This window comes from Cervus canadensis, chromosome 26 (genome assembly GCF_019320065.1).
Source record: "Cervus canadensis isolate Bull #8, Minnesota chromosome 26, ASM1932006v1, whole genome shotgun sequence".
NCBI lineage: Eukaryota > Metazoa > Chordata > Mammalia > Artiodactyla > Cervidae > Cervus > Cervus canadensis.
Genome location: NC_057411.1, coordinates 25,944,719 through 26,211,379, shown reverse-complemented (window position 1 = coordinate 26,211,379; position 266,661 = coordinate 25,944,719). Strand labels below are relative to the sequence as shown.

Here is a 266,661-nt window from a genome sequence, read left to right as displayed (position 1 = left end):
TTTATTAGTTGGAGGCTAATTACTTCACAACATTTCAGTGGGTTTTGTCATACATTGATATGAATCAGCCATAGAGTTACACGTATTCCCCATCCCGATCCCCCCTCCCACCTCCCTCTCCACCCGATTCCTCTGGGTCTTCCCAGTGCACCAGGCCCGAGCACTTGTCTCATGCATCCCACCTGGGCTGGTGATCTGTTTCACCATAGATAGTATACATGCTGTTCTTTTGAAATATCCCACCCTCACATTCTCCCACAGAGTTCAAAAGTCTGTTTTGTATTTCTGTGTCTCACAGAGGTTTAACAGCTTGCCCAAAGTCATTCAGTCACTACCAGCAGAGCTGACTTGAACCTGGCTAGTCTGGCTTCAGAGTTCATGATTTTTATCATCATAGTTTAGTATTCAGCTTGCCTAATATTGACACCCAAGTCTAACAAAGTTAAAACAAAAAAAAAAAATTTTTTTTTGTAATTCGCACATTAATTTTAATACAATAATAATCTTGAAAAAGCAGAAAATAAAATTCAGCAGCACTTTAAAAAATAGAAAAAAAAATCCCAAGAGCAGTTATGATTCACATTAACAGTGTAAAGAGGATTTAGCATAAAGAAAACCACCAATTTAATTCAACATATTAATAGAACAAGGGCAAAATTGTAACAATATCCATAGATGATGAAATTCTTTTGATAAAATTCAATATCCCTTCTTGACTTTAGAAATACTTTCACTGAAATATAAATAATAGAATTTACTTTTATTTTACATTGATGGAGTCAAGAATCCATATCATATTGCTGGAAAACACTAGATATATTCATAATAAAACTGGAAATGATAAATTACTATTAGCTAGTGTAATTGTCAGGATTAGATGAGGGAAGTGAAAATGAAGTCGCTCAGTCGTGTCCGACTCTTTGTGACCCCGTGGACTGTAGTCCACCAGGCTCCTCCATCCATGGGATTCTCCAGGCAAGAATACTGGAGTGGGCTGCTATTTCCTTCTCCAGGGGATCTTCCCGACCCAGGGATCGAACCCAGGTCTCCTACATTGCAGGCAGACGCTTTAACCTCTGAGCTACCAGGGAAGCCCTAGATGGGAGAAAGAAGAGGCAAAAATATTTAGATAGTACTGAGACAGGAGGGAACGGGGCAGGGCATAATCTCTAAAAGAATGACATACTCAGAGGGATCAGGTGGAGAGGGACGTGGGAGGGGGGATCGGGATGGGGAATACATGTAAATCCATGGCTAATTCATGTCAGTGTATGGCAAAAACCACTACAATATTGTAAAGTAATTAGCCTCCAACCAATAAAAAAAAAAAAAAAAGAAAAAAAAAAACAGAAACAAACAAAAAAAAGAATGACATACCCTGAGGATGTGAGATAAACTGATTAGAACCAAATAGGTCCAAGATAGCAGACTAGTTGACCTTCACTAGTCTTCCAGCCTCAGTATACACTCATTGTAACAAATTAGCAAGCTAAATGACATACCCATAGGTGCCCTGACAGTTCCAGGGCCAACCATAGACACCAAAAAGTAGGCAATGGCCCAGTTCCTGGAATTTCTCACCCCTTCCCCAAAACAGCTGGAATACTTCCCCATTCATTGGCCTGTGAAATCACCTACCCTGATAAAAACAGACAACCCCATACCCTGGTGCTGCTTTTGCCTTCCGAGATGGCCCATATTCTGTCTGCAGAGTGTGTTTCTCTCTAAATAAATCCACTTTTTACCTATCACTTTGTCTCTCACTGAATTCTTTCTACAATGAGACATCAAGAACCCAAGCTTCATTAAGTCCTGATCTCAGTTAAAGGACTGTGGGTTCAAGTCCCAGTTTAGGTTTTGGCTGGGGTTGAATTCTGGATTGTGGGTTCAATTCCTAGTTTGAGTTTCAGTAAGAGGTAAATTATCCTTCTTAATAGAAGAAGTGATTCCATATGTTTATAAAAGAAGGAATCCCATATGTTTATAAAAACCTTATAAACTATTACAATTAAATAGATACTTCAGTAAGATGGCCAGAAATTTTATTTACAAAAATTGATGGCCTTCCTGTATAGAATTAACCACTAGTTAAAATTTAAAGTGGAATATGATCCACCTTACAGTAATACCAGAATGGATTTTAATAGCTGTGAATAAATTTAACAATAAATGTACAAGAATTCTATAAACACAATATTAAAATACTATTGTGAAAGATAAAAGAAGACTTGAATATACCCTAACCTTGGATAGAAGCCCTGAATATCATAATAATGTAAATTCTAAAGTAGGAGTATGTATGCATTGTCAGTTTTTGGAATAAACTAGGTAAATTGATGAAACAGAACAGAATCCAATACAGAAAACAATATGAGAGTAATATGGGAGTAATATATAATATTAAGGTAGCATTGAAGGTTAATGTGTAAGAACAAGTATTCAATAAATGTTGTTGAGAAACTGGAATAGACATTTAAGAAATAAACAACTTTATTTGCTTACTCTTTACACTAAAACAAGTTTTAGATGGATCAAGCATGGAAATTTAAAAAAATGAAGCTTAAAAGTATCATGGAAAATAAACCATAAACTAAAAGATGGATGTATTCAATTATGGAAAATATTATAGGCATCAAAAAACACCGTAAATAATTCAAAAGACAACAAATACTTGCAAAACATTTCTGAAGAAAAGAGTATCCTTTTCTTTATATAAATGATGCAAATTTCTAACTAACAGTATGGACACTTGGGTTAATAAAGAAATGGAAATATTAACATTTTAAATACAGGAAAGAGATGTATCTATGAACCAGCAACCCACATAAAGGAGGCAGCAGTCATATTTTTAATAACTTACCCTTATAGATATGTTTCAAATCTGTATCTTGATGTATATGTAAAAGGATATTCTTGACAACCCGTTAGTTGTAGTATGAGACTGGAAGCAATGTAAATATCTGCCAAGTAAAGACCAGTTAATTAATATGGTGCATGAAGCAAGGCAAAACTGTGCACTCTTGAAATAAATGACAGAGTTTGGATGCACTTGCATGAAATACTTACAAAGATATTAGGTAAAAAACAAACAACAACAAAAAATTGCATATATAGTATGGTAAAGTTTTGGAGCAAACAAGCTTATAAATGATTATACTAGTTTATGTGTAGAATATCTCTAAAGTGGTACAAAATAATCATTAACTCTGAAAAGTATAAGTGTTGGTGATTGAGAAGCAATAATGGAAAAAAAGAATTATTAGTCTCTGAATTTTTTTTTTTAAATTCTCTTTATCATGTTTATATTAAAAGTTGTTTTTTCAAAAGCTTACTCTGGAGATATAGACAATACAATTTTGAAAAACTGGCTTAATAATGAGGTTCTAACTTTACCTGATTTTTAAGCATATTATGTAGCTATACAGTTATTAAATATATGTGTTGTACTGGTGCTGTAAGAATAAAAGAGAGCCACAGAACTGCAGCTTGGAAATATAAATAAATAGTCATTAAATATATGACAATAAATTGAAAAATGACTACACACTCATCCCAAATTAGAAAAAAACAATGAAGATTTTCAGCATTCTGTACAAAGAATCTCTAAAATAAAAAGTTACATTCTTGAAAACTTACTTTCTTGTCTTTCATTTCTTTCTCAAATGAAAACAACTTTAGTGTAGAAAAGATCTTTGTGAAAATTCCACTTTTTAAGTTCTGTATTTCAAAGAGAAATATAGACAAAATAAAAATGGAAAACAACTTAGAATAAACATTTGCAACACAAATGACAAATGGTTAGTATTTGAAGTGTTTTACATTTTCTGTACGTCAATAAGAAACTGAAACAGCCTAATTTTTTTTTAATGGGTTATGAAGGCGAATAGGAATTTCATAAAAGTATATTTACAAATGATCAGTATACATATAAAAATATTCAGTCTTACTTGTAATGAAAAAAATCTAATTTTGTTCCAGCTTAAGATGGCAATTTCACTTCTTTTTTCCAGTTTGTAGTATTGCAAAACAGATATGAAGAAACCTTTCTCATAAATGTTTCAACTTTATGAGCAATGTTTTTCATGGTGAATTAGCTACTTCTCCTGCCCCGTGCGTGCCTTGATATGAATCACTGCCTCTGAATCCAGTTCCTCTTGCTATTGGCAACTCAGGCTCAGGGTTACTCTTGAGATATGAATTTATGTCACATTGATAAGCAACAGTTTAGCATGGGCAGAGAAAGGAACCTGGACTCATTTGTGGTCACATAATCTGAGGAGGAATTTACTCAGATGCATCAAGGTTTGCCTGCCCCAGTCCAGTTCCTGGCTTGGGATTGTTTATCTCTTTCTAGATCTTGATTCTGGTAATCCAGCATATCACGTATGTAGCCCAGTGTACCTCAAATTTAACCTTTTACACAACCTCAGACTGTAATGTCTTTCACAACTTTTTAACCACTTGAGTAGATTCTCAGGATTCTCTTGAGTAGAGATTCTTGTTGCAAAACCATGTCGCCAGTTTTTCTGGGATTCTGTTCTTCCTGTATGTTTTCTTTTATTACTTGTGAACTTTATCTGTCTATTAGGGAAACTGGCTGATGACTTTAATGCATTCTTTACATTTACAGTAAAGTTCTCCCGTTATGGAGATTGAAATACTTTGAGTTTGAAAAATAAGTGTCTGAAAGAACTGCGGTATTAATATAAAGAGATTAAGTACCCTGCCTAAGGTTACACAGCTGGTTAGCTAAGAAATCCAGTCTGCCAGGGGTCCACGCTCTTACCCACAAAGCCATATATTTTTTCATCCTCAGCTTTTGCTGGTTTTCATTGCTAATTTTTCATTCATTGCTTTTTAATCAGAGAAAAGTGAAAGTGTCAGTCACTCAGTTGTGTCTGACTCTCTGAGACACCATGGACTGTTTCCTTCTTCCATGGAATTCTCCAGGCAAGAATACTGGAGTGGACAGCTGTTCCCTTCTCTGGTGGATCTTCCCGACCCAGGGATCCAACCCTGGTCTCCTGCATTGCAGGCAGATTCTTTACCGTCTGAGACGCCAGGGAAGCCCCTTAATCAGAGAACATTTGTATAATTTCCATTTTTAAGATTCTCATTGAGTGATGATCTTGTTGTGGTGGACTCATAAGCGTTCCTCATGTGCTTGAAAAGCATGTCTGGACCTTCTTTAAGGGACAGTGTGTGTATCAGACTGAATTTATTAATAGTGCTATTCAAATCTTATATTAAGTTTTTATTTGCTTATTCAATCAGCTCTTGAGAGACATTTTACATTCTCTGCCTATGATAATATATTTGTCCAATTCTCCTGGTAATTCTGCCAATTTTGTTTTGAAGATTCCAGGTGGTTAAGTAGATACCAGTTCAGGGTTATTATAGTTTTAAATGCATCATTATTTGTATCTGTGGGCTTCCCCGATGGCTTAATGGTAAAGAATCCGCCTGCCATGTAGGAAATGTAGGAGACACAGGTTTGATCCCTGGGTCAGTAAGATCCCCTGGAGAAGGAAATGGTAACAAACTCCAGTATTTTTGCCTGGAAAATCCCATGGACAGAGGAGCCTGGCAGCTACAGTCCCTGGGGTCTCAAAGAGTCAGACTTGACTGAGTGGCTATGAACACTTGCATGTATTTGCATCTATATCTCAATTCAAGGTTTTTTTCCTTAAACTCTATTCCAGTTAATATTTTACACCAACTCTCTTTCCATGATAATTTTATGTCTAGGTTTTATACTATCTTTTGTAAATGACTGAGTGCCTGCATTTAATTTTTTTATCCCAGTTTGGAAATCTCCAACTCTTTACAATTATTATAATTTATAATATATTCCAACTTATCATTACTATTTCATTTGTTTTCTATTTAATATGAGTTTTCTCATCTTTTACTTTTCCCTTTCTGCCTTTTATTGGTGAAAGTTTTCTCTGGTGTATTTATATTTATTCTCCTATTTTAAGAGTAATACATAGTATTCATCCTTAAGGCATAAATGTTTAATATTATTAACGGTTTACCATATTATTTTTCATTCATTCTTAATTTTTATAATTTTATGCCATAGTCACTTTTTAGTCAATATTTCTCTCCTTGTTTATACAGATGAGAGGGCTTCCGAGGTAGCACTAGTAGTAAAGAACCCTCTTGTCAATGCAGGAGATGTGAGAGACAGGGGTTTCACCCCTGGGTTGGGAAGATCCCCTGGAGGAGGGCACGGCAGCCCACTCCAGTATTCTTGCCTGGAGAATCCCCATGACAGAGGAGCCCGGCCGGCTAAGTCCATGGCATCACAAAGAGTTGAACACGACTGAAGTGATTTAGCACAGACAAGGACCTTACTACAATTTAACTTCTTTCTAAATTCCTTCTCTCATATTCTTGTTATGATCTAGTGTTTAAGTTTTACATCATTTTCTAAATGTTGCCCTGGGTTAATTTTAACCAGAACTCAACATTTATCTCTATTTACCAAAATGTATCTCTGATTTCCTTGCTCGTCATTGCTACTTGCATGACATTTTTTCCTCTCGTGATCTTTTTTCATCTTGTTAAAATATATTCATTGGCAGTTCTTTCAGTGACGATTTAGCGATAGGAAACTAAGTCTTTTTCAGAAATAGAAAATTCTGATCTCAATATCTTTAATTTACACTTTCCTAAAAAGAATAGTCAGAGGCTTACAGCCTTTACTGAGTTTAATAAGAAATCTTGAGAATGAGAAGATAGTTACCATGGTCCTTGGAGAGCTAGAGTTCAGATTAAATCATAGGTCATAGCAGGTTGGGCTTCCCCAGTGGCTCAGAGGGTAAAATGTCTGCCTGCCATGCGGGAGACCTGGGTTCCATCCCTGGGTCAGGAAGATCCCCTGGAGAAGGAAATGGCAACCCACTACAGTATTCTTGCCTGGAGAATCCCATGGACGGAGGAGTCTGGTAGACCACAGCCCGTGGGGTCATAAAGAGTCGGACACAACTGAGCGACTTTGCTTTCATAGCAGGTTAGCAAATATTAGCTGGTGAGTTAATTTTTTTGTATTTTTTATCTTATTGTAAAGTTGCATATCTCTTTAAGTCTGTTTGCTAAAAATAAAGAAACATATAAGACTGCTTGATTTGTAAAGAAAATGAAAGTCGCTCGGTCGTGTCCGACTCTTTGCGACCCCGTGGACATAATCCATGGAATTCTCCAGGCCAGAATACTGGAGTGGGCAGCCATTCCCTTCTCCAGGGGATCTTCCCAACCCAGGGATCTAACCCAGGTCTCTCTCATTTCAGGTGGATTCTTTATCAGCTCAGCCACCAGGAAAGCCCAAGAGTCCTGGAGTGAGTAGCCTATCTCTTCTCCAGTGGATCTTCCCAATCCAGGAATCGAACTGGGGTCTCCTGCATTGCAGATGGATTCTTTATCACCTGAGCTATGAGGGAAGCCCTAAACTAGGGACTAAAAATGTTTGTTTTCAAAAAGCTATATTTCTTAAAATATTTATTTCATCCAACTGTTCACCTGAAGCTGTAAACTATGTCACAGGAAAGAAAAATGTGAGATGAAACCATTATATATGATTTAACTGAATTTTTGTAATCTCAATTATATATCAGTGATTTGAGCAATTTTGAGCACTTTTGTTGGAAAGTATCTTTTTTGGCTGAATGTCTTAATTTTGTTCTTACTATTAAAATGGGGGTAGAATTCTCTAGTAACGTTGGTTTTACCTAAATATTTTGAAAATCATTCCCTTGTATAATAATGATCTGTTTTTGCTGAGGAAGACTATGCCCTTATTATCAATGACTTATTAAGACAATATATCTTTTTTTCTGACAAATTTTAAGTGTTTTTAGTCCTTCATGTCCTTCAGTATCATTGTGATATGTTTAGGTATAGATTTGTTTTCACTCATCTTTCTCAAGCCTAGGTATATGTCTTCAATTTGACGGTTCATGTCTTACTTCATTTCTGAAAGTTCTTGACCATTATTTGTTAAACATTTCCTCTAAACTATTCTTTACTTCTGAAAATCATCTTGATTTATTTTGGAAGATTCCCTACCTTTCTTCTCTCTTTATTTCTCTGAGCTACTAGTCTAGATGATTTCCTCACAACTTTCTTTCATTTCTTATTCTATCTTGTGCCTAAGTTACTAGATTTTATTTTAGTTTATCTAGATTTATTTTACTCTAAAGACTGCATTTAGGATCATCACTTGTCTTTTTCCAGTTCCCTGCTCTTACTTTATGATTTTTTCCTCATCTCCCTGAACAGTTTAAGCTACAAATTTTAAAAGATGTTTTAGACTGTAATTCCTTTACTTAGGTGTCAGGTCTACATTTCTTGGATCTGTGGACTCTCTTTTCTGAAATTCTTTTAATGTTTTTTTAAATAATTTTTGCCTTGCGACAAAAACAAAACAAACAAAAAAAGGCAAAATTGTTGTCTGAGGAGGCCTTACAAATAGCTGTGAATAGAAGAGAAGCAGAAGGAAAAGAAGAGAAGGAAAGATATACCCATTCGAATGAAGAGTTCCAAAGAATAGCAAGAAGAGTTAAGAATGCCTTCCTCGGTGATCAATACAAAGAAATAGAGGAAAACAACAGAATGGGAAAGTCTAGAGATCTCTTCTAGAATATTTGAGATACCAACGGAACACTTCATGCAAAGATGAGCACAATAAAGGACAGAAATGGCATGTACCTAACAGAAGCAGAAGATATTAAGAAGAGGTGGCAAGAATACACAGAAGAACTGTACAAAAAAGATCTTCACGACCCAAATAACCACGATGGTGTGATCACTCACCTAGAGCCAGATATCCTGGAATGTGAAGTCAAGTGGGCCTTAGGAAGATTCACTATAAACAAAGCCAGTGGAGGTGATGGAATCCCAGTTGAGCTATTTCAAATCCTCAAAGATGATGCTGTGCAAGTGCTGCACTCAATATACCAGCAAATTTGGAAAGCTCAGCAGTGGCCACAGGACTGGAAAAGGTCAGTTTTCATTCCAATCCCAAAGAAAGGAAATGCCAAAGAATGTTCAAACTACCACACAATTGCAGTCATCTCACACGCTAGTAAAATAATGCTCAAAATTCTCCAACAGTACGTGAACTGAGGCGTCAACAGTGCATGAATCAAGAACTTCCAGATGTTCTAGCTGGATTTAGAAAAGGCAGAGGAGCCAGAGATTAAATTGCCAGCATCTACTGGATCATCAAAAAAACAAGATAATTCCAGAAAAACATCTACTTCTGCTTTATTAACTATGCCAAAGCCTTTGACTATGTGGATCACAATAAACTGTGGAGAATTCTTCAAGAGATGGGAATACCAGACCACCTGACCTGCCTTCTGAGAAATCTATATGCAGGTCAAGAAGCAACAATTAGAACTGGACATGGAACAACAGAATGGTTCCAAATTAGGAAAGGAGTATGTCAACGCTATATATTGTCACCCTGCTTATTTAACTTATATGCAGAGTACGTTATGAGAAATGCTGGGCTGGATGAAGCACAAGCTGGAATCAAGATTGCTGGGAGAAACATCAATAACCTCGGATATGACACCACCCTTACGGCAGAAAGTGAACAAGGACTAAAGAGCCTCTTGATGAAAGTGAAAGAGGAGAGTGAAAAAGTTGGCTTAAAAGTCAACATTCAGAAAACTAAGATCACTGCATCTGGTCCCATCACCTCATGGGAAATAGATGGAGAAACAATGGAAACAATGACAGACTTTATTTCTTTGAGCTTCAAAATCACTGCAGATGGCGACTGCAGCCATGAAATGAAAAGATGCTTGCTCCTTGGAAGAAAAGTTATAACCAACCTAGACAGCATATTAAAAAGCAGAGACATTACTTTGCCAACAAAGGTCCATCTAGTCAAAGCTATGGTTTTTCCAGTAGTCATGTATGGATGTGAGAGTTGGACTATAAAGAAAGCTGAGTACTGAAGAATTGATGCTTTTGAAATGTGGTGTTGGAGAAGACTCTTGAGAGTCCCTTGGACTGCAAGGTGATCCAACCAGTCCATCCTAAAGGAGATCAGTCCTGAATCTTCATTGGAAGGACTGATGCTGAAGCTTAAACTCCAGTACTTTGGCCACCTGATGCGAAGAGCTGACTCATTTGAAAAGACCCTGATGCTGGGAAAGATTGAAGGCAGGAGGAGAAGGGGACGACAGAGGATGAGATGGTTAGATGGCATCACTGACTCAGTGACATGAGTTTGGGTAAACTCCAGGAGTTGGTGATAGACAGGGAGGCCCGGCGTGTTCCAGTCCTTGGGATCACAAAGAGTTGGACACGACTGAGCAACGGAACTGAACTGAACTGATAACATGAACTCAGTTCACATGCTAGCAAGATTATGTTCAGAATCCTTCAAGCTAGGCGTAAGCAGTACTTGAGTAAAGACATTCCAGATGTACGAGCTGGGTTTCGAAGAGGCAGAGAGAAAGAGAGATAAATTGCCATAATTCATTAGATCATGGAGAAATTAAAGGAGTTCCTGAAAAACATCTACTTCTGCTTCATTGACTATGCTAAAGCCTTTGAAAAATCTTTGGAAAATTCTTAAAATGATGAGAATACCAGACCACCTTACCTTCTTCCTGAGAAACCTGTATGGAGGTCAAGAAGCAACAGTTAGAACTGGGCATGGAACATGGACTGGTTCAAAATTGGGAAAGGGGTGCATCAAAGCTGTATATTTTCACCCTGCTTATTTAACTTAAATGCACCGTGCATGCTCCTGCCAAGTCGCTTCAGTTGTGTTTGACTCTTTGCGACCTATGGAGTGTAGCCCTCTGTTCATGGGTTCTCCAGACTAGAATACTGGAGTAGGTTGCCATACCCTCCTCCAGGGGATCCTCCTGACCCAAGGATTGAACCTGTGTCTCTTATGTTTCCTTCACTGACAGGTGGGTTCTTTACCACTAGCACCACCTGAGAAGCCCAATATGCAGTGCTCATCATGAGAAATGCCAGGCTGGATGAATCACAAACTGGAATCAAGATTGCTGCCAGAAATATCAACAACGTCAAATATGCATATCATCACTCTAATGGCAGAAAGTGAAAAGGAACTAAACCTCTTGATGAAGGTCAAAGAAGAGAGTGAAAAAGCAGGCTTGGGGTCTTCTTCCTTCATTCTATTAAGGTGACGTATCACACTGATTAATTTTTGTCTGTTGACCCATTCTCAAATTCCAGGAATAAATCCCACTTGGTCATAGTGTATAAACCTTTTAATGTACTGCTTTGGTTTGCTTGTATTTTGTTCCAGATTTCTATGTCAATATTCATAAAGGATATTTGTAATTTTCTTGTAGTGTCTTTGCCTGTCTTTGGTATCAGTGTAAAAGTTTTCAAATATATGCTGGATGCAAAAAAAAAAAATTGAAATTCAACATTAAATAATTAAGATCATGGCATCTGGTCCCATTGTGCATGTCTTCATGCTTACTCAGTCATATCTGACTCTTTGCAACCCCATGGACTGTAGCCCTCTAGGCTCCTCTGTGCATGGAATTTTCCAGGAAGGAATACTGGAGTGGGTATCCATTTCCTGCTGCAAGGGATCTTCCTGACCCAGGGATAGAACCACATCTTCCTTTCTGGCATTGGCAGGCAGATTCTCTACCACTATGGCACCCAGGAAGCCATTTGCATCAATTCATGGCAAATAGAAGGGGAAAAGATTGAAGCACCTTTATTTTCTTGGACTCCAAAATCACTGTAGACAGTGATTGCAGCCATGAAATTAAAAGACACTTGCTTCTTGGAAGAAAAGGTATGACAAACCTAGTATATTGAAAAGAGGCATCACTTGCAACAGAGGTCCATGTAGTCAGAGCTATGATTTTTCCAGTAGTCGTTTACAGATGTAAGAGTTGGACCATAAAGAAGGTTGAGTGCCCAAGAATTGATGCTTTTGAATTGTGGTGCTGGAGAAGACTCTTGAGAGTCCCTCGGACGGCAAGGAGATCCAACCAGTCCATCCTGAAGGAGATCAGTCCTGGGTGTTCATTGGAAGGACTGATGCTGAAGCTGCACTACTTTGGCCACCTGATGCAAAGAGCCAGCTCATTGTAGAAGGCACTGATGCTGGGGAAGATTGAAGGCAAAAGGATAAAGCGGTGGCAGAGATGGTTAGATAGCATCACTGACTCAGTGGACACAAATTTAAGAAACTCCAGGCGATAGGACAAAGGAGTCTGGCGTGCTGCAGTCCATGGGGTCACAAAGAGCTGGACGTGACTTAGTGACTGAACAGCTGCATCTCAGTATCTACCATAGGGTGATGGAATGCTTTGGTTGCCCCTGGGGATAGAGGTGAGGTGTGTACATCTAACCACGTACAATGAAGGTGAATAAGGATGATATTCCAAAGCAAAATTGGGGTTCTATTTTCAAAAGAGACATGGATGCTGGCCAGATCAGTTCAGTTGCTCAGTCGTGTCTGACTCTTTGCGACTCCATGGACTGTAGCACACCAGGTTTCCCTATCCTTTACTATCTCCCAGAGTTGCTCAAACATCCAACCATGTCCTTCTCTGTTGTCCACTTCTCCTCCTGCCTTCAATCTTTCCCAGCATCAGAGTCTTTTCAAATGAGTCAGTTCTTTCCATCAGGTCGCCAAAGTATTGGAGTTTCAGCTTCAGCATCAGTCCTTCCAATGAAGATTCAGGACTGATTTCCTTTAGGATGGACTGGTTGGATCTCCTTGCACTCTCAAGAGTCTTCTCCAACACCACAGTTCAAAAGCATCAATTCTTGACTCTCAGCTTTCTCTATAGTCCAACTAACACATCCATAATGACTATTGGAAAAACCATAGCTTTGACTAGATGGACCTTTGTTGGCAAAGTAATGTCTCTGCTTTTTAATATGCTATCTAGGTTGGTTCATATCTTTTCTTTCAAGGAGCGAGTGTCTTTTAATTTCATGACTGCAGTCACCATCTGCAGTGATTTTGGAGCCCAGGAAAATAAAGTCTGTCATTGTTTCCATTGTTTCTCCATCTATTTCCCATGGAATGATGGGACCAGATGCCATGATCTTAGTTTTTTGAATATTGAGATTTAAGCCAACCTTTTCACTCTCCTCTTTCACTTTCATCAAGAGGCTCTTTAGTTCCTCTTCACTTTCTGCCATAAGGGTGGTGTCATCTGCATATCTGAGGTTATTGATATTTCTCCCGGCAATCTTGATTCAAGCTTGTGCTTCAACCAGCCCAGCATTTCGTATGATGTACTCTGCATATAAGTTAAATAAGCAGGGTGACAATATGCAACCTTGACATACTCCTTTCCCAATATGGAACCATTCTGTTCCATGTCCAGTTCTAACTGTTGCTTCTTGAACTGCATACAGATTTCTCAGAAGGCAGGTCAGGTGCTCTGGTATTCTCATCTCTTAAAGAATTTTCCACAGTTTATTGTGATCTACACAGTCAAAGGCTTTGGTGTAATCAATAAAACAGAAGTGAATGTTTTTCTGGAATTCTCTTGTTTTTTTTCTATGATCCAATGGATGTTGGCAATTTCATCCCTGGTTCCTCTGCCCTTTCCAAATCCAGCTTGAATATCTGGAAGTTCTCAGTTCATGTACTGTTGAAGCCTTGCTTGGAGAATTTTGAGCATTACTTTACTAGCGTGTGAGATGAGTACAATTGTGTGGTAGTTTGAACATTCTTTGTCATTGCCCTTCTTCAGAATTGGAATAAAAACTGACCTTTTCCAGTTCTGTGGCCACTGCTGAGTTTTCCAAATTTGCTGGTATATTGAGTGCAGCACTTTCACAACATCATCTTTTAGGATTTGAAATAGCTCACCTGGAATTCCATCACCTCCACTAGCTTTGTTCACAGTGATGCTCCCTAAGGCCCACTTGACTTCACATTCCAGGATGTCTGGCTCTAGGTGAGTGGTCACACCATTGTGGTTACCTGGGTCATGAATATCTTTTTTGTATATTTCTTCTTGCTTGCGGGCAAGGGAAGCAAATTAATTGTTATTGCATTTTACTACATGCTATATATTTCCCTAGGCATGCAAACAAAAATGACTGGAACATAAATTAATTTTGATCAGGTATGAGGCGTACTTGAAGGTGTGCTCAGAGAAGGCTCCTAAGTCCCTCAAGCAAATGGACTTCAGTCTGCTCAAGACAGCTGTCTATAGACACACATTTTTGCCCAGCCCACCTAGACAGGCCTGAACCCTGATGGTAACGTGTTAGGCTCAAGCTGGGGACCCTAGTATATACCAAGTTTGACTCTTCTTTTTACTTCCTTTTGCTTAATGTCCACTTTTTTCTACTAAATGCTTTGATAATTCTTAAGTGAATTCTTGCTGCTTGAAGAAGTTCTGCAGTTTGGCAAAATTTATTGCCTAGTATACGTTACTGAAGGGAGTCAAAGTTGGTGCTCGGAAAGAAAAGAAAAAAATACAGGAGGGGAATAAGTCACTATGAAAGGAGGAAGAATTAGGATTTTTCACATTAATACTTCAAGTCAATAACATTTGGAAGAAAACCATCTTAGAGTGATTATGAATTTTGGAAGGAAAATATAGTCATGAAGTTTTCTGTCCATTTATAGTGTGATTAAAAAAGAACAAACATGATGATAATGAGTCTGTCTGAGAGAAGTCAAAAGCACAGTATCATGGGTCCTTGGAAGTATGTGTTGGCATTCCTGTTAAAATTTATATGGAGAAATGAAGGTTATCATAACCCCCAGTCCTTAAGGTCCTGATATAAATATAATCAGAATATTTCAAGCATCTAAAAATTATAATTAAGTTTTAGGTTGAGATATAAAAGCTAAGATCATTTCAGGATACAGTTTTATTTGAATGCTTGTTTTGAAAGTGAGCATTGCTTCTGACATAAAGGAACAGTTTCAGCATAATAGGAATCTTGTGTTTGTTTACACATAATTTCACCTGAGAGAAGCACTAGATGAATGCACAAAGCTGTTGAGCTGAGATGAGTAGACCACACCAAACGCATATTTGCCCAAATCACAAATATATGATAGCTACCTTGGTTCAGGTTTGTGTTAGAAATGTTTGCTGTTACAACTTTCTACCCAGTTTCCATAATCCTTCCTCTGTCACTTCCACAAGCACACTTCAGGTGTTTTGTGAGGTAAAGTACACTATACACTCAACTATTTATGTATTTTTTATTATTTATTTATATATCTTTAATCATTTAGAATGTATAAGACTATGCTGATTTTATTACTCTTTTTATTGAAGTATATTGACTTACAATATTATATTGACTTCAGGTGTATAACACAGTGATTTGTTATTTTTATACATTATGAAATTATCCCTGGGACAAGTCTAGCTACCATTTGTCACCATAAAATATAATTGCAATATCATTAACTAGATTCCCTTTGCTGTACATACATCCCCATGGCTTATTTATTTTGTAACTGGAGGTCTGTACCTTTTATTCCCCTTCTCCCATATGTCCACTGCCCACCCCTCCCTTTTGGGAATCACTCATTTGTTCTTTGTACCTATGAGTCTGTTTCTGTTGTTATGTTTGTTGGTTTGTTTTAAAGATTCTACATATAAGTGAAATCGTATAGTATTTGCCTTTCTCTGTTTCACTTTAGCATAATGTCCTCTAGGTCTATTCATGTTGTCAAAACTGGCAAAATTTAATTCTTTTTTATGGCTGATTAATATTCCATTGTGGGGCTTCCTTGGTGGCTCAGTGAAAAGACCCACCTGCCGAACAGAGACACAGGTTCGATCTCTGGGTCGGGAAGATCCCCTGGAGAAGGAAATGGCAACCCACTCCAGTACTCTTGTCTGGGAAATCCCACTGACAGAGGAGCCTGTGGGCTACAGTCCATGGGGCTGTAAAACAGTTGGACACGACTTAGGGACTAAACAACAACATTCCACTGTATCCATACCACATCTCCTTTATCCGTGAGTATTTAGGTTACTTCCATATCTTGGCTCTTGTATTTACATAATACTGCAGTGAACACTGGCGTTGATGTTTGATTTCCAGTTAGAGTTTTCATTTTCTTTGGGTAAATACCCAGAAATGGAATTGCTGGATCATACGGTAGTTCCACTTTAAAATTTTGAGGAATCTCTATGCTGTTTTCAATAGTGGCTGCACCAGTTTACCTTCCCATTAACTGTGTACAAGGGTACCATTTTCTCTGTTTCACTAACACTTGTTATTTGTTTTCTTTTTGATAATAGCTATTCTGATGGGTGTTAGGTGATATCTTATTGTGGCTTTGATTTGCTTTTCCCTGAAGATTAATGATGCTGAACATCTTTTCATCTGCCTGTGTGGTCATCTGTGTGTCTTCTTTGGAAAAATGCCTGTTTAGGTCTTTTGTTCATTTTTAATCTAATTTTTCCTATTGAGATATGTGCATTCTTTATATATATTAGATATCAACCCCTTAGCAGGCATATCATTTGCAAATATCTTCTTCCATTCAACAGATTGCCTTTTCACTTTATTGATGGTTTCCTTCTCTGTGCAAAAGTCTTTTAGTTTGATGTAGTCCCATTTGTTTATTTTTTCTTTTGTTGCTTTGCCTGAAGAGACAGATCCCAATAAATAAATGCATGAATAAGTAAATACTGTCAAGATTGATGTCAAAGAGTATGCTGCCTCCATTTTCTCCTAGGAAGTTTATGGTTTGGGGGCCTTGCATTTAAGCCTTTAATTCATTTTTATTTTATTTTGCTTATGGTGTAAGAAAAATAGTTTTGTTCTTTTCCAGGTAATGGTCTAGTTTTCCCAACACTGTTTATTGAAGAGACTGTCTTTCCCCTATCATGTATCCTTGCCTCCTTTATCATAGATTAACTGACCATATAAATGTGAGTTTATTTCTGGGTGTTCTATTCTCTTCCATTGATCTATATGTCTGTTTTTGTGCCAGCGATATCTATTTTGATTACTATAGCTTTACAGTATAGTCTGAAACCAGAGAATGTGATATGTCCAGTCTTGTTCTTCTTTCTCAAGAACGATTTGGCTATTTGGGGTCTTTTGTAGTTTGTACAAATTTTAGGATTATTTGTTCTAGTTCTGTGAAAAATTCCATGAATATTCTCATAAGGAATGCATTGAATTTGTGAATTGCTTTGGGTAGTATGGACATTTTAACAATAATTTTTCAGTCAATGAGCAAAGGATATCTTTCTATTTGTTTGTATCTTACTCAATCTTTTCCTTATAGTTTTCAGAGTGCAAGTCTTTCATCTCCTGGGTATTTTGTTCTTTTTGAAGTAATTGTAAATTGGATTATTTTCCTAACTTCTCTTTCCCATAGTTTGTTGTTAATGTATAGAAATTAAACAAATGTCTTCAGATTAATTCTGTATCTTTTTGTAAATTTTGTAAAGTTGTAAATTTTGCAATTTTAATGAATTCATTTATTAGTCAAAAGTGTTTATTAGTGGAGTTTTTTAGGTTATTCTATATAATATCACACCATCTGCAAAGAGTCACAGTGTTACTTCTTTGCTTCCATTTTAGATGCCTTTATTTCTTTTTCTTCTCTGATTGCTATGGTTAGGGCTTCTAGTATCATGTGAATAAAAGCGGTAAGAGTGGGCATACTTCACTTGTTCCTGATCTCAGAGGAAAAGCTTTCAGCATTTTACCACTGAGTATGAGTTAGCTGGGGGCTTGTCATATGCAGTTTTTATTATGATTAGGTTTGTATCCTCCATACCCACTTTGTTGAGAGTTTTTATCATATATAGATGTTGACTTTCATCAGATGCTTTTTCTGCATCTGAAAATGATCATTTAAATAAAATGTGCTTTAACTTTCACTTTTGTTAATGTGATGTTTTACAATAATTAATATGTAGGTATTGCATCATCCTTGCATCCCTGGAATAAATTCCACTTGATCATGGTATATGATCCTTTTTATATATTGCTAAATTTGGTTTGCAAATATTCTGTTGAGAATTTTTGTATCTATGTTCATCAGGGCTATTGGCCTGTAATTTTCTTTCTTTTTCTTTTTATAGTGTCTTTGTCTGGTTTTCTTATTGGGATAATGCTGGTCTCATAGATGCTTCCTCTAGTGTTTTGGAATAGTTGTAGAAGGATAAGCATTAACTCTTCTTTAAATACACATTGGAAAGTTCATGTGAATCTACATGGTCCTAGACTTTTGTTTGTTGAGAGATTTTGATTATTATTCAATTTCATTACTAGAATTGGTCTGCTCATATTTTCCCTTTCTTCTTGACTTAGTCTTTGAAAATTGTATGTTTCTAGGAATCTAATTATTTCTTCTAGGGTGTCCAGTTTGTAGTTGTATAATTGTTTGTAGTAGTCTCTTGTGACTGTATTTCTTTGGTATATGTTGTGACTTCTCTTTCATTTTTCATTTTATTTGTTTGGGATCTTTTTTTTTCTTGATGAATCTGGCTAAAAGTTTATCAATTTTGTTTACTTTTCAAAAAATAGCCCTTATTTACATTGATCTTTTCTATTGGTTTTTTGGTCTCTATTTCTGTTATTTTTCACTTTAATCTTTACTATTCCATTCCTTTTGCTAACTTTAGGCTTTGCTTTTTCTTCTTTGTCTTGTTCCTTTGGATGTAAAGTTACATTGCTTGCTTGAGATTTTTCTTGTTTCCTGAGTTAACCTGTATTGCTTCGATATTGCCTCATAATTGATTTTGCTGCATCCTATAGATTCTGGAAAGTTGTGTTTCCATTTTCATTTGTCTCAGGGTATTTTTTAAATTTCTTATTTGGTTTTTTTATTGACTGATTGACTTTTTAGTAGCATGTAGTTTAATCTCCATGTGTCTGTGTTTTTCTAGTTTCTTTTTGTAACTGACTTCTAGTTTCATACTGTTTTGATTGGGAAAAAGCTTGACATAATATTAATCTTAAATTTATTTAGATTTGTGTTGTGGACTAATATGTGACCTATCCTGGAGAATGTTCCATGTACACTTGAAAAAGTGTCTTCTTCAGTTTGAGGATGTAATGTTTTGTATATATTGGTTGATCTATCCATTGATTTAAGTGGGGGTGTTAAAGTCCTTCCTATCATTGCATTACTTTTGATTTTCCCTTTATATCTGTTAATATTGGCTTTATATATTTAGATGCTTATATGTTGGATGCATACTTACTTACAAATTTTATATCTTCTTCTTAAATTGATCCTTTTATGATTATGTAATGCCCTTTTTTGTCTTTTGTTGCAGTTTTTTTAAACTTTATTTTATCACATATAAGATTGTTACTCTCAGCTTTGTTTTAATTTGCATGGAATATCTTTTTCCATACCTTAACTAACAGTCTGTGTGTGTTTATAGATCTGGAGTGAGTCTCTTACAGGGAGCGTATAGATAGATCTTGTCTTTTTATATATTCAGCTACTTTAAGTTTTTTGACTGGAGAATTTAGTACATTTACATTTAAAGTGATCATTAATAGGTATGCTCTAATAAGAGCATTTTGTTACCTAATAATACCTAATAAGAGCATTTTGTTAATTGCTTTTGTATGTTGTATAGTTTTTCCCTATTCTTTTCTTCTTCTCTTTGTCTCTTCCCTTGTGGTTTGATGATTTTCTTTAGTGTTTCTTTTTTTTTAATGTCACACAGTTTTCGAGTATTATGCCCCTAGCTTTAGTTTTCATATATAACCTGTGGTTTTTATTGCTTAATTCTGCAATGTGATAACTTTTTTAGGAAGGCATATATAGGAGTTTCAAATGTTTAATAATTATAAGTAAAATTTATTGAGTGAGTACTGTGTTCTAAATATTTTACATAGTTAGCTATCTAAGTTAACTTAATCCTAAAATGACCTTCTGGGTTAGGTGTAATTATTATTACCCCCATTTTATAATGGATGCAATTGAGATTTAGAGGGGTTAAATAAGTTACTCCCTATCACAGAGCTAGTAAACAGTTGGGACTCAGAACCCAGCTCTCTGAGATTTCTGATCACAACTGGAACTTAGCCAAAAACAAAAATCATTATAATACAAGGCAGAATGTAAACACTGTTTGAGAGGTTAAACAAAATAATAGTCAGGGAACTCAAAGGATGGGAAAGATGGTATTTGTAAATAATGTAACTCTTCAAAGAGATGGCAGGATTTGAAGGAAAAAAAAATTGCATGAAATCTTAACCCACAAAGATGAAGAAGGATAATACATGTGGAGGGAATAGTTGACAACCTAACATACAGATAGAAATTGTGAGATCTCTTCAGAGAGCCAAGGGCAACCGGTGGCTGCTGCTGATGGTCTGAGTTGGAGCCCCTGGGAGGATAGGTAAGAAAGAGACCACCAGAGCCTCCCTTTGGAGGGCCTCACACTACTGGGAGGGGAGCCTTTGTTAAACACGGTGCACAATGGGGAGTCAGTTTAGTTTTTGATCAGGAAGTTAACATAAACAGGGCTGAACAATGAGAAAACAAATCTGACAAAGATTGTAGCAGAGAGTGACTGAGGGTGTGGGCAGGGCAGGGAATCTGAGTCATTGGATGCCGCCCCTGACAGCTTCCAGGTTCTTTCATGGCTGGAGTGTTTTGCAGTACAACAAGGCCCTCTACAGGTTACCCAGATGACTAGATTCAGAGGAATTTAGATGAGGCAGGATCTTAAAATTAATCCAGTCAAACCATCGTGGCGCACTTGAAGATCCATAGGAACCCTGAATGAGAAGCATAGTGACAGAAACTGACTGGGTGTCCAGGGCACACTCCTGATCAAAGCTATGTTAAGAATATAGGGTCAGAGCTGTGTATCTCCTATTATATATCCTGTATCTCCTTTTTTTCTAGAAGCTAGATTTCTATAGTAAAATATCTTGATTTCTAAATGTGGGCTGGACTTAAAACAGACACCTTGGAAGACAAAGGAAATACACCTGTGGACTGGATCTGCCTTATAGGCTGCACATTTTCAACATATAACTTTCAATCAAGAAGGGAATGTGAAGGTCATCTCTAAACAATAACTTCTTCACTTAACAGACAAAAAGAGCCAGTGCAAATGGCCCCAGCAAAGTTAGAGAATCACACAGCCAGACTAGATTATAATAGGAATTTTATGGTCCTTTAACTATCCATTCATTTTTAATGTTGCTTCCAATTTTTGCCCCAAGCTGGACCACTACCATTGACTGTTTTTCTCTGAAGAATATATGGCACTAGGGTAGGATTGGGAGTGTTGTGGTTGGAAGGAGGTTGTTGAGATTTTCCTAGAGATGTGAAAACCACTCGCTCCTCATCTCACCACCAAACTGAACCACGATGTCCCTGTTAGGACAATGTTAGTGCCAAAGAACCCTTGTCCACAGGTTGGGATCAAGTGTTCCCAAGTGACCAACTCATTCCCTACATCCTGTGGATAAACCAGGGTTCATTTATAGTCTAAAGTTTCTTCCCAGACTGTACATTCAGTAGGCACTTGAAGCTTGTTCTGGCCCCACCCTAAGGATGGTATTCATATTTTAATAATCTGCAGATGACACCAGGAAATTTTTGTGGTCAATTCATGACAAGGTTATTGTTTTATATATTTTAAAGAAAATAACTTTTTTCATTTGCTTGCAAATCTCTTGGGTATACATTCAAGCTCATAAGAAAAAAAGAAAGAAAATCAACCCCCAACACTAATGTTTTTCATAAAATGTTGGGAACTATTTTCATATAGGTTTAAATAAGGGACTTTGGCATTAGATCTATCTAGTTCTATCTAGATCTATCTAGGCTCTGCCGCTGAAAGGCTATGTGACCTTGAAAAAACTGATTTGCCTTCTGTAAGCCTTAATTGCATATAGGTGTGGGTTAATTAAAATAAAGCTAATAATGCTTTTCAAACATTTTAAATGCTCATAAATGGTAGCTACACTACACTATTACTTCAGTTTCATTTGAGAAGAGACTCAATATTGAATCAATAGTTTCGTATAGTTTAAAAAATCTAGATATGCCACTGTTTTTCCAGAAAGATGTGAAGCCTAACTAACATTCTGTTAAAGAAAACTGCTAGTTTGATACCTGCTAGACTGTGGTATTAGCAGAATTTTAATCTAAGTTACTTATGCTCCAATATTATCTGAGACATAGAAATTACAAGGAAAGCCCAGGAAGCATAGGCATAAGAGCTGATTAAACAATTCAATTCTTCTTGTTACTGTCTAATCACATTCTTAATCTTTATGAGATACTTCTCTGGAAGCTGTGGGTATTGCCCACAGTCTATAACAGCTCTCATGTTTCATTTTGGCGGAGGAGTAAAATGTAGTGATGGATCACATTTTTTCACATAGTTATTCTCAAGGAGTCTGTACTTTGAATTCTCAAGAAATTAGCTACTTAGGCCTTGTATTCTGAGTTGTGCATTCATTGAACATTTAACAGAAATTTGGGGCTGAATCTGGAAGATATGCTCCTGAATGTGCTACTGAATAGGGCTGTGCCAAATGTTTGGACAGAAATGTGGACTCACCCAGATTAGCAGTCTCAAGCTCACAAATTAAATTTCAACACTTCCAGTTCATCTTGGCAAATGCTAGTATCCTGATGTCAGACTAATGATGTAAGCCAGAAAGAGTGGTGTTTTGCAATAGAGAGATTCTGGTAACCCTTCCCATGAGTGTGGGTTGTAGGATATCAATATTTACATCATATCACAGAGTGTGTTACAGTTTGCAAGGCAGAGAAATTAGATGGTTTTCTCATGGCCTTTGGTGCAGAAATGTCCTTCTGTTCAACATCAAAAGCTTAAATTGTTCATGTTTGCACTGTTATTTCCTTAAGACATTCTTTTTTCAATTGCATATAATAAACGGACATTTTCTTAACGTCAGCAAAATGGGACGTTTCAAAATTAAAGGGTTGTATTGTGCCAGGAAACATTAAAAGACAAACTATTATAATTTCATCTACTTCCAATATAATTATACAAAAAAATAACTCGGGGAAAGCAGTTATAATCCCTTTTCTGTAAATTTACTCGCTCAAGCATGACTGAAATTATAGTGTTTGCTCCTACTGCCTTCATTCTCCAAAGGGCTAATTAATGAAGCACTCATGAATACTGATGACTTAAGACTGTGTTCTCAAGAACTGAAGGGCAGACACGGGAAGGAGACAAAATGGGAAATGAAAGAAGTTGATGAACCCCGTTGGCTGGTTTGATTTAGTCAAAGAAGCCAGAAATATGTTCTCATTTCTTTCTTAAATGACCCACCACACCTAATAGCTGAAAATGTAGTTCTGATACCAGATCTTCACTGGTAGGCTTCTTTTCAGGGAAGGTCTTATTTCATGTAGGCAAAAGCAGAAAATGAAAGATTTGCAGAACATCTTATACATGTTCCTACTGAAGACCTGCTTACAAATGTAAATATTGCCATAAGAATAGCAGGGATTCCTTCCTGGAAAATGAACTCTAAGAGTTATATGAGCCCAAGATTCCTCTGCATGACATCATAAACAGATGGCTTCTCAGGAGCCACTCTCTAAATTTCCATATTTTCTCACTGGGTGGATTTTATAATGTTAATGCATACTCTTCCAGAGGTGAAAAAAAGTGAACCTCTGTTGGTTTTCTGCTTTGATCTACTTTTTGGTTTGGCATCTTGGGAATTTTAATTTCTTGTTCAATATCGATCCAGTTATGTATACATTTTAGAAATACTTATAGACAGCAAATATTTGTAACTTTTTAGTTTATCACCTCTCCAGAGACTTTAGTCTTACTTCCTCTCTCTTTTCATCAGGAGGCAGTCCTTAATTAAGCTTTATTGTTGCTTCCTGGACTCTCCCCAGCTTTTTAACACCTCTTTGAAATGCTCAGGAAGAGTAGTCATTGGGAGGAACCTTTACCTGCCTCCTCCTTGGGGTGATGTAACCTCTGCATACTTTGTGAGATCATGCAGAAAGTGCTGACGTGCAATCCATCTGCATTAAATTCCTTCTGAAGGAAAAACAAACTGAGCAAGTGAAATGCCTTCCACTCAAAGGAAAGCAGATGGTAGTTTTATTTAGAAGTGAATGAAAAGTCACAACTTGATGTAAGAGAAGCCATTACTACTAGGCTTCCATTGTAAGAAAATTCACCTTTGACCCCCTTTTTAACCCATGCCATGATCAAGATATTTTGCTTATCTATTCCACAATGGAAAAAAAAAAATGTCCATAGTCTTAGGTCAAATCTAAAAGAAACATGGTAGATAGTATTCTTTAATTTCATGCTTCACTTCCTTTAAGAACAAATTCTTAAATTATTATTTTAACAACCAAACACTAAAATATACACCAAAGATGATAGCCAGTGGTGTGTTTCAGGGTGAGGGGTGAGACTAGGGGCAGAGATGGAGTTGAGAATAATCACACTTGCAACACACATGTGGAAAATTTTCTCCCTTCTCTCAGTATCAAATTTTAGTGCTAGAAAGGCCTTGTGGAAAATGACATGAAAGCCCAAAGAAATTAAGGGGCCTAGGATTATTTGAATTAGCTGGAAGAATAATGATTAAACAGGTAGGACCGTAATTCTCAACTTGTTATTTCTACCAATGTTCCATTTTCTCCACGTATAAATCTTCTATCAGGTATCCAGAAATGGTAAAGAAAGTTTCCACATGCTCTTGGTTGGTGAAAATGTCTGGTTCTTCAGTTTCTATTTCAGAGTCAATTGTAGAATTGTATTCATTAGTAGAATTTTAGAATTTCAGTCCAAATAGTCACCAGGTAATTCCACTAACAATAGGAGAAAGTGATGAACATAAGCATTTGAGGACTAGTGAGTCGAGCACAAAATTTTATAATCCATGCAGGAACAAAAATGTCTTGCCTATTCAAGACTCAATATCCAGGTAAGTTTTCAGTCATCAGAAACTCTTTAGCTTATTCCATATTTCACAGTGTTGTCACAAGCTTGGGATGATTTATGTTTGCCTTGGACATTCCATTTTCTTTTCTCTAGCTTAGACTTCAGTCACATGTTTGGGTCACCGGAGGTGCCATAACACTAATCTCATCCGAGTAGTTGACATCACATTCTTTTAGACACCATGAAAGCAGCATGTTTCGGATTTGGTCCATAGAGCTGTGGTCCAGAATCCTGGTAGCAAGCATAGTGAAGAACCCAAGCGTGGCCTTGCTTAGGCTGACTGCACGGTTGATAATTATTGTCCTGAGAATTCACATCTGACATAGTCAGAAGTGTAAAACTCAACATCCCACAGGGAGAGCAAAAACCACACAGAAGCAGCACACCCAGAGTAGGACTGTGAACTCGACGTCTCTCACTGTAGCTTGCTCCCTTGGCTCACATGCACTTTAACGATGACAGAGTCTTAAGGACCAACGCTGAAATTTATTCTCTCATTTCACCACGATCCCAACTTTCTAGTCAGCTTGGGAAGTTTTGTTGTTTCACCTGAAGATTTCCGTTTGGGGCCCACTGATTTACACCAATGCCTCATGAAAACATCTTACAAAGGCTTCACAGTGGTCTTCCTCCGGAACAGATATTGTAAGGTGATTTCAATTTTAGATACCTAAAACAGAGCATTGGTTTCCATATGAATTTGACTGCTGTTTGTGTGGCTTATTGAGAATTATATAAATGCTCTGGTATAACAGTTGCTCTTGGTGTCCCACCTGTACCCCCTTTACCATCCCCATCCCCCAGCAGCTGTGGGTATTAATGAGGCTCATGTGCTGTGCTTCATCGCTCACTTGTGTCCCATCTCTGTGACCTTATGGACTGTAGCCCTCCAGGCTCCTCTGTCCATGGGGATTCTCCAGGCAAGAATACTAGAGTGGGTTGCCATGCCCTCCTCCAGGAGATCTTCCCAACCCAGGGATCAAACACAGGTCTCCTGAATTGCAGGCAGATTCTTTACTTTCTGAGCCACCAAGGAAGCCCAAGAATTATGGAGTGGGTAGCCTATCCCTTCTCCAGGGGATCTTCCCGACCCAGGAATTGAACCAGGGTCTTCTGCATTGCAGATGGATTCTTTACCAACTGAGCTTCCAGGGAAGCCCATAATAAGGTTCACAGCACCATCCTTCTTTAGAGGACGGTCCTCAGCCGAGAGAGGATTTTGCCTGAAGATTTCTGGGAGATTCCAAGGCCCCGTCCCCTACCCCACCAGGAGCAGTCTGACATCCACACCTGATGACAGTGGGTGCTAAAACCGAGCTCCCTCACCTCCTTGGGTTGGGTCAGAGATGCCATTCATGTTCTAGGTCTCCCTGTGGAATCAGGCTGAGGACAGATTTCAGCTAAAGCTGCATCTTTGCTTCCCTTCCCCTCTGCTCTAGCTTTCCTACTTCATTACGAGTTTAAGCTTTGAGCAGTCCCTTGACCAACCACTCACTCAAGAATCTGTTTCATAGTTCTTCTAGGGAACTTGACCTTGGGCAGCTGTCTCATTTACAGTAAAAGGTCTTACTTCCTTTTCTTTGTTTTTTCTTTCTTGATCTCTTATGCAGCTGATTTAACAGATTTTGTATCAATCGATCCACAATTGATATAACAAATTTCACTCTCTCTAAGGTGCGATTATTAAGAAAACATTTTTTTATGTTGTATAATAATTTTTGGTCATTTTAAATATGACAACTTAGTTAACAGAGTACAGCAAAAAAAATGTATTTTTACTTTTCTTTAATGTATGTCATCTCTATTTTTTGGCTTTTCCTTATATGTGGCTTTTAGGTAAAATTACCAGTGTGGAAAGGCCAGAAATAATAATTAATAATTAATACATGAGTAATTTATACTTAGTGGATCAAATTTTTCTTCTTTAGCTTTTAGCAGTAGGCAGTATCTCCTGAATGTACTCTCAGTTGATGTCTGAGAAGAAAATGGCCCAGGTTTGTTACACACTTTCATTAATTTAATACTTATATTTCGATGTGTCCATTCAACAGATATTTACTGAGCACATATGGTATGCCAAACATGGTACTCAGCACTTCATATAGTTGTGCACAGGACACATTTAATATTTACCCTTGTGGACCGACTGTCCTACTCATTTATTACTTGATGTAGGCAGACAGAGATGAGGATGAAGGGAAATTGTAAATTAGAGCTATCCTACTGCAACTGCAGGTAAATCTTTACCTCTTGTCTGGGTTTATGAGATGAGGCATCAAAACAAATATGCAGGAACTTGCCAGATTTACAGCCATATTTTCACTAGACAATTATATATGTCAATGCTTGGTACACTGTAGGGGCTCAGTAAATGTTAAATGAATGAGTATCTAGTGACTTCATAATTTGTTTTTTTTTCCTTACCTCTTTCTTATGTAGCAGTAAAAAATAACAAGAAAACCACTTAATAGTAATCCAACGCCAATCCCAATTGCGATGTATTTTTCATAAGAATCCACAGCATATGAAGTTAAGGTCAAATGCTCACACCTTTCTCCAGTATAACCAGTAAAACACCTTTTAAAAAAAGAAAAAAATGTATAATGTTAAAATTCATGATGATAGAAACACATATGACCGATTTCAAAGAAGGAAAACAATTAAATAAAAATGATTTAAATTAAAGAGGCAAATACCAAATGAAAGTTGATCTATTAAAGAAGAAGCCATGCATTTTGCACTAATTATTTGATTAAAACCCTGTATTAATGCAGCTCCCCTCATTGGTAGAAGAGAAAGGTAGGACACCTCCATGAGTTGACCTAGAAAATCGTTAACCTACTTTTTCATAAGAGGATGCTGAGTAAATCAATGGCCATAAACAGTATCTCAGTTGATCTAGAACTTTATATTCCTGAAGTATTTTTGCTATAGTTTCATTTTATCCTATAATCAACTCATAGAAACTTAGAAACGTCTTTGCATGTTGTTGAAAGCTGGTTTGGGATTCCCTGGTGTCTCAGATGGTAAAGAATCTGCCTGTAATGTAGGAGACCCAGGTTCAATCCCTGGGCCAGGAAGATTCCCTGGAGAAGGAAATGGCAACCCACTCCAGTGTTCTAGCCCAGAGAATCTCATGGACAGAGGAGCCTGGTGGGCTATACTCTATGGGGTTGCAAAGAGTTGGACATGACTGAGCAACTAACATTTTCACTTTTCAAAAGTTGTTTTGGAGTCAGTAGTTTTGAGGTGTGGCATGAGCTTCTGCATTTCTAACAAGCTCCCAGGTTACACAGATGCTTCTAATCTAGGAACCATACTTTTAAGTAGTGAGAATTAGGTAGGTTAGAAAAAGACTCCTTCGATATTCAAATACAAAGAGAATTGGTGAATCATGTTCAGATCATGTACCTTTTTTATTGGGTAAGACAGAGGTGTATAGAAGTGTATCATATGAAACACCATGTGAAAGGAGGCGTACATTCTCCTTCTCCCATCTCTAGGACGTGGGAAGTTCTTCGCAATTACCTGCAGATGGCTTTCTCCAACTCATGGTGGAATGCACAGACACCATTGATGCAGTAACTATGGTGGTCTTCCAGGCAAGGATGTGAGAACTTCAAGGCTATGGGTACTTCTGTGTAGTCAGCTAGAAAAAGGAGATACTATATTAACAGATGAAGTAGGTCACGCTTTCATAGTAGATTCGTAACACATATACAAAAAGGCCTTTCATTTTAAGAATATTCTTTGAGTGCTCTGCCATTTGAACTATCGATTCATTCCTTTGGCAGGCTATATATCCAAACGTTAGGTTAATATCATCTAGACATATTAATAAGCTAGGTGGTGGAGGTGGACTGATTATCATGCTGTTCTTTAGAAATTTCATTATAAGATATAGATACAAGTCTGCCAAAAGGTGGCAGCATTGATTCTAGTCAGTTTGGTATCTTAAACAAGGCTTCCCAAATGTATCCTGGATGCTAATAAATATAGAAGCTTTCATATACCTGAGAAGTAAGCACTTAGGGAGATGTGGATATACGCTTGTGAGATAATGAATTTGATTTCTCTTCACTCCCTAGAGGAGTGAGATGAGAATCTGCTCTTGCTCTTCTGTGGACGTTAAGTAGCTAATGGAAAGGGAATTGTTTCCATAACTGATTTCAGAAGAGGTATTGTTATGACCTGTATATGAAGCCAGAAATAATTTATGACTCAGGCTTAACATAGCTAAGACAATGCCTTTGGATGTTAATTAAAAATTTTACTCAATTAAGAGGCATTATGAGATTGTAGGAAAAGCCGTGGAGTTGGAAATAGAAAACCTGGGTTTTGATTTCTAGCTCTTAGACTATTCCGATGACCACACTTGGTAAAACTTTTGCGGTCAAGTGTCCAGAAGCCTTTTTATGGGAAACTTCCCTTTGGGAAGCTGTACTGTGGCAAAATACATATATTTCAGAATGGTTGGTTATCTTTCATTCCTTGATGTATTAAAGACATATACCTATGCTGTTCTTGAAGTTTATGCAGTGGGAATGACATTTGGGTAAAATGGCATAATTTTAGTGTAGTTTAATATTTGATTCTTAAATTCTTCTCAAGCAGAATTAGTGGCATTTTATTTTTGTCATTGTTGTGAATAAACATCATATGTCCTCAACGTATAACTTCATTTTGGTTGAGAACACACAACATTACCTTAAAATTCATATTCATTTTGTTAAATGTGGCATAGTAAATCTAATTTCTCACCTTGATCATTAACTCTAAGGCAGTGAGAACTTCCCATTATAAACTGTACTAGGTTTTTCCTACTTCAAGATTAACTAAGTTCAATTAACCAAGCCTGAATCAGGACTTACTGGAAAATGTGAGAACTGAAAGAAGACATTTTTAAAGAGAGAGTAGACTAGAGACTCATATCTTTCCCCTAAGGACAAGAATATTCATTATAACTTCACAAAAATTTTCCTGAGGTACCGGATTCAGACTTTTTAGATTAAACAATAAGCAGGAAACTAGAATTCCCCCATCAAGAACGCAAAGGAAGACTACTGAAGTGATATATTCAATCCCTTTTCTTTCCATTATTATTGCCTGTAACTTGGAGACTATTGACTTACAGTTCACTATTAGGGAAGAAAAACAGTGGTGATGGGCAGACTGTTACGACACTGAGAGGAAACTGTACTTTAATTTCAACAGTGTTATCTTCCAACAAGAATGCTTTCTCTTTGTTTAAAGGCTCAGAGGCATGAAGAATTTAGCTAAAAGTTATTCTAAAAGCCACACATTTTGTTTTTCAAATTAATATATGCTCAAAAATTCAAATGGGTAAAGTATTTTAAGGAAGTTTTTTAAAATTTAAAATTATTGGTGAAATGAAGAATACTTAAATATTACTATCTTTCATATTCACAAACAAAGTATCTGACTTCATCTTCTTTTATTTGCTGGGCTCTGAGAGCAAGATATGGTGTTTCTTTTGTTGTAAATCACAAAGTCCATCTTCCCATCAGGGGGTGATATATGATTTGCCTGAGAATCACAGCCATCTGATACACAGGTCTTGGCAGATAACAAGCTTCCTAAATTCACCTCTAAGAGTTCAAAGAGTTTGGAAACATGCTGATGCTCAACAATGGCCAGAAACTATTTTAATAACAATAATAAAATATGTCATCACCATCAACAACAAAAATTGGGTCCAAGTGGTTGGGAAATACAGCGTACACTAAAACAACAAAAAACCCCAAAGACACACAAGAGAAAGACGTTTCCAAAGATTAGAGAAAGTGGATTAAGGCTTCATCTGCTTGCCAGAATTTTTTTGGCTGCAAAAGCTCATAATCACAGAGCAAAATATTGTTACTCATCGAGAGTGCCAAAGTGGGGACAAATGGCCTTTAGACATGCCTGGGTTACTGGGAACTCGGCAGGAATCAGGTAGAAAGTGTGGCAGGTTTCACATCCAGGACTGTAACTGAAGACAACTTTCTCTCCTCTGCTCCGCTTCCTCCTTTTAAAAAGACGATTCTTTGCGACATATTTAACCTGTCACTTCCATTTCACAATGTCCCAATACAAGATTGTCTAATAATAAGATATATGTTTAAAAATTTCCAATGTTGCTTTTATCACAATCCAAATTTCCCTCAAACATTAAAAGAAAAAGTCACTTGAAACACAAAAGTGGGAAGAAAAATACCTTCTGTTTTGTTAACTGTCCAGTTACTCTGCGGGGTTGTGACTGGGGGGCTGACAGTCCTGGCTGCCTCTCCCATCAGCGCTGTCATTGCTGTGTGAAGGAGGGGAAAGGCATCTTTAGCAGGCGAGCCTCCTTCTACGTACAAGCAACAGACCAAAAGTTATTCTGTCTATTCCCACATCTGTTCTATTTTTAATTCATCTACATTTGAGATCCATAACCTACTAAGGGCAGTTTTCTGAGTTTCTCATGCATATCAATTCCATTCACTACATTACAGCTAGAGAAAATAGAAACCCACTAATTGTTAAAAGAAAATGAACACATTTATAAACTCAATCACAAGGATACTATCATATCATAGTTAAAGTGTCTCAACTGCTCTTCAGTTGTATAGAACAAACAATATAGAGATCTCAGAAAAAAGGTATCAAAATATATTAAGAGAGGAATGTGTCAAAACATTACATAAGAAACTAAATGAATCCACGGATTCCTTGCTTGGATCTTTGTCATAAAGAACAACTGCTAAAAGCCAACTTCTCACTCATACAGAGAAAGCAAATCCTGTTCACATTTTACAATGACACAACATTAACACAGTAAAAAGAAATGACCTACCATTGATCAAGAGATAGACTGATATTGGAACCCCGAAATCCATTTCCTGCACTTGGTAATAGTGTCTTGCTCTTATCCTCCTAGACGGATGGGTGGAAGGTTTTTATTGAGCTCTCTCAGAGGCTTTCTTGCATTTATATTTCATGAAGCGTCATCTGGCAGTTCTTAGCAATCAAAAAAATATGTCCTTCTGGCAGCAGCATGAAGCCTTGGGGCGTTCATGCACTTGTTTAGGATACCTGTGTTATCTGGTAGTGTGATCAAGTTTTTCTTTTGAAACACTGGTTTCCTGTTACCTGTGGGCATAATCATGTTTGTAAATGTACTTAAAACAACAAAAAAGAACTGAATTCGGGTAAAGCTCCCTTGGTGTGAACAGAATTGTTCTAGTTCCTAAGCTGCTAGCAATCCATGCAGGATTCCAAGAAAGGGGAGTTTTGATGTGTCCAAACCAGGAAACAAAGCTCCAGTTATTTATACTACTTTTTAAGACAGATTTGGTTGCACTGTAAATCAAGATATTTTGTTATTTAGTGGCAGGAGAGAACAATTAAATGTGCATAAAAGTAAATGTGCATAAAAATAAATGTGCATAATATTCCACTTTAGTTTTTGCTACTTAGTTTTAGTATTTCAAGTTCTGTAAAAATAATTATTTTTAAGAGTATAACATTTACCTTTGTGTCGTTTTTGCCATTTAATATTTTTCTGAGTAAATGGAATGGCTACCAAGTTCTAGGAACTACAGTTCTTAAAAATGTGCCCCAATGATTAGGCTAGAGAGAACTAGTAAAACACCAAAATACTACTAACAACAACAATAATAATATCATCTCCAATAAGATGAAATTAAAATATTTATATTTGGTACATCTAATGAATATAAAGTTTTAAGTTTAATATAACATTCGTATTTTTTTTGCTATTCATCTACTTAACGATTATTAAAGTATCATTTTTAAGGCCAAAATATGTAATTATTGCTATTACTTTTTGGGACAATAGGAGCTTCCATAAATTCTCACTTGCCCAATTTATAATAATAAAATTTATAAATATGTTTTGCTGAGGTGTTAAAGTTTTCTACCAAGAATTTCAATTGCTCATATTTTCTGTACCTTGAAAACTTGTATAAGTCGAGATAGGTTGTCATTTGCATCACGTCCACCCAGCAAATTCAGTTTACCAGAAAGGATCCCTTTCACTATTCAAATATAAACTTGGCTTTAGAAATCACACAAGAATGAGCTTGTTGAACTCATTATAACTTGGGCAATCGCTTACCACAAGAGTCATCCTTTTAAAGTTAAAGAATGTATAGGACTTGGCTTACTTTAATGTGCCTACACAGTTCATATTTCTACTTTTGTGAAGTTTTCTTTTTAACTGTTATTAGGACAATTTCTGGATACGATTTTTCCTAAGCAAATAATATTTGAATTATGTCATATAATCACCTTCTGTACCATTGGTAAGAATTTAAGAAGAAATAATTTACAAAGGATTAAATAAACCACAACCAATTGCAGTTTCAGGAGGAAGATGCTAGAAATAATGTTAGATACCCTCATTCCGAAGACTGGGACATAGTACAACAACGTCTTTGTAGAAACTGTTAACTGGTGTTTAAAGTGCTTTGCATTTTGCAGAAGTTTTTCACACACATCTCAAATTTGTCTTCAGTAATCCTGGCTGGCCCCAACAAATCCAATGCCTAATATATAGTGTATACTCAATCTATCTTGAGTGAAGAAAGCAACAACAGGTCTTGTTTTAATTCCCATATAACAAATAAAGAATGAAGACTCAAAAGAAATTAAATGACTTTCCAGCGGACACACCTTGGAGTTGGGACTTGAATCTGTGTTCAGATTCCAGGTCACGCGTCCTTTCCATTTCCCCAGCTGATGTGTCCTCTGGTAGGAGTCAGGATAGTGATCTTAGAAGAATTCACATTATCTCCTAAAATCAAGATTTAAGTAAATTGCCTTTACCATAAGAATCTAAACATTAAATGAACTGTGGCTTCTGCACATATTTGGACTGAGAGAAGTGGACCGCTGTCTCTCTAGATGTTTCTCCACTCTGGTGAACTAAGCCACATAATATATAAACTCATCTACCACCTGAGCCTATGAAAATAGCTCCAAGTTATCCTTTGTTTCTTTTCCTCTAAGACTCATCCTAATGGATTCCACTTACACTCTAAGTAGAAAATCTATATTCATGTCTTCAGTCCTCTCATCAGGGAGTCCTTCAGCGATTCTGAAGAACAGGGATGGTGGGTACTATAAAGTGGCCATATGGATATTTGTATTCTTGATGCATGTTAGAATGAGAAAGAAAGCGAAGAGCTGCAATGCCCATCTATCATTTTTTCCCTCTGACCATTTTTCCTGTCTTTTTAATTTATTCATCTCTCTTTAGTCATAAGCAACTCTGGAAGTGCCTTCTCTTCCTGCCCCTCCCCCTGAAGTTTATTTTTTCCTTCCCTCTCCCACTTACAGTTTCTTTTCCTTTCCTTTCCTCTCTTCATCTCTTCTCTCCTCTCCTATCCTTCCATTTTTTCTTTCTTTCTTGCTCTTTGACTAAGAGTCACAATTTGTTTTTGGACATTTGCAGGAAATGGTCACCAGCACATTGCTTATCTTTCTCTAAACTTAATCTGTAACTTTCATGAATTCAGCTGTCATCCATTCAATCATAAACTACTTTATGCCTCTAACATCCAACGTTTGTAAGACAAGTAGACAAATCATACATGGACTCTGACCTCAAAGAACTAGAAGGAGTCAAGGAAAGTACATACGTAACTACAGTGCTGGGTAGGGATAGATGACGGCCGTGAATGTGTACATAAGTGAGTGTGAGAGTTCGGAGGTGGGACTTGGTTAAAGTCTCACAGCATTTTTCTTGGATGAGTTTCATTTGAAGTGAATCTTAAATAGCAAGTAGAATTTAGAAATATAATGACAAGAGAAAGGATTCTAGGTGGCAGGGAGGTGGGCACTGAGGGGATAGCGTGATAGAAAAGAGAGTGGGTTCTGGCTCATATCACCCAATAGACCTTTCTTTGAATTTCAATTCTACCTTTCCTACCCATTTGGCCTTGGCTGAGACTTTTTCATAACCTCGTGGGTTGATTTCCTCATATATCAAATTCAAAATGTCAGTAACAACAACCTCAAAAATGTAAATAAAACATATAGCACATGCTCAATTAAGGATAAGTTACTATTGAACAAGATTAGAAAGATGCGGGGTGTATAGAGTGGTCAAAAAGGTTAGGAATTTAGTGGTTAACACACACACTACTGTGTCTCAAATTTTCACCACTAGCCATAAATTATTTTCAATCCAGAGTGATATTTTGTTAGGACTTTGATTTATGTATTATGTCATCACTGCAAACACAACATCTTAAACTGAACATATTATCTCTCCTCCAAAATCAGCTCCTCTTTACAACCTCCTCATGATAATCAGTGATAACATCCTCCAGGCTTCAACTTCCATGTTATATCACTAACTAAATATAGTTTAAATTCTGATTTATCCAGGCTTTTTCTAATCCATTTCTGCTATTATCCAGCTATATTGCAACCACTCTGCAACACACATTTTTCACTTCAGTCTGACTTGCCCTTGCTTTCATACATATTTGCTAAGCTCATTCTCACCTCCATGTCTTCATATTATTATTCAGTCCTCACTAATCCCTCAGGGTCCCTTTTACAGATACTTGTAGGAGAAGGGAACTTTTACAAATCTCCTTCACAAGACAATCATATATCTATCTTTTATAGACCCCAAATAATATCCATAAGTAAAGTTATGATACCGATGAACCAACTTCATGTGTTAACTTTATATGTTGACAAAGGCCTCCTTCTTGACCAAACTTTAGCTAGGCTCCTCTGAGTCCTTTTCTTAACTAGGCATCAACTTAGACTGTTGAGCACAGTTTTAGCAAAGAAATCTGTTAAGTTAGTTTATGGAGAATCCCCCTGCCCTGTTCCTTGTACTCTTGCCATATCTGATTAAGTTCCTCCTCTCCCACCCTTTACTTTAACAAGAATCCTGGTGAGGTAGTTTAACAAAAATCCTTCCAGCCTTGATATCTAATCAAGTTCTCTTAGTAATTTTCCACCTACTGATCCCCTCACTCTTTTCATTGCCTGTAAATCCACTGATGTCTCAGCTATATTTGGAGTTGATTTCAATCTCTTCTATCGTGATAGTCTTGACCCACTGCAATAGTCACTGTTCGTTTTGGGAATTTGGGGCACTTAAATATTAATGAGGGCCTTTCTGACATGTTTGCTTGGGATCTTAGATTCTAAACTACCATCAAGGGGCTTCCCTGGTGGCTGAGTGGTAAAGAATCTACCTGCCAATGCAGGAGACACAGGTTCAATGCCTGGTCCAGGAAGAATCTCACATACTGCGGAGCAACTAAGCCTGTGCACCACAACTACTGAACCCGTCCTGGGAGCTGGAACTGCTGAAGCCTGCACGCCCCAGAACCCATGCTCCGCAACAAGAGAAGCCACTGCAATGAGAAGCCCCCGCACCGCAACAAAGAGGAGCTCCCACTTGCCACAACTAGAGAAAAGCCTGTGCAGCAATGAAGATCCAACACAGCCAAAAATAAACAAAAATTAAAAAAAAATAAAAAATAAACTACTATCAAGGTTATCAGACCAAGATTAGTGTGGAATGGGCTACAGAACATTTTCTTTCCTTTTTGAGACATTTGTACATTTCCCCAGTGTGCAGTGAAGAAATAGATAACGAGTATATGAACAAGGAAACCTACAGCTTAGGAAAAAAGAAGACACATATTTCTTTCCAAACTGATTTTATTATACAGTTGAGATACTATTAATTATAAACCTTTAGTCCATTTTCACACAAATGATTAAGAGTACATACTAATAAAGACATGCATTGGATAAGAATCATTATTGGTGCATTAACACACTGAGATTTGGGCATGACAGCAATACAGTTATATGCCCAGGGTAGTCTCAAATAGCCTTCAACTGACAATCACATGTATTTTCTAATTTAAACTGTGTTAAAAACATGGCATCTACTGTGAGAACCAAAGGCCATAAGAACTGTGGGCGACAAGGCAGTAGGCTTTGAGTCACATCCTAAGGATTAGCTGTGGCACACTGTGCCCTATTTTGCTATTAGATTTCTAGGTTTGTGGAACGTATTATCCAAATATGTTTGTAGGAGAACAAAGAAATTACATGTAAGCCTAACATATTCTTATTGCATTTTTACTATGTCAAGTAGTCATTCACAATTTGAAATAATCAATACCTTTCCAACTAGCATGCCATTTTTGGGGTTCCTTGCACATTTTTCTTTCCTCGAATGGAGCATAATTTTTCACTAGTATGCCTTGGGGAGTACATTTGGGAAGTATATGAGATCAAAATTTTATTCTTAATATTTTATCTTTCTTTTAGCAAGTAAGTTCTTTTGCTCTTTCTCAGCATGCAATATGGGCTTCCTGCATAGCTCAGTCAGTAAAGCATCTGCCTTCAATGCAGGAGTCCTGGGTTCAATCCCTGTGTTGGGAAAGTTCCCCTGGAGAAGGAAATGGCAGCCCACTTCAGTATTCTTGCCTGGAGAATCCCATGGACAGAGGAACATGGCAGGCTACAGTTCATGGGGTCACAAGAGTTGGACACAGCTTACTGCTATTGTTCTTTCAGCATACAATATAGAATATAAAATATATATAAAATTGAGTATGATTATGGCAAAATCTAAATTACATTTTACAAGGGAGCCCATTTGGCTGACAAAACATTTGTTGAAGACACACTGTGATATTTGTGTCAAAAATATATGCATTTGTTATGAGCCCTTTATTGTTTTAACATTATGAACAAATAATATTCACAAAACAAGCAATTGTTACCAAAGTGTCATTGCAGTTGTTTTCTTTTTTCCTAAAACTCAAAATCCATTCAAAATATTCCAGTAAGTATTAGCAGGAAATGCATAAGATTGTGTGAATCATCTGATTCACAATGATTCCACCCATGAAAAAATAAATACAATGTAGAAATAGTTTTGTAGTAAAATATAAAGATTTTTGCCTTTTGTAAAATAAATATATAGCATGACTTCAGTTTGCTTTATTCTTTCATGTGATCTAGTAAATGATTTTTTTAGCTGCCAAAAGGGTGTTCTTGAGAAGCATCGCCACCGTCACGGGTCCCACGCCTCCCGGAACTGGAGTGATAAAGCTAGCCTTCTTCTTAACAGCTGATGGAGGAAACAGAAAAATTTCTTATTTTTTCCTCAGAATTTCATATCTTTAAACATATGGAACTGTTAAAACTGTAAAATCTGAAGCGTATATTTTAAAACTTAAGAGTTTATCTGTGCAAAAATGGAGTCAAATCCAGCAGCACCAAACCTGAAGGAGTTGGAAAGCTTTCAGCAACAGGAGCGACTTACAGAGAAAAGGTAGAAACAAAGCAAGAAAACCACTTATTAGTTACAGCGTTAATGCCCAGCTTTATAGCCTAGTTGGCTATTTGTGATAGGTTGTCCTTAGCTTTCCATGTTGTAACCTCAAGGCATTTCCAGACCTAGATTTTGATTTGCTTACGTAGACAGCTGGGGCATTAGAGCCACCTCAGTCCAAGGGTTTCTTTGTTTAATTAACAGAGTACACTGAATTTTTCTACATTACATGTATAACTCTAGCATCCCCAAATAATTTTTACAATGAAGCAGACTGTAACACACATACACACACTTCTGCATATGATACTGAATGTGTATAGAAAAAACACGAGGCCAGCACTGTAGGATAAAACTTCACGCAGCTCAGTTAGTGTTACATAATGAAAATCTAACCTACTGTATAGCACAGGGAACTCTGCTCAATGTTATGTGGCAGCCTGGATGGGACGGGAGTTTGGGGAATAATGGATACATGTAAATGTATGGCTGAGTCCCTTTGCTGTAACCCTGAAACTATCACAACATTGTTAGTTGGCTATTCTCCAGTACAAAATAAAAAGTTTAATAAAAGATAATCTGTAACCCCTGATTGACTCAGTTCAGTTCAGTCGCTCAGTTATGTCTGACTCTTTGAGACCCCATGGACTGCAGCACTCCAGGCTTCCCTGTCCATCACCAACTCCCAGAGCTTGCTCAAATTCATGTCTATTAAGTCGGTGATGCCATCTAACCATCTCATCCTTTGTCGTCCCCTTCTCCTTTTGCCTTCAATCTTTCTCAGCATCAGGGTCTTTTCTATGAGTCACTTCTTTGCATCAGGTGGCCAAAGTATTGGAGCTTCAACTTCAGCATCAGTCCTTCCAATGAATATTCAGGACTGATTTCCTTTCAGATGGACTGGTTGGATCTCTTTGCAGTCCAAGGTACTCTCAAGAGTCTTCTCCAATACCGCAGTTCAAAAACATCAATTCTTCGGTGTTCAGCTTTCTTTATGGTCCAATTCTCACTTCATGGCAAATAGATGGGGAAACAATGGAAATAGTGAGAGACTTTATTTTGGGGGGCTCCAAAAATTACTGCAGATGGTGACTGCAGCCATGAAATTAAAAGACACTTGCTCCTCAGAAGGAAAGCTGTGACCAACCTGGACATCATATTAAAAAGCAGAGACATTACTTTGCCAAGATAGGTCTGTCTACTTAAGGCTATGGTTTTTCCAGTAGTCATGTATGGGTGTGAGAATTGAACTATAAAGAAAGCCAAGTGCCGAAGAATTGATGCTTTTGAACTGTGGTGTTCAAGACTCTTGAGAGTCCTTGGACTGCAAGGAGGTCAAACCAGTCAATCCTCAAGGAAATCAATCCTGAACATTCATTGGAAGGACTGATGCTGAAGCTGAAACTCTGATACTTTGGCCACCTGATGGGAAGAACCGACTAATTGGAAAAGACTCTGATGCTGGGAAAGATTGAAGGTGGGAGGAGAAAGGGATGACAGAGGAGAGATGGTTGGATGTTTGAGCAAGCTCTGGGAGATAGTAAAGGATAGAGAAGCCTGGTGTACTGCAGTCCATGGGGTTGCAAAGAGTCGGACACGACTGAATGACTGAACTGAACTGAGCTCACATCCATACATGACTACTGGAAAAACCATAGCTTTGACTAGACAGTGGACCTTTGTTAGTAATGTCTCTGCTTTAATACACTATCTAGGTTTGTCATAGCTTTTCTTCCAAGGAGCAAGCATCTTTTAATTTCATGGCTGCAGTCACCATCTGCAGTGATCTTGGAGCCCAAGAAAATAAGTCTGTCACTGTTTCCATTGTTTCGCCATCTATTTGTCATGAAGTGATGGGACTGGATGCCATAATCTTCATTTTTTGAATGTTGAGTTTTAAGCCAGCTTTTTCACTCTTCTCTTTCACTTTTCTCAAGAGGCTCTTTGGTTCTTTGCTTTCTGCCATAAGGGTGGTGTCATCTGCATATCTGAAGTTATTGACATTTCTCCCAGCAATCTTTATTCCAGCTTGAGCTTCATTCAGTCCAGCATTTCACATGATATACTCTGCATATAAACTAAATAAACAGGGTGACAACATACAGCCTTGATGTACTCCTTTCCCAACTTGGAACCAGTCTGTTGTTCCATGTCCAGTTCTAACGGTTGCTTCTTGACCTGTATACAGATTTCTCAGGAGGCAGGTAAGGTGGTCTGCTATTCCCATCTCTTGAAGGATTTCCCACAGTTTGTTGTGATCTACACAGTCAAAGGCTTTGGTGTAATCGATAAAGCAGAAATAAATGTTTTTCTGGAATTCTCTCGCTTTTTCTACGATCCAACAGATGTTGGCAATTTGATCTCTGGTTCCTCTGCCTTTTCTAAATCCAGTTTGAACATGTGGAAGTTCTTGGTTCACGTACTGTTGAAGCCTGACTTGGAGAATTTTGAGCATTACTTTGCTAGGATGTGAGATGAGTGCAATTGTGTGGTAGTTTGAACACTCTTTGGCATTGCCTTTCTTTGGGATTGGAATGAAAACTGATCTTTTCCAGTGATTGACTCAACTGTGTGTAATTCCAGTTAACTATTTCTAAAATACATGATATTAGTCTCTAAAGGGAAGACAGGATACAAACAGTTTAGCACCATCTGTTAAATTAAAACACTCTTGACAGGCTTCTCTGTCCATGGAATTCTCCAGGCAAGTATACTGTGGTGGTTAATCATTCTCTCCTCCAGGGGATCTTCCTGACTTAGGGATTGAACCCTGGTCTCCTGAATTACAGGCAGGTTCTTTACTGTCTGAGCCATCAGGAAAGCCTTGTTATAACAATAGCATCATGTATATGTGGATCATACATTCCAGTGCAAGTCTAATAAAAACATTAAAGATATTAAAATGAACTGAGCAAATACACATAGTCCTGTTCTAAGGTATGAATAAAGATTTCTTCTTCAGTGAATATACTCAAAGAAAATGACGGAGAATTTTCAGCAAGTTTTATTTAAGAATGTTCTCACACCCACAATATTACAGGTGAATGGCTTCATGAATTGACCTGCTGGTTCAGTGTTTCACCGTGTGAATAAGAAAAATGAAGTCTTCCCAGGTAACTCTTTTAATACAAGGTTAGCATAGACAATACTTTAATGCATACTCTGACCTCATTAATCACATGCTATTTAGATATATTGCTTTTTAGAAGTTTACTCTTAGATGCTTCTACATAAATGAAATCAGTAGATGTTTTCTAAATCTTAATTAAATCTTTTGTACAATTTACATTGCCTTTTTGAAATACGGCTTGTGAAATTTGCATTTACCTTAAGTGTATTAGTATATTGTAATTTTTTACTCATATGTGTGTGTGTGTGCTCAGGCATGCCTGACTCTGTGACCCCATGGACTGTAGCCCGCAAGGCGACTCTGTCCATGGGTTTTCCAGGCAAGAATACTGGAGTGTGTTGCTATTTCCTACGCCAGAGGATCTTTCCAACCCAGGGATCCAACTCACTTCTCTTAGGTCTCCTGCATTGGCATGCAGATCCTTTACCACTCGCTCCACCTGGGCCTTTTAATCATAGGAAAAGCAAAGGAACAACATTCTTTTACTTGAAGAAAAGTCCAGATAAGCTTGAAGACATCACACACCAAAAAAGCCAGCTAGTGTATATCATGAATCGTCTCATGGTATATAACAAAGAAAGGATAAGAGTATTGTGATTTGGAAGATAATATTTTGTTTTTCCAAAATGTGCCTCTTTACAGGAAGCATGTCCTTTCCTGGCCGTAATTCAATCCAAAGTACTCTATTCTGCAGAAACACTAGGCTGTGTCAACAGTCGATCCACAAATCAATACGAATTCTCGGTCCTTACTTCCTTTGCTCTTGTTATTCCTTCCACCTGAAATATACTGCCACCTTATCCAAATAAACAATTCCTTATTATTCTTTTAAAGCCAATGAAATGTTACCTGTTCATAATTTTTCTCAAAAATTCTCCCCCCTCAACATTAAATTAAAAGTGCTACCATCTATGTTTCCAGTCACTTTTTACCAAACTCTGTTATGAAATTTAGCACAGTGTGCTATTCCTTTAATTAGACACTGGTCCTTGGAAGGCAGAAACTGTCTTTGGGCTGATTATTGTCATTTTTAATCTTAGAACTTCTCCATGCACAGGTGAGGCATTTAGTAAGTTATGAAAACATGAAGTAAACAGTCGTTGAAATTTAAAATCTAAAATCAATTTGCAGGAATGTGTCCGTGTTTTTGACTGGATGTAGACAGCATCAAAATAAGTTAGTTCTAGTTAATTTACTGAAATTCTCAAGCTACATAAGTTGCTGGAGGGTGACAAACTGCATTTTTCACTTTCCAATAAGCTAACTTGATGGTATGAACAGTGCCTTCCAGGACCTTTTCTATAGGATTAGAGAAAAATGTCTTTAAAAATTGAATTAGATCTCTAGAAGAAATGTACTGTACTGCTATTATTTATACTGATAGCATGTAAAATCATATATTTGTAAAGCACTGACTTTGAAATATTAATAGATAAAAATAGAATATTATGGCATAATGTGGTATATTAGTAAACTCCGGGAGTTGGTGATGGACAGGGAGGCCTGGCATGCTGCGATTCATGGGGTTGCAAAGAGTTGGATACGACTGAGCTACTGAACTGAACTGAAGAATCAAGATCAAAGTAAATATTCAATGGAAAACAAAATGGTTTATTTAATAGTTAAAAGATAGAAGCAGACAAAATTGGGAATCCATTCTGGGTATACAATCATTTTTTAATATAATTTTGTTTTCAACTTTGACAAGTGAAGTGGCTTGAAATGATCTTTATGTGGAAAAATAGTAATAACCATAGGCAGTATCCATTGAATACTTACTACTTGCCAAGAATTATATACACATCATTTTAATAATTTATATTTAATTATCATTTCAATAGCTGCAGAAAGTGTGGCTCACTGAACTTCAAATGACTTATCATTCTCCAATATGGTAGAGACGTTATTCACAGTCAGGGTTGAATCATTTTGTGGTTCCATAATTCCACCTCATCCCAATGCAACTGTATTACCATGACCTGAACAAGTGGAAAAGCTCCAAGAAGGCTCATGTGCCCCAAATCAACTCAGTTTTCTCAAAGGGTTAAGAGGATATTAAGAAAAAAGAAACAAAAAGGGGGAAGTTCTAATATAGTAATTTACCTCCAATTTTACTATGAGTACTCAGAGTTCATCATCTTTGAATTATGTCAGCATTTAAATTTCAGCTGGCTTAGCAGTCTGAGTTGCTTTCTTTCTTGGGTGAAATTCAGATCAGATAAACCACTGGTCTGCTCAGGTGTTATGACCCTCCTCTTTGAAATTGTTTTTCACAACATGCTTACTATTGCATTCTTTTGCTAAAAAAGTGAGGCTTGAGATGGAGGAATAGGGAATGAGAATAAGCTGTCACATGAAATAATACCTGTCTGAAATGCGTAGCTCTATGTCTGCTGTCCCGCACACTTTACTATGGTAACCAACATATATCTATCCTGTCCTATCACTTCATAGATTCAAGACTATGTGATGGGTCTTCACCTGTCCTGGGTGAGGACTTCTCTGGACTCCCATGAGCATTTAGTTGCATCAACAGAGCCTTGTAAATTATCACTAGGCAGAAGTTTATGATATCACTGTGAACACATGTGGTTTTATTCAAATACTTATTTCAGATATTTTTATCTTTGACATAACTAGGCAGGTATGAAAATGAAATTAGTACAGAGCCATGAGAGGCAGACTGTGTTGAATTTGATTTAAAAAATATAAGATTTCTATTGTTTTTGATTTGATCTTAATTAGGATCTATATCTGAGAAGGAACTGCTAAGTTTTGATGCTGCTGGCTAATGTTAATTTATTCTTTTCTATTTACATAAGGACCAGGATATGGAAGTAAGTGATTTCTCAAGAAAGATGAGGAATTATCACTGGCAAATGCCAATGGGTACAGATGTCAATGCTTAAAAGAAATTCTCTTAGTCTAATTACTTTGCATAACTATTTCAAGGCTGTCCTAAGTGACATGTTTGTGAGAAAGAGTTAAGTTCAATACCTGTCTGATGCTCTGAAAAGCATTTTCCCCAATCATGTTTGAGAAAGAGTAAGTTAACAAGCATGACATCACTAGAATAACTTCTCATTGACTGGTCTTTCCCTGAGGGCAAATAGGGTTTGCACCTGTTCGCTGAAGATGATGCTATTTAAGATTAATCCTATTATGTGTGAGAAAAGGTATTCTGTGTGCTCCATTGAAAAGAATTACAGAAGAATTTTAAGGCAATAATTTCATTCATAAACCTATTTACTGTGAGGGAGTATGTTTGTATTTAAGGAAGATACTAAAATTCTGTACATATGGGAATCAGGAATTAGGTCTTGATTGATATTGATGCTTTCATGAGAGACTTTTGAACAGATGTCACAAAACCATGATTAGATTAAATTTCATAAGGTCAACATGATTTTAGAGTTACTGAAACTGACAATGGAGGCAAGTAAAATAATCCTCAAATCCTGTTGTTACTTGTATGGAACTTACTTGAGGGAATGAGATTTAGATGGAAATGACTTAATGATTTTAAAGCAGTTTCCTAAAAATAAGAATATTATGAGGAAAGGTGACAATCATCATGATAATTTTATCTGAATAACTTCTTTCTAAACTGTTGACTGCAAAATATATTCTATAATTTCCTTTAAAATAATGCCTATCAGCAAAATTCAGACATTAGAGAGTGTGTTCAGTTGTTTAGAAATAAAAGAGCAAAGAGCTCACGGTTTAAAATCAATCATTCTAGACACAAGATTTGCCTTTGTACACACTATTCTCTTTGACATACCATTCCTGCACTTTTCCATCCAATGAATATTTATTCTTCCTTTTCAAATCTGGCTAAATGCTACTTCCTTTGTGGTGCTTGTTAACTCCCCAGCTACATTAACTATTCATTTATTGATCCATGAAATTTACTAGCATGATTTTCAATTTGTTATCACAGAGTATGTTGGAATCTCCTGAGAACTGTAGTCAAATTAGATATGCCTCCTCCCACCTCATGATTCTAGTACGCACCACTGAGAATCTTTGCTGAAATGAGAGATGTTTCTAATGAGGGTAGGGAATATTATACATATAAACATAGGTGGAAGAGATTTAAATGTGGTTAAAATCCACTGCTTCAATGAAGGTTACTTCATGTGGTGGCCTCTGACTTTCCAGTCAAGTCCCAGCCATCCCCAGTGTAACACCTGAATGTCTCATTGGTCAAAGCAAGTCACATGGTCAAGCTCAAATTTAAAGGCTTAGACTAGGAAAAATTGCCAAGTCACATTGCCAAGAGGATGTGCCCATGAGGCAAGAAAATATATATAGTCATTTTTTATAATCTACTGTAATAAGTCTCTTGGATTTCAGTCTCTACCTTTATTAGCTGTATAACCTGCTGCCAGATTTATTCTTTAAAACATAGATTAGATCATTTCAGCTTATAAACATTTGATGAATTTGACTGTCTTTAGCCACCTGGCTAGCTGAGTTGGTAGACTGCCTTTAGGATAAAATATAAATTCTTTGTCATGTCAGCTAGGATCTTTTATGATCCAGCCCTTCATCCCTGTCTTGCAGTATTTCCAAACCATTGCATGTTTTCTGAATTCCATTATTCACTGTTCCAACACATGCTAAAAACTCCCCAGAGAGATTTACCAAAAAAGTTTCTTGAGAAAGACAGCCATTGCCATTATCCCTTGGAACTTATAGTCTAGTTGGGAGATTTATATTATAAATATAACTACCTACATAATAATTGAGCTAAGGCTATGAAATGTTCTACAAACAAAATGCTTACTGCACTGTGACTGTATTGGGAGGACTTAACTGAGGTTGAGCATATGAGTATCTCTGCCAAGTCCAGAAATCAGAGGATGAACCAAACTTTTCCAGGTGAAATGGAGACGTAGGGAAAAAACAGTGTTCTTGATTGGGGAATGATGTTTATGATGAGGTAGAAATAAGATTTCCCCCAGGCAGAAAATGGCATGAATTCTTTGAAACACTGCAAGAATGTCAGTGGGGCTGACATGTAGAAGTGAAGGGAAGAGTTTCGGGAGGTGACATCGAGGAGTCTAGCTCATATAGAGCCTAGCAGATAATGATACAAATTTGGGGCATTAACCTAAGAGCACTGGTTAAGTATTTTATTTTTATTTATTGACATATAGTTGATTTACAATGTGTTAATCACTTCTGTACAGTGATACATTTATATATACTCTTTTTTATATAGTCTTTTCCATTATGGATTATCATAGGATATTGAATACAGTTCTCTGTGCTATATACCATAGGACCTTGTTGTTTATAACGTATCTTTAAAACTTTGAAAAAACTATTCTGATGCAGGATAAGTCAAATGGGGAAAACTGCCTATTCTGTGTATATTTTTCTAATGGGATGAGTTTATCATCTGGGTCAGAGAAATGAGAACACCAAAGAAGCAACATAAAGGTAAACTTGCTAAGATGGGAATAAATTCTGGTTCTTCTGAGAGCACTTCAAAGAGGAACAGAAATCAAACTGGGGTGAGAGAATATTTGTAAAGTGACAGAAAGGTCTGAGGGAGTAAGAAAGAAGGAAAGAATGCAGTGCCAATGCCGGGAATAATAAAAGCAAAGGAGCTTTGTACCTGACAAGGAAGCTGATGCAATGGAGGAGTTCAAACAAGTGCATTATGACTGAAGCACATGGTGCAAGCGGAGAGGAGACAGAGAAGAGGCTAGGAAGGCCATGGGCTGCATGACCAAGAAGTGAAGGGTCGGGACACTTGGACTGGGTGATGGCAGCTGTAGTTACTGTGTTCAAGATGAATAAGCTTTTGAAAAAAATATCTTTTGCGAATAAGCCTCAGCATTTAAGAATAAGCATAAGAATAAGAATAAGCATAAGAATAACCAGCTTTTCAAAATGAGAAATTGGAGAGAAAAATGTATGGTGGTTTAGTCACTAAGTCGTGTCTGACTCTTGTGACCCCATGGACGGTAGGCCCGCCAGGCTCCTCTGTCCATGGGATTTTTCAGGCAAGAATACTAGAGTGGATTGCCATTTCCTTCTTCAGGGGATCTTCTCCATCCAGGGATCGAATCCCAGTCTCCTGCATTGCAGGCAGATTCTTTGTACTGCTAAATAATTTTCAGAACAAAATTAAAATAAAGGAGATATCCAAGTTTTATTTTCATGAAGTTTTAGGTTATTGAATGCTATTCAATTATTTTTCAAGAAATCCCTTTTCAGCATGAAATATGTATCTAATCTGCTGTGCTTCCTTTTCTCCAGTATGTAGACATCTACTCTTTATCATGTCATTGGTTTCAATTTTCTAAAGGGAAGAATTAACGCAGGTTTACCTGGCTTGACATAATTTCCATCATGTCTTACTTGATGGAAACCATCTTTCAGTTTGAAGGTAAGAAGAATAAGTATGGAGCAGAAGTTATTCTTATTTAAAATTTGAGGTAATGACAGGGATGATGAAAGAAACCAGGTGTTCAGATTAGGTGTGTGCCTTAAAAAAAAACCAGGGGTGACACATGGTCACAAGGTGTGGAAATATTGCTAATGAAGGACACTTATAGCGACATAAGGGACATTAAAATGCCTTTTAATAATTAAGGTAAGAATAAAGGAAGAAGCTTAAAGCTTAACATTCAGAAAACTAAGATCATGGCATCTGGTCCCATCACCTCATGGGCAATAGATGGGGAGACAGTGGAAACAGTGTCAGACTATATTTTGGGGGGCTCCAAAATCACTGCAGATGGTGACTGCAGCCATGAAATTAAAAGACGCTTACTCCTTGGAAGGAAAGTTATGACCAACCTAGATAGCATATTAAAAAGCAGAGACATTACTTTGCCAACAAAGGTCCGTCTGGTCAAGGCTTTTTCCAGTGGTTTTTCCAGTGGTCATGTATGGATGTGAGAGTTGGACTGTGAAGAAAGCTGAGCACCGAAAAATTGATGCTTTTGAACTGTGGTGTTGGAGAAGACTCTTGAGAGTCCCTTGGACTGCAAGGAGATCCAACCAGTCCATCCTAAAGCAGATCAGTCCTGGGCATTCATTGGAAGGACTGATGCTGAAGCTGAAACTCCAATACTTTGGCCACCTCATGCGAAGAGTTGACTCATTGGAAAAGACCCTGATGCTGGGAGGGATTGGGGGCAGGAGGAGAAGGGGATGACAGAGGATGAGATGGCTAGATGGCATCACCGATTCGATGGACATGGGTTTGAGTAAACTCCGGGAGTTGGTGATGGACAGGGAGGCCTGACGTGCTGCGATTTATCAGGTCGCAAAGAGTCGGACACGACTGAGCGACTGAACTGAACTGAAAGGAAGACATGTGTGATTGTTAACCTTTTGGCACCAGCAACCCATGCTTCATGACAGGGTATCTCTGGCTTGTGTGTTGCGTGTCATTATTTCCTCTGGAAACTTTACTTTCCCAGGTTTTCAGGACCTGGGTTTAATAATCCAGACTCTCATCTTAAATACTTTGTTAGGAAGAGTCACTAATTTTTAAGCAGATAGGGAATTTCTGTTTCTATATGATGTGTGTGCTCATTCGCTCAGTTGTGTCCGACTCTTTGTGACTCTTTGCTCGCCAGGCTCCCCTGTCCATGGGACTTTCCAGGTAAGACTACTGGAGAGGGTTGCCATTTCCCACTCCAGGGCATCTTCCCAACTCAGGGATATTGAATCCACGTCTCTTGTGTCTCCTGCGTTGGCAGGCAGATTCTTTATCACTGCGCCATCTAGGAAGCACCATAGTATGTGATATACTACTCCAAAGTTCCCGAATAATGGAATTTACATATATACCTAAATATAATTAATTTTACTAATACAGTTTGGAAATTTTATATTCTAGTTAAGTCAAAGAATATATCTGTGCTTTATAAATCTATTCTTGGGTAGAAGAGAAAGAATTGATATGTTAAATTCCCACAATACTATTTTATTTCTATCTGCATTTTGTCCATTTCTCTGTCTCTTGCAAAGAAATACTCTATGGCCCATATCAGATTTCCAGCAATGTTACAACTAACTTTTCAAACCAACTCCCTTCCCTAAAAGGAAAAGGAATGATTCTTTACTTGTGGCAACCAGCAGCAGAAGGAAAATTCCTCGTTCCCTTCATGTGAGTTTCTGCCTCCTCCTATACATGCGTAATTGTCTAAATTAAATGCTTAGGGATTTTCCCTTGCAGACCATTTAGAAGTATGACCTCCCAAACATATCCGCTGTAATGAAGGGAAGACAAGCTTCAGGAAAATGAAGCAGGTAAATAGCAACCAGAAAAACCTGACTTGCATAAGACTGGAGAAATAGTATGACTCAGGAGATAATATGGAAAACACTCCACTTTCTCATATGGTTGACATAAAAAATGAGAGCATGATGAGCCAGAGAGTAAAGGGCTCCTTGACAAGCAAATGGCTCGTCACTGGATTCTTGTGAGGCAACAGGGAATCAGGTGCCCCAGAGATAATTTACCATGCTTTCTCTTGCATTTGTCTGGCTGCCTGACTCCTGGGGTTTCTACAAGTTATTTTTTTCAATATATATTAAGATATTATTATGGTACCCAGTGGAATATTAATGGAACGGACAGGATTAATACCCTACTAGGGACAAGAATATGAGACTTTGGTCATATTTTTATAAGTTTTTTCTTACAAAGACTTCCCTCAACTATTTAACTTAAACTGGGTAAGGCGGATAAGTCTTTTCTTTCTTCTTCTTCTTCTTCTTCTTTTTTTTTTTTGCTTTATCTGCTTTTCTCATTATGTTAAATCAAATCTATACTCACACCAGTATTCTTGCCTGGAGAATTCCATGGACAAGGAGCCTGGTGGGCTATAGCCCATGGGATCACAAAGAGTCAAACACAGCTGACTGACTAGAGAGATGCCAAGAGAAATACAGATGTGAATATCTAAAACTACCACTCACAACTCAGAAGGCCTTCAATGGAGCCAAATAACAAATTAACCACCTGATCAAAATTTGAAATTGTTTTCAACAAACTCTGTGAACCACCAGAGGAACCTCCTCTCTGACCGTGAATAGTGTCAGCCATAATGCTAGTTTCCATTCTGGTGAGCAGGAGTAAGGATCTCCACTAGGATATTTCTAGTACTCTGTCAACATGACTAAAATATCTTCCTTTCATGACTTCCTTTATAAAAAAAATATCATTTATTCTTGTCATTCTCCCCAATCCTTTTTCTTCCATTCCCAATCCTTTTTCCTCAAGCCTCTGAACATTTGTACAGCAGAGTGGCAAATCTGTAAACCTAGATAGGCTGTTTGGAGTGTCCTCAAAAATCACTGGCACTCTCTTGATCCCAGTAGTCTACCATAATCAACCCGAGACACTAGGACATAAAATTTCCTTCCTATAGATATTTTTATTTTAAAAAGACCCTGAGAAACAACTTCAAAAAACCCTCACACTTAAGTATAAAAGAAGAAGGACTTCAGAGGCATCAAGCATTTCTGTTTTGGTAGAAAACCTTTTATGCTTCAACTTAACTCTTCTCCATATGTGTGTGTGCTCAGTCATGACTTTGTGACCCCATGGACTATAGCCCCACCAGGCTCCTCTGTCCATTGAATTTTCCAGGCAAGAAGACTGGAGTGGGTTGCCATTTCTTACTCCAGGGGATCTTCCCGACCCAGAGATGGAACCCTAGTCTCTTGTGTTTCTTGCGCTGGCAGGCTGATTATTTACCACTGTTGCCACCTGGAAAGTCCAACTCTTCTCCACATTAAAGCATTTAATGTCAAATATGTTCTACTAAAATGAATGTCTCTAAAGGCTGACCTGATTTCAAAGACCTAGACTTTAAGCATCTTGCCCATGTTGTAAACAACAGGGTGGCAGTTGGCTCAATGGTAGCGATCTCATTGTGAACATCAGTGGTTCTACCTGTTTTCTGAAATGACAGGTTGGCACGATGACCACTGTGTTAGTAATAGTCTCTCTAACAGAGACTTTTGCCAGTTTCCATCAGCTCTTTCAAAATGACTGGAAGAGATCACCTCTGGCCTACAGTGTTCAGTTCAGTTCACTTCAGTTGCTCAGTCATGTCCAGCTCTTTGCAATCCCATGGACTGCAGCACGCCAGGCCTCATGTCCATCACCAACTCCCGGAGTTGACCCAAACTCATGTCCATTGAGTTGGTGATGCCATCCAACCATTTCATCCTCTGGCATCTCCTTCTCCTCCTGGCTTCAATCTTTCCCAACATCAGGGTCTTTTCAAATGAGTCAGGTCTTCACATCAGGTGGCCAAAGAACTGGAGTTTCAGCTTCAGCATCAGTCCTTCCAATGAATATTCAGAACTGATTTCCTTTAGGATGGACTGGTTGGATCTCCTTGCAGTCCAAGGGACTCTCAAGAGTCTTCTCCAACACCACAGTTCAAAAGCATCAATTCTTCTGTGCTCAGTGTTCTTTATAGTCCAACTCTCACATCCATATATGACCACTGGAAAAACCATAGCTTTGACTAGATGGACCGTTGTTGACAAAGTAATGTCTCTGCTTTTTAGTATGCTGTCTAGGTTGGTCATAACTTTTCTTGCAAGGAGTAAGCATCTTTTAATTTCATGGCTACAGTCACCATCTGCAGTGATTTTGGAGCCCCCCAAAATAAAGTCTGTCACTGTTTCCACTGTTTCCCCATCTATCTGTCATCTATCCTAAAAGTGTTAGATCTTCTTTTATACTAAAATTGGAGTTTTGAGCTAACACTATGAAAAGTTTATATTTTGAGTCAGACTGATCAACTCTATTGTTATTGACTGAATATTTGTGTTCCTTAAAATTAATATATTTAAATCCTACCCTCCAGTATGATGATATTAGGAGGTGGGACCTTTTTAGTTCAGTTCAGTTGCTCAGTCATGTCCGACTCTTTGTGACCCCATGGACTGCAGCACGCAAGGCTTCCCTGTCCATCACCAACTCCTGAAGCTTACTCCAACTCATGTCCATTGAGTCGGTGATGCCATCCAACTATCTCATCCTCTGTTGTCTCCTCCTCCTGTCTTCAATCATTCCCAGCATCAGGGTCATTTCAAATGAGTCAGTTCTTCACATCAGGTGGCCAAAGAACTGGAGTTTCAGCTTCAGCATCAGTCCTTCCAATGAATATTCAGGACTGATTTCCTTTAGGATGGACTGGTTGGATCTCCTTGCAGTCCAAGGGACTCTCAAGAGTCTTCTCCAACACCACAGTTCAAAAGCATCAATTCTTTGGAGCTCAGTGTTCTTTATAGTCCAACTCTCACATCCATTCATGACGACTGGAAAAACCAAAGCTTTGACTAGATGGACATTTGTTGGCAAAGTAATGTCTCTGCTTTTTAATATCCTGTATAGGTTGGTCATAACTTTTCTTCCAAGGAGCAAGTGTCTTTTAATCTCATGGCTGCAGTCACCATCTGCAGTGATTTTGGAGCCCCCAAAAATAAAGTCTGCCACTGTTCCCACTGTTTCCCCATCTATTGGCCATGAAGTGATGGGACCAGATGCCATGATCTTAATTTTCTGAATGTTGACTTTTAAACCAACTTTTTCATTCTCCTCTTTCACTTTTGTCAAAAGTCTCTTTAGGTCTTCTTCAGTTTCTGCCATAAGGGTGGTGTCATCTGCATATCTGAGGTTATTGATATTTCTCCTGGCAATCTTGATTCCAGCTCAATGCTTCATCCAGTCCAGCATTCCTCATTATGTACTCTGCATATAAGTTAGATAAACAGGGTGACAATAAACAGCCTTGACGTACTCCTTTCCCTATTTGAAACCAGTCTGTTGTTCCATGTCCAGTTCTAACTGTTGCTTCTTGACCTGCATCCAAATTTCTCAGGAGGCAGGTCAGGTTGTCTGGTATTCCCATCTCTTGAAGAACTTTCCAGTTTGTTGTGACCCACATAGTCAAAGGTTTTGGCATAGCCAATAAAGTCAAAGTAAATGTTTTTCTGGAACTCTCTCGCTTTTTTGATGATCCAACGGATGTTGGCAATTTGGTCTCTGGTTCCTCTGCCTTTTCTAAATGCAGCTTGAACATCTGGAATTTCACGGTTCACATACTGTTGAAGTCTCACTTGGAAAATTTTGAGCATTACCTTGCTCACCTGTGAGATGAGTGCAATTATACAGTATACTTGAACATTCTTTGGCATTGCCTTTCTTTGGGATTGGAATGAAAACTAACCTTTTCCAGTCCTGTGGCTACTGTTGAGTTTTCCAAATTTGCTGGCATATTGAGTGCAGCACTTTCACAGCATCATCTTTCAGGATTTGAAATAGCTCAACTGGAATTCCATCACCTCCACTAGCTTTGTTCATAGTGATCCTTCCTAAGGCCCACTTGACTTCACATTCCAGGATGTCTGGCTCTAGGTGAGTGATCACACCATTGTAGTTATCTGTGTCATGAAGTTCTTTTTTGTATAGTTCTTCTGTGTATTCTTGCCACCTCTTCTTAATATCTTCTGCTTCTTTAGGTTCATACCATTTCTGTCCTTTATTGTGCCCATCTTTGCGTGAAATGTTCCCTTGGTATCTCTAATTTTCTTGAAGAGATCTCTAGTCTTTCCCATTCTATTGTTTTCCTCTGTTTCTTTGCATTGATCCCTGAGAAAGGCTTTCTTATCTCTCCTTGCTATTCTTTGGAACTCTGCATTCAAATGGGAATATCTTTCTTTTCCTCCTATGCTTTTTGCTTCTCTTCTTTTCACAGCTATTTGTAAGCCCTCTTCAGACAACCATTTTGCCTTTTTGCATTTCTTTTTCTTGAGGATGGTCTTGATCACTGCCTTCTGTACAGTGTCATGAACCTCCGTCCATAGTTCATCAGGCACTTTGTCTATCAGTTCTAATTCCTTGAATCTATTTGTCACTTCCACTGTATAATTGTAGGGATTTGATTTAGGTTATACCCAAATGGTCTAGTGGTTTTCCCTACTTTCTTAAATTTAAGTCTGAATTTAGCAATAAGGAGCTCAAGATCTGAGTCACCGTCAGCTCCTGGTCTTGTTTTTGCTGACTGTATAGAACTTCTTCATCTTTGGCTGCAAAGAATATAATCAATCTGATTTCAGTATTGACCACCTGGTATGTCCATGTGTAGAGTCTTCTCTTGTGTTGTTGGAAGAGGGTGTTTGCTATGACCAGTGCAATCTCTGCAAAATTCTCAGGACCTTTGAGGAAAAGATTAAGTCATGAGAGTTACAACTTTCAGTACTCTTAAAAAAAAAAAAATTCAGGGAGCTATCATGCTCTTTGTGATGTGTAAAGATACAGTGAAAAATTAGCTGTCTATAACTCAGAATGGGGTCCTCACCAGAACCTGAGTATGATGACACTCTGATCTTAGACTCCCAGTGTCCAGAACTGTAAGAAATACATATTTTTTCTTTATGCCACCTAGCCTTTGATAATTTGTCATAGCAGCCCAAACTAAGACATACATCATCAAATTAAATGATTAACACAAAAAGCTCAGATTAATTTTGGTTCTTTATAATATCACCACAGATTAATAGTTCTTCAAAGTGATCATTCCAAAATAGTTTTATTTCCTTCAAAACTGGTAACATGCTCTTACTCTCCCAGCTTTAGAACATACATTTGAGAGTAAGTAGTACCAAAATCGGCTTCCCAGGTGGCACTAGTGGTAAAGTACCTGCTTGCCAATGCAGGAGACCCTAGAGACACAGGTTCAATCCCTGGAGCGAGACGATCCCCTGAAGGAGGTCATGGAAACCCGCTCTAGTATTCTTGCCTGGAGAATCCCATGGACAGAGGAGCTTGGTGAGCTACAATCCATAGGGTCACAAAGAGTGGGACATGGCTGAAGCAACCTAGCACGCACACACAGTACCAAAGCCACTTCCAAAAAATGGCTACTTTGACATATAGTCTAGAGAATATAGGGCTTCCCTGGTGGTTCAGATGGTAAAGAGTCTGCCTGCAATGCAGGAGACCCAGGTTCAATCCCTAGGTTGGGACGATACCCTGGAGAAGGGCATGGCCACCCACTCCAGTATTCTTATTGGAGAATTCCAGGGACAGAGGAGCCTGGTGGGCTACAGTCCATGAGGGTGCAAAGAGTAGGACATGACTGAGAGGCTAACACACACTAGAGAATATCTGTGAGAACAGGGACTTGGTTTATCTGTGTCTGCCAAATCCCTCGTACCTTGAAGGTGTGTTGAGTGAGAAGTATGCACTGAGAAAACCAATGTATGATTCAGTAGATGTATCACTACTGAATCTAGATTGCTGTAGATTAATAATGTGTCAGATGCCACCTTCAGTGGGAGCTGTTGTTCCCATTCAGGCAACTATAAGGAATTATTTCTGTAATGTAAGAGTAACACTAGAGATTTCTAAGTTATCCAGGATTATCATGCAAATGACCATTGATATGACTGAGAAGGTTGAGATCTGGTATGGAATGAAGATACAAAAGAAATGGAGGACAGGAAGCTTACATTACAGAGGCATACAATTTAGTAGGGAACAACTAAATAAAAGTGCAAGGCAGTATAGGATTAAGAACAAAAAGAGTCGGGCAGATTGAGATCTCCTATGGGAGTCTGGAGAAGATGGGGACTATTGGGTGACATCAGATCTGACTGGAAGAGAGCTGAGGTCAGAAAAGTAATGAGGAGCTGAGTGGTAATTGAAAGGTGAAATTACATATTTCCAGGTTAGTGTTGTAGTGGGAATGGAGAGAAAGGCTGAATAATGTGCACACTCACAAATACACACATACACTGTTTTCTGCCAGGTATTATGCTCAGGAAGTCTCATACATTAGCTCATGTGAGGTGATTATTTCATTTAATCTTTATAACAACTCTATAAGATAGGTATTATTATCTCAGTTTTTTGGATGATAAAATCAAGTCTCAGAGAGGTGAAGTGATTTGCCAAGATCCTAATTGTTTTAAGCAACAGAGCTTAATTCAAACCTAAATCAGTCTAACTCCAAATCATAGCCTTATATAAAATATTGTACATAACATAAAAACGGCATGGAGTAAAAGGTAACTCTCAGGTTTTGAATGTAGAGTACTGCATAAATAAGACATCTAGGAGCACCTATAGTAAAAGAAGAGAAAATATAGATGAAAAGCTGCTTTAAAAGGCACTTCAGGAGTTTTAATTCCTTTATAGTAGTTTCTTATAAGAACAGTACCTTCTGTGTAATTCTGGACCCTCTTCTGTCCTCATATTTTGACTACTGTGCTCAAATTTTGAGGAATAATTCTGACCAGATGGAGTCCCAAATTATAGGGTTCTTTTTGCTCTAGCAGAGATTTGTCTAGTGGAGATTCTTTTGAAGAGTGCATGGTAAGGCTATAACTATTTGGACCAAATCACAATTATTTAGAATATCATACTTTCCTTATTCAACAAACAATGTTGGATTGCTTATTGACTACATAAGGCCTTTTGGAATCTTTCCTCCTTCTTTTTGATCTGCTGCTCCCTTCCCATGGAAAGAGCCCCATTTTTTTCTGCCCACTCTCTGCCCTATATACACATAAATAGATGAAATTCACTGATCATTTCAGACTCATCTCAAAAGAAAACCTTCCCTTCTGCCTATTTGAGAACTCTTAGAGTCATAAATAATTCTCCTCTTTCTTTTATATCTAATCACTTAGCCAATCATTCTAACTCTCCTTTTAAATTTTATCTACCATCTAACTACCTCTTAATACTTTCAACCATTACCACCTGGGTCCACGCCCCATCTTGGATAATTTCTTACCTGGATAATTACAATGGGTTCTTAACAGGTACCCTATTTATATCCTCACCTAAGGCTGATTTGTCATTCAAAAAACCAGGATGATCTTGTTAAATGCAAAAAATGCATAAGTATCCTGCAATGGCTTTGGCGCAAATCCTCCAGTGGGTTTCCACTGCACTTAGAGTAAAGTTCGAGTTCCTTTCCACGGTCTGTAAGGCCATTCATGATGTGGTACCCCTGCTGCTTCCTCTTTATTTCCCAGCATTCTTCCCCTTTTTTATTTCTTCCTCAGTTACAGTGGCCTTCCTCAGCTCACCAAAACCAGCAAGCACACTGCACCTCAAGGTTTTCACACTGCTCATCCATGTGTCTGGACTGTTCCTGCCCCATATATCCACATGGCTCTCGACTTGACGTTGTTCAGATCAGCAGTTAGCCTGCTGTGACCACTCTTTCTCAACAACGTAAGGCCATACATCTCTAGCCCTGCCCCCATCTTGTTTGATTCTTGTAACATTAAATACTGCCTAATATAGTGTATTATATATTTGTCACCTGTCTTCTCCAACCAGAATGTAAGCTCTTTGTAGGGAAGGACTTTGCCTGTGTCAGTCACTGTGGCATCCCAAGTGCCCATAGCAATGCCTGACACTTAGCATCCCCACCCCGCTGCATCCCACCGCCAGCCCTTCTGTGGCCTCCAGGGATTCCAGAGAGGGCCCTGAGCACTTCTCCCCTTCCTACCATCCTCCTCGGCATTTTTTAGAAAGGGCTGTTGTGAGGAGCCAGAGAAGCACCTACGCCTCTACTGTGCAGAGAATTATGGGCCAGAGAGAAATCGCTGACAGGGGCTGGACTTGACTGGTGTATCCCCTCCACCACTGGAGGTGTCCTGTTCCTGGGGTAGGTTAAGAAAAGAGTGAGTTATTGACCTAGGAATGGACAGACAGACTGATCCAGCATCTGACATTCTCTTTCCTCTTACTGTCCCAGGTGGCTGGGCTAGATGCCCCCTTTTCCCTCTCTCTCTAGGACCACCCCACTCCTCACCTACAAATCCCTCCTCAAGTTCACGCACAGACTCCATCATGGAAACTGTTTTCCCTGGTACCTTATGGAGTTGGTGCTGGCCCTGTCTCCCTCTGTGACCTACAGGGCAAGCTAACTCAGCTCCAGAAGGGCACTTGGCCCCACTGCCCTCCCAGACTCTTCATTCATCTATTGAGGGACGCTTAGGTTATTTTCATATCTTGGCTCTTTTGAGTAAAACTACACTAAACACGACATATCTTTTCTGTATCCTATTTTTGTCTCCTTTGGATAAGAGAAATGGGATTGATGGATCATAAATCAGTAGTGTTGATTTAGTGTAGTTGATACTATATATAACAATGAAATCTGAAAATGAAATAATGAAAACTACCCTGTTCACTATAGCTTCATAAAACAATAAAATACTTAGGAATAAACTTAACCAAGGAAATGAAAGATCTATACAATGAAAACTGCAAGACTTTGATGAAAGAAATTGAAGAAGACACAAATAATAAATGTAAAGGTATTCCATGTTCATGGATTAGCAGAAATAATATTTTTTAAATGTCTATGACCTTCCCTTGTGGCTGAGCTGGTAAAGAATCCGCCTGCAATGTGGAAGACCTGGGTTCGATTCCTGGGTTGGGAAGATCCCCTGGAGAAGGGCAAGGCTACCCACTATAGTATTCTGGCCTAGAGAATTCCATGGACTGTATAGTCCATGGGGTCACAAAGAGTTGGACACGACTAAATGACTTTCACTTCACTTCACGTGCTACCCAAAGCCATCAATATATTTGATTCAATCTCTGTCAAAATTCCAATGGCATTTTTCACAGAAACAGAAAAAAAAAAATCTTACAATTTGTATGGAAACACAAAGACCCTAAACAGCTAAAGCAGTCCTGAGAACAAAGGTGAAGGACCCATTTCAAACAATATTTTGTGCTTGTGCTGTTGTGTCCAAATGTTTGCAATGCCATGGATTATAGCCCACCAGCCTTCTCTGTCTGTGGAATTTTCCAGGCAAGAATACTGGAGTGGGTTGCCATTTCTTCCTCCAGGGAATATTCCTGACCCAAGGATCAAACCTGTGTCTCTTTCATCTCCTATATTAGCAGGCAGATTCTTTACCACTGAGTCACCTGGGAAGCAAACAATATATAAAGCTATAATAATGAAAGCAGTAAAACAGACACATAGACCAGTGAAAGAGAATTGAGAACTCAGAAATAAATCCCCTACATAGGGTCAGCTAACATTTGACAAGGGTGTCAAGAACACTTCATTAGAAAAGGAAAATCTCTTTAAAAAATGATACTAGGGAAACTGGATAGACACACGAAGAAAAATGAAATTGGGGCTCTAGCTCACAGCACTCTTTTGTGAGTTAATTTTTGTATTAACTTAAAATGGATTAAAGTCTATTTAATACCTCCTACCATCGAACTCCTAGAAGAAAACATAGGGAACAAACTCTTAACACTGGTTTTAGCAGTAGGTTTTTGGCTATGACACCAAAGCACAAGCAACAAAAGTAAAAATCAACAAGTGGGACATCATCAAACTAAAAAGTACCAGCACAGAAAAAGTAACAACAAAATGAAAGGGCAACCTACAGAATGGGGGGAAATACTTGCAAACCACATACTGGATAAGACTTTAATAACCAAAATATATGAAGAACTCATACAACTCAGTAGCAAAAAAAACCCTCAAACAACCCAATTAGAAAATTGGCCAAGGAACTGAACGGACGTTTTCCAAAGAAAATGTACAAGTGACCAACAGGTACATAAAACGTTGCTCAATCATCAGAGAAATGCAAATCAAAACCACAGTGAGATATCACCTCACATTTGTCAGAATGGCTACTGTCCAAAAGACAAGAAATAACAAGTGGTAGAGAAGATCTGGAGAAAAAGGGAACACTTTTGCACTGTAAGTGTGAATGTAAATTAGTACAAACACTGCTGAAAACACGGTGGAGTTCCTCAAAAAATTAAAAATAGATCCAGCAATCCCACTCCTGGGTATATATCCACAGGAAGGTTCTAACAGCAGGTAACTCATCTTTCCTGGCTGGACATACACACAAAAATCTTAGTCCTTGAACCAGGGGAAACATGTAGGCTTCTCTTTCTCAATAGTCAGAATAAGTGATAAGAAAGCCTTCTTGGGTGAACAGTGCAAAGAAACAGAAGAAAACAAGAGAATGGGAAAGACTAGAGATCTCATCAAGAAAATTGGAGATAGCAAGGAACATTTCATGCAAAGATGAGCACAATGAAGGACAGAAACAACAAGGATCTAACAAAAGCAGAAGAGATTAAGAAGAGGTGGCAAGAATACACAGAATAATTATACAAAAAAGATCTTAATGACCTGGATAACCATGACAGTCTGGTCACTCACCTAGAGCCAGATATCCTGGAGTGTGAAGTCAAGTGGGCCTTAGGAAGAATTACTAAGAACAAAGCTAGTGGAGGAGATAGAATTCCAGCTGAGCTATTTCAAATCCTAAAAGATGATGTTGCAAAAGTGCTGCACTCAATATGCCAGCCAGCAAATTTGGAAAACTCAGCAGTGGCCACAGGACTGGAAAAGGTCAGGTTTCATTCCAATCCCAAAGAAGGGCAATACCAAAGAATGTTCAAACTGCCATACAATTGCACTCACTTCACATGCTCAAAATCCTTCAAGCTATGCTTCAGCAGTACGTGAACCAAGAAATTCCAGATGTATAAGCTGGGTTTTAAAAAGGCAGAGTAACCAGAGGTCAGATTGCCAACGTCCACTGATCACAGAAAAAACAACAGAATTCCAGAAAAACATCTACTTCTGCTTCAGTGACTATGCTAAAACCACTGACTATGTGGATCACAACAAACTGGAAAATTCTTCAAGAGATGGGAATACCAGACCATCTTACCTATCTCCTAAGAAGTCTGTTTGCAGGATAAGAAGCAACAGTTAAAACCGGACAAGGAACAAGTTTTATTAAAGGCAAAATGAGGACTGTAGCCCAAGAGCTATTTCAGATAGCTCTGAGAAACTGCTCCACAGAGTTTGGGGAAAGGTCAGTGATTTTGCTGAAGGGGAAGTACATGTAATCAGGCACATATATTTTGCTGAAAGTTGATGCTAGTCTCCTAAAAATTACTGCTAGTCACGAGGAGCAGATGTCACCATGAAGGGTTTTAGTGCTTTTCTAGACACGAGGAGATGCAAGAATTGGGCTCATAAAATCTTCTGAAAATCTCTATCTGAAGACCTGTTCTGCCAGTTTTTCCCAGATCACACAGTGCCTCATTTCTATCTCCACCCTGAACTCCTTTCAGGGAATGTTGAAGGTCAGCAGCTGCAGCAGCTCATGATTTAATCCTTGTGGAGGCAGATGGCTAGTGCCAGTGTGTAGTTGGCATAACAATACCTACCTTATAGGGTTATCATAATAACTGATTCAAACTTAAACAATACATGCTTATAGGGTTATTCATATGTAAAAGGATGAGAACAATACCTAGTACCCAGTAAGCACTTCACAAACACTGGCTATGAAAGCACAGAAATAAGAGCAGGAAAGCCTAGTGGATGAAGGAAGATGCAGTTTAGAGAAAAGTGTATCTAAACCCAAAGAAAAATCTGACCTCAAAGTCAAAAGGAAATATTCAGGGTGTTTTTATGTTCTCTTTTGTCAAGAACTATAGCAAGTGTGATGCAACCTTCATGTTGTATTTGACATAAAGTATCAGTCTTCTTAGAGAGAAGCCTTATTTAAAAATGAAGTCAAAACATCTAATAATGAAGCAGAATACATACAGACGTGTATTTTCTTAGAAAGAAAATAGATTAAATGGCACCTGGTTCTATAAATCATTGAATTTGTAAAATAATCTGCAATTATTTACAGTATTTTTACAGAATTTACATATTTATATTATGTTATATTATAACATATATTATGTTATATATATAAAACATATATTATGTTATATTATATTAGTATATTTACAGAAATTTACATATTTCCAGTAATACCTAAAGAGGGTTGTGGATGAAATTATTCTTTAAAAATCATTCCCACTGAAGTAATCTACTTGAAGTAGGTCATCCTGTTTCCTTTATTAGTGAGCCAAGATTTCTGCAAGGACCATTTACTTCAGCTCTGCATTTTACCTGTATCTGGTTTATCTGTCTTGGCTATAGTTATAGTGAAACTTTCATCGATACTCACAAATCAGCCACAATTTCCCTGTGGCAATTTACAGCTGACTGCTACCTATAAGTTTTGCAGCAGAACCCACGTGAAAGTCCCTCCCTCTCAGCTGCGGGATCATCCCTCACCTCAGGTTAAGTCCTGATGAACAATCTGAAGAGCAGCATGTCAAAACCTATCACTTGCGTGCTCCTCTGGGTGACTGAGTCATGGCCTCACCGGTAAGGCCTTCTTTACCAGGTCCAGGTCTTAGGGCTGTGGCTCCATGAACCAGCAGGGCGACAAGAGCAATATTACAAATCACATAGGCGTGTTTTATGTTAGGATCAGAAAAACCTGACTTTCTGAAAGTTTCTGTGCTTTTACACAGTCTCATGGCAACACTCAGCTGAATGTCCAGGATGCACCAAGTGCTAGAGCTGGAAGGACTGCCATCATTGCTGCAACTGATAACAACATTGCCGGTCAGTTCAGTTCAGTTCAGTTGCTCAGTCGTGTCCGACTCTTTGCGACCCCATGAACTGCAGCACGCCAGGCCTCCCTGCCATCACCAACTCCCGGAGTTTACTCAAACTCATGTCCATTGAGTCGGTGATGCCATCCAGCCATCTCATCCTCTGTCATCCCCTTCTCCTCCTGCCCCCAATCCCTCCCAGCATCAGGGTCTTTTCAAATAAGTCAACTCTTGGCATGAGGTGGCCAAAGTATTGGAATTTCAGCTTCAGCATCAGTCCTTCCAGTGAACACCCAGGACTGACCTCCTTTAGGATGGACTGGTTGGATCTCCTTGCAGTCCAACGGCCAGAGAGGTTGCTAAGTTAATGGGTTGCAATACTCGGTCTCAGAGCACCTCTTCAGTCTCTCAGCCCAGTGCTCTTCCTTATATCTTAGTCTCTCATGGTCATGTCCTTTTTTGTTTCATTGTATAGTTAGATACGCATAACTGTAATTTAATAGATACTACCAAGAGATTGTATATCTATATGTGACAGTGTATGTACCCACCCCAAAATGCTCATTTTTTAAAAAACGTTTTTCATAAAGTCTGAATTGAATGAAATATCATATAGGAGAAGGGTCTTATAAAACACTGCCAACTGCCAGCTAGGTAAGCTTGCCCCACAAGCACAGTCAAGGTTGTGAGCTGTGTTTAACACCCTGCTTTCTTGCGTTGAGCTGGTTGTCGCGTGCTGTCAATGCCATCTGGATGCATCATAAGTTTGTGGTGATTTTGCCATAAACACACAGTAACTATAATGTAACCCAGAAGCAGAATGACTGTAAAAAAAAATAAATAAATAAGGTCAACTTTTAAAATGAAATCTATCCTTACTTGAAATTTCAAGTTGAGAAATTCAAATATATTATTGATATCTGACATTAGTGATTGAACATGAAAAATTAAATAAAGAAAAGAGGTCATTTCCTAAAGAGGTCAGTATGGACACACACATGCATACAGACACACATGTTCACTGGAGAGCCACCTTGCTAGGTTGGCAGGGCTCCATGAATGACAGCCTGTGAAGGCAGCAGATGATAAGGTTCATCTGTACTTTGCTCTCTTCATCATCCTGTCTCCAGAGTTTTTGTCTTCAGGTTTCCCTTTTCTTTTTAGCACCCGGCTTAGCAACCCTACTTGGATCTGGTCCCTGATGCACCCTGGAATCTCACATTCAAGGGGCCAACACCTTACTCAGAAGGACACTTCTGAGTCTCTGCATAGTCATTTGTATTACATATGACAATAGGACTTGGGCAAACCATCAGCTAATGACCAAATTCCAACAGAACATGTGAAGTTTGAATTATTTTTAGAAAGAGCATGATTTTTCCTTTCAATTTGTCTGTAAAGACACACTTTTAACTTAAGGAAGTTCTTGCATGACCCTGCTTTTTTGGCCAGAATGACCAATCCAATATATCAGTTCAGTTCAGTTCAGTCGCTCAGTCGTGTCGGACTCTTTGTGACCCCATGAATTGCAGCACGCCAGGCCTCCTTGTCCATCACCAACTCCTGGAGTCTACCCAAACCCATGTCCATTGAGTCAGTGATGCCATCCAGCCACCTCATCCTGTCGTCCCCTTCTCCTCCTGCCCCCAATCCTTCTCAGCATTAGGGTCTTTTCCAATGAGTCAACTCTTCACCTGAGGTGGCCAAAGTATTGGAGTTTCAGCTTCAGCATCAGTACTTCCAATGAACACCCAGGACTGATCTCCTTTAGGATGGACTGGTTGGATCTTCTTGCAGTCCAAGGGACTCTCAAGAGTCTTCTCCAACACCACAGTTCAAAAGCATCAATTCTTTGGCACTCAGCTTTCTTTACAGTTCAACTCTCACATCCATACATGACTACTGGAAAAACCATAGCCTTGACTAGACAGACCTTTGTTGGCAAAATAATGTCTCTGCTTTTAAATATGCTATCTAGGTTGGTCATAACTTTCCTCCCAAGGAGTAATCCAATATATAAAATATTTCCTTCCAAGGAGTAATCCAATATATAAAATATTTCTAATATGAAAATATCTCTATTTTATTATATGCATGTATTATTAGCTAAGATTCCTAGATTATACTGAAAAGGCCAGTGCAGGTAAGTATTTGACAAAGATACTGGAAGTATTGGATTAGGGGTCAGGCATCTAAAATATACCTATCTCAGGGTTAAGTTTCTTCATCTATACAGCAAAGGCATTGGGTTAGAATTTCTTTTGTTTCTACACATTTGCTGCTTTATCTCCTTCATTGGCCATACTAATATTAACCTAACTCCTCTTTCTCATCCTCTTTATTTTTTTTTTAACAAGTTCATCATTTAATAAGTCTGAATTAATTTTCACCACATGGTATTGTACACGGTCATCTGTTGAAACAGATTTCTTTTTAACAGATCTTAGTTTAAAAAAGTCATAGATACTGTGAGTTCTGTATAAACTGGTGGATAGTAAGTTAGTTCCTTTGTTTTGACTTATAAGCCTCAACTTCATCGCAGAATAAAGAATGTAGGCCAAAGAATGCATAATCGGTCACTCACATAGATCAGTATTGTTTCTATAATTTGAAGCTTTCTGAATGGATGGGTTCAGGCCTGATGTAACTGTAAAAAGATTACTTAATGAATAGACTATATGGAAATCGTACAAAATGTAATTAACTTTAATCATTAATAGCTTAAACAGCACTATGTTACTAACTGCTATTCAAACTCAAAAACCTGTTTTTGAATCCCCATAAAGGTGACAGGTGTACACAACCATGCCACCTTGTACTTACTTAGGGGAGTGTCAATATATATTTCAACAGAAACTTTGGCTTCAGGAAAAGAGTCACAAACACTTAAAATAATGGCTTTAATCGTCATTTTAGGTATACTGTAGGGGAAAGTGTGCTTTAATTAAATATACATACCAGTGATGCTGGCAAGGTTGAAAGTTACTCCTAATGTTGATAGCTACAAAAACTAGTTTGTACATAATAAGACAAGAGGAAAAACAAAAAGCAATCCCTTTGTTAGTTAGGCTAACAAACACATGAAAAGATGCTCAACATCACTCATTATTAGAGAAATGCAAATCAAAACCACAATGAGGTACCATTACTCGCCAGTCAGGATGGCTGCTATCCAAAAGTCTACAAGCAATAAATGCTGGAGAGGGTGTGGAGAAAAGGGACCCCTCTTACACTGTTGGTGGGAATGCAAACTAGTACAGCCACTATGGAAAACAGTGTGGAGATTCCTTAAAAAACTGGAAATAGAACTGCCATATGACCCAGCAATCCCACTTTTGGGCATACACACTGAGGAAACCAGATCTGAAAGAGACACGGGCACCCCAATGTTCATTGCAGCACTGTTTATAAGAGCCAGGACATGGAAGCAACCTAGATGCCCATCAGCAGATGAATGGATAAGGAAGCTGTGGTACATATACACCATGAATATTACTCAGCCATTAAAAAGAATTCATTTGAACCAGTCCTAATGAGATGGATGAAGCTGGAGCCCATTATACAGAGTGAAGTAAGCCAGAAAGATAAAGAACATTACAGAATACTAACACATATATATGGAATTTAGAAAGGTGATAACGATAACCCTATATGCAAAACAGAAAAAGAGACACAGAAATACAGAACACACTTTTGAACTCTGTGGGAGAAGGTGAGGGTGGGATATTTCAAAAGAACAGCATGTATACTATCTATGGTGAAACAGATCACCAGCCCAGGTGGGATGCATGAGACAGGTGCTCGGGCCTGGTGCACTGGGAAGACCCAGAGGAATCGGGTGGAGGGGGAGGTGGGAGGGGGGATCGGGATGGGGAATACGTGTAAATCTATGGCTGATTCATATCAATGTATGACAAAAAAAATAAATTAATTAATTAATTTAAAAAAAAAAGCAATCCCTTTGAAACAAAAAAGTTCACAGTGGTTTGTATCCAACGGTATGCATTTTATGACAATAACATGTACAGATTGAGCACCCTAGGGCTCTCTGTATATCCTAAAGAAAATGAGCATTTACATTATTCATGGGCTGTACTGAATTAAAAAAAGATCAGTTGTACACTCACCCCTTAGACAGGGGACACTGTCCTGAGTGTACAGCTTTAACACCATCATTAATGTTGTTTGTAAAAGGAACAGGGAACTAAACAAAACATTTTTCCTTGGGAGTGGAGAATCTATCATTTGCTGTTATAACCAGCAAATACCATTCATTAAGTCAAAAATGGAAGGGGGAGCCCCACAAACACTATTTGAGCAAGCTGACCAATACACATTACAGTTTTAAAAATGAAGGTTATGTACTATATGTTACAAGTCCCAACTAGGCAGTATCAAAATGACATCTATTTCTTTGCTTGCTTTGTGATCATACCCCTTGGAGGTGTGACGGGTCTCGTGGCATTCGGCTTCTTTTTCTCTGCAGGCTTTAAAACCTGAAAAGAACACATTAGTGTTTCGTCCACACTCATCATGGCACCTGCATTGTCAAACTCTCCACAATAATTGAGCGCAGAAAACAGAGTGACCAACTGCCTCTTTGCAAAAAATTCATATCCATCTTCAACCACCTGATGGGCTCTACATATAAGATCCAAACCATGCTTATGGAGAAATTTTGCAACTACTTCTGCACCAAATGTGAAGGACACTCCTCTGTTATTTTCACCCCAGCCTAAGACATCTTTATCGGGGTCAGACCACAAAAGATCACAAAGAAGACCTTGATCTGGTACATCAGTTGGTCGCATAATTCGCCGAATCTGCTCCATAGATTGAAGATCTGGTGATAAACCTCCACGACAGCAGAATATTTTCTCATCCACGATGGCTGCTATCGGTAAACAGTTAAAGCAGTCTGTGAAATTTTTCCATAGTTTAATGTTATATCTTCTTTTACATTCATCATAAAATCCATAAATTCTATTGATGCTGGCACATTCGTGGTTTCCTCTGAGAAGAAAAAAATTCTCGGGATATTTGATTTTGTAAGCCAACAAGAGGCAGACAGTCTCCAGTGATTGTTTTCCCCTGTCCACATAGTCCCCAAGAAACAGGTAATTGCTTTCTGGCGGGAAACCACCATACTCAAAAAGTCGAAGCAAATCATAGTATTGCCCATGGATATCACCACATATCTTGAGTGGTGCTTCAAGTTCTAGCAGGATAGGCTGACTGAGAAAGATCTCTCGGGACTTTAAGCACTGTCCTCTGATTTCATTCTCCTGTAGCTGGACATTTTTACCAGGCTTGGACCCTCTCACTTCCAGCAGCCGTTGGATGATGCTGTCGATGTTGAGTTTATCTATATCCGCCATCGCCTTCCCACCGCCGACCTTCCCGCAGCGGCGCCGTCGCCGGCTCGCGCCCGGGATTCACACCTCCTTTCCCACGCCACAGCACAGAGATGGTACTGGCGTTGGTGGCAGAAGCCGCGGTGGGACCCGCCAACCGCCCCGCTCCCTGCTTCCTCCTTCTCTCCCCACTGGAACCACGAGAAGAACAAAATGGCCGCCCTCTCATCCTCTTTAAAACACAAGTGAGGGATAACGACTTGAATTATCCAGGGAACTATTTAGATCTGAAATATAGTGAAGGCTAGCAAACACATCTCAAGATGCCTTCTGGCTCTGAGAATGAATGGCTGAGTATGAAGCATGGATGATGAAGGACAGAGATACGCTCCCAACAGTCAAAACAATGCTCACTAAGAAAACTGCACTACAAGGAATTTAATCTTAAAACTAAATATTAATGATGTTATTATATTTTTCTCCCAAGAAGGAAGAGGAGGAAAAGAAGGACAGAAGGAAAGAAAGAAGGAAGGTAGGAAGGAAAGGAGTCAGGCAGAAGGAAGGAAATATGTGAGTGTCATTAAACTCTTTTCCATCAGAGGAAAGATTAATGTAATGATTAATAATAATCATCAGGGCTTCCCTGATGCTCTAGTGGTTAAGAATCTGCCTGCCAATGTAGGGGACACAGGTTCAAACCCTGGTCTAGGAAGATCCCACGTGCTGTGAAGCAACTAGGCCCATGTGCCACAACTACTGAGCCAGGGCTCTACAGCCTGTTTAGCTGCAACTGCTGAACCCATGAGCTGCAACTACTGAAGCCTGCAAGCCTAGAATCCCTGCTCCACAAGAGAAACCACTGCAATGAGAAGCCTGTGCAACACAATGAAGAGTAACCCCTGCTCACTGCAACTAGAGAAAAGTCTGTGAAGCAACAAAGATCCAGCACAGCCAAAATAAATAATCTTAAAAAAAATTATAAAAAGTAATGCCCCAATCAAATAGAAAATCTCTCTTTCAACTATCAAAACATGCAAAGTTGAACCTCTGTTTTTCTTCACTCGTCAAAAAAGATGCAGTTTATTACCTTCAAAGTCCACATCTCCAACGAGTTTTGTCTTTCTTGTGACTGGGTCATGGATATAGTTGATACCAACATCAATTACAGCGGCACCTTCCTTGACCATATCAGATGTGATCAACTTTGGGATACCTAGAAGGAAAACAGAGTTGTAAAACACTGGAAAATACTTAAACTCTTACCTTGAGAATAACAAGGATTTATACATCTGGTATTTTTGTTGTCATGGAAAGGTAGCACATGAGGGTATCACAGGGTGAAATTCTGCTAGGGTTTACCCTTTCACCTTAGAGACTGCTTACAGACTTCAAATGGACCCAGCTTGAGCAGCCTCCTTTTGTATCTCATGTACTATAAATACCATGGGGCGATTATGGAGACAAAATAGGCTTCTGTTGAGGGTGAGTGCAGTGGAGTGAAAACAACTTGGAAGATGGAGGCAGAAACAAGGAAGTGAGGGAGGGAAGGAGGATAAAAAAGACAAAAAGTGAAGATGGTACTATTCATATTTCTCAGGGTTGTGGTAAACTGTAAAGTGATGTGAACAAAGTAGTATCTTATCATTTCCAAACATGAAAGACTATCCTGCTTTGATTTTTTCTTGGTTTCTTTGATCATCACATCTGTATATAACATGGAATGGTAAGAAACAGTACATTCTACCTAGTGTTTCTCCATTTGAATTTGAAAGATAGCTCTACAGAAATGTGATGTCACCATCTATTTTTTGTAACTCTTTTCAAATTTTATTTCAGATGCAACAGTGCCAGCTAACAACGGCTAGTGCTGCCTTTTTTTTTTTTTGCTATGAGTTAACAAATCATCCCTAAACTCAGTGTCTTAAACCAACAACTTATTTTTATTTTCCACAGTTGTGTGAGTTGACTGAGCTCAGCTGGATGGATCTTCCTGGGGGTCTTTCATATAAATGGAGTCAGTGGCTGCAGTTGGAGGCATCTCAACCTGTGACATTACTGGTTGTCCAAGGTGCATTCACAGGCCTGCAGTTGAGCTCGTCTGGGGATGCTGACTGGAGCACATTGATGTGGCCTCTCCACGCAGCTCGGACTTCTCACAGCCCCGCAGCTGGCTTCCAGGAGTGCGTGTTCCAAGCGGCAGGAAATAGAAGGCACCTGTAGCTTGAGGATGGAACCTGGAAACTAGCACAGTGTTGCTTCTGTCATATTCTATTGGTCAGCCAGTGACAGAATCCACTTAGACTGAAAAGGAGGGGTGGAGATGCGACTTCCCAATGGGAGGAGAATCAAAGAATTTGTGTCCATCTTTATTCCATCAGAATGCCTCTGGATGACACTGTGTCTGGAATGTGATTTACTCATTTTCACACTACATCCCTTAACCAGAATAGGGTAATCTGTTTTGCATCATCAGAGGCTTTCTTCTATGATCTGAATATCCAGATGCTTTAAATGTCATCTTGTGACATATGATTTTTAGTGATAGTAAGAATTAAAAGGCTAAAAAGACAGTGCCAAGATAGATACAGCTAGCTGACAAGGTTCCTCAGCCACACCAATGATACAACGAAGATGGTTATCAATGCTTGAGAGAAATTTTTTCTCTTGCTTTCCTATCCTGTCCCAGAGAACTTCTCCCTTTTTATCAGTTCTAGCATAGATATCAAGTAATGCTCCAAATAAAGTCATAAAATCCTGTATATTCTTGGCAGCCAATAGAAAAAGAAACCATAAGTGATATGACAGCAGGAAATATTCTTAAAATTAAAATGACAATGAAATAGTTATTAAAATCCAGCTACTATGATTTTGGGAAAGATCCAGAGCTCCCTCTCAATTAGGACCATTCAATTCACTATCTCAATGAATATCAATTGGCAGTGGTCAAATACACAGTTTTCCAAATCGAGGGAAATGTGAGCTTGATTTTAATTCTCAGGAAAATTACAAAATGGAAAACAACTGAATACATGCTTTTTTTTTTTTTTGATGATGATGATGTTACATATTTCCATTGCAGAAAATGTCAAAAATATCTAAAAGTTTAAGCTGAAAACAAAAATCACTATAATCTTGCCATCCAAAGATAATAAATGTATTTTTATTGTATTTGTTTCTAGGATTTCAAAATGCTTCTTCATTAGGTATAAAGCCTATAAAAAGATATATAATTTTGTTTGTATTGTGCCTCATTGTTTATCTTTGAATTAAAATTAAACTGTAAGCATTTTCCTATTTCATCAATTATTTAAAATTTAAAAACCACATGAAATAATTTATTATGTAAATTACCATAGTAAGTTATTCATTCCTGCAGTCTTTTCAATACTTTGCTATCATAAATAATGCAGTGATGATCATTTGTGTTCATGAAACTATGACGATTTCTTATCTGCAGCAGCAAGTTTGACAGTTTTTCACTGAAGCCTTATGATGGGATTCAGTGAAACATGATGGAAAAACACGGGTTGAATAAAAGCTCTCAATGGTAGTCATGACTGGTTAAATAATACATTCTGAAACAGTTTATCAATGAATCTATAAGAAGGTCTTCCATGAAAAGTATCTTTCAGTGCCATTTTCAAATTTTGTGAGAACTTGGAAGAACACATTGGCATCACAATAGTTATTTTATCTTTGTCCTCCTCCAGGTCCATTTTCCACCCTTCTCTGCTCTACTTTATGGCAGGGATGGGACTGATTCTTCTAGAGGTCTTGTGTGTTTCCTCTCTCTCTTGGAACCCTGTCACAGCCATGAGAACAAATACAAGCCTCCCTCCTGGCAGATCCAAATCCTGTGGAAGAGAGCTGTGTTGTTTCAGGGAAGCCCTCCTAGACCAGTTATCTAGCCAACCACAGCTGAAGGCAGATGTTTGAACAAGCCAAGTCATGGTCAGAATATTTGAGCTAAGGTCACTATAATTGACTAGCTGAACCATGCTCATGAGAAATTTATTTTAAAGGGTGGTTGTTTAAATTGACTGAGTTTGGGGGTGTTTGGTTGTTTTTTAATACAGCAAAAGTTGCATAATACATATTAGCAAATGACAAAATTGGACAGAATAGCTAGTAGGTAGCTACTTTGGAATAGTGGACTATCAATAGCCATAAGAATTTGAAAGAGGTTCTGTATATCTGATCAGCTGGGTGTACTTGATTAAAAATTCACTAAAAACTCTTAGGTTGTTCCAAGACAAATAATGTCCAGATACAGGGATGTAATGTTTTCCACTGTATTTTCAGCAGAGTTTCTCTGAAAATGTTGGTTGTATTCTGGAGGCTGATCTTAAGAAGAATGATGAGAATGGATCTGGAAATCATGTCATATGGAACAAGTGCTATCAAACTAGTTGGTTCAACTGTTTACCCATCAGGTTGTGACAAGAAGAAAAAGTTTATGCCACAATTTAAATCAACTATATCAGTCAACATGCTTTTAAATTCAGCTAGCTTTAGTTTTTCATAGAAAGAATTTTTCAATGATGATAGCAATATGTTGATTTCTTTTTTTTAATTTTGGCAGTGCTGGGTCTTCTTGCAGTGTGCAGACACTGTGTTGTAGCACGTGGGCTATGTGTTGCAGCATATGCTGCAACTAGTTGTCCCATGACATGTAGGATCTTAGTTCCCTGATCAGGGATTGAACTCTTGTCCTCTGTATTGGCAGGCAGATTCTTAACCCCTGGACCATGAGGGAAGTCCCAGTATGCTGATTTATATTCTGCCACAGTTCTTTATGTTGATGTGGATCTATAACTTACAGTTCCCAAAGGGTAAGGAACAGCCATGGGTGAGTATTGGTCCATACATTGAATATCTCTGAAACAGGAATGGTTGAATAAACTCAAGTTGCCTTTCTTAGGGGGGAAAAAAACACCTAAAAAACTAAAAATAATCAAAACCCAATAATTGTGTCTTCAGTGTGTTAAACTGTATAGGGAGTTGATTTACTTTATATATTTTCAGAAGGAAGAATGAAGGGACAAGGAAGGGAATAGATTTTTAGCTCAATACAGAGGATATTTTAAGAATAATAAGCCACAAAGAGAAATACTGTCCTTATTCCCCATTAGAAATGTTCACAATAGGGCAAAGATGAGATTGAATTGGGAAAGTTAATGATGCTTTCAAATTTTATGATTTAAAGATTCTCTTTTGTCTAATTAAAATAATTTTTTTCTTTCTTCTCTCAAGTAATTCATTTCTGAACCCTTGCAGACTTCTGACCCTGTCATTCTGCTAAACAAAAGAAAGAAATAATACAAATTGTACTTAACAGTTGAAATGATAACAAATAGGCATATATGATACCTACTTCAGATATGTTAAATAACTTGTCCACTGACATTGTTGTCTTGTAGAAACAAATGACTGGAAGTAAAGTTGTTCATTAATTGTACCTTAAAAGACACTGAAAAGAAATTTCTTAGACATGAGGTATTTGGTTCCCCAAATAAACAAATGCAATGTATTTAAATTAAATTATTATCATTTGATAAAGTGGCATATTAAAAACTAAACATTTGGAAAAGAATTTCAGTTTAGTTCAGTTCAGTCACTCAGTCGTGTCTGACTCTTTGCGACCCCATGGACTGATTTTAGATATTAGTCTAAAAAAAAAAGACTTTAGATACTAGTAGAATGTGAAGTCAGAAAAATTTTTTATTTGTTTTTTTGTTAAAGTTGAAAATGAACAGTAGTTTCAAGTGAACATTTCCTATGAGCCTTTTCTTTTTGATGTGATAGTTCCACAGAAACCTATCCTTAATTCTTTTTTTTTTTTTTTATTAGTTGGAGGCTAATTACTTCACATCATTTCAGTGGGTTTTGTCATACATTGATATGAATCAGCCATGGATTTACACGTATTCCCCATCCCGATCCCCCCTCCCACCTCCCTCTCCACCCGATTCCTCTGTGTCTTCCCAGTGCACCAGGCCCGAGCACTTGTCTCATGCATCCCACCTGGGCTGGGGATCTGTTTCACCATAGATAGTATACACGCTGTTCTTTTGAAATATCCCACCCTCACATTCTCCCACAGAGTTCAAAAGTCTGTTCTGTATTTCTGTGTCTCTTTTTCTGTTTTGCATATTGGGTTATCGTTACCATCTTCCTAAATTCCATATATATGTGTTAGTATGCTGTAATGTTCTTTATCTTTCTGGCTTACTTCACTCTGTATAATGGGCTCCAGCTTCATCCATCTTATTAGGACTGGTTCAAATGAATTCTTTTTAATGGCTGAGTAATATTCCATGGTGTATATGTACCACAGCTTCCTTATCCATTCATCTGCTGATGGGCATCTAGGTTGCTTCCATGTCGTGGCTATTATAAACAGTGCTGCGATGAACATTGGGGTGCACGTGTCTCTTTCAGATCTGGTTTCCTCAGTGTGTATGCCCAGAAGTGGGATTGCTGGGTCATATGCAAACTAGTACAGCCGCTATCCTTAATTCTTATATAATTTGAAGACTCAAGCATTATATGTGAGAACCAAAACCATCCACATACACATAACTTACTCTATACATTAACATAACTTTATTATTTCATTGTTTTTATCAATACAACTTTATTACTCTAGGGAACTCTTGCTCAGAAAGATAAAAGTTTTAAGCAATTTTATTGTCTCAAAAACACATCAAAAGACTTATTTTAATTAACATCAAACTGTTTGACATCTCAATAAATAGTATCAAAATTTTCAAGACCCTTGGAAATCCTTGCTTTAAATCCTCTCCTTGTTGTGTCTTCAATCCTAAACTTTTATATTATGATCTTTACCTAATCCTCCTGAAAATTTCTGATTAAGAGACTTGCCTTAAACAAACTTCATGTTTAATCTCTTGCAACCTCATGGACTGTAGCCCACCAGGCTCCTCTATCCATGGGATTCTTGAGGCAAGCATTCTGGAATGGGTTGCCATTTCCATCTCCAGGGGATCTTCCCCACCCAAGGATCAAACCCACATCTCCTGCATTGCAGGCAGATTCTTTACTATCTGAACCACCAGGGAAACCCCCAAAACAAACTTCAACATCTCCTAAATATTCCAACTTTGCTTCTACACCCTAAGATGTTACTAAGGTAAAGTAGCTCACTGGGGCTGGTCAGGGGGGGCGGTGGGGGGAGAGGCGGGGATTCCCGATTTGTGGAATTTGATGATTTCTGTGGTATAAGTATTCCTATCATGGCTGACTTCAAGTTACCAAGGTGATCCTTCTCAGGCTAACAGGAGTTAGGTTCAGCACACCACTGCCTCTAAGGGACTATCAAGATAGTGTTCTCCCATGCTTCTCTAACCTAAACTCAGATTTGTCTTATTGATGGATTGTTTGGATGCCATCTGGGGGAAACCAGTGTTCAACAATACTGGGGATCTGTGAAAATCTAATCAAGAACTTCTCTTGGCCATGGTCCAGGACCTCAAGTTGGAACCATGGTTGCCTCTTTGGCCCTTTGAGCCTCTTGCTGGTACAGGAAGCTGTTGGCCTCTGTGACTGGGATGATGAGGTAAGTCTTGCATTGAGTCCCAACTCTGATTTCTTTTCTTTAAAGGTCCCCAAATGCTGAGTTTATTTTGTCTTCTTTAAATAAGAAACTCATTTTAGAAATCCTTTGATTATATGTTCAGTTAAATAACTTTTATCTTTGGTGGAAGTCAGTGCTATTACTTACAACACAACTTGTCTCTATTGCTGTCATCTTTTGTTGTATATCTACAAAGGAAGAGTTCACAGTGAGGGGATGTGGGTAAGGTAGATAAATCCATTACTCAAACTGACCCTGAGGACTAAAAAGTTCAGAAAGTATCTTTTGAATTTTGGAAAATCCTGCGGATGTTTTGCCTCAGCTCACTTGTTTCCCTGGCTAAGATGGTAAAAAAAATCTGCCTGCAGTGCAGGAGACCTGGGTTTGATCCCTGGGTCAGGAATATCCTCTCGAGAAGGGAATGGCTACCCACTCCAGTGTTCTTGTCTGGAGAATTCCATAGACAGAGGAGCCTGGCAGGCTTACAGCCCATTGGTCCACAAAAGGTTGGATACAACTGAAGTGATTTAGCACTAGCACAGCATCCCAAATATCCAATGTTCTGCATTTTTTATTTTTTTTATGTTTCTGAGGGAATATCTAAGGCATTTAGATTCCAAAATTGTTCCCTTAAAATGTCTTCACCAAGGCAAACAAAAAGTGAAAAACTAAAAATGGTCTCTCTTAGAGTCTTCCAAGTCTTAGTACAAATCAAATAGCTCTTTTATTATTTATCTTCCCCCAACTTAAGTTTCTCTACTTCCTTTGACTTGTTCCTTTTACCTCCTAACTGTCTAGAAAAATCTCCAAAGTGCAATTACTTCATAAAATTTACCACCCCTCCCCTCACCATCAGAAGCAGGGAAAATTGCATTGTTTTAAGGTCTGGTCTCATACTGAGCCAAAAAGCCAAGTGATAAAATTTGCAGAGGAATTAGAAATAGTTTTAGGAATCAATAATCCAGTAACCCCAAGTGTATATCAAATAGTACATATGTGTTCTGTTATGAAAGAGTCTAATGGAAAGATAGGATTCAAAGACCCCAATTTGCATAAGAAACCAGAAGAATTTAGAAAAGTTGTGTATATTAGACAAGGTCTTTTGGAAACTATACCCTCCTGTGAGCACAGATTGAATGCTAATCCCGTTTTATAAGCAAAGAAAGGAACCATCCATTGGAGAATTCAGAGACAAGTTCTTTAATACCTTTAGACAGTTTTCATAAGTAACTCCTGCTGCAAATGTAATGAGCTCTCTACTAACTTTTTGCCAATACCTTTAAGCCTGAAATAGAAAGTTTAATACACTAGAAACATTTAGAATTTAAACATCTATAATTTAAAACATTCTAGAAAAACTAGAATGGAATAATAGACCCATTGCCAGACATTCAGCACTTTACTGAGCATTTTTAAAAGAATATGAGAACAAAGGGAATAAGACTCAGATAAAACAATTAGACATTCCCTATGAGGAGGAAGGGGAGGAGGAAAAGGAATCAAATGCCCAATCTCTTATTTTATCCTTGAAAATTCACAAGGAGAATATCCTCATAATGTTAGAAGGCAACCTTTTGCTTGATCTGGGCACTACTTTATTAGTCTTAAACTGCTATTTAATTCAACATCTCCCTTGGAGAGATGGTGGTGGGTGTTTAAGAATACACAAACGTTCCACATGTCCTGGCTGCGAGCAGAGGTGCAGTCTTGGCTCCTCAGTGACCCCACACGTGCGAATTTGATCGGGACAGATGTATGCTCAAAGTGGAATCATTAACAAATTAAGTGATTTCTTGATAGTCTCTTTCCTGAAAACTCTGAGGACTTCCTATTCGTAATGAGGTCGCAACTAATTGGCATATTAACTTAGACTTACTGTGTCTAAATCAAGTCCAAATTGAAGATCTCAAAGAAATGCTAGAGTTTTTGTGGGTAACACTTCTATAATACTGGCGGCATTAATAGGACTGAACCTCTAGCTAAACCTCTATCTAGTGAGAAAAGCACATTTGTTGAGACGTTCTTAAGTTTCAGTGAGTTTCACCTGGGGAGCTTGTTAGACTGCCTGTGTCCTGAGTCAGCAGGCCAGATATGGCCCAGGACTCTGCATTTTAACACTTCTCCAGGCGACTCTGGTACATAATATTCTCTTAAAGCACTAGCTAAAGACAGACCAAAACTAACAGAAAATGGACTGGTTCTTAAAACTCTTGTCCTTCTAGGTAAAAACACCAATGGGTTGAGGATATAGAATCATTCAGAATCTTAGATCCATAAATAGAATATTCATTCCCCAGTTCCCTGTAGTAGCAGCCTCAAATTCTGTTTTATCCTTGTGCCTCCTGAGAGAATATATTTAGTTTAAATCTGTATTTTGTTTCCTTTAGTGTCCTTTCTTTACTGTTAATTATAATTGACTATTATGATTTCTTTTAGATCATAATAATCAATACTTATTGGCCTTCTTCTGGAAATATCAACAATATACATATCTGGGCTATTGTTATACCCAGGAGTTTACTAAGTCATCCTCATACTTTTTCAAAATCCTCTATCAGGACCTAAAGAATCTGAAATTTTTCTGTAATTCTTATCATTCAAAGGAAGATTTGCAGAAGAACATATATTTTAGAAGATGTGAATCAGACACTGAATTTTAAGTTTCTAAAAATTCAAAATACTTTTAGGCTATGCTGGCCTATCAGCAGATGTATTCCTCAAGTAAATAGGTAATAAGAAACATTACAAGTACAATAAAATAGCTGTTAGATTTTATATAAATATTTGTTATTGCAAACTCCCTCCTTTATAGTTAGCAATTTTCAAAACTCTCATATCAGTTCTTTAAATTCCTAATAAAACATATCAACTCTATATTCTAAGATATTCAGTTACATGAAATTTCATTGTTGCACACTTATAATATCATCAACATTTCCAGCTTTAACCCTGCAGAGCAAAAACAGTCTTCAGAAAGAACACAGCTGGAAGAATCACCCTACCTGATTTCAGGCCACACCACAAAGCTACAGTAATCAAAACAGCCTGGTATTGACACAAAAACAGACACACGGATCAATGAACAGATTAGAGAGCCCAGAAATAAACCCATGCCCTTATGGTCTATTAATCTATGGCAAAGGAGGCAAGGATATATAACGGAGAAAAGACAGTTTCCTCAATAAATGGTGCTGGTAAAACTGGACAGCTCCACATAAGAGAATGAAATCAGAACATTCTCTAACACCATATATCACAATAAACTCAAAATGAATTAAAGACTTCAGTAAAAACAACAACAACAACTTATTAAAGACCTAAATTTAAGACCAAAAACCATAAAACTCCTAGAGGAAAACGTAGGCAGAACACTCTGACATAAATTGTAGCAATATTGTTTGGATCTGTCTTCTAAAGCGAAGTAAATAAAAGCAAAAATAAACAAAAGGGACCTAATTAAACCCAAAATATTTTGCACAGTAAAGGAAACCATTGACCAAAAAAAAAAAAAAACAACCTACTCAATGGAAGAAAATATTTACAAATGATATCACTGACAAGGAGTTAATATCCAACATACATTAAAAAGCTCATATTAATACAACTCAACATAAAAAAAAAACAATTAAAAAGTGGGCAGAAAACCTGAATATACATTTTTCCAAAGGGACATGTAGATAGTAGACAACAGGCACATGAAAAGATGCTCAACGTCACTAAATGTTAAGGAAATGCAAATCGAAACTACAGTGAGATATCACCTCACACCTGTCAGAATGGCTATCATAAAATGAACACAGATAACAAATTATTGGCAAGGATGTGTAGAAAAGGGAATTTTGTACATTGTTTGTGGGAATGTAATTGATGCAACCACTGGGGAAACAGAATGGAAGTTTTAAAAAAAATTAAAAATAGAACCAGCAATTATACTCCTGGGTATATATCTGAAAAAAACAAAAATACCAGTTTGAAAGGATAACACAACCCAATGTTTATAGCAAAATTATTTACAATTGTCAAGATATGAAAGCAACATAAGTGTCTACCAACAGGTGAATGGATAAAGAAGATGTGATACACACACACACACACATACACACACACACACACACACACACACTGGAATAATACTCAGCCATAAAAAAGAATGAAATTTTGTCATTTATAGTAATATGGATGGGTTTGGAGGGTATTATGCTAAGTGAGATACTTCAAAAGGGTAAGACAAATACTGTATGATACTGCATTTTTGTGTGAAATCTAAAAAATACAACAAACTTGTGAATACAACAAAAAGAAAGCAGAAATAAATATAGAGAACAAACTAGTGGTTACCAGTGAGGAGAAGGAAGGGGGAGGGACACTATAGGGGTAGGAGAGTAAGAGGTACAAACTGTGATGTAGAAAATAAGCTACAGGGATATATTGTACAGCAGAGAGAAAATAACCAATATTTTATAATAACAATAAATGGGGTGTAACCTTTAAAAATAAATTAATTTTTAAAAAATTCTAAAAGACAGAAATATAGATCAATGGAACAGAACAGAAAGCCCAGAGATAAATCCACATACCTACAGACACCTTATCTTCAACAAAGGAGGCAAGAATATACAATGGAAAAAAGACAGCCTCTTTAACAAGCGGTGCTGGGAAAACTGGTCAACCACTTGTAAAAGAATGAAACTAGAACACTTTCTAACACCATACACAAAAATAAACTCAAAATGGATTAAAGATCTAAATGTAAGACCAGAAACTATAAAACTCCTAGAGGAGAACATAGGCAAAACACTCTCTGACATAAATCACAGCAGGATCCTCTATGACCCACCTCCCAGAATATTGGAAATAAAAGCAAAACTAAACAAATGGGACCTAATGAAACTTAAAAGCTTTTGCACAACAAAGGAAACTATAAGCAAGGTGAAAAGACAGCCCTCAGAATGGGAGAAAATAATAGCAAATGAAGAAACAGACAAAGGATTAATCTCAAAAATATACAAGCAACTCCTGCAGCTCAATTCCAGAAAAATAAATGACCCAATCAAAAAATGGGCCAAAGAACTAAACAGACATTTCTCCAAAGAAGACATACAGATGGCTAACAAACACATGAAAAGATGCTCAACATCACTCATTATCAGAGAAATGCAAATCAAAACCACAATGAGGTACCATTACACGCCAGTCAGGATGGCTGCTATCCAAAAGTCTACAAGCAATAAATGCTGGAGAGGGTGTGGAGAAAAGGGAACCCTCTTACACTGTTGGTGGGAATGCAAACTAGTACAGCCGCTATGGAAAACAGTGTGGAGATTTCTTAAAAAACTGGAAATAGAACTGCCATATGACCCAGCAATCCCACTTCTGGGCATACACACTGAGGAAACCAGATCTGAAAGAGACACGTGCACCCCAATGTTCATCGCAGCACTGTTTATAATAGCCAGGACATGGAAGCAACCTAGATGCCCATCAGCAGATGAATGGATAAGGAAGCTGTGGTACATATACACCATGGAATATTACTCAGCCATTAAAAAGAATTCATTTGAATCAGTCCTAATGAGATGGATGAAACTGGAGCCCATTATACAGAGTGAAGTAAGCCAGAAAGATAAAGACCAATACAGTATACTAACACATATATTGGAATTTAAAAAGATGGTACGATACCCTATATGCAAAACAGAAAAAGAGACACAGATGTACAGAACAGAATTTTAGACTCTGTGGGAGGAGAGTGGTGGGATGTTCTGAAGAAATAGCTTTGAAACAAGTATATACTATCAAGGGTAAACAGATCAACCAGCCCAGGTTGGATGCATGAGACAAGTGCTCAGGGCTGGTGCACTGGGAAGACCAGAGGGATGGAGGGGGGGGGGGAGGCGGGAGGGGATCGGGATGGGGAACACATGTAAATCCATGGCTGATTCATGTCAATGTATGGCAAAAACCACTACAATATTGTAAAGTAATTAGCCTCCATCTAATAAAAAGAAATGGGGAAAAAATTAAGGAAATATAAAAAAAATTCTAACTTATAAATAAAATTACATACTAAAGACTGAGATAGATTTATGGAGGTAAGCTTATGATTTTTTTCCCCCAAGTGAATTAATCCATCTATGAAGTTACTTCTGACAGAAACAAAAGGTCTTTATGAATGCAAATTTCAAAAATAATTGGGATAATTATTTTAGAGTGAACTATTCTCATCAGCGGAGAAGGCAATGGCAACCCACTCCAGTACTCTTGCCTGGAAAATCCCATGGACAGAGGAGCTTGGTGGGCTGCGGCCCATGGGTCACTAGGAGTTGGACACGACTGAGCAACTTCACTTTCACTTTTCACTTCCATGCATTGGAGAAGGAAATGGCAAGCCGCTCCAGTATTCTTGCCTGGAGAATCCCAGGGACAGGGGAACCTGGTGGTCTGCCGTCTATGGGGTCGCACAGAGTCAGACACGACTGAAGTGACTTAGCAGCAGTAGCATTCTCATCAGAAAATTTAGTAAAATTTTGATTCATCTAAGATTTCTCTGTTGTGGGTGAAATCTCTTTTATTGATAGCAGACTAATCAATGGATGGTCTACACAGAATCACACTATTTCAAAGGTTATAAGTTTCTTATTAGGTTATTTCAAATCTGTTATTTTGTGATCCCTTATATGACAAATATGAAATAAACAACCAATGCTGTTTTAGCAAAATATACTGGATAAATATAGCATTTAGAAAAACAACAGCATTATTTAAAGTATAAACAGGACATGATTCTACACCCTAGGAGCTGTTTATTTTTATATGAAGGTAAAACCAACACTTCTTGAGTAAGTGAAGGCCATATCCTAGAACCCCAACTAGGTATTTTTACATGATTTCACATGGTTATTTGATAATCTCAGAATTTAGTTCGCAAGAATTTTTTTTAAAGTAATCTTTTCCCTATGAATCCTCCTGTCACAGTCATCTTTCTTTATGAAATGGCTCAGTCAAGGCATCCTGATAAAAGGAAGCACCATATTTACACATCAATTTAATTAGTAGAGTTCAAAGGGCTGTGCGAACATTATCTAATTAAACTTCACAACAATTCAGTGAAGCAAGAGAAGGTTACCCATTATCCTCATTCACAGAAGAGAGATTTTGAGGTGCTGAGAGGCTAATTGATTTCTTGGTTTCACAATGATGAGTCAGAAGTGAGACTGGGAACAAAACCAGAATTCTTATTCAAATATAAAAGTAGCACCGTGGAAATGCTTATTCAGATGCATCACTCCTTCAGCTGGAAGTTGTCCTACTACATAAATAACAAGAGCAATTGCAATGGAATTTGTGTGAATGTATATGGTTCTGTCTAGATTAGAAAAAACTATGTTCAACAGTATTTGCTTTGGAGACAGCAGTATGATGGCTAAATGCATCCTAGCTAAATAGAGACTATATTAGTAGTGAGAGTACTTCAGTGTCTTCCCCAGAGTCCTCCTGTTACTTCTAGGGATCCCCAAGAAGTGGATTATAAACCAGTAAATCAGTGACAATGACCACAGAACATGTCCTCTTTTTTCTCTTTTTCCCTGGCTTCTTTGATTCCTATCTGATACCTGTTTGACTATGATGCCTGTCAGGAGAGTAATGTCTATACCTAGGGCAATCTCTGGAGAAGACAATGGCACCCCACTCCAGGACTCTTGCCTGGAAAACCCCATGGGCGGAGGGGCCTGGTGGGCTGCAGTCCATGGGGTCTCAAAGAGCCAGACACGACTGAGTGACTTCACTTTCACTTTTCACTTTCATGCATTGGAGAAGGAAATGGCAACCACTCCAGTGTTCTTGCCTGGAGAATCCCAGGGATGGGGGAGCCTGGTGGGCTGCCGTCTATGGGGTCACACAGAGTCGGACACGACGGAAGTGACTTAGCAGCAGCAGCAGCAGCAGCAGAGCAATCTCTGGATACTTCTAAAGCTTCCAATCCTTGGGGTGCCAGACCAGCCTTGAATTCCTTACAGAGCTGAGGACCAGTAGGATTTTGCTCTGTTCCATACTTGATTCTCCAGGGATATGGAATCCCTTTGTTTTCAGAAACTCATAGAATTGCTCATGAGCAGTTATATCAGCTTTTGTTGTTGTTGTCCAGCTGCTCAGTCATGTCCGACTCTTTGTGACCATATGGACTGCAGCATGCCAGGCTTCCCTGTCCCTCACAATCTTCTGGAGCTTGCTCAAACTCATGTCTTGAGTTGGGGATGCCATCGAACTATCTGGTTCTCTGTCGTCCCCTTTCCTCCTGCCTTCAATCTTTTCCAGAATGATGGTCTTTTCTAAGACCTGATAATTGATATCAGCTTTTACCTTGAACCTTTTTGCTGCAAAGTCCAGTGGACCTCTTGGGGGGTGAGATGCATGTTTCTCTTTTCTCCCTCCCATTAACAAAACCATGTTCCTTTCAAATAGACACTGGTGCATTGGAGGCACGGGTGGAGGCTGGAGGACAATTGGGACAATAGGTTGTTCACTCAGTCGTGTCTGTTTGCGACCCCATGAACTGCAGCACGCCAGGTTTCCCTGTCATCATCATCTCCCAGAATTTACTCAAACTCATGTCCTTTAAGTCAGTGATGCCATCCCACCATCTCATCCTCTTTTGTCCCCTTCTCCTCCTGCCCTTAATCTTTCCCAGCATCAGTCTTTCCCAATGAGTCAGTTCATCACATCAGGTGGCCAAAATATTGGCACTTCAACTTCAGCGTCAGTCCTTCCAATGAAGATTCAGGGTTGATTTCCTTGAGGATGGACTGGTTGGATCTCTTTGCAGTCCAAGGGACTCTCAAGAGTCTTCTCCAGCACCACAGTTTGAAAGCATCAATTCAAAGGGCCTACATTTCCAATCTCCATGGGGTATACAGAGCACACAAATGGAATAAGAATAAAACACGTTTTCATCCTTTCTTTACAGGAAAAAATGTTTACCAAGCTCACATGTAAAATGATCAAAGCAAGGATAGATGTACTCACTGAAAAAAAAAAAGGTAGGATTGGGGGAGCACCAGCTCCTTAGGTTCCCAAGAGTTCAGTTTGAAAGCCAGGGAGTTCAGTTCCTTTTGCCTAAAAACATAGCTCCTGAAAGCCAGATAGTCTGAATAATGTATACACATGGGGCTGATGTTTTGGAAACACAAATTATTTTTTTCATAATTCTGTTATTTCCTTTGTACATAGTCTTAGACCTTCCCTTCTTCCATCTTGTTGCTTGCTGGTCTCAGCCTATTGATAACAATGCTGTGGCTGAACCTGCTCTTTTGGTTCTTAGGATTGTAAGATGCCATCAGCAATAACCATTAAGAAATTTTTTTAAAAAAGCTTATTGACACAGGAGCTGGAAATTACATGGCACACCTGGGGCACACAGTCAGTGAGGTCACAGGTAAAGCGAAAGAGAGTGAGAGAGAATGTAACTGGGGCTCTGCTTTTTACTGGGGCTCCGGGTGGGGGGATAGGATTGCCAAGGCTCACTTTTGTTTGTGAATTTAAAAGAAAAATGGGAGTTAACAGCACAGGGCGAGAGAATACATGCAGCTCAAATCATCAGTTAGCAAAATCAACCAATATCTCTAAAACAGAGGAGTCTGGAGGAGATGGGTAGCGTAGGTCGTTGTCTACTGGCTGGCAATGTGTTTATCCAGTGGCAATTTAGAATAGTTTCATAGGAATAGTACAGCATAATGTGTTGTTGTTGTTGTTTAGTCACTGAGTCACTGCAGACCACAAACTGCAATTCCTTGAGCCTGAATAAATCCATGTTTGCTGGAGAAATAACTGTCAGTCTCTTTGTTCTAGGTCAACATGACTTTGTGGTTCCTTTATGTAAGAAGTGGAGTCTTTTTTCCATGCTTTGAATCTGAGCCTTGCCATAGAAATCTGATCAATAGAATAAAGGAAAAATGACAGAGCACCAGGAAAAATCAAAGAAATAGTTGTTTTCTGTGTTTCATCCTTAAATGAATGGGAATAATTCTAGTATTTCAAAACTGAGGATTTTTTCTCTATTTATTTTTGACTGATAACATTCATTAGATTAAGCAAATTTTCTCCATTCCTAGGTCAGAATGACTGTTTTAAAAACTTGTTTCTTTGTTGTTGATTTATTAAATCACAAATAAGTGTTGACTATTATAAATAGCTTTTTCTACATCTTTTGAGGTTGTAAGAGTAATGGTGCATGTGTGCTAAGTTGCTTCAGTCCTGTCTGACTCTTTGTGACTCTATGGACTGTAGCCCACCAGGCTCCTCTGTCCATAGGATTCTCCAGGCAAGAATACTGGAGCGGGTTGCCATGCCCTCCTCCAGGGATCTTCCCGACCCAGGAATCGAACCCGTGTTGCTTATGCCTCCTGCATTGGCAGGCATTCTCTACCACGAGTGGCACCTGGAAAGCTGGGTAGTAATACAGTTTAAAGAATTCAATTTTTGGTAATATAGTTTTAAAAAAATCTGAATTCTTGCCTTATATTCTTTTAATACTGTGGTTTTATTTATTTATTTTTCAACTTAAAAAGGTTTTGTCTTTATTTTCGTGGACATCTATTTTCTCACATGATTATCCAGGCAAGAAATGTGTGTTTTACAATGAATGTTTTAGCTTGCACTCAAAAATCTGACTTTGACAGCAGGCATTTAAAAACTGTGGTGTCAGAGGGTCTTCAGAATATATATATATAAAAAATACTGTGGTTTTAAACTTACTAATATTCATAAGTAAAATTAGACAAAGTTTTTTTTATTCCCCTGTCACCTTTGTCGTGTTTTGGTATCAGTATTATGCGTGCATGCTTAATCTCTCAGTCGTGTCCGACTCTTTGTGACCCCAGGGACCTGCAGCCCACCAGGCTCCTCTGTCCATGGGGATTCTCCAGGCAAGAACATGGGAGTGGGTTGCCATGCCCTCCTCCAAGGGATCTTCCCAACCCAGGGATTGAACCAGGGTCTCCTGCATTGCAGGTGGATTCTTTATCAGCTGAGCTACCAGGGAAGCCCCATCAGTGATCTTATAAATTAAATTGGGTAAAGTTTCTTCTCCCTCTTTGTCCCCTTTCCCCACCTTCTCCACCTCCTCCTCTTCCTTTCTTCTCTTTCCATACTAAGTTTATATAAGACATAATTATTTATTCTTTAAAGAATTAAAAGTTCTTTCTGAAATTATCTCCAGACCATCTAGTACTTATTATTTTAATGTGAAGAACTGTTTACCAATTCAATTTATTTTGTATTTAGTAGCTTTAATCAGATTTTCTCTGTCTTGGGAGAATTTTGGTCATTCCCACCTCCCCTCTCCAGTTTTTTAAATTTTATTTTATTTTACTTATTTATTTCTGGCAGTGCCACAGAGCTAGTAGGATCTTGGTTCCCCAACCAGGGATCAAACCTGGGCCCACAGTAGTGAAAGCACTGAATCTTAACCACTGAATCACCAGGGATTCCATTCTCTGGTTTTAACATGCTATCCAGGTTTTAAGTATCAATCTAGGTTTTAAAATTTAATGGCATAAGATTATATAATTTTAAAATGTCCCACTGTCTCAGTTACATTTTCTGATTTTACTTTTTCTGCCCTCTCTCTTTTTTCTTTCCCTAATTTTGATCCTAATAACTACTTTACATACACCAATGAAAATTTTGGTGTATTCTAATACAGATTGTAAATTTACCCTATTGAAAATATGAGCTCTATCAAATGATTCATACCATTAATTGAGATATTCCAAATTTTAATTATAGAATTTAAAGATTAGATGTGTATACAGCTTGTGATATTTCATATTTAATTTTTCTTACATAAAGCTACATTTCAATAAATTATGGTTTATAATAAATGGATGTAAGTGCAATAAAACCTGCAGGGTTTGGTATTCCACTCATTGAATACTTATATTTGAAATTTCCAATTGCTTTTGAATAAAATGCAAACAAAATTTAGATGATTCATCTACAGAATTTCAACTCCACTCTAGTACACTTAGTTTGCTCACTAAAAAATTAAAATTTCAAAATTTATATAACACCTATGATGAGCAAATAGAAATACATAGATAGCTGTACATATGTATATGCATATTTTTAAAACTTGTAAATTTGGACAACCACTGTTCTGCTTCAATTGGCAGAATATCTCATCTTAATTGGAAAAAATTCTGAGTTATGTATGTACCACAATTAACCCCAAGGAATTTCTGTGCATATCATTTTTTTCTTAGACACTTCAATGATGTATAATTCACCCATTTAAATTCTACAATTCAGTGGTTTTTAGTATTCATCACCAGTCACAAAATTGTGTGTTTATCACCATAATCAATTTTTTACCATTTTCATCATCCTTTTATCCATTAGCAGTCACTCCCCAATTCTCCCTGCCTCCCCAGTCCCAATTACTAATCTGCTTCTATCTCTATGGATTTGTCTATTCAGGTTATTTTATATAAAGGGAATCATACTATGGCGTTATATTTGTGTATTAGTTTTGTGTGGGGTCATGTGTTCTTTTCCTTAGGGTATATATCTAGGAGTGGAATTATGGAGTCATAAGGGAACTCCCTATTTAACATTGTGGACAGCCAGATAATTTCCTAAACCATTTTATACTTAAATGAGAAATGTATTTAGATTCCAATTTTTACTTTCTTGTAAACACTTACTATTATCTGAAATTTTGATAGTGACCTTGGTGGGTATGAAGTGTTATCTCATTTGGTTTTGGTTTGCATTTCCCTAATGATAATGATAGTGAGCATCTTTTCATGTGATTTTATTGACTATTTATTTAACTTCTTGGAAGCACCTCTGTTCAGATCATTTGTCCATGTTTGAATTAGATTATTTTTTTTTCATTGATGAACTGTAAGAGTTCTTTGTTTATTTTGGGTATAAATCCCTTATCAGATATTTGATTTGCAAATATTTTCTCTCATTCTTTGGGTTGTCTTTTTGTTATCTTGATGATAACCTTTGAGGATTAAAGTTTTTAAAAACATTTTATGAAATTCAATTTATCCTTTTTTTTTCTTTTGTTGATTGTGTTTTTGGTGTAATAGTTAAGAAGAATCTGCCTATCCCAAAGCTGTGAAGATTTACTGCAATATTTTCTTCAAAGAGTTTTATAACTTTAGCTCTTATGTTTGGTCTCTGATCCATCTTGAGTTAATTTTATGTATAGTATGAGAAAGCAGTCCAACTTCATTCTTTTGCCCATGTGGACATCCAGTTGTTCTAGAACTATTGGTTTAAAAGACTTAAACCATGGAGATTGCCAATATCCCTTACGTGTTCTACAGCTTCAGTGAAATTGTCAAAATTCCAACAGACTTTTTTCAGAAGTTGACAACTTAATCCTAAAAATCATATGGAAAATTATGAAGCATGAGATGAATGAATATGGGACCTCTTTCCTTGTATTTATGTGATCTTTCCATTCAGTTCAGTTCAGTTGCTCAGTCGTGTCCGACTCTTTGTGACCCCATGGACTGCAGCACGCCAGGCCTCCCTGTCCATCACCAACTTCCGGAGTTTACTCAAACTCATGTCCGTGGAGTCGGTGACGCCATCCAACCATCTCATCCTCTGTTGTCCCCTTCTCCTCCTGCCTTCAATCTTTCCCAGCATCAGGGTCTTTTCCAAAGAGTCAGCTCTTCGCATCAGGTGGCCAAAGTACTGGAGTTTCAGCTTCAACATCAGTCCTTCCAATGAATATTCAGGACTGATTTCCTTTAGTATGGACTGGTTGGATCTCCTCGCAGTCCAAGGGACTCTCAAGAGTCTTCTCCAACACCACAGTTCAAAAGCATCAATTCTTCGGTGCTCAGCTTTCCTTATAGTTCAACTCTCACATCCATATGTGACTACTGGAAAAACCATAGCTTCGACTGCTGCTGCTGCTGCTAAGTCGCTTCAGTCGTGTCCGACTCTGTGCGACCCCATAGATGGCAGCCCATCAGGCTCCCCCATCCCTGGGATTCTCCAGGCAAGAACACTGGAGTGGGTTGCCATTTCCTTCTCCAGTGCATGAAAGTGAAAAGTGAAAGTGAAGTAGCTCAGTCGTGTCCGACTCTTAGCGACCCCATGGACTGCAGCCAACCAGGTTCCTCCGTCCATAGGATTTTCCAGGCAAGAGTACTAGAGTGGGGTGCCATTGCCTTCTCCATAGCATTGACTAGACGGACCTTTGTTGGCAAAGTAATGTCTCTGCTTTTTAATGTGATCTTTAATTCTCTTCAAAAATGTTTTGTTGTTTTTCAGGATAGGATATTTTCCATTCTTTTTGTTAAATTTATTCCTGAGTGCTTTAGCCTTTCTGCAATCATTTCTTAATTTTGTTTTCAGTTTATTGATCACTAATGTGTAAAAACAGAATTGATTTTTATATATTGATCTTGTATCCTGAAGCTCTGTTAAACTCATTTATTGGTTCTGATAATTTTTAGTGGATTATTTAGGAATTTATGTATGCAAGATCATGTCATGTGCAAAAAGAGATAATTTTACTTCTTCCTTTCCAACATGAATGCTTTTTATTACTTCTTCTTGAACTGGCTGGAACCTCCAGTACAATGTAGAATAAAAGTGATAAGAATTGTCATATTTGTCTTATTCTTGGCTTTAGGGGGAAGATATTCAGTCTTTCATCAATAGGTATGATTTAAGCATGGAATTTGTTTAAATGCTTATTATCAAATTGAGAATCTTTCCTCTCCCTAGTTTGTTGTGTGTGTTTGTCACTCAGCTGTGATCAATTCTTTGTGACCCCGTGGACTGTAGCCCACCAGGCCCTCTGGCCATGGAATTCTCCAGGCAAGAGTACTGGAGTGGGTTGCTATTTGCTTCTCCAGGGGATCTTCCCGACCCAGGGATTAAACCTGGGTCTCAGGCATTGCAGGCAGATTCTTTACCATCTGAGCCATGAGTGTGTCTTTATCTTGAAAGAATGTTGCATTTTGTTGAATGCTTCTTCTGTGTCTAATGAGATGATCACAAAGCTTTTGTCCTTTATTCTCTAGATGGTGTGCATTACATTAATTGATTTTGTATGTTAAAGTAAAATATATTCCTAGTGTAAACCTCATTTGGTCATAATATGTTACCCTTTTTATTCATAGCTGGATTCAGCTTGCTAGTATTTCACTGAGGGTTATTGGATCTATATAAGGGATGCTTTTTTGTGATGTTTCTATTTCAATATCTTACTGGATTCACAGAGGAAATATCCCCATCTTGTCTATTTTTAGAAAAGTTTCAGAGGAAGTGGCATTAATTTGCCTCTAAATATTTAGTAGAATTCATTAGTGAAGTTATTTGGACTTGGGCTTTTCTTTGTGGGAGGAAATTTTCAATCTCCTAAATTTTTAAATGTCTACTCAGATTTTCAATTTCTCCTTGTGTTAGTTCTGGTTGTCTGTGCCTTTCTAGGAATTCATCCATTACAGTTTTCCATAGTATTCCCTTACAATTGCTTTTATTTTTATTTATTATTTTTTTTAAAAGCCCTTATAATTTCTTTTAGTTTCTGTAAGGTTGTTAATGAGGTCCTCTCTTTCATTCTTGATTTTAGCAATTTGACACTTTTCTCTTTCTTTTTTTTTTCCTGGTCAACCGAGGTAAAGTTTTGACAATTTTTGTTGATCTTTTCAGAAAAATAAATTTTGATGTTGTTTATAATCTCCATTGTTTTGTATTCTCTATTACTTTCATATATGCTGTAATCTTTATTCTTTTCTTCTTTCTCTTTCCTTTGAGTATAGCCAACTCTTCCGTTTCTAGTGTTCCAAGTTGGAAGAGTAGGATGCCGATTCAATGTATTTCCTCTTTTTAAAACATGTCAATATATGGCAGAAAACACTATAATATTATAAAGTAATTAGCCTCCAACTAATAAAAATAAATGAAAAAAAATAAATAAAATAAAGACTTTCCAGCTATAAATTTCTCTCTAAGCACTGCCTTAACTGCATTCCATAAGTTTTGCTATGGAAAAACCTAGTTTTGCTAGGTTTTCATTCTCATTCAGTTTAATGTAATTGTGATTTCTTGTTTGATGCTTTAGTCAGTTTGGAGGGTACTACTTAATTTCCACACATATGTAAATTTCCCAAATTCCTTACTGCTTTTTCTCATTTCATTCCATTGTTGTTGGAGAACATACTTTTTGTAATCTCAATCCTTTAAAATGTACTGAGCTTTTCTTGTAATGAAAGTCAGTTAGAAATGAATTCTCTTAGTTTTTATTTATCTGGAAATGTTTTTGCCTTCATTTTTGAGAAAGAATTTTACTAAATGTAAGGTACATGTTTGACAGTTTTGCTTTTAGCACTTTAAATACGTCATCCACTGTCATCTGGCCTCCATTGTTTCTGATGATAAACTTAATTTTATTGAGGTTCCCTTATATGTAATGAGTCATTTTTTGCTTGCTGTTTTGGAGATTTTCTCTTTGCTTTTCAACATTTTAAGTATGATTTCTTGGGGATGTATCTACTTGAGTTTATCTTAGTTGGAGGTTGGTGATTTCCTTGCCTTTGTTCATTAATGCTTTTCATCAAATTTGGGAAGTTTCAGCCATTATTTCTTCAAACATTATTTCTGATCATTTCTTTGTTTTTTTTCATTCTAATAACTCCATCACACATATGTTAGTGTGCTTATGAATTTTCCACATTTCTTGAAGTTTTTTGCACTTTTATTTATTCTTTTTACTATCTGTTCTTCAGATGGCACAAACTTTATTGATCTGTTTCCAAGCTCACTAATTCTTTCTTCTAATAGTTTAAATCTACTATTGAGGCTCTCTAGAATTTTTTTTCATTTTGTTATATTACTTTTCAACTTCGAATTTTACCACTAATTAAAGTGATAACACTTTCACTACAAAAGTGTGTCACATTATGATAGATGAGATGATGGTAAAGTCTAGAATTACAAAATAGAAGTCACCACATCCATTCTGGATTTTCAATACAATAATAACAATACTTACTACTATGATTGCAGGCAGATTCTTTACCATCTGACCCACCATCTTATTCTTTTTAAACTTTCATTCTTCTCTCATGGTTGTAATCCCTTCCTTATCTCTCTAATAACATCAAAATAACTTTTTCAAAGTCCTTTCTAGTTGTACTAGTTGCTTATTTTCCTTAGTCAGCTTTTCTGTTTACTAAGTTGGTCATTTGTGCTTTATCATCTTTGTTAAATTCCTGTGTAATCATTTTTCATGGGTTATCTCCTCTAGGGCATCCTGGTCTCTTATAACAAGTTTGTGGTGGCCTCAACATTGGCTCTGTTGGAAGTCTGGCTCCAGAGCAGGCCTGGAACTCAGGACTGCACTCTTCACAGATCCACTTCCAGATTTGCTTCTGTGAAGGCACAGATCCAGACTCTCATAATTCTACAAGCCACGCTGCAGGAGCCCCAAGCTATATGGCAAGAGGTACTGCTGTTCTAAGCTCAGCCAAGAGAGGAGAAAGCAGGCGGCACCTTTCCCAGAACCCCTTTTCACTAAAGCTGTGCAGATGTGGTCCTGTGCTATGTATACAACTTGTGTGGGCATAAAGATGCCAGTTCTTTTTTCCAAGCATTCACCTGAGTCTCCACCCTCTGCTACCTGTGGACTGACTTCACAGCTTCAGAATGTTATGAATTTTATTTGTTCCTCATTGCCATTTTTCTTTTAGGGGAATATTCTTATTCTATTCTATAGAGACTTCTCTTTCTTGTTTTCTAGAATAACTATGTTTATTCGTTTTAAAAATGTTTTGCCATATTGTCAAATGATAGAGAAAAAAAAACATTTTATCCCACTATGCACTTAAGAGAAGAGAAAGGCTGGTTCAGTTTCAATTGGTCAACATTCCAGTTCAGATGTATTCTGAATATTAAGACTTGGTTTCTCCATTGAAAATGTCAAAAACAACTAGTTTTATATTATATTCAATTCTTGGAAAAGCTATGGCTGGATATACCCAATGATCTGGAGGGATGGGCATGACAGAAGTACCAGTGGGGAGGAAAGATCTTCCAAATGTTGTCACATATTATTTTACAGTATTACAAATCCCATTCATTAATATCCCATTGCTCTCATGAGAAAAAAAAAATTAAGTTTTTGGAAACTGTCAAGCTTATAGAGAAGACAATGCTTTTGCAAAATTATCTTTGCTTGAAATCAAGCTATAACCTAATTCAGATGGCCAGTACAAGTTCACCACAACTCACTCCAGGGCCTTTTGTACCCACCACCAGTCTTTACTCTCCTATCTTCCTTTCCACTAACAACAGCAGACCAGTGGGCACTCAGAACCATTTCCATCAAGACCAATAGAAGGATCTATCTTTATAACCAAGTAAAGACCTCCCTACTCCACCCACCTGTCTGATCTAAGGGTTACGCCACTTTCCAGCACATTGGAAAGACTGTGGTGATGAATATAATGAATGATCTCACTCTTCACTTGAGACCCCACCCCCCACAAATAGAGAGTGGCACAACCTTAACATATAATCATCACGTAACAACAGTTGGGACAAATAGTAACAAGAAGATTGCTCTGTCGCACCTGTCAACAAACTGAATGGTGTTATTTCTAATCTGGTCTTCCATAAAGTATAACAACAATGTTAGTCAATGATGCTTGGGCCAAACCTTACAGAGTCCACTACCATAGATGGGGTCAGTGTACAAACCAAAGTGAGGAAAGAATGGGCACCTTGTAAGAATGAGAAAAAAAAAAAAGCTCTCTGTTCTCATAGGGATTTAATGGGTGGGTCTGTTACCTTGCCTACAAGCTTTGTTTTGAGAGAATAACTAGCTGATTATAACATCCTCTGTGATGCAAGTACCAAACAAAATTAAGGACGACACATTCACATTCATTTGGAAACACTAAACTCATCCAGAGCATGGAACTCTGAAGAGGCTTGATATGAAAGCAGGGAAATCAAGGGAATGATTTTTTTGAGGTTAAAAAAAGCTTATTAAAAACAAACAAGTGAAACTACATAATAAAACTAAGTACCCCCAAAAAATCCAACACTTGTTTTCAAAAATGAACAAAATCCACACAAATGGATTAGAGAAAGCTTCAAAATTTCTTGATGGTATTTTATCCTACCATAACAACCCCTTCCCATGTAGCCCAGTAGGAGTGTGGTGAGATGCTAGGCTGACATTCAGGAGAGTAAGGGAACCTCACAGAGCCCCTGTCTTCAGGGAACTCGAATGTACTCTGTGGAAGATGACTTCTAAACCCGAGATGCACAGTAATAAAAATATACCAGATGTGCATAAAGTGCCTAATTAAAACTGATAAAAGAAAATTGTGACAGTCTTTCTTGCCTAATATTACTAAATCCAGCATATGTCAGACAAACAGCCACTTCCTCTGGGAGGCCTTCTGTGACCACACCAATCCTGGTACCAACCAAGTCCCCTTCCACAGATGTACCCACAGCCCCTGCACTTATTCACACAGTTTACAATTTTGCCATTACATTTGCATATTACATATTTGTTTAGAGTAGATTATAAGCTCCATGAGGGAGAAACTAACCAGCATGAGACACAGCATCTGGCACTAATATGTATGAACTCAATACATATGTCAAGTAAATGAAGGGAGAAATGATGAATGCAGCTAGACTAGCTTCAGGCATCAGTCCTTGGAAAGTGGCATGCTAATTAAAGGAGGAGAAAGGCAAAAGGAATCCCAAAGGAAAATAGGAAAGTCACCAAGGCTCTTGTTCTCTGTACTTTAACTTGATGAAAAGGAGTTAAGATTCTTGTTGAAAACTTAATTTGAGAAACTTAAGTGAATAAGTTCAGTAAGCGCCTACTAGACCTCTTGAAGTAACAGATAAATCCTCAGAATTCTGATCAATAAACTCAGAGTATTTTGTGAGATATTTCTTCTTGGTAGTGAGGCAGAAAGAACTTCCAAAAGGAAAGAGAACATTATTTGGAGTAGTTTCTTTCATTTGGGTCTTCTAATTGGCTTGGCTGGCACTGCAGGGCTATAGAGAAGCAAAAGGAAGGTGAAATAGTTGTGTCTCTACCAGTCTTGGGAGTTTTGAGTGTCTTACCTGGATTGGCAGGATGGGAAAGAGAAGTGAGCAGAAAGTCCAGGAATTTCAAATCACAAATCCAGGGGGAAATGTGGATATGTACTGTTTCTTTGCTCCGTATGGCATAATCAGACAAAGTGTGATCTGAGAAACTCTTTAGGTGGGAAAATGGTATGATAATGACAGCTCTCCATTAGGAACTAGTAATTACCAAGGAGGGTAACCAAGTTTGCCCTTTGGTCTGCACAAGCATGCAGTCTGAGTCATTGGAAAGAACTTGGGCTTTGGAGGCAAACAGATCTCAGCCTTGACAATTATAGATTCTATGTTCCTACACTAATGGTAAGAGTATATCCCACATTTATAAAAATAAACACAATGACATTTCCCAAAACCCTAAATTTCTTGTAAAACTACAATTAAATTAAATTAAGTAGATGAAGCACAGAGCGTGATGCTTGGCATACAGCAGCATTTGATGAATGACAGTTGCCTTTGGTTTATTTCTATTCTAATTGAAAACTTAAACACAATATGAATATTGTCCTGTATGCAACTTTACAGATCAAATCAACACTTTGTGACCCCTTGGACTGCAGCACATCAGGCTTCCCCATCCTTTGCTGTCTCCCAGTTTGCTCAGGTTCATGTCCACTGAGTTGATGATGCTATCCAACCATCTCAGCTTTTGCCATCCTCTTCTGTTGCCTTCAGTCTTTCCCAGCATCAGGGTCTTTCCCAATGAGTTGGCTCTTCGCATCAGGTGACCAAAGTATTGGAGCTTCAGCTTCAGCATCCGTCCTTCCAAAGAATATTCTTTTGATATGAGGAAGTTCTTTTCTGCCTCACTACCAAGAAGAAAGAAACATCTCACAAAATACTCTGAGTTTATTAGTCAGAATTCCGAGGATTTATCTGTTACTTCAAGAAGTCTGGTATGTACCCTGAATATTCGTTGGAAGGACTGATGCTCGTGCTGAAGCTGAAGCTCCAATACTTTGGCCACCTGATGTGAAGAGCCAACTCACTGGGAAAGACCCTGATGCTGGGAAAGATGGAAGGCAACAGAAGAGGATGGCAGAAGATGAGATGGTTGGATAGCATCACCGACTCAATGGACATGAATCTGAGCAAACTGGGAGATAGTGAAGGATGGGGAAGCCTGATGTGCTGCAGTCCACAGGGCTGCAAAGTGTTGGACATGACTTAGCGACTGACAACAACAAGCTTTAGGGATGTTAAGTTACCGTAAGTGACCTTATTCCTATGTAACTAAAATGTCTTTCTTTATAAGTTGTTTCAAACTTTTTTTAAAAGTCAAGGTATAATTAAATTTCTTTAAATAAATGTCATGGTTAATCCCCTCTTGACAATTTTAGCAATTCAATTTATTTTGTGTATATCCCTAGTTATTTTTTTTTTTTTTTAGGGTAAAAAACAAGTATGACTTAAAGGACCATATATAAATAAATCAAGATTGTCTCAATTTTACCTGTCTAGCTACTATTGTTATGTGGCTATAATCTCCAGCTGATTCTAGGAAAGCAATGACATAATTAGTGAGGCACTGTTTTTCGTCTCTTTGGTCAGGGGAGGGGAAGAGAGGCTTTCCCTTACATAATTATTCTAGGATTAGTGGTGTACCAACCAGTTTCTATCTAGAGTTTACAGGTCAAAATCCCTAATGAGGACATTGGATGGTGAGAAAACATTTAAGGAATATATAAGAATAAGAATAAATCATAGGTTAAAAAATTTGATACAGGTTCTAAATTATTTCCTTGGCCATGAAATCACACAAAAAATGTACCAGGAGTTAAAACTTTTCCAGTTGGAGCACGTATTTTGCTAAAAACAAATATGAGTCTATGACTAAGAGACACAGAGATGAAGGGATAATTTTTGCCCATTTCAACAGATTAAGGAAGGAAGTTGCTAGGTCATGTCCGACTCTTTGCAACCTCATGGACAGTAGTCTGCCAGGCTCCTCCATCCACGGAATTTTCCAGGCAAGGATACTGGAGTGGGTTGCCATTTCCTTCTCCAGGTTCCTTCAACAGATTACTGATTCCTAAAGAATGTCAGCATCACTCTGTGAGAGGTGCTCTTAAGCATCACCACGCATTATGAAAGGGGCACATATGGCAGGCTGTCTTGTAAGAGCTGAACTGGAATGAAGATGTAACAAATAGACAAGGAAAATGCCAAGTTTTCTTCTATTTGAATATACAAATGTGAAATGTTATTAATTGGCAGACAGTTATAGAATTGTAGATATAACTCTGCAAGCTTTGAAAACTTAAACTCATGCTTGTTTTTGTCTTCCTTAAATATGCCCCTTGAGTTCCATTAAAAAATGCTATGAATAAAATGTGGAATGTACCCAACATAGCTATAAATTCTTTTTTTTTTTTAATTAGTTGGAGGATAATCACTTTACAACATTGTAGTGGTTTTTGTCATACATTGACATGAATCAGCCATGGATTCACATGTATTCCCCATCTCAATCCCCCCTCCCACCTCCCTCTCTACCCTCTAACTCTGGATCTTCCCAGTGCACCAGGCCCGAGCACTTGTCTCATGCATCCAACCTGGGCTGGTGATCTGTTTCACTATAGATAATATACATGCTGTTCTCTTGAAACATCCCACCCTCACCTTCTCCCACAGAGTCCAAAAGTCTGTTCTGTAGTCTGTTTTGCATATAGGGTATCATTACCATCTTTCTAAATCCCATATATATGTGTTAGTATGCTGTAATGTTCTTTATCTTCCTGGCTTACTTCACTCTGTATAATGGGCTCCAGTTTCATCCATCTCATTAGAACTGATTCAAATGAATTCTTTTTAATGGCTGAGTAATATTCCATGGTGTATATGTACCACAGCTTCCTTATCCATTCGTCTGCTGTTGGGCATCTAGGTTGCTTCCATGTCCTGGCTATTATAAACAGTGCTGCGATGAACATTGGGGTGCACGTGTCTCTTTCAGATCTGGTTTCCTCAGTGTGTATGCCCAGGAGTGGGATTGCTGGGCCAACATAGCTATAAATTCTTGAGAAACATTTATGCATGCATGATGCCTGCTCCTTCAGTTATTATAACACTTGCAGTTAATATAAAGCAAATAAACACAGAAAATGAAAGCACATCTTGCTTTCCAAAATTATGACAACAATAGCCAAAAGCAGAATGAAAAATCAAGATCAGGGGTATTAGAATCAGCATCAAGGGCTTTGAAGAATCAAGATCAAGATGGGGTTCCCAGTCCTGGTTGAGGCACTCATCATATGATCATGGGCAAATCAGTTCACTTTAAACCTCAACTTTTTGCATCATTAAGTGCCAGGAGCCATTATGGGGGGTCCCTCCTGTGACGAGGTCATGAAGAAAATACTGGGCAGGCAAGGCCATCTGGGACCCCATCCATGATGAGGTCACGAGGGAAAAACCTGACAGGCAAGGCCGTCTAGGATAAGGGACCCTCCAGGTTGGCCTCGGCCTCTACCTCACCCTGTATCCTCCCCCCTTTTTCTGCTATTGTTCTTGTTTGCCCTGTTGCAGATTCTTGTGTTGCCTGCCGAGAGCTCTCCTGCTCCTCTTTCACTGAATGAGGACCAACTTAAAACTCTAACTAATAAATCTCCTGGACGCTGCTACCCTATGAAGGGGCCAGGGATGAAAGAAATGCTTCAGTTCAAACCCTTTTGCTGGCATTCTGGCTTGTTTGATAAATGTGTGCTCTCATTGCACAAAATGCTCATGATTGTTCTAAACATCCTAAGCACAGTGCGCTAACAAAAGAAACTATTAAGCATAGGCCCCTTCGTGGGGTGAGAAAAGTTCCACAAATATAATAGCCACAAATGTGCCTAATAGAAAATACTTTAGATAGAGATTAGCTGGTTACTTCTTGCAGGTAGTTAACTTTTAGACTAAGAGCCTGTTTTGTGCCATATCTGCTGTTTTTGCAGTCCTTCGCATTTCTGTTCTGTAAAAATGTAATCCTATCTAGTTACCATAGAGATGACACCTATTAGAAATAAAATAGATTAATTATAAGAAAAACAGGGTCGGCTACTGAAGTTGCTTAAGTCACACCAGGTGCAAGCCATAAAATGTTAGCAGGCCTGAAGGCCAAATGATAAGAAAGACTCTTGTGAACGAAAAGTATGTGGGTGACATCCTATTTCTGTTGAAGGTCAAGTTACTGTAATGTTTTAAGATGACCTGTGTGTAAGCAATATGCACTTCCTCCCAAAAAAAGATGTTGTTAAGGGTATAAAGAGGCCATGCAAAAATAAACTCCCGACTCAGCCCTGAGCTTTGTCTCACTGTCTCTCTCTCATTCGCCGACGCCATTCATCCTGAGGGTTCCCCTGGATCCTGCTGGGGCTGGACACCGGCAAATAAGGATATTAAACTTACTGACTTCATAAGGGTGTTATGAGATTTAAATGTGATGATTTTTAGAAATGCTCAATAAATATCAATCTGTATTATAATAGATAAATATTATGAATGCCAATATTTAAATAAAATAGTGAAAATTCTATACTGAAACACTCCACTTAAAGGTTACTTTAAAGTCTGTTTGAAGGTGTACAAACCTAGAGCCTATTATACAGAGTGAAGTAAGTCAGAAAGAGAAATATAAATATCGTATACTGACACATATATATGGAATCAAGAAAGAGAGTACTGATGAATTTATTTGCAAGGCAGCAGTGGAGACACCGACATGGAGAACAGAATTATGGACATTGAGGGAGCAGGGCAGGGAGAGGGTGAGATGTACGGAGAGCGGAACATGGACACTCACAACACCACATATAAAATAGATAGCCAGTGTGAATTTGCTGTATAGGTCAGGGAACTCAAACAGGGGCTCCGTAACAATCTAGAGGGGTGGGATGGAGAAGGAGACAGGAGGTAGGTTTGGGAGGGAGGGGACATGGATGTACCTATGGGTGATTCTTATTGATGCTTGACAGAAAACAACAAAATTCTGTAAAGCAATTATCCTTCAATTAAAAAATAAATAAAGTGGCCCAAAAAAGTCTGTTTGAAAAAAAAAATCACTATATTTTAAAAGATAATGTCCATGATACTCAGACATACGAGTAAGTACTAATTATTTAACCATACAGAAAACTCTTAATGTCCCTGTACATGCTTTTTCAGAAATATCAAGGACTAGCTTCTGCTGGAGATGAGTCAGATAAATTGGAAACTAAATAGGTTTCTCTAAGGTTTCAACTATTTATACAGGGGCAAAAAAAAATGAATGTGCCTCTATTTGTTACAAAGGTTACATCAGTTAAAATCTGGATTTGTTCTTGACTGACTACAGAAGAACAAGGTATTAATGGCATCTGGAGAGCTCTAGGGCCTTGAGGCAAAATGATAGAGCATCAGTGGCAAGGAAAGTTCAAAACAGAATGGCAGAGGGAGAAATCAGGGGCTCCAACGAGAGCAAGTAGAGGTTTTCCCTTCCTACTACCTCTTCCCCTCAGATTCTTGCCCTACTCCTTCTTGGTGCTACCTGAGAACTAGATGGCTTCTTTATACGATGAGGAGGCAACAAAACAAAGACAACTGCACTGGCTTGATCTGGAGTCCCCGTCTTGGCTGCAATTCTGATAATATTCCATGGACTTGAATCAACTTATTTATAATGACCGATTGCTCTTAACAATTATCTTCTGTGTGGTAATAGAATCCTGTTTGCTTCATTTAAAATGCTGGTACACAGAGACTGTAGTTGTGGGCACTTTAACTCAGGATATTACTGAGAATACAATTCTCAGCAATTGGGTAGAAATGCTTTCAAATTCCATCTTCTTTTTTTTTTTTAATTTTAATTGGAGGCTAATTACTTTACAATATTGTAGTGGTTTTTGCCATACATTGACAGGAATCAGCCATGGGTGTACATGTGTTCCCCATCCTGAACCCCTCTCCCACCTCCCTTTCCATCCTATTCCATCTTCTTTTGGCAGTTATACTTTTAAAATAAAACTCTTTGCTGAGCATTTCAGTTTTATTAATGTAATCATGTTACGTTACATGTGGCCTAACATCAAAAGGGTTCACTGCTTAATGACCAAGAACTGAGTATGTCAGGATGTAGGAGTTGGAAATGGTTTTAAATAAAGCAATTTCAAGTGAAAAAACAAACAAACAAGCAAAACACTAGATACTTTTTTCTGAATATTTGATAACCGATTTAAAAACAAAAACCGCCCTCAATTTCAGCATCCCTGGGTCTTTCAGTTTCCCATCAGTTTTTATAAGCTTTATGAAGATATAATTTATATCCCATATGATTTATCCATTTAATTCACTCGTCTTTTCATTTCTTCTTCTTTCAAGAAGAGTCATTTAATTAACATGTTTGGTACTTTGCAGGGGACAGGCCATTTCAGCTTTACACCACTCCATGCTCTTTTTGTTAATTTTTAAAATGTATTTATTTTAATTGGAGGATAATTACTTTACAATATTGTGATGGCTTTTGCCATACATCAACATGAATTGGCCATAAGTATACATAGGGTGCCCCCAACCCTGAACCCCTCTCCCATCTCCTTCCCTACCCTATCCCTCTAGGTTGTCCCAGAGCACTGGCTTCGGATGCCCTGCTTCATGCACTGAACTTGCACTGGTCATCTATTTCACATATGGTAATGCATACATTTCAGTGCTATTCTCTCAAATCATCCCACCCTCTCATTCTCCCACTGAGTCCAAAAGTCTGTTCTTTACACCTGTGTCTCCTTTGCTGCCCTGCATATAGGATTGTTGGTACCATCTTTCTAAATTCCATAAATATGTGTTAATATACTCTATTTGTCTTTCTTTTTTTTACTTACTTCACTCTGTGTAATAGGCTCTAAGTTCATCCACCTCATTAGAACTGACTCAAATATGTTCCTTTTTATAGTTGATTAATATTCCATTGTGTATATGTACCTCAACTTCCTTATCCATTCACCTGCCAATGGATATCTAGGTTGCTTCCAACAGTCCTAGCTATTGTAAATAGTGCTGCAATGAACAGTGCACTCCCACGCTCTTTTATATAAAAAGGTTATCAGCCCCAGAAGACAACATGGACTTCAGGCAGAATCTTGCCACAGACGGGGAATGGATCACCTTAACATTTTTTATTTCATTTTATAATTGTGAAATCAGTACATCTTGAAGAATTTATTTGGAGAATTCAGAGAAAGATAAAGAATCAATATCTATATCTATTACCTGTTAGCCATTAGCATGAGGTAACAACTCTTCTCAAGTTGAAGTTTTTCATATGTGTGTGTTGTGGGGTTCTATTTAGATTTCTGTATAGAAATCTACATAGACATTAGGTCATGTCTGTAAATAATATAATTGGCTTTCAAAATATAACTGGTAGTAAGAATTCCTTCTTATAGCTATACCATCATTTATTAAATATTCCTGCATTGTTGGATGTTTAGTGGGCTTCAAACTTTTTGCTATCATCAATAAATCTGTGATGGATATCCTTGAATATTTCTCTGAAAAACTCCTTACAATTTTCTTTAAACTCCTGGATGTAGTATTTTGAGACCTTATCTGTTCACAAGCTTATATCTATAACAAGTTTTAAAGTCTATTTATTTGTATTTGGAGAAATTTACTCGTTTACTATCTCATCTAGCGCCCACGATAATTAATTCCATCTTGTAAGTTCTTTTTGAACCATTCAAATACTCCTTTGCAGAGTTTCCAGTAAAAAAATCAGAAAGTGTATCATAAAGTAGAGGAGGGGGGAAGTCCTTCCAGCACTTTTTTTTTAATTCAAGAAAAAGTAAATTTGGGGTGATACCTTAGTGACCTAAAAGAACATATGATACTCAGTATATAAGGAGGGCTTCTCATTCATTCTGACACGACATATCACATTATTTTTAGGACTGTCCTAACTATCCTGTCAAAGATGTATACTATGTGTCCTTTGTTTTGTGTGTGTATGTATGTATGTCAAAGACAAGTTATATGCCTACTTATCTTTAAAATACGTGTAAGTATGAATTATGAAATACATACAACAGAAACATGATTGAAATGTACCTGCCTTTTTTTGCAACATAATATGCAATCCCTGCAGATGTTACTATCTTGATTTAAAGCACACACATTAGTAATATACTAAGAGAAGATTGTCTGTAATCTGCACACTCAGGGAAGAACTATGACATTTATATTTGTTCCGTCCACAGTCATAAATATAAAGCCCACACTCGTACACAGTACTCATTAATCTTCAAGTTTTGTAACAAAGGTAAATCATTCTAAAATAAGCAATTATTAATTAATCAAATCAGAAATAAATTTGGGAGGAAATGCACTTAGGTGAAGGATGACGAAACAGGGCTGGAAACACTTCTCTGACTACATAAATGGGTGAGAAGAAAGGAATTGCACAGAAAGCTGCCTGAGGAGATCTGTGGCTGCAGTGACTCCTTCCTTCCCATCCCGCTCCTTTAGAACCAAAGCCACACCTCAAACAGGTAGCTAGGTGCACACTCAGGTTCTCCATAGCCTCCTCTTCAATCACCACCTCTGTACAGATTATTACACAAGTGTTGATATGTGATACTTCATCCCTGAATTAAAAAAAAACCTGTTTTTGGTTTCCTGTATTTTAATTAGATATTTAATTAGATATGTGGTGTTATCGCAAAGCCACAACTAATGACTGACTATAGATCTATTGAAATCATTTCACTTTCTGCCAGTCAACACACATTTGGAATAAACATTCAGCAATACCACAAATCTGAATATACCACAGGAATGATGACTTCACCAAAGAAGGGCTCATACTTCTACCCACAATAGAGAGCAAACCGATAGTATTTTCTCGTTCTTTCACTGAAGACAGTCATCATTTCTCAGATGTTTCTCAGCCTCCTCCCTATCTTACCTTTGAATTCTGCAGGTGTAAGCTCTGAGTCAGCGGTGCTGATGCAATGCCATATTAAGCCTTCATGAAGTGGAACAGCCCCAAACAAGGTTTGAAGAAGAATCAAAGTCTGAATGGATCCTGAAGAGATCATCTGCCCCGATGAAAGCTCTCTTCGTTTTAGGGAAAAAACCCTTAAACCAAGATAAGCACCTGACTTTTAAAGAAGGAAATGTATTCATTTAACATGAGTTTTCTAGTTCCCAATGTAAGGTTCTTCACGAGGTACAAGAAATACAAAGATAAATAAGACATGGACCCAGTTACTGGAGATCACAACATGACATGAATAACATCAGTACTGTCCCACTTGTAATTCATACTGTGTTTTACTCATCACACATCTCATCTAGGTCCTCTGTATTTCCATTCTCCTTCTCCTCTTTTATTATTTTGTTACACTTCAAAATTTGCAATGTGATGCTTGAAAGAGACTTTTCTACTTTAAATAAAGGCACCCATTGTCATCCCATGTTAGTATCATGTGTTTAAAATTTACATAATATTAAGGCTTATTTTATGCCCTATATGGATATTGTTAGATAGCTTTTTTTTACAACTATAAACAATGACTTGATACAGCCTCATATAAAGTTCAGTTCAGTTCAGTTCAGTTGCTCAGTCGTGTCCATGCGACCCCATGAATCGCAGCACGCCAGGCCTCCCTGTCCATCACCAACTCCAGGAGTTTGCTCAAACTCATGTCCATTGAGTCAGTGATGCCATCCAGCCATCTCACCCTCTGTCGTCCCCTTCTCCTCCTGCCCCCAATCCCTCCCAGCATCAGGGTCTTTTCCAATGAGTCAACTCTTCACATGAGGTGGCCAAAGTATTGGAGTTTCAGCTTCAGCATCAGTCCTTCCAATGAACACCCAGGACTGATCTGCTTTAGGATGGACTGGTTGGATCTCCTCGCAGTCCAAGGGACTCTCAAGAGTCTTCTCCAATACCACAGTTCAAAAGCATCAATTTTTCGGCGCTAAGCTTTCTTAGGCCTACTAAAAAATTAGTAAACTAGAGATAAGTCCACGGAAGGCATGGTTTTAAAAATTGCCTATATCTCCTCTGTAGTCCAGAGTCAGTTTACTGGAGTCAGTTGTTGAAGTGAGTCATAATATTCAAGGGCCATAATATTCAAGTCATAATATCCAAAATGGCACAGAAGCTGTAGAGTAGATTTTAAACTATCTACTGATACACAAGGAAAATATCATGGCTTTAGGCACCATTCTTTATTAAATATGGATTAGATACCCTAGAATCTATTGTCTTTTCATGCAGAGACAATAATTTGCTAAGAGAGGAATTTGCTGTTGTTTGTTTGTTGTTTAGTCACTGAGTTGCGTCTGACTATTTGCAACCCCATGGACTGTAGCCAGTCAGATTCCTCTATCCACGTGATTTCCCAGGTGGAATATTGGAGTGGGTTGCCATTTCCTATTCCAGGGGATCTTCGCAACCCAGGGATTGGATCCATGTCTCCTGCATTGGCATTGGTAAGTGGATTATTTACCACTGAGCCACCAGGGAACCCAACAGAGGGATAAAGGACTTTTAATGGTTCCTACCATGGTTACGAATGTCATGACCATGTCTGCCTTAATCAGACCCTCCAGAGTTGAATGGACACCATAGGAGTAGAATTATAAATAGAAAAAATATATTGGATGAACAGAAAAATAGCCTAAATGAATAGGAAAAACTACAGAGTATATTTAAAGCATGTAGAATTTTCATTTCTGATCCTACTTTAAAAAAAAAAAAGAATGAATTTAAGTCAATAGATTATTCAAGCAAAAATTAAGCAGATCAGGCTCAGAAAACAGATATCAGACCATAAAGTACTGAGAAAATAATTTGTTCCTATTTTTACAAAGCATTTAACCAATAAATAAGCATGAGAAATGCAGGTACTGAAATCAGGCTTTCTCTGATGAAAAAAAATTATTTGACAATAAAATAGGCTGTGAGAATTAAGACTGGAAAAAGCAGGTCAACTGGGAAATTTAACCAAACTATATAATGGAAATCAAATGCATTGAATGATAAAGAATAATTATGCCAAATTTACTGTGAACATACCAGAAACACAAGCATGAACAGAAAATATAAGCTGTGAGACATATTTATTAATGATGTTTAAGTTTATATGTGGAAAGATTCAATATTTATGAATTTAAGATAATCATTCTGTTTTTAGAGCATAATTTTGTCTCTACTATTATGGGTGTATGGGACTTACGCCAACCAACCAGCATCAGATATGACGTTAACTATGCAATCCACATAACTTTGCTATACAAAAGTTGTTTGATAACACTTGTGTAAAGCATAAAATATGCCTTAATATTATTAATATGTAAAATTTAAATACATCAGGCTAACACGAGATGATATGGAATGTCTTTATTTTAAAAACTCCTCTTAAACATCACATTGTGAATTTTGAAGTGTAACAATATAATAAAAGAGGAAGAGAATGGAATTGATTATATAAATACTTGTTTTGTCTAGACAAACTCACTTTAAGTGGTTTTATCCATGCCTCAGTGTCTAGTACCACTGATGCTAATGACTTCCAAACCTGTCAGTCCGGATTAGAGTTCTCTTCTGAACCCCAAATCCACATATCTCAGGCCTCTGCTGGGTTTCTCCACCTGAATATACTGTGAGTGTTTCAAACTCAACAAGTTCAAATGAGATTGATCATCACCTCCCACCCTCTCATTTCTCCACACAAACCTTGCTTCCCTGCATGCTCTCCCTTGTTAATAGTAACACCATATGCCCAGGATCCAAAGCCAGAAAGTCTAGTCGACTTTTTCTTTCTCTGGCTGATTTTCGACTATTTCTTATATTAGTTTAGAACCACATCAATGCTACTCCCAACCGCATCCCTGCCCATGGGCTACCAGAGTAACCCTTCAAAGATTTAAATATCATCATGTTATTCCAATGCTTACACCTATTTAAAGTTTACCCTTTCCCCAACCCTTCACCCCTGGTAACGGTAAGTTTGCTCTTTAAGTGTGTGAGTCTGTTTCTGTTTTGTAAATAAGTACATTTGTATTTTTTTTTTTTTTTGATTCTGCATTTAAGTGATATCATGAAATATTTGTCTTTCTCCGTCTGAATTAGGGAGTTTGGAATTGACATGCACACACTGCTATATTTAAAATGGATAATCAACAAGGACCTACTGTATAGCACAGGGGACTCTGTTCAATATTATTTAACAATCTAAATGGGAAAAGAATGCAGGAGACATAGGTTCGATCGCTTGGTGGGGAAGAGCCCCTGCAGGAGCAAATGGCACCCCACTCCAGGATTCTTGCCTCGAGAGTCCCATGGACAGAGGAGGAGCCTGGCAGGCTGCAGTCTGTGGGGTCACAAAGAGTCAGAACAACTGAGTGACTAAGAACACACACTACACGTAAAGTAGATAATCAACCAGGACTTACTGTATAGCACAAGGAACTCTACCCAGTTCTCTGTAATAACCTATACGGAAAAGAGTCTGACTACATACACGTATATTTATAACTGAATCACTTTGCACCTGAAACTATCACAACATTTTTAATCACCTACACTACAATTGAAAATAAAAAGTTAAAAAGAAATAATAAAGGAAGTTCTTCGGGTTAAGAGAAAATGATATGAGAAATGAGAAATATATGCATATTTATGAAATATTTTTCTCATTAAAATTTATTCTAAATATAATTGACTATTTAGCAAATATAACAGCAGCATATCATGGGGTTTACTACGATACACAAGTAAAACGTACAACAGTAGCACAGAGGATGGAAGGGGAAAATGTAAGTATGTTTTTGTAAGTTTCTTACATTAAAAGTGAAGTGGTATGTTACAAAAATAAAGTTTAATCCATAACTTATGTGATAAAATCCAAATCTCTTCATTTATCTTGCTGTCTGATTCTTTCTGAATGCTATTTCATCTTTCACCACTCACAGAGAAGCATCGCTTTGAAAGAGTTAACATTTTAACATTCAAGAAATCAGTCCTGGATATTCATTGGAAGGACTGATGCTGAAGCTGAAACTCCAATACTTTGGCCACCTGATGCAAAGAACTAACTTACTGGAAGAGACCCTGATGCTGGGAAAGACTGAAGGCAGGAGGAGAAGGGGACGACAGAGGATGAGATGGTTGGATGGCATCACCGACTTGATGGACAGGAGTTTGAGTAAGCTACGGGAGTTGTGATGGACAAGGAAGCCTGGTGTGCCCCAGTCCATGGGGGTCCCGAAGAGTCAGACACATCTGAGCAATTGAACTGAACCAAACATTTTTTTATATATGCACAATATTTTACTGGAGTGGAAAGTAGCACCCCATTTAAGAATTCTTGCCTGCAAGGTTCAATGGGCAGAGGAGCCAAGTGGGCTACAATCCATGGGGTCACGAAGAGCCAGGCAAGTCTGAGAAACCACGCACACACACATAGTGGTTTACAGCTTTAAGCTTCTGGGAGTCCCCAGGGGATTTCTGCTCACTCTGTGGGATGGAACCCCACTCAACCATTTCGCCTGCAGGGTCAGTGAGACATAGCTCTCAGTCCTCGGTGGCACATCCTCTGCCTCTCTGTCTGTCTGTCTGTCTGTCTCTGTTTCTCTCTGCTTTTCTCCATCTTTGTCTGTGTGTCTCTGTTCCTCTTGGTCTCTGTCTCTCTATCTCTCTACTCTCTGTCTTTCTGTTTCTCTCTTTGATAGACAACCAGACATAAACATATCTACCCACAAATATTTCTAGTACTGTATCAGCAAACTGTATTATACTAATTTGTACATCTTTCTCCTCTGCTAGGCTCTGAATTTCCCAAGAGCTGAATCTGTAATTTATGTATCTTTGTTTTCCAGCACCTGATGGAGAGCAAAATTAATATCTTTTCAAAGAAAGAACGAGCCTGAGGCTATATGTACAGATTTATTTCTGTACAGCGCTGCAGCACTTTTTACAATCACAGTAAATTGGAAATAACACACTTATCCATCAACAGAAAATGGATACTCAGTCAACGGAGTATTATACAGCTAGTGCTGCATGTATTTATACGGGCAAATCTCCAAAGCATGATGTTAACCAGAACAAAGCAAGTTGCAGAAACATACAGCATGTAGAAATTGAAAATACAATATTTAGATATGACAAACTTGATTGATGCTTGCAACATTGTTCTTTTGCTATATTTAAAAAGCACATTTTAAATATTTCATAATGTAAAATGTTTAAAGACATGCCATAAAAACATAGCAAAGCAATAATTCCAACTAGGGATTGAACCCAGGCCCTTGGCAATGAGAGCATGAAGTTCTAACCACTGGACCACCAGGAAATTCCCAAGCCCTGTGCTTTTTACACTACTCTATACCATTGAAAATAATTGAAAAAAATTGAGAGAAATGATAAATTTAGGAAAGCAGAAAGGAATTATAAATGGAGAAACAGAGGCCAAAGGGGACAAGATAAAGAATCAGACATAGGATACGGAAGAACAGTAGCTTCAGTCGGACCGTGAAATGGGTGAGCATCCACTCAGGAAGCAGCCAGGACTGTGAGTGAGCAAGCTCCACTCCCGAGTTGCATGAGCTTCCGATGGTGGAGTAGAGTATTTCCGTGCCCCACCCCTTGGAACTTCCAGTCATCCTGAAATTTACTAACCTGGCTTCAAGGAGGAGGAAACCTACCAGAGGGAAAGCTCTGAGCTTAGGATGTTGTGTAATGGGAGTGTGTCTAAAACTTGATAATACGATGGGAGAAGCAGTGGAAAGAAGTTAGTTGGTCAGCTGGCATTTTATGACAAGTAAGTATGAATATTCCAAATTACTGAATTGCCCATTTATCCTGCTTTATATTACAGTGTCTATCATTAAAAGTGTTGCAATAGGGACGCTTCAGTTACGACTGTGAAGGTTCATTCATCACGCTGGCGGAGAGAGCTTAGTGGACAAAACACCAGCTTTCACCGGCTATGACACTCTGCAGCCAGAAGTTAATATGCTAGTGGCATTGACTCAGCAGTTCATCTTCTGAATGAAGCTAATTCCACAGAGTTTACTCAGATGGGTGGAGGGTCCTTTGGATAATGTCTGGGAAAAACATTGCCTATCTTGTCTGGATAATCAAGATTCCTACAACTTTTACAAACTAAAGATTTCCCCCATCTTCCTGTAAGCATGAGATGTGGCTGAGCCAAAGGCCTTATCCATATTCTTAAAATTGGTTCCTTAATCTGTCTTCTTTCCCCTATTTTACCATTATCTTACACAAAGCCAATTTAGCCTTCCCCTAAACTACTTCTTTTCATTCAACTAATACTCTAATTATATTTTTGTTCTTAAAATTTCTATGTTATATTGGAGTGTAGTTGATTTACAATGTTGTATTAGTTTCAGGTGTTCAGCAAGGTGACTCAGTTATGCATATACATATATCTATCCTTTTTCAGAGTCTTTTTCCATATAGGTTATTACAGAGTATTGAGTAGAGTTCCTTGTGCTTTACAGTAAGTCCTGGTTGATAATCTATTTTACATAGAGTGTGTGTGCTTAGTCACTCAGTTGTGTCTAACTCTTGTGACCCCATGGACTGCAGCCTGCCAGGCTTCTCTGTCCATGGATCTCGAGGCAAGAATACTGGAGTGGGTTGCCATTTCCTCCTCCAGAGGATCTTCCTGATCCAGGGATCAAACCTGCATCTCCTATGTCTCCTGCACTGCAGGCAATTTCTTTTCCCACTGAGCCATCTTAATCCTAACCTTCTAATTTATACCTCCCCCTTTTCTTTCTCCTTTCTTACTATATTTTAGATGTCTATAACAGTCTCCTTATTTTCTTCAACCCGCTCATAAGTTTTAATCTTAAAAATGTTTTAATCTTTAAAATCAATCCATTCATCCACCTAATGACATGAACTGATTTTTTATAAACATATCTTTCACCTTTATGGCTTTATCAATTTACAGTGACAAAGTAGGAAGTTTCAGTTCAGTCATTTCAGTTCAGTCACTCAGCCATGTCTGACTCTTTGCGACCCCATGAATCGCAGCACACCAGGCCTCCCTGTCCATCACCAACTCCAGGAGTTTGCTCAAACTCATGTCCATCGAGTCGGTGATGCCATCCAACCACCTCATCCTCTGCCATCCCCTTCTCCTCCTGCCCCCAATCCCTCCCAGCATCAGGGTCTTTTCATGTGAGTCAACTCTTCTCATGAGGTGGCCAAAGTATTGAAGTTTCAGCCTCAGCATCAGTCCTTCCAATGAACACCCAGGACTGATCTGCTTTAGGATGGACTGGTTGGATCTCCTTGCAGTCCAAGGGACTCTCAAGAGTCTTCTCCAACATCACAGTTCAAAAGCATCAATTCTTCGGCGCTCAGCTTTCTTCACAGTCCGACTCTCACATCCATACATGACCACTGGAAAAACCATAGCCTTGACTAGAGGGGACCTTTGTTGGCAAAGTAATGTCTCTGCTTTTTAATATGCTATCTAGGTTGGTCATAACTTTCCTTCCAAAGAGAAAGCATCTTTTAATTTCATGACTGCAATCACCATCTGCAGTGATTTTGGAACACAAAAAAAGTCTGACACTGTTTCCACTGTTTCCCCATCTATTTCCCATGAAGTGATGGGACCAGATGCCATGATCTTAGTTTTCTGAATGTTGAGCTTTAACCCAACTTTTTCACTCTCCTCTTTCACTTTCATCAAGAGACTTTTTAGTTCCTCTTCACTTTCTGCCATAAGGGTGGTGTCATCTGTATATCTGAGGTTATTGATATTTCTCCCGGCAATCTTGATTCCAGCTTGTGCTTCGTCCAGCCCAGCGTTTCACATGATGTACTCTGCATATAAGTTAAATAAGCAGGGTGACAATATACAGCCTTGACATACTCCTTTTCCTATTTGGAACCAGTCTGTTGGTCCATGTCAAGTTCTAACTGTTGCTTCCTGACCTGCATACAGGTTTCTCAAGAGGCAGGTCAGATGGTCTGGTATGCCCATCTCTTTCAGAATTTTCCACAGTTTATTGTGATCCACACAGTCAAAGGCTTGGCATGGTCAATAAAGCAGAAGTAGATGTTTTTCTGGAACTCTCTTGCTTTTTTGATGATCCAGTGGATGTTGGAAATTTGATCTCTGGTTCCTCTGCCTTTTCTAAAATCAGCTTGAACATCTGGAAGTTCACGGTTCACGTATTGCTGAAGCCTGGCTTGGAGAATTTTGAGCATTACTTTACTAGCGTGTGAGATGAGTGAAATTGTGCAGTAGTTTGAGCATTCTTCGGGATTGCCTTTCTTTGGGATTGGAATGAAAACTGACCTTTTCCAGTCCTGTGGCCACTGCTGAGTTTTCCAAATTTGCTGGCATATTGAGTGCAGCACTTGCACAGCATCATCTTTGAGGATTTGAAATAGCTCAACTGGAATTCCATCACCTCCACTAGCTTTGTTTATAGTGATGCTTCCTAAGGCCCACTTGACTTCACATTCTAGGATGTCTGGCTCTAGGTGAGTGATCACACCATCGTGATTATCTGGGTCGTGAAGATTTTTTTAATACAGTTCTTCTGTGTATTCTTGCCATCTCTTCTTAATGTCTTCTGCTTCTGTTAGGTCCAGACCATTTCGTCCTTTATCAAACCCATCTTTCATAAAATGTTCCCTTGATATCTCTAATGAAGAGATCTCTAGTCTTTCCCATTTTGTTGTTTTCCTCTATTTCTTTGCATTGATCGCTGAGGAAGGCTTTCTTACCTCTCCTGACTATTCTTTGGAACTCTGAATTCAAATGGGAATATCTTTCCTTTTCTCTTTTGCTTTTCACTTTTCTTCTTTTTGCAGCTATTTGTAAGGCCTCCTCAGACAGTCATTTTGCTTTTTTGCATTTCTTTTCCATGGGGATGGTCTTGATCCCTGTCTCCTGTACAATGTCATGAACCTCCGTCCATAGTTCATCAGGCACTCTGTCTATCAGATCTAGTCCCTTAAATCTATTTCTCACTTCCACTGTATAGTCATAAGGGATTTGATTTAGGTCATACCTGAATGGTCTAGTGGTTTTCCCTTCTTTCTTCAATTTAAGTCTGAATTTGGCACTAAGGAGTTCATGATCTGAGCCACAGTCAGGTCCAGGTCTTTTTTTTTTTTGCTGACTGTATAGAGCTTCTCCATCTTTGGCTGCAAAGAATACAATCAATCTGATTTTGGTGTTGACCATCTGGTGATGTCCATGTGTAGAGTCTAATCTTGTGTTGTTGGAAGAGGGTGTTTGCTATGACCAGTGAGTTCTCTTGATAAAACTCTATTAGCCTTTGCCCTGCTTCATTCTGTCCTCCAAGGCCAAATATGCCTGTTACTCCAGGTGTCTCTTGACTTCCTACTTTTGAATTCCAGTCCCCTATAATGAAAAGTACATCTTTTTTGGGTGTTAGTTCTAAAAGGTCTTGTAGGTCTTCATAGAACCATTCAACTTCAGCTTCTTCAGTGTTACTGGTTGGGGCATAGGTTTGGATTACCGTGATATTGAATGGTTTGCTTTGGAAATGAACAGAGATCATTCTGTCATTTTTGAGATTGAATCCAAGTACTGCATTTTGGACCCTTTTGTTGACCATGATGGCTACTCCATTTCTTCTAAGGGATCACATGGACCACAGCCTTGTCTAACTCAATGAAACTAAGCCATGCCATGTGGGGCCACCCAAGACAGACAGGTCATGGTGGAGAGGCCTGACAGAATGTGGTCCACTGGAGAAGGGAATGGCAAACCACTTCAGTATTCTTGCCTTGAGAACCCCATGAACAGTATGAAAAGGCAAAATGATAGGATACTCAAAGAGAAACTCCCCAGGTCGGTAGGTACCCAATATGCTACTGGAGATCAGTGGAGAAATAACTCCAGAAAGAATGAAGGGATGGAGCCAAAGCAAAAACAATACCCATTTGTGGATGTGACTGGTGATAGAAGCAAGGTCTGATGCTGTAAAGAGCAATATTGCATAGGAACCTGGAACGTTAGGTCCATGAATCAAGGCAAATTGGAAGTGGTCAAACAGGAGATGGCAAAAGGAAGTTTAGTAGTCATAAAAATAATGTTATCTCTAAGTGAATCAACCAATATCTTAGACTAACAATTTCATCCTTATAAAAGTATTCTTAAATATTTATCAGTTAAGTTTATATCAACTTGAAGAAATCCTTGCTCCAACTGTAATCTCAAGATGAACTACAGGACGCATTTACTGAGTACCCACTATGGGTCAGATAACGTTCTAAGCACTTGGCTAAAAAGAGAGCCAACAACAACAACAAAAGCCAGACCCGTCCCCGCTCTAGTCTAGTGAGGGTGACAGGCAACCATACACAGGTGCTAAGTGCTATAAGCATGGTTCCGGATAATACCCTAGAAACAGACTCATGCTTTCTGTGAACTCAGAGGTAGCTATAGAGACTTAAGCTTCTTATTTCTAAGTGCAGTTTGACAATCTGATTTTCAGATCTGAGCTTCTGTGTGTTAGTTACTCAGTCATGTCCTGACTCTTTGCGACCCCAGGGATTGTAGCCCGCAAGGCTCCTCTGTCCATGGAATTCTCCAGGCAAGAATACTGGAGTGGGTAGCCATTCCCTTTTCCAGGGAATCTTCCCGATCAAGGGATCGAACCTTTGTCTCATTATGTCTCCTGCATTGGCAGGCGGGTTCTTTACCGCTAGTGCTACTTGGGAAGCAGTCTGACGATCTGATTTTCAAATCTGAGCTTCTAAATTAGTCCAATTCTTGATTTTTGAAAGTATATATTTAAAAAGTAAATGATGCACAGTTAAACCTATGGCAATTTGAGAAACTGGAGGGGTGAGGTTAATATAAGCTAATTTTATTCATGCCCCAGGATCTTCACAAAATGATTTCCTTTTTTACCTTTTTCTTGTTCAAGCCCATTCTGAGATTTCATCATTACATTCTGCACTGTCATTTCTCAAACATTATTAAACTTTCTGGTACATTACACCCTGCTCCTCCTTCTACTGTTCCCGACTTTTAGATGCAACTGCTTCCATATATGCTGACGTCTTCATTATGATAATGATCCAGCCCTCCCTGTCCCAGAAACTCTGCTATTAGATCACTATCTCCTTCTTTAATACCCACTGCTAATTGTATTTATTTATTCCCCACACATGATGATGTGGTCATTTCAGAAATATTTCATTCTTGTTGTCTGGTTATATGGAATTTCTTTTTTACATTAATTTATACTTTACCATAATTTACCAATATCTACATATTTTACCCTTAAATTCTCCTGGTGTTTATTAAGGAAGTGGAAATGTAGCAATCTTTAGTTATTTCTTATAATTCTCAATTCTCTTCCCTGAAATTTCCCATTATCTAAATATTTATTTCTTGGGGATGACGGGAGGGCTCTGTATAGGGCAGTCTTCCAGCTTTCAGAAAACTTTAGTATCTATTAATAGTTGGAGGCATTAGAACTAGAATACAAGGCAGAAGCAAGACCTGACCGCACTGCTCTCATTCAAAATGTCAGTTCTGACTCCCTCAGGATAAGGATGAAGCGTGCCCAGCCGGCTGTTTGCAGTAGGTGCACACCTGACTGGCGCCCTCTGGTGGTAAGTGGCTATCCTGAGCGGGATGGCTGCTGCTTACAGTCTCCACAGAGGCTCTACCGCTAGAAGCCCGAGTACCTCCTGGCTTAGTGGCTCAGATGGTAAGGAATCAGCCTGCAGTGCAGGAGACCTGGGTTAGATCCCTGGGAAGGGAAGATCCTCTGGAGAAAGGAATGGCTGCCCCCTCCAGTATTCTTGCCTGGAGAATTCCACGGACAGAGAAGCCTAATGGGCTATATATAGTTCAAGCAGTTCAAAAGAGTCGGACATGACCGATGGACTATCACTTTCACTTGTTCATTTTATATAGGCTTGGCTCCTCCTTTCCCTTCTCTTATTTTCCTTTGTCTTTTCCTGTCTTATTTTTAATGCCTTGTATTCAGTGCTGATTTGTTGTTTTTGTTCAGTCGTTCAGTCATGTCTGACTCTTTGCGACCCCATGGACCGCAGCACGCCAGGATTCCCCGTCCTTCACCATCTCCCGGAGCTTGTTCAAACCCATATCCATTGAGTCGGTGATGCCATCCAAACATCTCGTCCTCTGTCGTCCCCTTCTCCTCCTGCCCTCAATCTTTCCCAGCATCAGGTACTTTTCCAATGAGTCAGCTCTTCCCATCAGGTGGCCAAAGTACTGTAGCTTCAGCTTCAGCATCAGTCCTTCCAATGAATATTCAGGATTGATCTCCTTTAGGATGGACTGGTTTGATCTCCTTGCAGTCCAAGGGACTCTTAAGAGTCTTGTCCAACACCACAGTTTGAAAGCATCAATTCTCAGGTGCTCAGCCTTCTTTATAGTACAACTCTCACATCCATACATGACTACTAGAAAAAAGATAGCTTTGACTAGATGGACTTTTGTTGGCAAAGTAATGTCTCTGCTTTTTAATATGCTGTCTAGGTTTGTTATAGCTTTTCTTTCAAGAAGCAAGCATCTTTTAATTTCATGGCTGCAATTACCATCTGCAGTCATTTTGGAGCCCCCCAAAATAAATTCTCTCACTGTTTCCACTGTTTTCCCATCTATTTGCCATGAATTAATGGGATGGGATGCCATGATCTTAGTTTTCTGAATGTTGAGTTTTAAGCCAACTTTTTCACTTTCCTCTTTCACCTTCACCAAAAGGCTATTAAGTTCCCCCTGCCATAAGGATGGTATCATCACATATCTGAGGTTATTGATATTTCTCCCGGCAATCTTGATTCCAGCTTGTGCTTCATCCAGCCCAGCATTTCTCATGATGTGCTCTGCATATAAGTTAAATAAGCAGGGTGACAACATACAGCCTTGACGTACTCCTTTCCCAGTTTGGAACCAGTCAGTTCTTCCATGTCTGGTTCTATCTGTTGCTTCTCGACCTGAATACGGGTTTTTTGGGAGACAGGCAAGAATTTTCCACAGTTTGTTGTGATTCACACAGTCAAAGGCTTTAGCATAGTAAATGAAGCAGAAGTAGACGTTTTTCTGGAAATCTCTTGCTTTTTCTATGATCTCACAGATGTTGGCAATTTGATCTCTTGTTCCTTTGCCTTTTACAAAGTGCTGATTTAAGCCTTTACAAAGGAGCATACAGTGAGTCCATAGCAGGAACTCAAGAATGTATACTTGTGACATAAGCTTTGATTTAGTCACAAAGAATGTCAGTGGTTCTGAAAAGAGGATTTTGATCACACATTTGTCATTTTTTTTATCAAAATAAAAAAAAACACCATGAACTGAATGCACACTGAGGGATGTTACTCCACTAGAAGAAAATATGCATTTAATGTCATAATTGATAAATGGGAAATGGGGTCAATGGTGGAACAGTCTTTATAAGTTGGTAATACTGGAGTCAACAGCACCGATAATGTAAATTTCATTCTGTCTAAAGTTAGAGATAAACCAGGAAGATCACTCTAATTTCTCTCTGTTCACCAAATCCTGGGACTGGTGTGTGAATCCTAGTATTTCTAAAAAGGAGTCGGTATTTGTCTCTGCTAATATATCAGCTGGTGCACAGCGTTTTACTTAATGTTGACCTGTGGTGTGAAAACTCTTAGTGCCTCTCTAAACATCTGATGTCAGCTCAGTTCAAAAATTTGCATTTGATATCTCCTGAATATAATTTTTCAGAAAAACAGGAAATGTGATTAGCTTTACCAGTTTACTGGTGACTTCATGAAAATGTAATATTTCTATTTTTACTCTACAAAGAGGCAAATTACTCCACCTGGAATCATCACATATATAGTCTGAGCTTCTGAGAAGGGTCTATATTATTTTAAAAGTGAGTTAAACTTGATTGAAACTAATTTAAACTATTATCATTCTCTTCATCAAACTCTATTTCTTCTGTAACTTTTACCCTCCCTTTGTAGTTTGTAAATATTTAACAACTTAACTGTAAAGTCTAGAAATTATCAGTAACATCTAATTGATAAACAAAGTGAAAAATGCCCCCATTCAAGCCTTGGATAAAACAAGAAGAGTCACAGTCGTCTGTAATGCAGAAATACTATGTGGCAAGAGTAAAGCTAGAAGTGAAGGGTAGAATTACTTTGTATGTTTGAATATAAAACAAATTAAGGGAAAAATCAAGACTCATTAAATAGAAGTGCAATAACTATTCTCTCTGTTTCTGCTCTTACTGTTCTAGAATCAATGCTCCTTGACACATATAAGTATTATTTTAAAAACATAAGCCAAACCATATCTATCGTTTGCTCACAGCCATCTTTGGCTTATATGAAAGTCCCTGGAGGGTTTTCAAGATCCTACATGAGCTAGCCCTGACTACCTTTTTGACAGCATTTCCTACCAGTCTCCTTTTAACTTATTCATGTTTGGAACCAATCATGCCAGTCAAAGTAATTGTCAAAGTACACGTTCATTCTTGTGCTTAATCTGTCATTCCAAAGACTGTTTTGGTTTTCCATAATGAAGTAACAAACGCTAACACAGGCATAATGGACCAATATCTTGACTACCAAAAGACAGAACAGAAGTTAGTTGTACATATACCTAATTCTTCCAAGAAGCTGTTCTTATAGACATGTCAGCAATCAGGGAAGAAATTAGTCTGCTGATGTGACATTTCAACAAATAACAGGCACTAAAGACTTACCTGCAGCAACTATGATAACATCTGCCAACAGAGTATGGATCTTCAGTTGCTCTTTGGGGGTATATCTGTGAGCTATTGTCACAGTTGCATCACCTGGAATGCAGAATAACTTCTATTAGTAATTACTGAGTTTTTTTTTTTTTTAAGTGAGGCTTCAATTCTAGAGGAGTTCCAGTAACATTCTAAGAATAGTAAAATTTCTTTGAAATTATCAAAACACTTTGCAAGCAAAAGCTAGATATGGAAATCTAGTGGCTCAAAATATTGCACCCTTCAATCGACCAGTAGAAAGTCAAATGAGACCAAATGAAGGTATGTGCTGTTCATCATAGGAGATTTGCAAGTAGAGTCCTAGAAACCAAGGATTTGAAAGTTTTATATTGACAGGCCAATACATAGATGCAGGGGATACTAACTGGCTTGATAATAAGATATATAAATATTGAAAGCAACAAAGTAAGTGCAGTGAAAATGGGACAGTGTGCTGTGGAAACACAGGTGAGAAATTGATTTGCCTTGCTTCATGGCAAATGAAAGGGGAAAAAGTGGAAGCAATGACAGGTTTTATTTTCTTAGGCTCCAAAATCACTGTGGGCGGTGATTGCAGACATTAAATTAAAAGATGCTTGTTCCTTGGAAGGAAAGCTATGACCAACCTAGACAGTGTATTAAAAAGCAGAGACATCACCTTGCCTACAAAGGTCCATATGGTCAAAGTTATGGTTTTTCCAGTAGTCACGTATGGATTTGAGAGTTGGACCATAAACAAGGCTGAACGCTGAAGAGCTGAGGCTTTCAAATTGTGGTCCTGGAGAAGACTCTGGAGAGTCCCTTGGATGGCAAGGAGATCAAACTAGTCAATTGTAAGGGAAATCAACTCCGAATACTTGTTGGAAGGATTGATGCTCAAGCTGAAGCTCCTATACTTTGGCCACCTGATGTAAAGAGCTGACTCATTGGAAAAGACCCTGATGCTGGGAAAGACTGAAGGCAAAAAGAGAAGAAGGTAGCAGAGGATGAGATGATTAGATAGTATCACTGACTCAGTGTACATGAATTTGAGCAAACTCCGGGAGAGACTAAAGGACAGGGAAGCCTGGTGTGCTGCAGTCCATGAAGTCACAAAGAGTCAGAAACAACAACAGCTGAGGAGATGCCAAAGAAGGCTTCATAAAGGAGTCAATACACATTTTTAGCTCATGAAATATGAACTGCTGCTGCTGTTAAGTCGCTTCAGTCATGTCCGACTCTGTGTGACCCCATAGACAGCAGCCCACCAGGCTCCCCAGTCCCTGGGATAGTCCAGGCAAGAATACTGGAGTGGGTTGCCATGAAGTATGAACAACAGTATACTAATCAGGGAAAGAATAAAAGGGAATTTCAAATCAAAAGGATAGCAAGAAAAAGTGGACCAACTTTGAGCTTATATGTTCAGGAAATGGTGACATGGTCTAGGATATAGCAGGAAGTACTCCATGCTTTAGTAAAGTGATGTAGGAATAAGAGGAGTTGGCAGTGTGAGGGATACCAGAGCTTAATGTGTGAGCCAAAGAAGGGGGATGAGAGAAAGGCAGTGATGACAGCAGTTAAAGGAAGGACTTCCAGTAGGAACATGGATGTGCTAAACAGGATCTTCTATCTGCTCCTCCCAGATAGCATGCAAAAGTTACACAGTTAATGACAACAAAAACTGCACAATCCCCCTTTTTAGCAAAACTAGACGACATATTTTTCACAGATTCCAAAAATATGTAACAGTTACCCAGGTGCAGCAGAGTTAGTAGACATCACACAGGGAGAAAGGCAGAAAGAAGTTCAACCAACAACAACATGGCCAGTAGTGGCAGATCTCTGAAAAATGATTACAAAAATATGCTTCCTGAAGGTGAAGGAGGTCACAGCAAATTGCAAAATCTCTCTCTCCTATTGCATGTAGGAATAAAGGCAGAAGAAGCCCTCTTGCACCTCGCATAGTTCACAGTGAGTGGTAACACAAAGACTCAGAGGAGCTGTTTAAGCAGGAAATGGCGTGACTCTGTGAAGGTGCTGAAGAAAAAAATCTGAAGGCTGCCCAGAATGTCTTCCCCAAACCCTAGCAGAAGTATCTTGCAAACAGCAGATTCAAGAAAATCCAACTCACTTCATGATAAGTAATTAAAAAAGGATTTTAAACAGTATCCATAATACTATATAGGGGCTTCCCTGATGGCTCAGATGATAAAGAATCTACCTGCAATGCAGGAGACCCACGTTCGATCCCAGGGTTGGGAAGATTCCCTGGAGAAGGGAATGGCACCCCACTCCAGTATTCTTGTCTGGAGAATTCCATGGACAGAGGAGCCTGGCAGGCCACAGTCCACAGGGTCACAAGGAGTTGGATACAACTAAGCCACTAACACTTTGATAATACTATATAAGGATCAGTCCTGGGGAATTTTGATATTAGTGGTAGTTGAATGACTGTACATTTGTCTAAATTCATGGAACTATACACCAAAAAAGTGAATTTTACTCTATGCAACTGTTTAAATAAATTTTCTTCTATGCAAATGTTTAAGTAAACAAAAGTGCCAGATGCAAGGTCAAAACACCAAAAAATAATTTTAAGAATTTACCAACAAAGTAATAAAGTCAACAGAAAAAATGTTGTTATGGAAAAGTTGAATTGTATGACCAAACACTTGCTAGAATACATTGCTGCTCATAAGTCACAATTTGAATGATCAGTGCTTGAGTTACCAAGACAAATAAAATTCATATTAATGGGGAGCTGGATGAAAATATAAAACCAATTCTAGTGTTAAAAAATCAACTTAGCAATTTTTATTGCTGATTTTAACACAATTTTCCCTGAATAATGATGATCTTGTTTATGATGTTGTCACTCATTCTTTCTCCAATCATTGCATTGCGAGTCACCCCATGCCTGCTTCCATATTCTGCTCTCCTGACTCCCACAAGACTGAGCTCTTTTTTTCCTCCAAATTCTTTGGCCATTTCTATCCTCTCCTTGTCACCTATTTCCCAAGGTTCTATGATTTTCCATTCCATACCATTTCCCTGGGAACATCTGAATGGCTCTTATACCTTTAAAAGTGATATTTCCTCATATGACTTCCAAACAGACCCCATTAACTCTATTCTTTTACTCAAGATCTACTTGTCCAAGTGCCACACATAAATATAAATGGATGATATATGAACTAAAACCCAAATTCCTTCACTCATTGTGTCCTCCTTCAGGTCTGCTAGCTGCAAATGCCACTGAAACCTGCTATCCTCCCTATGTTATCTACTCTTATAATGGCACCACCTTCCTTGTATTTTCTGCCCATAAACTTGGCATCATCTGTGAAGTCCCTCCTCCCTTCACCACCACCTGGGGTCTAACATCACAAAGTCTAGTTAGAACAGAAGCTGTGTCCTTTGTATCAGTTTTCCTTTCAAAGTCTTGTTCAGTATCACATATTAACTCATAACAATCTTCACCAAACACTGTAAGTGTATTTTTGGGAGGTAGAAGCTAACATTATTTACATTATATAAATGAGAAAACACAAAGAACCCATAATTTGTCCAAGGTCATAAATCTATGTAAGAGCCAGAATTCAAACTCATTTAGTCCAGCTCTTGAGGCCAAGCTCCTAGTCACTTCACTGCACAGCCTCCACATGGGACAGAAAGGAAACGTGCTCAGAGCAGTAGAATCAGAGCTGGCACACACTGTGTTTTCACTTTGGTCAGCAGAATAGCATTTCTGGGATTATCATGCTGATACTAAGGAGGCCATGAAGGGATCTCGATGACACTTCTTTTTCCTTAGGCATAAAGTCTGCCTTCAAATCCCACCCAGAATACACTGGTAGTACTGATAACAGCACATCTGATGGAAAACATTATGTGCCTCTAACACAAAAAAAGACAGTTTAGGCTTTAGTTTTTGTGCGTGCTCAGTTGATCTATGTCTCTGACTCTTCATGACCCCATGGACTGTGGCCCTACCAGGCTCCTCTGTCCATGGCATTTTCCAGGGAGGAATACAGGAGTGAGTTGCCATTTTCTCCTCCAGGGGATCTTCTTGTAAAATAATCACTAGCCAATTTTTCCAAGTGGGAAGCAAAGAGATCAAAACAGTCAGTCCTAAAGGAAATCAATCCTGAATATTCATTGGAAGGACTGATGCTGAAGCTGAAGCTCCAATACTTTGGTCACCTGATGTGAAGAGCTGACTCATTGGAAAAGGAAATCCTGGGAAAGATTGAAGGCAGGAGGAGAAGGGGACGACAGAGGATGAGATGGTTAGAGAGGATGAGATGGTTAGAGAGGATCACCGACTCAATGGACATGAGTTTGGGCAGGTTTTGGGAGATGGTGAAGGACAGGGAAGCCTGGTGCACTGCAATCATTGGGTCACAAAGAGTTGGACATGACTTAGTGACTGAACAACAACAACAATTTTCCCAGATCTTAAAAATAATATTGTACTCTCTTGGCTCCTGAATTCCATTTATTATAAGTTTTCTGTTTCAATTTCAGCTGTTTTTTCTTTATTTAAATAACTTTAGATGTAGTTACAGTGTACTCAGATCTAAGCCTTCTTTTCATATTTAAAACGGGCCAGACTTTAACCTGGCATCTGGCCAAGACTAGGCTGGTTTGATTTGCTGTTTATCAGTCTGTCAGTTATCGTCCAAACACTTTGGGTTGCTAGGTGGATGCAAACTAAGGAATATGGTTTCACATTTAGTCAAATACCATTTCAATCTCACTCCTTTTACGTCTATCTCAAATTTCTTTTGTGAGAAAGAGTATTAGGAAAGACTTACTGAATCATAACCACCTATTGCTCTAGATAATTAAAAAGTCTGCCCCTGGTTTCAGCCAGAAATTATTGAATTTAACACATGGATTCATCATCCAACAAAGATAATACATAAATGAGCAAATAAATCTATAATAAAAATTTACGTAAGAATAAATGCTATGAGTAAAAAGCACAGAATAAGTGAATAAAGAGCAACAGAATAGGTGCTATTTTGATAAGGTGGTCAGGGACAGCCTGTGGAGATAACATCTGAACAGAAACCAGAAGTAGTGAGGAAATAAATAATGTAAATAACTACAAAAAAGAGCATTGTAGGCAAAAGGAAAGCCAAGAGCAAAGATCTGACACATGAGCATGTATGACATGTTCCAGGAAAGCAAAAGGCAGGTGAGGCTGGAGGGTAGTGAGGAAGCTAAGAATGGTGGAGTGAAGTGAAAGTCGCTTTGTGACCCCATGGACCATACAGTCCATGGAACTCTCTAGGCCAGAATGCTGGAGTGGGTAGCCTTTCCCTTCTCCAGGGGATCTTCCCAACCCAGGGATTGAACCCAGGTCTCCCACGGAGATAACATTTGAACAGAAACCAGAAGGAGTGAGGAAATAAATTATGCAAATGACTACAAAAAAAAGAGCATTCTAGGCAAAAGGAAAGCCAAGGGCAAAGACCTGACACATGAGCATGTACAGCGTGTTCTAGGAAAGCAAAAGGCAGGTGTGGCTGGAGGGTAGTGAGGAAGGTAAGTGGTAGGAAATGAGTAAGGAGACACACGTCAGATCATGTAATATCTTGCATATGACAGCAAGGGATTTGGCTTCTATTCTGGCATTTTGTTGCTGTGAGTATTATGGGAAGCCACCAATGACTGAGACACAACACTTGGAAAATAGACTGGATGTGGGAGATGGGAAAAAGGCAGAAGTAAGTTTTATAAAATGTGTACATTTTATAGTGTGAGATAATGGCTTACTGACCTAGGGTCTTATTAGTGAATGTGATGAGCTCATAGGTATGTTTTGCACAGATTGCTAATGGATAAGATTGGGAGTGTGAGAGAGAGAAATCAAGGATGGCCTGAGCAACTAGGTGAACTGATGGTGACATTTACTAAGACGATGAGGACTATGGGGAGTAAAATTAAGAGTGAAGGATTGTATTTGGTAATTTTGAGATCCCTGTGGACCATCCAAGTGGAGTTGTCAAGTGGACAGTGGTTACATGGCTGTAGAGCATAGGGGTGATACAGGTGGATTTAAAGCTATGAGGGTGGTATTTGCAGAGACATGGATGGACAAAGGCTGTCTCACAGAGTGAAATAAGTCAGAAAAAGAAAAACAAACATCATATATTAACGCATATATGTGGAATCTAGAAGAAAGGTATAGATGAGCTTATTTGCAAAGTATAAATAAAGACACAGATATAGAGAACAAACATACGGACGGCAAAGTAGGAGGAGGGTGGGATGGATTGGGAGACTGGGAGATTGACATATATATGTACTATTGATACCATGTATAAAACAGATAACTAATGAGAACCTACTGTATGGCACAAGAAACTACCCAAGGCTCTGCGGTAACCTAAGTGGGAAGGAATCCAAAAAAGAGGGGATACATGCAACCATACAGCTGATCCACTTTACTATACAGCAGAAACTAACACGGCATTGTAAAGCAACTGTAATACAAATTAATTTAAAAAATTAAAAAGTGAAGCTACGAGGCTGGGAGAAAATGCCTACAGAATGACTCTGGAATAGGAAGTGAAGTCCTGGACTCATTCCAATGTTCTGAGCTTCATCCTCAATTGCTATCATTGTGTTAGATTCTTTTATGAAGCATTATAAAAAATGCTGATATTCAGATCCTCCTCACAAAGACTCTGATATAACTGTTCTGCATTGGGTTCAGGTGACTACATTTTTAAAAGCCCTCAGATGATACTAGTGGACAGCTAGGTTTGAGAACACTGGTTTAGAAGGTGGGAAGAGGAGAATGACTCAGAAACAGAATTAGAAGAAATGTGTGAGTGAGATCAGAGAGATACATGCCAATGGTAGCTTTGACCTATGCTAGACAATGAAAGAAATAACTATAAAATATGACCATTTCGTTAAATTAAAAAGCATATGAATATTACTCATTCCATTCATAGTTCCCTGCTTATAAGGAATTTAGGAGAAATTACTTTTTGGTTTTAATATCAGAAAATGCAGAAAATGTTTCATTTATTCTAAGCATGTGTTTATTTTTAATCCTAAAGACACTTAATTGGGTAACTAGTCATTTTGTTTTCCTGCTAAAAAGCTCACAGAATGAAATTATTGACCCTAATACAGAAAGTATAGTTTAGACCCAATTAAATTCACCAAACATATATTTAGTGACAGTATATAAACTGCAGTGTGTTTGGCAAGGGAAAATATCCATGAAGATTTAATGATATGCCTATTTTTAATAGTAGCTTTATTCATAACTCCATTTTAGCTTCAGGTTTTTTGTTTTTTTTTTTAGTTTCAGGTCTTATTTCTCCTTTTTCTTAACTATTTCTCATTTGCATTGTGCTTTGCATAGTTGTTGTGGACCACTTTAAATACTTTTTAGAGCAAGTACACTATAATAGCTAATGTGAACTGAACACTGAGTTTCAGGGAAATACAGGAACACAGGGTGCACTCAGGCAATATGATCAGAGCACCTAGTCTCATTAACACTAGGCTCTCCCGCTCCAGGAGTCCAACTTTACCTGTCAAGACTGCAACTATGGAGAGAACAAGTTGCCAGTTATAAATGAAAACATTGGCTTTGGAGTCATATTTTTAGGTTTATTTTCCTATTAATAGGGATAAAATTTGTTAAATCATCCACATGAATAAATTCCCCAGGTGACCAAATTCCTCACGCTACCAAGCTGCCGGGTCAGGATTGATGGTAGTATTCCTGATTGTGAAACAGATTTTAAGCTATATAAAAAAACAAAAAGCAAAGCAATCAGACCAACCCAAACCCTAGCCAAAATGAGGTAGCCAACTCAGTCATGGGACAAAGGCTAAGTGTCAGCAGGAGCCAAAGTGTTACCCTTTGCTTTCTAGTTGTTTTGGCTGGGAGATGTGTATATGAGGTCTATTTGCTAAAGCTTTATATAATTTTTACATTTATTTTCTTTCTTCAAAAATTAACAGATGAAAATAAACTGAGGACTCTTACTACAACGTCTACTCTTGCAAACTTGCTTATAAGGGCATAGTGTTAGTCACTCAGTCGTGTCCAGCTCTTTGTGACCCCAAAGACTGTAGCCTGCCAGGCCCCTCTGTCCATGGAATGCTCTAGGCAAGAATACTGGAATGAATTGCCATATCCTTCTCCAGGGGATCACCACAACCTAGGGATCGAACCTGGATCTTCTGCCTTGCAGGCAGATTCTTTACCATCTGAGCTACCAGGAAAGCCTTAAAAGACCATAGACTGATGCTAAATAAGTTTTCTCAAGGTCCTGAAATTGAGAGTGAAAAATGCAGACATCTTGAAGAACGACACCCTGCTTATTGCCCTATTCATCCTCTGTGTGGAAAAAGGCTAGCAAATATATAGATACAAATATGGCAACTATAAATATACATTCAGTTCAGTCACTCAGTCGTGTCCAACTCTTTGCGATCCCATGACTGCAGCACGCCAGGCCTCCCTGTCTATCATCAGCTCCCAGAGTTTACTCAAATTCATGTCCATCGAGTCAGTGATACCATCCAACCATCTCATCATTTGACATCACCTTCTCCTCCCACCTTCAATCTTTCCCAGCATCAGGGTCTCTTTTCTAGTGAGTCAGTTCTTCGCATTAGGTGGCCAAAGTATTCGAGTTTCAGCTTCAGCATCAGTCCTTCTAATGAATATTCTGGACTGATCTACTTGAGGATAAACTAGCTGGATCTCCTTGTAGTCCAAGGGACTCTCAAGAGTCTTCTCCAACACCACAGTTCAAAAGCATCAATTTTTTGGTGCTCAACTTTCTTTATACTCCAAGTCTCACATCCATACATGACTACTAGAAAAACCCTAACTTTGACTAGATGGACCTTTGCTGGCAAAGTAATATCTCTACTTTTTAATATGCTATCTAGGTTGATCATAGCTTTTCTTCCAAGGAGCAAGCATCTTTTAATTTCATGGCTGCAGTCACCATCTGCAGTGATTTTGGAGCCCCCCAAAATAAAGTCTCTCACTGTTTTTATTGTTTCCCCATCTATTTACCATTAAGTGATTGGACTGGATGCCATGATCTTAGTTTTCTGAATGTTGAGTTTTAAGTCAGCTTTTTCACTCTCCTCTTTCATGTTCATCAAGAGGCTCTTTAGCTCTTCTTTGCTTTCTGCCATAAGGGTGGTGTCATCTGCATATCTGAGGTAATTGATATTTCTTCCAGCAATCCTGATTCCAGCTCGTGCTTCATCCAGCCTGGCATTTCCCATGATGTACTCTGCATGTAAGTTAAGCAGGGTGACAATATACAGCCTTGACGTACTCCTTTCCCGATTTGGAACCAATCTGTTGCTCATGTCTAGTTGTAACTGTTGCTTCTTGACCTGCATACAGATTTCTCAAGAGGAAGGTCAGGTGGTCTGGTATTCCCATCTCTTGAAGCATTTTCCACAGTTTGTTGTGATCCACACAGTCAAAGGCTTAGCATAGTCAATAAAGCAGAAGTAGACATTTTTCTGGAACTCTCTTGCTTTTTCGATGATCCAATGAATGTTGGCAATTTGACCTCTGCCTTTTCTAAATGCAGGTTGAAGATCTGTAAGTTCATGGTTCACATACTGTTGAAGCCTACCTTGGAGAATTTTGAGCGTTACTTTGCTAGTGTGTGAGATGAGTGCAATTGTGCAGTAGTTTGAACATTCTTTGGTATTGCCTTTCTTCGGGATTGGAATGAAACTGACCTTTTCCAGTCCTGTGGCCACTGCTGAGCTTTCCAAAGTTGCTGGCATATTGAGTGCAGCACTTTCACAGCATCATCTTTTAGGATGTGGAGTAGCTAAACTGGAATTCCATCACCTCCACTGGCTTTGTTTGTAGTGATGTTTCCTAAGGCCCACTTGACTTCACATTCCAGGATGTATATAAATATACATATATAGATTTATATTGTTTTAGAGGGAAAAAACAACTTCCAAGGTCAAATACCAAAGACTTGTACCCTCTCAGAGTTTCACAGTGCTCACTATATTAAAGGCTATATTATATTATTATATTCACAGTCAAGATATATGTTTGATTTTGTTTAACCCAGAATTCCCAGACTTACTTGACTAATTTTTGTCCCTTCAAAAAAAAATTAACCAGCAACCAGTGTCAGTCGCCCACTTGTGTCTGACTCTTTGTGACCCCACAGACTGTAGCCTGCTAGGCTCCTCAGTCCATGGAATTCTCCAGGCAAGAATACTGGAGTGGGTTGCCAGGGGATCTTCCCAATCCAGCGAGCGAAACCAGGTCTCCTGCAAACCCATTAATAAAGTGTTTTTTTCTTTAGGTAAGAAATGGATTTATTTAGAGAGAAACACTCCATAGATAGAGTGTGGGCCATCTCAGAAGGTAAGAGCCCCTAAATATGGGGTGGCAAGTTTTTATGGGCTGAGTAATTTCATAGGCAAATGCGTGGGAAAATTATTCCAACTCATTATTGTTCCAATTATTATTCTAATTATTCCCTGATTATTTCAGTTATTCCCTGATTATTTTGGGGGAAGGGACAGGGATTTCTAAGAATTGGGCCATTGCCCACTTTTTGGCCTTTCATGGTTAGCCTCAGAACCATTTAAAATCTTGTGGTACATCAGGGCTTCTAAGACTACAGTTTATGAATAGCTGTGTTAAAACCTTTGTGATACTCATGTTCTACAAATAAAGTGATCTTTTCATTCATTTATTGAACAAAGAATTTTTGGAGAAATATTGTGCTATTAATAGGTTCTGGAAATAAAATGGGAAGATAGAGAAATCTGGTTTTTGCTCTTGTGGAGTTAACAGTCCAGTAAGTATGATGAACACTAATCAATAATGACACAAATAAATTATAATTACAGACTGATAAACATTGTGAAGGAGAAGTTCTTTAGCGTGTCTATAGAGCTGTGTGAGGGAGTGGGATAGATTTTCAGAGAGGCCTGTTTGAGGAAGTTCTATCTGATGTTCTTACTTTATACATATAATAATTGCATGGCATCGACTTGATTTTTTAAAAGATCATCAACTCATCATTTACCATATGGTATGAAGTATTTATTTTGTATAGAGTAAATCTTTTCATCTATATATTTTAGAAATTTTTAATAACTTTAAGTAGTACATATTTTTGTTTTCATCCCTGAGGTGGGATTTTCTTTAGTCTGAAATAAACTGTAGTGACAGAAGGTAGACTATTAAAAACATTCCATTGCAATAGTAACAGAAGATAGACATAAATAGGTATAGCCTTCATGCAGAACTACAGTTAGAAATCATCCATTCCTTAAGCTTTTATTATAGAAAGCTCTTCTCTTTTGCAGCATTTTGCACAATTATGATTAATCATTATTACCTGATTGTTTACTGATTATCTTTCCTACTGAACTGTGATTTATTCACCATCATATTCCACATATTTAGTGAGAAAGAAATCAGCCCCTCTGTAAGAAGGCAATATTACATGTCAGCAGCATGAGAAAAAAAAATGTCTAAACAAAAGGATAAATTTTAAATGTTTTACTGGAAAAATGCTGTGACCTCTTTCCATTAATGCTGTCGTTAACAACTCTCTTCTATTCCCAGTACACTTAGGTCTCCTCCTCCTCCTGATGGTCATGAGGCATTCTCCTCTCCTATGATCTGACTCTTGGGGAAAGAGGAGCCATAAGTTATGCTTATATATAAATGTCTATAATGTCAAAGTATGACGGTGTTAGTGTGTAGTAAGCACCTAGCTACTTCTCTCCCTCTTCCTCCCTTTACAGGGAATTTTTTCCCCTCAGTAAATAGCAATATTTGATTTTAAATCCCTAGCCTGCAGTCTTATTTTCTATAACACAGGCTCATGTTGTTGTTCAGTCACTAAGCTGTGTTTGACTGTTTGGGATCCTGTGGACTCCAGCAGGCCAGGCTCTCCTGTCCTTCATTATCTCTCGTAGTTTGCTCAAGTTCATGTCCATTGAGTCAGTGATGCTGTCTAACCACCGCATCCTCTGCTGCCTTCTTCTCTTTTTGCCTTCAATCCTTCCCAGCATCAGGGTCCTTTCCAAAGAGTTGTATCTTTTCCAATGATGCAAAGGCATCAGGTGGCCAAAGTACTGGAGCTTTGGCTTCAGCATCAGTCCTTCCAATGAGTATTCAGGGTTGATTTCCTTTAGGATTGACAGGTTTGATCTTCTTGCAGTCCAAGAGACTCTAGAGAATCTTCTCCAGTATCACAATCCAAAAAGCATCAATTCTTCAGTGCTCATAGGAGACATTAGTAAACTGTTATTGATCCACTGACTAGTTGCATTATTACATGCCAATCTCGGTGCTAAATTTCAGAGACAGAAAAAGCCCAAGACAAAATATTTGTCATTAAGCAGCTCACGTTTACTATGCATGTGTAGAAAAGGGGAATAGGTAGACAATGAAGATGTGCAGAATTAGTGCTGTGATGGCAGCGTAGATGACGTTTAAGAGTTGGCTTTGGTGCACATCATGAAAGGTGGGCGGAAGGTGAGAGGAAAGCGGGTGAGGGTTGAGAAGCAACGTTCCCTGCATAGGGAACAGGGTATGTAATGGAAAGGCGGCTTGGAAGAGGTGGTGTGTTTGGGGAATAATATGCACTTCTATGAAGCTTCAGCAGAAGGTACCAAAGGGAACCTGATGGGACAAATGGCTGAAAAGGCTGGTGGAGCAGAACACAACATCCTTACAAGTCACGCTTTGAATTATTGGGCTTACAGACATTAGAAAAGGGATGCTTTGTGCTGCTAATTAAAAAAATGCCTGGTGCTCTGAGGTCAGGATGAAAGAGAGAAGATGAAAGGGAAAGAAAAGGATTTGAACTTCATCTTATTTTTTATATAGTGTTTAGTGTTAGTTTCAACAGTTGTAACTAATAGCTCCAGCTGCCTGATGTGAGGATATGTGGTATTTTTTCAAGTACAGTGCTTTTCAGATACTAGCTGGCTGAATTTCAGATACTCTGAAAATGAAACAGTACTCCTACTATTCAACACAGAAAATGAGACTGCAACAAGCATTTGTTCTTTGCTATTGCTTTCCGCTAAACAAACTCAAAGCTATAATTCAGTGAATTTGACTCAATACGGAGGCATCACAAAACATTATATCCCTAATATCTTACCGTGAGCACTTCTACCTTAGGAACAGTGGGATGGGAGGAATAAAGACTATATGCCTGGTGTCCCCCTGCCCCAGTTTGACAATGGTTCATTCCACAGAGGCAGCAAAAGTCCACCTCACTCCCCTAGCAACAAGACCAAGAATCTCAGTCTTGTGACTGAGACTTTGTGATTGCTTTGTGTAACTCCTCTCCCAGGCATTCCTTTTTGGTTCCTCTCTTTGAAACCAGAGGACACCTGGCCCAATCTAGCACTGGGCTGAGCTTAATCACACATGGCACTCATATCACATTGCACTGCCTGGAACATCCACTCCTGTATTACCACCTGAAGGCCCCTCTTGTAAGTGAGAGATAATGCTTCCAAGGTGGCAAAAATGTTCATTTTTCACAACTGGAGCCAATTTTCACAAAGGCAAGGCATTCCACTGACAAAATATCTTGAGGTTTTTCCGTTTAGATAGGATGTCCCTTAAAAAAAAAAAATGTACCTGATGTAAAGAAGTTGCAGCAGATGGGCAGCTTGAGTGCAAAAGCTGAGTATCAGTGAGGAATCCGAGCTCTAAGCAAAATGGTGCCCTGAAGGTGCAGCCCCTCATCTTCTGCAGACAGGGGTGCATGTGCTCAGCTGCTTCCGCCGTGTCCGACTCTTTGCCAGCCCATGGAACGTAGCCCTCCAGGCTCCTCTGTCCATGCGATTCTCCAGGCAAGGATACTAGAATGGGTAGCCATTCTCTTCTCCAGGGGATCTTCCCAATCCAGGGATCGAACCCAGGCTTCTTCTGTCTCCTGCACTGGCAGGCAGGTTCTTTACCACTAGTGCCACCCAAGTCTTTTTCAACACTCTACCACCCTCCACCCTAGTGTTCAATGAGTATATGTACCGAATGCATATTGCACAAATGAAATCAAGAACACCCCTGGGTTCATAGGACTCTAAGCAAAATCTTCCATAATGCTCTCTTAAAATCTCCTAGCACTAATGCCACTGCAATAGTACCACAGCCTCGCTATATGTCTTCTAGTGTGATTATCTTTGGCTTTAAAACACAAATGAATCATTAGGGCTTTGAATCTTTTCTGGCAAAGAAATATAGCATGAGCTGATGCTCAGCATTGTGAGTGTCATCAGAGCAAGGTCTATAGATAGGAATTTGCCCAGTTAATCCTCCTTCATTATCTCCACTAGCTAACAATGCACATGCAGTCACTCCACATAATCACTGCTCTAACAGACATGGACATTTGAAATATTAACTTTCCCACAGATTCCAGATTTTCAGTGAGCAGCTCTCAACAATTCATACTAATCAGATATGTCACCATACTCCTATTAAATGCGCGTGAGATTAAACACCACCCATGTTGTGATGACCAATATCATTTATAATATATTACCTTTTAGATACTGTAATTATAAATGCACCTAGGTGCCACTATAATAAATGCAAATTTAACCACTTGGCATATAAGTAACCAGAACTATATCTAATTCTGCTTTTATTCACTTTTTAACATGCATTCAAGTGAACATATCCTGCAAAACAAAGCACAGAATATTTATAAAGTTAATGTGTTTTATGATATAGGAAAATCTCCTTTTAAATTGCATAAAGAGGAGGGAAATTGACTTTCTTAGACTTAGGTATTTTATAGACAAACAATTCAAAATTGAAATTTATCAAGAAATTAGCATACAATATGTTAATATGTATAAGAAAAAGTACAATATAAAGTATAATTTGGAATATTATAAGTCATGTTTATAAACTTTATAAATTCTACATTTATGCAAATTATTACAACAAAGATTAGATTTCATCCAAATAAAAGCAAACAGAAAACCCACCACAAAAAGAAAATAAAATTTCAAATGGAGGTTAAAAATTCATCATTAACCTTGGATTACGTTAATCTAAACTTTTTCATCTGCATGGCCACAGATTATTGCCTTAAGCATAATAATAGAAATAATAGTAATAGCCATCGTTCACATGTACCAAGGGCTTACTTAACTTACTGTCTCAGGCACTGTGAGTAGTGCTTCACATTCAAATCTAGTTCAGTTTTTATGATAACCCAGCAAAAAAGATACAAATGAGGGAAGTGGAGGCTTGCACAGATTAAATGACTTGTCCAAGGATACAGGGCTTGGTGGGAGAGGGGTCTGACTTCAAACTACCCTCCTAACTGACAGTCAGCCCCCAGCCCCTACTCTGTACACCGTTTCCTTGAATGGCCTTGGGTAAGTTACTGCAGTTTCAAGCTCATTTCCTTTAGCTGCAAAATGTGAATATGAATATATTCCAGAATTATTGAGAACGAAATAGGATAGTTCATGAGAAAGTGCTGTGCAGATAATGAAGTTGCATAATGTTGCTTGATATGCTACTGATGAAATAAGATAATATGTTGAAAATGAAGAAAAACCTGCCAAGTGACTCTCGGTCAAAATCTTCCAACAAAAATGGTATACTTAGGTAAATCTTTCTGATTATTTTACCTTGCTTAACAGAAACTATTAAATAAAGGCAAATATGAATCAATATCATTACCACATCCTAAGAGATACACAGATGAGCACTAACAGACTATGTTAGAAGTGAATAATTAAGCTAGAGATGCATCTACATCATCTCCATCTCTTTGTAGGCTACCATCTACAAAGTTCATACTACCAGATTTGGTCTTCTGAACAGCTCTTCAAAACTAAGACTTTTAAAATAATTAATTAATTAACTTTTGGCTGCGCTGGGTCTTCCTTGCTGCACAGGCTTTCTCTAGTTGTGGTAAGCAGGGGCTACTCTTTGTTGTGGTGCACAGGCTTCTCATTCCAGTGGTTTTTCTTTTTGCAGAGCACAGGCTCTAGGCACGCAGGCTCAGTAATTGTGGGGCACAGGTTTAGTTGCTCCAGGGTACGTGGAATCTTCCTAGACCAGGGATCGAACCCATGTCCCCTGCATTGGCAGGCAAATTCTAAACCACTGGACTACCGGAAAAGTCCAAAACTGAGACTTTTTAAAATTACTTTGAGTCACTATCAGGCCCAAGATAACTTTGATCCTCATACACATTTTGATCTGGTAATATTTAAGTCCTTAATCCCAGGAAGGAAAAACAATATTTAATTCTCGTAATTTATCACTTTGTATAAGTGATTTGTTATCATTGGGCTTGTTTTTCCATTGAGCTTCACGGTTTAAAAAAATATTTCACATGCATTATGTCAACCAAGGTCATAAAATTAGTATAGTTAACCCTTGAACAATATGGAGGTTTAGAACACCGTCTGTGCAGTTGAGAATCCACCTATAACTTTGCAGTCAGCCACTGTATTCATGGTTCCATATTCACTGATTTAACTAGCCACAGATTATATAGTACTGTAGTATGTAAATATTTAGTGAAAAAAATATAAATGGACTTGTGCAGTTCAAACCTGTGCTGTTCAAGAGTCAACTTGAAAGAAAATGTTAGAAAATGTTATAACAGGGAACTGGAATTCACCAAGGTTAATAATGGTAAAAAAAAAAAAAAGTCTTATATCCATGCATTGGTGGTGTATTTTAGTGAGATGGTGTACATGGGTACACAGATAGCTATCAACTGGTGATATTTATGCATCTAGTAAGTATCTAGCCTTTCTACCTTTCTTTTTTTAATATTTTAATTTTTAATTGGAGGATAATTGCTTTACAATGTTGTGTAGGTTTCTGTGGTATAGCAGTGTGAACCCCCCATAAGTACACATAGATTTCCTCCTTCTTGAGCCTCTCTAGCACCATCCCCATCTCACCCTCTAGGTCGTCACAGAGCACGAGGTGAGCTGCCTGCGCCACACAGCAACGTCCCACTGATTACCTGTTTTACACACGTAGTCTATATATTGCAATGCTACTCTCTCAACTTGTCCTACTCTCCTTCCCCTGCTGTGTCCACAAGTGTCCTCTACATCCACATCTATATTCCTGCCCTGCCAATAGGTTCATTACTACTATTTTTCAAGATTCCATATATATGTGTTAATGTATGATATGTGTTTTTCTCTTTCTGACTTCACTCTGCATAATGGCCCTAGGTTTATCCACCTCACTAGAACTGACTAACTGCATTCTTTTTATGGCTAGTAATATTCCATTGTATATATGTACTACAACTTCTTTATCCATTCATCTGTAGATAGACATCTAGGTTGTTTCCATGTCCTAGCTACTGTAAACAGTGTTCCAATGAACATTGGGGTACATGTGTCATTTTTTAATTGTGGTTTTCTCAGGCTATATGCTCAGGAATGGGATTGCTAGGTCACATGATAGTTTTATTCCTCATTTTTAAAGTACTCTCCATATGATTCTCCATAATCTCTATATGTTTAAGGATATGAAGGAAGTACATATAGCCAAAAGAAAAAAATAGGAACAAAGGGACCACATATTTCTAGCAATTCTTTTATACATTATCAAGGCACTCATGTCTTTAGATGGAGCAGGAAGTGGCAACCCACTCTAGTATTCTTGCTGGAAAATGCCATGGACAGAGGAGCCCAGCAGGCTACAGTCCATGGGGGTCACAAAGAATCAGATATGACTGATCAACTGAGCATGCAAGCACACATATCATTAGATGAAGAATAAGGGAAAACTTTATTTGCATTAAGCCCACAAATATGCTAAACCACATTTCCAAACACATTTTTATTTGAAGAGCTTAGGAAGTAAGAAGATTGTATTAATAAGAGCGCATAGAATCTCCAAGCAGCACCTACCTCCTGGCCGCTCGTGTTCTCCATCTGTGTGTAACAGCATGGCAATGGGCATCCCTACATTCTTGGATCTTCCAGCCACAACAACATTTTTTCCAAATGTTTCAATTCCTTAAAATACAGAGTTTGATTTAAATGAAGAATAAACAACAAGAAGCAAAGTAATCATCTGAACAGCCAACTGAAATATTCTTTAAAAACCTCTAATTAAATTTGAATTATTTTGTAAATTGTCTATAATGTTCCAACATTCATTATTTTAAAATATTTATTTTTATACTTTTTGGTTTTGTCACTTTCCCTCTCGTTATATCCTCATTAAAAAAGAAACCACAAACATTTTCAAGGTGTCATTAAATTATTTTAAACATGAAAATTCACATGAAGAGGTAGAAGTGTGAAGACTTAAAATTTATTATTAATCATAAAACAGGCAAGGTACAACAATGTCAAGATTAACTGGCAACCAAACTTTGAGCAAATCTAGGACAAAATGAAGTGGGGAAAAAGTATTTTTCATAAAATTTATGTGGTTTACTTCATAGGAGGGAAGCACTACATGTACGGATTTAGAAAGATCTGAAAGGTAAAGCTTACAGATTTCATACACTTAACCTCTTTGGGGCATAGTTTCTTCATAAGTAAAATGAAAAAATTAGAATTAAAGTTTTATGACTATTAAAATTCTATGAATATAATTCTAGGATCTGCTTTCTCTTGAAAGTTCTCTTTCTCAGTTAGAAAAGAACAGATTGGGATGAGGAGATGCTGCCAGAAATGTAAGTGACAGTGATGGAGGCAGGGGAGCTATCACCTGCCTGCTAGAGGGTCTTTGAGAGCATTATTTTATTTAGAGCACAATTCAAAGGCAAGTGTCTACAATGAAAACCTAGGTCATTAGAGATAGCTCAAATGTTCAGCACATTTTGTTTTTAAAGGTAAGGAGAAACATAACACATTTTGAAAAATATATATCAAAATACCTTAAGTTTATAGTTTTAAAGTAGGGAGATAAATCTATTATTTGGAAAATGCACTCCCTGAAAGCTGATACAGCAGTTACTTGTAACCTGGTACCAGTTCTTCTTTTCTCTTATCTCAGATTATTCTTCAATTTCTATAACTTTATATATTCCTGTAGATTGAAGTTTAATGGCTTATGTTCTGTCACCCTTTCCATCAAGGCAATGCACAAATGCTCACGTGGCACTTAGCACCTATGTCCCATAGACCAACCTGTTCTTCTGATAATTTCCCAAACAGCACTAGCAGTGGCAGGTATGAGGGAATGCTGATCAAGACATAGTCTTCCAATGTTAATAATATGAAATCCATCTACATCTTTTTCAGGGGCTATTCCATTGCATACTGTCCGCTCATCCACATGGTCTGGAAGTAAATAAAATTGATTTAATTTTACAATTGTTATTTATTTGGAAGTCTGAAAAATTATATCTGAGGGCCTTCAGCCAGATCACTTATGGTTCAGCTTCAGTTAAGATATACAATCATTACTCTATTCCTTTTCTTGCCATGAAAATATTAAGTCAAAGTGCTCTTGACCAATAGCTGTAATTAACTTCTGTAAGAGTATATGCAGGTACAGAACCAGAAGTGACTAGCCTGGTAAAAAGGAAAATCTGTAAAATAAAACAATACCAATGAGATCTGGGATGGTCAGATGATAAAGCTTTGCCACGTAAGTTTAGATATTTAACTCTATGTTTTTCCTATACAAAATATTTCCATGAATAAGCTTCTATTGAATATCGCTAGCATTATAGGTTAAAAGGGCTATTAGTGTTAAAAATAACCATAACATCATTAATGCCTAGCCTCCTCCCAGATGACATAAAAGAAAAGCAAATAAAACACACACACACACACACACACACATCATTTCCCTGAAGCATTATTGCACTGAAATCCAAAATATTATTATGGTTTTCTTTATGAAGGGAAAAAAACATAACTTGAGTAATAAATTAACCAAATGAGATATCAGATGCCAATCATCTCATTTTGAAAAGTAGGCTCTTAATATTATTCTGTACGGTGTAGCTTAGGTTACCCTCAACCCAATAATTAACCCACATGCCTAAAATACTAAAATAAAGGTGCATTTTCTATATAAAAGTTTATTTATGCATTATACAATGAATGCCATGTCTACATAATTTTTTAAACATTATCAATGCCTAAGTTCTAGCTGTTTTCAGAGAGTCATGCTTTGTGTCTTTTATCTTTTGTATCCTAAAAGGGACACTATTGCCATCCTACTTTAAATAGCTCCAATTTGCCATTATTAGACTGCCTAAGTCCTTTATATATGTAAAAGTCACAATGACTCATATTCAAATAGAAATTGGGTCTCAGGAATTCTTTCCAATGACTAGTTTGTCACTTTTGATTATTGTATTCATTCTATAATGTCCTAGCAGAGTAAGTCTCCATATGTTTTCTCTGAAGATAAAAGACTATTATATGGGTTCTAGCAAAACAATTTTTAGAATTAAATATTTGAAGACAATATTTACTGTTTGAGGACAAAAACAGTCGTTCCTTTTAAAATCTGGATGGTAGTGATGATGATGACGATGGAGATGATTCATTTCTAGACACCTACTCATGCAGAAGCTTCACGCCATGAATATTTCTTACAAGAAAATCAAAAGTTTTGTAAATAAAAAAGAAATAACTGTAATTTAACTCTCCATTATGAGCTATGACTTAAATTAGTTTATTTCTAAATTCAAAATTGGCTACAGTATATGTGGGCCAATAATATATGAATGGGGGCTTCACTGGGGGCTCAGCGGTAAAGAATCCACCTGCCAATACAAGAGACATGGATTTGATCCCTGGGTGGGGAAGATCGCCTGGAGAAGGAAATGGTAGCTCACTCCAGTGTTCTTGCCTGGGAAATCCCCTGGACAGAGGAGCCGGTGGGCTACAGTCCACGCGGCCACAGAGTCAAACACAACTTCGCAACTAAACTACAACAACAACAAATGTATACATGATAGAAAGAACTCAACAAAGGCTCTTCGTAGATTTTGAGAGCCATCCTCTTACCAAGTAAGTCTGAACTATACTGAATTTGGCCATCTACTGGTCTGTGCCACTTTATTCACTAAAAATTACATGTTGTAGTGAACAGTACATCTCACACAATAGCTGAAATACTCAGGAAAAATGTAAGCATCTGAAAATTTGGGGACAAGCACTAGAAACTGGCAATTATAGACCTGTTCTCTCATGTGCTTCTTAAACTTTTAACTCAGATCATCATTTCTGAACAATTCTGTCTTAATTAAATTTTGTTTAAAAGACAGGTATGTGGACATATAAAAGGTGTGATGTAGAAAACACATGAAAACTGATTTTTAGTGTGGTTATTATTTAATCTAAAGGGAAAAGTTTATGTGAGTAGATTAAAAAATGTTAAGATCATAAAAATCAAAAAGAAAAAATTCATGGAGTTTTATGTAACTCTATATGATCTCAGCAGTAAATGAAATCTCACCTACATCCTTTACCAGGAAAGATGTAACTTTTATTATGTAATCTACAGTATATGAAAATAATATGAGTTAATATATCTCATATTCAAATAATGCTTTCTAATGTACATGTTACCATTATACAGAATTCCCCTTTGGTCTTCATAGTTACCAGGAATGAAGGTAGAAAAGATATTATCCTCATTTTAAAGATGAAGCTCAAAATTCTGAGACTTAGCCGATCTCAAACTACTACTGAGAGGAAAGTCTGGAAATCAAATCTCCATCTCTTTGCCCTAAAACAAGCTTTTCTTTCAGTGTTAGATACAAATCATAAATATTAATCATCTTAAATAACAGTGATAAATTAATAGGAGAAAGGGTCCCTATCCCTTCTAATCAAGACATTTGATAATTCTAAAATATCCCAAGGAAGGCAGTGTTTCTTCTTATTTTGGTTGTTCAGTCATTCAGTCAGGAGACTGTGACTCCAAGGACTGTAGCACGTTAGGCTTCCCTGTCCATCACCAACTCCTGGAGCCTGCTCAAACTCATGTCCATTGAGTTGGTGATGCCATGCAACCATCTCACCCTCTGTTGTCCCCTTCTCCTCCTGCCCTCAATCTTTCCCAGCATCAGATATTTTCTAATAAGTCGGCTCTTTGAATCAGGTGACCAAAGTACTAGAGCTTCAGCTTCAGCATCAGTCCTTCCAATGAATATTTAGGACTGATTTCTTTTAGGATTAACTGGTGTGATATCCTTGCAGTCCAAGGGACTCTCAAGAGTCTTCTCCAACACCACAGTTCAAAAGCATCAATTCTTCAGCGCTCAGCCTTCTTTATGGTCCAATTCTCACAACCATATATGACTATTGGAAAAACCATAGCTTTTACTATATGGACCTTTGTTGGCAAAGTAGTGTCTCTGCTTTTTAACATGCTGTCTAGATTTTTCATTGCTTTTCTTCCAAGGAGCAAGCATCTTTTAATTTCAAGGCTACAGTCACCAACTGCAGTGATTTTGGAGCCCAAGAAAATAGTCTGTCACTGTTTTGTTTCCCCATCTATTTCCCATGAAGAGATGGGACCAGATGCCATGATCTTAGTCTTCAGAATGTTGAATTTCATGCCAGCTTTTTCACTCTCCTCTTTCACCTTCATCAACAGGCTCTTTAGTTCCTCTTTGCTTTGTTTCTTCTAGACCTCCACAGACAACAGTACTCTTGAATTAACTAACATCTTCCTGGAGGCTCAGACAGTAAAGAATCTGCCTGCAATGCAGGAGACCCAGGTTCAATCCCTGGGTCAGGAGGATGCCATGGAGAAGGAAATGGCAACTCACTCCAGTCTTCTTGCCCAGAGAATCCCATGGACAGAGGATCCTGGTGGGTTACAGTCCATGGGGTTGCAGAGTCAGACATGACTGAGCAATTAAATTGTATCTTAACACACTCACAAAAGCATCAAACATTTTACAGCAAATACTACCTTTTGTTAAATGAGTAATAGAAATAAATATATTTCATGATTTTGACTGACTGCTACTGAAGTCCCCTGTCTCATCCCTGTGGCCCATGACTTGAAAAGAATAAACAATCACAAGTTTCAGTAGCACTAATTTTTTTTCCTCATGGTTATAAAACAATTTTGATTCATAGAATACACTGGCAAACAACTAACCAGTTAATATCTTACACAAATGAATGGGAAACTGGCATTATTCACTTTGTATGTGTTTTTCCCATCTATTTAATAATATGAAAAATCATTAAATCACGCCAGGAAAAAAAGTCTTCAATTAAATTCATAATACCACAATAGAACAGTTCAGGGAATGTCCTTGTGGACCATGCTTTAGAACTACAACACTGAATATATATTTCTGTGATTTATTTATAATATGTTTAACTGCCTTTGGACAAAGAACAACAACAAAAAGAAAACAAACAAATTACTGGCTTATTTTCCATCCAAGGATTTTCACCTTACTGTTTAAAAGTACTTTTTCCCACTTTCCCAATGCCTGTTGGATAAGGATAAGCTCATTATTACAGTAAATACATTCTTTAACTTGATTATGTCTTTTGTCCTGTATTTTCCTCCCTCCATATACTCCATCCCTTTTCCTACCATCATTACCATACATCTTTACCTCAGATCATACCAATTTGTGTCCCACTGCCAAGCACTCAGCATTAAGGTTTGCATTTCTGTATTACTGTGCAGGATTATTCTTCCATTAGTAACTTCTTACTCCCTATTCTTTCACATCCTATTTATTCTTCAACATACTGATCCATTACTACCTACTTCCTCATCACAAAGTGAAATGAGACTTTTTTCTCCTCTGGTCTCCACAGAAGCATACTACCAAAAGTTCAGTTAGACAATCATATTAGTTATTTAAGTATCTCTCTTAGCTAGGACTTTGTCTTGGAGGGCACAGTTCAGGCATCAGTTCAGTCACTCAGTCATGTCCGACTCTTTGTGACCCCATGGACTGCAGCACACCAGGCCTCCCTGTCCATCACCAACTACTGGAGTTTACTCAAACTCATATCCATGAGTTGGTGATGGCATCCAACTATTTCACCCTCTGTCATCCCCTTCTCCTGCCTTCAATCTTTCTCAGCATCAGGATTTTGTCCAATGAGTCAGTTCTTTGCATCAGGTGGCCAAAGTATTGGAGTTTCAGTTTCAGCATCAGTCCTTCCAATGAATATTCAGGACTGATTTCCTTTCAGATGGACTGGTTGGATCTCCTTGCAGTCCAAGGGACTCTCAAGAGTCTTCTCCAACACCACGGCTCAAAAGCATCAATTCTTCAGCGCTAAACTTTCTTTATAGACCAACTCTCACATCCACACATGACTACTGGAAAAACCATAGCTTGGACTAGATGGACCTTTGTTGGCAAAGTAATGTCTCTGTTTTTTAATATGCTGTCCAGGTTGGTCATAACTTTTCTTCCAAGGAGCAAGCATCTTTTAATTTCATGGCTACAGTCACCATCTGCAGTGATTTTGGAGCCCAAGAAAATAAAGTCTGTCACTGTTTCCACATCTATTTGCCATGAAGTGATGGAACCAGATGCCATGATCTTAGTTTTCTGAATGTTGAATTTTAAATCAACTTTTTCACTCTTCTCTTTCACTTTCATCAAGAGGCTGTTTAGTTCTTCACTTTCTGCCATAAGAGTGGTGTCATCTGCATATCTGAGGTTATTGATATTTCTCCCGGCAATCTTGATTCCAGCTTGCGCTTCATCCAGCCCGGCATTTCACATGATGTACTCTGCACATAAGTTAAATAAGCAGGGTGACAAAATACAGCCTTGATGTACTCCTTTCCCTATTTGGAACCAGTCTCTTGTTCCACGTCCAGTTCTAACTGTTGCTTCTTGACCTGTATACAGATTTCTCAGGAGGCAGGTCAGGTGGTCTGGTATTCCCATCTCTTTTAGAATTTTCCACAGTTTGTTGTGATTCACACAGTCAAAGGCTTTGGCATAGTTAATAAAGCTGAAGAAGATGTTTTTCTGGAATTCTCTTGCTTTTTCGATGATCCAATGAATGTTGGTCATTTGATCTCTGGTTCCACTGCTTTTTCTAAATCCAGCTTGAACACCTGGAAGTTCAAGGTTCATGTACTGTTGAAGCCTGGCTTGGAGAATTTTGAGCATTATTTTGGTAGCCTGTGAGGTGAGTGCAATTGTGCAGTAGTTTGAACATTCTTTGGCCTTGCCTATCTTTGGGATTGGAATGAAAGCTGACCTCCTCCAGTCCTATGGCCACTGCTGAGCTTTCCAAATTTGCTGGTATATTGAGTGCAGCACTTGCACAGCATCATCTTTCAGGATTTGAAATAGCTCAACTGGAATTCCCTCACCTCCACTAACTTTGTTCATAGTAATGCTTCCTAAGGCTCACTTGACTTCACATTCCAGGATGTCTGGCTCTAGGTGAGTGATCACACCACCTGATTATTTGGGTCATTAAGATCTCTTTTGTATAGTTCTTCTGTGTATTCTTGCCACCTCTTCTTAGTATCTTCTGCTTCTGTTAGGTCCATACCGTTTCTGTCCTTTATTGTGCCCATCTTTGCATGAAATGTTCTCTTGGTATCTGTAACTTTCTTGAAGAGATCTCTAGCCATTTCCATTCTGTTGCTTTCCTCTATTTCTTTGCACTGATCCCTGAGGAAGGCTTTCTTATCTCTCCTTGCTATTCTTTAGAACTCTGCATTCAAATGGGTATATCTTTCCTTTCTCCTTCGTTTTTCGCTTCTCTTCTTTTCACAGCTATTAGTAAGGCCTCCTCAGACAACCATTTTGCCTTTTTGCATTTTTTTTTTCCTGGGGATGGTCTTGATCCCTGTCTCCTGTACAATGTCACAAACCTCCATCCATAGTTCTTCAGGCACACTGTCTATCAGATCTGATCCCTTGAATCTATTTCTCACTTCCACTGTATAATTGTAGGGATTTGATTTAGGTCATACCTGAATGGTATCAAACTGATTTACTCATAGCTTTCTCAGTTGATGGCAATTCCATCCTTCTGTGTTATACAGAAATCATGCTTACTTGCTAGAAAAATCTGAAGTCATTCTGAACACTTTCTTTCACACGGAATATCTAATCAACTGAAAAATCTATTGGTTCTTCCTTCACATCACATATAGCACTTCACTGGTCTCACCGTATCTACTCTATTTCGAGAAGCCATTATTTCTCCTGTGAATTCTTGTAACAGCTAATTCTCTAGCTAACTGTTTCTATATTTGCACCCATATAATCTGTTCTCAAAATAGCAGAGGTTTTATTTTTGAAATGCACATCTGATCACACCACTCTCCTCAAAACCCCGCTCTTCTTGCTAGCCCTCTAACATATCAGGCATCTCCTAGTTTGCTTATCGCTCCTCTGTCTGCCTGGAGGCTTTACCAAAAAACTGTCAATTTGGCTAAATCCTTCTCTTTTTTCAAATCTTTGTTTAAATTCCACATTTTCTGTAAGAGTATTCTGACCACATTATTTCAGCATGAGGCTCCATGTCTAATAATGTTGAAGTTGTTTATATTGGACCAAATTTCTCAGGGAAAACAACTATAGACACTGGAAAAAATATATTAAAAAAGAACTATCAAAGATGTATTGTACCGTACAGAAAATAAAGCCAACATTTTGTAATAACTGTAAATGAAACATAAAATTTGTAAACATTTTTAAAAAACACAACTCTCAAAAAAAAAAAAAAAAAAAAAAAAAAACACAACTCTCTGAAAGCACTGGAGAGTTACTTGAAACAGATTTGGAAGAGAATGGACATCTGAAAGAAATGTCACTGGAAGAGTTTCCTATTTGGGAGGTTTTTCTAGGCAGAATTTGCATAAAAATCTGTGGTCTTCTTTGTTTAAGGAATTAAAGGACAAAGTCTAGGGCTACTACGGAAGCTGGAAATTGAAGGGATATATCCAGGAAAAGAGAAAACCACAGAGGGGAGAGTCAAATTGTGTCTATAATTTCTTCCCCAAACTCTGACTGACCCATGAACAATATCCACAAGAGGCAAACCCCCAGAAGCCCATCTAATGCTAAGAGAACTAAACAGATTGCATCTGTGGCTCAACAAGGGCAAAGCAAAGCCTGAAGTCCTCAATGTGACAGGCATTCACACACACACAAATTCTTACAGCAAACATTATAGTTAATAGTGAAATATAGACTCTTTCCCCAAGATCAGAAGGTGGCAGAAGTGTCCACACCCACCATTTCTAATTCAGTATTTTATTGGAGATCCTAGCTGGTGTAATAAGAGAAGGAAAATTAAAAAAGAAGTCTAAAGATCAGAAAGGATGATGTAAAACTCTCTCACCACAGATGGCTGTTTATATAGAATACTGTAAAGAATATACATGACAACAAAAGAACAAATAAAGTGAATTTAGCAAGATCACAGAATATAAAGTCAATATCCAGAAAAAGAAACAACTAAAATATGAAATTTAAAAAATTTATTTATAATAACTCAGATCAGAAAATACTTAGGAATAAATTTTAAAATTTAGGGCATGATTTTTATAATGAAAACTGCACAATTTTGCTGACAGATGACCTAAATAAATGGAAGGTGTACTGTACTTGGGAGTCCTGGTGGCTCAGATGGTAAAGAATCTGCCTGCAATGCAGGAGACTCAGGTTCCATTCCTGGGTCGGCAAGATCCCCTGGAGAGGGAATGGCTAGCCACTTATAGGTTGAAAAACTCAATAATATTAAGATGTCAGTTCTTCCAATTTGATCTATTGATTCAACGTAATCTCAAACACAATCCTGTGAGGTTTTTTTGTAGAAGTTGACAAACTGATTCTAAAATTTATATGGCTATGCAAAGGACTTAGAACATCCAAAGAAATCTTAAAAACGAACAAAAAAGACTTAGGATACCTGACTTTAAGACTTGCTACAAAGCTACAATAATAAGCACACAGTGGGGCTGGTATGAAAGTGGAAGTGTAGTTGCTCAGTCGTGTCCAGCTCTCTGACCTCATGAACTGTAGCCCACCAGGCTCCTCTGTCCATGGGATTTTCCAGGCAAGAATACTGGAGTGGGTAGCTGGTGCAGGGATAGACAAATAAATCAATGGAATAGAATAGAGAGCCCAACTTTAGATGAACACTTACACAGTCATTTGACCATTTACAAAGTTGCCAAAAGCAATTTAATGGGAGAAGGAAAGCATTTTCAACAAATAACACTTGAATAATTTGACAGTCATATAGGAAAAAAAACAGGACTTCCCTACTGGTTCAGACAGTAAAGCATCTGCCTACAATGCGGGAGACCCGGGTTCAATCCCTGGGTTGGGAAGATCCCCTAGAGAACAGGCAATGGCAACCCACTCCAGTATTCTTGCCTGGAAAATCCCATAGATGGAGAATCCTGGTAGGCTACAGTCCATGGGGTCGCAAAGAGTCGGACATGGCTGAGTGACTTCACTTAGGGAAAAAACCAACAACAACAACAAAGAGACACAATCCTTACTTCATTCTGTGGAGGAGAAAATTTGCCATATCAAAATGTGTCTCTTTGACATGAGGATTACATTTTATCTCCCCCTTTAAATTCTTTAGCTGCCTAAAGAATTTAGATAAAGGACTTGTTCCCAGAAGAGAAGTACAGAGGTATCACCAGAAATATCTGCAAAGAATATGGCCTAGGAGTGCTGGGGGAACTCTAGTCAGGGCCTAGAAATCACAGTCCACTGTGTGTCCCACTGTCTCTGCGTAGCCCAGCAAACATTTGCTTACTAAACATTTGCTTTTCTTTCTTCAGGTGAATTGCCTTCCTCTCCTTTGAAGTCCCAAACCTAACTGCCAAAAGAAACTGGGGAATGTAAGGAAACAAGCATGCTTGGAGTAGTTTATTTGTCTGCCATAGAAAAAAAGACAGATCTAAACTAGGGGCTGACAGAATTAAAATAATGTCAGAAGACATGGGTTGGGAAAGACTCTCTGGGCCAGTGGCATTTAAGCTAAGACCTGAAAGCTGGAAAAGAAATCAGCCCTGGTTAAGTTTGATAACCAATGTAGTTAAGAGATCAGTGGCTCAATAAAGTCCAATTCAAGTAATAAAATGTGCATTATCCTAACATGTCCTCTGTATAATAAATACTCCAAAATAAAAATATAAGATTCCAAATAGCCCCTGGACATCCTGATCCTCTTTATCATGCTCTACTTTTTCTTTTTTCCCATAGCATATCAACTTCTAAAAAATATACAGCAATTACTTATTATGTTTATTTTTTTTATTGTCTATCTCCCCTACTACTCCACAAAGGTAGCAATTTCTGTCCTTTTTTTTCACTGATGTATTCCTAGCACGAATAACAGTGCCTGGAAATTTGTTAAATAAATAACTACAATTACCTTTGATTTATAAATGGAGATACTGAGAAAAATGAATGGTAAACTGGAAACAATTGGAATAGACTATCACAAGGAGAAGGTGCCTGATTCCCCTGCAATCTCTGATATTCATCTTTTTCAACTACAGTGAAAAAAATCAAAAGTAGCTTTCAATAAAATCTTGATTTGTCAATAGCTATGTTATTAGATATTTGGCATTTTTACACCTTCCAATATAACTTTAATGTGTAAAAGATTCATATTTCTTTGTTTTTCATTTATTTCTTCCTTTCAGGACTTGAAGAATAAGAAATCTCAGGTAATGCCTTATGCAGATATGTTAAAGTCCACACTCTGAACAAGTGTGGAAATTCCCCTGGAACTTCCCTGGAAATTTACTTATTTATTCGCTCAACAAATATTTATAGATTTACAATATTGAAATGATTATTGAGTGTCTACCATGTGCCTACCATTGTTCTAAAGTGAAAAGTGAAAGTGTTAGTCTTTCAGTCGTGTCCAACTCTTTGTGACCCCATGGACTGTAGCCTGCCAGACTCCTCCGTCCATGGGATTCTCCAGGCAAGAATGCTGGAGTGGGTTGCCATGCCTTTCTCCAGGGGATCTTCCCAGCCCATGGATCAAACTGGGTCTTCTGCATTGTGGGCAGATTCCTTACCAACTGAGCCGCCAGGGAAGCTCAGTACTGTTCTAAGGGTTTAGAATATATAAGTGAATCAAACAAACAAAACTCTTACCCTCTGGAGCTCACAGTTTAGTCAGTCATTTAGCTGTAGTCTCTTGAGCTGGGCTTCCCTAGTGGTGGCTCAGATGGTAAAGAATCTGCCTGCAATGCGGGAGATCCAGGTTTGATCCCTGGGTCAGGAAGATCCCCTGGACAAGGAAATGGCAACCCGCTCCAGTATTCTGGCCTGGAGATTCCATGGACAGAGAAGCCCGGTGGGGTTACAGTCCATGGGATCACAAAGGGTCTGACATGACAGAGTGACTATTACACTTTCACACTCTTTTTCTTTTTTTTTTTTTTACTTTCACACTCTTGATGAGTTAATTATTTTCTTGGAGTAAATACAGTTTTGAAAGCTGTGTTCACAGTTCTCAAACCAATACATAATATTATTTAAGTTACACCCTCTGGGTTCTACATCAATGTTTCAAGACATAAAATACGTATCAGGTGCTTACCTCTTGCCCAATATCATTTAAGAATCATCAAGCAGTGACAAGACAAAAAGGCAATGGGAAGTGACTCGAGTCTCACTGTATCACTCCACCCCTAAATCTGAGAAGACAGCAGAACTCGGAGGCAGAGTGTATGCCCAGAAAGGGGTGGATCTGGCTCTCCACCCTTTCTTAGCCTCTTTCTCCTATAGCCACAGAAACTACGCAGACATTCCTAGGCAGGCTGACTTCACAGGCTCTTTAAAAAGTTAATGAAGTGGGAACCTACACATCACGCAAAGGTTTGACCTTTATAAGTTTCTTGAGTGATGTGAAGAGTAGATGGAGATCCAAAGATTGCGTTATTCTTCAGAAGTGTTGAAGACACCCTGGTTTTCTAAACCCTTGGATTTCTAGACACTATACACTTCTGTCAAATACATGGTACTGAACTTGAAGCTATGTCTTTTCCATAGAGGAAACAGTCTGATAACCAAGCATATCTAGCCTAATGAACTCCTTTAACACAAAAGGGAAAAGAAGAGATACTGTGTTTCAGGGACTTCCTTGCAAAGTTTTCAAGGACAGTGTGTCTCAAATTGTTTTCTAACCACCCCTTTTCCCTAGTGACTATCACAGAATCATATATAGATTGGATTCTAGGTAAATATTTTTTTGAACTGGAAAAAGAACAAAGAGGGTCTGAGAGCAATCATTTAAACACTTCTCTTTAAAGAATTCTACAAAGAAATATCCAGACATTTCAAAGGGTCTTTTGATTTTGGTAAATTCCTTATCAAAGCTGAAAGCACTCAAAAATAGTTAAGGACATCATGGCAGAGGAAAGAGAAAAATATGAAAAAAGAAGCAACGATTGTTGTTCTAAGAAACTCCAGATTGTGAAGATACTTTTAGAAGTAAATAATCTCAAGTTACGTGATATAGTCTGTTTATGATAGCAACTGTTCAAAAAGACATAATTATATAGATCTAAGGGACTGAAATAACTCTTGGGATGGTTTCCCTTTGGAAATAAATAGGAAGAAACACATATGGCTACAGGGACCAACCAATCCCACTGATATATAAAGCATATCAAAGTGATTTACTCATCTTTCTCTATAAACCATTAAACAAAACACTCACACAAAACACTGCTTGCTCAATGCTGCCATCATGCGGTCATCATGAGCCAGAGCAGGAGAATTTTCCACTTGGTTCCCCTGTGCTGTGCGGTGCCATGCTTAGCTGTTGAGTCGTATCCGACTCTGCAACCCCACGGACTGCAGTCCGTTAGGCTCCTCTGTCCGTGGGGATTCTCCAGGAAAGAATACTGAACTGGGTTGCCATGCCTTCCTCCAGGGGATCTTTCCAACCCAGGGATCGAACCCAGGTCTCCCTTATTGCAGGCAGATTCTTTACCAGCTGAGCTATCAGGGAAGCCCTTTGTTCCCCTACCTGCCCCTCATACAAATTCTCTGAAAAAAGTCTTACCTATAAGAACAAAATTTTTAAGTAGATGAGTGATTTGCAGCGATGACTTTGTTTCTTGGGCTTCCCTTGTGACTCAGCTGGTAAAGAATCCACCTGCAATTCAGGAGACCTGGGTTTGATCCCTGGGTTGGGAAGATCCCCTGGAGAAGGGAAAGGTTACCCACTCTGGTATTCTGGCCTGGAGAATTCCATAGACTGTATAGTCCCTGGGGGTCGCAAAGAGTCGGACACGAATGAGTGACTTTCACTGGTTTCTATGTTAACACTACGTCATGTCAGAAAGGATTTGAACAAACTATTGTTTAAAATCTGGTCCTTTTTCTTTGCATAAACCTTAAATGCATTTATTTTTGAATGACTTGTGACACAATATCAATATTGGTCCAAGCATAATCCAGTTTTAAATAATTAACTAGTTATTTTCATAGTAAGCAAGGCATTTACAAATTTGCCACCCCAAACAAAAGTTATGGACTTGACAAAATCTATATTTAATCATATATTTCATCCATTAACCCACCCCATTTCCTGCTCCAACCTTAGGTAAACTTCATCCCACATCCTGTTCTTATCATTCCCTTGACTTCCTTTCCATGAGTTCTATTGCATCCATTTGTATTCCTAATAGATTTGTTTTTTTAAATAATTTTATTTAAGAATATCTGAATATAGTAGACTGCATATATTTAAAGTACACAATTTGATAGGCTTTCACATACGCATATACTTGTAAAACCATTACCACAATCAAGATGATGAACATGTACACCACTCTGGAAAGTTTCTTCAGGCCCCTTTTCCGCATCTTGTTCTCTCCCCCTTTCCTGTCCCCTAACCTCCAACTACTTTGAAAACACTTGCCATGGGCTGAATTGTGTCCCCTCAAAATTCATGTGTTGAATCCCTGACCCTTAATGTAAATTATATGTAATTAGGTTTATATGAAGTCATCAGAGTGGGGCCCTCATGATGGGATTAATGACCTTACAAGAAGAGATGTCAGTTTCTGATTCAAGATGGTAGAGTAGAATAGAAGGACGTGCGCTCATCTCCTCCTGCAAGAGCACCAAAATCCTAACTAGCTGCTGAACAACCATCAACAGGAGGACGCTGGAACCCACCAAAAAAAAAAGATGTCCCACATCCAAAGACAAAGAAGCCACAGTAAGACGGTAGGAGAGGCATAATCACGATAAAAAAATATTCCCACATCCGCTGGCGGGGGGATGACCCACAAACTGAAGAACAATAACACCAAAGAAGCTCACCCACTGTTGCGAAGGTTATGAACCCCACATCAGGCTTCCCAGCCTGAGGATCCAACAAAGGGACTGGGAATCCCCAGGGATCTGAATCTGATCTTCCTGACCCAGGGATCAAATCTGTGTCTCTTGTGCTTTCTGCATTGAAAGGCAGATATTAACATAACCACTCCAGCTATCTTTTGATCTACCGTAGTATAGCATATCTTTTCCATCTTTTTTTCTTTTAATCTCTCTAGGCTTTTATATGCAAACTATATTCCTTGTAGGTACCATATAGTTGGACCTTGTTTTTTATTCAATCTGACAGCCTCTGACATTTAATTGGATTATTTACAACATTACATTTATGTGATTAAACCTATCATCTAGCTATGTGTTTTCATTGTTCCCCCATTTTCTTCCTTCCTTTAGAATAGAATAACTTGAATATTTTAATGATTGGATAGTATCTCTTTTACTGGTTTTATTAGCCCTCTTTGTTTTGTTTTGTTTCAGCAGTTGCTTATGGCTTTATAGTAAACAACTTTTTGGTATAGTAACAACTATAACTTATTTCAGTCTACTCTCAAGTGACATTTTATCACTTTACATATAGCATCAGAATCTAACAATAATGTTTTATCATTTCTTCCTTTCTGACTTTTGTACTATTGCTGTTATACAAGTTACAAACCACACATTACATTGTTTTTATTTTGGGATAAATGCCAATTATATTCTAAAATGATTTGAAAAATAATTTATGAAAAATACCATAAATACTTACTCATGTGGCTACCAATTCCAGTGCTCTTCATTCCTTTGATAATATACATATTGTATCATTTCTTTCTGCCTGAAGGACTCCCTTTAATAAGTTTTACAGTTTGGGTATGCACGTGATTGTTTACACCTCTATCTGGACTCTACTCTCTCTACATTTCTAAAAATGCTTTTTTGCCTTTAGTTTTTAAAGATATTTTCACTGAGCATAGATCTCATGATTGATAGTTATTTCTTTCTTTCAGTACTTTAAAGATTAAGATGTTCCATTGTCTTCTTGCTTACATTATTTATGAGAAGTCTGCTATTTCCTTCTTTTTGTTCCTCTGTATGTAATGTGACTTCCCATCCCCTTGCCACTTTCAACATTATTTTTATTTTTAATCACACTGGATTTGAAGAATTTCACTTTGGTGTTTCTGGTATAGTTGTCTTCCTATTTCATGGGCTGAAAGTTTGTTGAGCTTCTTAGATCTGTGTATATATAGTTTTTATCATATTTGTGTTTCTGTGTGTGTGTGTGCTTTAATCTGAAACTCCAATCCATTACGAAAGAATACCTATTTCTTATTCATGTAAGCCTCTGCCAAGAATCCCACCCTCTGAGACTTCCCTGGTGGTTCAGTGGTTAAGACTTCCAATGCAGGGGGTGCAAGTTCAATCCCTGTTTGAGGAGCTAAGATCCCACATGTCTTGTGACCAAAAAACCAAAACATAAAACAGAAGCAACACTGTAACAAATTCAATAAAGACTTTAAAAAAATGGCCCACATTAAAAAAAAAATCTTAAAAAAAAAAGAATCCCACTTCCTTTCTTCTCATAATTAGCAATCATCTATAACACCTAGATTTCATGATAACTGCAACAAAAATGGCTGTGGGTATGGGAGGCTACATAGCTTTTAGCTATCTCAGTCCAGAAGTGACTCAGAAAAGTCACTTATCCTCACAGTCCAGTAACCAAAATTCACATGCCCCCAATCTAATTGCTAGGAGAAGCTGGGAAATAAGGAAACATGTGGCTGTTTGGCATACTTGAAAAGCAGATCTAAAACAGGAATTGATAGAACTAAAGTAATTTCAGAAGGTGTAGGCTGAGAAAGGCTCTCTGAACCAGTGGAATTTAAGCTAAGATTTGAAAGTCAGAAAGTCAGCCCTGGTATGTTTGAAAGATAACCAATGTAGTTAAGAAGTCAGAGGCTAAAGCCTTATTCAAGAAATAAAACGTACATTATCCTAGCATGTCCTTTGTATAAGAAATACTATCGCTATAGGAAGCTTTCAAGGATATGGGGTATAAGAGCCTCACCAAATACTGATTGGTGACAGAAATTAATAAATACACTACTCAGATGTAGAAGAATATGCAGAAGGATGAAACTTCAATGACACACATAAACTAAAAACAGTAGCTGTGAAGCTATAGGGTTCATTTATTTCAGCAATAACATTCACTAAGAGTCTACCATGAGGCAAGGTGGAATAATACTGTTGACTGCAATTTCCCCTACTTTGGTGGAACTGATAACTAATAATCTAGTAGAAGAAACATATTACTAAAAAGCAATGAAATATTCTATGTGGAATTGTTTTTCCCCATAAAGAAAAGGAGAGAAAGCTACAACAAAGGTGATTTATAATATAGAAACTATTTAGAAATAAGCAGGAAAGAGCTCTACAAAAATGGAGAAGTTCAGAGTAATAAAAATTTCCCACTGTGGTCAAGAACATTAAAAATAGAGCAGTAAGTATTCTGCATACATAAATTCCACAATCTCTCAAGAAAAACAACTATAGTAAGACCGTTTCTTTTTTTTTTCCTTCCAAATGAAGAATCAAGGTTTAGACAAATACACATATCTACATTCACTAATTAGGTCAACATCCACATTTATATGCCTACTAATTACTAGAAAAATTTATCTTTGTTAAATCTACACTGTGAATTCTAACTCTTCTTACTCACCCTCTCCATATTCAATCCTTTAATCCTGTATTTCATTCTAATTTCTCTATTTAATCCTTTTACATAAATTGGAAGATGTTAATCCTCAAAGGCATCAAACTAGATAACTGAAGGGAAATATCTGAAAAACTGTTTTAGAAAAAGATAAATAAGATAAAAAACTTTTCCCACTCTACTTATGATTTTCTAACCAGAAATAGTTGAGAAGTAGATTTCCTAGAAAGCAAGAAAATACAAGAAGGTGAGTAAGCATCTCCTTTGGTGCTTGACTTAATTCAGTTATAAGACTGTGATTATGACTGAAAGAATGCTATAACTGGGTATCTAATACTTCTCTGCTACTCATATGCTGTGACCTTAACAAGTTTCGTTTCCTTAACTAGAAACCATGGATCAAAAAAATGTACTTACTGGTTAAGGTTCTTGTGAACGTTAAATGATTTATGTATACAAGGCATTTACTAACAATGCCTGGCAATAATAAATGGCAAAAATTTGCCATTACTAATACTAGTAATAGTTGTTGTCATGGAACAATAGTTGCAAAATAACACATTAAAATTTAATTGAGTTATTGCTGTTTTCTGGGTTTCCCAGGTGGCTCAGTAGTAAAGAATCTGCCTGGCAATGCAGGATATGCAAAAGATGCAGGTTTGATCCCTGGGTCGGGAAGATCTCCTGGAGTAGGAAATGGCAACCAACTCCAGTATGCTCACCTGGAAAATTCCATGGGCAGAAGAGCCTGGCAGGCTATAGTCCATGGGGCCACAAAGAGTCAGACACAACTGACTCAGGACATACACTCACTGTTTTCTAGACTTATATCTGAATTGTTTTTGTTGTTCAGTCACTCAGTTGGGTTTGACTCTTTGCGACCCCACAGACTGCAGCACACCAGGCTTTCTTGTCCTTCACTATCTCTCGAAGTTTGCTCAAATTTATGTCCACTGAGTCAGTGATGCCATTCAACTGTCTCATCCTCTGTCACCTCCTTCTTATGCCTTCAATCTTTCCCAGCATCAGGGTCTTTTCCAATGAGTCAGCTCTTCACATCAGGCAGCCAAAGTATTGGAGCTTCAGCTTTAGCATCAGTCTTTCCAATGAATATTCAGGGTTGATTTCTTTGAGGATTGGCTGGTTTGATCTCCTTGCTGTCCAAGAGATGCTCAAGAGTCTTTTCCAGCACCACAGTTCGAAAGCATCAATTCTTCGGCACTCAGCCTTCTTTATGGCCAATTCTCACATCCCTACATGACCACTGGAAAAAGCTTTGACTATACGGGCCTTTGTTAGTAAAGTGATATCCCTGCTTTTTAATACATTGTCTAGGTTTGTCACAGCTTTTCTTCCCAGGAGCAAGCATCTTTTATTTCATGACTGTAGTCACCATCCGCAGTGATTTTGGAGCACAAGAAAATAAAATTCTGTCACTGTTTCCACCTTTTCCCCTTCTGTTTGCCATGAAGCGATGGGACTGGATGCCATGATCTTAATTTTTTGAATGTTGAATTTTAAGACAGCTTTTTCACTCTCCTCTTCCAACCTAATCAAGAGGTTCTTGAGTTTCTATTCACTTTCTGCCATTAGCATGGTAGTATTTGCTTATCTGAGGTTATTGATATATCTCCTGGAAATCTTGATTCCAGCTTCTGATTCATTCAACCAAGCAGTTTGCATGATGTACTCTGCATATAAATTAAAAAACTAGAGTGAAAATATACAGCCTTGTCATACTCCTTTCCCAATTTTGAACCAATCAGTTGTTCCATGTCTGGTCCTAACTGCTGCTCCTCGACCCACACACAGGTTTCTCAGGCGACAAGTTGGTCTGGTATTCCCATCTCTTTAAGAATTTTCCAGTTTGTTGTGCTCCACATAATCAAGGGCTTTAGCATAGTCAGTAAAGTAGAAGTAGATGTTTTTTTGGAACTCCCTTCCTTTCTCCATGTCCAACAGTATTTAAGGTGAGAGCTAAAACCATTTTGGAGAGTCACTCAGTTTTCCTGAGTCTCTCCCAAGTACACAAGTTACTAAACTTTTGTTTGTTTTTCTCTTGTTAATCTATCTCAGGTCAACTTAATTCCTAGACCAGACAGAAGAACCAAGAAGGGAAAATGTCATCCTACCTGAAAACTTACATCACAAGATTGATGAATTAATTTAAATACTTTATGTTATAACACATTGTTTAAGGTAACTGCATTGTGTTATGGTTTCCTGGGCTTGCCTTGTGGCTCAGCTGGTAAAGAATCAGCCTGCAATGCAGGAGACCTGGGTTGGATCCCTGGGTTGGGAAGATCCCCTGGAGAAGGGAACAGCTACCCACTCCAATATTCTTGCCTGGAGAATTCCAGCTTATTCTGGTAAGCAACAAATTTTATGTACCAGTATAATGTACTTTAAGTCGATAAGTAATATAGCTTAGTCTTCTCACCTGCAATATGAAGAAGACAATGCCTACCCATAAGGCTGTTTTGAGGATTAAATAAAATCATCCCTATAAAAGAATAGTTGCCACAGAGTAAGCACACGTTACTCACGAGCTAACACTGACAAGTTGGTGAGGGTGGTAACATAATGGTAAAGGCATGAGGGACCTGCCAGCCTGGGTTCACATCCCAGCACAATTGCCAGCTCTGTGACCTTAGAGGAAGTTACATAACTACTCTGTACTTCAAATTCATCATTAGTAAAATGTACATAATAATAGCTCCCCATCTGCATTGGGAAATTGTGAGGATCCAGTGAATCAGTAAACGCAAAGAGTATAAGACATAATAAATGCTTAATTTTAATCAGTGTTATTTTGTATGCTATTGGCTCTTCAGCTAGGTAGAAGACTGCCCTTTCTCAGAGCATCCAGATAAGTGTTATCACCATATCCCTTTGGTTCTTGCTTCTCAGTTTCTTTTTTTTTAATTAATTAATTTATTTTAATTGGAGGCTAATTACTTTACAATATTGTAGTGGTTTTTGCCATACATTGACATGAATTAGCCATGGGTGTACATGTGTCCCCCATCCTGAACCCCCCTCCAACCTCTCTCCTCATCCCATTCTTCAGGGTCGTCCCAGTGCACGGGCTTTGAGTGCCCCGTTTCATGCATCGAACTTGGACTGGTGATCTATTTCACATATGGTAATATACATGTTTCAATGCTATTCTCTCAAACCATTCCACTCTCACCTTCTCCCATAGAGTCCACAAGTGTGACCTTTATATCTGTGTCTCTTTTGCTGTCTTGCATATAGGGTCATCGTTAACCACCTTTCTAAATTCCACTTATATGCATTAATATACTGTATTGGTGTTTTTCTTTCTGTCTTACTTCACTCTGTATAATAGGCTGCAGTTTGATCCACCTCATTAGAACTGCTTTAAATGTGTTCTTTTTAATAGCAATATTTAATAGTAATATTCCATTGTGTATATGTACCACAGTTTTCTTATCCATTCATCTGCCGATGGACGTCTAGGTTGCTTCCATATCCTGGCTACTGTAAACAGTGCTGCGATGAACAGTGGGGCACACGTGTCTTTCAATTCTGGTTTTCTGGGTGTGTATGCCCAGCAGTGGGTCATATGGGAGTTCTATTTCCAGTTTTTTAAGGAATCTCTACACTGTATCTTCTCCATAGTGGCTGTACTAGTTTGCATTCCCACCAACAGTGTGAGAGGGTTCCCTTTTCTCTGCACCCTCTCCAGCATTTATTGTTTGTAGACTTTTTGATAGCAGCCATTCTGACCAGCATGAGATGGTACCTCAGTGTGGTTTTGATTTCCATTTTTCTGATAATGAGTGATGTTGAGCATCTTTTCATGTGTTCGTTAGCCATCTGTATGTCTTCTTTGGAGAAATGTCTGTTTAGTTCTTTGGCCCATTTTTTGATTGGGTCATTTATTTTTCTGGTATTGAGCTGCATGAGCTGCTTGTATATTTCTAAAATGAACACAGGACTCAAGCAATTTATTTTAGTACAAGCAGATCACCATTGCCATCTAGTGGCAAATTGCTAGCAAACTCAATAAGGAGGAATATTGCCCATAAAAGGGGTACATTTTCTACAGATGTGAATTTAATTCTTTAAGACAAACTAGATATTTGGAAAACTGTGATATGTTTTCTATAGCAATTTGAATTGGATACAAATATAAGTGGGGGAAATTTAAAAACTGAAAACCACAGAAACATTGCTTGGCAAATACAGCATTACCAAAAAAACAAAAAGATTTTTATTTTGCATGAGCCAAACAATTGGGTTTAAACTCAATGCCAAAAATATTTTGGACAGACTTGTGATGTTCATATATCCCTGATATTTTCTAGGGCCTACTCTTCTCTGATATCAAATGAGTGTGCTATATGTGTTGAATTCCTTTTGTAGTTATAAAAGTATGGGATAAATCACTATGCTAATTTTAGCATGATGAATCTATACTATTATCTGTCAGAAGCATTTTTCTTAAGGGCAAACCTTAATAACTTCTAAGATTCGTTCCAACTTTTTGATATTTTAAATGCAGCAATATAAGAGGAAAAGAATTATAAATGTGAATTTGGAGTGTAATTTAAACAGCACAAATGTTATAACATATACTAGGATATTAAGTTATATTATTAGATAAGTTAAAATATTAGTACCATACAAAGAACACAGACAATTGCATCATTCAGCTTTACTTTCTGCAAGTCAAAACTTATAAAAGAATTAAAAACTGCACAAAACTACTATAATCTATAATATTTAGGCTACTCCTTGCTTTGCTCATTGAAATATGCATGAACTTCAGAGCTATAATTTAGTCAAATGACACCTGTCTTCCAACAACACAGTTCAAATGTTAGTTATCAAGGCGTCTTAACTGTGAGTAATTATATAAGAGCTGCCAACTCTCAGACAGTAAAGAAACTGCCTGCAAAGCAGGAGACCCAGGTTCAAACCCTGGGTCGGAAAGATTCCCTGGAGAAGGCAATGGCAACCCACTCCAGTATGATGGGTTTCTTAGGTGGCACTAGTGATAAAGAACCCGTCTGCCAAAGCAGGAAACATTAAGAGATGCAGATTTGATCCCTGGGTTAGGAGGATCCTCTGGAGGAGGGAATGACAACCCACTCCAGTATTCTTGCCTGGAGGGTCCTGTGGACAGGGGAGCTTGGAGGGCTACAGTCCACAGGACTGAAAAGAGTCAGACATGACTGAAGTGACTGCACGCTGACTCTTTGGTCCAAATATCACCATGTGAGTAACAGATGAGCTTAGTAATCAGTGACTAACATGTCAGTCTTTTCAAAGTCTGTCAGTGCTTGGTCACTGTACATCTGTTACTCAATTCAAACATAGATAGCAAATTATATTGCCTCCTTGGGTTTCAGGGATAAATTCACTGACATTTCCAAAAAGTATATAATCAAAAGAGGGAATTAGCCCATAAAGATGAAAGTTCAACAAAGAAATAAATGTGATGATGCTGGAAGTGAAAATTGGATGTGAATAGAAGATCTGAAGACGGCAACAGTAAAGCAAAGATAGAAGAGACCTAGGCTAGCAAGAAGGCAAGGGCCATGAATGTAAAAGACAAGGTAAAGTCGCTTCAATAGGATTCTAATGGACTGTAAATGGGTTGGTTGTACAAGAAACAGGAAAAGACCCTAGAATGCTGATACCATGTCCTTTGGAGTGATGCAGCTATGAAGCCAAAGGAACTTAGTCATCACAAATGGATCAAAATAAATGAGGAACAAAAAGGATGACAACGCCCAGAGGAAGTGACACCAGAATCAAACCTCACACTAAAGAAACTCTCAGAGATATTTCAAGACTTTGAAAGGACAAAGGACAAAATGGAAGTTAATCCAAACTTAAAAAGAATTTGACAATTCAATTCACCAAGGCATAGAAAAAATGCTTGCTCCATATAAGTTATATGATGAGAAGAAGGCAAGTAACTGTTCAAACTCCTCTTGATAAGATTTTGACAATGAAATAAACTACTTTAATGCTCGATGTTTCCAATGTTTTAAATTACAGTGTACTGGATAAATATTAGTTTCAACTATTTTTTTCATCTCCTTCAGTTCAGTTCAGTTACTCAGCCATGTCCAACTCTTTGTGACCCCATGGACTGCAGCACGCCAGGCTTCCCTGTCCATCACCAATTCCTGGAGTTTACTCAAATTCATCTCCTTTGAGTTGGTGATGCCATCCAACCATCTCATCCTCTGTCGTCCGCTTCTCCTCCCGCCCTCAATCTTTCCCAGCATCAGGGTCTTTTCCACTGAAGTCAGATCTTCACATCAGGTGGCCAAAGTAATGGAGTTTCAGTTTCAACATCAGTCCTTCCAATGAACACTCAGAACTGACTTCATTTAGGATGGACTGGTTGGATCTCCTTGCAATCCAAGGGACTCTCAAGAGTCTTCTCCAACACCACAGTTCAAAAGCATCAATTCTTTGTCACTCAGCTTTTCTTTATAGTCCAACTCTCACATCCATACATGACTACTGGAAAAACCATAGCTTTCATCTCCTTACACATTTATAAACCATGGTAAGAGAGTTATTAATGTTTTGAGAAAACATTTTAAAGGTCACAGAACAATTGTTATTTTCCTATTGATTTGTTAAGATCCTTTGCCCAATTTCAACTTAGTCATTTTCATGGTCTTGCACTATTGTGCAAAACAAGAACTGCATGTATTATTGCCAAAGCCTAAAGTTTTCTTTCACAATTTTCAGTCACTATAAACATGTCATTCAGAAATTGCCACCTTGAATGTGACTATAATAGCTAGTCCCATTCTAAACCTACTTTATAAATGACTTGTGGTGTCATGACGTAATGTTGAAAGATGTCCTTGCCCCTAACTGAATTAGACACACAGAAGAGCATTGTATACCTGGCAGTGGCAACTGAACTAATATACCACTGACTCTTGGGTCCGCGTTCAAGTGATCAGTTATATCCAACAGTTCTTCCTGAGAAACATCCTTAGGTTTTAGAATGATCTCACTACAGATACCTGAAAGAAAAACAAGAACAGAAAGTCACTTGACTAACAAAGATGTGTTTTTTCATTAATGGTGTCTTACACGGTGTTTGATTGGTTCCCTCTGTTCTTGTCCCACTGAAAGAAAAGGCCCTTCTACAAAAGTGATGTTCAAAGCACCATCAGGAGGGAATTTTAAATGGTACAGATCTTTTCTTATGATTCACATGCATTCTTTGGCCCAGTATTCTATGCGACAAATTGCACTTATTTGTGATGAGCTACTGTTAATGGATTTGAGGAGAGTAAAAATACCAGTACCACCACTACCACCACCACCATGAACTAGGCAGGTTAATGTGATTTAAAGAAAAAAAAAAAAGCCCTTAAAATGTAACAAGTTGCTCTCATGTTTTCCAATAGGACAAGAAATCACACCAAGTTGATTTAAAGCAATTTGAAGAAAAAAAAGAGTAAGAAATGAATGTGAATGTTGGGAACTAAATAATCAACAGAATGGCAATAAATAATAATAACACATGTTATTCAAATAGCATTTAGTCGACAGCTATCATTCATAATTATCACACTTTGAAGTAAAACCAGGAAACGTTATCTAGTAACAAGTACAGCTAAAATGCTCCCCACCTACAGCAGCAGCGGCTTTGATCTTCCTCCTGACATACGTGTGGCTTGCTGGGTTATCACCCACTAATATGATACTGAGGTGAGGCCTTCTGTTCCCAAGGGAAACCCAAGAGTCCACGCCATGCTGGATTTCTTTCTGGATTTGTTTGGCCATTTCAGTTCCTGAGATAATAATTGCATCATATCTGTGGAAAACAAAGAAACAAACAAAAAATATACTACTAATAAGGCAGTAAGGACTATCCAGCCACATCAATTTAAAGTATGAGAGTGAACAAAACATCTATGATCCCCTAAGCAAGCAACCAAACTTTGATTTGTTTCAGATATATTTGACACTCATTCTTCAGGTTCAGAAATGCATGCATAACTTTTTAAAAGTAGTCAAAAAATGGGCCAAAGAACTAAACAGACATTTCTCCAAAGAAGACATACAGATGGCTAACAAACACATGAAAAGATGCTCAACATCACTCATTATCAGAGAAATGCAAATCAAAACCACAATGAGGTACCATTACACGCCAGTCAGGATGGCTGCTATCCAAAAGTCTACAAGCAATAAATGCTGGAGAGGGTGTGGAGAAAAGGGAACCCTCTTACACTGTTGGTGGGAATGCAAACTAGTACAGCCGCTATGGAAAACAGTGTGGAGATTTCTTAAAAAACTGGAAATAGAACTGCCATATGACCCAGCAATCCCACTTCTGGGCAAACACACTGAGGAAACCAGATCTGAAAGAGACACGTGCACCCCAATGTTCATCGCAGCACTGTTTATAATAGCCAGGACATGGAAGCAACCTAGATGCCCATCAGCAGACGAATGGATAAGGAAGCTGTGGTACATATACACCATGGAATATTACTCAGCCATTAAAAATAATTCATTTGAACCAGTCCTAATGAGATGGATGAAACTGGAGCCCCTTATACGGAGTGAAGTAAGCCAGAAAGATAAAGAACATTACAGCATACTAACACATATATATGGAATTTAGAAAGGTGGTAACGATAACCCTATATGCAAAACAGAAAAAGAGACACAGAAATACAGAACAGACTTTTGAACTCTGTGGGAGAATGTGAGGGTGGGATATTTCGAAAGAACAGCATGTATACTATCTTTGGTGAAACAGATCACCAGCCCAGGTGGGATGCATGAGACAAGTGCTCCGGCCTGGTGCACTGGGAGGACCCAGGGGAATCGGGTGGAGAGGGAGGTGGGAGCAGGGATCGGGATGGGGAATACGTGTAAATCCATGGCTGATTCATATCAATGTATGACAAAACCCACTGAAATGTTGTGAAGTGATTGGCCTCCAACTAATAAAAAATAAAAAAATAAAAAAACAAACAAACAAACAAAAAATAAAATAAAATAAAAGTAGTCCAACTCTGCTTTTCAGTTCTGCATTATGATCTGTCTACAGTATACATTTCTTCATCACTTTCACATATATGCTTTTTAATGATCAAATCACATACTCAAGACCTAGAATACTGGTTCTATTAAAAGCTCTGCCTTTTATTTTTTTTTCCAGAAGAGACAGATCAGCACAGTTGAGTTAAAACTGGCCCCTATCTTCAAAGCCCCAGACATGTTGTATATACCTGGCCACATAGCCTTTTGACCCAAAGGCAAAGTCAGTTCACTCTTAATAGTACATCCAGTACAAAATCCTGCAGTCATGAGCTCTATACTACACAGCTGCTCTCATTTACTGCAAGAAAAATTGTATCCCACAGCTCTAGGACTCCGCGACAGCAGCTGCCCGTACTGCCATGCTCGTCACCGATGGGGATCAGGCCAGGAAGCAAATGGCTGTCTCCCCTTCTCCCCACCCCACCACCCCCACCACCCTGATCACACCAAGGCATTATTTCTAACAAAAAAAACGACACAAAACATTACTTCATGGCAGTTTATAAGTGCTTAAGAAGGTAAAACATGCTATACTTTGATAGATGACATAAATTTATCTCTGGAAAGGCACAAAAATGAATGCATTATGGGAAGGCTTTACTGCTCTCCATGATCTCAAATTTAAAAGTGGTGAATTAATATTGCTTCTACTACATGCAGGAGACATAAGAGAAGCGGGTTCAAACCCTGGGTCAGGAAGATCTCCTGGAGGAGGGCATGGCAATCCACTCCAGTGGAGAATCCCACGGACAGAGGAGCCTGATGGGCTACGGTCCCTAGGGTCACAAGGAGTCGGACACAACTGAAGCTACTTAGCATGCATGCATGCACTACTGCATGTTTAGTTTTTAAAGTTATCAGGTAAAATAAAAGATAGTTCCATCTGGTGCCCCCGTCCTTTCACTATTGAAAGGTCTGGTGAAAGCATGATCTATAGTGCATGAATATTATACAAAACACTAAATGCAGGTCAATGAATAATATGCAGGAGAAGAAACGGAGGAAAGAGAAACCTTTACCAACTTAATTTTCTCAATCACCTGTACAACTTTTATGTTCTAATGAGAGCAGGCATCATGAATAGCAGCCAGCACAAACAAAATGAAAATGTGTCACCCCTTCCAAATAAGTCAGCTTCCCTTTCTGACAGGTTGGTGTACACACATGTAGAACCAGATCAAGAATACTATTTCAACCTGGCATCAGTGGTCCACAGGGCTCATCCAGGTTCATGCAATTTTGATGTCAACAATGTTCTGCTAAGAAGTAATCCTGAAACATAGTCTATGTATACATACATCAAAATTGCCTGGGAAGCTTACTGAACTTGCAATTTCTGGATGCCCCCTCCACCAGCACCACACCCATGATTCAGGACACCTGGGGAAGAAGAGACAGCCTGGCAATCTGCACATCTAACAGGCTCCCACAAGTATTCTTATGCATGTTTGAAAACCACTTCTTCAGTTCAACACAAAAGTGTATTTTAATAATCATGTGTCTGCTAAGTCACTTCAATCGTGTCCGACTCTTTGCAACCCTATGGAGCCCTCCAGGCCCCTCTGCATGTGATTCTCCCGGCAAGAATACAAGAGAGGGTTGCCATGTCCTCCTCCAGGGGATCTTCCTGACCCAGGGATCTTATATCTCCTGCATTGGCAGGTGGGTTCTTAACCACTAGCGCCAAGTTCTTAACCTGGAAAGCCCCAATAATAAACATAAGCATGGGTAAACAAGTAACTGGTTTTGGTATCAGGGTGAAACTGCCCTCATAGAATGAGTTAGGAAGTATCCATCCCTCTTCACATTTCCAGAAGAGTTTGTGCAGAATCGGTTTTATTTCTCCCTTAAATGTTTGGTGGAATTCACTTGTGAAGCTCTCTGGCCCTGGGCTTTCTTTGTGGTAAGATTTAAGACTACAAATTTAAATTATTTAATACAAAGGGCTCTTTAGGTTATCTATCATTTCTTGAGTGACCTTTTGTAGTTTGTATCTTTGTACATTCTAATAATTGGTATGAATACATAATTATTAGACTAAATAAAGATAAAATACATTCACTTTTGAGTTCAATTTTATTCTTCAGGATTAAGAAACAAACTTTTTTCACTATTTACTTTGAATTCCTGATGCTCATTTGTTATTGATTCATTTAAGTGGACTTTTAATACTAAGGGCCTTCCCAGGTAGCACAATGGTAAAGAATCTGCCTGATAATGCAGGAAACGCAAGAGATGTGGATTTGATCTCTGGGTTGAGAAGATCCCCTGGAAAAGGAAACAGCAACCCAGTCCAGTATTCTTGCCTGGAAAATTCCATGGGCAGAGGAACCTGGTGTGCTACAGTCCATGGGATTGCAAAGAGTCAGATATGACTGAGCACACACATACACACACACACATACACACACATTAATACTGAGAGAACAAGGACCTCCTATATTAACATGTACTAAGGGCCTGCAGATATGGCAAACAATTTCAGCATGATTTGTTTATAAGAGGTAGCAAAAAATATAATAAAATAAATAAATAATAAAATAAGTAGTAAAAAAATACTTTCCAAAAATTAAGTTGTGTCAACAATATTCAGATAGGCAAAATACTCTACTTTAGAGGCGAGTTTATCTGCTAACATAACACTTCTTTAAAGTGACTTCAGATGTAAAGAACACACATTTATATTTTAAAATATAAAACCATCTGTTACATTTTAACAGCATATGACTAGCAATGCAGCTGCTTACATGTTTTATTAGCCAATTCTCTATTAAATACAGTGATTTATACATAGATTATTGTGAAACTGGCAACACTGGACATAATTCAGGATAATTACGGCCTAGAAATTACAAAACTGTGTAACCTTGAGGATGTCAGATATGATAATGGCATAAACTGATTCCTGACTTCCAAAAAGACAATCTATTTGCAGATTAAACTTGATTGCACCTTTTCTGTTGGAGGCTGAGGTGACAGGGCTTATTTTACATGATAGCACTGATGTGCTAAATTGGCTTCCTAATTACAGCTGACATGGCATAGCCTGGTCTAGCTGGTGTTTATGGGTAAACACCCATTTGATTGCCACCCAATTATAAAGAGGAACTTAGAGCATTTTCAGCCACAGCTGGTCCATCCCACCGATTTCCCCAGTCACTGGAGAGGCTAAGCAAGTCTGGTTCTGTTGGAGACACACTTTAGGGATAAATGAAGCAACGCCAAATTAGTGGAGGGCCAATGCAAGATGTCTGCATCACTCTACCTGCTACAAGTACTGGTAAACACACACAGTAAGAGCTCATATAGACCTCAGTGAATAAAGAAATGAGATTTTTTTCAACATGCATATTGTTGAAAAATGTTAAATATCAGTAACAACTCAAATGTTCAGCCACGGAAGCACACAGCTCCTAAGAATTCACCTTCAGATCTCGATCCCTGCCAGTCCATTCTCCACACTGCAGTCAGAGAAATTTTCCATGGAAAATTTTCCATGGAAACACGCCAGCTCCCTGCACTATATACCCATTTTTTAAATTAACTTAATAAATAAATATGGAAAACTGCTTCGAGGCACCAGGAATACAAATAATAGTGCACAAAACAAATTACTCACTTCCACAGAAACTAAATTTGTAGTTGAAAAAGACATAAGCAAAGTTTTAAAGCAAAGAGTTAATGTATTATGTGTGAGAAATAGAAAGAAAAGGCATATGCAGAGGCCAGAGTTACCATTTTCCATAAGAAGGTTAAAGTGTCACTTCTCTGATTAATAGGGTAACACCTGAGTATAAATAAAGAAGTGAAGGCGTAAGTTTTGTGGTTACCTGGAGAAAAGAATTTAGGCTACGGGAAGTACACAGCGAGTACAAAGGACTTTAAGCTGGAGCAAGCCTGGTATGTTTGAGGAATAGCAACGAGCCAGTGGCTGCAGTGGAAAGAACAAATGGGTCAGAACAGGATGTAAAGTCAGAGAAGGAGTGTGACCTCAGACCACATCGTACTCCAGGCCTTTGGAAAAACACTGGCTTTTACTGTGAGGAAGCAAGCATCTGAAGATTTGAGGAGTGCCATGACCTGATTTTCGTTCTTCAGTGATAACTGGTTAAAATGTGGAGACTCTATAGAAGGAAGCAGGGAGGTGAGGAGAGCAGTGAAGAGACTAGTGTGGAATCTCAGACAAGAGATGATGGTGGCTTGGACATGGTGGGTGGAGCAGGCAGTCCAGGTGCTGAGAGTAGACTGATTCTGAATCTATTTTGAGGGTGGAGCCCCTGCGATTTACTGAGATAGAGTATAGGGTGTAAAGAAAACAGAACAAGTCAAACATGGCTTTCTTCAGCTTCATGGTGCTGATCAAGTCCCACAATACACACAGCTGAATTTCAATTTATCACTTGTGCTAGTTTCTCATTTCTGGGCCTTCACATACACCATTCCTTTGACCTAAAACACTCTTCATCCTCCTTCTTACTTCTCTAACATCCCTGCCAAATCTGCTCCTCATTCATTCCCACACAGTCCTCAAGTATCAGCTTGGAAGGCAATCTGGGAAATGTCCTCTGATACTTTCAACCTAGGGATCTGCCTCTGTTAAGAGTGCCCACAGCACCCAGCTCTTACCCTCATGTAGAGTCTAAAGTCCTTATTAAAATTATTGTCTCCCTCACAACACTCTAAGCTGTGTAGGACAGGAAGCTTATATTTACTATGATATCCTTAATACTTAAGAGTATTTTTCACACTGCATTTACCAAATATTTGTGGGATTATCAAAGCTGTTTATTGTACTACAGTTTGCTGGGGTTAACGTGTAGCCACTGAAAATAACTATAAAAACAACAACACGTTAAAATGTTTGCATAAAATTAAGTGAAGAAATTAAATGAAAAACTATAGATACATAATAAAATGGTGAGATAGGTAGTATTCTGGATATTTATCTATCTTAAAATGGTATCAAAACAGATCCTGAATTAAATTAAAAGTGAGTAAATGCAAAATATGTATGAAACATATGAAAAGAAAAAAATAGTAAAATTAACAACCTTAGTACCCAGTTTAAGAAAAATACTATCATCATCATTGAAATTGTATGCATTGAAACCCTCCCCTATCAAAACCTTATCTTCTCCTAGAGAGTTAAACACAATCCTGAAATTGGAGTTTATAATTCCATTTCTTTCCTTTATCATTTAAACTAATGTTTGTATCTCTAAACATTAGAAATATAATCATATACATTATATGCCATATAATGTAACATAATAACATATAGCATATATACTATAATGTACATCAATATATGAGCTACATTATATATCTCACATTTATATATGATATAAATATAAAACATAATATCTCTCTAAGGTTTACACCCAGGAATGGGATTGCTAGATTATAGGACACATTTATATGTGTTCAGTTTATGTCACCTTATTTTCAAAGTGGTTGCACTAGTTCATACATCCACCAGTAGTGTCTAAGAATTTCTACTTCCTTGAGATTGCCAAGTTTTTACATAACACATTAGTTTAATGGCATTTTGCTGTAGTTTAAATATGTGTTTCCCTAATTACTAGAGGTTGAATTTCTTATAGGTTTATTAGCCATCTGGAGTTCCTCTTTTACTGGATGCCTGTTCATCTCTACTGACCATTTTTCTAATGGATTATTAGCTGTGCCTAATCCGTAGCAGCTGTTTATACATTCTGAACACTAATCTCATAACAGTGAGGAATGGAGTGTTTCCTGTCATATCAGTAAACAAGGATGTCACAGTCATCAGGGATTCCAGCCCTCCAGGGCACTCAGGAGGGAGGAGAAGACCTGTGCATTCTGGCAGCCATCAGACAGCAATGCAGCCACTCTCTATGGTGAGCACCAAGGAACGAGGATGTGAAGACTCACAGGAGGCTGGCCCCAGAGAGCTGAGCTGCATTTGAAAGGAGTGATTTCAGTGAACCCAGATTCTTGCATCTTCCCATACACAAGAAAAGTGCTAAATTCCTTAACTTGAGATATCTGGTTTTCTTTAATTCAAAAAAATACTTTTGATGTTCAGACTACTTGTTCTTTGTTTCAAACTTCTATATAACCAGACTCCTATCTCCACCTCCTGGAGCAGTTCTCTCAGGGACACTTAAGATGCTGCCTCCTGGGATTAAGTACTAAAAATTTCTGCCAAATAAAACATAACTCTCAACTTTTAGGATATGTCTGTTTTTTAAGTCTACATCAGTAACATCTGTGTATCAAGTATCACCAGTATATGGTTTGACTTTTCACTTATTTTACAGTTACTTTTGATGGAAAGTTTGTAATTCTAACGTGAAAACCATCTTTGCCTCTAGAGCTTGCACTTCTTGTCTTTTAAGAAAACCTTCATCTCTGACAAAATGTGTTTTACAGAACACAACAGGACTCACAGTTGATGAGACAGATTGGCTAAGGAATTGCCAGGAACTTTCTGAGACGCTATAGGCTAGATCTAAAAATCTTACTGGGCTTAACTAAAACCTCTAAAAAGTGGTTCTGCCAAGCTTCAGTTAAGAACCACTGATTTACACCCTCATCATTCTCATAGTAAAAATCCCCATTCTAGTATTCCTGATAGGTGGTCAACTACCTTTGTAACCAAGCAGGACCCCATGAGGCCTTCCCAGGACAGGCTTTCCCCCATATCTTTTGCATTAGCTCCTCTCTGAAGTACCTATATAATGATATTTGAACCACATTTCCTGAGCTGTTTTGCAGATGTAAAAAAACCTCCCTCATGCTAACAAATGAAAAATGTTAACTATTTGACAATGATGAACACATAGTCCCAGGCCACCAAGAACCTAAGGACCGATCATGCTAACCCCTGGGATACCACCCTCCTACCTCATCACCAGCCAATCAGAAAATTGTGCATGAGCTGATCACAGACCCTGAGACACTCCACCTCCCTCACTTGGCTTTTAAAAGTGCTCTGCTGAAACTCTTCGGGGAACTTGCTGCTTTTTAGGGCATGAACCACCCATCTCCTTGCATTGCCTTGCTATAAACCTTTCTCTGCTCCCAAATCCTATGTTACAGTTAGTTTGACATCATTATGCATCAGGCATGTGAACTTGCATTAACACTTTCAATATAAAGAAACCTATGAAGCACGTGTATATGCTTGAAACTGGTCATGGGGCATGTATCAATAAGTATGCAAACAAGCATACAATCTACCAACTAGGGCTCTTTGCGACCCCGTAGACTATAGCCTGCCAAGAGTAAGAATATTGGAGTGGGTTGCCATTTCCTCCTCCAGGGAATCTTCCTGACCCAGGGATGGAACCCATATCTCCTCTATTTCCTGCATTTCAGGCAGATTCTTTAGCTGCTGAGCCATGGAGAAAGCCCAAAAGTATAAATTGATAACAAATTAACAAATATTGTACACACAAGCTCAGTTATTATAACTAAATTACAAAGCTATTGTGAAGAAGTTTGTATTGAATACAAAAAATTATTTCATCACAGCAGAATGTACTCTCTTCACTGCCTATATGATTTTAAAAACAAGTGTTTAAAAATATATTTTGTAAAGGAGCCAATCTACTGGAAATTATTAACATATTCAAAAAAATAGGCCAGACGAGGGCGGAAGGAGGACTTCAGATTTGAAACATCTAGTGAACTGCAAATACTGAAACCAAAGCTTACAATAGAAACGTATCACTTCCCTCCAAAAGGAGGTACTGAGCTAATTAAACAATGATTCCTCAAGCATTATACAAGCAATTTTTAAATTCTATTGCTGAGGGTTGAATTTTGTCCCTAAAAAGATATGTTCAAACCCTAATCCCTGGAACCCATGGCTGTGATCGTATATGTAAATAAGGAATCTGCAGATATAACTAAGATACAGGATGAAGTCACACTGGAGTTCAGTGACCATAAATATGACTTTTGTCCTTATAAAAAGACAGAGAAAACTCCACATGAAGACAGAGGCAAGATGGCCACATGGCTACAGACACAAAGTTGGAGTCATAGAGCCCTAAGCCAAAGAAAACCAAGGATTGCCAGCAACGACAGGTTAAGAGAATGTGGTTCTGTGGGTTCTCTTGATTTCAGACTCCTGGCCTCTATAAGTGTGAGGGCAAGTTGCTTCTGTTTTAAACTGATGGGGTTCAGGGCAGGATGCCCCAAAATGTGACACTCTAACATGGAGATTATTCCCAGCTGAAGACAACCAAGGCCCAAAAGATTTGGGACGAAAGCTTTGAACTTCTCCCAAATGCCTAAGAGAACTTTAAGAATTGGAATTCCAGTTCCAAGAAGGAGCTGTCACCACAGATAACCATACTAAAGTATGAACTAGGTGTGGTGGGCAGGGAGGAACCTAGCAAGGCCAGTTTGATCAAAGTTCCCTCTGCGTCCCTCTGTCTCTAGATGGCCCGGCAAACATTTGTTCACCAAACATTAACTCTTTTCATCTTCCTGTGAATTATCTTACTTCTCTTCAAAGTCCTAGACACTTATCTTCTTCTCCTTAGTCCAGAATAATATATATACCTCATCTTGCCTGCCTTCGGAATTCTTCATGTTTATGTAAATTCCTCATATATAGTTTAAAAATTTGATTTTTTTTTCTGGTTAATCTGCCTTCTCTCATTTCAACGGTCAGCTGAAAGAATTGAGAAGAAAAAGAGGAGAGTATCCCCTCCTCTACAAATCCATCTAGTTTGTGGTACTTTGTTTATGGCAGCCTTACTAAACAAATACATCTTTAATCCCAATTTAAAGTATCTCAATTTAAAGGGATGTAGCCAAAGTAAAAACAACACCCAGTTGTGGATGTGACTGGTGTTAGAAGCAAGGTCCAATTCTGTAAAGAGAAATATTGCATAGAAATCTGGAATGTTAGGTCCACGAATCAAGGCAAACTGGAAGTGGTCAAACAGGAGATGGCAAGAGTGAACATCGACATTCTAGGAATCAGTGAACTAAGATGGACTGGAATGGGTGAATTTAACTCAGATGACCATTAAACCTACTACTGGGGGCAGGAATCCCTTAGAAGAAATGGAGCAGCCATCATAGTCAACAAGAGTCTGAAATGCAATACTTGGATGCAATCTCAAAAAAGACAGTATGATCTCTGTTCGTTGCCAAGGCAAACCATTCAATATCACAGTAATCCAAACCTATGCCCTGACCAGTAATGCTGAAGAAGCTGAAGTTGAACAGTTCTATGAAGACCTACAAGACCTTTTAGAACTAACACCCAAAAAAGATGTACTTTTCATTATAGGGGACTGGAATTCAAAAGTAGGAAGTCAAGAAACACCTGGAGTAACAGGCAAATTTGGCCTTGGAGTACAGAATGAAGCAGAGCAAAGGATAATAGAGTTTTGCCAAGAGAATGCACTGGTCATAGCAAACACCCTTTCCAACAACACAAGAGAAGTCTCTACACATTGACATCACAAGATGGTCAACACCAAAATCAGACTGATTATATTCTTTGCAGCCAAAGATGGAGAAGCTCTATACAGTCAGCAAAAACAAGACCGGGAGTTGACTGTGGCTCAGATCGTGAACTCCTTATTGCTAAATTCAGACTTAAATTGAAGAAAGTGGGGAAAACCACTAGACCATTCAGGTATGACCTAAATCAAATCCCTTATGATTACACAAGGGAGTGAGAAACAGATTTAAGGGACTAGATCTGATAGACAGAGTACCTAATGAACTATGGATGGAGGTTCGTGACATTGTACAGGAGACAGGGATCAAGACCATCCCCAAGAAAAAGAAATGCAAAAAAGCAAAATGGTTGTCTGAGGAGGCCTTACAAGTAGCTGTGAAAAGAAGAGAAGCGAAAAGCAAAAGAGAAAAGGAAGATATACTCATTTGAATGCAGAGTTCCAAAGAATAGCTAGGAGAGATAAGAAAGCCTTCCTCAGTAATCAATGCAAGGAAATAGAGGAAAACAATAGAACAGGAAAGATTAGAGATCTCTTCAAGAAAATTAGAGATACCAAAGGAACATTTCATGCAATGATGGGCACAATAAAGGACAGAAACGGTATGGACCTAACAGAAGCAGAAGATATGAAGAAGAGATCTATACAAAAGATCTATACAAAAGAGATCTTCACGACCCAGATAATCATGAGGGTGTGATCACTCCACTAGAGTCAGACATCCTGGAATGTGAAGTCAAGTGGGCCTTAGGAAGCATCACTACAAACAAAGCTAGTGGAGGTGATGGAATCCCAGCTGAACTATTTCAAATTCTAAAAGATGATGCTATGAAAGTGCTGCACTCAATATGCCAGCAAATTTGGAAAACTCAGCAGTGGCCACAGGACTGAAAAGGGTCAGTTTTCATTCCAATCCCAAAGAAAGGCAATGCCAAAGAAGGCTCAAACTACTGCACAACTGCACTCATCTCACAAGCTAGTGAAGTAATGCTCAAAATTCTCCAAGCTAGGCTTCAGCAGTACGTGAATCATGAACTTCCAGGTGTTCAAGCTGGTTTTAGAAAAGGCAGAGGAACCAGAGATCAAATTGCCAACATTTGTTGGATCATTCAAAAAGCAAGAGAGTTCCAGAAAAGCACCTATTTCTGCTTTATTGATATGATATGCCAAAGCCTTTGACTGTGTGGATCACAATAAACTGTGGAAAATTCTGAAAGAGATGGGAATACCAGACCACCTGATCTGTCTCTTAAGAAACCTGTATGCAGGTCAGGAAGCAACAGTTAGAACTGGACATGGAACAACAGACTGGTTCCATATAGGAAAAGGAGTATGTCAAGGCTGTATATTGTCACCCTGCTTATTTAACTTATATGCAGAGTACATCATGAGAAACACTGGACTGGATGAAGCACAAGCTGGAATCAAGATTGCTGGGAGAAATATCAATAACCTCAGATATGCAGATGACACCACCCTTATGGCAGATAGTGAAGAAGAGCTAAAGAGCCTCTTGATGAACATGAAAGAGGAGAGCGAAAAAGCTGGCTTAAAGCTCAACATTCAGAAAACTAAGATCATGGCATCTGGTCCCATCACTTCATGGCAAATAGGTGGGGAAACAGTGGAACAGTGGCTGACTTTATTTTGGGGGGCTCCAAAATCACTGCAGATGGTGACTGCAGCCATGAAATTAAAAGATACTCTTTGGGAGTAAAGTTATGACTAACCTGGAGAGCATATTAAAAAGCAGAGACATTACTTTGTCAACAAAAGTCCATGTAGTCAAGGCTATGGTTTTTCCAGTAGTCATGTATGGATGTGAGTTGGACTACAAAGAAAGCTGAGCACCAAAGAATTGATGCTTTTGAACTGTGGTGTTGGAGAAGACTCTTGAGAGTCCCTTGGACTGCAAGGAGATCCAACCAGTCCATCCTAAAGGAGATCAGTCCTGGGAGTTCATTGGAAGGACTGATGTTGAAGCTGAAACTCCAATATTTGGGCCACCTGATACGAAGAGCTGACTCATTTGAAAAGACCCTGATGTTGGGAAAGATTGAAGGCAGGAGGAGAAGGAGACGACAGAGAATGAGATGATTGAATGGCATCACCGACTCAACTGACATGAGTTTGCGTAAACTCCGGGAGTTGGTGATGGACATGGAGACCTGGAATGTTGCGGTTCATGGGGTTGCAAAGAGTCAGCCACAACTGAGCGACTGAACTGAACTGAATTTGTGGGAAGAACTTTTGATGAATCTCCTGTTTTTCACTGAGTAACTGTCAGTGAAGAGTTACGACAAAACTTGGCCTCCTTGAGGAGTGAATGGCAAACCATTCCAGTATTCTTGCCACAAGAACCCCACGAACAGTATGAAAAGACAAAGAATGTGACATCAGAAGATGAGCCCCGCAGGTCAGAAGGTGTTCAATATGCTACTAGGGTAGAGCAGAGGACAATTACTAGTAGCTCCAGAAATAATGAAGCAGCTGGGCCAAAGCCAAAATGATATTCAGTTGTGGATGTGTCTGGTGGTGAAAGTAAAGTCTGAGGCTAAAGGACAATACTGCATAGGAACGAGGACTGTGAGGTCCATGAATCAAGGTAAATTGGGTGTGGTCAACCAGGAGATGGCAAGAGTAAACATCAACATCTTAGGAATCAGTGAACTAAAATGAATGAAAATAGGCAAATTTAATTGAGATGACCATCTACTACTGTGGGCAAGAATCCCTTAGAAGAAATGGAGTAGCCCTCATTTAACAAGAATCTGAAATGCAGTATTGGAGTGTGATCGTACTTTTTTAACTCTTAAAAATGTGGTTTCATCAAAAAATTATACAGTGAGAAAGCCATTAATACAAACCAAAAGTGAAGTCAATTCGACCCTTAGATATCTTTCATACAATGCACCCTGTCATTACTTGCTCAGGTGACATCTCCTGCAAAGGCAGGAGCTTTGCAAGTCACCCCCAAAGAAGGCAAGACAAGGAGCTCTCCTTTTCAGCAGTTTTTTCTCCCCCTGTTGCTGAGCTAGCACTGAAATCCCTTCATTAGGAAAGAATATGTCACAATGGAGTGGCCAGGGAGGAGAGTTAGCAGTCAGGCAGCACAACACACTACAAATTACTCACCCAAACCAGAAGTCCTGAGAGGCAGCCCTGTTCACCCTTAAAAGCTGGCCAAGTTACTTTACTGCTTTCAAAGGCATGCACTTTCCTCATGTATATAATGGGAATATTCTCTGTTGACCTTATATAAGCAGCTTTGACTAAGAGTTCATTGGCTCATTTGTAAAAATGGCTTTCCTAGTTTCTGTTAAGTAATAGATGGAGAAATGTTCAGAGAACCAGAAGTGATATGGGACTGAAAAGCCCTCAGGGCTTCCCCGGTGGCTCAGTGGTAAAGAATCCACCCGCTAATGCAAGAGATGTGGCTTCTATCCCTGGATCGGGAAGATCCCCTGCAGGAGGAATTGGCAACCCACTTCAATATTTTTGCCTGGGAAATCCCATAGACAGAGGAGCCTGGTGGGCTACAGTCCATCGGGTCACAAAGAGTCAGACACAACTTAGCAACTAAACACCAACAAAAAGTCATCAACATTTAGTGTTGTTTCTGTGAACTTGTCCACTTACCTATTCACTTTCCAGAAAACATACTACAACCATCCTAATATATGGTTCCTAGTACTAAATTAAGTGTTTAATTAGCTAAAACAAAGTAACAAACAGGAGGGGAAAAAAATCACCTCTTTTCTTGTGTATCAAAATACTCATTCACAAAATACTAAAACAAAGCCCACTCACAAACAACAGTGTATTTAATTTGTATACCTGACATCTTGCTTCTGCATCTATAATCTCATTTTCAACCACAACTTTAATTAGAGCTGTAATAAACTGTTTTACGATCTATAAAGATGAAAAAGCCTAATACAGTCATTAGCAATTAAAGTATCTCTGCAGGTCCTAGGGCAAAATTTGAAGATTCTGGGGTTCAAATTAACAATAGTAACAAAACAAACTCAAGGGAACCAGGGCAAAATTACATATGGAATAAAACCAATCACCAACTAGTACAAGGGAGCCTTTCAAAGCAAGTGAATTTTTTTTAAGTAAATTAATATTTAAAAATGTTAAGTTTATGGTTTTTTAAAAAAACATTTCATTTCACATCTCAAATGCTATCTTACACTATGAAGTAAAGAAATTATACTTTCATAACTCAATAAAAAGTAAAGCAAATTCTTTCCATTATGTACGATTCTTTCATTCAATTTTGTAACTTAACACTTTCAGAACTCTAACCTGTAACTTAAAACATCAGTAACAACCTAAACCCCCGGAGAAGGAAATGGCAAACCACTCCAGTATTCTGGCCTGGAGAATCCCATGGACAGATGAGCCTGGGGGGCTACAGTCCATGGGGTTGCAAAAGAGTCAGACATGACTTAGTGACTCAACAACAACCTTAACATCCATAATTTCTGCAGAAAAAAATCTTATATGCTAAGCTTTGTACCAGGAGAACACTTGGGCAGATTGTTAAATCCCATGTACATCTTCTCAGAACAATTTTTTTTAATGTTTAACATAAAATACACAGGTTTACAGAAAACCAGTTTTATTGAAATACTGTTATCAAATACTTTTTTAAAAAAAGCATTAAATAAAACACCTAGTGGCAAGTCTAATTACTACCATAATATCAAAGAGTATTAGTGAGTGTATATATGTTTTGAGATCTCTGCATCAACTGTGTTATTAATATGCCTGTACTTTTGCTGGCAATATTATAAATTGTACTCCTATTACTGTGGTTTGAGGCAAACATTCACCTATTGAAGAAAATGCTAAATTTAGTAGAGACTAGTGACCTCCCATCTAAGTTTAGGGATCCTTAAATTCTATCCATGAAGTCCCAAGTAAAGAGAAACCCTGTATTAAAGAAATCTGACAGCACAATTTTTAAGATTTATATGCAAAATCAGAAGTCCTGATTCACAAAAGTTCCGCACTTTAATAAGAATTTTCAGAATGATGATAAGCGATAGGGAAATTTATAAATTGCTTGTAGAGAAAAGCACTGGATAGATCATATAGGTTCCAACTCTGTCTTCACCATTTATTTACTGTGTTATCATGGACAAGTTCTTTAATTTCTGTAAGTCTCAATCTCCTAATCTGTTAGCTGGGAATAGTAATAGTGTCTATCTACTTCATTCAGTTGTTATGAGGATTGAAGGACAAACTATACATGAAAAATCTCAGCAAAATGTTTAACACAGAGTAAGGAAAAATTAAATATTAATAAGAATTTATTTTTCAACAGTACAACTGGATTGCTTAAAGCAAGATGATATTCATTGCAGAGTTAATAAATAGCCAAAGTGGAAAAGGAAACATCCATTTTTAAATTATAATATGCCCTCATTTTAGAATGACAAATCTTTGAATAGTCTCTTGGCTCGAGGCATACTCTTTAATGAGAGTAATTCTAGAAACCTAAGTAGAGTTCAGATCATTAAGTGAACAAACCTGGTTGGTATGATGTTGACAGGAATATGACCTGCATCTGAGAGTGAATTATTTCATATTTCAAGGACTAGACATTAATCAACGGCAAAATGGTTACGTAAATTAATGCCACTTGACTTAATGTAATATTATGCAGCCAATAAAATGTTAACAAAAACAATGGCAACACAGAAAATACCTATGACATAATATTAACAGGAGCAGCTGGATAAAACTTCTTGGATACTATCAACCCTGAGGTCTTCTTTGAAACTAATTTAGGTTTGTGTTATATCCCATTCTGAACACAAATTAGTTGATTTTTTTTTTCTGGTCCATACTGCACTTCTTAATAGTAAATCTCACTAATTACTAATCATTACTTTATCCCACTCATTGGACAGTTCAGATTTCACCCAAGCTCCTACATCTTTAAGCATCCTTCTACAACTTAATCACCCCTAAACCAAACTATTTTTAACAATCTTCAGTGAGCTCCAGGGAATTCGATGAAGAGTATGCAAGTACTTCTATGGAGTATTATCTCCACAGAAGGTAATCTGCTGGGTTTCTTTGTTGCTACTTTTATCATCTAATTAGGGTATTAACATGAAAGAATAATATAACTACAAAGCATTTGAAAAACAAAGATTTGGGTCATTAAAGAAATTGCTAGATTATTACTAAAATCATGACTAACAAGGTCTGAGATTAGTATTAATTTTCTCTGTTCACTTGTTGATCCATTTTAATCAGAAAACTTGATTTTGGAGACATTACACTAGAACATATTATCTCTTAACAGCTGAAGCACAGATAGAAAACTAAGATATAAGATAATAAATGGTGAAACATTTAGGTTCTAAATTTAAAATGACATAACTGCTACAGTCCATGGATTCATGGATTCAAGAGCAGGACATGACTTAGTGACCAAACCACCACCAATAACTGCTTAGAAATAAAAACTGTAACTAGATAGCTATCATAGCTCATTGTCATTAGAAGACGTAAGGCATTAAGACTCAAAAATCACAATTTGCCAGCAAAATAAAATGTGATCTTGAGAAATTGCCCTTGCTAGCCATTGGCGCAAACTCTATCTTGGTTGAAATAATTCCATGGAAAATCAGCTTCAGTAATGGTACAAACTGGAGTCTGGGTCCTTTAAGCTTCACACAAGGATAAAATGATCTTTAAATAAATTCGATAGCAGACAAAGAAACTGAGTAAATACTATAGGAGAGGGTCTCAAGAAAAACTAACAGCCGTACATATACAATTTGTCTTTTAAAAATTATATTTGTCTTTTAAACTATCCATTCTATGAAAGAAGGTGTTAGTTGCTCAGTCGTGGCTGACTCTTTGCAACCCCATGGACTGTAGCCTGCCAGGTTTCTTTGTCCATAGGATTCTTCAGACAAGAATACTGGAGTGGGTAGCCATTTCCTTCTCCAGGGGATTTTCCCCACCCAGGGATTGAACCTGGGTCTCCTGCATTGCAGGCAGATTCTTTACCATCTGAGCCACCAGGGAAGTCCTATAAGACATGATTATTTACATAACATAAACCAGTACCTCTTACTAGCTCCAAAAACATAGGTTTTTTTATTTTAAAAAACCCTTGGGATATCCATTTAATTACTAAAAATGAGTTGATATAGTAAAGCATGGTTTGGGGAAGCCTCTGTTGGAGGATACCCGAAAATCTGCCTCAAGAATGGCATTTAACATAAAAGTCTGTAACCTTGCCTCCAGATGGGATAGACTGCTGCCCAGTTCCATACACTTAAAAACACTGTGCCAGACTCATGTGATATTTTACAACGCAAGCACATTTTGATATGTAAACTTCTCACACAGCAAGGCAAAACTGGGAAAATTCAATCACCAAGAATTTTTTATTTGTAACTTTTTGGCTTTTTAGATAACTCATTTCAAGAAACAATAAGCTGCAACAAATAGAATGGACTTATTCATTTATTTCCTTGACATTTAAATATATTTTCTTTCAATTAATAAATCCATTTTATCATGAGTAAATGGGGGAAAAACTCACTGCAAATTTTAAAGGGAAACCATTCTGAGATTAAGTATTAAACAATAAATAATAATTTTGTAATTTTCAAATTCTGTTAAACACTATTTCTTGAAATTCTCTACTAAAAAAGTATTTATATGTTCCATTGTAAGTATCTAATTAGCCAAAGATATGAAAGACAATCAAAAATACTTTTTTTCATTTGTGGCTCTATACCAGAAATTGGTAATAAATCTGTTAATTGAAAACAGTCAATATCATTAGAGAAAGAGTTCATCAAACTCAAAGATTCACTGCAGTAAGAAAAACACTAAGGCTCAAATTTCAAATCAAGAGGATAATGTAGGATTTAAACCACATTCACTATGAATAACTACACAACTAACATGTCACTACATATTAACTCATTATTGACCGGGGGATTTTTGCAGAGACTAACACCTGTGGCCAGCAATTTGTTATCAAGTGATATTGATATATCTCCAGTCAATAACATTTGGGTAACAAAAGACATATTAATACATCTCTGGTCAATAATGTGTTAAAAGAGATGACCGAAGATGGGGACAAGTGGGGAGGCAGACAGTGGCGACCTCTGGAAGATGGAATCTCTTCTCTCTGCTGGTCCTAGAAGAGAAAAGAGACACCAGTGAACATCAACACACTGTCCGGATTTCTCCCCACCCGAGACCCATCAGTCCACAGGTGTTTCTCAACCTTACAGGCAACTTCATCTTAATATATGGTACTTAGTGACAAGGGGATGTCAGAATGTCACCTATCCTAACCTAACTAGTGCTGCCTTGAAAAAATAAAAACCTATCAAAGGTATTACTATTTCTATACAGCTATAATCTGAATGTAGTTGGGTTGAAAGTTACACTTCTTTATTTACAGTAAAAATAGCTTTCCAAAATTATTCCACTCGATTATTTCAAATTATAAAAGACCGTAAATTCAATTTAAAAAGCCCTGAATTATCCATATGTGTATGTGCATGTGTGTGTGACAACAAGTGGCTTCAACGGGACAGTTAGGTTTTTAGCTGTCATGGTTCTCATTCGGTGTATTGCTACCTGGAGAAGACAGGATGATGGGATTGTCTATTTATACCATCTGACAAAGGGAAATGAACCAACTCATACAACCTTTGAAAAAGGTTATCTTCACTCTGGGAAGAAGCCCTAAAATAACTCAAATTCAACAAATAATTATCTAAATAGTGTGACTGTGGTACATAATTCCTTCAATTCTGTAATGCAAAGAAAATTCTACAGAATCTGCTTCTCCTAGTTTGCAGAGTTTGTATCCAAACCAACTGGCAATTTTTTTCAGACACCATGAAAGCTTCCGCAATCAGAACTGTGGGTCATTGTTATCTTCTCACATATTCTCTGGAAGACAAACAGCAGTCACTACAAACCAAGTCCAAAGTAAACCCTATAGGACTTTTTTTTTTTTTTTTTTACTTCAATCACGCAAGACTAAGATCCAAATATATACAATGAAGAGTTAGTCAATTTAAGTTAAATAAGCCGTCACTATGTTTTCTCATTACTGATCTTTCCTTTCTTCCCGGCATTGTGCTGGGCACTGGGGCTACAAAAAGACGAGTAAGGCACAATCTCTGGCCACGTAAAACTGCAGTTACAGCACGTTATTGAAATCCCTGTAAGTCTGAAAACAAATGGACTCACTGGCTCTGGGTCAAAAGAAATTATTCTTAGCTTCTTGGATCTGACTTTGTATAATAGCTACAAGTAACGGATGGACGGACAGCGTACCATTTGTACTTAACAGTTAAAACCTACTCGCAATCTGCTGGCCAGCAACAAGGTCCAAGGAGATGCAGTGAATCTAAGATTGATCATGTCAGTCTAAGACTGCAGACATTTGGGAAGCGCCATACAGAAAAACACCGAAAAGTCAAGATTAAAGTCTGATTTTGTGAAATCATTAAGAATTGTAGAGCTCGAAAAGACCTCAGTATTACCACCAACAAAGAAATTCACAAACTCTAAACCATATGGCCATCGCCCACTCCTTTGTTTACGAAACACAGCCAGAACCAAAACCAAATGCTCCAAGCAGACCACGTGTTTTTAAGGCCCCTTTTCTCTGGTCTCAACGATCTTCCTCGGTCACTCAACTGCACCTGCTGCAAAGATGGCACGTTCCAGTGAGCGCAGAGAACATCCAAGCTGCCTGACTGGAGGCGGATGCGACTAGCCGGCCTGGCCAGCAAGGCCAAGTTCCGAACGAAGACAGGCCTCGCCCCCGCCCCGCCGTGCGGCTGCCCCGGAGCTCCGGCTCACACGCGCGAGGCCTGGCCCGCGCCAGCTGCAGGCGCCCGGCCGCCCCTCCCACAGCCAGTGGCTTCGCACCCGGGAGCGCCCGGGCCCGAGGAGGTCGAGCGTCCGGGAGCGCTCGTACCTCACGCCGCTGCTCCGAAAGCCCCGGAACGCCTGCCCCGCCGCTCCTGGCGCCGCGAAGGGCGACACCGCGCTCCGGCTCAGCGCCGACACTCGGGCCAGGCGGCCGCGGAGCAGCCAGAAGCCGCGGGCCACCACTGTCATGGCCGCGAATGCCGGCTCCCTGACAGAGGCGCCACCTCCGCCGCTCCGGTCCTCACAGCGCCAGCCCGGACTCCGCCCCCACCCGGCTCGGCGGGAGAGCGAGTCCCACCAGCCGAAGGTTCCCGGGGGCACCTTTCAGGGGCGGGGCTACAAGCCGAGTTCGGGGCCGGGGGCGGGGCTGAAGGACCCGAGCCCTGTTCCTTCAGGGGGCGGGGCCGGGACCCGAGCCCCGGGCTGGACTAGCACGTGCGTCGGAAGGCTGGAGTTTGAGGGATGGCCTGGCGGCGACATGGCTTCCCTTGCACTGGTCACGCTGCTGATGTGCCCATAGTGAGGACACAGGGAAAGCGTCTAAACTAATCAATCCAAGCAGCACGCTCCCCTTCTCCCAAACCATTGCTCTGCCCCGCAGCTGCCCAGGCTACTGGTGTTTCATTTAAAGCAGGAAGGATATTACAGATTCTGTCTCCCTTAGTGAGACCCTGGGATACCTTTCTCCTGAGAGCAGGAAAAAGAAAGACAAGCGTGAGTGTGTGGAGGGAGGAGGGAGACCTGGATGAACAAGGCTTGGACCTAAGATTTTCTATTGCTCTACCTTATAATTTCCACTTTGGAGAGGAAAAACCTGTCATTCATTTTCTGGAGTCTATGATCAAACTTACACTACCTAGGAACCTGTGTTATGTGGTGAATTTGTAGTGAGAAAACAAAATAGAAGCTTCCTTTAAGAAGTAAAAATCAGACTGACCATTTTTTAATGCTGAGATGTGGTAGAAGATGAACTGAGTTATGCTTTTATTTGAGCAAAAATCAACTTGAATCAGGCAGTATCCAACCTAGCAGATAGAAAGTTCTAAGGAGCATGTCTTTCAGAAAATGAAAGACTTGTAGGCAGAAGGGGGCAGAAGTTATACTAGACAAATAAGTGGATTCGTTCAGCTATTGAAAGGTTACTTTCCTTTAAAACTGCAGAGGTCTATCAGACCTACTACCTAACTAGTGATAACATGAAGAAAGAAACAGAACTACCTTCATCCCCTTAAATTAAGTATTGTTTTTAAAGTTTTTCTTGTAGTCCAGCTTAAGGATAATGCAAAATATAGGAAAAGTGCACAAAATGAAAAATACATAATTGGGAAGATTAAATATATTTTCTGTATTAAAAATACAGGATTATTTCTATGAATTGTTACATTCATTAAATTAAAAGTAATAAAAATTATCAATAATAATAGCTAACAGTTTCTGTAGATTTACTCTGTTCCAGGCATTTGTCCTTTATGTGGATTGCTTCATTTAATCTTGACAATAATTCTCTGAGAAAGATCCTCTTGTAATTCTCATTTTACATATGATAAATCTGATCTATGAAGAAATTAAGAAACTTGCCCAAAGCTACAAGTCTAGGAAGTGGTACATTCAAAATGCAAAGAAAGGCACTTTGATTCTGTAGGTTAAAAAAAAAAAAAAAAATCCATGGAACTAAGAAGACATGAGAAGGGAAAATGAACAGAGAATATATCAAAATTTGAGGAAAGCAGCTAAAGAAGTACTTCTGGAGAAATCAGTAGCCTTAAATGCTTATTTTGGAGAAGAGTAAAGGTCTAAAATCAATGGTCTGATAATCTCTAGGGCTATCCATGTTGCTACAAATGGCATGGTTTTATTCTTTTTTTATGGCTGGGTAATATTCCATTTTATATATGTACGTACCACATCTTATTTATCCATTCCTCTGTTGATGGACATTTAGGTTGCTTTCTTGTCTTGGCTATTGTAAATAGCACTGCAATGACCATTGGGTGCATGTTTCTTTTTGATTTATAGTTTTTTATGGATATGGGGCTTCCCAGGTGATACAGTGGTAAAAGAAGCCACCTGCTAAAGCAGGAGACACAGGAGAAGAAAGTTTGATCCTGAGGTCAGGAAGATCCCCTGGAGTGGGAAATGGCAACCTACCCCAGTATTCTTGCCTGGAAAATTCCATGGACAGAGGAGCCTGGTCGGCTACAGTCCATGGGATCACAAAGAGTCAGACACGACTGAGCAACTAAGAACAGAAGCGCAGGTGTATGCCCAGGAGTGTGATTGCTGGATCGTGTGGTAGTTCTGTTTTTAGTTTTTTGAGGACTGTCCATACTGTTCTCCATAGTGGCTATTCCAGTTTACATTCCCACCAACAGTGTAGGAGGGTTCCCTTTTCTCCACACTCTATTCAGCACTTACTGCTTGTAAACTTTTTGATGATGGCCCTTCTGACCCATATGAAATGCTACCTAGACTCATAGACTTTGAAAATAAACTTATGGTTACTAAAGGAGAAATGTGGCAGGGAGGGATAAACTACAAGTTTGGGATTAACATATATCCACTACCCTATATAAAATAGATAATCAACAAGGACCTACTGTATAACACAGCGGACTCTAATCAACAGTCTATAGTGATATATGTGGGAACGGATATAGGTAAAACTTAATTACTTTGCTGTACACCTAAAACTAGCACAATATTGAAAACCAACTATACTCCAATATAAAATAAAAATTAAAAATTTAATAATATCAATGGTCTGTTGCTGCTGCTGCTGCTGCTAAGTCGCTTCAGTCGTGTCCGACTCTGTGCGACCCCATAGACAGCAGCCCATCAGGCTCCCCCGTCCCTGGGATTCTCCAGGCAAGAACACTGGAGTGGGTTGCCATTTCCTTCTCCAATGCATGAAAGTGAAAAGTGAAAGTGAAGTCACTCAGTTGTGTCCGACTCTTGCACGGCACCATGGACTGCAGCCTACCAGGCTCCTCTGTCCATGAGATTTCCTAGGCTTCTACAAATTAGAAAAATAAGAACAGTTGAGCTAGAGAGCTAAATTAAATAGAAAACAGAAAAACAGCAGACGAAATTAATGTTATCAAAAGCGAATTTTGAGAATTAATCAATACAGTTGACAAAATTGTAAGATTAATTAAAGGAAAAGAGCATTATAAGGAGAAATGCATTCCTATTCTCATTCCTACATGTTTTGCTGAGTGTCAAGACTAGACCCTGACCACTTTTTACCTGGGCTATTTCTCAGGAGTCTTTTTTTTTTTTTATTTTAAGAAACTAGTATTTATTTATTTAAAATATTTATTTATTTATCTGCACCAGCTCTAGTTGCAGCATGCTAACAAACTCAGGCCCCCTGAATTGGGAGCATGGAGTGTTAGCCACTGGACCACCAGGCAGGTCCCCATCTCTCATGAGTTTTCATGCAGCTGGTAATTCTGAGCAATGAGGTAATGATTCCCTGTGTAAAAAGAGAATGCTTGCTTACTGCTTGCCTTAAAGTGATGCGATCCTCAAGCTCAGAGCTCCTCGTCTGTGGTACAACACCTGACTACACATGCAGGCTTCATCTGGTCTTCCGTGTCATCCTGCGGTATGTGGGGCTCAGGAAAATGGAGCAATGATGCTAATGCTCCAGCAATTACTTTTTTGGTTGATATCATTTGCTTATCTATTGCAAGGTTTATTTCTGAGCTCTCTATTCTCTTCCATTGTTGTGTGTGTCTGCCTTATGCCAGCATCACATATTTTGATAACTGTGGCTTTGTAATAAGTGTTTAAATCAGAGAGTATGAGACCTCCAACTTTATTCTTCCTTTTCAAGATTGTTTTGGCTACTCAAGGCCCCTTAAGATTCCATATGAATTTTAGAATAGGTTTTTCTGCTTCTTCTAAAAATGGCATTGGGACTTTGATAGGCATTGCATTAAATCTACAGATTGCTATGAGTAATGTTGGCATTTTGGCAATAATAGGTCTTCCAATCCATGAACACATGATATTTTTTGATCTATTTATGTCTTCTCTGATTTCCTTCAGCAATGTTTTGCAATTTTCAGTGTAAAATCCTTCTTGGTTGGGTTTATTTGTAAGTATTTTATACTTTTTGGTGTTATTGTAAATGGAAATATTTTCTTCATCTCCTTTTTGGATAGGTCGTTTTTGATAACTACTTTTGCTGTAACAAATTTCTTGTCTCCCTTCAGGAGTCTCATGTCTTCCGTAAGTTTTCATGAAACTGTAGAGGACTAATTTATTAGATTGTAGATAGGGCTCAATTAAATATGTATTTGGCCACCTAAGTAAAATAGGCAAATTTCTTTAAAAACACAAATCATCAAAAATTGACCCCAAAAGAAATTTAAAAATTGAATAATTCCATGAAAAAATCAAGTTACTAATTGTCTTCTGACAAAGAATCTTTAGTCTTCGGTGGACTTCACTGATAATTTCTCTCAAATGTTTAAGAAATCAATAGTAACAATATTATGCAAGTCTCTCAGAAAACAGAAGAGGAAGGAACCTTCCCATCTCATTTATTAGGCCACTAGTATCCTGGTATCAAAACATTACAGGAAAAGACACTACAGACCAATATCCCTCAACAACACAGTAACAGAAATTTTCAAACACACTAGCAAATTTAATAAAACAATATACAAAAAGGCAATCTATCATAACCAAGTGAGGTTTATCCTGGGAATGTGAATCTGGTTCAATACTCAGAACCAATCAATTCAATTTACTAGAGCAACAGATTGAAAAAAACAAAACAAAACAGTAATGAGCTCAATAGATATAGAAAAGATATTTGACAGAATTCAACATTCATCCATGAAAAAAAATTTTAAACTCGCATAAAATTGTAAATAGAGGGATATTCATCAAGCTTATAAAGGATGTCTATGAAAACCCACAGATAATGATTATTTCATGGTGAGAGATGCATAAGTTTAACACAAGGCAATAATGTCTATTTCCACAGTTTCTATTTTTTACTACTTGTCTGTGACTGACTCCAAAAGGGTACAAAAGAACTTTTGAAGGTGACAAAAATGTTCTATATTTTGATTGTGGTATGGTACACAGTCTATTAATTTGTCAAAACTCATTAAATGACACACTTAAAATGGGAACATTTTATTGTATGTAAATTTTTCAATTAAAATTGATTAAATATAGGGCTTAAGCATTTGCTGATTCTCCTTAGAATTAATCCACATTCCTCAATAAGAAGCATTTTAGATATATATATATGTAGATAGATATGAATAGAGCAATAGATCTACTAGATAGATCTGTAGCATAGTGAGCTTATCAATATCTATCTACCCATCCACCTCTCACGTTAGTGGTCCATAATTAATTTGGCCACTAGAGGGAGCCAATATTTCATGAATACAAAAGTTTGGCACTGCGTTTAGTGACCCTATGGTCTATAGCCCGCCAGTGGGATTCTCTGGGCAGAAATACTGGAGTGGGTTGCCATGCCCTCCTCCAGGGGTTTTCTCAACTCGGGAATCAAACCCGCATCTCCTAAGTCTCCTGCATTGGCAGGCAGATTCTATACCACTAGCACCTTCTGGGAAGCCCTTATTAAAAAGCACTGAATGTAAATTCATAGAAAATAATGAATATGAAAAGTTTTTATAAGATGTATAAGAAATTTTAATAAGATTTGGTAAAATCTTTTCTGACCATCATTATACAGGAAATATCTTACTTGTGAAAGAGATGAAACTTCTTTCATGTATTTAAATAGTAGACCTGATTTTGACTCTCATCTAGATGTTGTGGGTTATTTAAACATAACCTGAGATTAGTTTTTTAAAAAGCAAAGGTTATAAAGTTATACACGTTCATTACAGAAAACTTGAAGGTTACAGAAAATCTGAATGAAAGAAAAGAACAAAGAAGAGAATAAGAATCAAAAGTATTATTGTCATCATTCTCACAGTGTGCAAATACAAATGCTATAAAAATTTGGGTGTATTGTCCCAGAGATTTTATTGTACATCTTATTTTTACTTGATTGTAACCACAAATAACACAAAGTTAAAATGTAACCATTATTTGCTATCTTAACCATAAAAATGAAGTATAAATCGAATATTTTTACATAATATAAAAAGCTCATAACTACATTAACTATGTTCTTTGACATGCTTTTAAACAGTAATCAATTTTAAAAATTACAATAAAGGTTATAGTATTTAGTAGTCACATTAAATGATCCTTTTGTGGTTCTAACTTTCTTAAGCAGAAAATATGAGTCATTACAACTGGAAATGGGACAGGCAGTGGATGGCAAAATCCTTTTTCCTTATCCTTAATGATCTCCATTTAATTTGTTAGAGGGGAAAAAGTATAATTTATGAACAGGAAAGTCTCAGATGAGAAGCACATTTTAAATTTATTTACATATTGGAGATCCAACCAGTCCATCCTAAAGGAGATCAGTCCTAGGTGTTCATTGGAAGGACTGATGTTGAAGCTGAAACTCCAATACTTTGGCCACTTGATGCGAAGAACTGACTCATTTGAAAAGACCCTGATGCTGGGAAATATTGAGGGCAGGAGGAGAAGAGGACGACAGAGGATGAGATGGCTGGATGGCATCACCGACTCAATGGACATGAGTTTGGGTAAACTCTGGGAGTTGGTGATGGACAGGGAGGCCTGGCGTGCTGCGGTTCATGGGGTCACAAAGAGTCGGACACAACTGAACTGAACTGAATATATTGGGCATATGGTGTATTTCCAAAGAAATAGTACATGCATTCCCACTCAGCTTTTCCTTGCCGTATACCAATAATGTATTCATGATTAAGTGGAGGGCACAATGAAATGGATGATAAACAGTAAGTTTTGAGCTTTGTTGGAATTATGTATCTTTTATTAAGATCCATTTGGCACGAATAAGTTATATGTAGATTTTAACTGATGGAGGGGATAAAGGGGACAGAGTTATTGTGAATATTAGTGATTACATGAAAATAAATTGTGTCCACTAATGTTTACTGAAAGCTTAATATCTTCTAGGTATGTTCTGCTGCTGCTGCTGCTAAGTCGCTTAAGTCATCTCCGACTGTGTGCAACCCTATGGATAGCACCCACCAGGCTCCTCCATCCACAGGATTCTCTAGGCAAGAATACTGGAGTGGGTTGCCATTTTCTTCTCCACCAGGTATGTTCAGTACTGTGTTATTTGTATTAGCTTTTTAAATTTAATATAGACAACAGCTTTATAAGGGTTTAAGCAGAACTACTGTTTTCCTTCTCATTTTATAAATATAGAATCTGAGGCTCTGAGAGGTTAACTTTTTCAAAGTCAGAACTGTTAGATTGGTGCAAAAGTAATTACAGTTTTTGCATTGTTGAAATTTGCCATTTGATATTGGAATACAACCTTAACTAACTGTGATTATGTTATACACTAACTTAATGCACATTTCTCACTTCATGTTTTTCTGCTAATGACATTGCTTGCTGTTTATTTTATATTTATAGTTTATATTTATTTTATATTTATATTTAGACTATGGAAATGATGTTAGACAAAAAGCAAATTCAAGAAATTTTCTAATTTGAGTTTGAAAGAGGTCATAAACAGTAGTGACAACTGGCAACATCAACAATGCACTTGACCCAGGAGCTGCTAACAGATTTACAGTGGAGTGGTGGTTCAGCAAGCTTTGCAAAGGAGACAAGAGCCTTGAAGATGAGGAGCAGAGCGGCTGGCCATTGGAAATTGACAACAATCGACTGAGAACTCTCTATCATTCAAACTGATTCTCTTACAGTTACATGAGAAGTTGCTGAGGAACTCAACATTGACCATTCTAAGGTTGTTTGGCATTTGAAGCAAATTAGAATGGTGAAAAACTTGATAGCTGGGTGCCTCATGAGCTGACTGCAAATAAAAAAAAATTCATCATTTCAAAGTGTCTTCTCTTATTCCATGCAACAGCAATGAACCATTTCTTGATTGGATTGTGACATGTGATGAAAAGTGGATTTTATACCACAGCCTTCGATGACTAGGTCAGTGGCTGGACCAAGAAGTTCCAAAGCACTTCCCCAAGCCAGACTTGCACCAAAAGAAGGTCATGGTCACTGTTTGGTGGTCTGTTGCCAGTCTGATCCACAACAGCTTTCTGAATCCTGGCAAAATCACTGTGCCTGAGAAGCATGCTCAGCAAATTGATGAGATGCACTGAAATCTACAGTGCATGCAGCTGGTCTTGGTCAACAGAAAGGGCCCAATTCTTCTCCACAACAGAGCCTGACCGCACATTGCAAAGCCAGCAGGACAACTTTTTGCAGGGAAAATGCTTCCGCAACCAGCAGGATGTAGGACACGCTTTTCAAGAATCTGTCATATCTCAAAACATGTGTTTTTATGCTACAGGAATAAATAAGCTGTTCTCATTGGTAAAAATATGTTGGTTGTAATGGTTCCTATTTTGATTAGTAAAAATGTGTTTGAGCCTAGTTATAATGATTTAAAATTCACAGTCCGAAATCAGTTTCATTTGTACCAACCTAATAGAATGTTTCTAAAGTTGAGGTTCACACATAAGCCTGGTCTGGCTATAACAGAAATGCCTTTAATCTACACATTCCTATTTCCAGTAACTACACATAAAAAACTCTCTTAAAGCAGTTTTGCCCCTTTAAGATGCATCACTAGCACCGTGTTGTATTCAAAGAAATTTAAAGAAATGATTTAAAATAATTGATAGTTACTTCAGTCCCTGAAAGCAACTCCAAAGTATAAAATCTTTCCTAACACAAACCAAAGATGAATGTCTTAGTTTAAATCTACTACTCTATCAAATAACAATAAAGGGAGTGGTTTACTCTTGTAAACCATTATTTATATTTTTGTACCTGTATCATTATTTGTATACACAGATAATATTAGTATATTAATTGGTTCTATAAGACACCTTTCTGGTACCATAGGATAGAAAACTCTTAACCTCTAAAATTAGAAGAGAGGAAAACACATCCCCATGGTGTTCTTTATTAATGGTTTTTAACTGGTATGGTGCAAAAAGAAGCAAATTTAGGAATCATGCCTTAAAGCACAGAATGGCAAACACTGTGTTGCATTTACTTATGAATATACAAATACAGTGATTTAAAATTTTTATTTAATAACTATTCAGCACATACCCTCTGCCTATATTAATAAACTGACAATAGATTAAATTATCTGTGAAAGTGAAGTCACTCAGTCATGTCCGACTCTTTGTGACCCCATGGACTGTAGCCCACCAGGCTCCTCCATCCATGGGCTTTTCCAGGCAAGAATACTGGAGTAGGTTGCCATTTCCTTCTCCAGGAGATCTTCCCCACCCAGGGATCGAACCGAGATCTCCCGCATTATAGACAGACGCTTTACCGTCTGAGCCACCAGGGAAGTTAAATTATCTGTAGTTATTGCTAAAGATGGATTAAGCACTTATTCTAGATTTTTAAAGCTCTTATTACAATATGATTGTACTTTTACTGTTGGTGGAGCTAAAGAGCTCAAGAAACCATTTCAACACTAAAAATATGCAAAAAATCAAGTGATTGGCAAATGGAATAAAAAACGGCTTTTAATACTGATTAAAAGAAAACACTGGAAGACAGCTTAAATAAGACAGTGTCAAAAATGCTGCCAACTGAATACTACAAACAAGCGGTAGTCACGAAGTCACTGCAAATGCTGAACCAGATAGATTTCATCCACATCAAGGGGTCTGCTTCCAAGAGTAAAATGAGAGAATTGAGCATGCCCGATTCATTTTTTCCAAATAAGGCAAGATATTTCTACACTGAACAGAATCAAAAGGGATGAGAGAGACTAGGAATGTTGTGCAAATTGAACTAGTTCCATTTAAAAAGAAACGAGAAGGGTGGGAAAGTATTCTCCCAATAGATATTTCTAAAATATTGAAAATAGCAACAGTAATAACCTATATGTATAATAGCAGTCAAAAGTCAACATAATACCTAATGGTAGAAAAATAGAAAGAATAGATAGAAAGGCTGAACTTGAGACAAGGATGTCTGGAACCACTATTATTATATAACAGAATTTGGGATATAGACAATGCAATTAGACAAGGGAAAGAAATTACAGTAATTGGAGCAAAAGAAGCAAAAGATGAGAAGAACCTTGACTATATCTATGTAGAACTATATAGAACTGTATAGAACTTGACTGTATCTATATAGAATTAATAATGATCCATTCCAACAATAAAGTAGTATAGCACACATCTTTCTGCATGTGTATTAAGTTGCTTCAGTCATGTTTGACTCTTTGCAACCGTATGACATGGGATTCTGCAGGCAAGAATACTGGAGTGGGTTGCCATGCCCTCCTCCAAGAGATCTTTCCAACCCGGGGATCAAATCCTCATCTCTTACGTCTCCTGCATTGGCAGGCAGGTTCTTTACCACTAGTGCCACCTAGGAAGCCCTCACATCTCTCTCCCTCTAGGGAAACATTTAAAAATACTTGCTGAAATTGAACGGTCACCGAAACATACTTTTACACAAAGCAAGCAAAGTGCATAACAGCATGCTTGGTATCTCCCATGTTTACCATAAAAAAGAAACATGAACAGACACAGTGCATAAACACATGTGCTGATTTAGCTATAGAATATTTTTTCCAAAACATCTACACACAGAAAAGTGATAATCTCAGTATTTTCTGGGAAAGAGAAACAAAGATCTTGAATGAGAGGGAGTGATTCAGGTGTCTTTTATTAACTGCATAAACCTTTCTTATCATTTGAATTTTTATGACGTACACATATGTTTTTCTTCAATGACTAAATATAACCAGTTTACCTACTCAATAGTACAAGTTTTAACCTGTTTACCTACTCAGTGGTACAAGTTTAACCAGTTTACCTACTTAATGGTACAAGTTATAGATTCTGAATGATCAAAAGCAGAATGAGTAAGTATGATAGAATGATCATAAGGGAATTTGGATCTCTTTCTGTTAGAGAGATATTAAATTTTGCAAGGCTCAAGAAAAACTGAGACCATTCCTGGGCCAACTATAGAGTTTTGTAAGTTTTGAGGCTTATCATATGTACAAATAATAAGAATTTTTGGAAAGAATAAGATGAGTAATCCACTTGTTTATATGCTAAATTTGTCCCCCCTAAAATCCAGATGTTGGAAGTCCTAATCCTCATTTCTCAGAATGACTTTATTTGGAAATAGGCCATTTTAAAAGGTAATTAAGGCAAAAATAAGCTCATCGAGGGTGGTCCTTAATCCATTATGACTGGGCTCTTGTAAGAAAAGGAGTTTAGGACACTGATGATACAGACAGAAGACCACACGAACATACATGGAAAAGATGGCCCACTACAAGCCAAGGAGAAAGGCTGAAGAGGAAACCTATTGTAAGGACCCTTTGATCTTGGATTCTAGCCTCCAGAACTCTGAGAAAATACAGTTATGCTGTATAAGCCATACAGTCTATGGTACAGTACTTTGTTATGGTGGCCTGAGCAAATTAATACACAACTAAGCCCAGTAATACTGGCTACAGGTGGTAAACTGCTATTGAAGGTTTCAAGTAAAAGGATGACCAGACAAGATGAGCTCTTTTGAACAATCACTTTGCAGTGAATAAGACTGACTGGAGAGGCTAATCTGGGCGACTACTTAGGAAGTTATGTCAGTGGTCGAGTGGCAGCCAATGAAAGGCATAATTAAGACAATTTCATAAGGAAGGGAGAGAAGGAGTTTCACATGAGAGTTGTTAACAGGATGAAAATGGCAGGACGAGAGCCCAGTTGGATGTAAAGCAAAACGAGTCAGTCTGCGGTGAAAGCAGGGTCCCTGGTTTTGACAACAGAGTGAATTGTTCATAAAGCAAAATGGGAAAATAGAGGAGCATGTGAAATCTCGGAAGAGCTAAGTAGATTACAGTGGTTACTTGTTAACACTGGCAGCAAGGAGAAAATGCAGAGATAGACATCAGTCAAGGTAAAGATCGTAGCACCTGATGATCCAGTGAAGGGAAACTGGTGGAGCTGGCAAGGAGTAGCAGTCAGGATGTCTTAGACGACCTGATGACTTACCATGTCATGGGGAAGAAATGCGCCTCACCCAGAAATACACAGAGGGACTCTTTCTGGAGATTTTATGTCTCAGCATACCACAGAATCTGAGTGCAACCAGGGTGGAGCTGGCCTCACTAAGGCAGATGTAGTGAAAGAAAAGGAAGAGGATGCTCCTGGCATGATGTTTTTGTTCTGCCCTGTTAACAGGCTTTGTAACCTTGGGCAAGTCAGTTGATTTCCCTTTTCATCACTTCCTATGGCTAGCAAACCAGTGTGAAAATAAAATGATAGGCATTGGAACATTTCATTAGCTCATTAACACTTGGAAGGCTCAGGAAGAGCCTCCTGCAGGAGGTGATTGATACACCAAGAGCTGAAAAACAGGTAAAAATTAAGCAGCTGAATGAGCGAGGAGGTGGGGAGAAGCTGAAAGATGTTCCAAGTAGAGAGAACAGTATTTGGAAGACCCTGAGCCAAAACAGAAATGGTGTTTTCAGAGAACCAAGAAGTGATCTGATACGTGAGAGCACAGAGTTTCATAGAGATGAAGTGAGAAAACCTAAACTCGAAGCAGTTAAGTGATGTGCTCAAGGTCACATAGCTAGTAAGAGTCTGATCTCTGAATTGAGCATGTCTGCACCAGGGCTTATATTTATACCACAAATCGTGTGTAGGCTCCCTATAGCACCATGCAAACAGAAGACCACGATCGATGGTAATACAAGTCTAACATTTCCCGGTGTGTCTAGGAGGTGATAAAGTGAATACTCACATCTGCTTAGGTAGAAAAATAAAAGATGAGAATGTTAGAATGAGAGTCATTAAGTGTATAAAACTTAGGTCACAAAAGTAAGGAAGTAAAATTTAGTCAAATAATTCAACAGATAATCTACTAATCTTTGTTTCCACTCTAGTCCCCTGAAAATAAAGAAACCATCTCAAAGCAAATTTTGTAACTAGCACAAAACAAAATTTTATTTTTATATTTTAAATTTTATTTATTTTTAATTTATAATGTGTTAAGTTCTGCTATACAGCAAAGTGATTCAGTTATACATACATATACATTCTTTCTAAAATTCTTTTCTGTTACGGTTTAACACAGAATATTGAATATAGTTGCCTGTACTATACAGTAGGACTTTGTTGTTTATCCATTCTCCTATAACGGTTTGCATCTGCAGACTCCAAACTTCCAATCCATCCTCCTCTACAACAAAATGTTGATAGTTTTTTTTTTTTTTCATTGTAAATTTGCTTACTACTCACTAAATTTTCACTAGACTCTGAAAATCCATGGTAATTGCATCTATTTTACAAACAAAACACAACCCAGATCCAGATCAATTCAGTTTAATAAGGACTTAGCAGCAGGGTAAACTGTGGTATAATCTACCCAGAAACTGGATGAACTGGTCTGTCCATGTCTCTTAGCTGGAGCACTGACCCATGGAAGAGTAAACTGATTTATTATAAGGTCTTCTATTAACTGTGCACCTTTACGGGTGGTGTTTCCATTTCAACACTGTTTCTGTACATTTCCCTGCATCTCCCCAGTGCCTACTTGCTCTTCAATCCTTACCTGAGACTCTGCTCTCACTAGCCAATTCCTACCCAATGGTTTGTCAACTGTGCTGGAAGTTGAACCTTTAGCAACACCGTGTTGGAATTCAAAGATTTCCATCTAAAGGGGAACAGGAGAGAGGAAATTTTGCTGAAAATTTTTCCTAGTTAACATACCTATGGTTTTTTAAAATTTATTTGTTTTTAATTGGAGAATAATTGCTTTACAATATTGTGTTGGTTTCTGCCATACATCAACACTAATCAGCCATAGGTATACATATGTCCCCTCATTCTTGAAACTCCCTCCCATTTCCCACCCCACCCCACCCCTCTAGGTTGTCACAGAGCATCTGGTTTGCAAATTCCCAGGGTATCGTTGGAAGGACTGATGCTGAAGCTGAAACTCCAATACTTTGACCACCTCATGCGGAGAACTGACTCACTGGAAAGGACCCTGATGCTGGGAAAGATTGAAGGCAGGAAGAGAAGGGGATGACAGAGGATGAGATAGTTGAATGGCATCACTGACTTGATGGACAGGGGTATGAGCAAGCTCCGGGAGTTGATGATGGACAGGGAAGCCTGGCAGCTGCAGTCCATGGGGTCACAAAGTGTTGGACAAGACTGAGCGACTGAACTGAACTGATCTGTTTTACATATGGTAATGTATATGTTTTAATGATACTCTCTCAATGTGTCCCCCCCACTCTCTCCTTCCCCCACTGTATAAGGAGGTGGATGAACCTGAAGCCTGAAGCCTGTTATACAGAGTGAGGTCAGTCAGAAAGAGAAAAACTAATATAGTATATTAACATATATATATATATATATATATGGAATCTACAAAGATGGTACTGATGAACCTATTTGAGGGCAGCAATGGAGATGCAGACATAGAGAACATACTTATGTTATGATCTGCATAAAGCAACTTATAGCCATTGTAATCATTTACATGTTTAGTAGGCACAACAGACCCCAGACTACATAAAAAGTATAGCAGAGCTTTTGTTGAAATATCAATCTATTTAAGAAGAAAAAAACTTTGCTTCAAGACACCTTGGCATGTACTTTACCTCTCTTTTTGATAAAAATCATCACCCATACATTCTCAGGAGCCAAGCAAATTTTCTCTCTTTCACTGTGACTCTAAAAGGAGACTATCTGGAGCTAAACACGGAAGCAACAGTGTATGTAGGGCTTCCCAGGTGGCACAAGTGCTAAAGAATCCACTTGCAATGCAGGAGACCCGGGTTCGATCCCTGGGTGGGGAAGATCCCCTGGAGAAGGAAATGGCAACCCACTCCAGGATTCTTGCCTGGAAAATTCCATGAACAGAGGAGCCTGGCATGCTCCATGGGGTCACAAAAGTCAGACATGACTTAGTAACTAAACCACCGCCACTACCAAAGATATTCTTGTACTACCAGAACCTGTGAGTATGTTACCTTACATTGCAAAAGGAACTTTGCTATTGTAACAAATTATTCTTTTAAACTACTGAATTTGTAATAATTTGTTACAATAGCAACAGAAAACCCAAGTGCTGGGTATTCAAGAGGGAGGATAAAAGAGATCAAGAAGTAAAAAAGAAAACTAAGCAAGAAATTTGTGTAAAAAGCTTTATTTTCATGTTATTTATAAAAATACATCAATAAATACTTAAACTTCTCTATTCCAAGACATAGAGAAACATTTAGATAACTCACACTAAACAAGGCATTATGCCCTACAAGGAAGACATAAAATGTCCAAGGGATATTTAGATCATTGTCATTTGTAAAGGTTCAACATCAGAAATGTTGACTACAGTCAGAAATGTTGACTGTGAAACGTTTCAATAAATAACAACTGACAATCTTCTCTACAAAAAGGAAACATACACATACAATTCCTACATTAACAGTGATCGTGATCTATCTGTTTTCTTGAACCCTCCACTACTGTCTCTAGCCTTTACTATAGTGGATAGTACAGTGTGGAATACCCCCTCCCCAAAAATAGTTTAATAAGTGAAGAACACTTAAAACACATCATCTTCAAATTAAATAACAGTCAGGATCAAACTAACTTTGAGTTAACATAAAAATAAACTTTGAAACTAACAGTCCAGAGAACTGCCAAACACATTCACACCTTTAAATATTAGAATATCAATACACAGGCTTTGAAAAATAAATAAATAAATACAGATGTAAATAAATAGAACTCTCATAAGAAACAGCCAAATACATTAAACACAGTCCAGATGGCCCCGGGAGCCATTTGTTTCTCTTCTTTTACTTCGATTCCATGGAGGCTGCTACAGTAGCCAAGAAGCTCCTTCCATCTCTCTAGATCAGTTGGCACTAGCCCTGCGATGAGAAAATCATTCCTGTTAGTAGGGCCCCAAAAACTGGACTCACAGCCCTGCACTATGTGGTTGCTACCTAGACCATTGCTGCACTGTATGGCAGAAAATACCAGGCTCCTAAATGCTATTTAATTAGGAACATGGAGTCTGTGGAAGCAATCTTAATATTTTCAAAAAGTGAGAACATAATGCCACCTTGAGCTAAAAAAAAAAGTACATGCATGACATCACTTAAGCCTCATGGCAAACTCCATTAAATACGTATTACTATTATTCCCCATGTTATTGAGACTTAAAGAGATTAAGTACTTTCCCTGGGGTTACGGGAATAATAAAGGGTGGAACCTAGACTTGCACTGTGTTGGCAGAGGCCAGGGGGAGGGGCGCTCCCTGAAAAGTCCCCAGTTTCACCACCAAGCGTCAGTTCCATACAACCCAAACCCAAGAGTTTTACCTCTCAGGTCTGAAGCCCATAAAAGAGTTGAGGTAAACGATATTTGTTCCTTAACAGATAGGAAGCATTTTAGCATCATTGGCTAATTCTGCTTCACCTTTTGGGCTTCCTTGGTGGCTCAGATGGTAAACAATCTGCCTACAATACAGGAGACCGGATTCAATCCCTGGGGCTTCATCTTTTAGAAACATACATTTACCCACACTCATGAAAGATCGAGGAGGCCAGGAGGCACTGGAAGTGTCCTTCTGACACCAGAGCAGATTAATGACCTTAATGGCAAATTTAATTCTAAAATAATTATTTTTTTTTCATTCTTTCAGCTAAATCCTAGGTTTCTCTGATAGAGCTTTCAGCAGGCAGAACGACTATAGTCACACGATGAATAAAAACTACAACTCACTTGTTTAGCATCTTATCGATGATTTTCTTAACCATGGGGGCGGCGGGGTTGAGACACACTTCCTGACCAGTCTTGAGAGTGGCTCTGCAGAGAGAAGGGAGAATCCACGTGAGATGGGAGGTCCATTTGGGGGACGGGGTGAGGGCATCGGGACGGGGGGGTGGTATAAGGAAGACAGCAGCAGAAGTGACACTTACATGACTTCGGTTTGGTCGCAGTGGGGGCCGGGGGGCGTCACCTTCACGCTCTGGATGTTCTTGAAGTGAATCCCCTGCAAGGTCTGCAGGCACTGGCATCGCAGTTCGTTGACCACGGGCGCCCCTGCGGGAAGGACAGGGTGTGTTAGGGGCTGTCCTCACGGGCACCCACCCACCCCCGTCCCGCCCTGGGGATCCGCGTCTCACCTGCCGCGCGCCGGCTGGCGGCCACCAGGAGCAGGAGCAGCATCGCGGCGCGGAGGAGCCGGGGGGCGGCGGCGGTCGCGGCTCGGGCCATGGGTCTCAGCTCGGAGGGTCTGTGTCTGTTGCGGGAAGGCTGGCGGGAGCGCTGGCTGAGCGGGCTCTGTGGCTCCTGGAGCCGAGCGAACCCGTTTTATCCTGATCGGATGGGAGTTGCCAGCCCCGGGCCAGGGAAATTCCCGGTCCGGAAGGAAGGCGCGGCCCCGCCCGCCTCACGCGTAATCTGCGCACTTGGGGTGTCATCCCCGTACCCAAATCCCCACGGCGGGGTGAGTCGCCTTGAAAGAAGTGGTGTCACATCTTAGAGGAGACAGGCATCGTGACAAACGTTAGTTACTAAGATTGAGGGAATTAAGGCCAGGGAGGAGGGACGCAGAGAGAACTGATTTTCCGTGTGTGTTACTTACACTTAAGTATCTTGGGACTTGATGATTTTATCCACGTCTGCATAAATACACTCTTAAAGCACATGTCATCTCAAATTATGCATGAGAATGTTCTCTTACTTCCTGGTATTTTTCGAGCACAATAAATCACACTTCATGTCATATTATCCCCGCAGTAGTGAGGGGATGACCAGTATCAAAAGTTTAATGCTGTGTTTACATTGCAACCAAGTGTTGCAATCCTACAAATGCCTTCCCCGGTGAAATTCTGGAACTTCCAGAGCTCGAGTAGATTCACAAATACCAGCTTTTTGTGTGGAGAGTGTGTTGATTAATCCATGATCTAAGGGACGAGTGGTCATTTGGACCTGTTCGAGGGAGGGAAATGTGTGTCCCGGCCCAGTTTCTAGTTTTGTTCAAGAACAAAATAGGTCACAGGAACTGGGGTGTGGATTTGGGGGGCGAGGAATACCTAGGGCCAGTAATGAGAGTGGCACCCTTTGCTCTTCTAACCAAAAAAAAACAAAACAAAACAAAAACAAACAAACAAAAAAAACAGGTGTTCCTGTGAAGTATCTAAGAGCTAAAATCATGAATTTCATACCATTTACTTGTTTGATGGTCACAAATCTCACTTTATCTTCATCTCATATGGACTTTTCTCTTTCCAGTGATTTGATTTCTTTCCAGAGAAATAGTTGTTGTCATATTTTATTTGTACTGATTTCTAAAAAGACACTTCAAGCAGTTGATTGAAGACTTCATAATTGTGTAGCTTATTTTTCACCCTTAGTTTTAATGTCCTTTGTTGGATTATGCTCAGGTAGGTTTCAGATGGTTTAGGTGTGATTCTGGATGCAGATCTGTTAAAAGTGTGGGGATACCCAGTGGTAAGCAAGAGAAGGGAGGGGAGGTTGGAAGGGTGGGTAAAGACATAGAGCAAGTCTCTGTTCAAGGTTGCAAAGTAGGAATTTCAGCTCTCGGAAATATTGGTCCATGGCATTTAATTGTCTGTGCCTTAGTTTCTCATCTGTAAAATGGAGATGAACTGTAATATTTACTTCAACTGGCTGTTACCATGAATAAATGTATTAGCTTTTGAAAACACCTGTATATATTAAATGCTATAAATAATTTTTAAAAAACTAAAATAGAAATTGCTTTTTCCATATTACTAAACTGAAACTAATCTGAGGATAAAATCTTTGCACAAAGAGAAAAGAATTATTGAAAAAAAAGCCAAAATAAAAACAAAAACTCTTCCAACATAAAATGTTTGCATATTTTTTCTTAAGAAAAAACAGTACATTTTTGTTATCTAGTTTGTTGAGTAATCTTGTAATTCTAGTTTTAGTCATTTCAACTACAAAATGTGAATAAAAGCGAAGATCTCTCATCTTGATTATTAGAAAAGATTATGAATAACTATACTATAATAAAGATTTGTCTTTACATTTTTTTGTCAGTACAGTCCTGAGAAAAAGAATGGGAAGTTTAATTTTTATAAAAAGAGTAGGGAATGAAAGATGACCTAAAGCTTATAAAATGTGAGTAACAGCAATAATTGAGAATTTGTTTAGATACTGTTGTTATTTTTATTTTTCTGGGATTCTTAATTGGAAATATACTTGACAGTTAACTCAATGAACGTAAGTTTGAGCAAACTCTGAGAGATAGTGAAGGACAGGGAAGAGTGGCATGCTGCCGTCCATGGGGTTGCAAAGAGTCAGACATGACAGCAACTGAGCAACAACAATACTTAACACTTGGACATCATGGGCTCAAACTGGGTAGGTCCACTTATACACAGATCTGTTTCAATAAACATATTGGAAAAATTTTGGAGATTTGTGGCAATTTGAAAAAAAAACTTGCAGACTAACCATGTAGCCTAGAAATGTCGAAAAAACTAGGAAAAAGTTGCTATGTCATGAATGGATAGAACCCATGTAAATATTAGTCTGTTCTTACATAGGCATAAGGTGAGTGATATTTAATATAAAATTAATGTGTTAGCTTTCTTCCTGTTTTATAACTTTGCTTTTATTATATTACCATACAGCATGCCTCTCTCTCTCACAATTGGAGAAACTATCATCACAGGTAAATTTTTTTAAAAATGTAACGATGTTTCTAATATCATGTTATGAATATGACTGTAATACTGTTGGCCATAAGGTTTTCATAATGGTTCATTCATTAGAATATAGGCTAAGTTACTGGGAAGCAATTTATCAATTACACTAAGCTACCACAAAGCAATCGTATTGCTTCCTTGTTATCAATGCATTAATCATTATATCTATAATTAAACATGAATTTTTACATTATCTTTCATTTTTGATGAGTCATGTTATTAATACATATAACATCTACAGTGTTTTGTATTAAATAAGACAATATTAAAAAAAAAGACAATATTGATGGAGATACTGACAGATGATTCATCTTATAAACATATGACAAACTTACAGTATCAATAAATACAGTATAGTAATATAAATGTATTTTCTCTTTGTTAAAACTTTCCTAATAAAGGAGCCCTAATTTTCTTTACTGTAGCTTACTTTATTTTAAAAATAAAGTATTTAATACATATGAGCTTCTCTGATGACTCCGTGGTATAAAGAGTCCTCCTGACAACACAGGAGACTTGGGTTCTCTCCCTGAGTTGGGAAGATCCGCTGGAGAAGGAAATGGCCACTCACTCCAGTATTCTTGCCTGGAAAATCCACGGACAGAGGAGCCTGGTGGGCTACAGCCCATGAGGTCATCGCAAGAGTCAGGCACAACGTAGTGACTAAATGAAATATGTATTAGTTGACTGTTTATGCCATTGGTAAGGCTTCCAGTCAACAGTAGGTGATTAGTAGTTAAATTTCTGAAAAGTCAAAACTTATACTTGGATTTTCAACTGCACCCCTAACCTCCATGTTTTCAATGGTCAACTGTATTATGTTTTCTTGAGATAATCAGTGGATCAGAGACATAATAGCTATTCTTTAAAAGTTTAAAAATTTGATTTTATTTTTCTGATTAAAGTGTATATATGCTTATTATAGAAATATAGAAATAGTATAAAAGACAGAAAACATGAAGAGATTGTTATTAAGACTTTTAAACTTTTGTTCAAGAAACAAACTTTTGCAGATCTTTCCTTTTGTCTTCAACATCCCTAGTAACTGACATGTTTTATGTGTTTATGAGATGCTAAGTAAACATGAAGTGCTATCATAAATAACATTTTGATGTAATAGGCAATATTCTAAATCTTTTACATATATATAAAACCCACTTAGTATTAACTGCCTCATTAAATAGTCACCAGTTTATTTACTTCACAATTTTTCCCCCACAGGGAAGCTATTAATAAGTTGCCAAGATCTCAGAGTTAAGATAATTCAGAATTTGAGCTTCAGGTAGTGTAGTTCCACAGTAAAAAATTACTTATTTTTTCTGAAACAAATGACAGTTAACTTCAGAAGAGCAGTCTTGTTTTGTTATCCTCATGGTTGAATAGTTCAACTTCATCTTTCCTAAAACTTGAAAATAGCCAACTGCTCAAGAGTCTCCAGTGTTTTATTTCACTAACAACAAGAATTTTCTTTTGTGTCATGAATATTATATACTTGAATTTAATAAAATCCATATCTATTCATCTAGCGATCTGATTTTCTGAATCAGTGGACTTCAGCTCAAAAATCAGGTCAGGAATAATGACTTCACCCTGAGAGTTTCCCAGAAGGGAAATGAGCACTACCGTCAGCTCTTATTTGCTGAAATAAGGATCACAGTTTTCTACTGACTTTGTTTGAGCACTTTGTCATATTTTAAATATTTTGCCTTCAGCATTAATTGGAGACTACCCAGACATTTATTCTCTTTATAACTTAAGAAACCAGAGAATGTTTGCTCTAATGCTTTCCAGATCCAAACCAAAGTATTGGCATAAGCCAATACTCAGGGTGAATGAATAGAAAATCAAAACACTGTAGTAGCCAAAAGGATAAACCATATCAAGAAGCAGCATCGTATTTGTAGAATTATCTTCAACTTTATGCCTAAGACTTTGTATATTGTCTTAATAAACATTGCTTAAGGAACATTGATTTTTTACAAAATAAAGTACAAAAGATTTTTTCTACTTTAATATATCAATTCTCAAAATTTAATCCTTAATGGCACTGTGTTATTTTTCAGATCATTTAAAATGCAATAATGTGGGAATTCCCTGATGGTCTAGTGGTCCACACTTTCACCATGGAGGGTCTGAGTTCCATCACTGGTTGGGGAAAAAAGATTCTGCAAGCCTCACAACATGGCCAAAAACAAAAGAAAAAAATTTAAAAATAAAAAGCAATAGTATTCTGAAACCTACTAAAGTAACCCAGTTCTTCCCTTCTTGTTTTAAAAAACATCTTCCCTAACTAGTTACTCATTTTATGAGCTGGATGGCAAATGTATATACCCAAACTTTCAACTAAGGCAGTCACCAGTTTTAAAAGTATAGAGCCAACCCTATCTTAAAAGAATTAGTAGCTAAATTTCATTTTGAGCTACCATATTCACAGCATTATGCAGACTTGATTAACGTTATCTAATCTGCCTTTAAAATCCAGAATTGTGGGACTTCTCTAGTGGTCCAGTGGTTGACACTCCGGGCTCCCAATGCAGGGGGCCTGGATTCAGTACCTGGTCAGGGAACTAGATCCCACATGCAGCAACTTAAGCCTGGTGCAGCCAAATAAATAAATATTAAAAAAATAAAGTCCAGAGTTGGTGCTGTATCCCCGGATGATGGAGCTTCAGGAATGGTCTGTGCCCTGCTCCTCTCCCCATGCTGGCCTTGGCAAGTTGCGCCCACAATTGCCAACCCTGTCTTGCCGCGATGATTACTTGGGTAGAATGATTCTGGCACAGAGAGGAGAAGAATGAAGATGTTGGAAGCAATAAATCCCTGGATCCATCTGCTTCTTCAGTCCTGAGCATCCATCCAGTGTCCGTGTCACACCCCTGGTCCAGTCTCTAGTTTATTTGTCATTTCTGCCTGCCTTGAGCCCTTTCCTCCTGCTTCTGGTTACAACACCTTGGTTTTCCTATGGAGACCATCTTTTCTTTCTCCCAATCCAGGAGTGAACTGATGACTGAAAGGGATATTGGTCAGTCCTTCCAGTCTGGATCCAACCACAAGCCATTCTATAGGTGCAAGAGTGAATGAGTGACCTAAGCCTAGCCAAGTCAGAAAATTCCCTGGAGTCCTTTTTGTCAGGAAATGGTCAGAAAAACAAATAAAAAAAGCCCTTGCTTCCTGTTGGGTTATATCTAGTAGAACAGAAATTTAAAACTTCGCCCATGCTTGAGAAGAGCTTGCCTAAAATGAAGCCAGCACAGAGAAAAGCAGCCTAATCCAGAGTGAGATGGTTATGAAGTTTTGAACTGCATCACTGAGATTTATTGTGTCTACTCATCAGTCTTTTAGTTTCAAAGGTCAAATGAATTCCTCTTCATTAACCCAATTCGAATTAGGTTTTTTGTTACTGACTCTACTTACTGCTAGAATTATCTTATTAAAAAGGAGGGTATTTCAACACAAATTTAATGCCTTTCTTTTTCCATTTGTTTCTTCATTTTCAATGGTTATTTTTTTTCAGCTTTTATAAGGTGGGAATGAAGTTTGGTGCTGGGGATATAAAGAGGAATAAGAGACTCTGCTACCATCTAACTCTCAATGCAGTAGGAAATGAATGTAAAAAGGAAAAGTTTCGGAAAAGCTACCATGGCAAACCATTCCCAAGGTATTGGGTGTGAGAAGGGAGAACTAATGCCACTCTTACAGAGGGTTGATGAGCGTTGTCAAACAAGTTTTCCTGAAAGAAGTGCTCACTTATGTGAATCTTGAGAATAAGGAGCTTTCCAGGTAAATGGGGAACTCCAGAGGGGTGGAAAACATTCCAGGAGAGGATCAATGGGCAAAGGCATGGTTATTGAAAAGAGCATGTGGGTACTGAGCGAGCAAGTGTCTTGCATCTAGAGCTCACTCTATGAGCAGGAAGAGGGGGAAAGACTCTGGAGGAGGTGGCAGGGGCTGAGACACTGGATGCCATGTGCTCATAGGATCCTGCTTCTCCATCAAGACCCAGTTTGGATGTTACCTCCATTGGGAAGTCTCTCTACGCACCTCAAGGTATCTCTATAGCCTTCTTGCACAGACTACATTGTGACCTTTATCGGCTGTCTACCATGGGGAGGAAGAAAGGCTAGGGTGACCTAAGATTCACAGTGTGTGCAGAAAAGGAGGGGTGGTAGATATTGTAAAAATAATAATAATAAATAACAGTAAGCAGAAACTGCTAAGAAACCTAAATAGAACAGAATGACCAGAAGGGGGAGCTCTCACACTCTGGGACAAGAACTGAGCCCAACAGGAAGAAACTAAGACTCCTTTCCTTGCAAACTCAATGAAAATCCATGGACTTTTTGTTTACTGTAGCCCTCTCAACGTCTTGTTGCTTTCTATAAAAATGTTCTTCCCTTACCGCATGGGGACTTGCATGGAGCTTGCCATGGTCGCAGACTTCAAACTGCAATTCTTTGCTGGTCTTGAATAAACCCATCTTTACTGGAGAAAAATCTGACAATCTATTGATTTTAGGTCAGAAATATTAAGTCAAAGGGCATTTATAAAGCACATACAATGTATTGATGCAAGAGATTGTGGTCAGTTTTGCAAAAGATATTTAGTGGAATAAGCTGAAACATGAAGTTCTTCTTCATGCGTACTTTCTTCTGCAATAGAGCTTGTCTTACCTTCTGTTCCTGTCGTAAAGACAGCCTGACAATTTCAAAATCTCTGAATATTTCATTTAGTTCAATTAGCTCTGAATACCAAGTAATATATAAGTTTGGTTATTATTCCAAGTCTTCTAAAGAATCGATTTCAGTTTAAACTTTGATTTTCCATTTTCTTAAGATTGTTTTTTAACTTTTACAGAGGTAATTTAAGTACGTTACATATGTATAAGCCAAAGAAATACAGAAATGCCAAAATTACCAAAGAATATGTCAAGAAATAGATACAGGAAGTGAAGAAATGTCTCTGTGGAAATATTTTTTTTATCACACTTGGCTATAATGGGCATGAAAGAGCATGATGACCCTATTTTGATGCTTTCTGTATTGTGGAAGCAAAATTGAGGAAGTTGAGAGATGAGTTATAAACCACAGCAAACATATCATGTACAGTGGTATGTTATTACATATTTCAGCTAGGAAAGTGACAATCATCATAAAAATCTTGCTGATCAGAGAATATCCTCTGTAATTGTTCAAGGTTTTAAAATTTGTTGATGCATTCTTTATGGCTCATACATGATCTGTTTTAGAAAATGTTATCTGAGTGCTGGAAAAAAAATGTGATTTATACGGTTGTTAGGTGAAGCATGCCCATGTGTTTTTTTCAGGCCAGATTGGTTGGTCCTGTTGTTAAACTCTTCTATACTGTTACTGATTCTTTACTGCTTTGTCTTTTAAGTATTGAGAGAAGTTTGTTAGAATCTTTAACTGTGACTCTGGTTTCATATATTGTGCCTTTTAGTTTCTCTCCATTTTGCTTTATATATTTTGATAATGTTATTAAGTTTGCTAAGTATTTTTGTCCCTTGTAAAATTGCCACCTTTTTATTTTAAATCAGCCTTCTTTATCTCATAAGTCTTAACATATTATTTGGTTATAATTAACATATCAATCAGGGGCTTCCCGGTGGTGCTAGTGGTAAAGAACCCACCTGCCAATGAAGGAGAAATAAGAGATGCAAGTTCAGTCCCTGGGTCAGGAAGATTCCCTGGAGAAGGGCCTGGCAACCCACTTCAGTATTCTTGCCTGGAGAATCCCAGAGTAGCCTGGAGGGCTAAAGTCCACAGGGTTGCAAAGAGATGACTGAAGTAATTTAGCATGCATGCACAGTATCAGTTCAGTCACTCAGTCGTGTCCGACTCTCTGCGACCCCATGATCCGCAGCACGCCAGACCTCCCTGTCTATCACCAACTCCCGGAGTCCACCCAAACCCATGTCCATCGAGTTGATGATGCCATCCAACCATCTCATCCTCTGTCGTCCCCTTCTCCTCCTGCCCTCAATCCTTCCCAGCATCAGTGTCTTTTCCAATGAGTTAGCTCTTCGCATCAGGTGGCCAAAGTATTGGAGTTTCAGCTTCAACATCAGTCCTTCCAATGAACACCCAGCACTGATCTCCTTTAGGATGGACTGGTTGGATCTCCTTGCAGTCCAAGGGACTCTCAAGAGTCTTCTCCAAAACCACAGTTCAAAAGCATCAATTCTTTGGCACTCAGCTTTCTTTATAGTCCAACTCTCATATCCATACATGACTACTGGGAAAACCATAGCCTTGACTAGATGGACCTTTGTTGGCAAAGTAATGTCTCTGCTTTTTAATATGCTGTCTAGGTTGGTCATAACTTTCCTTCCAAGAAGTAAGCATCTTTTAATTTCATGGCTGCAATCACCATCTGCAGTGATTTTGGAGCCCAGAAAAATAAAGTCAGCCACTGTTTCCACTGTTTCCCCATCTATCTGCCATGAACTGATGGGACTGGATGCCATGATCTTAATTTTCTGAATGTTGAGCTTTAAGCCAACTTTTCCACTCTCCTCTTTCACTTTCATCAAGAGGCTCTTTAGTTCTTCTTCACTTTCTGCCATAAGGGTAGTATCATCTGCATATCTGAGGTTATTGATATCAACCATTAACAAATATATCAATAATTTACACTAATAACAAATTAATAAGTAATTAATACATCAATATATCCATGCCAGTTTTCTTTCAATTGGTTTTTTTGCGTGATATAGTGCTTTCAATTCTTTTCATTTCAAACAATCTGGATCCTAATGTTTAAAGTATGCCTTTTTTAAGCAACATTGATTCTTTTAGTCTTAATTACACAGCCTGATGATCTTTGACTTTTGAGTGTTTATCCCATTTTGATTTACTATAATTTCTAATATATTTGGATTTAATGTCTTATCTTTTTAAAAGTAGACTTTCAATTTGGAATAATTTTCAAAATTAATTAATTTACTTATTTTTTTTATTTTTGGCTGTGTCTTCATTTCTCTAGTTGCAGTGAGCAGGGTTGTTCTCTAGTTGTGGTGCATGGGCTTTTCTTTGCAGTGGCTTCTCTTGTTGAGGAGCACAGGCCCTAGGGTGAGGGATTTCAGAAGTTGCAGCACGTGGGTTCAGTGATTGTGGCTCCCAGGCTGGAGAGCACAGGCTCAGTAATTGCTGCACGTGGGTTTACTTGCTCTGCCGCATATGGGATCTTCCTGGACCAGGGATCAAAACCACGTCTCCTACATTGGCAACCGTGTTCTTTACCACTGAGCTACCAGGAAAGCCCCAGAATAATTTTAGATTTACTAAACACTTGTATAGATAGCACAAGGAGTTCCTGTGGACCTCGTATCTCCTCTTGTTGATATCTTACATAATTATAATCACTTGTCAAAACTAAGAAATCAGCTTTGGCACATTGCTGTTAAGTAAATTCCAGCCTCCATTTGGGTCTCACTACTTTCCATTAACGTCTTTTTTCTATTCCTGTATCCAATCCAGCACACCACATGGCATTAATTCATGTGTCTTTTGTCTCTTTAGAGCTGTGACAGATTCTCAGTTTTGTCTTTCATGAATATGATGGTTTTAAAGCATACTCATGAGTTATTTTGTAGAATGTTCCTCCATTTGGATTTTTAGGATGATTTTCTGATGATAACACTGGGATTATTGATTTGGGGTAAGAATCGTGAAGATGAAGTGTCCTTCTCATCACATCATATGAGTACATGATATTCAAGTGATATCAAGTGGTGATAATAACCTTAATCACTTGGTTAAGTGACGGATTCTCTACTGGAAGTTTGTTGTTTTTCCTTTTTCCTTACCTATTTTTTGGAAGTAAGTCACTAAGTCCAGCCCAAACTCAGGTGTGTGTGAGGGGGTTGGAATTAAACCCCACCTTCAAGAGGCTCCACTTATATTATTAGGAATCCTTCTGAAAGGAAGCCATTTCTCCCTGTGGCATCTGTTGTTTTGTTCCTTTAGTCTTTACTTTTTGTCTACTTTTGTATTATACAGGTATTTTCTTTTATTCCATTTTCTCCCCTTTTCAGATTTTTAAATCTAAAATTTTGCATTTTCTTTTTTCTTGCCACATTGCAATTTTCTTTAAAGCTTTCTCTAACAATGTATTGTATTTTGTCATATATTTTACTGTACAGTATGTATTTATTTCTACTGACCATTATTATTGTCATTTTAAACAACACAAACTGCTCCTGTTCTTAGGAATAATCTACTTCTCTATCTTTTTCTCCCAGCTTCATTAAAGGAAAAGAATTGCATAGCTGTTTGAAAAACCATTGTCAAAACAATTAATAGGAGCCCTTGTTGAAATATTGATAAAAGTTCAACAGTTTATAAAGAACTAATTTTGAATAACAAATTGGTCAGTGTGAAAAAAACAGCAATATTTTTTCATAAAACTAGAATTCTCAAAGAGGTTGAGGAGGGTAGTGTATCAAATATTCCTTCTCAAGTTAGAGAAAAATAAGGGAATAACAGCCAGGAGTTGGCATCAAGTTAGGCACAACCTAAGCCTAAGAGTATAATATCTTGAGCACCCAGTAGAAACTAAAGATCAAGAAGAATAAAACAAAGCCTAGTCATGTTATTTTTTTTGCAGAACTTTTATTTTCATGCCATTTAAAAAATGTAACAGTAGTTTTAACTTCTTTGTTCCAAAACAAAGAGAAACACCACATAGTAAACATTAAACAAGGCATTATGCCTTACAAGCAAGACATAAAATGTCCAAGGGAAATTTCAACATAAAAATGTTGACCACATAATATGAAATCATTTCAATAAATAACAACTGACATTCTTTTAAAAAAGTACAGAAATAGAAATGCACATACTTTCCCTGATTCTAATAGTGATTTCACTGTCTAATTGTATGAACTCCCCTCTCCCACTCACCACCTCCACCTCTCTCATAGTGCCTGGCACTTTATGGTCTTCCAATAAATACCAGTTGAATAAAACATTGAAAACTCATCATCTTCATATTAAATAACAATCAGGACTGGGTTATGTTTGATTTAACATAATCACATCTTTAAACACTAACATGTAAAAGACTAAAATACTAGCTTTGAAAAATAAATACATATATAAATAAATAGAACTCATATAAAATAGTCCAGCACATCAAGTCCTTTCCAGTTGTCCCTGGAAACCAGCCGTTCTCTTCTTCATTTTCAGTTCCTATAAGAGCAGAGATCACTTTTCAGGAACTGTCACGAATGAACTTCTTACTTCCTTCTAGGTCAGTTGGTGCTGCCCCTGCAATGAGAAAAGGGTTAGGGTTACAGGTGCTGAGGAAAGCTAATCTTCTTGTACAGGCCCCAAGGCTGGAGGGACTTCTGCATGCAGACCCTGGCCCAGCTCTGCACTCAGAAAGGTTTCTGCTCGCAGGGATTAAAAAACTTTCACAGGCATCCTAAAACTCAGGAAGCTTTCACTGCAAAGTCCTGCTCTTCACTGCTAAGTTTCTGAGGTCCCTGTTGCCCAAAACCCAGGTCTCCACTTTTCAGGTAGAAAACATTGAGAAATGGAGGTAAACAACATCTGTTCTTTAATGGGTTGGAAGCTTTTTACCATTTCTGGTTAAATTTCCTTATCTTTTGAAATCGCTCAGTTGTGTCTGATTCTTTGTGACCCTATGGACTGTAGGCCACCAGGCTGCTCTGTCCATGGAATTCTCCAGTCAAGAACATTGGAGTGGGTAGTCATTCCCTTCTCCAGGGGATCTTCCTGACTCAAGGGTTGAACCTGGGTCACCTGCATTGCAAGTGAATTCTTTACCTTCTGAGCCACCAGGAAAGCCCTATTTAATCTTTTAGGAACATACAGACTCATTTGAATGGGGATGGAGAGCAGGATCAGGACAGAGTGAGCTGGAAATAGCCTTCTGACACTACAGCAGATCAAATTTAATGGGGAAATAATGGTTTTTAGTCCTACAACTAAACTGTGGGTTTCCCGAATAATATTTTCAGGAGGTAGATGCCAGTATTTGAGACCAATGGCTCTAGTTGCAAGTAGGCATAAAATCCATGACTTACTTGTTCAGCATCTTATTGATGATTTTCTTAACCATGGGAGCTTCAGGGTTGAGACAAGCTTCCTGACCATTCTTGAGAGTGGCTCTGCAGAGAGAAGGGAGAATCGAAGTGAGGCAGGAGGTCGGGCTGCAAGTCTAGGCTGGGGCATCCGGACGGCGGGGGTGATAAGGACAACAAACAGTGGCTCTACTTACATGACTTCGGTTTGGCCGCAGTGGGGGCCCGGGGGCGTCACCTTCACGCTCTGGATGTTCTTGAGGTGAATCCCCTGCAAGGTCTGCAGACAATGGCAGCGCAGTTCGTTGACCACGGGCGCCCCTGAGGGAAGGACAGAGTGGGTTAGGGCTGTCCTCACAGGTACCCACCCGTCCCCGTCCCGCCCTGGGGATCCCGGGCGCCGGGTCTCACCTGCTGCGCGCCGGCCGGAGGCCACCAGGAGCAGGAGCAGCATCGCGGCGCGGAGGAGCCGGGGGGCGGCGGCGGTCGCGGCTCGGGCCATGGGTGTCAGCTCGGAGGGTCTGTGTCTGCGGCGGGAAGGCTGGCGGGAGCGCTGGCTGAGCGGGCTCTGTGGCTCCCGGAGCCGAGCGAACCTCTTTTATCCATGGTTGGGGCGGGAGTTGGCAGCCCCGGGCCCGGGGAAATTCCCGGACGCGCGGGTCATTCCCGGGTCCGGAAGGAAGGCTTGGCCCCGCCTGCCTCCCGGGGAGTCCACGCACGCGGGGTGTCCTCTGTGCCCAAATCCCCACGGGGGGAGTGAGTCGCCGCCAGGCTGGGGCTGCCTACGGCCGAGAGGGGTGTCGTGGGCGCCCGGACACCCCTGGTTGTCAGCGGGCGTTGTCAGGCTGATTAGACCAGCATAGAGATGCACCGCAGCTTAGGGGGGGTGTTACTTTCTTTCAAAGACACTTCTATTTTGGAGATTGAAAGAGTTGAGGCTAGAATGGCAGCCTTTGTTTGTTTGTTTTGTCCGTCTTTCCTCTTTCTCTTTAATTTGCGTTTTGTAGATTTTGTGAATCCCTGAAATACACGCACTGTTTAAAATAACATCTGTCATCTCAGTTTATATGTAAGAACCTTTGTTTAATTCCTGATGTTCTAGGATCAAAAATAAATCACGCTAGTGCCATTGATTTGTTTTGTTTTGAGATAGGGACTCCCGGGGAGGGCCAGGGACCTGACTATTAAACGGGTTGATCCCCTGTTTATTTTAGGATACTGTGTTGTAATCTCTTATCTGTCCTTTCTTTGAAATTCTGGAACTTAGTGATTTCAAGAGCACCACTTTTTGCTATATCAAGGATGTTTTCACTCACCACAGATATCAGGTATTATAAAGGGTCATGTTTGGCTCAGGAGGTCCCTTCACCTTTCCTAGGCCTGTCTGTGGGCAGAAAAGATCTTAAGATCAGAAAGTGAGTGCCTAAGGCTCCTGACTTTGAGCAGCAGACAGATATGGCTTTGGACACATACTAGATCACTAGTACGTTTCACTCCGCTTTGCTTGAATTTGCCTATTTCTTTGGACTGATTCCCTCTTGGGAATCAACTATCAATGTACTTACATTTCAAATTCTATGTAACTGAGGCCTTCTCACTTTCAGCATCAGTTTCAATATCCCTTTTTGGATTAAACTGTAGTTGGTCTAAGTTGACCCTCCAGAGTAGGTAAGGACCTCAGGGATGTGTGTGATGTTCTGTGGATGCTGTGAGAAGGACTGGGGAGCCGAGGAAGAGGGTCTGCCTCAGGAACAGAGGGAGTTTGTCAATCAGGCTGTCAAGGCTGAAATCTCAACTGCACATTTACCTGCCACATGACCGTGGGATCATGGGCAATTATTTAATCTGTCCCTGCTCTTGCTCTTCCTCTGTTAAAGGGAGCTAATGATAGTGCCTGCCTCACAGAGTTGTTATGAATATGAAATGTGTTAACATTTCTAGAAGAGTGTATGCTCAGTAATGTCCAAAGAGTAGCACATATTAAGTGCTATATAAATATTTGCTAAATAAAATAGAAGTATTTACAACCTTTCTGTTATGCACAAAATGTTAGTGCCCTCCAAAAATTCCTATGTCGAAGCCCTATACCTCACTGAAATGGTATATGACTGTGGAGCCTTTTGGTGATTAGGTTAATTTGAGGTCATCAGGATGGGGTCATCACAGTAGGATTAGTGCCTTTATAGCAAAAGATACCCGAAGAGCTGGTTGTCTCTCTCAGTGATGTTAGAATAAAGCAAGGTGATTTCACTACCTGCAAACCAGAAGAGGATTCTCACCAGATATCAAATCTGCAGACACTTTGATCTCCAGAAATGTGAGAAATTTGTTGTTATTCAGTCCCTAAGTTGTGGCTGACTCTTTGCGACCCCATGGACTGCAGCATGCCAGGCTTTCCTGCCCTTCACTATCTCCTGGAGTTTGCTCAAACTTCTGTCCACTGAATCAATGATGCTATCCAACGATCTCATCCTCTGTCATCCCCTTCTCCTCCTGCCTTCAATCTTTCCCAGCATCAGGATCTTTCCCAATGAGTCAGCTCTTTCCATCAGGTGGCCAAAGTATTGGAGCTTCAGCTTCAGCATCAGTCCTTCCAATGAACACTGAGGACTGATCGCCTTTAGGATGGACTGGTTGGATCTCCTTGCAGTCCAAGGGACTCTCAAGAGTCTTCTCCAACACCACAATTTGAAAGTATCAATTCTTCAGTGCTCAGTCTTCACTTATGGTCCAACTCTAACATCTGTACACGACTCTTGGAAAAATCATAGCTTTGACTATACGGACCTTTGTCAGCAAAGTGATGTCTCTGCTTTTTAATATGCTATCTAGATTTGTCATAGCTTTTCTTCCAAGGAGCAAGTGTCTTTTAACTTCATGGTTGCAGTCACCATCCACAGTGATTTTGGAGCCCAAGAAAATAAAGCCTGCTATTGTTTCCATTTTTTCCCCATTTATTCAACATGAATTGATGGGACTGGATGCCATGATCTTAGTTTTTTGAATGTTGAGTTTTAAACCAACTTTTTCACTCTCCTCCTTTACCTTCATCAAGAAGGTCATGCTTGTTATTTAAGCCTAGTCAACCCAGGAGAAGGGAAATGGTACCCACTTCAGTATTCTGGCCTGGAGAATTCAGTCCATGGACTGTATAGTCCATGGGTCACAAAGAGTAGGACACGACTGAGCGACTTTCACTCACTCCCTCAGTGTATGATATTTTGTTATAGCATCCTGACCTGATTAAGTTACTTGCATAAACACAACATGGCAATCCACTCCAGTATTCTTGCCTGGAGAATCCCATGGACAGAAGAGCCTGGTGGGCTACAGTCCATGGGGTTGCAAAGAGTCAGACATGACTGGGCAACTAAACAACAGCCACAATAAACACAACAACCTATGTTGTAAACAGAATATATATATATATATGTATATGTATATTTCAGAGGAACATATCTTAATTTATCTTTAATTTTTTTCAGCATTAGAAATTTTGTAAGGGGGAATGCATCCATATTCTTTGAGAATCTTGGAATAGATTTTTAAAATTTTTTTAAAATCCACTGTTGCTTTCAATTACTTCTCGTATAAAATAATAAGAGTAAAAAAATTTCCCAATTCATTTATGAGAAAATATTTAAGAAATGACTGTCTATCTGCCTTGGGCATTAACAGTTAGTTGCTCAAACAATGAAAAGTACTAGCTGTAATGATTCCCAGACCCAACCCAAAGTAGTGACGTGAATAAATACCAAGGAAGAATAGAATTTCAGCTTACTTACAACAGCAGCCAAAAGGATGAGACATGTCAAGAATCAACTCTTTATCTGTAGAATTATCTATAACATAACCTCTGAAACTTGTTAAATTAAAATCATTTACTTTCAGGAAGGGATAAAAAATAATTTTTTTTCCTTTAATAATGTACTGCTTTCCATTATTTAATTCATGTCAGCCCCACAGTAAGTTTCAGAAAATTTTAAGAGCATCAGTGATATGAAACTCATCAGGATAAGCAAATTATTTCTTGTTTTTAATGTGTCCTGAATGCCACTTTTATATGCACAAACCATAAATCAATGCAATCATAAGAACTGAGTGGAGTCATCTCTAAAATAGAAGCTCAATTTCCTAAATTCCATTCTATTCTGTAATTGTAAGGGTATCTTTGAGATTTGATTAATACAAGGTAACATGTCCACAGAATCTAAGGTCGCTGTTCCATGCTGAGCACTGACCTTGCTCATTGGCCAGCCTGAATGAGTGGTGAGGCTCTGCTGTGTCCTAACACACCTAGAGAGCTCTGTTGACATAACCCCACTGCTGCCATTCCCATTTCCTCATGGCTATGGTTTGTGTAGAACAGTTCTACTCTTAAGGGAGAAAATGAAGACGACTGAACAAGTTACTAGATCCCAAGATCTCCCGTCCTTCTAAGAACGCTCAGTTGAACAGTGTTAACCTCACCTTCCAAGCTCTACCATCAGTACGTCTGCTGCTTTCTCTACCTGTCTCCTGACTGGCACCCACCTTTCTTCTTTCCTTCTGAGCAGGGGGTTCACACAGGTGCAGTGGGGATCTTACTTCTCTATTGATCTGATACTCTCGACCGTGAAAGTGTGTAGTCCTGATCACTGGATCAGCAGAGAATTCACCTTCTTTCTTCTTAAAACAGAACCTTGGTTTTCCTTTGGAAATCCCCGCCTCTGCCCTTGGCAGTCCGTGTGATTAAAGTGACTTCAGTTGTGAGCTCAAGACTGAGAATTTGTGACCCAAGGACACTGTTGCTTCCTGCTTCCTACCTATGTCCTCGCCCACATCAACACAGGTTCACAATGGAGCCATGAGCTAAGGTTGGCCAATGAGACAATGCCAATTGTGTGGGAGCGTAGGGAATTAAGAGGCTCTGAGAGGCTCTTGCTTCTAGCTGGGGTTGCCTAAACTGGTAAGATGGAAATTTGCAGTCTTGCCATGACTTAGGGAAAGCTTGCCTGAGAATATAATGCCACAGAGGAAAGCACAGACATAGCCTACACAGACAAGATTGTTGGAGATGCTGTTTGTGAACTTGAGTCTAGCGTTGTCCTACCTAATCCTTTATGGGCATGAGTTTGAGCAAACTCAGGGAGATAGTGATGGACAGAGAAGCCTGGTGTGCTGCAGTTAATGGGGTCACAAAGAGTCAGACATGACTGAGCAACTGAAAACAACAAATCCTTTGACTTTCACTGTCATATACAATAGATTCTCTTCCCTTGTTTAGCCAATTTGGGTTGTGATTACACCACATGCAGGTAAAGAGTCCTGAAAAATACCTCCATCTTTCATACTGCTTCTAAAGTTATTTTTTTAACAGACTGAATTCCTCACTATTTAATCCTTCCTTCCCTTTTTCTCTCCATCTATTCACTTTGAACTTAACATTTATGAGTTTGGAAACATGTTAGCTTCAAGGAATATAAAAAAAATAAGATTGAGTCCATTATCACAAAACTTTCAGTCTAATAAGAGAAGCAGACTTATATACAGACAATTATGAAGTGGCCTAGAGCATCACACGAAAAGTATGCCTAGAATATGGTAGGTGCCTAGAGGTGGGATACCTAGCCTTGTTTCTGAAGAGGGTGGGCCAAACTCTCAGAGAGCTTCAGAGCAGCTTCTCTGGAGGAAAGGTACCTATTGAGTTGAGTCATAAATGATGGATGAAATTTTCCCATGTGAACCAGGAGATCAAAGGATAGGGGAAGCATTCCAGAAGGTGATGCCAAATGTACAGAAGCATTGAGGTTAGAATGTGTATCGTGTCTGCTTGGGACAGACAGCAATTCATATATCTGGAACTTAACCTGTGAGGCAGAGAGAAAGGAGAGATGGAGGCAAAATCTAGTCACTGAAGGCTTTGTGTAGCCCCCACCTGTTACTCAGAAACCAGTGCAGGTGTTAGTTCTAATTCCATTAGAATGCTCTTGAGTCCATCTCAAAGTGTTTCCTTGACTTATGTACACAAATTTCCCAAGTATGAAGTATGTGAGGGGGGGTCAGATTAAATAAAAGGCTCAGGATAAGACAAAAAAAAAAAGGAGACCTTTATTAACTCCTTACTGTGTATAGCATGTTAGGACATGATTTATAAGAGATGCAAAACTGGATGGACTCCAAACTCTTAACCTGACATTCTCAACTCTTAACTTGACATTCATTAATATCTATCCAGTATACTCTCTTCTGTATATTTGGTAACTTCTGTTGTTGTATCTATAGTAAAGATTTGGATGAGTTGAGCAATTTGCAATGATTTCAAATCATTTCAAATTACACTAGAAAGTTAAAGTTAAGTCGCTCAGTCGTGTCCAACTCTTTGCGACCCCATGGACTGTAGCCCACCAGTCTCCTTCATCTATGGGATTCTCCAGGCAAGAATACTGGAGTGGGTTGCCATTTCCTTCTCCAGGGGATCTTCCCAACCCAGGGATCGAACCCAGGTCTCCCACATTGCAGGCAGACGCTTTAACCTCTGAGCCACCAGGGAAGCCCCAAGTTACACTAAGTCACCTTTAAAAAATATTGGCTTTGGGCAATTTTTAAAAGATTTTAAGAAATTGCTTCAAGTTAGTTTTTCATCTTTATTTTCTTAAAATTGTTTATAATGTTTATGGAAGAAGCCTCAATTAAATAAATGTTACCATGATCGTATAAAGTAATATGAAGAAATGGTGCTATGACAAGTTTTAAAAAGGGAACTCAACATAGGGAAAGGGGAAACATCTCCATGGAAATGCATAGATTATGCTATAAAATTGTTTTTGGAGAATAAAACCATGATGACGGTGGTTTCGTGGAAGCAAAATTTAGGAAGTCAATAGATGAGTGTTGTTGCTCCATCACTAAGTCACGTGCAACTCTTTGTGACCTCATGGGCTGCAGCACACCAGGTTCTGTTGTCTTCCAGTATTTCCTGGAGTTTGCACAAATTCATGTCCATTTAGTCAGTGATACCATATATATATATATATATATATATATATATGCCATGTATATACATATATATATGTATATGCATAAGTATATATGCATATATATATGCCATATGTGTGTGTATATGTATTAAAGATGAGTATACATACATATATATATGATTGTGTGTGCTAAGTCACTTGAGCCGTGTCTGATTCTGTGCGACCCTATGGACTGCAGCCTGCCAGGCTCCTCTGTCCATGGGATTCTCCAGGCCAGAATACTGGAGTGGGTTGCCATGCCCTTCTCCAGGGAATCTTCTTGACCCAGGGATGGAATCTGCATCCCCTATGTCTACCTGCATTGGCAAGTGGGTTCTTTACCACTAGTGCCACCTGGGAAGCCCACGTATATATACATATGAGTGTACATAGATGAGTGTATAAACCACAAATGAAAGTGTCACACACATGGTGTCACAAGTTTTAGCTAGAAGAATTAGAATAAAGAATGAAAAACTTGATTTTTGAATGTTGTCCATAGTGTATTTTCCAGTGTTTTTTTCTACTACATTTCACATATTTTGCACCAGAAATACTTTTATTTTTGTTTTTATTCCTCTTGACTCTGTCCATTTGTACATACATTTTTTTTTAATAGAGACACAGCATGTTTTACAAGTAATCGAAGTCTTATCAAACAAACAAAGCAAGATAAAAGCTCTGCGTAAGGAGATAGTAATGGCATTAGCATTTATCTGGTACTTACAGAAGGCTAGTAAGGAAGTCAATAGATGTTCAGGACAGGAAATAGCAAGATTTATTATTTGGGGCTGGAATGTAGTTTATCCTCTGTTTTTCCTATATCATGTGATCTCTCATTGCAGCCTTGTTTTTTTTTTTGTATCTGCTTTATTTTTTGTCCATTCTGCATTCCACCAGCTTTTAGCCAACCTAAACATTTTTACTTCTTTTAAAGTGCTGAAAGTAGTTCATAGGATTATTATGAAAATCAATGAAGTTCACATTTGCAAAATGTGCTTGAAAGTAAAATAAAATATAGTTAAAGAAAAATAATAAAATAGCTTAAATTAAGAATAGCTTTTAAAAGCCAAAAGAAAACATCATGCATGAATTTGAACTTGAGATTAAGCAATCAGTTCTATTGACTGTTTGTATTTAGCAAATGGGTTCAGGGTGGGGTAATTATTTCTCAATATCAAGAAAGTAGAAGGAGAAAAGTTGAAGGCACAGAGAGATTTTGAGGATGAAGGAAGATGAGTTTAGGGGTCATCACAATGAAGTGGGACAAATCAGGGACTGAGCAGTCAGGGTTAAAGACAGGGCTGGGTGTTTGAGGGAAACTGAGGATTTGGAACAACAGCTGCTAAAAGTACAGAAGGAGTTGATCTTAATGAACAAAAGGACTGTAAAATATCAGGGAAAGATCACTCAGTACTAAAAAGCATTGAAGTACACTGATACCAACACACATGATTTCATTTCTTCATGTAACTCAGGGACAAAGACAAATAGTAAAACTGAGCAAGACCACGGGGTTAGCCCGGTGTAAACCATGAAGACCTTAATTTGCAGAAATGACTACCCACAGAGTCCAGGCTGAGATGGAAGGTGCAGGGAGCAGGATAAGGTATGATGGGCTGAAAAATGGTGGTGGTGAGGGATAGTCTTTGAGGGACTTTCAGGTCCCTGGGGAATGTTGGGTATGTTCAATGTATGTTTGGAAGTAGGAGAGTTTGGACAAAAAGTTAGTCTTGGAAAGTGTCTGTAATCTCGTTGCTCCATTCTAAAGAGAATAATGTCAAAGGTGAGGTTCTGCTTGGGGGTGACCAAGATACTGTGTCATTTGAGGTTCTGACATAGAGGAGATTAAAGAACCAGGAGACTCAGTTAGGACAGGTGGGTGGGAAATACGGAATAAAAGGGAGACAGAATGCCTTGGTTATGTATCTCATGTGATACACTCTACCTAAATATGTATCTATGCAATTAAATATTCTTTCTTGAGCACATTTTGTGATACTTTGTGATTGCGATTGAGGATGTAGATGGATAGATGAGGGGAAATGTTGGCATGACCCTGAAAGTTCTTGGGCATACTTCAAACTGAAAAAAAAAAAAACTACAGACATTGTTGATGGTAATGACCTTGTAGGGGATTATCATATCTGTAAATTATTTTAGTAGAGTTGAAAACCATGTTAGGTATTGACTGGCATTACTTTTCTTAATTAATTTTTGGTTGGTTGAGTTGCTTATGCCAGTAACTTACAAAAAACATTAACCACATTGTTTAGCATTTACTGTGGCTAGCGTTTTCTTGGAATGTAGCTATACTAGGAAGGACAAAGTTTTCTTCTCTAGAGGAAGAGATGAGAAGGACAAAGAAATAATGACAATAGATTTTAGAATAGCAGCCAATGGAGGTTGGGAAACTGTCCTTTAGAATTACAGAGTAGAAATTAGATTAGGGATTCTCAGGTGGTGCAGTGGTAAAGAATCTGCCTGCCAATGCAGGAGACGCGGGTTTGATCCCTAAGTTGGGAAGTTACCCTGGAGAAGGAAATGGCGACCTGCTCCAGTATTCTTGCCTGGAAAATTCCATGGACAGAGGAGCCTGTTCGGCCACAGTCCATGGAGTTGCAAAGAGCCGGACGTGACTAAACAACTGAGCACAGTACAAGGGATCTTAAAGGCAGAGTTAAAATTAAAACGGAAGACTATCTAATTTAGAAGCCCATTGGCTCAAAGTCAAGTAGATTAGCTGAGGCTGTTGATAATTAAGACTTGATAGTTCTCACTCTGTGGTTGGCGACCCCTTTGGCTTCTAGCTTTCCTGTCCTCTATAAAAACTGGACACAGGTGCAATCTCTTTGTTGTGTCTGACTCAGTGAACTAATAAATAATTGATATGGTTCCATATTATGCTTAAGTCTTGTTTTTCTTTTCCACTGAAGAAAAAAGGTGAAAAAAGGTTAAGATAGCCTCTCAATTACCAGATATACTTTATAGTCTTATAAACTTGGTGGTTGGCAGACTTAATAGACTTTTCCACTTCATTTGGGGGCAAATGCAGCTTACATTCAGTGTGCTAAACTTTTCTTTATTGACTGTAACACCCAATCTTTAGGATGTAGTTCTACCAAAGAAAAATTCTTGCTTATCTGTGGTATGCTTACTGGGTTGCGTGTTAGCTCAGGGATTGTGCTGTTTGGAAATAATACATGTTCTAGACATAAGGAACTAAAGGAAGAAGAGAAGAGTAAAATTTATTAGGTCCCAACTCTATGTCAGATGCAGTACCTGAGCTTTACATAATATCATTTTCATAATCTCAAGAATGCTATGAAGTTGATATCATTATTCTCATTTTATCGATAAGGAAATTGGCATAAAGCATCTTAAAGGCAGAGTTAAAATTCAAACGGAAGACTATCTAATTCAGAAGCCCATTGGCTCAAAGTCAACTCTTTCTCTGGATAAGAAAGACAGGGAAGAAAGATACCGTATAAATCTTAAGTCTACTAAGTGCACTTCATTTTTTAAGCCCTCCTAGGAAATAATGCATTTTTAAAAATCTTCAATTTAGTTTGTCCTAGGAATCAAATGAAAATGTGTGAGTAATGACAGCTTCTAGGCCCCAGAGTGTCGATAGCCCAGAGATCCTCTGGCTTGTGCCAACTCAGCTCTGAACACTTCATTCCAAGGAAATCTCAGACACCTCCTACACTGATAATCAGATTAAAGGATCTGCTAATTAGACTGAAGGTGATGACAGGCAGGGTGTGTGAAGGGCCTAAGCAAACTAAGGTCTAAGCAAACTATCTCTACTAACTCTCCAAGTATCTTGGAAGGTGTTAATAAGGATTAGACTCTATCACAGACTATCTAAGCATGGTTCTGTCATAGGAGACTAAAACAATGTTATTAAACTACAGGTTGTGATGCATTAGTAGGTCATAAAATCAAGTTTGTGGGTTGTAACTATTATTTTAATATACAATAGATAGAATACAACAGGATAGAATAAAAAGAAAATATACTGTAATATATCACAAATAAAATATTATCTTGTGAAAACTTTTTTCGTATGTACACAGGGAACTATGTGAAATTAAATCCTTGAATGTAGAAAAAGAACTTCCACAAGCAAAAATATTCTTTTGATGATTTTGTTTTATTGATAAAAGTTGTGACTGTGTTATAAGTTCCTAGATTGCAGACAATACTTGCTGAGAATCTCCAGGCAGGCAGAAAAAAAAAACAAAACTGAAGTCATGCCATTTTGATTTCATCACTCCCTGCAAGTTTGCACAATGGGTATCTGCATTAAATTACCGTACGACCTGTGCTTTTCCTGACAGGAATGCCTGCTTCTGATGCCTTTACAGATAAGAGTGACAGCTTCACAATGTTCTCAGTGCAGTTAATCTAAAATAAAGGTTAACATGGAGCAAAATTTATTTTGGTTCTTCGGGCTGTTGGGTCAAACTAGGGAAATTGTTTGTAGCAATCATAAGAAAGGAAATAAACAAAAGAAGCAAAACCAGAAGATCCTACCACATGCACTCCACTTTCTAATGTGTTAAGTTAAAAAAAAATTAGTTGAAGTACTTGTATTTCAACTTTGATATTCTTTATTTTTATCAAAACATTTCTGCTAAATGTCTGATTCAGCCCATTATACTATGATAGCACAAAGAATAGCAATAATAATAATAATAGCTATTGTTCCTAATCACTAATATTTAGTAAAAGCATGCCATTTTTTATGTTGTTATAAAAAACAGGACTGAGACTCGTGTGTGTGTGTGTGTGTGTGTGTGTGTGTTTGTGTGTATAAAATCTCCTTATAATAACTGAGGAAATAGATACTCAAAATACACCCATTTCAGAGACTGGAAAAACAAGACACATGTGCCGTGAATGCTAAGAAAGTTAGACCTTACACTGGGGGACACAAGAGAAACCTTGGATGTTTGTACATAAATGAGTGACATGGTTATATTTTAACAGGATAATTCTTGTGGCATTGAAGGTTAAATGTGAGGGGAAAATTCAGAAAGGGAGCAAAACTCTCAGTGAAATCATTATCTACTCTCTCTTTAATGCATATCTGCTCCATCCCTCACATATATTCTGCTTTTACAGAATAAACCCTTCTCTAAACATGCAATGATCATTCAGATTTTGATGTGTTTGCACTCATTTCTCCTTTTTTTTTCAGTTTAGTTCTTTGCTTGACTGTAAGTCTCTCTCTGTATTTTTTTTTTTTAAGATCAAACTCATCTATTGGTACCTCCAGGAAGTAATTACTTACATGTCATTTTCCTTTACAAGAAGCATGCTATGGTAAAAAGATAGAATTGGGAATCAAGCAGCTTAAGGTTGCCTCTTTGAGCAAGTTTCTTAAAGTTTTTGAAATTGCTTCCTTAAGTATAAAGTGGGGATATTACCTGCCTTGAAGTGTTACTGGGAGGGTTAGAAATGATTCTTTTTTTTTTTTTCATTTATTTTTATTAGTTGGAGGCAAATTACTTTAAAATATTGTAGTGGTTTTTGCCATACATTGACGTGAATCAGCCATAGATTTACATGTATTCCCCATCCCGATCCCCCCTTCCACCTCCCTCTCCACCCGATCTCTCTGGGTCTTCCCAGTGTACCAGCCCCGAGCACTTGTCTCATGCATCCAACCTGGACTGGTGATCTGTTTCACCCTAGATAATATACATGTTTCGATGCTGTTCTCTCTAAACATGATTCTTGACATCTAATAGGAACCTATGAGATGATACCATTTGTAATTGTGTTTTTCCACAGCCCCCCAGACATTCTTGTCTCTATCTTCTTAGGGCACTTCATCTCATCTATGCAAACATTTGCTGCATTAGATTGGAATTATCTTAGCTAGTGAGCAAGGGCAGAGACTTCTGTTTGAATCCCAATAAATAGCACAATTTCTGGCCCAGAGCAAGATGCCCTTCATAGAATAATTGTTGAAATGAATGATGTGAGCTTATCCTGGGGGTAATGAGAGAGAGAGAACAGATAAATATCTGAAAGTTATATAGGGGGAACTATGGGAGTTGATGACTGCAACACCATTATCTAATTAGCAGCAGTGATCTGATGCTCAGAATGAAAATCAAACTGATGAGACACAATAGAGAGGTGAAATACCTTGTATATTTTTGTATCACTTCAAATATTTTTTCCATTTTGTTCTGGAATGCAGTTAGGTTATTTGGAATCAATTTGACTTTCAAGGCTTGATTTTAAACTTCTTAAAGTATGGCTTCAAAATACCCTTTAGGGATATTTCCTGGCTGCGCAGTGGTTAGGACTCTGCACTTTCATTGCCAGGGACCCAGGTTCAGTCCCTGGTCTGGGAACTAAGATCTGGCAAGCTGCCCAGTGAAGTCAAAACCAAACCAAAACAAAACAAAATGCCCTTTCAGTTCGGTTCAGTCACTCAGTTGTGTCTGACTCTTTGTGACCCCATGGACAGCAGCACACCAGGCTTCCCTGTCCATCACCAACTCCCGGAGTTTGCTCAAACTCATGTCCATTGAGTCAGTGATGCCATCCAACCATCTCAATCCTCTGTCGTCCCCTTCTCCTCCTGCCTTCAATCTTTCCCAGCATCAGGGTCTTTCCAAAGAGTCAGTTATTCGCATCAGGTGGCCAAATACTGTTTAGGCAAGGATTAATTTGACCCCACTACTGAGGCAATACCTTTCTGAGAACACTACTACTGAGCTTGAAGTGCGCTTTGAATCAAGGGAATTTTCAATCCCATAAGATAACAGATTGATGATATTCTCCATTTTTGTAACAAAACTTTGTTAAATTCAATATAATTATACATTAGCTGGTTATTAAACAAATTAAAAAATTTTTAATTACAAAGGAATTTCTATAGTAATATGTTTATACAGGGTATAATCTTTTTCTCAAATCTTTATAGCCTTTTTTTTTCTCTATCTTGCATAAAAGTCCAGTTTAAAAAATAGATAAAAATAAGCAAACTTTATGAAAGAGGCAGTCAGATCGTTCTATGCCTTGTAATAGTTACAGTTAAAACAAAATCAATGTCAGTGGCTATGTTTTAAATTCTGAGCTTTCAATCTGCCCTTATAAAAATTCATTCTCTTAAAAAAAAAGTTCATTCTCTACTGTGATCACTTTTTTGAGTTTTCAAATACTGAGTTGTGAGTCTGAATTTTGCTCCATAAATCTGAGCCTGCAGGAAAATTTAAATTACTTTATTTTCTTTAAAACGGATTAAAATTTGATTCTATTCCACCAAAAGGAAAATTATGCAATTTCAATAATTATTGTGGTTCCCTGACCACACCCCTTGGTAGAGCAAAGGTCCTGAGGGACTTCTGCAGAGCGAAACATCCAGGAATATCCCTCTGAACTTTGGCTTAAACCTGTTTTCTGTAAAAAGGATAAACATTGGCATGGTCGTTTGAAGCACACCACCGTGCAGCTTTTTCCTATTCTGGAACACAGAAGTTGTTGCTGTGGCTCGTAATGCCAATGCTTAAGTGTCTTCGAAGTACTGAATGCAGGCTTTCTTTCACAGTCTTGTTACTTCCCTGGGAGGAGGGAACTGAGGAAAAAAATCAAAATTGTTCGTCTTGGCAGTGTGGGCAGTGTATGTAACTCTGGGATAGCCATCTTTCCATTTCCACTCTTCCATTTCTGTGGTATCCAGCAGGGAACTAGGTGACAATAAAGGGTTGATCATGAGTTCAAAAAGAAGGGGAGACCTAGAGAGCCATGAGAAAAATGGCCTAAAAGAATGAAAGATCCTTGAAAGAGGGAAAAGAGAAGTAAAGCCAAGGGATATGAAGTTTTTTTTTTTTTCTTTTTAACTTAATTATTTTATTTTCGGCTGTCCTGGGTCTTCATTGCTGCACGGGCTTTTCTCCAGTCGTGGTGAGCAGGGGCTACTCTCTAGTTGCAGTGCTCAGGCTTCTCATTGCACTGGCTTCTCTTGCTGAGGAGCATGGGCTCTAGGCACACGGGCTTCAGTAGTTGTGGCTCCCAGGTTCTAGAGCACAGGCTCAATAGTTATGGCATGCAGGCTTAGTTGCTCCGGGTCATGTGGGATCTTCCCAGACCAGGGATCGAACCCATGTCTTCTGCATCAGCAGGTGGATTCTTTACCACTGAGCCACCGGGGAAGCCTGGGTATGAAGTTCTTCAGTCAGCTTTGAGGCTTTGGCCAACTGGTGGTCCGAACTTCGTGAATGGAGGCTTTGAAACAGGAAGTAAAGTTAGGGGGAGGCATAAGGGCACAGTGGAGACAGGAGCCACTTCTGTATTTTAATGCCCTTCCTGTTTTATACACTGGGCTTCTCTTGTAGCTCAGTTAGTAAAGCAACTGCCTGCAATGTGGGAGAGACCTCGGTTCAATTCCTGGGTTGGGAAGTTCCCCTGGAGAAGGAAATGGCAACCTAGTCCAGTGTTGTTGCCTGGAGAATCCCATGGACAGAGGAGCCTGGTAGGCTATAGTTCATGGGATCGCAAGAGTCAGACATGACTTAGCGCTATCCTTCTTTCCTTTTTTATATTTTCTTCTTGCTCCTTTCTGATGTTTACCAAACTAACATTAGGATGGTGTGGGACATGGACTATACTGTTTCTTCTTTTCCATAGTAAGACTAGAGTTCTAAGGATGTTGTTGCTATTGTTGTTCAAGTGCCCTTTAATATTCTAAAAATCCTGAAACTTAACTATTTTCTTGTCTAACAAAGTCCAGTCCCAAGGCTGAGTTGCCCCGAAATCACACAGTGGTGGGGGGAGTGTTAATGAATAATAAAGGTGGAGGTTGGACTCCCTTCCATTTTCTTCTGCTTTGGAATGCCCATGAAGAGCTGGAGGTGTGTGTTTTTACAAAAAAACCCAGAATTTTCACAGAAGATGACCTAAAAAGCTTGGGGGAACTCAAAAGGGTTATGCACCCTTATGACCAACAATTTCCCCATCCTCTCAATAAACACAGCCTGAAGGCAGCTGTCCGCTGTGTGTTCTCTCATTTATTCTGGAAGCTCAGTGTCTTGCTAATGTATTGTAAGCAACCCATTATAATGTAATATCAACATGATGTAAAATTCATGGTTCATTTTTGAATATAACTAGAGCTTTAGAAATCTCATTGAAAATTCACTTTGTAGAGTAAAACTTCTAATTAAAATTAATAATGCAGTTATCTAAGGATTAATAATTCAAGTAGCATCTAATCTGGCATGACTGTCTGAGAACACAAACCAGGTGAAAATTTCAATCATAAAATCTTTAACAGGGACTTTCCTGGTGATCCAGAGGCTAAGAGTCCAAGTTTTTAATGCAAGGAGGCCCAGGTTCAATACCTGGTCAGGGAACTAGAACCCACGTGCCAAAACTAAGAGTTTGCATGCCACAACCTAAAGATCCAGCATGCTGCAACAAAGATCGAAGATCCAGCATGCTGCAACTAACAAATAAATATTTTTTAAAAACTTAAGAATAAATTCTGCTGAAATGTAGCTAAAAGTAAATAAATAAATAAATTTTAAGCCATTAATATAGCATAACTCATAAATTACATATCTTTATTTTGTATGCATGCTAACATGATTGGTGCAATTACAGAACACCCAGGTTTGTGAAATAATAAAATTCAGTTATCTTTGCTATTTTACCGACTCTCATCAAGTAAAATCAATGTTTTATTTACTTTTAAAATGCTTTTGGTATATATTTGCCAAGGTATATTTGTCAAGGTAGGAGGATAGAGCTTCTTTTATTTAACATTCTGTTAACTTCTTTAGAAAGCTTCAAATATTTAGGGAGGGGAATGTGGAGCCTCCCTTGAACCTTCCCCTAAGACCCCACAATTATTAGAGATGGGCCGGAGTGTATAGATAATTTGGGGAAAGATTTCAAAAGCATCCTAGAGCAGATAACTGAGGAAATGAATTTTGGAAAAAAAGTTGAATAATATAATAATGTATTTAAATTTGTGCTCATGTTGATACCCCCTTAGAGGACTTATTGCTCTTTGGAAACAATAATTGCTCATTTTCTATTTACATCTTTATTGACATAGAGTTCATTTTATAGTGCTTGGACTGCAACAGTGCTTAATGACTTGAAGTAGGACATTCTTGGGAAGGAAGAGGAATGGAAACAGATAAGTTTTATTGGCTAAGACTTCAGATGAGAAAGTTATACTGAGGGATGTAATAAGTATCTGTCTTTAAATATAATTTCTTGGTCAATTATTAAGTGCTATTTTAACTATAATCAACTCTTGATAATATAATACCATAAGGCATTGTTAGGAAAAGCAGAATTGCTATCTTACTTTCAGTTATTCCTCAAAGTATCCTTAAACACTTGTGCCATGGGAGACGGACTTACTGTTTAGCTTTTTAAGAATCTAACCAACACTGTTACACTTATCCTATTTTAATTTGGCCTTGTTTTAAACATATCTCTTCCATAATTAAATTTAAAATGCTAGTTTGTTCCATTTATTGAAGTACTGCAAGTTGTAGAAATCTCAATAGCAGGAAGGAAGTTTATTTCCCAATTTGCTCTTGTTACTCAAGAGACATCAAATTGCTCGTAAATAAATAGCAGGACAGCAATTATCATTTCCTGATGTGGGACTATCACAGTTAGGGCAGAATGTCTTGGGAATATGTTCTCAGACAGCTGCGCCTCATGTTCAGTTTATAGAAGCAATGTGACTCTATTAAATAGAGGGGAATCCAGATCTTAGAAGAAGGATGTGAAGTCAGAGAGTCTTGTCAAGTACGTCTTTGGTGCTTAACTTTGGCTACAGCTTCTCACTGACTGGCATGGCCACAGGAAATGCTGTTTTGTGGTTTACGTAACTTCTTGGACTCATGGCTCAACAATCTAAAAGATCAGCAAAATGAAATAGTACTGCGCAATGTGCTTCACTTTGAACACACAATATTGGGGGGAAAAAAATCAGCAGGACTCAGCCTGCAGCCTCATATTTGCTAACATAGAGTCCACTAAAAGGAACGGAAATGAAATAAGAGGAGGAACAGTCTGATCTTGGCAGGAAAGGCATCAAGATGCCTGCAGACTCAGGGTGATGTTGTTTACCTTCTTCTATTGTAACGATGAAACCAAGCAGGACTCTGTGGAGCTCCTGGGCTCGGAAGCCTTTCTGTGTCCTCCATTTCTTGTTTGTAAGAAATAGGCTTCAGCCTCCATGACCTTCACTCAGTTCCAAAGGGCAGGTTCAAACAGCTGCTGATCAGGGAAGGATAGGGGTGCAGAGACAAGGGAGGAGCAGTCAAGAAACAATAGTGCAGAATTCCCTGGCTGTTCAGGTGGTTACAACTTCCTGCTTTCACTGCCCAGGGCCTGGGTTCAATCCCTGGTTGAGAAACTAAGATCCTATGAGTAGTGCAGTGTGGCCAAAAAAGAAAAAAGCAACAATAGTGTAGCCTTGGGACAGGATCCTGGTTCTATCTCAAAGAATACACGTAACAATATCTCTGAGCTCTTCTGTAAAATGAAAACGTCCAACAAATGGAAGATGTTAATTGCTTGATGGTTTTCACTCTGTCTGCTGATTATCTGCCCTCTGTGTTCTTAAAGAGATGGGAATACCAGACCACCTGACCTGCCTTCTGAGAAATCTATATGCAGGTCAAAGAAGCAACAGTTAGAACCGGACATGGAACAACAGACTGGTTCCAAATCAGGAAAGGAGTATGTCAAGGCTGTATATTGTCACCCTGATTATTTACTTATATGCAGAGTACATCATGAGAAATGCTGGGCTGGAGGAAGCACAGGCTGGAATCAAGATTGCCAGGAGAAATATCAATAACCTCAGATATGAAGATGACACTACACTTATGGGAGAAAGAGAAGAACTAAAGAGCCTCTTGATGAAAGTGAAAGAGGAGAGTGAAAAAGTTGGCTTAAAACTCCACATTCACAAAACTAAGATCATGGCATCTGGTCCCATCACTTTATGGCAAATAGAAGGGAAAACAGTGGAAACAGTGACAGACTTTATTTTCTTGGGCTCCAAAATCACTGCACATGATGACTGCAGCCATGAAATTAAAAGATGCTTGCTCCTTGGAAGAAAAGTTATGACCAACCTAGAAAGCATATTAAAAAGCAGAGACATTACTTTGCCAACAAAGGTCCGTCTAGTCAAGGCTATGGTTTTTACAGTAGTCATGTGTGGACGTGAGAGTTGGACTTTCTTTAGAAAGTAGAGTCCTGAAGAATTGATGCTTTTGAATTGTGGTGTTGGAGAAGACTCTTGAGAGTCCCTTGGACTGCAAGGAGATCCAACCAGTCCATCCTAAAGGAAATCAGTCCTGGGTGTTCATTGGAAGGACTGATGCTAAAGCTGAAACTCCAATACTTTGGCCACCTGATATGAAGAACTGACTCATTTGAAAAGACCCCAGTGCTGGGAAAGATTGAAGGCAGGAGGAGAAGGAGATGACAGAGGATGAGATGGTTGGATGGCATCATCGACTCAATGGACATGAGTTTGAGTAAACCCCAGGAGTTGGTAATAGGGAGGCCTGGCGTGCTGCAGTTCACGGGCTCGCAGAGTTGGACATGACTGAGTGACTGAACTGAGCTGAACTGAACTGAATTGCTTGATGAAGCATTCTTCATTCCACAGAGAAATCATGATTTGGTAACCTCAAGAACCACAGGAAACTGCCTGAGGCCAGATTAAATGAATGTAGGCCCTTTGCACACCCTAATCTTATCAGCAGCCCCACCCTTGAATCATTATTACATACCTCTTCCCCAGCTCCTCTGGGCTGGGGCACACAATTTTGAGGGTGTTAGCCCTCTGCATTCTGCTTTGCCTGACAAAGCAATAAACCTTTTCTTTTCTACCTCACCCAAGACTCTGTTCCCAAGATTCAACTTGGTACCAGGGCCCAGAGGCTGAATTTTGGCATCAATGGCAGGCCCATGACAAATGTACACAAAAATAGCATGGAAAAAAATGTCTCCAAGACAACTTTGTGGCAACTATTTCCTTGATTTTCTTTGGCCTAGACTATGGATAATAGTTAACTTATTTTATAGTCTAGCTCTTCCAGTTTTCCTCCAAGCTAGGGCATTCCATAAGGACTGGGAGTGAGAGAGGCCAGAGGGCAGGGTGAGAATACAGAACAGTGACCCTAATACTCCATTCCTTTCTCCCTTCCTCCTACTAGAAAGTCAACTGGAGGAATAGTGATTCTCATCTGAACCAAGGAAGAGAGATGCCTGTCATGTGAGGTGTACAACCACTTCACTTTACACAAACCCCTATTCAACAATCTCCTCTTGAAGAATGGGATATGTGCACTGACACCCTAGAGTAAAACATAGTCATAGTTTCATTAAAAGAAAAACACAGAGGAAGTAGATTTTCTGTCATTGAAAAGTTATCATCCCAAGGGGATTATTTCCTGGCATTGCTTAGGATCATTGCTGAGCTCAACTCAGCTCATCCCATTACAAGAACTGAGTGCTAAATTAGTGATTCTGTTGTTTAGTCACTAAGTTGTGACTGACACTTTTGAGACCCCGTGGACTGTACCCTGCCAGGCTCCTCTGTCCATGGGATTTTCCAGCTAGAATATTGCTTGCAGTTGGTTGCCGTTTCCTTCCCCAAGGGATCTTCTCCACCCAGGGAAGGTGGATTTTTAGCCTCTGAGCCATTAGGGAAGCAGCAGTAATTCTGTTATCAGTTATTAATTCTTCATAGAATAAATTGGGCCATAGAGGAAGGCTTATACCATGAAAATCAGCAAATGCTATAAATCTTGGCTTTTTTTTTTTGAAACTTACTTTACCAACGTGCTACTACATACATATATTCACTCTCAGATCTGCATGAACATAATCCCCTATACATCCCCCTTCTATAGCCTCTGTCTTTTGCTCTAGGTCTTCTATTCAGATCCTTTGGATGTTTCTTATTTTCCTTAGCTCTCATTTCCTCTTTCATTTTTGATTTTTTCCTAGGTTTTATCATCCAGATGACTTTCATGCACAGATGCTTGGAAGTTTGTTCTGGACTGATTGGAGAAACCACTTTTTGTTATTGGCACAGGCAAAAAACTCTGGAATGAAATGCTAGAAGATGAAGGATTTATTTCCCTGGGATCATAAACCTGTGCACCCTGCTTTCATGTTCTGTGGATGTTGAGTTCTGTTAGCCCCAAATTACTATTAATATGAATAGACATGGAACAACAAACTGGTTCAAAATTGGGAAAGGAGTATGTCAAGACTGTATATTGTCTCCCTGCTTATTTGCAGGGTATATCAGGGTACTTATATGCAGAGTACATTATGCAAAATGCTGGACTGGATGAAGCACAAGCTGGAGTCAAGATTGCTGGGAGAAATATCAATAACCTCAGATATGCGGGTGATACCACCCTTATAGAAGAAAGTGAAGAGGAACTAAGGAGCCTCTTGATGAAAGTGAAAGAGGAGAGTGAAAAAGTTGGCTTAATACTCAGCCTCACAAAACTAAGATCATGGCATCTGGTCCCATCACTTCAAGGCAAATAAATGGGGAAATAATGGAAACAGTGACAAACTTTATTTCCTTGGGTCCCAAAATCACTGCAGATGGTGACTGCAGCCATGAAATTAAAAGACACTTGCTCCTTGGAAGAAAAGTTATGACCAACCTAGATAGCATATTAAAAAACAGAGACATTACTTTGCCAACAAAGGTCCATCTAGTCAAAGCTATGGTTTTTCCAGTAGTCATGTATGGAAGTGAGAGCTGGACCATAAAGAAAGCTGAGTATTGAAGAATTGATGCTTTTGAACTATGGTGTTGGAGAAGACTCTTGAGAGTCCCTTGGACTGCAGGGAGATCCAATGAGTCCATCTTAAAGGAAATCAGTCCTGAATATTCACTGGAAGGATTGATACTGAAGCTGAAGCTCCAATACTTTGTATACCTGATGGGAAGAACTGACTCATTGGAAAAGACCCTGATGCTGGGAAAGATTGAAGGCAGGAGAAGGGGATGACAGAGGATGAGATGGTTGGATGGCATCACTGACTTGATGGACATGAGTTTGAGCAAGCTCTGGGAGTTGGTGATGGACAGGAAAGACTGGTCTGCTTCAGTCCATGGGGTTGCAAAGAGTCAGACGTGACTGAGCATCTGCACTGAGACACTAAGTTTGAATTCTCAATGACTAGCTATCCCAATCAGCCTCAGTGCCAGAACATAATCATTTTTTCTAAGTAACAGCTGAAGTCTGTATGCCCTGGGTTGTGGGGGGCGGGGGGAGTATATATTTGTGGATGACTTAAGTATTCCTAAGTGAATGTGGAGAGATAGTGTGTTTCAGAATTGAAGGAACCTTAGACATAATCTTGTCTAACTTGCTTTTTAATGTGGTGAGTAAACAGAGGCACAGAGAGATAGTGGTAGAACCAGGACTGGGATTCAGAACCCTAACTCCCACTTCTGGGAACTTTCAAATCTACAACAATGCCTATTTTTTTTTTAATGTTATAATTAGTACCAAGATAATGTTAGGGAAACCACTGACCAACACTTTCCACCTTGGTCAGGCAAGATAGTAACCGCTTGCACAAATTATCTTACATCAGGAGATCCTGGTAAGGAATGTGGAACTAACAAGCTACCGTCAATCTGATGAATTTATGAAAGGTCAAAAGGAAAGAGGAAGCTCCAGTCCATATGTCCTACCAATCTCCCAGAATCCTTCTCACAGGAACCCATCTTGGCTGAGTCACGTGCACAACCAGGAAGGACCTTGAGTTAGAGTAATCGACCAGAAACAGCCCAGAAACTAACCCCCTCACCTCAAAACCTAAGACTTCGAGTCACATGCCAGAGCAGTTCTCCTGGGTTCCCTTACTCTGTTTTCTCTGCCCAGGCACCTATTCCCAATAAAGTCTCTTGCTTTGTCATCATGTGTGTCTCCTTACATAATTTATTTCCAAGTGTTAGACAACAGTTGACTCTTTGGCCTGGAAGAGATCCCCCTTCATGCAGCAGTAATGTTCATTCTATTCAAGAAATGCTTTTTTGAACTACTAGATGTATATCCACGTGCACTTACTTATCCTAGGCATTGTACCAGGAGTTGGGGCTATAGACCAGTTCCCTACTTTCGTCTGAGAGCCAAGATTATTTGTGTTAGCATGATTTAGTAATCCTGTGTTCCAGGAAATTCTTAACTGAGAAGAGAAAACTGCCATCTGATGGAGAACTTTATTGTTTGCTTCAGGAAATTCTTGTAAATTAGTTTATCCGGGTCAGTAATCTGCTCATCTCAGCTATTAGCTCTTGAATTAGAAAATAGGCTGTTTATCAAGATTCCCATCCAGACTCTCATCTCATTTGTCCACCAATCCAAAATTATTATTTCAGCAAAGTTTGCCCAGTTCCAGGCAATTCCCTGCCATGAATAACACGTTTTAAACTTTTTTATCCCAGTCCACCTAATATCCTCCTTCTGAGACGCTGTGATTCTGTCAAAATGCTTTTTGCCATGTTGAATAAATCTAATACTTACGTTTTTCTGATCAAAACATTTTTTTGTTTTTGGTATTTCTGAGGAGGTAACTGTGGATACATTCTACAGGAGGACAGGATGTAAGAATGAGGAATATATATTTATCATGATCTGTTTGGGTATAGCAGATCACTTCACTTGCCACATTCTTTAGCAAGGTATTTGCCCTGGAAATGTCTGGCTGCCTATTGCTTTACAAACTTGTTAAGCATACACAGGTTTTTAGTTGGATATCCCTTTTTTTTTAATCTACTCTTCAGTGCATACTTAGTATTGGATATTCTGCTCTCTGATTCTGAAAGTTTGGTGCCAAAATTCATAGACGAATATAGAAATGGATGACTCTGAACACAAGTGAAAGAAAGGCAGTGATTGGAGGAACAACTCCAGGAGGCCACAGGACATTATGTCAAAGCCTTGATAGATGTGAAGGTTTGTGACTTTATGTGATTCTAAAAATTATTGTTTTTTTTAATTTTGCTTAGAGTTTACATCACTGTTTTCTCTAAATAGCCTTTTGTGTAAAATCCTGCCTCCTCTGACCACCCTATTGAAAATACTATCTACAGCATGAAATATAGTAACCACATGCAGTAAAATAGCAAGGGCAGGATTTACAGGACCCGAAGTTGGTCACAAGGAGATGATCTCTGAGAGACCTCATCATGGCCTGGATGGCACAGCCCTCAAAGCTTTCGACCTCCTTTGATTTTAAATGCCATCTGATCTTTGATCATTCAGGTATTTAGCAGAAAGAACCTTCTGGTTAGAGGATAGTAACATAGTGGTTAGATTAAGGTTACAATGAGTAGAAATATCAGTTTCCCAGAGAGGAATTATTTATGTTTATTATGCACCTACTGGGGTTTAGCATTGTGCTATGTACACTTGCCTTCAAAAACAAGGTCCAACTTTTGTTCCAGAGTTTAAATGTAGGTAGGAAACCTACATTTGACAAGTGACACCTCACCTGACACCTGACAAATTCCAGATAGAATGTCCTAAGTGCTGCAAGAATTCAGACTAAGGGTTTACCACACAGCTGCCCATAATTTCCTTGTGAGGCCAGAAGTCAGAATTTCATTCTTGTTAAGCAGAATTCACTCATTCAACAAGTATATATTGAGCATCTACTATGTCCCAGGTAGTATTATAGGAACTTTGGACGGAAGAGTGAATAAAACAGACAGCAATCCCTGTCCTCATGGAGCTTACATTCTGGGAGGAGTTTGGTTTATCTGCTTTGGTATTGGGTTTGAGTTCCCCACACATGGCTATGTCCCATGATGCTTTGCAGCACTCAAGATAAGCAGAATGGCTGAAGCAAGCAGGATGAGTCACCAGAACCCATACTGAGGAAAGTAAGGAACAAAACAAGGAAGCAGAAATTATTTCCTCTTTCAACTTTACATCTTGCCTCAAGCATGTCCTTGAAAATTTCCAGTCCGCAGTAATAATTCATGGACCCAGGACACTTTCCATTTCTATAAAAAGTCCTGCTTGTTGGATGTACCAGCTGAAAGCTGTATGACAGGATCTGCGGGGAAGGTGGAGAATGAGGGCCTCTGCCTCATGGACCAGGGTGGGTCCATGGTCTCCACCCCGTAATGAATTGAGCTGTGTAATGAATTGAGCTGTGTAATGAATTGACCACAGGAAATGGGTTAGCATCTCTGTTACCCAGGACAGATCATTCTGAAAACTCCTAAGTGTTTCACAAATGTGTGAGATCATTGATATACATATTAATGTCTAGATTGACGGGTCCTGAGGCCATAGCAGAGGTCACAATAAAGAACAACAGCTTGGCTGCCAACAGAGAGGGGATTAAAATGTAAATTGAGTATCTTCCTCAGTGTGCTTCAGGGACCTGGATTTTTCCTGTGGATTGGTTTGTTTCTCACCCCAGCCTTGAAGCTGAAAACGGCTTTTGTATTCCCAACACAGAATTAAATCTAGGAGTCAGAGTTTTGGGTGAAGTGGAAAAGAATAGTTTTACTGCTTTGCCGGGCAAATTGGGCCACAGTGAGCTATTGCCTTCACAATTGTGTGTCCCAGACTGGAGGGGTTAGTGAAGAGTTTCAGAAAGAGTGTGATCAGTTCATGGACACTCTTCTGATTGGTTGGTGGTTAGGTAAATGGGGGTCTTCTGATTCCAACCAGTCTAGGGTCTACAACTGTGGGCAGCATACAGTTCTCCTGACTGGTGGGGGTTTCAGTATCTGCAATACAGCTCAAAGATTTTAGTCCTTGACGGGGAACCAGAATCTTGCCCCAAGGCTGCACGATTGCTTTTCTTTTTTGGCCACACCACAAGAGAAGTGTGCTAAGCTTTCCCATCTGGGGATTGAACTGGCATCCCAGCAGTGGAAGCAGTGGTCTTAACCACTGGACCACCAGGAAAGCCCTATTGTTTCTCTTGGCTGTTCCTCCCTTATTTCCGCATTCCCTCCCATCCCTAAATAGCAACTGTTTGAACCTACTCATTGGAACTCAGGAAAGGTCAGAGAGGCTGAATGAAGCTTATCTCTTGTAATTTCCTGTAATCAAGAAGTGGGAGACACCTTAAGACCCATTCTGATCTCTGTATCAGGAAAGTGGATGTGTAGGCACAGTAAGTACAGGGATATTTCTAGAAGCTTGTCTTACAGCAGGATAGTAAAAACAGAACCATTCATAATGTAACTGTGAACCAGTAAAATATATATCACTAAATCTAAACTTAGCCATCCTCGGCTCAGCTTCTTCTCAGCCACATCTCAAAAGCACAGCTATATCGACAGCATCCAGTATAAGCAGAAGTGTAAAGAAGGAAAGTGGGAATGAAAAAAATAAGAATCATAACCAATTTGGTTAAAATACATGACTCCAGCAAATTTTATAAAAATACATGACTCTTACTAGCCCCCATCACCTAAGCATTGAAAAAAGACTAAACTAGTTAGGGTCCTAGAACTTCAGCTAATTAGCTTTGTAATACATCTGCCTAAGGCTGTGATGAATTTCTCATCTATCTGAATGGCATCATTGCTTACAACATGTAAAATGTTCATTCTTATATTTAGGCTAGTAAATATGACCCTAGTAACTAGTAACAGTGATAAATACATGAGGATTCTGTTGTATGGTCAAAATGGTGAATCAGATCCAAGTCGCTGAAATATTTTTATGAAAAATATTTTCATAAATATTTCATAAACTTATATAAGGGTAGGATTAAAGAGATCTTTTTTTTCATGGTTAGGATTTTGAATTAGTCACAAAGATTTCTATCTTTCTGAATGTCCACCCAAACCACTCACATCCATTATATTAAAATTTGTATATTAAATTTTAACTTATCAAATTCACAAACTAACTCTCACTTGGTTTCCTCTTTTGTAATTCCTAATAGCAAAGTTAATGTAAGAGATTTTTTCAGTGGCTGATTTACCCTCAGGGTAACAATGGCCCATTACTGTTTTTCTGGAGGTGCTTATGATAGAAATGTGGGGGGAAAGGGATTTTAAAGGGAGATTCTGAACTTGTTGGGAAATTCCACAACTGTTCTTTGTAGCCATGTCAACAAATAATATTGTCCAGGATCCATGATTCATGTGTCAGGCATGCTGATGTTGGAATGGAGTCAACAGAAGGAAGTTGGCCTCAGACACAGAGATTCTCAGCTGCTGAGCTAGAATGGCTATGAAAGATTTCTATTTTCATCAGACTTTTCTTGAATCTTCACTCTGTGTGAGGTGGTTGGGATTCAAATTCAGCTCCCATGGTTAAGAGGAAAGAAACCAGAAAGTCACTTAGGAAGAGGTACAATTTGGACTATAGGAGAAGGCTCAGAGATAGGAGAGGATAAACCTTGAGATCTTAACTCATATGGTGAGGTGGAGATTGAAAGAATGAGCTCTTAGGAAGTGCACAAACAGTGGTGCGACCTGGCTTGAATTGCAAAGGTTGCGTTGATTTTGTCACGTAAAAAGGGGAAAGACACTCCAGACAGAGAAAATAATATGGGCAAAAGGTACAGGGTACAAGAATTTAAAAGACTGAAGCTAAAGATGGGAGGAGAGAGAAATCTAGAGAGGAGACTGGGGAGAGTCAAGCAGAGAAAAACTTCTATCAGGTCAAGAATGTGAACCATCCTGAAGACCATGGCAAGTGGTAGACACTGATGATTAAGCCTGAGAAAAGATATGGCCAGATTCATGTTCTTGAATGTTCTCTTGGTAGAAGCAAGTGAATGGTGAGGGAGAAGGCTTGGGTTAGACCATATAGGAGATTTCTATGGAATCTGGGGAAGAGAAAGGAGGACCAGTCTATTGTAGTGGAAATAGGAAGAGGGAAGAAATTTACTAAGAAATTCTTTGAAAATTTTAAAAGACTAGCTACCATTACATGTTGGAATACTTCAGAGATGCAAGTAGAACTAATGGCCAGACAATTGTGAAATAGAAGTACTGACTGATATAAAGAAGAGAAGGTGAAATAACCAAGACATAAAGTCATGGCATACACAACACACAAGATTAAAATGAAATATATCAAAACCATAAAAGCCAGAGTCTCTGGATAGTGAGATGATAGATAATTCTTCTCTTCTGTTTTATATTTTCATATGCTCAAAGTGAATCATATTTGTAATGTAGAGCTATGAAAAAAGTTAAGGAGAAAATAAGGATGAAAGGAAGTAAGTGAAAAAGGGAAAAGGATGAAAGGAGAAAGATTTTTTGTTAAATAGATACAACCAGTGGTGTATGGGAAGTAAAAATGGCTCAATAGAGATATAGCTGTGATTTCTACCTGGGCATCTTTAATGTAAACTATCTAGAAGTTTCTACAAAGCAAGCATTATAGGCTAAAGGACTATAGTCTCTTTAAGAGGTGATTATGTCATGAAGGTGGAGCCTTCACAAATGGAATTATAAGCATACCTTGGAGATATGTGGATTCTGTTCTAGAAAATCCCAATAAAGTGACTATTTCAGTAAAATGAGTCACACAATTTTTTTGGTTTCCTAGTGCATATAAAAATTATGTTCCCAATTTGCTACAGTATACTAAGTGTGCCACAGCATTATGTCTTAAAAAAATGTACATAACATATTAAAAACACTTTATTGCTCAAAAATGCTAACTGACATCTGAACCTTTGCAAATCCTAGACTTCTGGCTGGTAGAAGGTCTTGCCTCAGTGTTGATGGCTGTTGACTGAATAGGGTTGAGGTTGCTGAAGGTTTGGCTCTAGCAATTTCATAAAATAACTATGAAGTTTGCATCATCATTTGACTCTTCCTTTCACAAACAATTTCTCTGCAGCATACAATGCTGTTTGACGTTTTACTCACAGTAGAACTTCTCTTCAAAACTGAAGTCAATCTTTTCAAATCCTGCCACTTCTTTGTTAACTGAGTTTACATATATTCTAAATCTTTAGTTGTCATTTCAACACTCCTCAAAGCATCTTCACCAGGAGTAGATTCCTTCTCAAGAAGCCACTTTCTTTGTTCACCATAAGAAGCAAGTCCTCATCCATTAAAGTTTTATCATGAGATAGTTGAAATTTAGTCACAACTCCTGGCTTCACTTTTAATTCTAGTTCTCTTGCTATTTCTAACACATCTGCAGTTACTTCCTCCGCTGAAGTATTGAGCCTTCAAAGTCACCCATGAAGGTTGGAATCAACTTCTTTCAAACTCCTGTTAATGCTGATAGTTTGATCACTTCCCCTGCGTCATAGAAGTTCTTAATGGTATCTAGAATGGTGAATTTTTTCCAGAAGCTTTTCAATTGGCTTTGCCCAAATCTACCAGAAGAATCACTATCTATGAATAAAGATAAAGCCTTATGAAATATATTTCTTATAGAATAAGACTTGAAAGTTGAAATTACTCCTTGATCTATGGGCCGCAGAATGGATGTTCTGTTAGCAGGCACAAAAAAACAACATTAATTCCATCATACATGTCATTAGATGTCCGAGTGCATTGTTGATGAGCATTAACCTTTGAAAAGATTCTTTTTTCCTGAGCAGTGGATCTCAAGGTGTTTTTTAACATATTCAGTAAACCGTGTTGTAAACAAATATGCTGTCATCCATACTTTGTTATTCTATTTATAGAGCTCAGGCAGAGTAGATTTAGCATAATTCTTAAGGGCCCTAGGATTTTCAGAATGGTAAATGAGCATTGGCTTAGAGTCATTAGCTGCATTAACCATTAGACTCAACAGTCAGTCTGTCCTTTGAAACTTTGAAGCCAGGCATTGACTTCTTTCTAGCAGTGACAGTCTGAGATGGCATCTTCTTCCAATAGAAGCCTGTCTCATCTACACTGAAAATCTGTGAAGATGGTGTTAGCGTGCATGCATGCATGCTCAGTCGATTCAGTCGTGTCCGATTCTTTTCGACCCTATGGACTGTAGCCCACAAGGCTCCTCTGTCCATGGAAATCTCCAGGCAAGAATACTAGAGCGGGTTGCCATACCCTTCTCCAGGGGATCTTCCCGACCCAGGGATCAAACCCGGGTCTGCTGCACTGCAGGCAGATTCTTAACCACTAAGCCATCAGGGAAGTCTGGTGTTAGTGTAACCGCCATTAGTTATCTTAGCTAGATCTTCTCGATAAGTTACTGCAGCTTCCACACCAGCGCGTGCTGCTTTATTTGCACTTTTATGTTATGGAGACAGCTGCTTCCATTAAACCTCATGAGACAACCTCTGCTAGCTTCACCTCTCCTCTGCAGCTTCTTCACCTCTCTCAGCCTTTAGAGAACGAGGAGAGTTGGGGCTTTGCTCTGGATAGGCTTCAGCTTAAGGGAATATTGTGGCTGGTTTAATCACCTATCTAGACTCTATAACTTTCTCCATATCAGTAATAAGACTGTTTCACTTTCTTATCGTTTGTGTGTTCACTGGAGTAGCACTTTTAATTTCCTTCTCTTTTTCTTTGCATTCACAATTTGGCCAAGTGTTTGGCACAAGAAGCTCAGCTTTCAACCTACCTTAGCTTTCAACATGCCTTCTTCCCTGAACTGAACTTCCTTGAACTGAAACTTAATCATTTCCGATTTATGATTTAAAGTGAGAGATGAACACTTGGGGTTATTGTAAGGTTATTAATTGACCTAATTTCAATATTGTTGTGCCTCAGGGAATAGGGAGGCCCAAAGAGAGGGAGAGAGATGGGGGAATAGTGTTTGGTGAAGCAATTAGAACACATATATTTATTGATTAAACTCAATTTTATATGGACAGAGTTCATGATGTCCCAAAAAATTACAATAATTACATCAAAGATCACTGACCACAGATCACCATAGCAAATCGACATGCACACTTTGCTATATTTAAAATGGATAACCAGCAAGGACCTACTGTATAGCACATGGAACTCTGCTCAATGTTATGTGGCAGCCTGGATGGGAAAGGAGCTTGCGGGAGGATGGACAGATGTATATGTATGACTGAGTCCCTTCCGCTGTTCACCTAAAATGATCACAATATTGTTAACTGGCTATACCCCAGTACAAAATAAAATTTTTAAAGCAATTGAATAATAATGAAAAAGTTGGAAATATTACCAAAATATGATACAGAGATGCAAATCAAGCAAATGCTATTGGAAAAATGATACCAATAGAATTGCTTGATGTAGGGTTGCCACAAAATTTCAATTTATTAAAAAAAATGCAATGTCTGCAAATAAGCAAAGCACAATAAAATGAGGTATGCCTGTAGAATTCTTATAAAAGAGATCCTAGATACCTCCATCACCCCTCCTGCCTTAGGAAGACACAGTGAGAAGAAGGTTGCTTATAACCAGGAAATGGGTTCTCACCAGACACCTAATCTGCTGGCTCCTTGCTCCTGGAATTCTTTGTCTCCAGAACTCTGAGAAGTAAGTGATTCTTGTTTAAGCCACAAGCTTATATGGTATTTTTGCTATAGCAGCCCTAAAAGAGGAAGACCTGGACATTAAACAAAACAGTTCTTATACCAAATCAGTTAAACTTTAAGCATGTTGAAAATTTGTGGAGGCCTACCAGTGTTTGCCTCTCTCAGAGTTAGTTTCAAAGTGCAGGGGGACAGACTGGATTTTGTGTAATTTCCAGTAATGTAGTACAGGATGAGAACCCACGTACCTTTAGTGTTGCAATAATATAAAAAGCCTCAGGAACACCCCGGCCAACACAAGTCCTCAGAGGCAGTCAAGCAAACAGTGTCTGGGGCTGCAGAAACCTGGAAAGAGAGAATCCAGGGTAAACATGACTTCCACGCTGACCATTGCTCTTTTGCTTTCTTGGCAGTTTCATGCTCCCTGTAGCATCGTGCTAAGGTAGGTACATACTTCTGATTACTAGAGTTTTCTTTTATCTAATTATGATCCTCAGAAAGTAAGGCTTTAAGAACAAAATGCTTTAAGAACAAACGTTTATTTTCGAAACAAAACAAATTTCATTTAATGTGAACAGGGATGCAAAATAACTTCCATAGTCCTTGGACAACTTTACCTTTACTACCAGTTTCTTTGGCTCTAAAGATTTATGTTTTCTTTTGATTTTAAAAGAAATTGAAATATTTTCACAGGCCCCTAAAATTATTGTGGTCCCCTAGGCACTGCACCTGTTTTGCCTCATGCATAAGTCAGCTTTGATTGAATCAGAGTTTGAATTATTTAGGCTCTATCTCTATTCCTCTAAGGAAGTTGTGATATTTGGATTGGTATAAACATTTGGTTGCTAAAAGTCAGATCTTGTTTTATAACACATTTATTTACATATCTGGATATGAGTTGAATTTTATAGACCAATGTATGGAACTTTCCTATAGCTCAGATGGTGAAGAATCTGCCTGCAATGCAGAGTACCTGGGTTCAATCCCTGGGTCAGGAAGATCCTCTGGAGAAAGGAATGGCAACCTACTCCAGTATTCTTGCCTGGAGAAGCCCGTGGACAGAGGAGCCTGGTGGGCTACAGTCCATAGCATCGCAAAGAGTTGGACACAACTGAGGACTAACAGTGCTACTACTGTTACTATATATAAATACATATATACCCAAACCCAGTTACAATTTATATTATATTCCTGGGATCCACAGTTTATAAATATTGTTCATTAACACTGAACTAGGTAACCCATATGTTTTAATTATCATTCTGTTGATGAAGATTCAGACAATAATCATTTCTTCTCTGTTTTGAAGACCCCATGAGGGATCCTAGACCCTCCTGAGAATCTGTTCTACAACAGGTAACATCTTGTTTTCAACATATGGTTTCTGCACTTGAATTTTTTCTTTCATCTTTCATTAGCATTAAAGAATTGTTTTTAAAACACATCTCTGTGAAATAGACATAAGTTTCTATTAATTCTTTCTAAAGATGGTTTCTTTACCGATGCTGTTATAGCTGGCCTCTTGCAAATACCATTATGGTTTCACAGAGGATTCTGCAAAATCAGGTGGAAGAAAAAATGTCATAGGGAGGTTCAACATTAATTTTAAAAACTATAAATATTAGTCTTCACATAGAAAGTTACTGAAAGTAATCAGCAAAAACATTTTCAGTTCAGTTCAGTTGCTCAGTTGTGTCCGGCTCTTTGCAACCCCATGAACTGCAGCACGCCAGGCCTCCCTGAAAGAAAGCAAATGGAAGTCAAAGCCTGGCCAAAAAGTAGTCTTGTTTGCAGTAATCTTCTCCTTAAAATTAAAACTTTTGTGTGTGTGTGTGTGTGGTCCTTAACTCATCATGTTAGAGTTTAAAGAGTATGCAGCAGAGTTGTGCCTTTTAGTGAAACCAGTGCCTATTCCTGTATTGTTTTCACTGCTTTCATTGTGCCAAGTCTGAGTGCACTGCCTCAGTGCCAATGGATGATAGCATGTTCCATTCCTTTCCGTTCAAAATGTGTCAAATAATGAAGAATGGTTCAGAAGAGATCACACAGTAAAAGTTTAGAAATCATGTAATTGCTTTTAAAAGTGCTGAGTTATTTTGCATCTGCCAGTGAAAAATAATGAGGTTCTGGGTGTTCAGTGGTAAACAAAAATAAGAAATATCTCTGTCTTTATGAAACTTAATGTGGTGCAGATGTCTGTTTAGTTTTGGCTCGTGTTCCCTAGCTTCTGAATCCTAGAGCAGTAGTTTCACTTACTTGATATAAACAGATTCTAAATCACTGTCTGGGGATCTGGTTAACCTCCATCCTTTAGAGTTAAAGTAATTGGAGAAGCAGGACAGAGTTTCTGAAATAATAAGTTTGAAGTGGGAATGATTATGGCTTCCCTGGTTACTCAGCTGTAAAGAATCCACCTGCAATGCAGGAGACTTGCTGAAGACACGGGTTCAATCCCTGAGTTGGGAAGATCTTCTGGAGAAGCAAATGGCAATTCACTTCAGTATTCTTGCCTGGAAGTCCCCATGGACAGAGGAGCCTGGCAGGCTACAGTCCATGGGGTCACAAGAGTGGAACGTGAACAACTGATTAACAGTGATTGAAGCAACTCTAGGTTTGTCCTGGTTAACTTTAGCAATCTGCATCCAAATTACCCGGGAAACCCCTTTACTGTGATTGCTGGGTCCAGTGGCCTTTGGCAACGTAAGTGAAGTGCTGCCATGGCTACTGGAAAATTGTGAAGAAATCCTGTTGGCACCATTTCAGTTAACCACTGAACTCAAAGGACCATGATTTTTCAATGGCAAAAGAATACCTAAAAACAGGTGAATAAAGCTTCCCCCAATCTTTTTTTTTTTTAGCTCATTCACAAAGAGACCTCCACTGAGACTTTAGAAAAAGTGGGTGCAGACAGTAGTTGTACAGATCGTTTTGAGAAGAGTTGGTTTGATTTTTCACAATTAAAATTTTCATTTATCATGGAACTACTAAGGAAAACTCAGAAAACTCAGCTCCTCAATTACCTGATGGAATCTTACTAACTCCAACCCATCACCTTTTCTGTTGCTGCTGCTTAAATGGTTACTTTCATTTATGCCTCTTCAGTGAAAGGAAAAAACAGCAAAAGCAATTTTGCTTTTTTAATTACTGAAAATGTAGAGTAAAACAGTAAACTTAATACTATTAATTTCTCAAAAAAAAAAAGGACAACGAAAAAGTTCCTTTGCTTTTACCTAATTCAATGTTATCAACTGCTTTGAAGGATGAGAAAAATAAATGATAAAAAGGATAATTTTTCCATTATATCCAACAACTTCTCAGTAGATGTGCTAACTCCAACTAAATAAAATCACAGTTCTAGCCAATTCTGTTGGATTGGCACCCATACAACCCTATCCTTACTGTATTTAGTCTTTCAGGGCTCTCTGGCCACCAATCCACTACACCAGCAGAACTGAAGACTGGAAATACTGGGAAATTAATGGCTCTGGAAGCAGCCTTTAATGACTCACCAGAGTAGCATGTAAATAGTTCAACTCCCTTGCCCCTCAGGTGGATAAGTCCAAAACATGTTTTATTTGGTTTCCAGTGAAGCTCTGGGCTTCCCAGGTGGCTCAGTGGTAAAAAATCTGCCTGCCAGTGCAGAAGACGCAGGAGACGCAGGTTCAATTCCTGGGTTGAGAAGATCCTCTGGAAGAGGGCACGGCAACCCACTTCTTGCCTAGAAAATCCCATGGACAGAGGAGTCAGGTGGGTTGCAGTTCATGGGGTCACAAAGAGTCGGACTGAAGCGATTTAGCACACACGCAGGCAGTGAAGCTCCAATTAACCCATAACTATAAACTAAACTTCATTGATTGCCTTTTTTAATTCACTATTGTCTCCACTTCACCCACTTTGTTCACTGGGATCACTTCCAAAATAAACTACTGAAACTTGAATTCACAACTGAGTGATAGCTTTTGGGACAACCACTCTGAGACAGTAGCTTTGAATGCTATGCAAGGCTGGAAACTAACCATTGTGTTTAGTTTTCTTCTTAATTTCTAAAGTGGGTAAAGTTACGGCATTTCCTATCACCAAGAGAATTTAAGGACATGTAAAATTCCTATAACTTTTTAAATAGTCAAATAAAATAATATTTTCAACTGTAATCTAGTTCAAATATAATAAAACATATGAACATAGATAGATTAACCAAATGTTAACCCAATTATAAAGCAAAAATATTAAGAGAATAATATAATGGCCTGTGCGTGCTAAGTCACTTCAGTCGTCTCTGACTCTGTGAGATCCCATGGACTATAGCCTGCCAGGCTCCTCTCTCCATGAGATTCTCCAGACAAGAACACTGAAATGGGTTGCCATTCCCTTCTCCAGGGGATCTTTCCGATGCAGGGATTGAGCTCTGGTCTAGCAAAACATTTGTATTTATTTTAGATTCTTAATGATGTTCCATTAGAGAGCACTTGATGCTGCCACTCTCATCTTTTCTCTGCTGGCAGCACCCTGCTTATATTGCTTTCATGTTTACTCATTATGCTTGAACCGTGAGACTTGTGTTAGGACAAAATTGCTATAATTTCATTATATTGAACAACAAAATAGCAAGAATTTACCTGATTATGTTCAGTGTCATTGTTTATTGGTCAGAATGATTTACTTTGTACCATAGGTTGTCATTGTACAGTAGACCAGGATCAAGACCATCCCCAAGAAAAAAAAAAATGCAAAAAAGCAAAATGACTGCCTGAGAAGGCCTTACAAATAAATAGCTATGAGAAGACGAGAAGCAAAAAGCAAAGGAGGAAAGGAAAGAGATACCCATTTGAACGCAGAGTTCCAAAGAATCTCAAGGAGAGATAAGAAAGCCTTCCACAGTGATCAATGCAAAGAAATAGGAGAAAACAATAGACTGGGAAAGACTAGAGATCTTTTCAAGAAAATTAGAGATACCAAGGGAAATTTTCATGCAGAGATGGGCTCAATAAAGGACAGAGATGGTATGGACCTAATAGAAGCAGAAGAAATTAAGAAGAGGTGGCAAGTATACACAGAACTATACAAAAAAGATCTTCACGACCCAGATAATCATGATGGTGTGATCACACATCTAGAGCCAGACATCCTGGAATGTGAAGTCAAGTGGACCTTAGGAAGGATCACTAGGAACAAAGTTAGTGGAGGTGAAGGAAATCCAATTGAGCTATTTCAAATCCTAAAAGATGATGCTGTGAAAGTGCTGCACTCAATATGCCAGCAAATTTGGAAAAGTCAGCAATGACCACAGAACTGGAAAAGGTCAGTTTTCATTCCAATCCCAAAGAAAGGCAATGCCAAAGAATGCTTAAACTACCACACAATTGCACTCATCTCACACGCTGGTAAAGTAATGCTCAAAATTCTCCAAGCCAGGCTTCAGCCATATGTGAACCTCGAACTTTCAGATGTTCAAGCTGGATTTATAAAAGGCAGAGGAACCAGAGATCAAATTGCCAACATCCATTCAATCATCAAAAAAGCAAGAGAGTTCCAGAAAAGCATCTATTTCTGCTTTATTGACTATGCCAAAGCCTTTGACTGTGTGGATCACAATAAACTGTGGAAAATTCTGAAAGAGATGTGAATATAAGACCCCTAGACCTGCCTCTTGAGAAATTTGTATGCAGTTCAGGAAGCAACAGTTAGAACAGGATATGGAAGGACAGAGTGGTCCCAAATCAGGAACGAAGTACATCAAGACTGTATATTGTCACCTTGCATATTTAACTTATATGCAGAGTGCATCATGAGAAATGCTGGACTGGATGAAGCACAAGATCAAGCACAAGATCAAGATTGGCAGGAGAAATATCAATGATCTCAGATATGCAGATGACACCACCCTTATGGCAGAAAGAGAAGAAGAACTAAAGAGCCTCTTGATGAAAGTGAAAGAGGAGAGTGAAAAAGTTGGCTTAAAGCTTAACATTCAGAAAACCAAGATCATGGCATCTGGTCCTATTACTTTATGACGGATAGATGGGGAAACAGTGGAAACAGTGGCTGACTTTATTTTGGGGGCTCCAAAATCACTGCAGATGGTAATTGCAGCCATAAATTAAAGGTTGCTTACTCCTTGGAAGGAAAGTTATGACCAACCTAGACAGCATATTAAAAAGTAGAGACATTACTTTGCCAACAAAGGTCTGCCTAGTCAAGGCTATGGCTTTTCCAGTAGTCATGTATGGATGTGAGAGTTGAACTGTAAAGAAAGCTGAGCACCGAAGAATTGATGCTTTTGAACTGTGGTGTTGGAGAAGACTCTTGAGAGTCCTTTGGACTGCAAGGAGATCCAACCAGTCCATCTAAAGAAGATCAGTGCTGGGTGTTCATTGGAAGGACTGATGTTGAAGCTGAAACTCTAATACTTTGGCCACCTGATGTGAAGAGCTGATTCATTTGAAAAGACGGTGATGCTAGGAAAGATTGAGGACAGGAGGAGAAGGGGACGACAGAGGATGAGATGGTTGGATGGCATCACTGACTCAATGGACATGAGTTTGAGTAAACTCCAGGGATTGGTGATGGACAGGGAGGTCTGGCATGCTGTTGTCCATGGGGTCGTGAAGAGTTGAACATGACTGAGTGACTGAACTGAACTGAACTGATAGATTGTCATTATTTTATTCAAATAAATGTTTTTGTCATTGCTATTTTATTTATTAAACTTTAAAAAATATGTTTATTCATATGCTCCCCAAAAGTTTCCTTTATTCCCACCATTTTGGTAGTTGGTAATATACCTTTTTACTCCATTCTCTCTACTTCCTTCTTTTCTTTTTTCCCCTCTCCCCTCTTTCCTTCTCTTTTCTTTCCTCCCTTTTTTTCCTTGTAAATGTAAAATTTTTAGAAAGTTTTTGTTTATTTTATGAATCACATTTTGACTTAGAAAATCTAAAATCTCTTTTGGAAACTGTTATTCTTTTATTTTCAAAATGTATAGCTAGTTCCGCAGAGGATTTATACACTTGAATCTCTTAGTTTGGGAAGTTTGTCTTAAGTCCCCATAAGGAGTTATTTGGAAAAATCCTTAGAGTTTAGATACTTGTTCCCAAGGCTGACTTCAGACTATCCGTCAACCAATGACTACCCTTTCCAAGGCACTACACTTCTTAGGCTTTCAGCAGAAGGGGAGAGGAAATAGAATTGATGATGAGATTATCAGTCAGCCAAGGAAATGAAATTTGCACATATGAAGGAAAAAAACCCTCTGATTATATGATCCTGGGCATAAATTTACTAGCTTTTATTGTGTATCTAGTTTGTGCCATATTGTTGCTTTTCAGTCACCAAATCATGTCTGATTCTCTACTACCCCATGAACTGCAGCATGCCAGGCTTCACTGTCCTTCATTATTTCTCTGAGTTTGCTCATCACAAACTCATGTCCATTGAGTCAGTGGTACCATCCAATCATCTTTTCCTCTGTCACCCCCTTCTCCTCTTGCCCTCAATCTTTTTCAGCTTCATGGTCTTTTTCAGTCAATCAGCTGTTCGAATCAGGTGGCCAAAGTATTGGAGCTTCAGCTTCAGTCCTTCCAATGAATATTCAGGGTTGATATCCTTTAGGATTGACTGGTTTGATCTTATTAACTGTCCACAATAATTCCATAAAGTGGATGAAATCTCTATTAATGAGAAAATTGAGGCTCAAAGAGCTTTAATAGCTTGTAGAATTTATCTAAGTAGCAACAGGATAAGAAAGCCAGGTAGATGGTCAAATGAAAGATATCCTGGTTGGATCTAGTCAGGATGTTTAGTTCCAACTGCTATGCTGTTATCATTCTATCTTCAGGATACTCAGACTAAATTATAACATGTTTTACAGATCATAAGGCATAATGTAGATATTATAAGGTTTGAATTAGCCAGGGTATTGATTGTGTCAATTATCTTGGATACATAGCACTTGAAGAGTTTGTTTTCACCTTTGCTGATTCTTGCTGTTGTTTGTTTCAAGACAGCTTTGTGAAATTACATCTATAGTTAACTGAGGTTTGAAAATTTAACCATGTGACTTCTGCTAACAACCAGGCTTCAAACAGGTGGCTTTTTCTTCCTTAGGTCCAGTTTTTCTTAATTTTGAATCTACAGTGCATCCAAAGCATACTGTCCAACTGGAGTGATTATTGGCATTATGAGACAGTCTGATTATTATCCATTTTCTCCCAGATAAAAGACTGGCTTGACAAGTGAGTTGGCAGTAGGCAATAAGAGGAATATCTATTTTAATAATGGCTTTCAGAAGCCAAAATGCTTTTCTTCATAAACGCTTTCCATATCCTGACGAGGAATGAACTTTTTTCAAGGGTTATAAGAGCAAATAAAGTCATACTGTGAGGAAATAAGGCACACAACTATGGGCTTGAAACATAAATCTAAAGACTTCTGTTTCCATCAAATGGAACAGGTAGCTAGATTGACTCCTAAAGGTAATTTTCAAAGCTGTATTAATATTATTTTAAGCCACCTTTGAATCTGTCAATAAACTGATGAAAACATAAGGCAAACAAGCAAGAGAATGAGTGGAAGTTGGAATGCTCATTGTGTGTTGTGTACATTTGTCTAATTATCATTGTTCTATACCTTGTCTGCGTATATGCAATCCTCATAATAACTCAAAATAGGTAGTGTCGTTTTAAGATTTAACAGATGAAGGAACCAAGGCACAGAGAAGTTAAGTGATATGCTTGTGGTTACATAGCTAGGAGGCTCAAGGCTGGATAAAAATTTAGGTATTCTTGTATGTCTACAGACTTACAGGCACATTAGAGTTGATGAGAGTAGTCTGGTGCAATAGTTAGGAGAAAGAGTGAAAACTCTGAATAAAGGTAGAGCAGATTGAAAATTAATCCTATTAAGACCTAGTAAAGTCAGAGATAATTTAGGTGCATCTGAAATGTGTCACCAACATCAGTTTAAAACATGATAAAATTTCATTTTTCCACAATAAGTTTTCAGCTTATTCAATTAATTAAAGCAAGAAGAAAACGCAATCTATTACAAAATGTGGGAGAACAAATTTAAGTGAGAAGATGCTAATGCTTTCTGCCTAACAAAAATGCAAATTAAACTACAATGAGGTACTAAGAAACAATGTATCAAACAACTCTGAGCATTAGTATATGGAAAAAGGCGAACACACACATTGCCCAAAGAAAAATGTAAATTCATATAACCACTTTGCAGATGATTAAGTAGCTTTCTAAATTACTTTCTACCAGCAACAGACCATCTGGATACATAGACAAGATATATTTGACAGAGAATGAGGGGTACTGAGCTTCATGGGAACTGTCTAAGGTGGTAAAAAGTTGGCATCTATGAATGCCTACTTTTAAAGTACTTTTAAAAAGATGGTATTACCCTGAATCTAAAAGCTAGAATTTGCAACTGTGTGATAATGTACATGTTATAACTTTTGAGGTCCCCAAAGCAAGGTGTATTATTGAGAAGATAAAATTCCTTGAATAATCTATAGAATTAAAGAAAGAGATCTAGTGACTCTGGTCATACAGATCTAAAATTTATAGTAGGAAGAAGGTACATTGACAAGACTATTTTAACTCTCTTTAAAGTACAGGTATATTACTGCCACAGCATGCTAATATCTCAATAGAAGGGAGAGATGGGGGAAAAATAAAATATACTTCTTTTCTCTCCTGCATGTCATTATAGAAAATCCCATGAGTTGGATCTAAAAAGCTTTTATTTAGGAGAAGCTCAAGTAATCAGCAAATAGAAGGATATACTAGAGGAAAAGATTTGTGTTGGGGTTGAGGTATACTCTGTAGATGAAAAGTATACTGGGTTTATGAAAGGGAAGCAAGTAATGGTAATGTTGAATAACTGAAGTCTATTAAACAATTTTGGATAATTATTTTTGGTAGAGACCAAGGGTATAAGAACCTCTATTAAAGAAAAGTTGACCAACACAATTACTTTGAAATCTCATCATATATACATTTTGAGTTGTCCTAGTGAAAAAGAGTCCCAGGAAAAACTTGACTGACAGTGGGTTTCTGTACTTTTATTGGTCAGCAAAGGTTGGCTGTTAAGTATTTATTTGCCAAGCCTTGATATGAACTGTTTAGCTTGTTGTGAAGCCCTGGTTTCATAGTGAGATTATGAGATGGTAATGCTAGGTACCAAAACCAGTTGAAAGGAAGAAGAAAACCACATTTTCCTCCTCAAAAAGATTTTTAATGAACTTTAATAGATGCTTCTGGGCTAATCTGAGTACTCCCAGTAGGATTTAGTACCTAAGAAGATGATCTGTGCTGAAACTCACCCGGAAGAGCTCTGGCAATGGGTGGTAGCAGAAGAAGCGGGTGCCTCTCTTTTCAGATGCTGCACCAGAAACAAATACTTTCGTTAGAGCAATCAGTTTTTTTAGGAGTTCAGGGGATCGATGAAGCAATCTGTGGTATTCCTATCCAGTGAGGAATAGCTATGTTGCCTTTGCCAGCTTCATTCTATTGTGAAATTCAGTTGACATTTTTTCCCAGCTATGAGTCCTCTGGGCCAGACTTTCTGGCACCTGAGGAAATTCTTTGAGATAACCAATTTCCATCTCTCTCTGCAACTTTAATGAAGCATACTTTTCCTACAAAAACTGTATGCATTTAAAATGAACAATTTTATGGTCTTTGGTATACATATACATGTTTACGAAATCATCACCAGATTGTTCCATCACCAAAAACATTCATCTTGGTAATTAAAATATCCGTCACCCTCAAAAGTTTCCTCATTCCCCTTTGTCATCTGTCCCTCTAACCCTACCTCTCAAGTCCTGAGGAAAACACTAGTCTGCTCAGAGACTCCCAAGAAGAGTGGTTCTATGGATTAAGGTGAAGCTGCAAGAGCTAGCTCAAAAGTTATGCCCTATCACTTGTTTCACATCCTATTTGTCAAGGAAGTCACTGATGTCAACTCAGATTCAGAGGAGGGTAATTAGATTCTGCCTCTCAATGGAAGGAGTAGCAAAAAAATTCTTAGCCCTTTTTAAATTACTGCAACAGGACTGAAAACCACTACAATAGGCTAACCTCCCCATTTTGTAGGTAGACTTACCGAAGTACAAAGTTTTGATGTGACAACAACTTTGAGTAAACACAATTAACTCTAAAATCCCAAATAGGATGCTCAGGACTGAAAACTTTGAGTCAAAAACTTTGTTAGATACCTGCCACGTTGTTTTAGCCTCTCAATAAAAAAAAAATTACCTTTTGCTGTCTTCTTAAAACTTCCAAGGAGAAAGTATTCCAATTTTTATCCACTTCCTATGCAGGCTAGAAAAAGGAAAAACATAATCTTCAAGGTGCATGGGAAGCATTCACAGACCCCATTTTAAAAAGGGATGTGATCATTGCAGACACTCTGCATTCTGTGGGTTCTGCCATCCTTCAGTCTCACAATTTCATATTGCAGACCTGTTTAGGATATTACCAAGAAAGAAGAACTTCACTTCAAAACATCCTGGAAAGATTTAGATCATTAGAGAAAGTGTGGTCACAGATTGACTTTTCAGGAATCAGGTATTTATGAAAAAGTTCTCTATATCTATTGAACAACAAAGTGCACGTAGCTAACATTACTGCACTATACGCTTAAGCGTGGTCAAGGGTGTAAAGTTGATGGCATGTGCTCTTTATCACAATTTAAAAAAAACAGGAGGCAAATTCCAAGATGATTTTGGAGTCTAAGACATACATTAAGGATCAAAACCTAAGAAAAAAGGGGGAGGGAGCAGAACTGGACAGAAGAAAACAGTTAAACTGTTCTGCAAGCCCTATATAGACTTAGCCCGGAGAACAAGCCCCAGAGCAAATAATGTCACCCCACCTGGAGCTGAGATGACCCACCTTTGTACTCTCACTGAATCACTGAACGCAGGCTGACCCAGGAAGGCCATGACCTTGGTCAAAGCAGCTCCCTGCCCCCAGACAGCAAAGTTCTTCCATGAAGTGGGGATCAGGCCATGGAACCCCATGTCTACGCCAACACTGGAAATAGGAAATTCAAACAATATAGGGAGAAAGTAGCGTTTCTGCTTCCGAGGATGTTGTCTGTGATCCCTGAAAGAAAAATATAGGACGCATAATTCAGTGAAAATTCCAGCACACTAAATAAAATTCAAGAGTATTTAGCACTAATTTTAGCTTGAAAAATATGTGCTCCTTAGTTTCACACACACACATACACACACACAAATTATCTTTTAGCATGACTGAAAGGTCAAAAATAGATCATAGGGGCATAAGTACCAGGTATGTCATTATTTATGCTTTGTAATTTCTCTACTGTTGAGTTTGTTCATAATATTATCAGTTCTTAGGTTCTCTTCCAGGATTATTGCCTTTTTCCGTTATTTTGTGCATTTATATACAGAGTCCCCAATCCAAAATATGCTAATAACATACAATTTGAAGCTTTAAAACATTCCTAAACGGTGATACATTGATTTACTTCGTGTCATTTTTCACTTTCACACAGAACAGCTTTTTTTTCATATCTTCAACCAGAATATTTTGAGGCTTCCTAAGATCTCACTTGCTCTCTGCAGGAACTTAGACAAATTATTTATTCCTGCGAAACATCGGCTGCCTCATCTGTAAAATGGCGATATGATGGCATTTACTTCACAGGATTTTTGTGAGCATAAAATGATTTACTATATTAATATATAGATGTTTATGTCAGTGGCTGGGACATAAAAACAAGTCAACTTAGTGTAACACTGGTAATCATTCTTTCATTAGTAAAAATCGGCCATTGCCATATGGAACCCTTTTGCAAAATATATTTGTTGAAAGGTAGCAATTTAGTAATTGAAATAAAATTTCTGACCCCAGGGTTCAGCCTCCAGGACTTTTCTAAATCCGTCACAAGGTGGCCCCAAATCCATATCCCTTCAGGGATCTGTATTCATGGAAAATGAATCAAACAGTAAGAATTTACTACTGCAAAAATTTATGGTAATAATAATAATTGAAAGTGTAGGTGGTTTACTTAATAATCAATTGTCCACAGGTTGGAAGAAGATAGAAAAGCAAGTCTCATATGTTTGAAATGGGCAAAAAGGCTGTTAAATTTGTCTATATATTTTTCTTCAAGGCTAGTCTCAATAGAAGTGGTTAATGAATTACACTTGACATTGAACACTTCAAATAGTGCGTGTCCTAGCCTGCTTGGATGAGAAAAATCTCTAATCTTTACTTTTTCCCTCTTTTATAAGTTGGTTAGTTAGCAATTATTTATTTTTTGGTTTTTACCCAAAATACTTGCAAAGCAGTTTCAGAACACTTTCCTCTTTATTTTCTTCTACCTGAAACACAGAGAAAAGCTATAAATTATAAATCATGTAAGATCCTGTCAGGAAAATCACAGATTAAAGGTTTTATAAGATCATGACTAATTCATTATTTCTTCCTCTTATTTCCTTGAGATCTTAAGATGGAGCCTCAAAGACTTCCTTCAAGACAGTGAAAAATGCTTTCCAGACTAGATAATGTAATTCTAGGAGAAATGCTTGGCAATTGATTGCAATTGGTAGATAAATAAATAATAAAATAATTAATACAGTGACCATTTAAGAACTACCTTGGGCTTCCCTGGCGGTTCAGACAGTAAAGCGTCTGCCTGCAATGCGGGAGACCTAGGTTTGATCCCTGGAGAAGGAAATAGCTACCCACTCTAGTACTCTTGCCAGGAAAATTCCATGGATGAAGGAGCCTGGTAGGTTACAGTCCATGGGATCACAAAGACTTGGACACGACTGAGCAACTTCACTGGTTCACTGGTTACTGTGGTATAGAGGTTAGAAATATCCATCACCCTCAAAAGTTATAGATAAGAATCAAAAGTTTGGTATTCTAGTTAATTCAATAGTGTTAGACACTATTGTGTTAGAATAGTGTTAATTCATAGCTTGAATAAGTCACTTCAAGATAATCAAACTTTCCTCTTGGAGGTTTTTAGGAGATTTGAAGTCGGTCACATGTGCTTATACAGTGCTGAACATTTTGCCTGGAATATGAAAGAAAAAGTGAAAATGTTAGTCAGTCAGTCATGTCCAACTCTTTGCGACCCCATGAACTATGGCCCACCCGGCTCCTCTGTGCATGGAATTCTCCAGGCAAGAATACTGGAATGGGTTGTCATTTCCTTCTCCAGGGGAGCTTCCTGACCCAGGGATTGAAACCAGATCTCCTGAAGTGCAAGCAGATTCTCTATTTTCTGAGCCACCAGGGAAGCCCTGCCTGAAACATGGTAAGGACATAATAGTACTTCTGGTTACCATCACTGCTTTCACTTGTGATACCATGGGATAAAGGAAAGAATTAATTTAATCTTCAGTGGAAAGATCCAAACACATCTCCAGTAGTATTTCTCAACTGATTCTGAATTCAGCTTTAAAACCCAGCTCTAAACAGTGCACCATCTTCCATGTTGGTTGGTTTGGTTTTGCAGAGCAAGATGGGGTCAGCAGTATAGTTAGCCCAGCATTGCTAGGGAGTGTGTAGCCCGGAATTTAGCAAGGTGGTCTGAGTATACACTTTAGATAAAAATACAGAAAACTATATTTTCTTGAGTGAGCTTATAGGCTTTTCAGAATAATTGAAAAAGAGTTGATGTGCATGCTCTATTATATATTTGATTTTTGTCTCAGGAAAATAAGCAGAAATAAAATGAAACTGTTGAACTTACTAATGTACAGAAGTTTTTTCCTGCATCCTGTAAGAAAGTAATTTAGACAGTCTAGTTGTAGTATAGATAAATAACAATTAATAATTAAATGTGACTCACCATATGCCCAGGATTTCCAACTAAATGTTTTATGTGGGTTGTTAAAATTCTATTCTTAGTTGCTTTATGGCTAGTGCTTGCAGGCAGTCATCAAGACAAAGACATTAAACAGCATTTGCAATACTAGATGGAGGACACATGTTTCATATTCTCTCTACACTTTAGAGAAAGCTGTTCAGTTAAGACATGGTCACTTTCATCAAAAATGTACACCTAAAACATTTCAAGATGAACTCAAATGCAATATTCAAACATAATCTTTTGAAACTTACCAAAACTAAAGTGCACTTTCAAAGACCAATTTTACAGTTGGAACAAAGATTAGCATAAATGGTTATATATGTTGCACACATATACCAAGCATTCTGTTGCATATTTCATCTAATTGAAATGATAATTTTATAAGTATTATCCCCATTTAACATATGAGGTAGCCAAGAGCTTGATATGCTAGATTAATAGTTTCCAAAATGTTGACTATATGCTATTTTATTGTGCAACAATTAATAAAAAGAAATATTTACAAAAGATGAAAAATATAAAGCATTATGAAAAGCATAACAAAAAGGCTCATGAATGCACACTGTGAGCAGCAAAGCTAGAACCTTATCACTACTATTAAATCTATGTGCTTCTTCACTGACCTGTCCCTCTGTTTCCCATCAAAGTCAATTATAATACTAAACTTTGACTCATTCTTACAGCTAGAAGTGTAACTATTTTCTGAAACTAGTCTAGGCATTAATTTATTTATAGATTCTCTTGGTTTACATAAAACTGCAGCAGTGTTCAGGCAGTTATAGATTTATTGTAAACATGGTAACCATAATTTTCAGATTTTGTACTTTCTACTTAGGATTCATCTGTTGTTTTTCTGGTTTCAACTTAGTACTTACACATGCTTTCTGGACAATCACTTACTTTACAACGATTTGATCAGAAAACTCAATTTACCATTGTCCTTTAAAATAGCTTTCTTAAAACTGTCCAAAATTTGAGGCTGAACAAGAATAGCATCAAATGCACGTTTTCATAATTTCTTTTACTTGTTTGTTATGTTGTCAAAGGGAATGTTGAGAATGCAGTAAACCAAAATAATTATTTTCTGCTGTTTATGTGCCAGAACCATCAGATTACAGAAATAGCTCAACTTTTACTTTGGTTACTCTCATGGTGTACCTTCTATTTGCCAGACATTGGCTATAGGCCTTATGCATAATATAGCATTTAATATTTCTATCTGAATTGTTAATAATATTGATAAGATGGACCTTCCTTCCTCTGATCAAATATTTATTAAGAATCTACCAAGTGGTGAAAGCTATACTGAAATCTGGAGATTCAAATATGAAAGGATATGATCCAGGATGTAAGAGACTACACAATACTAAGAGGATATGAATATGTTTATTTTTAAATCCATTTAATAAATCATTTACAAAAACCAATGGAATCTGGAATATAATGGAGTCCTAAAGAAATGTATGCAGGCACTATTGGTGTCTGGAATTCTGGATTGTGACCCTTGGTGATAGGCAGCTGCTGCTTTGAGCAAGTGTCAGCGAAGGGGAGGATGGTGGACACCTCCTCTATCCCATGTCATCACCAACAATACTCACACACTGAATTATAAGGGGGTAGTTGCGGAGCACTTTAACGAAGGCTTGAGAGCAACCGAAGGGAAAGTATGAGATAAGCCTGAAATAGCCTCTCAAACTAGACAGTAGGGAGATGTTCGGAAACTGAGAGGTATGTGTCACAAGAATCATTTTTTCATGTACTGTATGATAATTGTAAAGGATCAATATTTTAGGATGTGAATCCTAATATTTTTAATATACTGGTAATTAAGTATGGAGGGGGGATGTGTTCAAACATTCATGTATGTGTTTGGGTATGTAGTAATATAGAGAGTTTTCGTTTTTTACAGCTTTTTAAATTAACCTTTTTCTCTTTTTTTCTAGGCGGGGACCAGACTCTACTGGGAAAACTGGGATGAGCTGATGGGAGGAATTTTGTCATCTTTGTGCTAACATAGACATACACTATGAGTTCATCAGGGAAAATTGCAAAGTCATGATTGTTAAGCAGTTTTTGTTTTTGGTACCATCCCACCTTCATTCCCAAGCTTCTTTGCTTCTCCCTTGTTCTTGCATCTTGGCACCTACAGCTTTATCAGTGCTCTCTGGCAAACCAGAGCCTGCTCTCTAGAGCCTCCTGTCTCTCCTTCCAAATAAAAATTACTTCCACTCCTCCTCCATATCCACTCCTACTTCAGTGTTGCAGATAAAATAGTCATTGATCTGGTTACAGTGCTTGATGATAAGATAAATGAATGGGCCATAGCTTTTACCAATGAACATTAAAGAGAAGTTGCAAAACTATAAGCCATCTCTGTTAGAAAAATGTGCTCAATCATTAAGTCATGTCTGACTCTTGTGACCCCATGGACTGTAGCCCACCAGGCTCCTCTGTCCATGGGATTCTCCAGGCAAAAATCCTGGAGTGGGTTGCCATTTCCTTCTCTAGGGGCTCTCCCCACCCACTCCTCCCCCAGCCACCAGGGATGGAACCCATGTCTCCCCACCCTCCACACATACACTCCTCTGCTGAAAGTAAAATGAAAGAAAGGAGCTTTTCCATCACATACAATTCCTTGCTTCCACTCATCTCCTCCCTTCCCCTACCTATATTTTCACACACACAGAGTTTTAGTGTGGGAGAGGTTTGTGTGTATGTTCTAACAGAATACTCTTAAATGCCAAGCTCCACTTCCCAGAAGTGTCCTGTAGATTGACCCATGGATTTATGCAAAGGAATGAAACCTTGCTATTAGAACGGAGTATGATATGGACTTGGCCAGGATGAAGTTTAGAAAATGATGTAAAAAACTAATATGTCATTCAATATTTTAAATGATTTTGTTTCTCTCAGTTATAAATAATTTAATCACCCTGCATCAGAATTCAACTATTAAACAGAAGGATGAAACATCACTCTTAACTTCTATTGTAGTCAAAGCATATTTCCAACCACATCAAAATAACACAACTCACAGAAATACTTCTGATTTTAAACACAGGACGGTGCAATGGAATTAGCTTAATTCTAGTTTAAGCTTCTAAAAGGCTCCTAGAACTAACTCTGTCACTCTTAGTCTGGCATATAGTTGGGTGGCTCCATTACAGATGGAAAAACTGCCCAGAGAGGGTAGGAGGTTACTCAACGTAATAAGTAGAATCATAAAAAGAAACCAAGGGTCTCTGACTCATAGTCCAGTATTTTCTAAAGGCAGACCACACTTAGATCTTTAGATTCATTGCCAACAAACACAACTAACCATAGGGACTGAGATCAGGCCACTTGGGAAAAATATACAAGAGCTGTAACCTCTTGAGTAAGCGTAAAGCATATCCCAGAAATATGGTGACTCATTTTGTTTGGCTTCCCAGGTGGCTCAGTGGTAAACAATCTGCCTACCGATGCAGAAGATGCAAGAGAATCCATCTGCCAATGCAGGAGATATGGGAGACGTGGGTTCGATCCCTAGATCAAGAAGATCCCCTGGAGTAAGAAATGGCAACCCACTCCTATATTTTTGCCTGGGAAATCCCATGGACAGAGGGGACTGGTGGGCTATAGTCCATGGTGTCTGACAAAAGAGTCAGACACTGTTGAGTGACTGAGCATGCACACACACAAATTTGTTCATTGCCACATAACCCTAAGGGGAGGTGAGGGGCAGAGCATCAGGGGTTGCATTGTCACCATCCTGCAACCAAACCAGGATGCAGGATGCTGATGGTTGTGTCCAAAAAGAGAAAACAATATAAGACCAAAGGAATGCAAACCAAGGAACTTTGATGTGGACAACTGGGTTATGAAAAGATAAATAGTAAACAGTCTATGGAACTCCCAGAGTGTTTCTTTTCTTTATTTACGTATTTTTAAAACTTTTTATTTAATATTGGAGTATAGTCAATTTGCAATGTTGTGATAGTTTCAAGTGCAGAGAAGAGCAGCTGAACTGTACATGTATTCATTCTGCCCCAAACTCGCTTCCCATCCAGGCTGCCACATAACACTGGGCAGAGTTCCATGTGCTACACAGTAGGTCCTTGTTGGTTATCCATTGTAAGTATAACAGTGTGTACATGTGGATGAAAGAGATGTATTTTTTTTTTTTATTAGTTGGAGGCTAATTATTTCACAACATTTCAGTGGGTTTTGTCATACATTGATATGAATCAGCCATAGAGTTACACATATTCTCCATCCCGATCCCCCCTCCCACCTCCCTCTCCACCTGATTCCTCTGGGTCTTCCCAGTGCACCAGGCCCGAGCACTTGTCTCAAGCATTCCACCTGGGCTGGTGATCTGTTTCACCATAGATAGTATACATGCTGTTCTTTCAAAACATCCCACCCTCACCTTCTCCTACAGAGTTCAAAAGTCTGTTCTGTACTTCTGTGTCTCTTTTTCTGTTTTGCATATAGGGTTATCATTACCATCTTTCTAAATTCCATATATATGTGTTAGTATGCTGTAATGTTCTTTATCTTTCTGGCTTACTTCACTCTGTATAATGGGCTCCAGTTTCATCCATCTCATTAGAACTGATTCAAATGAATTCTTTTTGTAGACAAAATAATTAAAAAAAATTTTTTTTCTCTCTCTCTTTTTAAAAGAATTGCCATAGATTTTGCTTTCCTAAGATCAGAATCTAAACAAGGCTTTGGGTCCTGGTAGTTCATCTGTGAAGAGATGCAGGACATTAGAGAAAAGAAACAGAGACATGGAACAGGGAAGTGTGTAAAGTCAGTGTAAGCAAGCATGTCTCATTGAGTTGCTGCTGTGGACAACAGTAACCATTTCCCTGGAGCTTCCAGGAAGCAGACAATGTTGGGGGAATTGAGAATATTCTCCTTGAAAGGTCTGGAGTCTGGAGTAGATAACCATCAGTCCTCCTCATCCAGCCAGTGGTTGAGGATGGCTCCCAGGGGCCCAGGGGCATTCATCCTCCCTTCCTCACCCCCGCTCGCCCACACCCCGACTCCAGGCCAGCTGTTTCTGCACGCTAGTCAGGCACATGCCTACTACCTTAGTGAAAGCTGTGAAAGTGGAATGCAGAAAGATGCCCCTCTTGATGTGGGAAGTTCCCAGTGCAAGGTGCTGCTGGGATTACTGTCTGGAGCTCTTCCCCACTGCAGTGACCGAAATCAGAGGAACACTGAGGGGTATGTGATATAAAAAACAATAGAGGTACACGCCTCCCAGCTCTCAACCTAAGACGTTTTCTTCCTTTGGGGAGTAACTGGAATAATAGGGTTGTAAACAAGATTAGGAGAATGGGATGGAGACTGGCTTGATCTCAAAGAAGCATCTAGCGATTTGAACTAAATTATTTTTGAGTGGCTATTCTCTGTTATTTTGAGTTGCTATTCTCTGTTTTATCAGAACACTAGCAAATTTTCACTTTGAATAAGTCAAAGCTCATTATCCTAATTCTCTTTGAACATTTTTTACTTTGAAAATTTCTACTGCCAATAGCCAGATCCAAAGCACTGACTATTAGAGTAGCTCTCCCTGGTGGCTCAGAGGGTAAAGCGTCTGCCTGCAATGCAGGATACCCGGGTTCAATCCCTGGGTTGGGAAGATCCCCTGGCGAAGGAAATGGCAACCCATTCCAGTATTCTTGCCTGGAGAATCCCATGGACAGAGGAGCCTGCCGGGCTACAGTTCACAGGGTCGCAAAGAGTTGGACACAACTGAGCGACTTCACTTTCTGTAGGTCATCAGGGCGTCCCTGATAGCTCAGTTAGTAAAGAATCCACTTGCAATGCAGGAAACCCTGGTTCGATTCCTGGGTCAGGAAGATATGCTGGAGAAGGGACAGTATTCTTGGGTTTCCCTTGTGGCTCAGCTGGTAAAGAATCCACCTGCATTGTGGGAGACCTGGGTTCAATCCCTGGGTTGGGAAGATCCCCTGGAGAAGGGAAAGGCTACCTATTTTGTATTCTAGCCTGGAGAATTCCATGGACTCTATAGTCCATGGGGTTACAAAGGATTGGACACGACTGAAAGACTTTCACTTACTTACTGACTTTATAGGTCATCATGGTTGCCCAACAGAAAGAACTTCCAGGTGATTCTGCACATTTCATCATCAAATTCAAAATAGGGGCAACTCCTAGAGATGCATTCAAGGAGCATCTACAGGGA

The 266,661-nt window shown here is 38.5% G+C and overlaps 4 protein-coding genes and 1 long non-coding RNA gene across 7 annotated transcripts; 1 reads left to right on the top strand and 4 right to left on the bottom strand.

The window, feature by feature from the left end:
• Window positions 1–24,172: 24,172 nt before the first annotated feature.
• EPGN (epithelial mitogen) lies at window positions 24,173–31,860 on the bottom strand. Of its 2 annotated transcripts, none has more exons than XM_043448196.1 (5): window positions 31,762–31,860; window positions 31,141–31,230; window positions 28,452–28,572; window positions 27,348–27,500; window positions 24,173–25,593 (listed from the first exon to the last, which is right to left on the bottom strand). In XM_043448196.1, exons 1-5 carry the CDS (start codon window positions 31,802–31,804, stop codon window positions 25,539–25,541), a joined length of 462 nt encoding a protein of 153 aa, XP_043304131.1. In that variant the 5' UTR covers window positions 31,805–31,860; the 3' UTR covers window positions 24,173–25,538. The 2 variants fall into 2 exon arrangements, with proteins under 2 accessions (XP_043304131.1, XP_043304130.1); XM_043448195.1 differs by having other exon boundaries at window positions 31,141–31,275; window positions 31,762–31,830.
• Window positions 31,861–36,611: 4,751 nt separating this feature from the next.
• Window positions 36,612–184,552, bottom strand: MTHFD2L (methylenetetrahydrofolate dehydrogenase (NADP+ dependent) 2 like). Of its 2 annotated transcripts, XM_043448193.1 has the most exons (8): window positions 184,251–184,552; window positions 163,361–163,545; window positions 162,623–162,745; window positions 138,876–139,028; window positions 137,643–137,750; window positions 119,697–119,789; window positions 69,318–69,443; window positions 36,612–38,052 (listed from the first exon to the last, which is right to left on the bottom strand). In XM_043448193.1, the coding sequence occupies exons 1-8, from the start codon at window positions 184,391–184,393 to the stop codon at window positions 37,940–37,942; spliced, it is 1,044 nt and encodes a 347-aa protein (XP_043304128.1). In that variant the 5' UTR covers window positions 184,394–184,552; the 3' UTR covers window positions 36,612–37,939. The 2 variants fall into 2 exon arrangements, with proteins under 2 accessions (XP_043304128.1, XP_043304129.1); XM_043448194.1 differs by lacking the exons at window positions 36,612–38,052; window positions 69,318–69,443; window positions 119,697–119,789; ... (2 more) ...; window positions 162,623–162,745; window positions 163,361–163,545 and adding an exon at window positions 181,651–182,444.
• A 14,930-nt stretch (window positions 184,553–199,482) lies between these two features.
• LOC122428376 (growth-regulated protein homolog beta) lies at window positions 199,483–201,649 on the bottom strand. Its single transcript, XM_043448359.1, has 4 exons — window positions 201,489–201,649; window positions 201,282–201,405; window positions 201,085–201,168; window positions 199,483–200,228 (listed from the first exon to the last, which is right to left on the bottom strand). Exons 1-4 carry the CDS (start codon window positions 201,577–201,579, stop codon window positions 200,213–200,215), a joined length of 315 nt encoding a protein of 104 aa, XP_043304294.1. The 5' UTR covers window positions 201,580–201,649; the 3' UTR covers window positions 199,483–200,212.
• An 11,027-nt stretch (window positions 201,650–212,676) lies between these two features.
• On the bottom strand, window positions 212,677–214,716 carry LOC122428375 (growth-regulated protein homolog beta-like). Its single transcript, XM_043448357.1, has 4 exons — window positions 214,543–214,716; window positions 214,329–214,452; window positions 214,135–214,218; window positions 212,677–213,352 (listed from the first exon to the last, which is right to left on the bottom strand). Exons 1-4 carry the CDS (start codon window positions 214,631–214,633, stop codon window positions 213,337–213,339), a joined length of 315 nt encoding a protein of 104 aa, XP_043304292.1. The 5' UTR covers window positions 214,634–214,716; the 3' UTR covers window positions 212,677–213,336.
• A 31,179-nt stretch (window positions 214,717–245,895) lies between these two features.
• LOC122428429 lies at window positions 245,896–262,930 on the top strand. Its single transcript, XR_006265712.1, has 3 exons — window positions 245,896–246,030; window positions 259,806–259,901; window positions 262,403–262,930. It is a non-coding gene; the product is annotated as an uncharacterized LOC122428429 (long non-coding RNA).
• The last annotated feature ends 3,731 nt before the right edge of the window (window positions 262,931–266,661 follow it).

Excerpts from the sequence above, each read along its gene's own strand:
- EPGN (XM_043448195.1), bottom strand. The coding sequence starts at position 31,804 with ATGGATTTCGGGGTTCCAATATCAGTCTATCTCTTGATCAATG. Across the intron at positions 27,501-28,451 it reads TTGGAGAAAGCCATCTGCAG|GTGTTTTACTGGTTATACTG; the intron begins GTAATTGCGAAG and ends TTTTTTTAAAAG. Across the intron at positions 25,594-27,347 it reads TACTGCTACATAAGAAAGAG|GTATCTAAAATTGAAATCAC; the intron begins GTAAGGAAAAAA and ends GCTCTGTTTTAG.
- LOC122428375 (XM_043448357.1), bottom strand. The coding sequence starts at position 214,633 with ATGGCCCGAGCCGCGACCGCCGCCGCCCCCCGGCTCCTCCGCGCCGCG. Across the intron at positions 214,453-214,542 it reads CTCCGGCCGGCGCGCAGCAG|GGGCGCCCGTGGTCAACGAA; the intron begins GTGAGACCCGGC and ends TCCTTCCCTCAG. Across the intron at positions 214,219-214,328 it reads TGCGGCCAAACCGAAGTCAT|AGCCACTCTCAAGAATGGTC; the intron begins GTAAGTAGAGCC and ends TTCTCTCTGCAG.
- LOC122428376 (XM_043448359.1), bottom strand. The coding sequence starts at position 201,579 with ATGGCCCGAGCCGCGACCGCCGCCGCCCCCCGGCTCCTCCGCGCCGCG. Across the intron at positions 201,406-201,488 it reads CGCCAGCCGGCGCGCGGCAG|GGGCGCCCGTGGTCAACGAA; the intron begins GTGAGACGCGGA and ends TCCTTCCCGCAG. Across the intron at positions 201,169-201,281 it reads TGCGACCAAACCGAAGTCAT|AGCCACTCTCAAGACTGGTC; the intron begins GTAAGTGTCACT and ends TTCTCTCTGCAG.
- MTHFD2L (XM_043448193.1), bottom strand. The coding sequence starts at position 184,393 with ATGACAGTGGTGGCCCGCGGCTTCTGGCTGCTCCGCGGCCGCCTGGCC. Across the intron at positions 162,746-163,360 it reads CAAAGCCGCTGCTGCTGTAG|GTATCTGTAGTGAGATCATT; the intron begins GTGGGGAGCATT and ends TTTTTCTTTCAG. Across the intron at positions 139,029-162,622 it reads AGTTCAGTTGCCACTGCCAG|ACCATGTGGATGAGCGGACA; the intron begins GTATACAATGCT and ends ATTTACTTCCAG.